Source organism: Mustela lutreola, chromosome 9 (genome assembly GCF_030435805.1).
Source record: "Mustela lutreola isolate mMusLut2 chromosome 9, mMusLut2.pri, whole genome shotgun sequence".
In the NCBI taxonomy this organism is placed as follows: Eukaryota; Metazoa; Chordata; class Mammalia; order Carnivora; family Mustelidae; genus Mustela; species Mustela lutreola.
This window is the reverse complement of record NC_081298.1, coordinates 77,900,002-78,170,000: the sequence shown is the minus strand read 5'-3', so window position 1 is coordinate 78,170,000 and position 269,999 is coordinate 77,900,002. Positions and strand designations below refer to the sequence as shown.

Genomic DNA, 269,999 nt, shown 5'->3' with positions numbered 1-269,999 from the left:
TTCTCCAAATTCTCCCAAATTACCCTTACTCTACCATAATAAACCCCAGTTAGATACTGTTAATGAGCCTCCCGGACTCCAATCACTCTCTCACCAGTTCCTACACTACAGTACCAACACGTTTACTATGCTGACCCCCAAATCCTATGGTCACTCCCCTGCCTGACACTCTCCAGCAACTCCCCAGTGCTAATACAGGGAGAGGACAAATTACCATGACATTCAAGGCTTCTCACAGTTTAACCCCAAACCACTTTGCTAGCTTCAATTTCCGCTAATCCCCAAAACACACAATGGAGGCTCTTTCAGCTCAATGCCTTTGTATTAAATATTCCTTTCTCCTGGAATGTCCTTATTCTCCATTCTTTTCCTGACATACATGTCACCATGCAGCATACCAGGTACCGTGCTAGGCACTGAGAAATCAAGGAAGAACAGGACATACAATTCCTTCCTGTAAGGAGTCTAGAGGGGTGTGATGAACATTGTTGAACAGTGAACCCAACACATGATAATTATCCCTTCTCACTGTATTGTATGAGTGTGTGTGTGTGTGTGTGTGTGTGTGCGCGTGTGTGTGTATACCCATACCTTTTTAACTTTCTGTATATTATGTTTTGACGTCTTAAAAAACCTTCTGGCTGGCGGAGGGGAAAGTGGAGACTGCCTCTCCTGGGGACTAACCAATTCTTCCAAGTAGCAGAGTTCAGCCTTGAGTATACCTTTAATACACAAACAAAACAATCCAGAGCCCTACCCCTTCCTCTCTCACACCCGTGAATCCCAGGGCCAGGTACCGGGCAACTAAAACCCAAAGCCCTCTGGAATCTTTCAAACTACCCAATCCTTAACTGTTCACCACGCCCTGTCTTGCCTTTCTCTTGGAAACCCTGATGCAGGCTCTGGCCTAACCTTCCCTTTGCTCCCTCCTGACCGTGCTGGTGTTTTCCCCTGTGATCCTGTGTGGCAGGCCAACTCCACCATCTCAAAGAGCTCAAGTATAATACTCTTTTCCGAAGCTGCTGTCTCCTCCTGTAGCCGCAGCAGACTGACCATCTCATAAAAAAACACAAAACACTTACCTTCCGCACCAGGTGCTGGAAAAGCTGGTCACAGGTACGGATGACCAGTGGCACAAACAAGAAAGTGTGCTGCAGGCTTCTGGGAAAGTTTGCTTCCAAGACGTAAACAATAGACCCAGAGCTGTCCCTTCCTTCAACCTTGAATGTGGGTGAGGCTAGGAGTGGGGGCAGTCATTTTATAACCAGAAGGAAAGACCAAGAGAATCCTTCACAACAAACAGCTGATGCGGATAGTAAGACAATTACCTCCAACGTGCTCTGGTCTCCAGCCTCCTTTACATCTGCGAAGAACCAACCCTTCTCTGTCTGAGCCACTTGTTTATCAGGTTTCCTATTCCTTACAGCAGCTGAAAGCATTCTCTTGGGGTACAGATGGTAGATAGTAAGCAAGTAATTCTCCCTAACAGCTATAGTATGCCTCTCGAAGAAGCAGAGCATGCGCTGAGAGGGTCTAACAGGGTGGGTGGGAATCATCAGAGAGGCTTGGAGGTAAAAATTCCAGGCTGGCAGAGCAGCCCCTGCAGAAGTCCCAAGTGTGCAAGAGCGTGGTATGGTGGAGGGACTAAAAGTCAGTGAAAAGAACAGTGGCCCAAGAGGCCAAAAGAGAGGCACGGCCTGGAATCCTCCCTAAGGCAGGAGGGGCACCCTTGCACCGTGCACACACACACCCTCACCCACCTCACTCCATTCCCAGGCCCCACCGTGGCCTGAATCAACCCGTTGCCTCTTTTTCCCTCATAGACTGGACTTGTCACAATACATTCGACCATCTTTGTACCCCAGCACCTAGCAGGGGAACATGGGAAGACACATACATACTAAATACCTGCTGGATAAAACATTATCATGATAGAGTATTTTAACTGTTAAAAATCATCTCCCAGGGGCACCTGTGTGGCTCAGTAGGTTAAGCCTCTGCCTTCTGCTCAGGTCATGATCCCAGGGTCTTGGGATTAAGCCCCACATGGGGCTCTCTGTTCCTGTTCAGCAAAGAACCTGCTTCCCACTCTCTCTCTGCCTACTTGTGATCTCTGTCTGTCAAATAAATGAATAAAACCTTAAAACAAAAATTATCTCCCAAAGTTATAATCCAATAAGGGACCTGACTGATTATAATTTTTGAGGCCCCATTCTGCAAGTAAGTCCCCTCACCCATGCAGGCATGCCTTCTCCACATGATTGACTGAAATGCCTGTTCCAACAGGACCTTAATAGGGTTAAAATATTATGTGAATTCTGATAAGCCTAATAGTCCTATAACTTCCTAAATATGAGTATTTTCTAAAATCACTAGGATCTTGACTCTAATATCCCAGCAAAAGAGAAACAAATAGTTCCATTATTAATCAAAATAATACCTGCGTTTGTTTGTATTTATTTTTAAACAGTGAGTTTATGGATGACTATTTCATTTCCATTTCTTAAATCTATACTATTGTTTACTCACAAAAGTACATAAAACAAAACTTCTTCATTCATGAGTCCTTAGTTTATTCAGTATTTATCTGAAAAATACTTAATTTTTATAATTGAAAGTGAACTACCAATTTACATTTAAAAAGCACATACCTGGGGCGCCTATGTGGCTCAGTGGGTTAAGCCTCTGCCTTCAGTTCAGGTCATAATTCCAGGGTCCTGGGATGGAGCACCACATCAGGCTCTCTGCTCAGCAGGAAGCCTGCTTCCTCCCCTCTCTCTCTGCCTGCCTCTCAGCCTACTTGGGATCTCTGACTGTTAAATAAATAAAATCTTTTAAAAAATATAAGTAAATGTCTGCGCTCCATGAAAGACTATGGATTCAGGGGTGGTAAGTTGGGCCAGCCTGGTGGTGGGTATTGTGGAGGGCACATATTACAAGGAGCACTGGGTGTGGTACATAAACAATGAATTCTAGTACACTGAAAAGTAATTTAAAAAATTAAAAATTTAAAAAAGAAAAAAAAAAGGGGTGCCTGGGCATCTGCCTTGGGCTCAGGTCATGATCTCAGGGTCCTGGGATCGAGCCCTGCATTGGGCTCTCTGCTCAGCAGGGAGCCTGCTTTCTCCTCTCTCTCTGCCTGCCTCTCTGCCTACTTGTGATCTCTGTCAAATAAATAAATAAATAAATTCTTTAAAAAAAAAAAAAAAAGCACATACCTTTGTTTGACTCATGTCTAGGAATCAGTACTTCAAAACTACAGGGATATAGAAATAAGAACACAATGTCCGTGTTGTCGTTGGGGGACCTAGTGTTATTGGTTAGAATTACTGGCACAGGGTGGTAATAAAAAGTGACCCAATTTTAGCTGGTTTTCTCATTTTCAGGTTCCCTACATACAGGCATCCTCATTGCCTGTACCAGGCAGATGCTCCCACTGCCCTGCCCTGCCAGGTGCACAGCTGCTTGTCCCCACCCCCACACACACCCCCAGGCTCAATCACAAACCAGCAGCCTCCTCTACACCATGCAGCTCTCAGCTGGGATGTCACCTCCATGGAAACCTCTTCCTTGGCCATCACATCTGAAGTCGGAAAACCACCACTACTCCCTTCTATGTGAAAGTATCTAGTTTAGTTATTGTTTATTTATTGTGGGTTTCCCCACACAAGAAATTGAACATCATCTCTGGCTCACTGATGAATGCCAGCACCTGGAACTCCCTGGGACACATAAGAAGCCAAATAAATAATTACAGAATAAATGAAAAAGAAATGCATACATAAATATGAATGCTCACTGTAACGAGATTCGTAGTAGCAAAAAGTTACAACAATATGAAGGTCCAACAGTAGATGGATGATTAAATTAAGATTGATCCATACAGTGGAATACTCTGCAGGGATTTAAAAGGAGACTTAACTGCCCTGAAAAGATACCCATGGTACTATAACAGTGTTGTAGTACAGACGGTAGCTACACTTATGGTGAGCAGGGCATAAGTATAGACTTGTCAAATCACTACGATGTACACCAGAAACTAATGGAACACTGTATGTCAACCAAACTTCAGATTTTAAGAAAAGCTATCCACAAAACACAAAGTACCACAAAGTACTGTGAAATGCTTAAAACTTGCAGAATAATATGTATAGCATGATTCCATCTTTGCAAATGATAAAGAGATGAATGTAACCATATGGGCATATATAGTTATGGGTTTTTTATAATAACAGGATTATACCATATGTATTTTTAACATATATACATGTTTTATGCGCATAAGTAAAAATGTGTAAGACTATGATCTTGGAAAAACAGGCAAGGCCTACATCTTTTAGGCCATATGATTCTATAGCACTTGAATTTTGGGAACAACCATGTAAACCTGCAAATTAAAAAAAAGAATTAACACATTTATTTTATAATGGGTACACTGGAACAGGTTTCAAAGCTGCTAAGAAAATTGAGGTATCTTTTTAAAAAATATTTTATGCCCATATTTTCATACGTAAGTTAACTTTAAAATATATGACAATAAATATTTTAAAAGTGTATTTATTTTATTTATATTTTAAAAAGTAATTAATCTCATAACCAAGATGTCTTTCAATAACTAGATGGATAAACTTACTGTGGTACATCCATACAGTGGAGTACTCAGCTCTAAAAGGAAATGAGCCAAAGCTACAAAATGTACAGCACCAAGAGTGAACCCCAAGGTAAACTGTGGACCTTGTGTGGTTACAATGTGTCAATGCAGGTTCATCCTTGGTTTAAAAAAAAAAAAGTGCCATTTTGGTGAGTGATACTGATAATTGGGTAAGTTCTGCATGTGTGGGGGAAGGCATATATGGGATATGATTAGGCCTTCTTCTCAATTTTATTATACACCTAAAATTTCTCTTAAAAAGCATTTAAAAAAAAAAAAGCTTAAAAAATGTCACTGTTTCTGTAACTTTTAAAATTCAATGTATACATTGACTATACATCTAACCAAAATCTGTTTTTTGAAATAAATTCCACAACCACACACACACACACACACATACACACACACCCCAAAAGAAGGAAGAAACTCTCAATCCAGGAAAAGACATGGAGGAATCTTAAAGGCATGTTTCTACGTGAAAGAAGCCCATCTGAAAAGGCTGAACACTATGGGATTCCAACTATATGACATTACGAAAAAAGTAAAACTGTGGAGACAGTAAAAACATGACTGGTTGGCAGCAGTTAGGGAGGGGGAGGAAAGAATAAATAGGTGGAGTAGACTGTTCTGTATCATACTACAATGGTGGATACATGTCATTATAATTTGTCAAAACCCCACAAAATATACAACACAAAGAAGGAACTCCAATGTAAACTATGGGCTTTAGTTAATAGCAGTGTATCAATATTGGCTCATCAATTGTAACAAATGTGCTACACTAACATATGATCTTTATAATATAAAGGAAAGAGGGGTGGGGTTGGGGGGCAGATGTGAGGGGACGGATGGGAACTCTACTTTCTGTACTTAATTTTTCTGTAATCCTAAAATTCTCTTAACAATAAAATCTATTAATCTTTAAAAAATTAACTAGTGCTGCATTATGCATCTCTTAAATATGATTATCTTACCAAATTCACATATCTAAAATATAAACTTTTAAAGCAAAAACCATGAATTTAAGCAGTTTTAATAAAGATGTTACATTCCAAAGGAAAATAAATGGCTCAGGTCTAAAACCTGATGTGAGAACACCAGTTCCACTATAGATATTTTTTATTTCTAATTTCTCATTGGAATGATTTATATCATCACGTCACACGAAAATTTTTTCCAAAATTACACCTTCTCAATTAATTTTTGCCCTAAAAAATGTCCAAGTCTTCTGTATTTCAGTAGAACATTGATTGGAAAACACACACACACACACACACACACACACACACACATTCATACAGAACATCCAAAGGAATTTCCTTAACAATCCCATGTGCTCATATAAGAAATACTGATGGATAGGGAGGGCATAAAAGTGTTAGCTCAATGCTTTGAGATCCCCTGATGAAAAGGTTAGGAAAAACTAGCAATTCTGATTCCATAGAAATTCACACCACTAAAGGTCTGCCAGAGAAAAGTTATTTTCAAAAATTTTAAGTAACTTTGAATTGGACACTACCTAATTGTTTACAAAACCTATTCCAATCTACTGCTGTAACAACTAGAAGTTCAAAACAATGGCATTTCTCAGAGCAGAAGGCTGTTAAAATTGGCCATCTCACACAAATGCTAAATATCTGTGGAAGAGATAAACAGAATGATTTCAGTGAATCCACCCCTATTCTACTTTTAACTCTTAAACTATGAACACATTTTAAATTCATGTACATTATCAACTTTGTAGACAGCCACAGAACCTTAGCTGGGCAGGATCTAGAAGGTCACCTCCACTAACTTACCACCCAATAAGATCTTCCACAACATCCCTGACCAGTCTGCTATCTCAACCACAGGCTGGCAGATTCTTTCCGTAAGGGGACAGATAGTAAATACTTGAGGCTTTGTGGTCATCTGGTCTCTTTCAATTGCTAACTCTGCCACATTAACACAAAAGCAACAGCAGAGCAAAGGCGAATGGATGGGCGTGGCTGTGCTCCCAAAAGCCTTTATTTACAAAACAGGCAGTGGGCCAAATCTGACCCCTGGATAGAGTATGCAGACCTCTCCTAGTCATGTCTAAAATTCCATTAGATATATTAGATGTCTTTATGGGAAAATTCTTTGTCAAGGTGAACTGAAATACACAAATTCATCCATTGCTATACCCAAAATTCTCACCCTCTGGAACAACAGAGAACATTCATCTTTACCCACATATCAGCCCTCCAAATACTTGAAGTAAACGATCACAATTCTTTCAAGTATTCTTTTCTCCAGTCTAAATACCCTCCCCACCTTCAAGCACTCCCTGTGCTGTGACACCGTTGTCCGGGCCACAGAGCGTTTGATCGCTATCTAGAGTACATACTCCAGCCCATCAGCGATGCTTACAAGTGCAGAGTACAGATACAGGACATATGGTTTTAAAAATATGTACCAATCAAGATGGAATTTTAATTTTAGAATTTGGCTCAATGTCTCCAAATGCAAATGTTTTTAGTTTTTTGTGTTGTTTGTGTGTGTGTGTGTGTGTGTGTGTGTTCAGAATTACCACTTAGTTTCAAAGAAAAATATTTTTTGGATAGATTTAGTCAAAAGATGATTACCAAGAAATAGTAAATATATTTTTGTTGAATTTGGGGGGGGGGGGAGGGAACAGGTTTTCTAAAACAAAAGACTCAAATGGCTTCTGCACATCAAAAAATGTTGGCAGATCTTACCGCCACAATTGGAATCACACAGTGCAATTTGCAGAAGAAAGTCATCAGTCATTGCTTCTGAGAAAATGAAACACAGAAGGGGAAGGAAGCACGGAGATCTGTAGCTGGTCCTGGGACGCTGCTGGTTCCTTTGCAAGAAGAGAGCACAGCTGCTCTAGTCCCAGCCAGACCACCTCCAAATGATGGTCCCCATTGAACTCCACATTTCAATAACTTAGGAAGAAAACACACCTGTGTTTATGAAGACAATTTAATTCTGATTTTTGATGTCATAGCATTCTTAAGTAAGTAAAGTTTTTTTTAATAACAGGATGAAAATAAGGCCATATTTATATAACTATAAATATAGCACATGGGGTCTGACCTTACCACTTATTTCTGTAACATCTCTCAATGGCGGTTTAATTTTTGGATAATTCAGTACTTTAAACAATATATGGCACAAAGTAGCTGCTAGAAGAATAAATTCACTCTCCACAATCTAAATATGTTTATTTGTAATGACATCCCAATTTATCATGTGGGTTAAGCTTGATTTACATTCTCTGATGTGTGCTTCCTGCTTGCTTGTCATCACAAAAGCTCTCCCTGGATAATCCCATCCATGCACAGAACTTCAAACACTACCCAAACAGTGATGACAACCAAATTTATTTCTCTAGCCCAGGTTCTCTGCAGGGATGACCCATATATCCAAGAGCCTAGTGGCATTTCCACCTGGCCAGTCCAACTGCCACTAAAACAAGTGCAAAGATGGAGAATCACGGTCCCATAACCATAGCAAATGTTTATTTATTACTTTCTGCGCCAGGCTCTGTGCTAAGTGCTTTACGTGGATTTTCTCACTTAATCTTCACAGTGCAATTAAACGTGGTATGCTTATCTCCTTTTACCTGAAACCCCATTAAAATGATAGCATCAAAATGCAAAAAAAGGTAGCAGACATCATTCATGGTTTATCTATTATTACCCATTACCCTCCCCTTCTTCCTGGCCCAGAGGACACTAATTTTGTTCAGGGAATCAATATGCCAAACCAATTTCCCCGTCTTCTTTGTAGCAAAGAGTATTTATATGACCATATGCAAGGCAGTGAAACACTCGCAGATGTCTGTTTGGGCAAGTTCGGGGAAAGCAACGCAACCATTATCCCTCCTTGCTTTCTTCAGGCCTTAATTATGGATATTCTGTGCAGCTGCACTTTCCCTTTTTTTGACCACGAAGGAAAGGCTAAGAGAATCACAGAGACATTGACCCGGACACCACAGAGCTACTGAACCAAGCCCAGTAAGCATCGACCCCCAGACTTCTTGTTACTGAGAAAAATGAACCCCTGTTTGGTCTCTCTATTCTAAGTCTGGCTTTCTATTAACTTGCAGCTGAAACAGTTCCAGCTGATACAGAACTATAACCTGAGCAAGAGATTTCAATACATTCAAAGGAAAGCAGATGTGGGATAAGTAACTACACAGAAAAACAAAAGATAGCTTCCGCGTAAGTGACTGCAAAACCCAAAACGGAGGAGCAGCAAGTCATCTCTCCTGACTCCACCGCAGAAGTGTCCAGAACTGGAGGCACCAGGAAAAACAGAAGGCAAGACCTACAGATTTAACATTTTGGAGGTTTGCCAACAAAAAGGCCACCTCTCCCTGTTTCTCCACCATTCCTCCAGCCAACAGTTATAATTACATGTTGGAGAATTTCCTTAAAAGTCTGTTTGTTCATGGCTGTTCATATTTATGAGGAAGTTACTGAAAATATGATTGTCAGTAAAGTATAACAACAAAGAACAAAAATAAGCAAACCAAAAACAAGGAAAGGCAAGGAAGGGGTGGGGGGAGGAACTTCGAGGAAACAGAAACAATGAAAAAAGCAGAAGATAACAACACGCGGGCCCGCGCGTGCACACACACACACACAGAAAATGCCCTCAGAGAGATCTAGAGAAAACATGAAGAGCTATGAAGCAGAAACAAAACACCGCAACAAAAACAAAATTAATCAGAAAGTTGGAAGACGAAAGTAAGATAGTTTTCAGATAACCAAGTTTGGAAACTAGGTGAGGAAAAAATGAAAATTAGAGGATGAGGTCCACAAGCAAGTTTCAAAGGAAGAGAACAGAGGGGAGAGCAGGCAAGAAATGGTAAGAGACAGAGGATTCTCCTCCTCTGAGAGACCAGCATTTAAATGCAATTAAAAAGAAGCACAAAGGGGGGCGCCTGGGTGGCTCAGTGGGTTAAAGCCTCTGCCTTGGGCTCAGGTCATGATCCCAGGGTTGTGGGGTCGAGCCCCGCGTCGAGCCCCGCGTCGAGCCCCGCGTCGAGCCCCGCGTCGAGCCCCGCGTCGAGCCCCGCGTCGAGCCTGCCTCTCTCTCTGCCTGCTTCTCTGCCTGCTTGTGATCTCTGTCTGTCAAATAAATAAATAAATAAAATCTTTAAAAAAACAAAAAAAGAAGGACAAAGGCAGATAACTGTGAAACACAGAAAAATAGGGATACAATGAATATCTAAAAAGCTTTCTGAGTGAAATAAACATAACTGCCACTCCTTTGTAGGAGAATGACAGCAGCACAAGAAGTCATGCAGTTTTGCCTTCAAAATTCTGAGTGGGTGATATTTTGGGGCATAGAATTTCTTTTTAAAGATTTATTTATTTGAGAAAGAATGTACACACACACTAGCAGGGGCAGGGGCTGAGGGAGAGGGAGAGTGAGTCTCTCACAGACTCCCCGCTGAGCACAGGCCTAGAACTCACGATCCTGAGATCATGACCTGAGCAGAAATCAAGAGTCAGCACTTAACCTAGCGAGCCCCCCAAGCACCCCGAGGGGAGAGAATTTTATAACCTGAACAAGCAATCAAGTATGAGGGCAAATGAAGGCGGACAAGGGTACAAACTTTTTGTCTCTCTGGTACCTTTCCTGGGAATCTTAGGGAGAATTATGCTTCAACAAAACAAAGGAATAAATCAAAGATGATGAAAATACGATTGAGAAAACAGGAACCCATTTCACAAGAAAGGGACAAAGGGCAGCATGAGAATGATGGCTGTCCAGCAGGCAGAGACCCACCCTGGGAAAAAAACAAGCCTCAGGGAAGATGCAGCAGACCTGTGACAGAATGCACTTTGGTATTTGGAGATAGATCTGCTCTGGGTTTGGAAAAATACATTGAGGGTGCCTGGGTGGCTCAGTAGGTTAAAGCCTCTGCCTCAGGTCATGATCTCAGGGTCCTGGGATCAAGCCCCACATCGGGCTCTCGGCTCAGCAGGGAGCCTACTTCCTCCTCTCTCTCTCTCTCTCTTTCTCTCTCTCTCTGTCTCTCTGCCTACTTGTGATCTCTGGCTGTCAAACAAATAAAGAAATAAAGAAAGAAAAGAAAAATACATTGACACGCACATAGAGTTTCTGTCAGAGAAAAACAGTAAAGGTTTTAGATTAAAAAATGTGAAATTGCCGGTTTGTACCTTAAAATTTTGTCAAATTGACAGTTTCACATTGTTCAACCTAACTTACAGGTGCATAATACGATTGGCTTTATATACTCTTATATACTTTATATACTCTTATATACTCTTAACAATGAGAAAAGCAAAAAACAAGTTGGAGAACTATGTGGAATTAGAATGGCAGAAATTATTACTGAAGCTGGGTAACAGATACATGGGATTTGTTGTCCCATTCTCTCTATTCATGGATAGGTTTGAAAATCCCATAATAAAAAGCAGTGAAAAAAGAAAATCATGACAACCCCAAAGTGTGTGAAATTTCACTAATTTTTCAGGCAGCTGGAAGAAGTTCCATTTACCAGTACTCAGATGAAGTCCAGTTAAGGAACCACTGGACACAGAAAAAAGCCAGTGATAGAGCCTATCCACACCAGCACTTCACTCACAGCAGGGCGGGAAACATCAGAGATGTCTCAGAACCCCACTCCATCCCTTTCCTTCTGCATTGACTCCGCTGATTCCCGGCTACATTGTGCAACACAACAGTGTTCCCAAAAGCTGTCCAAGTCCTTAGGCCCACAACTGAATAAGACAACCGGTTCTCAATACCCATCAATTTCTTCCCAGCCCATTTCTCATCTTGCCCAAACCTGACTCCAGGCTCCATCATTCTAGGCACACTCTTGTAAATGCCCTCCAGCCCAGCTCTCTCACTTCTTGGAGAAGGCAACAACCAGCCCCCAATGAACCTCACTTCATGCCTCTCCCGCATATGTACCCAAGGAACTAAGTATTACTGGGGAAAATCACCTAAACCGACTGACAAGCTTAATGTTCTATTTATTATCGCAAAGTGTAAACTGGCAATTTTACCACTGCTGCCATTTTAAATACGCCAAAATTACTTTAAAGAAGCAAAGCGTAAAACTGACAGCCGATTTCACAACAAAACAATGGGTGCTAGACACTGTAATGGTATCCACAGGGTACGGAAAAGAGTAACTGTCAAGTTAAGAGTTCTATATGCAACAAAGACATTTTTCAAGAATGAAGGTAAAATAAAAACATATAGAGAGACAAAAACTGAGGTAACACATCACCAACAGCCCAAATGAAGGAAAATAATAAAGAACAATCATTTGGCAGAATGAAAAATATTCCTGTACAGAAGAAGCCCAAAGACTCAGCAAGGGGAAAAAAAAACAACAAAAATGGCATATACACAGAAACCACTCCCCAAAATCTTGACTTTTAAAAATAATTTCTTTCTTTTTTTAAAGATTTTATTTATTTATTTGACAGAGAGAGATCACAAGCAGCCAGAGAGGCAGACAGAGACAGAGACAGAGAGAGCGAAGCAGTCCCCCTGCTGAGCAGAGAGCCTGATGCAGGACTCGATCCCAGGACCCCGGGATCATGACCTGAGCCAAAGCCAGAGGCTTAATCCACTGAGCCACCCAGGTACCCTAGAAATAATTTCTGATGAGCTTTAAAACAGATCGTTTAAATTACATCTAAATAAATAGATAAATGGACTTAAAGGGTACTGTAGATCTCACATTGTTAGGGAAGAGAGTAAGACATCAATTAACATCAAATTTTGACCAGTTATGATTGTATGTTGTACCTCTAGGAAAATACTAGTAAAAGAAACAAAAAAAATGGAATAATAAAAAACAGTCAATTTAAATGAAGTCTAGAGGGGCGCCTGGGTGGCTCAGTGGGTTAAGGCCTCTGCCTTCAGCTCGGGTCATGATCCCGGGGTTCTGGGATTGAGCCCCGCTTCGGGCTTTCTGTTCAGTGGGGAGCCTGCTGCCTCCTCTCTCTCTCTCTCTGCCTGCCTCTCTGCCTGCTTGTGATCTCTGTCTGTCAAATAAATAAATAAAATCTTCAAAAAATAAAAATAAAAATAAATGAAAGAAAGAAGAAAAGGAAAGCAGAATAAAACAAGGGGGAAAGAACATAGTAAGATACAAATTTAATTCTAAATATGAGTAATTTCATTAAGCTTAAATGGATAAATACATTAATTTAAAAACAAAGGTTGTGTGACTGCATAAAGAAACAAAACCCAGCTATATGCTGCTTGCAAAGGACATATATAAAACATAATGAGATACACTTCAAAGTAATATAACATTGTTCATCAACTATTTCAACAAATATAAACAAAACCACACAATGAGAAAGAAACACTGAAAATTATGCAAGGAAAAAATTATATTCTATAGTAACACAGAAAGTGTGTATAACTGTTAATATCAGATAAAGTAACTTTTAGGCAAAAAACATTATTAAAAACAGAAAGGGACACTGGATATTTCAAAAAAACACATACCCAGAAGACCACTGTCATTATTCAAAGAGGAACTAAAAATGAAATTATAAACTATCCCAAAAGCAATGAAAAGAACACTTTTTACCAAAATCTATGGAGCAAACCAAAAGCTTATTCAGAGTGAAACGCCTATTCATCTTCATTATTAACTTAAAAAGACTAAAACTAAAGGAAACCACAATTCGTGTTGAAGACTTAGAGAAGGATCAACAAAGAAATAAAGAGGGAATTAGTAAAGATGAAGGTTGAAATTAATGAACAGAAAACAAACAAACAAACAAAAAGACAGAAAGAAACGATCAATAAATCCAAAAGTTGTTTTTTAAAATATACCAACGGATGGGGCACCTAGGTGGCTCAGTGGGTTAAGACACTGCCTTTGGCTCAGATCATGATCTCAGGGTCCTCAGATCGAGTCCCACATCGGACTCTCAGCTCAGCAGGAGGCCTGCTTCCCTCTCTCTCTCTCTCTCTCTCTCTGCCTGCCTCTCTGCCTACTTGTGATCTCTGTCTGTCAAATAAATAAATAAAATCTTAAAAAAAAAAAAAAGAAAGAAAGAAAGAAAGAAAGAAAAGAAAAGAAAATATACCAACAGATAAATTCCTCCAGAATCTGATTAAGGAGAAAGGAGGCAAGAATAAAATTATATAAGATTAGGAATTTTCAAAAGATATATAACCACAGATACAAAAGAGACTTTTAAAATATAAAATCCAGAGGCACCTAGATGGCTCAGTTAAGTATCTGATTCTTGATTTCCACTCAAGTCATGATCTCAGGGTCATGAGAGATCAAACTGCACACATCAGGCTCCATGCTTCGGAGTCTACTTAGGATTCTTTCTCTCCTCCCTCTACCACTCATTCTGCTCTTGCACGAGTTCACTCTCTTTCTCTCTCTTTCAAATAAATAAATAAAATCCATAGCAAGAAATTTGAAAATCTAGAAAAACTAGATATTTCCTAAGAAAACATAAATGGGGGTCCCTGGGTGGCTCAGTCAGTTAAGTGTCTGTCTTCAGCTCAGGTCATGATCCCAAGGTCCCAGGATCCAGTCCTGCATTGGGTTCCCTGCTGGGTGGGGAGCTTGCTTTTCTCTCTACCTCTGCCTCTGTTTCTCTCTGTCTCTCATTAATAAAATAAAAATAAAATCTTAAAATCAAACCAAAACAAAACTTATAAATGAATCTGGGAACAAGTAGAAAACTCAAACCTACCTATTACAATAGACTAGATTGGAATGGTGGTTAATAGCCCAGCATTGAGAAGGTACCAGGACCAAGTAATTTCATAACTTGTTTGAGCTAACTTAATAACAGTAATTCCGATATTATTTAAGTTATTCCATAATGAAGGAATGGATGTAAAATTTCCTAATATATTTTGTGAAGCCAGAATAAATTTAACGCCAAATCTGATAAGTAAAAAAGAAAAAAAAAAGAAAAAGAAAAAGAAAAAAGAAATGATATTCCCACTTATAAATATAGATGCAAAAATTCTAAATAAAATATTAGCAAATAATATTCAGCAATGATTCAAAAGAATATCACTCTGTGACCAATAAGAGCTTAATTCAAGGAATGCAAGAGTGAAATTCAATGTGATAAAGCATATTTAACAATAATCAATAGCAAGCTCTTCTACTTGATGAAATAAAACCATTTCAAATACAGACAGGGTTGCCCACTATTGCTATTACTCAACATTGTCTTGATGGGTCAGTCTGGCAAATGAAATAAACACTGAAAAAAGGATACATTATTTTTGCTAATTACATATTTGTATACTTAAAAAATCCAATAACTATAGTTTACCAAAAAAAAAAAAAAAACTTAGTAAAATTAATGAGAACATTTGGTACGGTAACCCTGATATAAGATAAATATACAAAAGTCATTAGGCTTTCCATATTCTAGCATAAGCACACAGAAATAGAAATGGGAAAAATATTCCATACATAATGATTAAAAAGACAATAAAATCTTACTATGGAATGTATGTATCCCCCCCATTCATATGTTGATGCCTTAATCTCAGTGTGATGGTATTCGGAAGTGGTTAGATCATAAGGGTAGAGCCCCGGTGAATGGGATTGGTGCCCTTGTAATAAGAGAGCTAACTAGTGCTCTTTCTGCCATATAAGGATAGAATGTGAAGTTGGTAGTCTGCAACCTCGCAGAGGACTCCCACCAGAACCTGACCATGTTGGCATTCTAATCTCACATTTCCAGCTTCCAGAACTGTCAGAAATAAATTTCTATTGTTTATAAACCACCCGGATTATGGGACTTATGTTATAATAGCCCAAACTGACTAAGACAAAGACTTAGGAATAAAGTCAGCAAGCAAAGCACAAAATCTATGTGATGATAAACACAAAACCATATTGAAGGATAAATTTAAAAATCTGAGCAAATGAAAAGATATCCACAATTTTAGATGGGAAGATTTAATATCAATTCTCTTAATATCATAAAAGTGTGGAATTAATAGCAAGTAAAATATGGGTTCCTAAAAGAGAAAAGGACTATTAGGTAAAAGCTGAAGAAATCTGAAAAACCATGGACTTTCAATAATACTAATTCATCAATACTGACTCATTAATTGTAACATATGTATCAGACAATGTAAAATGTTACTTGGGCAAAGTGGGTGAGAAGTATATGGAAACTCTTGATAATATCTTTACTATTTTTCTGTAAATCTAAAACTGTTCTAAAAAATAAAGTTTTGGATGTTTTTAAGATCCGATTTTATTTTTTTTAATATTTATTTATTTTAAAGAGAGACAGAAAAGAGAGACAGCACAAGTGAAAGGGCAAAGGGAGAGGAAGAGAGAATCTCAAGCAGACTCTCCGCTGAGTGGGTAGCCCAGTGTAGGACTGGATCCCAGGACCCTGAGATCAGGACCCAAGCTGAAACCAAGAATTGGACACTTAACTGATGGTACTACCTAAATGCCCCTAAGATTTATTTTTAAAATAATCTCTACATTCAGTATAAGGGCTCAAACTCCTAACCCCTCAGACTAAGAGTCTCATGCTCTACCCACTGAGCTAGCCAGGTACTCTGAAAGTTTATTTTAGAAAGCACATCTGTAAGACCATCAGGGAAGTTTTAAAAAATATATACATATATATAATTCCTTGGGGCACCTAGGTGGCACGGTCGTTTAAGCATCCAACTCTTGCTTTTGGCTCAGGTCACGAGATGAAACCCTGCATCAGGCTCTGCACTCAGCCTAGAGTCTGCTTAAGATTCTCTCTCTCTCTCAGGGCGCCTGGGTGGCTCAGTGGGTTAAGCCTCTGCCTTCGGCTGGGGTCATGGTCCCAGGGTCCTGGGATCGAGCCCCACATCGGGCTCTCTGCTGAGCGGGGAGCCTGCTTCCCCCTCTCTCTCTGCCTGCCTCTCCGCCTACTTGTGATCTCTGTCTGTTAAATAAATTAAAAAAATAAATAAATAAAATATTCTCTCTCTCTCCCTCCCTCTCTCCCCTCTCCCCCTACCATGAGTGCATGTTCTCTCTCTCTCTCTCAAATAAATAAAAAATCTTTAAATAAATAAATAATAAAAATAAAAAACAGATATAATTCCAATTAAATGAAAAGGAGTATCTTAAAGTTTAGAGAGAAAATAAGTGCCCAAGGAAGCAAATAAATGAATGAAAAAAATTGTGAAAGGAAATATCCTACAAAGACACTGTAATTAAATCAATATGGAGTCTTAGTCTAGGAATAGATGAGTAGCTCTAGTAGGGGACCAGAACAGAGAACCCAGGAATAATATCCAATTAATACGCTATTTCAATATATGAAAAAATGTATTCCAATTTGACGGGGAAAGACTGATTGTTTAATAATACTGCTGGCACAACTGGCTATCTATCTGGTAGAAAACAGTCCCCAATCCCATATTATAAATAAAAAACAAATCCCAGATGGAATAAATGCTAAATATAATAAATAAAGCATAAAAAAGTTAGAACAACACTTATAATCTGTCTCTCTCTTTTTAAAGATTGTATTTATTTGACAGAGAGAGACACAGAGAGAGAGGGAACACAAGCAGGGAGGATGGGAGAGGGAGAGGCAGGCTTCCTGCTGAGCAGGGAGCCCAACATCAGTCTCAATTCCAGGACCCTGGGATCATAACCTGAGCTGAAGGCAGATGCTTAACAACTGAGCCACCCAGGCACCCCCTACAATCTGTTTCTTAACCAGAAAGAAAAGATAACCGTATTTGAGTTTATACAAATTAAAACAATTTATGTTGCAAAAGCTATCATAAATAAACAAAACCAATGAATAGGCAAAGGATAGATTTGGGAAAATACTTGCAAAAGAGATAAGAGATAATGAGTTAGTAATCATTACCAATATAAAAAGAGCTCTTAGGGGGCGCCTGGGTGGCTCAGTGGGTTAAGCCGCTGCCTTCGGCTCAGGTCATGATCTCAGGGTCCTGGGATCGAGCCCCGCATCAGGCTCTCTGCTTGGCGGGGAGCCTGCCTCTCTGCCTACTTGTGATCTCTCTCTCTCTGTGTCAAATAAAATCTTTTAAAAAATAAATAAATAAAAATAAAAATAAAAAGAGCTCTTAAAAATTGGCAAGAGACAAACAGTTCCATGGGAAAATGGGGAAAGGATGTGAAAGGAAGTTAGTTCATGAGAACAAATCCAGATAGCCATAAGCATGAACATGCTCAAAATAACCAGCAATTAGAGAAATGCAAATTACAGTGAAAAAAATAATACATCACTCTATATCCAATCAGATAAAAGAAAATTAGAGAGTAATAATACCAATTGCCCACAGGATGAATAGAAAAAAATGTAAATTGTTTACAGCTGTTTTGCAAAGTAGTCTGACAAATATTTTTTAAATTAACAGTACACAGACATGTCAACCAACAAACCACACTTCTGGGAATCTATCTCTCAAATATAAAATCACCAGTAAAATATTTATTATGGCATTGCTCTTACTTGGAAAAATAAAAAGAGAGAAAGAAAAAGAATTCTCAGCAATAAGATAATAAATAATGGCACATTAATACTGTGGAATATTAAGCAACTATTAAAAAGAATGGATTAAAGCTCTACCATTTGATTTGGGTGAGTTTTCCTGGATATATTTTTGTTTTATTTTGTTTTCTAATTCTAGTATAATTACTATACAGTGTTCTGTTAGTTTCAGGTCTACACTATAGTGATTCAGCAATTCTATACATTAGTTAGTGCCCATCATGGTAAGTGTACCCATAATCCTCTTCACTTATTCTACCCACCCATCCCTTTCATAACCATCTGTTTGTTCTCTATAGTTAAGAGTCCATTTTTCAGTTTGTCTCTTTTTTCTTTGTTCATCTGTTTTCTTAAATTCCATACACAAGTGGTATCATACGGTATTTGTCTTTCTCTGACTACTTTTGCTTAGCATTATACTCTCTTGGTCCATCCGTGTTGTTGCAAATGGCAAGATTGCATTCTTTTTTTTGGCTGAGTAATATTCCAGGGTGTGTGTGTGTGTGTGTGTGTGTGTAACATACTCTTTAACCATTCACCTATGGGTAGACCCTAGGGCTGTTTCTATAATGTGACTATTATAAATAATGCTGCAATAAACATACAGGTACATATATATTTTTTGAATAAGTGTTTTCATTTTCTTTGGGTAAATCCCCCATACTAGTTTACTGGATCATATGGTATTTCCATTTTTAATTTTTTGAGGAACCTCCATACAGTTCTCCACAGTCACTCCACCAGTTTGCATTCCCATCAACAGTGCATGAGCGTTCCTTTTTCTCCACAGACTCATCAAATTTGTTTCTTGTGTTTTGTATTTTAGCCACTCTGATAGTTGTGAGGAGATATCTCAGTGTGGTTTCGATTTGCATTCCCTGGTGATGAGGGATGTTGAGCATCTATCCATATATGTATTGGCCATCTGAATGTCTTCTTTGGAGAGATGTCTATTCATGCCTTCTGAACTTTTAAAAATTAAATTGTTTGTTTCCTGGAGATATTTTTGAATATTAAAGTGAGATGCAGAGAAGTGTATACACCATGATCCCATTTTTAAAAAGCAAATACTGAACACAACCCAAAACTGTGAATATGGAAACAAACAGGGGAGGAAGCCAGTTGCTAACACAAATCAGTGGTAGTACTAGGAAGGAAGAGGGGTAACGCAGGGATTGAAAAGAAAAAATGACAGAATGTATCATATGGGTATGTGAAGGATATTAATCAGAAATCTGCTATAGCATGGATTAGGCTATCACGTGATAGACATGAGCATCTATCCTCCCGTGCAGCCCCCATTCCCAATACTTCATAGTCATTTGGCACTTTATCATTTTTTGAACTACTTAGTTCTACACAACATAAGTCTCACAATCTTATCTGCATTTTGGGCAATCCTACTGAAAATTATTGTTTTTCCTTAACTGTTACCACATACTTTATGAAAATTAAATTTTTAGACCCCACTTTCCAAGTTGGGGTATAATTTTATACAAAAAGTATGTACTTATATGTAAAGAAATTAGAAAAAATAAGGACTTAGTGGTTATTTGTTTACTGATTGATGAATAGCTATAAAATGAAAAAGTAGTTATAGAAAAATATGTATAAAGTAGTCTATTTTGGTAAAAACAAGCAAAATCCTAACTATAAATGCTTAAATAATTCTAAATGAAAGAGAAAGCTTCAGAAAATCTTCACAAGGCCACAGGCCCGTGTTCTATCAAGGGGAGGAAAGAAGAGAAGGGGCAGATTACTAGCTTTGCTTTTTTAACTCTCTGCATCTTATTACTTCACTTATTACAATAAGCAAAAAAAGTATTACTTTTGAGATCTGAAAACATTAAGTAATGAAAACAAAAATAAATTGCAAACAATAAAATAAATTGGGTATGACTTAGCACTTACTTCATAAGATCCATTGTGAATATTAAATGAGATAAACCACTTGAAGTGTGTACCATATTGCCTAATACTGCTAATCTGCAGTAAACATTAGCTATTTTTTATTAAAAAAATACTACAGAGAACAATGGAATTTATGAAACTGAAATGATAAGGCCTTTGAATATGACAGGGCACTTTTTTCATTACTACTGAATCTGGTCTCCTTTGGAACACAAGGACTCATTATGGTTACCATACAACTCATAAAACACACTTTTACCAACAGTAAAAATAAAATTACAGTTAGATAATCAAGATACTTAATAAGAAAGAGAGAGCAGCCTTTTGGCCTTGAAGTTTACTTTAAGAACCTTAAGAACCAGAGCACCTAGGTGGCTCATTCATTAAGCATCTGCCTTCCGCCCAGGTCATGATCCCAGGGCCCTGGAATCAAGCTCTCTGGCAGGAAACCTGCTTCTCCCACTCCCCCTGCTTATTATGTTCCCTCTCTCGCTGTTTCTCTCTCTGTCAAATAAATAAATAAAATCTTTTTTTAAAAAAGAACTTTAAGATCAGGAATGCCTGGGATTTCGGCTCAGGTCATGGTCTCAGGGTTGTGATAATGAGCCCCATGTAAGGCTCTGTGCTGTGCATAGAGCCTGCTAGAAATCTCTAGCAGGCTTTCCCTCTTCCTCTGCCCCTCCCCTCTTCCCCCACTGTCACATGCTCACATACTCTCAAAAAAATCAATCAATCGTCAATTAATTAATTAAAAGAACTTCAGAAACCATCCAAAGGCTTTTGCTTATTCACAGCCACTTTGAATGAGAGGTACATGGGCCCAAGATGTTTGTTTCCCCCACATTAGAAGAGACGTGGGGGAAATAGATTGGAGAATGACGCCATTGCTCTTTTGGAGGGCCTGGCCAAGTGGGAAATCCATTCCTAAATGCACAAATTCCATCCCAACTCTGAGGAGGTATACCAACAAGGAGCTCGTATGCCTAAAAGCATGTTAGTTTAGTTAGAATCTACAAACTGAATTTGGTCCATTGATACTATTCTTTTTTTTTTTTTTTTTTTTTTTTTTTTTTTTTTTTTTTAAAGATTTATTTATTTATTTATTTGACACAGAGAGATTACAAGTAGGCAGAGAGGCAGGCAGAGAGAGAGAGGAGGAAGCAGGCTCCCTGCCGAGCAGAGAGCCCGATGCGGGACTCGATCCCAGGACCCTGAGATCATGACCTGAGCCGAAGGCAGCGGCTTAACCCACTGAGCCACCCAGGCGCCCCATTGATACTATTCTTATTGTTTAATGAAACATTAGAATAAGTTCATTAATCACATGAGTGCATTATTAGTCTTACTACTTACATGGAATCGACTTTCTCTTCGGGGCCTTGCACTTGGCCTGTCACAGTGCCTTTGCTGGTATTCTTCACCCAGCCAACCACTCCTATTTTCTTAGCTTCACCTTCTGTGTACTGGTTTTAGGAGAAAATTAGTGAAACAAAATCCAGCATCAAAAAATGTAACTAATAATAATTTTTTTTCCTACAGTCCTTGACAAAAATCACGTAGCTGACCTACAATCACTCCTCTGTTTACAAGAACCTTCATTTAAGGGTAAATTTTATTAAATTCCACTTTCAGTAAAGATGAGCACATTATGAGAAAATAAACTGATAGAAAACAGTTTCCATGATGTGTTTTGGGATCCATAAAATTCAGTTGCACTCCCCCAATAACTTTCTAACACTGAATTACATTGTCTGGGCTCCAAATGATGATTATCCTAAGATTTTCAATCACTGAGGGAAAATACTGAATTATGATCAGTACACAGTATTCAATTAAAAGTTTCTGATGTCTTCCATTGGCTGTGGACTTGCCACACAAATGTTATAACTGTCTATAGGAATTTGTGCATTTAGGTAAGTTTATTTCTCCTATTATTCTTTACAGTCTTTTAAAAATTTCTCAGTTTTAAATTCAGTTATGATGACAGATGAAAACCTAGCAACATTTTACTTTGAACTATTTTAACTACATCATACTAAATTCTTGTGGATGCTATCTCCTGGAACTTTTTAAAAACAGGGTCTTCTGCTTGGAGGTCAAAGTGACTAAGAATCTATACACTCTACTTCCCCCAACTAAACAGAGATGGTTACAGCTAGGATTTATGTGGGAGCTGGTTCTGAAAATAATAATGAAAGAGGAGACAATCTGAACTGTGGGGCAGGGGACTATCTCAAAAGGAGGAGACTTCACTGGTTAGGAACATACTAGAACTCTTGGGAAGTTAGGAAGAGAGAGCTAATCTAGTGACTGCTAGCTCTGACAGTAGGTGAAAACACATGCACCTTTTACTTTTAGGAAAGGAAAATATTAACAAAGGAAAAATTTTTAAAGCATTAAGGAGCCTTAACCTGTCTTAACCCCTGAGAACCACTTCCTTAATGCAACAAGGGCATTTTTCATCCTGGAATTCAAGATTTGCCTGGAGGATTTCTTTCATCCAGAACATGGAGCAGATCCCACACTTTATGTTCAGTATACCTAGCCAAAATTCAATCATCCCAGTAAATGAATTTTTGAAATGCATACAAAAGATTAACTACAAACTAAGCATGCTGTAATGTTTTTGATAGACTACTTTCAAAAGACAACTGTAATTAAAAAAATTTCAGGCAGTAGTTTGGAAAAAATACAAATATTTCATTTACTGTCAAGGACAGAAAATAAGCAGTAAGCTAGCACTAAGTAGAAAACTGCTCTATCTCTGTAAATAGAAATAACAAGTAGGGGGAGAAAAAAAACAAAAAATTGACTTACCATTCTGAAGCAAACACCTGTATTAAAAAAAAGAAGATAAAAAGAAATGTTAGTTTGTCTACCTTTAAAAAAATTATGTATTTCCTGACTTAACTTTCATCTAGTTTATTAAATAGTAAGTAAAAAAAATGAACAAAAACTTTCATATCTGAACATACTCAGAAAGTGGTTTTTTAAATTATTTTCTTTTAAAATAATAACAGAAAAGGAAGGCTTTTTGGAGAAAAATGGTAATATTCTGAAACCAAAGACTCATGAAAAGCCACACTGCATATTCATTCTATTTCAAAATGGTCAATGAAACAAAATACTTACTACCAAGGACCTTTTGGTATATGTGGTATACAGCTTACTCATACCCAGCTTTCAAAATTTCTTCTCTAAATACAAGGACTAAATTCAAATTTGAATGTAATAAAACACTTCTGTTTTTATTTCAGGGACAGGAAACTGCTCAGGTTTGCCAAGGGCTCGGGAAGGAGTGCTGCAAAGGGGCAAGAGAGAACTTTCTCCGGTGAAGGCACTGCCTTGTCTCTCAACTGGGGTGGTCGCTAAGGGACTGTTTGCATTTTTCATTAAATTATACACTAAAAAGGGTGAATGTTACTGAATTTAAATCATACCCCAACTGAAAAAAAAATTTTTTTTAATACATTGGGAAATCATAAGTGATCGATTAAACCAATAGTCAAAGAGGTCAAAAGATAGTGCCTATACATACAGCAATTAAGCCTACTAAAGAAGATACAGAAGAAATTGATGGCTTAGAAAATGTTATATAATTTGTAAGCAGATTTACAATAGCAGGGGGTATCATTTGTTTCCTGATGACTGCATATTGCAGTATTGAATGAACATGAAGAAAAAGAGCAGTAAAGCAATAAATACAGGATGTATCGCAAATGGAATTTTTATATGGCTGTAAAAATATTTAAAAGGTACATATAAAATGAGGAGAAATGATGAGTGGCAAGCATTGATCTGAAGGGGAATCAGAAAGGTAATTAGTGATATAGACAGAAGGAAAGACGGTAGCTTGTAGATATGCTAGGAACTGGCGGAAAACTCACAGGGAAACTTCTGCTAAAGCAGACCATGTAGAAGAGAGCAACGAAACAGAAGAGAAAACAGGCAGAACTGTGAAAAGCATTTAGTTGTTTTATCCTAGGTGTGAGGGGATCCCGAAAGACGCTGCCCAAGAAGCATGAAAGGTTTGAGGCAGGGCTATGTTGCGCCCATTCCCCAGAGGTCCTCCACAGCAAGCAGCCCCCTATGATGTCAGCATTAAGAAAAAAAAGTCAGGCAATGGGAGTAAACAGAAATTGGAAACATCTGGTCCAGCTCTTTCCTATTTAAAAAATAGCCCAATGCCCAACAGCACCAGCAGAACCAGAGTTTTTCAGATAATCGTATTCTCGGGCCCCTCCCCAGACCTACAGAAACAAACTCTGCAGGTGGAGCCCAGGAATCTGATTTTAGCATCCTCTCTGTGTGATTCACATGCCCACCAAAGTGTAGAACCAATGGGTGATGCTACCTTCATGGAAGGCCTGGGAAAGGTTTGAAAAGGTTTTTGGTTTTTGTTTTTTTAAGATTTTATTTATTTCTTTATTTAAGAGAGAAAGAGCACGAATGGGGGATAGGTGCAGAGGGAGAGGGAGAAGCAGACTCCCTGCTAAGTGTGGGGCCCAATGTGGGGCTTGATCCCAGGACCCTGAGATCCTGACCTGAGCCGAAGGCAGACGCTTAACCAACTGAGCCACCCAGGCGCCCCATGATTTTTATTTCCAATCAAGAACTGCATCAGAAAGGGAAAAGTCTGATAGGGTATGGCAAATCTGATGCATTTCTGGTTGACGCTGTTCGTGTTAGTAATAAATCATGTGCTTGCAGAGCAACATTCATTCACTGATTTGACACGCCCACAGCACCACAGGAGAGGAGCTACAGACAATGAAAAGCCAAAAAAAAAAAAACCAAAACACCCTCCCCTGAGCCCTCCTTGGACCTGGTTTGGGAGCAGCCCAGGCAGCCCTTCACTTAGATCATCACTTAAATATTCAAAATCATGTCACTGCACTCACTTTACAAATTATTTCTAGTCCCAAACTTCATTTAAGACTTACCATAAATAAATAAATAAATAAATAAATAAATAAATAAATAAGATTCTATTTCAATGTTTTTAGAAAAATGGGTAATACTGTTTTCATGCCCTGGTCCAAATGATCATCCTCTCTCCACAGCCTCCTTAATTAGTGTCCCAGCTTCTAGTTCTGCCCTCCTACAGTCCATTCTCTATAAGACACCCAAGGTGATTTTCTTTATTTAAGTAATGTCATATCGCTTTCTTCCCCAGCTTAAAAACACTCTATCGATTTACCATTACACTCAAAATAAGAGGTGAGCTACTTGCCACAGCCTCCAGACCCCTACCCCCAACCTATGATTCTACCTCATATTTTAGGACTCCCTCTGAGCTCTCTCTATTTTGGACAAATCTGCCTCCTTCGTGCTCCTCAGTATGCCAAGCATACTCCTGCCTCACAGCCTTTGCACGTACTATTCCCTCTGCCTGAAATGCTCTTCCCCCAATCTTTTCATGACTAACTTCAGCTCATTCATGTCTCTGCACAAATGTCACCTCCTCAGAAGTATTAATTAAGTTGGAAGAAAGGCAGGCAGGGTCAAGCACCCCATGCTCCCAGTCCTAAGAGGAAACCACCCTTAAAAGGATTTTACACCACCCTGGAAAGAGCCCTCCACCCTTTCCCACGTGATAGGTAGATGACAAAAACCTGACTGGGTGACAGGCTGGTAGAGGGTTAATCAGATTAAAACAGCCTGCCAACAAGCCCATAAAAACCCCTAGACTTAGGAACTCCAGTGGCAACCCTCTCCACTCCCCTCCCTCTCTGGAGCTTTGCACTATCACCCAAGAAACTTCATTTTGTAGCCCACCACTCTTCCTCTGGTCTGCCTTTTCAGTCTTTAAAGTGGCATGACCAAGAGCCACGGGCACCAAAGGAAAAGAAATCCTGTAACAATATGTCCCTTGCCCAACTCATCTAAAACAGCAATACACCCCACATGTTTCCTGTATATGCATAGTACTAATTACCATATCACTTTACAAGATATTTGTTTACTTTTATTTTTTTTAAGATTTTACTTGTTTATTTGACAGAGAGGGAGATCACAAGTAGGCAAAGAGGCAGGCAGAGAGAGAGAGGGGAAAGCAGGCTCCCTGCAGAGCAGACAGCCCAATGCGGGCCTGGATCCCCCAGGACCCTGAGATTATGACTTGAGCCGAAGGCAAAGGCTCAACCCACTGAGCCACCCAGGCGCCCTATTTACTTTTCTTAAATGTCCTGTCTTCACTCTAAATTCTATTAGGGCACGACTTTTTTCTGTTTTGTTCACCATTGTGTTCCCAGCACTTAGATCAGACCTTGGCACATAACTGCCGAATAAATGAATGAAAGATAAACCAGCTGATAAATATTTAAGTGAAATACTTAGCTCTCCTGTAATAATTCCTTATTAATATTGCAAATATACATACAAGCAAATTGATGAGACTTTAAGTCTAATTCAAAGTGATGATAATAAATTTACTGCAATTTAGAGCTGGAAAGAATCTCAAGACTTCTGTGTTGATTCTAGCAGAACTTTACCTAAATGATGATATATAGTGTTGTGAAAATTAGTAACGGAAAATTTCACTAAAATGAAGTTAGGTGGGTCTCAGCAGGAGGAGCTCTCATGCCCTACCACTTATAGTCCGCTTCAGACCCAGCACAAAGTGAGAGACCTGACCTTACACAGGCTTGACCTTGCTCGTGGATACTATTCTACTTCTCCAGCCTAAGGAAGAAACACTTTCCTCATCCCCTACCCCTATCTGGGCAACAGCTCAGCCAACGAGAAGCCACCACACTTGGTATTCCCAGTTTACTCCCCTGGACTTTTAGTTCATGACAGCCTTCCCAACGTACCCCTTTTCTCCTTAAAAAGGCATGCCTGTCCTTTGTTGCCCAGATTCACCTAAGGTTGTGTCCCATCTTGTTTGTCCTGACTCACAATTCTCTTTCATTCCCAAATGAACCCTTTTTTGCTGGTAAAACAACTGGCAGTTTTACTTTAAAAGTTAAAATTACATGTATACATACCTATTCAGTATTTAATATAAAGGATAGCAAGAAGCCACTAGAGAATATCTAAGTTGACAAAACAAGAAATAGTAATATCTGCATGTTGTTTATAAATAAAGACATAACAACCACGAGAATGGAAAAAGATTTGAGTTGGTCATCTTGGAGAAGTTAGAGGATCTGAGGTGAGAGGCGGAGCAGGATTTGGTGGCTGTGTTTTGAACGGTGAGTGATAAGGGCACACTCATATTTACCGAACAAATCCTAAAACAGTAGAACTCAGGGACTGCCATTTAAGTTTACGAGACATAATTTTAGCCTAAATTCATACTGCTTGACAAACAGGGTAGAAAATGGAAGTGTTGCTCCTGACTCTAGGCAGTGACTGATGGACAAAAAACATAAGACTGAAATAAATCATGTATGAAAGATTCAATATGGACTTAACAGAAACTTGGCTTGCCTTGGTTATCGATCTAATGTTTTGAGGTTGAGATTTCCTGTAACATGTCCTTCTGTGTCACTACCTGGGAAAGTATACAGAACGTAATCATTACTGTTAAATTTACTTAATATCTGTATATCTGTGGGGCAGACACTGCTAGCTGCTTACACAGAATTCATTCTCCCCTTCTACCTCTCTAACAGACTCTGATTTTACTTGGGGCAGTAACATGCCTTTCTATATTTCCCATCTTCCTTGTAAGAAGAGTGACCCATGAGATGCGATCCGTGTCTGGAGGTAGAGGGCTTCAGGAAAGCATCTTGACAGGACTGACTTGACCGTGGTTTGGTCCTATAGCCTCCCCCTTCCTGACTGTAGGGTGAATATCATGATGGAGCTATAGCAGCCTTCTTGAAACCATGAGGAAAAGACGAAAGCCATTGCAATGGGCTCAGCCTTGACCCTCCTGAAGGGAATGGGGAATGGCTGCTAAAGGGAAATGTGAGAGAGGAGTTCTTGGAAATGTTCTGGAATTAGATAGTGGTGATGGGTGCAAAAAATTGTGATTACTGGAAAAATCATTGTATATTGAGTATGCTTTGAACACTTTCAAAGGATGAGTTTAATATTATGTGAATTATATCACAATTTTTAAAAATGTCACCAAAAAAAAAAAAAAAAAGAAAGAAAGAAAGAAAAAGAAGAGCAGAAAACTGGACCATATTGTAGTTTTTCCTGCCTTTAACTGCTGAACAAGGGCAGTCATTCTTCCGTTGTGGTCACCAGACAACCTCCCTGACTCTTCCTATCACCCCACACACAGACACTCTGGGGAACAGAACATCTTTAAGTGCCGCAGCCAGAGCTACATGGTTGAGCTCTCTCTGGACTTTACAACCTATCTCTAGAGGAGAAAGCTTCTTTGCCTCCATGATAGTTCCTGCCTTGAGGAGAAATAATCCATTAGTGTGACCTTCCTAGTCACTCTACCCTGCCCCTACTCCATCACAGCGACATGCAGTGAACTGGTAAGTCCAGAAGGAGAAACAAGCATAGCCCAGTGCTTTGACTTCTTCCTTCTCCTGGAGAGAGCTTCCCTCAGGGATCCTATCTCTGCTTGTCAGGGGAGCCCTGTCTGTCCCCAGGAGAGTGTGTTTTCTTCTGCACTAAAAACTGTCATGAAGTGCACTTACCTGAAGATTCACACCACATTCCCAAACTCTGCTTCACATAATGAAGAGGGGGGTTATTTATTAGGCCTCTTAACCACAAAGGCTTATGAGGAATGTGCATAGAGAGGCATCAGGACCTCTAGCTCACTCACTTTGTGAAGCAGTGAACCATGCAAGAATTAACTATCCAAAGCTCCTCTGTTCTCAGAACCTTTCTGAGAGTCCTGATCCCTAGAAGCACTTGGTGCCACAGAGGGAGAGCCGCATAGAAAGAAAAAGCCAACGCAAATATAGATTCTCTGCAGTTTATCGGCCCTGGCTGGAATGGAGCCCTCCTGGGACGCGGCCTATGTGGCAAGAGATGCTTCTATGGGCTTCCATGACCTCTCTGCCCCGCTTCCACCTCTCTTGTTAAAGAGCTGAGATGACACATGCAGGTTTTTCACAGACACACCACTCTGGAAACTGGGACAGAGACATCAGCCCCTTCAGTTACGAAAGACTCCAAACACAATTCACTGCTGCATCAGGGCTCAATCGACTGCAACTGTGGAAAGATGTGTCAGTGAGAACCTCTGAGGTGAATATTTGCAAAGCAAATCCTACTTTAAATTCACAAAAAACACTGATATTTAAAGAAATCATGATGAATTTTAAACATCCGCATCCTTTCATGTAAAATCAAATTTTTATATTGTCTTTTGCCCCTTCATCCTGGGATGTCACGGCCTGTGTCAGGTTTGAGCGCGGGAAGTCATCCAGTCACTACTTTACACAGCTGCTCTTGACGAGGTTAAACATCTTTCTTTAGAAAGTCCTTCCTGTAACCTTCATCTTCCATCCAGGGTCTGTCCCCTGGAGCCACACACCATGGCATCTTTCAGATTGTTGAAACAGCCGTCTCACTACTGTTTCTTCTCCAAGCCAACTATCCCCAAGCACTTCAATTTAATTGAAGACACTTTTAAAGTCCCCACCAGAAGCGCAGCTGTAGGGGCTATAAAAACAAGCCATCAGGGCGCCTGGGTGGCTCAGTGGGTTAAGCCGCTGCCTTCGGCTCGGGTCATGATCTCAGGGTCCTGGGATCGAGTCCCGCATCGGGCTCTCTGCTCAGCGGGGAGCCTGCTTCCTCCTCTCTCTGCCTGCCTCTCTGCTTACTTGTAATTTCTCTCTGTCAAATAAATAAATAAAATCTTTAAAAAAAAAAAAAAAAAAAAAAAAAACAAGCCATCAGCTTGACCTTGAAAATACTATCCTTTTTGCCTAGTAAGGGGCACAGATATGTGTACACAAATAACTGTAGTTGAAAGCAGACTAGATTAACAAGATGTAAAAACAAGGAGTAGAACAGGACTATAAATGAAATGCTGTAGGGAACAAAGATAAGCAAGGGAATTAGACTTCACAATATTTATGTTTCTTGACTGTTGGTACTAAAATTTTCAACCTCTCAAACACAGCTTTTCCTGTCTATATAAGGAAAAATGTGTACATCCAAATCATGTGGTGTCTGACAAAGCTATTTAATAACACATCCCAATTTTTATTTTAATCAATCTTAACGAAAATTATGTATGTCTGTAGTCCAATAAACTACTCCTATTCTGAGTCTGAGTTAACATTGTCAAAAATCAACTGTTGAATTTCTAAAGCACAGGTAAACCAACAGAAGGCCACAATCCATTTCTATGACTGTCATTAGTATTTACCCAAGAGCCAGCAAAGCATCGAAGCATCTCTACACAGCTTAATCAATTTCCTTTTCAAATTTTCAGATTATATTCTAGATGTAACTGTAATTAAAGATTTGTAGAAACATTTTAAGCCATGTATGGTTACAAATGCTCTAAAAAGACAGAAGTTCAGTCCCCTGCTCCCCTTCCCTTATCCCAAAGGCCCCAGGGCAACAGAAATTGGTGGAGGAAAAACATGTTAAACCATGTTCTAGAGAACATGGAAATTATAAAGATTTTTTAAAATTAATTAATTTATTTATTTGACAGATAGGGATCACAAGTAGGTAGAGAGATAGGCAGAGAGAGGAGGAAGCAGGCTCCCCGCTAAGCAGAGAGCCCAATGCGGGGCTCGATCCTGGGATCATGACCAGAGCCGAAGGTAGAGGCTTTAACGCACTGAGCTACTACTACCCAGGCGCTCCTAGAGAACATGGAAATTAAAATGTAGAGGATGAAAAGCAGTGGTAGGAGTAACTTAACAGTGGTAAAACCTGATGAACACTATCCAAGCTAGGCGATCGAGGTTAACATCAACAGTGATAATCACAGTGATAGTATGTACACTCAGTACGGTGTCTGTACCCTTGATAAGTAAGGTGTAATGAGAATGGCACTTTGCCTCTATGGTCTTCCTCCCAATAAGCCATAACCCCAACCTTACTATGACAAAAATACCAGAGAAATCCCAAATGGGGAGATTTATACAAAGTACCTAAGCTCAAAGTAATCCTCAAGACTACTAAAATCAATGAAAACGAGGTAAGTCTACAAAACTGTCACAGCCTAAAGAAGACTAAGGAGACAAGATGACTACATGTAAAGTGATATCCTAGATGAATCCTGCAACAGACAGAGGACCTCAGGTAAAAACTAAACAAATCTGAATAAAATACAGACTTTAGTTAATAATAATGTATCAGTGTTGGCTCACCAGCTGGGACAAATGTACTATATTAGTGTAAGATGTTAATTAAAGAAACTGAATATGGGGTATCTTCCAACTTTTTTATAAATTTGAAACTATTCTAAAACACATTTAGTTTTTAAAAAGGTAGAGTTAGAGATGTGATGATGAAAGCAACAGCAATCAAAGGCTCTCTATGTAAACTTTGCAGGAGAAACTGAGACGTGAATCCACTATTGGTAATATTGTTTCTATAAGTGTATGTTCCTGAATTTCAAAGAACCAAGTTATCTAATTTTTGGAATACAATCTGTTTATAAATTAGGCTGTGTGTATTTGAGAACAAGGCAGGTAATACTCGACCCCTAGAATGTCTTGACTGCCTTTTGTCACCAAGGATGTCTCAAATTCAAACATTCTAAACAGAAATATAACGATCTTTTTGGCTGGAAAATATTTTCTATCATAAACTCCAGCAAGTCAGTTTAATTCATTGACCAATTTTTCATCAGGACAGGACAATTAAATCATTTTCCATATCTTCTATGTTCATTTTGCTATCACTGAAACCATTTTCATCAGGAATATTTTCCATTTAAATATTTTACTGACAATTTTATTTGTCAATCTGTTTTGTCCATTTTAAATATTCCCAATTATAGCTACTTCCATTGTAAATTTATTTTCATAGCCATTATTTCTAGCAAGCCAGCTTTCACTAAGATTTTAAATTAGTTAAAAAGTTAAATTAACAATGTTCCCTCTAATTATTATCCATTTTATATTAAAATTAAATTTTATTTTGATTATTGTCCATTATTTCAACATCATCATTAAGACTCAGACAAAAGGCTAATGGTTGTATTTATTTCTTAGGTAATCCATGAGAAAATAGTGGATTTTATAAGACAGAGATACAGACTGATGAAATAGTGGCAGTGTCAGCCAGCAACAGAGAAAGAGGCATAGGTCTGATTGCTTATAGACCAGGTCAAACTTCCTTGGAGCCAAACTGCCATAAATATACCCTCTGGGTCATCCAGAATCGTCCAAATGGCTGAGTCCAACGTCCTACATCAGTGTATATATGTATATGTGTTTGGTGCATTAGTTAGGAAGAAGGCAAAATAAAGATGGAAAAGTATTGAGAGGAGAATCAATAGATTATAATGATTAAGAAGAGCTTGGGCTCTAATATCAATTTGTCGAGGTTCAAATCCCAGCACCACCACTTAACTCACTGCATAACCTGGGAAAGTTAATTGTCAATGCCACAGTTTTTCAACCTGTTAAATGAGGGAAATGTTGAGATCACAACAGGATTGAGGATTCAATGAGACAACTCATGTAAAACATTGAGTACAGAGCTTGGCACATCCTAAATTCTCAGCAAATGTCAGTGTATATGTGTGCAAACATGTGATTATGAATTTGTCTTACAAACTATGTCTTGATAAATCAATAGTATACATGTACTTTTCCATTGAACATACTGCAAACTATGTGAGTTAGCCCTAAAGCGGATTTTTTAAAATCCCACTGCTTACGTGTAGTACATTTCTTTCTTATATTTGTAATGCTGCCCAAAATTGATCTTCACATAACACAACCACCATATGCACAAAAAGTATAATTATATTGTTAAAATCAAGAGAAACACATTATATATTAATAGAAAAACACTGCATAATGGAAAAGTGCAGGTTTCAGAATTTGAGAGATGCAGGATCAAATTCCATTTGTCAACTAAGGACTTGTCCAACTTAGTGAACCTCTCCATTTCTGCTTTCTCATTGTGAAGAGAGCAGTGAGACATAAATCTCACAAAATTGTGATGAGGATTAAGTAAAAAATAATAAGATGATCAGCACATGGAACATACCCCATAAATGTCACCTGCACACACACATACATGCACTCCTTAACTACTGCCATTTCTATCCAAATGACCAAATATTTTGTCAGGTGGTCTCTGCCACTATTTTCATATTCCACTGCTTCCAACGACTTACTGCAGTTTTCAATCCTCAATACCAGATCGTTGGGTGTACCCAAAGGCTTTCTATAGGGTACAAGGCCATGGATAATTTTAAGCAAATCGATTTCCAGATCTTCAACTTTCACATGTATTCTTTCCTGACAAGGGCCTGAGAAAGCACCTATGCTCTGATGTGGTTCTCCTTTCCTACCTTTCTTTTCACAGCTATCTTTGAAAGGAAGGCCCATTGAATTACAAAAAGCATACTCTTGCCCTTCTTTAATCTGACCTTGTACATCACCCTAAAGTGTAAAAACCTCTAGCGTACCAAAATAGAGTACACATCCTTTAATCAATGTTCCATAAATACCCCCAGATTTCTCCTTAAGGAATAAATTTCCAATACAAACTTGCCTTTTAAATTGAATAATGTTTATCATATCTTTAAATGTATTTTTAACTTCCTGATAGTATTCCAATAATAATCACAACAGCAACTCACGCCAGAAAGGAAAAAAAAAAAAATAATAGAGCTTTATGGCCAAAGGAAATCAAGAAAATATATCTAAATGTATATGTGTATATTTATACACACATACATACTATACATACAAATTACCAAAAAAGCTTGATAGGGTGATCGGTAAGAAAGTCTCAAACAGGGGGCGCCTGGGTGGCTCAGTGGGTTAAGCCGCTGCCTTCGGCTCAGGTCATGATCTCAGGGTCCTGGGATAGAGCCCCACATTGGGCTCTCTGCTCAGTGGGGAGCCTCTTTCCCTCCTCTCTCTGCCTGCCTCTCTGCCTATTTGTGATCTCTCTCTGTCAAATAGATAAATAAATTCCTTAAAAAAAAAAAAAAAAAAAGCTTTAATTTAAATGAAAAACGGTAAATAGTAAATCACTGCCATGCTTATGTTCCATTGGCTAAATGAGTGATTTAACATTTAGAAATAACAATAGTAAAAAGAAGCCAGACATTACATGCTTTGCAACTATTTAAATTTAGGATGAAACAAAAATTAGATGACTTAATTTTTTTAGGAGCTACATTGGCGGAGCGAGGTAAGGAGTGTCATCTCTGGCAGCGTGAACCATCAAACATCATTGAGGTGTCCTTTCTGAAACTCCGGTCAACCCAGTAGTTTTAGTGGCATCAAACGAGGACCACTAGCTCAAAGGCCCTCTCTTCCTTTCCCACCCAACCTTCTTCTTTCCCTCTCTGCCCGCCAGGCCCCGACCAAGCACCCTTTCACCCAGCGGGCTGGGAATGCCCGGCGGTGGCCTTTCTCCCTCCCGTCACACCCCGTCCCCACCCCCCCCAACCCCCCGCGTTCTCCTCTCTCCTACCCCGCCCACCCCGGCTCTTCGGCGCAGGCGCGCTCCGCTTTCTTGGCCTCCCGCGCCTGCTGTGTCATGGCAGAGCGGAAGTCCCGGCCACAGCAAGTTGGGGAGCGAGTTGGGGGCGGGGGGTTCGTTAAGATGGGTGGCGCTTCTGGTAGCTTTCTCCCCGTCCTCCCCTAACGCTTCCTTGATCCCCCACTGTAGGGGGGCGGTCCCCTACCCTGCACTCTCCCGAACACTTCGTAGTCCACGGTTTTGAGTCGCCCGGCGGCAGACATGGCGGCGGCGGTGGCAAGTCCTCTGCCGAGGAGCCGGAGCGGGATTCGGGACGCGGCGACTGCGGCAGCCAGGAGAGGGAGGGGGCACATGGGACCTCTCGGCGCACCCCGCGCCTGTCACCGGCTCAGGACGCGAGCGCGCCGGGGTCACGCGTTGGAAGGCGGCAAATGAACGGCGGATGCTGGGAACGGGGGCAGCTAAGGACACTAGAGGGAAAGAGCGCTCAGCCCCCGGCGGAGAAGCCTTCCTCCTCGTCCTGCCCTCCCTTGTGGAACCAGACTGGCTTCCCCGGGAGGGATGCGCCGGTTCCGCACTCCCGGCGATTCAGTTAACCTCGGGGCTCATTTCTCGGTCTTAAGTCAATAAAAGCCGGATTTCGTGCCCAGATGTCAATAGTTTGGTAACCAAACGTGATTGCTTTTGAAATGAGAGATCTGCTAGCTTGATGGTTGAGGGTACTTGGTTAGTGAGTTGATTTTTATGAAATGTTTAGGCGACTGCCAAATCTATTTGGCGATTTTGAGCCAATTCTTGTCTGCATCCTCTTCACCTCACTGTTGAGTCAGAAAGGTTTGGGGCCTGAATCCATATTCTTCGTAGACTGTGATATTTTCTAGGACGAAACCTAAAAAATCTAACCTGTTCTATCCTAGTGGGAACGGGGAGGAAAGTAATCGTCTTGTCTGCTCTTGACTCACATAGATTTTTTACGGTCTTGATTGTTCAGTAACATCCCAGTTGCCTACAAGGTTAAGGCACTTTGTACTTAGAGAATTTTGCTTCATGGTGAACTATTATGAAGTCTGAATTGAAAGCAACCCACCACTCCAAAGTATCTGGATACAGCTATTGATAAGCTGTTGTCTTCTAGAATTCCGAATCTTTCTACTTGTCAGGATTTGCATTTCTCAACATATTTGTTGGCTTCAATACCTTTCCATATTTCTCTGCATCTGGCCACAGAGTTAAAATAATCCTCTGCAATCTGATTCAATATTATGTGACAGTTCTTTAGGGAACACCAAAAATCTTCCAAAATTTGTTTGGGATTTGGTTGAAACGTTTTAAAGTAAAATATATTCTGGAAGTGCTAATTCAGGTAATTTTATGTAATGAAGATACTGCTTTATTGCAGAGACCTCACAACTTAATGTCTTCTCTCATCTGCCAGTTTATTCCATACAGATTCTAGAATCAACATAGATTTTTTTCAATGGCTTTCTTCAGAGTCTCTGCGTTGCATTCTGAATAAAACTGAAGGTCTCCAGCCTCCACTAACCTCTTATTACCTGCTTATCCTCATCCACAGATTATTCTATAGTTTATAAGTAAGGTATAGTCAAGGCACTTTGGATTTTTTACCTCTCTGAACATAACCTAACCTTTAAAAAAAAAAAAAAAGAAAAACTTCACTCTTAGATCTACTTTATCTAGAATACTTCCTCCTACTCTCAAATCTTCCTCTATCATGTTTAGTTGTCTGTGCAAGTACCTACCAGATTTCATCCTAATTATTTCATCCATATAATTATTTCATCCTAATTATTTAGTGTCTTCCCTGCTAGTACTGTGCCTTCCAAGAAGTAAAACTCAAATTGGGTTGAGATCCTGTCACTATCCTTAATCCTGTCACTGATAAGGTTGACATTTTCTTAGTCTTGAGTTTTCTCTACAGTTACCCAAGAGTAATTCTGCCAGCTACTATGTAGCTTTATTGTAATTTTAGAAATGCTGTGGCAACAATTAGATAACTGCAAATAGAAATGCATATAGCAACAATTGGCATTTGCTTAGCTAAAGTATTTTGGGTCTGCCAACTACAGAACATTAGTAAACAGGCATTTTTATGTACTGTTTCAGCATGGATTGCAATAATAAGTGATTCTAAGACTTTAAAAATTAAAAGCAAATATTCTTAATATTCAAGCTAATTCTAAGTAATAGAAACATCCATGCATAGAGAAATTTTTTTAAATGGAGAAAATCATAACACAACCTTTATCATATGTGTATTCTCTCTTACATATATTTTAAGTAGTTAAAAACATAGCATAAATTCAACTTTTATTCTTTCTTTTTCCATATTGTAGCCTTTCCAAAAAATATTTTATAAATTTCATGATTTTCTGTTAGGTGGGTATAAGCATAAATTTACCTACTAAGTCCCTCCTATTACACACCCAAGTTGCTTCTAATTTTTCATTACTGTAAAAAATATTATGATGGAAATACTCATGCACAGAGCTTCCTTTCCATATTTTTTGATTATTTAGAATAGAGGTAGAATACCCAAACTGTATAAATGTATGCTATTCTTGATATATATAGCCAAGTGGTTTTTCAAAGGGCTGCACCCATTTCCCTGTACCACTAACAACACCGAATGAGAGTATGACGATTTGGCTTCTGATGCAACAGATGTAAGCAGGTGGTTCACATACACTATGGGATTCAATTAGAAGAAAATTTTCGTTTTGTAACCTGAGCAATAGCCTTATAATAACTAGGCTTTGTGTTACTGCTGGTTGAAATTAAAACCTAACAAAATCAGTCCGTTTCTTGAACTCCTTAAGATTCTTTAAGGTTCAAGGGTTTCTTTAACTTTTTGTGTGTGGTGTAGGATCACGTTTAAGGTAATGTATAGAAAAGGGAAATCCTGCCTACATAATATAAGAATAAAAAATGACTAGGCCCCAGAACCTATGAAGTAGGGACAGACAATATAGTCTCTGTACCCAAAAGACATTTGAACTGAGGAGGTTTCACCTATAAATCTTTAATTCATCACCACAAAGGGTCAGTTGAGTGTGATTTCTCAAAAATTTGCTATTAAGTATAGTTAATTTCAGGGACAACCAGAATTACTTTATCCATCAACATATTTCTACCCCTGAAATAGTTTTATAATAATTATGTTAAAAGAGCAGGAGTCAACAGAATACATATGATAACTTCCACAATTGAAGAGGCCTAAACGAACCAACTCCATGATTCCCTCATGGATGGAATACTTTTTTTTTTTTTTTTAATGGATGGAATACTTTATAGACAGATGGTTAGATACTTAAAACTAAACTGAATTCAAGATCATTAGAGGTCAGACTATTAGGTGAGAAAGTAGCTAGGCTTTAAGCTCATTACAAATTATCAGAAAATTGCTTAAGCATTTTATCAGGAAAGCATATTTCTTTCCAGAAGGAAGTTCTGCCCCTGGTTTCAACCAATTTTTCTTTATCACAATCCAATTTGATATTCAAAACTCAGAAGTACATTTATCATTAAAGTCACTTCCCTCAGGGCACCTGGGTGGCTTAGTCGGTTAAGTGTATCCCTTTGGCTCAGGTCATGATCCCAGGATGCTGAGATCCAGCCGCATGTTGGGGCTTCCTGCTCAGCTGGGAGCCTGCTTCTCTTGTCTCCCTCTGCCTGCCTCTCCCCCTGTTTGTGCTCTCTCCCTCTGTCAAATAAATAACATCGTTAAAAAAAAAAAAAAAAAAAAAAAAGTCACTTCCCTCTCCTAGCCTGGTATTGCTTAGGCTAGAGAGGGGAGAGGACGTGGTTGCTTCTTCCCAATCTCAGTTTCTCCCTGCCTGCATGAGAATTGGAAAAAAGTCATACTTTTGGAATCTAGTTTGGGCTCTTCAGGTTTGGTGGATACTCAAAGCCGATTAGTTCTTGTAAAGGAACCTTTCTGGGGTGATTCAGAGCTTTTTCCCCACCAGAAATTCCCAACTTTTGTTCTCCTGATGGACAATGCCTATACTTTGGTGCGTACACACCCCTATCCCAACTTCTGTATTGAATGCTACACATTCAGCCCCTTTCTGCTGGGAGACTAGCCCTCAGCAAGAAGGGTGCATGGCTGGGATCCCTTCTAACATGAACATGGGGCCAGATCCCTCCTTCCTGTCACATCTAATTGTGGGGCTCCTATCTCTGCCCTGCCACTGAGAAGTTGCAGTTTGCTCTGAATTTGAATACCTCTTTCTGCTGTCTTGGCAGGCATCAGACAGATCATCTCCAGCCACAGCCTCTCTTCTTTACCTTCTTCAGGTATGAACCAAATACCAGTCCCTTCTAGCTCCAAGGAGTAAATGCCAAGCTCTCAAAAAAGGGAGGGTTCTTTTAAAGACCCTCTCAAGTGGGCACGTGGTAAAGGGAAAACACCTGATTTCTCTCTCCCATAGTGGGAAAGGGGAGAATAGGGAAAACCACAGCTCTCCAACCACTTTTCCTGAAAGAAATCCTCTCATGAGCCTGAGGTGGGTATTGGGACTAAGGATCTTAAAGCCAGCTTTAAAACGCCCCTTTTGCATGACGTGGTGGTGCAGTACCTCACCTTGAAATGAGGTGTAGCTATTGTTTTCGGTCTTAGGTCTTAGCTAAAACTGAGACCAAAAGTCCTACTTTTCAAATCAACAGAATTCAATATATAAATCCTGTTTGGATCCTGATTTGAAATTAGGAGTCAACCAAATATTTTTGATACCACTGGGGAAACTGAACACATGTTAACTATTAAATATTACAGCATTACCGGGGCGCCTGGGTGGCTCAATGGGTTCAAGCCTCTGCCTTCGGCTCAGGTCATGATCCCAGGGTCCTAGGATTGAGCCCCGCAGGCTCTCTGCTCAGCAGGGAGTCTGCTTCCCCCTCTCTGCCTGCCTCTCTGCTTACTTGTGATCTGTGTCTGTCAAATAAATAAATAAAATCTTTTAATAAATAAATAAATATTACAGCATTGCCTTTGTTAATATAATCATGACTTGTAATTTTGTGGTTGTAATTTTTTTAAAGGCCTTACCAAGTAGACGTGTATACTGAAATATGGAAGGGTGCTGTAAAATGATATTTGGGACTTGCTTTTAAACCCGCTGGCATTGTGGTAGGACAATGTAGATAGAAGAAACTTAGTAAGTTGGTGATAGTTATTGCAGGTAAGTCGTAAGTACATGGGGATTGGATTCACTATACTATTCTCTAATTTTGTTAATGTGTTTGAAATGTTTATGTAAAGTTTTAAAATAAAATTTAGGGGTACCTGGGTAGCTCAGTTGAGTATCTGGCTCTTGATTTCAGCTCAGGTCATGATCTCAAGGTCCTGACAGGGAACCTACTTTGGGCTTCATGCTCAGTGGGGAGTCTGCTGCTCTTCCTCTGCCCCCCACCCCTTGCCCTGCATGCTCGCTCGCTCGCTCGCTCTCAAATATTTTTCAAAAATTTTTACTTTAAAGATGAGAGAGAAGAGAGAGATATAGGGGAGGGCCAGCAGGAGAGGGAGTAGACTCCCCATTGAGCAGGGTGCCCACTTCGGGGTCCAATCCCAGGATCCTGGGACCATGACCTAGGCCAAAGTCAGACGCTTTACTGACTGAGCCATCCAGGCATCCCTTTAAAATGTAAAATGTAAAAGAGTTGATTTTTAGTCTACAAACTATGTGATCAATGATCCTCAAAACTGTCAAGGCCATGAAAAACAATGAAAGCCTGAGAAATGACCAAGAGGAGGCTAAGGAGACATCCTGATTAAAGGTAATGTGTATTCTGGATGGGATTCTGGAACAGAAAAGGGAATTTAGGTAAAAACAGGACATCTGAATAAACTGTAGACTTTAGTGAAAAAGTTATCGATAATTGGCTCCTTAACTATGACAAATGTACATACTAATGGAAGATATTAATAATAGGAGAAACTAGGTGTAGGGTATAGGAGAACTCTGCACTATCTTCATAATAATTTTATGATCTAAATCTCTTCTAGGGGCACCTGGGTGGCTCAGTGGGTTAAGCCTCTGCCTTCAGCTCAGGTCATGATCTCAGGGTTCTGGGATGGAGTCCTGCATCAGGCTCTCTGCTCAGCAGAGAGCCTGCTTCCTCTCTCTCTCTCTCTCTCTGCCTGCCTCTCTGCCTACTTGCGATCTCTCTCTGCCAAATAAATAAATAAAATCTATAAAAAAAAAAAAATAAAGCTCTTCTAAAATTAAAAATTTATTTTTCGGAAGTCCATTTTTAATATCCTATTATATATTTTCATAATAACATTTCAAAATAATTTCTCACATAGTATGTGAACAAAATTATTAGTCAAAAAAAATTTTAACTCTTTCATTAAATGGGCACATGATTTAAATTTGTAGTGATCTAAGTCAAGCTAAGATAGGACAAAACAATTGACTTTCAAAGCACCAGATCAGGCCTTAATTGGTATAAAGAAGCACAAATAGATAATTAAATATAGTAATACCTCAATTAATGAAAAGAAACATAGTTTACTTCCAGAAGAAAGAAAATACACAAAATGCATAACAATATGTCTAGGTATGAAGAAACAGTATGGAAAATGCCATTATACTTAGCACTGAATTTTTTAGAAAACAGGAAATATGTGTCTGTATGTCTTAACTAAGGAAAAGATACAGTTAAGATTACATAAAGAGAGAACTAATCCTAGATACTCTTGCTTGAACACTTAACAGAGACAACAGATGACAAAGCCAGGTTTTAAACAAAGTAGGCCCAGGCTCTGAGCTATAGCACCAAGATCAGGAAGGGGAAAAGGGTCAGACACTAACTGAGAAAAAAGTAGGCAATATAGACCCTTCTCTTCCTATTACTTCTCAAGCACAGAATTCAGCCAGTCTTACATTGGCCTTTCCTGTAGAATCGAGAAGACTATCTGGGAAAGACATTCTTTCGGATTCCTCCTTAGTTTACACACACACACACAGTGTCCACATTTACCCTCAGATCTGGGCTAGTGCCATCAAGGGTTCTCCTGTCTTTAAAACAAATTATTTGGGGGCTCCTGAGTGGCTCAGTGGGTTAAAGCCTCTGCCTTCGGCTCAGGTCATGATCTCGTGTTTCTGGGATCAAGTCCCGCATCGGGCTCTCTGCTAATCGGGAAGCCTGCTTCTCTCTCTCTCTGCCTGCCTCTCTGCCTTCTTGTGATCTCTCTCTCTGTCAAATAAATGAGTAAAATCTTAAAAAAAAAAAAAGATTTAAAAAACCAAATTATTTCATGATGCACTTGGTAGATAACTGGGTTGGTACAGAACAACCATTCCAATCTCCTTCCAGCTTGCTTTCCTGTTCTGTAGAACTGAGACGCTTAAAGCTCCATCCCATGGACATTCTTGCAATTGGGACTCCTTGTGATACAGGATCAACCATCAGAAGTTATCATGCTGGATGCGGAGGGAGGGTGTGAGTGAGGCGGAGGCCATCTGCTGCTGGCTCTGTGATAAGCACAATCAGAGAGGAGGAGCTTTCCAGTGGTGGTGGTTAACTGAGATCACAGTGACTGGAGCTTCTTGGGCACCAGGAGGCAGGGTGCAGGACATCCATGTCACTAGTTAATATCATAGCAAGTGCGGCAGATTCTGGAGTAGCAATTCCCTGGATGTGGCAGTTTCCAGTCCACGGCAGCTTCCTGACGGTGGCTGGGGAGACATAGTTTTAAAGCCATCTCAGTTCAGCACATTTCCTGACTACAAAAGAATCAGTAGCTCCCTTGGTGGCCCAGTGCTGCAGTGAAGGTCAGTCCTGAAACCTCAGCCTCAAAGTGATTCTCAACCCTATATGCACATTAGAATCAACAGGGGAGCTTACTAATTATACACATACACATGCCTCCCTCACCCTGCCCCCCAAGGTTTTGATTCAATATGTCTGCAGGAGATTCCAGAGTCTATATTCTTAAAATCAACCCAGATGCTTGGGGTATGAAGCTAAGGCTGAGAACCACTGACCCAGAGACTCTTTCATTAGCCAGTCAGCAACTCCATAAGCCATTTAATACTCAGTGTTAAATCCATTTCTGTTTAAACTGTCTAGAGTGAATTATTTTTTCTGTAACTGAACCATGACCAATGCAATGCCTGGGGACAAAATCTTCACAATAGAAGTAGATCAAAGTTTAAGCGGAGAAAGTTCAAATATGCCACCCACCCTCCTGTTAATAAAGAGGCATTAAATTTTCAGTGCTTACGAAGAGAAGAAATAAAAAGTGTAAGAATAAACAAGCTGAGAACAATCATAAAACTAAGCCTAGAGTTTTGAAATATAACTTGAGAGATTATAGTGTGAAGATTTAGGCAGCCTACATCCTATAAATTAGTTACATCATGCTCAGTTATTTTCTATGTCTACTTGCGTTGCAGCTGTACTTTTAATTTTGAAAGAAAATTAATGAAATGATAAATTAAAAAATAACCTTTCCAAAGCCTGGGTTGCTTGGATTTACTGTAATTTCTGGTCTGTTGCTGCCACCTATCATCTGTCCAAGGCAAGGCAGGCATGTGCAGGTGACTACTACTCCAACCCTTCTTCCAGAATGTTAGTACCCGCTAAGTTACCACTGTTTCAGAGTCACACTTCTAAAATACTTTCAGGTGCATGCTGAACCCTAATAATAAGCAGTTTCAGTGTTGTCAGGGCTCTTTACTCAACATATCACTTAAATATAAAAGGATCTTGACCATGAATTAATAGTAGATACAGATGTTATAGGTAAAGCAAAACTTATAAGAAAATCCATTCAGTAAATGCTGATTGAACTCCAACTATGTACAAGGTATCATGGTTCACAGTATACCCTTCTATTGCATCCTTTAAATTAACCTCCTTTAAAATCATGTGTCTCGGGGATATCTTGTTAAACTAATAAGATGGTGTTTACCTGGGCATAGAAAACTTCTGCAACATGGAAACTTGTCATCTAGAATGATTTACTTTTGGGGCACCTGGGTAGCTCAGTTGGCTAAATGGCTGCCTTCAGCTCAGGTCATGATCCCAGAGTCCTGGGATCGAACCCCATGTTGGGCTCCCTGCTCAGCAAGGAATCTGCTTCTCCCTCTGCCTCTCCCCGCTGGCTTGTGCTCTCTCTCTCTTGCTCTCTAATAAATAAAATCTTTTTAAAAAATAAAATGATTTACTTTTCACTATCATTTATAAAGTCTTGTCTTATAATGGTTGATAATAAAAAAGGTTGTTAATGAGATGAATATAATGTCAATAATCCAGCACTGAAAACATATTTTGCTGCTCTAAGAAGTTAAGTGCATAATTTTAAAAGAAAGAAAAAATTACACATATATTACCCAGCTGTTCTGCAATTATAAATTTTTCCCAAGGAAAATATTGGGAAAGGATGCAAAGATATGAATAAAACAATTGTCATTGTAAAGTTGTTTTTTACTATAAAAATTTGGAATTGGAATCTACTCGAATATCCATCAGTTTTTAAAGGTTACATACATTCCTAGGCAGCCTTAGAGAATGCTGATGTTGATCAGGGCTTCTTACCTAGAGTTCAGGATGGGCTGCAGAGGTTCAAATGCTGACTCTCTCGTGGAGCCACTGGTGGGTTCTTTGAATGCCATGTAAGGCCCTGTCTCCACAAAGCTCTCTGACATGGGGAGTGCTATTAAAGTACCCATGGAACTTGGAAATTCCCTTGCCCTGCTGGATCGCAGTGCCTTCTTTGGACAATTACTTCCAAGAGAGCTTAACCTCAAGCACCTTGCATTCCTTAAAAACCTGCAAGAGCCTCCTAGGACCTTCAAAGTCCAAACCTCTCGGCATGGTATTCTTGACCTTCCATTAGGTGGTTTGAGTCTACTGTTCCAGTCTAATTTCCCATTGACAAGGGGCTATTTTTTTTTAATAGTAGGTACTTTCTTCTATTGTGGTTCAAAAAAATCATCCCTTATGAATAGCCTGATGATTGGAATGGTCAATCCAAACCAGTTTCAAACATCATTCCTGGCATGTAACAAATACAAAACAAGTTAAAATGTGGCACGATTTTGTGCAATTGGTGGAGTGTAAAAAAATGAGAATCTATTTTAATGTGACACTAGAAGACATTCTTTGGTATAGGGGTTCTAACACGACCGCATAAAGAAGAAATCAAAGAGTATTTTTTGGCTCTGCAGTTGAACTACGCCTGAAAAGCCACAATATTTAATTTCTACCATTTTAGAATAAACTAATAGGCAAATCCCAGAAGACAAAATTGTGATTACAGGAAAAAAAAAAAAAAAGGTTATCCAGCCAGAAAATTGAAAACTAGATTTACTGCCAATAGAGTTTGGGAAGTAAAAGGGAAGAAGAACAGGTGAAGGGGACCTGTTCTCAATGACAGGTGCTCTCCTGGTTGATGGAGTGACAGTTAGAGGTTCAAGAATACTGTCTGAAATCACAGAGGTGAAAGAAACAAAGATTCGTGACAAAATCAAGTTGGGAGAAGTGAGGCAGCGGAGGAGAGAGGCAGGGCAAGCAAGCTAAATTTGCACGCATCATGATGTCTAAATCAAGAAACATTCATTTAAAGATATCAAGGTAATCACGAAGAGAACTAAAAACAGGAATTTCTAAAAGTAGTTACCTCCAGAGAGCAAGTTAAAGGACACCACAAGGAAGCAATCAGTCAAATCCAGAATATGGGACATTTCGCAAGATGACTGACCTAGTTTCTCTAACAAATCGATGGTATGGATGGTATGGGGGTGGAAGTGAGTTATAGAATAAGTGAAATTGGGCACCTGGGTGGCTCAGTGGGTTAAGCCGCTGCCTTCGGCTCAGGTCATGATCTCAGAGTCCTGGGATCGAGTCCCGCATCGGGCTCTCTGCTCGGCAGAGAGCCTGCTTCCCTCTCTCTCTCTCTGGCTGCCTCTCTGTCTACTTGTGATTTCTCTCTGTCAAATTAATAAATAAAATCTTTAAAAAAAAATAAGTGAAATTTAGGAGATGAAACAAATTCAATGTGGAGATATCATTTAGGATCCTTATTAGAATTATTTTGAAACCATTAGAAAAATTTGATTATGATTCGGATATAAGATGATGATAGAAGAAACCATTAATTTTGTTAGGTATAATAATGTCATGGAGGTTAGGTTTTTAAATATCCTTGTTAGAGGCATCATGAAGCATTTCTACATAAAATAACATGATGCCTGGGCTTTGCTTTAAAATACTCTAGTGCCAATCTCCTATAGCCTCCAAATATAGCAAGATGGAGAAACAAGACTAGGCAGTTGTTGATAATTATAGAAGCAGGGGTCACTGTATCGTTCTCTCTGCTTTTATGTATGTATGTTTGAAATTTTCCAAAAGAACAAGCTAATTTGTTTTTACATACATACATACATATATACAGACATTTATTTTTAAAGCAGGTATCTCTGAGAAATGTGATAGGGTTTGGAGAGCAGTGGAGCATGCGAGACTGTTTTATGTTAGGGATGCCTGGGTGGCTCAGTTAGTTAAGCTTCTGACCCTTGGTTTCAGCTCAGGTCATGATCTCAGGGTCATGAGATTGAGCCCCGCATCATCTTGGAGTCCGCTTGTCCCTGTCTCCCTCTTCTTCTGCTCCTCCCCCAGCTTGTTCTCTCTCTTTCTGTCTCATAAAGAAATAAATAGAATCTTTTTCAAAAATGTGTTTTATGTTTTTAGCTTATTCAATGAATATTCAATGAGTCCCTGCAATGTATGAGGCACTGTTTAGGCACACTGGGGAGAGGAAAAGAACAAGTCAAAATTCCTGTCCTACTAAAGCTCACATTCCAGTGAGAGGAAAACAACAATAGCAACAACAACAACTAAATTGCATACAAGAAGCACCTGACTGCTCAGTCAGAAGAGCATGCAACTCCTGATCTCAGGGTCATGAGTTTGAGCCCCACATACGGTGTAGAGATTACTTTAAAAGACCAAAAAAACCACAGACAGAATAAGTAAGCTTTAATATGTTAGAAGTGGATATGTGCTATGAGGAAAGAATAAAGTAGGGTAAGAGAAATCAGAGAAGTAAAGTAAAGTAGGGTAAGAGAAATCAGTGGGGCCAAGTTAAAGACAAAAATAACATGTTCAGGAAAGGGCTCGTTGGAAAACATGACATTTGAACAAAGACTTGAAGGCATGAAGATTATAAACCCTTCTGAATTGTTGCCTTTTAATTATTATGTCCATGGTTTAGCTTGATAAAAGGAATTAAAAATTACTTTAAAAATAAAATAAAATCCCCTTCCTCCTCAGTCCTCCTTCTCTGCCTATCAAAATTCTCTTTTATTCTTCAGGACAACTTTTAAGGTCAGTGTTCATGAGGTCTTTCATCTACTGACAGAATTAACTGCTCTTTTGTGTTCTCTAGTTCCTGGCTGGTAACATGTATTCCATTCTCCCATCTAATACTTATGGCTTTACTAAGCATTTTCACTTTCATTATTTTATTTATACCTCACCATACTCGTGCATAGTTTTTACTTCAATATCATTATTATTCCCACTTACCAGATGAGAAAACTAATGCTCTGAAAGAGTAAGTGACCTAAACCAGATTAGCCAGACCAAGCATCAAAATTCCAAACTCTGAATGCAAACATTACTTCTTGACCTCACTCCACTATTTCTCCACAAACAGTTGCCTCAAAGAGTCCTTATTTTATGTTAAAATATTATTTGAATCAAAGTACTATTTGCATGTGATTTGAAATGATAGAGGTCGGAAAAGCAAGGCTCCCACCTGATCAATCGCCACTGACTTTACAAGGACAAGTCGTTGTCTTCTCTATTTGTAGTTTTCTAACAGTGGTCATCTGTGTTAACTCCAGACAATATATTTACACCTTTATATATTGATCTTTTTGCCTTCAGGTATTATTTGCTGGCTTACTCCTATGAAACGGGAAGATTTTGTTTATTTGCATTGCCCTCACGTCTCAGGTTAGGTTTCCCGGGACACAGACTCTGAGACAGAGACTTGTGCGCGGGAGGCTTTGGTGACAATGCTACTGGAGTAAAGGTAGCAGGACTGAATGGCAGGAGGAGGTGACCTGCTGTGCAGAAGAAGCCTCCGCCTGTTTCAGAAGCTCTGGGGCAGGGAGACCCCTTCAGAGTTATCTTTTCTTTTGAGGTTTACTTCATTCCATCCATGACTCTTCCAAATAGGTAGGATCAGGTGCCTCTCTCCCCATGGTCACACTGCAATTCTTCCACACCTTTATCAGGACACTCATCACATTACATTCAGTTATTTGCCTCAGACACACAAATATATGTGGCTGAAATATATAAAAAATTGTAGTGGGAGCACCTGGGTGGCTCAGTGGCTTAAAGCCTCTGCCTTCGGCTCATGTCATGTTCTCAGTGTCCTGGGATCGAGCCCCACATCGGGCTCTCTGCTCAGCGGGGAGCCTGCTTCCCCTTCTCTCTCTGCCTGCTTGTGATCTCTCTCTCTCTCTCTCTCTCTGTCAAATAAATAAGGAAAATCTTTTTTAAAAATTGCAGTGGTCTTGTATTATATTCAGTTGTGATCCTAGTGTATTGCATTACTTTCACTGTTTTATTATCTACTGTTTCCTAGAAACAGTAGATAATAAAAAAATATTGAATGGATAAATGAAATATACAAATGTTCTTTACAACACGATACACCTGACCCACTATCAGCAATTGAACATACATTTCACAGTTTCCCAACAGTGTTGACTGATGTTTGCTGACTGTCCCGTATTCTCTGGCTTGACCTCAAGGTGACTGCCAAGATTTTATATTCATAGCCTAAGAATGAATAATTCTGTTTTCCCCGGGTGATGAACCAATGGCTATCATCTACTTTAGGGAAGAGACTGCAAAAACTAAAAACAAAGCAGGTAGACCAAAGGAACACTGGAAAAGAATCACCTTAATTATAAAGTGTGACTTATCAATTACTTACTTATCCAGAGTCCAGTACAATGGCTCAAATAGAGTAGGCATTCAATAAATACTTGTTGAATGACTAGAGAAAAAAGAGGAAGGAATAACAAATGATGCCCCTGCAAGTGATGCAAAGTTTCAGAAACCTCTCAGTACAGTAGGAAAGAGTGAGATGAGCTCAGATTTTAAGCAAGTAAGTTTTAAGCTGCTTGCCCAGCAGGACATAACCTAAAAATGTAAAAAGAAGGAGAAAATGCCTCGGTGGCTCAGTGGGTTAAACCTTTGCCTTCAGAACCTGCCATAGCTCAGGTCATGATCTCAGGGTCCTGGGATCAAGGCCCGCTTCGGGCTCTCTGCTCAGCGGAGAGCCTGCTTCCCCCTCTCTCCGCCTGCCTCTCTGCCTGCTTGTGATCTCTCTCTGTGTCAAATAAATAAATAAAATCTTTTTTAAAAATTTAAAAAAAGAAAGAGAAACTAAGAAATCTGGAATTGGAAATATATTTACTTAAAATCAAGATAGTGAGATGTGCTACCAAGAGATAAAAGGTCTACAAGGGTAACCATGTTTTTGTACTTTTTTAACTCTTTTGTTATTTACCTCCATGATCCTAAGTAATATATTTACACTGTTATTTTGTTGAATTTTTTTCCATTTTAGAAATTATGTATTGATTTCCTAATTACTATGGAAGATGAAGATTTAGCTTTCTTCCTGTGAGTCCCATGCCAATATGCACATTCTTCTCCCATCCTCCAATATAGTTATATTACATATGTACCAAATCAATATTCAGTGTATATTTTATTCATTTATTCACCCAATAAATACTCATTTGAATTGCTTTAAGAATTTTAATCAGAGTATATAATAACACTCACACTTTCAATCATTCCAGGCTGCCTTTTCTAGGTGTTACCTTTTGAGAAACATTAGCACAATTCCTCTGCCTATTTTTTTTTTAAGATTTTTATTTTTTAATTTATTTGACAGACAGAGATCACAAGCACACAGAGAGGCAGGCAGAAAGAGAAGGAGGGGAAGCAGGCTCTCCGCCGAGCAGAGAGCCCGATGTGGGGCTCGATCCCAGGACCCTGGGATCATGACCTGAGCTGAAGGCAGAGGCTTTAACCCACTGAGCCACCCAGGCGTCCCATCCTCTGCCTATTTTAAAGTAGGAAAATGAACATTAAATAAGTCAAATCATGTCAGTTCTTATTATGTCCAAGGCATGTGAGGGAAATCAAAATGTCTAAAACAGAATTGGGGCACTTGGCTGGCTCAGTTGATAAGAGCATGCGACTCTTGATCTCAGGGTTGTGAGTTCGAGCTCCTTGTTAGGGGAAGATTTTACTTAAGTAATAAAAAAAAAAAAAATCTTCAAACAAATAAAAATAAAACAGAATCCTTAGCCTCAAAATATCAAGATCCAGATATTCAAATCATGCAAACACACACAAAAAGTTAACAAGTTAATGCCTCCTGAGTGATGTAGCCTGGTAGATCCCGGGAGTCAGAGAAGAGGTCCCTGTGTATTGGGCTGACCCAGGACAATGCCATAGAGAAGGTGGGACAGAGTTATAAAGGATCCATTAAGATGCAAGAGTAAGTAGGGCAAAGGGCAAAGAGGAACAGGAAGAGCACTCCAGGCAGGAGGAAATCATTAGGCAGAAAGGGAGGAAACACTGTGCATTGGGGGATACCAAATAGCCCAGCCTGACGGCAAAACAGGTCCATGGACAAGAATGGCAGGACAGAAAGGGGCAAGGACAGATGAGAGCAGAGTGTAATCAGGCTTGAATGTCAACAAGAGAATTCCCAGCATTTTCCCATCTTGTGGCTCCATTAAAATTTACTAAGCAATGATGCAGGGATGTACAAAGTTTTCAGTTCAGTGGGGGAAAAAAAGTGCTCAATTATGATTGAACATATTAAAATGATATGCTGGAGGACTAAATTCTCACATTGGAAAACAGTAATAACTCAATAGCATTAATATTACCAAAATATGTAGTTTTAAAAAATCAACAATACTGATTGAACTAGTAATGTTACTTATGCTACATTAACACTTAAGAGTGGTTTATCAGCTTTTTCTGTGTTCTGGCAATTGAAGTAAACCCTGAGAAGTAAAGATGAGTAAGAACCAGTCCTTTGTTGGAAGAAGGCTCAAGAACCAGTCCTTTGTTGCAAGGAGTTCATGGTCTAGCAATAAGACAAACATTCTCAACCCCTTTTTGCATCATTCCAGGGTATCTCTAGGATTCTCTAGACTAAACATCTGGGAATTGTTAGAGTAGAAGTTCTGCTAACTATCTTTATCAATCAATCAATCTTACTATCTTATCTTTCTTACTTTCTCATCTACCCATCATCTAACACTCAGCAGCCACGTGAATGCACCACTGACTCAGAAAAAGGCCACTGCAGGCAAAACAGAAAGTTAGGTCATAACCACTGGGGCTGAGAAACAGGGATGTGTGTGATCAAGCACAACTTTACTTCTATCTTCCATGTGCTCTTTACGAAGAGTTAAGCAGGGACAACCTTTCCCCGAATCTGAAATGAAAACGATGCCAGTTTCCATAACTGATCTTAATCTTAGCTCAGTCTTAATTAACAGATTGTTCACTCTCATTTTAAGTGACACTTTAAGTCACAGTCTTAATTCATAATTACACTTTCCAGCCCAAGATGTCAAATAGAATCTGAACTTGATTTAAAGGTGGTTTTTCCTGTTTGCCTGGCTGGCTCATGTTGGTAGAGCTTGCCACTCTTCATGCTGGGGTTGAGCTCAACCCCCATGTTAGGGGTCGAGATTGCAATGAACAAATGCATGAATGAATGGGTAAAGAAATAAATTGATTCTTTTCTACCCAGTTCAGTCCTGTTGCAGACTACAAACCTGCAGGGAGAGAGGGGGTTTTTTGGTTGGTTTCTCCCCCTCCACCTCCAACTCCAATCTCAGTTTTCAGGCCAATCTCAGATCCCTGCAAGGGAGCAGGGAGTGTGGGGTAGGAGGAGAGACTGTGTGCTCCCTGGCCTGGCAAACATGTAATAAGTTAGCACTGGGGCACCTGGGAGGCTCAGTCAGTTAAGCGTTTGCCTTCGGCTCAGGTCATGATCCCAGGGTTCTGGGATCTAGCCCTGAATTAGGCTCCCTGATCAGCAGGGTGTCTGCTTCTCCCTCTCCCTCTACCTCCCCCACCGCCCTGCTCATGCTCTCTCTCTCTCTTTCTCAAATAAATACTAAATAACTTTTTTTTTTTTAAATAATAGGTTGGCTCTCTCATGAGCCATTTGCATGGGTTCCTCAAAGACCACCCCACTTTTTCTTCTACCACTTTATATCCTTGATCTAAGAGTCTTGAGAAAATCTCTCTTGTAAACTCTGCATATGGGAATCTGTCTCTAGCATTTCACATCTATTTTATTTTGGTGTTCTGGATAAAACTTCAGTTTTAGGGGGGGTGCCTGGGTGGCTCAGTGGGTTAAAGCCTCTGCCTTCAGCTCAGGTCATGATCCCAGGGTCCTGGGATCGAGCCTCACATTAGGCTCTCTGCTCAGCAGGGAGCCTGCTTCCTCCTCTCTCTCTGCCTGCCTCTCTGCCTACTTGTGATCTCTGTCTGTCAAATACATAAATAAAATCTTTAAAAAAAAAAAAAACTTCAGTTTTAATATCCTGCCACCTATCTATCCATCTGTGCATCCATTTATCCACTATCTACCCATCGATTTGTCCTAGGCAATACTTTTAAGGAAGAGTTCATGGCAATAATGAAGTACAAGAGAATAGCAAAAGATATGGAAGAATGAATTTAGCATGGCAGTGACAATGAGATTGGGAATATTTAGCATTAATGAATACCAGGGTACACTTTAGTTTCTAAAATGTATGTGTGTCTAGAAACAACTACAAGTGTGTTTTCTTAATTTGGACGTCTCCATAGATTAATATTCTACTTTTCGAATGCCTCATTTTCATTGAAGATTTATATCTAAGTCACATTGGCTCCCAGAACTTTCCAGCCATAACTTACCATTCAATAGTGTATACAAAACCAGTCTCTGGGAAAACCATCATTTCTAAATTGTCATTTAATAGCAACAAGATTTAGTAGAAAACATGAATGTGTGATAGTTTTAAATAGCTCTCATAGTTGCATTTAGACTTGAGCATTCTGTAGCACAGTATTCAGTAGGTATCCTGGTAAGTTCAGAAAACACTGTGCTAACCCGTTAATACATAACATTATCCTTTTTCTGGGATTTCCCAGAATTTTTTTTTAAGATTTTATTTATTTGATAGGGAGAGACATGGGGAGAGAGGGAACACAAGCAGGGGCAGTGGGAGAGGGAGAAGCAGGCTCCCCGCTGAGCAGGGAGCCTGCTGTAGGGCTTGATCCCAGGACCCTGGGGTCATGGCCCTAGCCCAAGGCAGACACCCCACTGCTGAGCCACCCAGGTGCCCTGGGACTTCTCAGAATTTTAAATAAACTAATGTGCTTTGAATCTGAAGAAGATAATGTGATATGCAGTGTTTCCAAACTTATTTGACCGCAAAGCACTTTTTTTTTTTTAAGATTTTATTTATTTATTTGACACAGAGAGAGAGATCACAAGTAGGCAGAGAGGCAGAGAGAGAGAGAGAGCAGAGACCCCGATGTGGGGCTCCATCCCAGGACCCTGAGATCATGACCTGAGCAGAAGGCAGAGGCTTAACCCACTTAGCCACCCAGGTGCCCCAACGCACTTTTTTTCAGATGGGAAAACAGTTTAGGAAACACTGATTTCATTCCTTCCACTGTAGAAGTCTGCATTTGTTTCAAATGCCTAGCCAATGTACCTGCATGCTCGCATGCAGCACACGCACACAGGTACAGACAAGTGCACGGCTTGTCTCTTGCATCAGAAACTCCCAGGGGGCACCTGGGTGGCTCAGTCCTTGGGCATCTGCCTTTGGCTCGGGTCGTGGTCTCAGGGTCCTGGGATGGAGCCCTGCATTGGACTCTCTGCTCAGCGGGAGCCTGCTTCTCCCTCTCCCACTCCCTCTGCTTGTATTCCCTCTCTCGCTGTGTTTCTTTCTGTCAAATAAATAAATAAAATCTAAAAGAAAAAAAGAAAAGAAACTCCTGGGATGGCACTTCCTGCTCTTTGGTAGAAAATGTTGTTCCTTGAGACCAGAAAAACAGATCTGGTTCTCAGATCAAAACAGTAATAAATGATGCAGCAAAATAGAGAACAGAGAAATATATTAATCACTTCAACCTTATGTTCTGTGGGGTTTTTAAAAAATTTTAATTTAATTCCAGTGTAGTTAGCATACGGTGTTACATTAGTTTCAGTGTGCAATACAGTGATTCAACAGCGCCACATATTACTCAGCGCTCATTAAGATCGTTCCTAATGTATTTCACCTATTTCACCAACCCTCTTACTCATCTCCCCTCTAGTAACCCTCTGTTCTCTGTAGTTAAGAGTCTGTTTTTTGGTTTGTCTTTTTTTTTTTTCTTTTGTGCATTTGTTTTGTTCCTTAAAGTCCACATATGAGTGAAACCATGAGGTATTTGTCTTTCTCTGAATGGCTTATTTCGCTCAGCATAATATCCTCTAGATCCATCCCCGTTGTTGCAAATGGCAAGACTTCGTTCTTTTTAGGACTGAATAATATGCCATTGTGTATATGTATTTCACTTCTTTTTTATCCATTCGTCTACCAATGGACACTTGGGTTGCTTCCATAGTTTGGCTATTGTAAATAATGCTGCAATAAATCATAGAATGCATATATCTCTTCAAAATACTGTTTCTGTATTCTTTGGGTAAATATCCAGTAGTGCGATTATTGGATCATATGGTAGTTCTGTTTTTGATTTTTTGAGAAACCTCCATATTGTCTTCCACAGTGGCTGCACCAGTTTGGATTCCCACCAAGAGTGCACAAGTGTTCCTTTTTCTCCACATCCTCACCAACACTTGCTGTTTCTTGAGTTTTTGGTTTTAGCCATTCTGACAAGTGTGAGTTGATACCTTACTATAGTTTTGATTTGCATTCCCTGGTGATGAGTGACTTTGGGCATCTTCTCATGTGTCTGTTGGCCATCTGAATGTTTTCTTTGGAGAAATATCTCTTCATGTCTCCTGCACATTTTTAAATTGGATTATTTGGGTTTTGTGTGGTTTTTTTTTTGTGTATTCAGTTATATAAATTCTTTGTATATTCTGGATACGAACCCTTTATCAGATATGTCAGTTGCCAAAATATTCTCCCTTTCGCTAGGTTGTCTTTGTTTTGTTGTTTCCTTTGCTGTGGAGAAGCTCTTATTCTGATATAGTCCCAATAGTTTATTTTTGCTTTTGTTTCCCTTGCTTCAAAGAAATACTATCTAGAAAGATGTTGTTAAGACTGATGTCAAAGAGATTACTGCTTTTGCTCTCTTCTAGGATTTTTATGGTTTCAGGTTTCACATTTTGGTCCTTCATCCATTGTCAGTTTATTCTTATATATGGTGTAAGAACATGGTCCAGTTTCATTCTTTTGCATGTAGATGTCCTATTTTCCCAACACCATTTGTTGAAGAGACTTTTTCCCATTGCATATTTGTGCCTCCTGGGTCAAAAATTAATTGGCCATATAATTGTGGTTTTATTTCTGGGCTTTCTATTCTGTTCCATTGATCTACATGTCTATTTTTGTGCCAGTTCCATACTGTTTTGATTACTACAGTTCTGTAACATAACTTGAAGTCTGAAATTATGATACCTCCAATTTTATTTATTTTTTTATTAAAATATTTTATTTATTTATTTGAGAGAGAGACAGTGACAGAGAGTATGAGTGAGGAGAAGGTCAGAGAGAGAAGCAGACTCCCTGTGGAGCCGGGAGCCCGATACGGGGACTCGATCCTCACCTCAGCTGAAAGCAGTCACTTAACCAACTGAGCCACCCAGGCGCCCTCCAATTTTATTTTTATTTTTTAAGATTGCTTTGGCCAGGGGCGCCTGGGTGGTTCAGTGGGTTAAAGCCTCTGCCGTTGGCTCAGGTCATGATCCCAGGGTCCTGGGATGGAGCTCGCATCTGGCTCTCTGCTCAGCAGGGAGCCTGCTTCCTCCTCTCTCTCTTCCTGCTTCTCTGCCTACTTGTGATCCCCATCTGTCAAATAAATAAATAAAATCTTAAAAAAAAAAAAAAAACAAGATTGCTTTGGCCATCTTGGGTAGGTTTGTTTTTTGTTTTTGTTTTGATTCCATTAAAATTTTAGGATTGTTCTAGTTTGTTCTTTGGATAATACTTTGTGCTTAACCCTCCACCTCCCACGTCCGCACTTATAAGATCAGCGAGCAAATCAAACAGCATCCTAGGCTCTCCCTCTGCTACATGAGTCCTGCCCACAGCAACCCTCTTGCCTACTTGCTTTCTAGTTTTTGGAGGAACAATGCCTGAACTAATTAATGCATGGACCACCAGATGCCTGGTATGGAGAGTCAGCCTCTCAATTCGGATTCAAATAAACTTGGACAGACAGTCCTTAAGTAGGTATATTCTCCAGGATCTTAAGGATATTGGCATAAAAATCATTTTTATATTTTTACAGTAGGGGAGCCTTATACATTAGGATCACCTTTCACTTAGAATGTAGAATTTGGTTTGGGGCTTTCTTTAGAAATGATTCAAAAAAACTTCCAGAATCTCTAGAGGTCAGGGAATATAATTTCTTTTTACATATGTCTTTTCCCCAACATTTTATTTTGAAAATTTTCAAAACTTCCAAAGAGTGAAAATAAAAGTGGTATGATTAACATCCATATCATTTTAACATTTGGTGCATTTGCTTGTATCTGCCCACCCCCTGCCTCCCTCCTTTTTTTTCTCCTTTTCCATATTTTTTTAAAAGATTATTTATTTATTTATTTGACAGAGTTCACAAGTAGGCAGAGAGGCAGGCAGAGAGAGAGGAGGAAGCAGGCTCCCTACTGAGCAGAGAGCCCGATGCAGGGCTCGATCCCAGGACTCTGAGATCATGATCTGAGCCAAAGGCAGAGGCTTAACCCACTGTGCCACCCAGGTGTCCCCATACATGTTTTTTTTTAAAGTAAAATGAAGACATCAGAAAATTCCACCCCTAAATATTTCACATGCCTCACCTAAAAATAAGAACATTCACCTACATAATCACAATACCCTTACCACATCTAAGAAAACTGACATCCATTTAATAGTGTCTTTTGATATACAGTCTATATTTAAGTTTTCCCAGTGAGGGATTCTCTCAGCACCAGCCTCCGAGGTCCTTACTCGCTCTGCTGGACATGGATGGCAGGAAGGGGGCAGCACAAGGCAAGCAACGGACCATGTGAGGAAGCCCCAGAAGTTGGAGCCCGTTTTTGTTCGTATTCCTTTGCTACTAAGTAATACTAGTAAACGGTTTGGAATAATCAAACTACTCACTTAAATGATTGTGATTTTCACTTTTACTTCTAGCAAATCCATTAGAGGAAAATAAATCTGCATTATTTATAAGTTAAGCAAACAAAATACTAAGATTTTAATTTAATCCTTGGACCTCAAATGGGTATGTTCTCTAGGCTCTTTAAGGATGTTGGCATAGGGTGCCTGGGTGGCTCAGTGGGTTAAAGCCTTTGCCTTCGGCTCAGGTCATGATCTCAGGATCCTGGGATCTAGCCCTGCATAGGGCTCTCTGCTCGGCAGGGAGCCTGCTCCCTGCCCCCCACTGCCTGCCTCTCTGACTACTTGTGATCTCTGTCAAATAAATAAATAAAATCTTTTTCTTTAAAAAAAAAGAAAAAGGATATTGACATAGAAATCATTCTTAGATTTTTGCAGTAGGGGAGGCTTATTCATCAGGATCATCTTTCATCTAGAGTGCAGAATTTGATTTGGGTGTGTGTGTGTGTGTGTGTGTGTGTGTGTTTTAAGGTGTTTTGCCCAGGATCTAGGAGAGGATGAGAGTATATTCTGTCCAGACTGTGTTCTTTTTTTGTCTGTGAAGGTGGAGTTCCCATGATTATCAGCAGGACCTCAGCTGCTTGACAGCAGGCCAGACTCTCCCAATCTGCTAGTGTAGAAAGTCATTCTCTGTAACATATGCTTGTTTCTTTTCATCCTTCTAGATTCACCATTCTTTCCCGTCACTCTGTTTACCACTGACTACTTCACCACTGGCTGTTCTCTATTAACTTAGGACTTCGATTTCTCTTGAAAGTAACAAGGGTCAGATTTGGGATTTTAAATCTTTAGAGCTCACCAAAAAAAAAAAAAAAAAAAAAGTAACTGAACAAAGAAAGATAGGTATGCTGTCATTAGAGCTTCATATATAATGGAAAAAGAAGATAATGTGTCAGCTTCACATGGCTTGCCATTGCTGTGGTCTCTGTCTGGGAAGGTAATGCTCTTAGTGATTAGTTCTCAAGAGAGACATCATTGGCAAACTGACCCCTGGCACGTGGCAGCAGAGCCACACTTGTGTTAGCATCAATAACCGTATGAGGAGATCCTGATGGTGTAAAGACATGGGCAGCCGTTGCCTTGACAACACAGCATGCCAGTCTCTGGTTCCCTGAGAAGACTGTGATTACTTACCAGTCCTACATAATGAACTTGGGTTTTACTTATAAGACAAAGAGTGTAAATCTACAACTCAATTACCGAAAGTTTGTCAGTACCAGAAAATTTCACCTAGATTCAGGCTGCAATACAGAAAACAAACTTGAAGACATGAAATGCCAATGATAATGTGGAATGGTAGGCTTAAAACTTGATTACTGGGGACAAATCATTCCATTTTAATACAAGATACTTCTACTAAGAAAGAATTGTACAAATTACGCATCCTAACACAAGACAGGAATAAGGAAAATGGATTCAGCTCCACCATTAGAGATCCTTTAAAGCCATATCCCTGTACCTAATTTCTGTTGGATCCGGGTTAGGACTCAGGTAGAAGAGCATCAGGCCAGACCAAGGCAAAGTTTGAGCATTGGGAAGGGTTTGTGAGACTCTCGTAATTTCGTCCATGAAGCAAACAGAGACTTGAAAAGGACTTGTGGTTCAGGACTTGCTCTCTTACAGATCTTGGAACAGTGAAGGAGCCCAAGAGAGCTTCCTGGAAGATGGGACACACAAAGCCTAATCTTCCCTGTTGCCTCAGCTGAGGGCCAGCCAGCCACTGGTCACCAAAGATTGTATCCCTGCTCATCCAGTGACCACCCACCAACTGACAGCCACATCACACCCATCAGTGAGTGAAATGTGCTGAGCTGAGTCACGAACCAATGAATCCAATCAGGTCATCAGATAGGGGCAAGTGTAAGCAGAAACAGAAATTCTCTCCTGCCAGGTATACACTGGATGATGCAGTATATAAAATTAAAAATGTACCAAGCTCCCTCTTTTTTTTTTTTTTTTTTATGATGGGAATCATTTGAGATAGAACTTACCAGAGCTCCTGTGCTTCTAGGGCACAAACTATAGCAGTGCAGTAAACAGAACTGAGAAGCCACATGTATGTAGCTGCTCCAAGATACCGATATCAATGAGGAGAGCAGGAAATTCAAATCTGCCATGACCAAGAAGACACTAAGAACGGCTGGTAACTATAGTAATCAACTCAAAGTGCACTAAGTTTTACATTTTGAGATGTAAGATTTAGGACTATCATTGTTCAAGAAAATTTGAAATATCCTGAAATCCTATAAGTCACATATGAAATGTGATGGAGGGTGTCCCAAATTTGTCAAACTTGTACACTTCAGATGCCATTACTAAAATGCCATAAAAATGAAATAAACTTTTTTTAAGGTTTAAACAAAACAAATTTGTTTAAACCTTAAGAGACTATGGACTCCAAAAAACAATCTGAGGGGTTTGAAGTGGAGGGGGGTGGGAGGTTGGGGTACCGGGTGATGGGTATTATGGAGGGCACGGATTGAATGGAGCACTGGGTGTGGTGAAAAAAGAATGAATACTGTTTTTCTGAAAATAAATTAATTAATTTATTTTAAAAAATTTGGATCATGGAAGAGGAAATACTGCATTCTCTTCAAGATTACAAAATCTCTCTAATGCTATTGTCTTAAGAAGAGGACATCAAAGAAAATGCATCCCAAAAATAGGAGCAAAAATTACCAGAAAGATATATAAGGCAGGAAAGAAAACAACCAAAAAATGGTTGATTTGGGAATATTTGTCAGCTTTTCAAAATTCATGGTTTGGTGTGACCTTTTTTTCTCATTCTAATTAAATATTCACATTTGAACTGCCTTTTGCATTCATAATCTTGCACTCCTTTTCTTAAAGAGAACTCTCCAATTGTATAAGCTTTGAAGTCACTCCAAACCTAAACCTGCATCTGCCCATAGTTAATGGGAATCATTTGACATAATCTCAACACTATCATCAAGGAGTTCCTGTCTTTCCATCTCTCTGCTCTGATATCTATGGTATCAGCATCATCTTAATTCTGGCTTCCTTCTTTGTGACAAAATGAGTGCAGCAGTTCCAACTTCCCATCTGCATTTCACTTGAGCCAGAAGGAGAGTGACTGATTTCATTAAAGAAAAAAAAGAGAGAGAGAGAGAAACCTTTCTCTCAAAAAAAAGGAGAAACCTTTTTAAAACAGAAGTCACTAGTTATAAGGCTGAATTGGTCATCTGCCCTTTTTCCTGAATCACTGATTGACTTAGGTCTGGATTACCTGAACAAACTCCCTGTATCAAGGTGATGGGACAGAAGGAAGACCTGAGAAGTGTGACGTGGTGACTCATGCACTTCACAGCCATCTCCCTAGAACACACCATGAACTCAATTCTATCTCAAGTGTCAGATGAGGGAAACAAAGGTGAGTAAGAAGTAGATAGTCCCCACCTTGTCCTCACTGGGCTGGTTCTTCATTTTAAAAATCCATTTGGGGCCCCAAAATAAGAAAAATAAATATATAAAAGACCATTTTGGAGTTTGGGATATTTGATTTTGATACTATAAAGTGAATTTATAAACTCCAGTGAGGGACTCCTGGGTGGCTCAGTTGGTTAAGCGTCTACCTTCACCTCAGGTTATGATCCCAGGGTCCTGAGTTTGAGTCCGGCATCCCCACATGGGGTTCCCCACTCAGCGGGGAGCCTGCTTCTCCCTCTGCCAGCTGCTCTCCCTGCTTCTGCTCTCTCTCTCTCTCTCTCTCTGACAAATAAATAAAATCTTAAAAAAAAAAAAAAAAAAACCAAAAAACCCACTACAATGAATTTCAGGGGTCCTAGCTGGCTCAGCCAGAAGAGAATACGACTCCTGATTTCAGGGCCATGAGTGCAAGCCCCATGTTGAGTGTAGAGATTATATATAAATAAGCTTTTTTTTAAAAAAAATGAAACTACAATAAATTTCACTTTTAAGTCTCTACTTATTCGATAAACAATGCATACACTGCATACTTCTCATGGAGTGGGATGCAAAATGCAGTTTCTGGCTTCAGAAATTAAAAAGCTTGTTGAGGTGTCTTAAGCAAGGAAAAATTAAAATGATAAAATGTTTAAATAGCTAAAATAAATAAATATCTGCTCGAGATGACAAAAGAACATGTGTCGGGGTGCCTGGGTGGCTCAGTTGGTTGAGAGCCCAATTGTTGATTTCCATTCAGGTTGTGATCTCAGGGTTGTGAGTGAGATCAGGTTGTGGGCCCCCATGTGTCAGGCTCTGCGGGTCCTCATGTGTCAGGCTCTGCAGTGGGCATGGAGCCCACTTAGGATTTTCTCTCTCTCTCCTTCTTCCCCTTCCTTCAACTCTCTCTCTAAATGAAATTGATTAATTAATTTATTTTAAAAAAGAATGTGGGTCAACTATATGAAAAAAATAGGAGCACCTGAGTGGTTCAGTCACTTAAGCCTCCAACTGGATCTCAGCTTAGGTCATAATCTCAGGATTGTGAGATGGACCCTGGTGTTGTCAGGCTCCATGCTGGAACTATTTAGTATTCTCTCTCTCTCTCCCTTCCTCTGCCCCTTCCCCGCTCATGCTGATATACTCTCTCTCTCTTTCTCTCTCCTCTCTCAAAATAAATAAATAAATAAATAAATAAATAAATGGCAATAGAAGACACGGTCCAAGATAGTGCAAGAATAGCTTCTGATGAGTTGTACAAAGCTACAGTTTTAAAACTTTGGCTTTGTCCTAAAGCGTATACTTGAATTTTCACTTTTCTTTTCTTTTTTTTTAAGATTTTATTTACTTATTTATTGGAGTGCCTGGGTGGCTCAGTGGGTTAAAGCCTCTGCCTTCACCAATATCCTTGATAAACACAGATGCGAAAATTCTCACCAAAATACTAGCTAATAAGATTCAACAGTACATTAAAAGGATTTTTCCAGGGCTGCAAGGTTGGTTCAACATCTGCAAATCAATCAATGTGATACAACATGTCAATAAAAGAAAGAACAAGAGCCATATGATACTCTCAACAGATGCTGAAAAAGCATTTGACAAAACACAACATCCTTTCTTGATCAAAACTCTTCAAAGTGTAGGGATAGAGGGCACATATCTCAATATTATCAAAGCCATCTATGAAAAACCCACCGCAAATATCATTCTCAATGGAGAAAAACTGAAAGCTTTTCCGCTAAGGTCAGGAACACAGCAGGAATGTCCATTATCACCATTGCTATTCAACATAGTACTAGAAGTCCTAGCCGCAGCAATCAGACAACAAAAGAAATTAAAGACATCCAAATCAGCAAAGAAGAAGTCAAACTATCACTCTTCGCAGATGATATGATACTATATGTGGAAAACCCAAAAGACTCCACTCCAAAACTGCTAGAACTTGTATAGGAATTCAGTAAAGTGCCAGGATATAAAATCAATGCACAGAAATCAGTTGCATTTATCTACACCAACAAGACAGAAGAAAGAGAAATTAAGGAGTCAATCCCTTTTACAATTGCACCCAAAACCATAAGATACCTAGGAATAAACCTAGCCAAAGATGGAAAGAATCTATACTCATAAAACTATAAAGTACTCATGAAAGAAACTGAGGAAGACACAAAGAAATGGAAAAATGTTCCATGCTCCTGGATTGGAAGAATAAATATTGTGAAAATGTCTATGCTACCTAAAGCAATCTACACATTTAATGCAATCTCTATCAAAGTACCATCCATCTTTTTCAAAGAAATGGAACAAATAATCCTAAAATTTATATGGAACCAGAAAAGACCTCGAATAGCCAAAGAAATATTGAAAAAGAAAGCCAAAGTTGGTGGCATCACAATTCCGGACTTCAAGCTCTATTACAAAGCTGTCATCATCAAGACGGTGTGGTACTGGCACAAAAACAGACACATAGATCAAAGGAACAGAATAGAGAGCCCAGAAATAGACCCTCAACTCTATGGTCAACTAATCTTCGACAAAGCAGGAAAGAATGTCCAATGGACAAAAGACAGCCTCTTCAATAAATGGTGCTGGGAAAATTGGACAGCCACATGCAGAAAATTGAAATTGGACCATTTCCTTACACCACACACGAAAATAGACTCAAAATGGATGAAGGACCTCAATGTGAGAAAGGAATCCATCAAAATCCTTGAGGAGAACACAGGCAGCAACCTCTTCCACCTCAGCTGCAGCAACATCTTCCTAGGAACATCACCAAAGGCAAGGGAAGCAAGGGCAAAAATGAACGATTGGGATTTCATCAAGATCAAAAGCTTTTGCACAGCAAAGGAAACAGTTAACAAAACCAAAAGACAACTGACAGAATGGGAGAAGATATTTGCAAACGACATATCAGATAAAGGGCTAGTGTCCAAAATCTATAAAGAACTTAGCAAACTCAACACCCAAAGAACAAAGAATCCAATCCAGAAATGGGCAGAGGACATGAACAGACATTTCTGCAAAGAAGACATCCACATGGCCAACAGACACATGAAAAAGTGCTCCATATCACTCGGCATCAGGGAAATACAAATCAAAACCACAATGAGATATCACCTCACACCAGTCAGAATGGCTAAAATTAAAAAGTCAGGAAATGACAGATGCTGGCAAGGATGCAGAGAAAGGGGAACCCTCCTACACTGTTGGTGGGAATGCAAGCTGGTGCAACTACTCTGGAAAACAGCATGGAGGTTCCTCAAAATGTTTAAAATAGAACTACCCTATGACCCAGCAATTGCACTACTGGGTATTTACCCTAAAGATACAAATGTAGTGATCTGAAGGGGCATGTGCACCCGAATGTTTATAGCAGCAATGTCCACAATAGCCAAACTATGGAAAGAACCTAGATGTCTATTCAAAAGATGAATGGATAAAGAAGAGGTGGTATATATACACAATGGAATACTATGCAGCCATCAAAAGAAATGAAATCTTGCCATTTGCGATGACGTGGATGGAACTAGAGGGTATCATGCTTAGCGAAATAAGTCAAGCGGAGAAAGACAGCTATCATATGATCTCCCTGATATGAGGAAGTGGAGATGCAACGTGGGGGGTTAAGGGGGTAGGAGAAGAATAAATGAAACAAGATGGGATTGGGAGGGAGACAAACCATAAGTGACTCTTAATCTCACAAAACAAACTGAGGGTTGCTGCGGGGAGGGGGTTGAAAAAAGGGGGTGGGGTTATGGACAGTCATGATCCCAGGGTCCTGAGATCGAGCCCTGCATCGGGCTTTCTGCTCAGCAGGGAGACTGCTTCCTCCTTTCTCTGCCTGCCTCTCTGCCTATTTGTGATCTCTGACTGTCAAATAAATAAATAAATAAAATTTAAAAAAAAAAAAAAGATTTTATTTACCTATTTATTTATTTGAGAGAGAGCGTGCTTACATAGGCACCCATGCTTGAGCAGGGGAAGGGGCAAAGTGACTAGTAGACTCTGTACTGAACACATAGACATTGTGGGGCTTGAACTCATGAACGTGAGATTATGACCTGAGCCAAAATCAAGAGTTAACCTACTGAGCTACCCAGGCACCCCTTGAATGTTCACTTTCAACCAGGGTTTGTTATCAGTGATTACTTCCAATCTGGAGGAGAGACAGTAGGTACTATTACGTATGCACTTTGACCTGTGGGACTTTTCTCAGACATCAGTTCTCTTGTAGAACAACATACTTCCCTGTGTCAGAGGCGAGAGAGAAAGCTCAATAGTTATTGCTTTGGTAGGCTGAGGGAGTTGACACAGAACACACTCCTAGTCCAGCATTGCATGACTTTGTCTCTTGGGTGAAATGGTACAAGGGAAAGCACTTTAGTCCAAGGAGCCAGAAGACTTGGTTTCTTTTCCCAAGCCTGCTACTGATTTACCAGACACCTTAGGAAAGTCACAGCCTCTCTGAGCCTTAGTTTACTGGGAACATAGATCATTTAGATCATTCCCCTGTCCTATACTTCTCCAGGCTCCTTGAAGCCATTGCTTACTTTGCAGGATGAGTTTGCTGGGCACTCTGATGGTCACTGTATCCTCATGAGTCATTTCTCTGTATCACCACCACTTCCTCTGCTCAGAAGCCTCTCTTCCTTGGCTCGCTTTGTGCTTGTCAATAATTATTTGCCCACCTCCAGCAGCCAAGCTGCAATATTCCATGCACTGAGAATTGATAAGCCTCTGTTACTGACTCTGCAATTAGCCTTGAAGTCATTCATTTCACAAATATTTATCGAGCACCTATTATGTGCCAGGCACAGGGTTAGGGATAAAAGGTTGAGCAAAAAACCACTTTGCCCTTATGGAGCAAACAGTGGATAGATTCACCAAGGAGCTTATGAGAGTAAAGGGAAATCATAAATTTAGGTCTTTTGTCCTTTAAATTCACAGCCGAGCTAAGTTAGCTTAGGTGAATCTACAACTTCCTCTAACTCTTAAAATCTCTAATTTTGCTTTGACTTTGTTGTATTTTGTGAAAATTCATCTTAACTTTTGACAAGAAAGAAAACCAAGACACAGAATAGAGTGAATTAAAAAGTAACTCACAGTGGGTTGGCTCAGTGGGTTAAGTCTCTGCCTTCAGCTCGGGTCATGATCTCAGGGTCCTGGGATTAAGCCCCACATCTGGCTCTCTGCTTGGCAGGGAGCCTGCTTCCTCTTCTTTCTCTCTCTGTCTGCCTTTCTACGTACTTGTGATCTCTCTGTCAGATAAATAAATAAAATCTTTAAAAAAAAAAAAAAGTAACTCACAATGAGGATAGAGTGTATTAGCTTTGTCTATAAAGGAAAGTACATTATTAAAGCCATATGTGTATTGAAATACACACATATATATGTATGTATATATGTGTGCTTAGTAAAATTAAATATTGTTGTTTTGCTCTCTCTTTTTTTTTTTTTTTAGTAAGCTTAGCAGTCAGTGTAGAGCCCAGTATGGGGCTTGAACTCATGACCTGAGATCAAGACCTGAGCTGATATCAAGAGTCAATGCTTAACCAACTGAGCCACCCAGGAACCCCAAAATTAAACACTGTTTTATTTCCAAATAACACGTCACTAGAAGACCCTAAAAACCCAGGTTCAGGTTTAAAGGTAAATAAAAAGAGTTTCTAGAAATAGTTAAATCTTCATACTCAGACATAAAATCACTAAGGCAATTTTCAGGACTGAATACAGGGCAACTACTAAGTGCTATCTTTTTCATACTCCATGGGAGCCATATTTGACTACTGGTAAAGGACACTGGTCTGTGTACCAGCCCCACTTTAGCGTAGCCCTATGCCTCTCTACCCTCTTTCTCTCCTTCCTTGACTCATCTCCAGGCCCACCAGTTCTTTCTCCAAGGCACTCTGGTTTTTTTCCTACTGGAAAACACAAACTTGAATCTTGCAACTTAATTTCTCTAAAAGAAACTACTAAGCTTCTAGACTAGTTAATAGTTTCTATATTCAGTATATGAAAAAAAGATGGTTTGGCCTCTGTAGTACATTACTGGCTGGGTAGATGATTTAGAGCATGGGACTAAGCGACATGGCTTAGTGGAACGGGCTTCTAGTCCTGTTGCTACCAGTAGAACGACCTCCTCCAAGCCACTATTCTGCAATCTGCAAAATAAGGGAATCAGATCAGATGTGTTATTTTTTCATTGCTAATTACAAAAGTCATCAGTGCACATATTCTTCATATCGATTTTTAATATAATACAGATAAGTTTGAAGACCACTTTGAATTTCCCCCATTTTCTCGGCTCCAGTTCCTTTTCATCACCCTATAATTATCTCTTTCTTATATCTCATTCCAGAACTCTTTCCTCAAATTTATATAAGCTTCTTACCAGGTTTAATATTTTATATAAAAAACTAAGCAGCCTTTGTGCAAAGCAATAAGAGCTTAACTTGTGTTTAAATGTAGGAGTTTCCAGATGGGAACATTTTCATGGTTAGGCCCTGGCGAATGCTGAAGAAAGATTGTTGCATCTAAAATCAAAACAGGGACCCCTGGGTGGCTGGGTCCATTAAGCATCTGACTTTGGCTCGGGTGGTGATCCCAGAGTTCTGGGATCCAGTCCTGCATTGGGCTGCTTGTTCAGGGGGGAGTCTGCTTCTTCTTCTGCTTGTGCCCTCTCTCTCCCTCTCTCTCTCTCTAACAAATAAATAAATAAAATATTTAAAAATAAAATAAAATGTTTGGCTCTTCTTTAAAAAAAGTAAATTTAAAAAATATAATAAAATCAAAACACTTATGGGACACCTGGGTCAGTTAAGCCACCAGTTCTTGATTTTGGCTCAGGTCATGATCTCATCAGGGTCCTGATCTCTGTTAAAATCTCTTTTTTAACATTTTATTTATTTGAGAGAGACAAAGATATGAGAGCATGAATGGGAAGGAGAGGGTGAAGCAGACTTCCCACTGAGCAGATTGCCCAATGCAAAACTCAATTCCAGGACCCTGGGTTCATGACCTGGCTGAAGGCAGACACTTAACTGAGCCAGCCATGTGCCCTGAAATAAATCTTTAAAATAAAATAAAGTAAAAACATTTTTAAAAGATTTTATTTATTTATTTGACAGACAGAGATCACAAGTAGGCAGAGAGGCAGGCAGAGAGAGAGGAGGAAGCAGGCTCCCTGCTAAGCAGAGAGCCCGATGTGGGGCTCGATTCCAGGACCCTGGGATCATGACCTGAGCTGAAGGCAGAGTCTTAATCCGCTGAGCCACCCAGGTGCCCCATGTAAAAACATTTTTAAAATGCAAAACTCATAATATATGCTACAAGGAACTCACAAAATATATATGCTAATAAAAAGGAGAAATGACATGAAAAGAAGAAGAAAACATGAATGACATTTTAAACCTTTAGTTGTATAAAAGTTTAGGAAAAAGGAAACTTCTAGAAGTAGATACTATGTCATTTTACTATTAATTATTTTTATCAGCCCCATTATTAACTCTATTAATAGCCTAATTAGTTTGCCAGGCACACACTGTCCACTGAAATTTTACTGTACAGAGCAAGCTATATCTAGAACTCCGTAATTTGTCTAAATTAACAATGACTTCCCTGAAGTTTTTCAGTCTCTAGGACCAATGAGAAAATGGGAAGAATAGGTCTTTGTGTTAATTTTTTTTGTCAACTTGACCAGACCAATGTCCAGATATGTGGTCAAACATTATTCTAGATGTTCCTGTGAGAGTATTTTTGGATGAAATAAAGATTTGAATTGGTGGACTTTGAACAAAGCAGATTATTCCCCATAATGTTGGGGGGGGTGTGTCCAAACAACTGAAGGCCTGGATAAAACAAAAGACTGACTTCCTCTGAGCAAGAGGGAATTGTGCAAAAGGCAGCCTTCAGATATGAATTGCAATTTATGCTTATCCCTGGATCTCCTGCCTACTGGCCCACCCTGTAGATTTTGGACTTGCCAGACTCCAAAATCATGTGAGTTAATTCTTTATATTCAATCAATCAGTCAACCAATCTACCAATCTACCAGTCTCGTTGGTTCTGTTTCTTTGGAGAACCCAATACAGCTCCCTCCCCTCATATAAAATGGATATATAATTCTTATATCATACAATTCACCATTTAAATGTACGATTCTATAATTCTCAGTATACTTACAGAATTGTGCAGCCATCACCATAATCAATTTTAGAACACATTCATCACAAATTTAGAACACATTCATCAACACATCATCACATTTTAGAAACTTCATACACGTTAGCACTGAACTTCTTTATTAGTTCTTTGAGTTTTTAATAGATGTTTTTAGATTTTCTATATGCAAGATTTTATCATCTGTAAATAGGATATTTTTACTTCTTCCTTTATAGTCAGGATGCTTCTCATTTCTTTTTCTTGCCTAATTACTCTGGCTTGAGCCTCCAGTACAATGTCAAATAAAAGTAGTGAGAGCAGACATCCTTGTTTTGTTTCTAACCTTAAGGTAATGTTTTCAGTTTTTCACCCATTTAGTATGATATTAGCTGTGGGTTTTCATAGATGACTTTTATTAGATTGAGAAAATTCCTTCCCTATCCTAGTTTATGAGTGTTTTTATCATGAAGTCATATGGGATTTGCCAAGCAAAGAATAGCTTATTTGGAGGTGGGGGTCAGAAGGAGAGAGAGAGAAAGAATTTTCAGCAGGCTCCATGCCCAGCCCAGAGCCTGATGTGGGACTCAATTCAATAACCCTGAGATTGTGAAAGCAAGGGTCAGACACTTAACTAACTGAGTCACCCCAAAGCCCCTGAATAGGTTTTGAAAATAACTTGAATTATATTTTATTTTCACTTAGCTATCACTTAAAATTAGTAACTAGAATTATAAGAAAGGTTTCTCTGAAATTCACAGGGATTAATTGGTGCAGTTTTCACCAATTCTGGAACAATATACTATTTCAGACAGATATTAACATATATAATCAAATCACATTGGAACTGAGTATACATAAAAGAACTAAGTAAGTGGAGAACCATTGTGGCTTCTAGAAGCACAATATATAATGAAGAGGAGCAGAAGGTAGTGTACTCTGATTCCATGTAAGTTTAATTCTCATGAAACCACTTAACTCATGTTTGACTTCAATTTATCTTATTTGATTTTTTAAAGATTTTATGTTTAAGTAATCTCTACACCCAACATAGGGCTCGAATTCACAACCCTGAGATCAAGAGTTAGCATGCTGCAATGACTGAGCCAGCCAGGTGCCCCTGACTTTATTTTAAATCACTGCAATGATTTAACTTGTATTAGGATTTCAGAATCCTCATTACAAAACATTTTGTTGATTATCACTGGACACTCGCAGATTCCAAATGCATTTTTTCCTTTTTTTTTTTTTTAAGATTTTATTTATTTATTTGACAGACAGAGATCACAAGTAGACAGAGGCAGGCAGAGAGAGAGAAAGGAGGCAGGCTCCCTGCTGAGCAGAGAGCCTGATGCGGGGCTCGATCCCAGGACCCCGGGTCATGACCTGAGCAGAAGGCAGAGGCTTTAACCCACTGAGCCACCCAGGTGCCCCCAAAATGCATTTTTTCTTAAGAAGTAAAACATCTTGAGCTTTAACTTATCCCCATGTAAGTACTCTAAATTAATTATTCCTAGCACAATCTGTCCTATGTTTTGTTAAAATCTGCATATTTTAGCAATCAGTTTATTTATTTATTTATTTATTTATTAAGATTTTATCCATCCATTTGAGAAAAAGAGAGAGAGAGAGAGAGAGAGCATGAGAGGGGAGAAGGTCAGAGGGAGAAGGAGACTCCTCATGGAGCTGGAAGCCGGATGCGGGTCTCAGTCCTAGGACTCTGGGATCACGACATGAGCTGAAGGCAGTCACTTAGCCAACTGAGCCACCCAGGTGCCCGCAATCACTGTTTTAAACACATATATCTTGCTAACTACAATTATGCCAGTCACATACCTCGATTCAAAACCTTAGTGGCCTGCATGCATATTCATCAACTGGTATCTCTAGTGTGTTTTTAAGTATGGTGGCCATACCTAAATCTTTCCATTTATCCCAAATTTGGTTTCATTTAGGCAGTGGGAGATGTTTATACAAGTTCTTGGGACACCTGGGGAGTAGGGAATGTCATACTAATTATCCTCATATATGACAAAACTGAAACACATCATGTCCTGCTTTGGTTCTAGATATTCCTCATCTCTCTGATTACCAGCAATGGGCATATTTTGAAGCTGACCAGTTACTATCAGGGAATCTATAGTTGGCAATGGCAAATAGCGCAAAATGGAATCCTAAGTCAGAAATTAGCTGATTTCTATCTTCTGAAACTCCAAGTGACTCTGGAGCAGGAACTACATCTTGGCAATCCCTACCTATACCCCCTACAAAATACAACCCATGTTAAATAACAGAGATAAAAAGTCACCTATTTGTTTAAAACATAAAATAACTTATGACTCAATAAGAATTGCCATTTTGCTTAACCCCTTGGCTAATAAGAAAAGTCACCATTAAATACCATGTTTATTTCAAATTGCTTATTTTAAGTATTTCATAGATATTCCCGTCAAGGTTGAACAGACTACTCCTGATTCCCAGTATGTGCCATTGATCAATATTTGGTTGATTGTTCTAATTCAGTTGTTTTCTTCCACAGAACAAAGCAATAGCAAAACACTCCTTCATTAGAAATCTATTCCTCCTTACTAAAACTGGCCAGACTTGCTTAAATATGCCCTATCTACATGGCTATATCTTATGCTCTTTATATATTATAAATAATGTTTTATCAGTTACACCAAACAAGGATATTTAAAATAAAATTTCATTTTACCACCTAAAATGGCTGTATCAATAAATACATGTACCAGTAGCCTCTTCAAATAGCCTGTGTAAGAGGCTTTATTACTTTATTAATGACCACTAAATAATGTGTCATTTGGGATACTGAGAGCACATGTAACAGAAAAGAACTAGCAATACCTTTAGCAAAAATAAGAACAGAAGATTTATTATAAGGACACAGATGTGTCATAGAATCTAATGTCAGGAATTCAACCAAGCCCCAGAAAAGAACTGGAAATAAGAACTGAATAGCCATCAGAATGCGGGTGGTTTTCTTCTTTGTACCTGGGCTAACCTCCTCTTCTGGCAGAATAGTCTCTTTTTGATCCACGTAAGAGGAACGCAATGGCCAGTTCATAGGTATCATAGCCAGACTGATGCTATTTCTTTATTCAAATTTCTAAAGAGAAAATCTCACTGGCCAAAGTGCTCTTCCCTCCATCTGTGGCCTTTCACCAGGTGGAAATCCTCTTACTTTTCACTGATGGCTTGCTAGTGCACCGTGTAAACATATCAATAAGTATGGGACACTTTGTATAAGAAAAAAATAAGTCACTTTTTAAAAAATCACTTTCTGATATAAATGCAAAGTTGAGATGCTTTAAAAAATTTTTAGCTACAGTTATCACAGACTTTCCCTCTTAGTAATGAATAATTTGCTAGACTGAGTTCTAGGAATACCTGAAACGCCCCCGCCTTTTTTTTTTTTTTGCTAGCAGATAACAATTCATATTAAGTAGGCTCTCTCTCTAAATATATTCTCCTAGTCTCATCTTTCAACATTATCTGCTAAATTTAACCACAGATGCTTTTTTTCCCATAAATGGTCTTAAGCAAAGCTATTCTAAAGAGGGGAAATGCACAACGCAAGATAGAATTTAATCCAAATTTTATTTCTGATTTTCTCTCTAACACTGGAGAACTTATTTCAGCTTCTTGTTCTGTAAATTTTCTACACTGGCAATGCCTCACGGTGCTGTAGGAAGAAAATAAAATGTGAAGATTGAGCAAAAGTTAAAATTGCCACGATTGTTGATATTGCTGTTAGTAGCATTGATCTGTTTACAGGAACACAGACATCATTTGCCCTAAACTTCGCTTCCAAAAATTCTAACTTTAGGGCTTCATGTAAGTTAATAATACCTATATTTGCATAATGCTTTATAGTTGATAAATAATGTATGTAAAAGTTGTTCATTTAATACTCACTGTTACATAACAAAGGTGCTACCATCTGAGGAGACAAACTCTGAGATGTCAAGTGATTTGCCCAACTTCACCACTGGTAATAAACTTGGGATTCAAAAGCTGGGATTCAAACCCTATATTTTGACCCCAGGGCCAGTATTTCCCCTTTATTGTCTTATTTTTTTAAAGATTTATTTATTTATTTATTTTAGAGAGTGGGTGTGTTGGGGAAGGGCAGAAAGAGAGGGAGAGAAAGTCTCAAGCAGACTCTACACTGAGCACAGAGCCCAATGTAGGACTCGAGCCCATGATCCATGAGATCACAACCTGAGCTGAAACCAAGAATCAGATGCTTAACAAACTGCACTACCCAAGCACCCCTTGTATAATGTTTTAAAAAGCTTCTAATCCTAGGCTCACCTGCGTGGCACAGTCAGTAGAGCATGTAACTCTTGATCTCAGGGTTGTGAGTTTGAGCCCCACATTAGGTGTAGAGTTAACATAAAACAACAACAACAACAACAAAACCTTCTGATCCTATTTCTCACCCTAAATTATAGGATTCATATGGAAGAATCCACTGAAAAATGTTAGACTAACTTTTCCAGATTGATCAGAGATCCTGATGACTTTTCTTAACCCGTTAAATTTTCAATTCCTTAACTACTTTAAATCCTCACTCTATTTATTCACTAACTCATTTGTCTACACTTTTATCACTATAAGACTATATAACATGATGTCTTCAATTTCAAAACAATGTATTATAACATTCTGGATTGATAGCAGTTAGGGAACATAGAATAAAGGAGAGGAACAAATGGTAAGTTACATGATTTTGTGGCACAGTGATTTGGCATGGGCCCAGTAACATATTAGTGAGTTCAGATTAGGATTTCTAAATGTGGACCTCAATTCTCTTATGTATAAACTCGGGTCAACAAAACCTATTTTACATGGTAGGAATGAGAATTAAATAAATATATGGTGTCGGAGGGGCATATAAAAATATATTTATTAGTGGTTGACAGAGTAATTGATACAAAATAAGTGTATAATAAATTGTAATTTTATTATTTTGGTTGAGGAAAGTTGTCAATCAGTCAAGTTTGGAAGAGGTATAAAACACAGCTTGACCCCCATTGAGGAGGTTATGAATACCAGTAAGAAACACCAGCCTCTCAATTTCCAGATGTCAGGTCATGGTGTAAGGGCTGATGCTAGTGGACTTTATAAATTCATTCAACTGAGGATGTACAAACAAGCCCAGAAGGGCATTTAAGCAACGTCCTTAAACAGAAAACAAAATTTAGAGTTTTCTCATGAATGGAGAAGCTGCATATCACTTTCCAGCTACCACCTGTTAAATGTTTTATTCACCAGTTATGTGTAAGAAGCAAAGCCCATGCACAACAGATGGCAGCCTAATTCTGGCTTCTCTAAAAAGGTTTTCCTCCTACTCATTAGAGCCCAAGGATATGCTGATGTGAGTGTTGCAGATGAATCCTCAGCACTACTACTTAACAGTGAGACTCAGAGACCAACTGTGTTTCTCCTTATGGGTGATAGCCAACCATTGAAACATGGTCTGAAATCAGAGTCTCGATCTGAAATAAATTTATGTGCAATTCGTTATCCAACTCCAACAAGTTTATGCATGCATATAAAGCATAGAGAGATGAAAAAATAATTTTGACCAACCTATTACATCCTTGGTAGGGATCAAGGCTTTAAACAAAGTAGTTGAATCTAGAGTCAACACTGGTTCAGGAAGCAGAAAACTGAGGATTACCTTTGATGCTTCTCTTTTCCTTAACCTCCCCCACATCTAATCATAGCAGGTCACTTGTTAAACAATCCTCAGGTCCATACACTTCTGCATATCTTCACTGCAAGGCCCCCTTTTTCTAAACCAACAACACCTATTTCGTGGTTTCCCTACATTTAATCTAGACTTTCTTCATTGCAGTCTGAAAGATTTTTCCAAAAGGCGAACTCGATCTGTCACTGCCACTGCTCTATTCCTGCTGCTTAAAAGCTTTAAATAGCCTCCCTTTGTTTCTGTGGTAAAGGTCAAAACATTGAGCCAGGTCATTAAGGCACAAGGTTCTTGGTTACTACCCTGTACTTAGTTACCAGATTTCTTAGCTACCAACAACAGAAATAGCTTCTGGCCAACTTAAAGAGCAAAGAAATTAATTAAAAGGAGATTGCCTCTTGGAAGAAATTGACTCTGGTCCATTTAGGCAACAAAGAAATTAATAAAAGGATGTGAGCCACCCGGAAGGCTGAGGGCCAAGCTGAAGGAATGGATGCCACAAGCTTGCACTGCCAACCCCCTGGAAAGCACTGCCCAAATCACAGCCATACCTGCCAAGAGAAGAAAATTCTTCACTGTTCTGCTTCTGGCGCCAGATCCAAAATGGGGTGGGTGTTCTTGATTGGCTGTGATTACACCTAGCCACCTGGAGGTGAGCTTCTATAATGGGAAGCCGGCCAGCCTCCCACCAATACTCCTAAAGTGGGAATTCCCCAAACACAAGAAGGAGTTTCAAATGTGGAGCAGCCAAAATAAAGAAGAAGAAGAAGAAGAAGGAGAAGGAGAAGGAGAAGGAGAAGGAGAAGGAGAAGGAGAAGGAGAAGGAGAAGGAGAAGGAGAAGGAGAAGGAGAAGGAGAAGGAGAAGGAGAAGGAGAAGGAGAAGGAGAAGGAGAAGGAGAAGGAGAAGGAGAAGGAGAAGGAGAAGGAGAAGGAGAAGAAGAAGAAGAAGAAGAAGAAGAAGAAAAAAGAAATCCTTTATGTCTTTTACATGACCTAGGATTCGGCCCTAGCCTCCTTCCTCCACCATCATCTCACCCCTCCCTCTCCATGCTTCAGCTACACGGTCCTGTCTTCAAACACTTCCACTCCAGGGCTCTTCCTTTTACCTTCAGTGCTCTCTTCTCCATCAACAGCCCCACCCTGCTTTGGTCTAAGCAAATGTATCAGTCTACGTGCTGGTAGGATGAGTTCGACAAAGGGAACATTTACAGAGATATGGGTCCCGTGAAAGGAAACCAGCCAGCTATGGTAAAGCATCCTAGGCTAACAGGAGCAGGAAGCCCTATCATCTTTCACCTAAAAGAGGAAATGATGGCGGGTTTTTGGAATAGCTGTGCCCTTCAGCAAAGAAAGAAGTCAGTCTATACTGGCAGGGAGAGAGAGATTAAATAGCCTGACCTTATTCAGTTCCCACCCTCTAAACTCCGGCTCATGCTTCTGATTGGACAAACCCAACCTGAGACCAGACGACAAGTTCCCTGTTGATGAAGGCTGTAGAAAAACAGGGTCAGAAAGATGGAAGATGCATCTGGAAAAATTCCAGGGTGGTCGGTGTCCTTTGCTTCAGGTTCCTTTCCTTAACAGTATCTATCTCTATTTGTAAATACATAACTATAAGTGGTTTTTAAATTTATTTTTAACATTTAAAAATGATGGTTAAACTCCTCAAGGTCAGGAATTGTGTTTGTCTTTGCTACCATAGTTTCCCCAGGAACTAGCAAGGTGTCTGAGGCATAAAGGGGCCTCAATGAATATTTCTTGGGTTAATGAAAGTATCTTCAATATGCAATATCATGCTTTCATCAGGCTAATTTTCAAGCCTTTAATAATTAGAATAGGGAAATCATGCCTTCCTACTTCCTCGTTAACCAGGCTCTTTCCCAGTTTCTTCTCTGACCACCTAGTAAAATGCCCTATAATCGCAAAATCTCTGAAGCCCTGCCAAGATTAAACTAAAATTCTAATAATTTATTTTTATTTTGCCCAAACTCTCTCCTGGTCAGTTCTTTTTTCTAGGTTATTTATTGAGAGCTCATTCTATGGCATATATGTAGAAAGGTAACCTTCTCAGGCTTTGTGATAACCAGAAAGTTTAAACCACAATGCACAGCATACATTTCAGCTTAAGCCTTTTGCCTTTGTGCTATATTCAAATATCCTTGAAACAGGCATAATGCCATATGATGAATAACATATGGTACACGACAGGCCCTATTCATATATGGAAAATATGCTAATGATATTCCGTACAGGAAGCAAAAATGGAACCATATTTATTTTTTCTACGTGGGTTTATCTGGATTCAGCATCTAAAAATACTGATTTCTAATGTCACGGAGGGAATGATATGGAAGCTGAAGAGAGATGACTGGTGTGCAAGGTCAGTTACAAAATAATCCACTGGAGGGAGATAGGAGCAATTCATGATTGTCTGGTCAGAGTTCAAGTAACGTTGAGGGCTACGAAGAGATGTTTACAGAAGCCCCTGAGTCTTATTAAGGGAGTGTCCTCAGATGCAAAGGACTCATACCTACCGGCTGTGGCAAACCGAGTCAGCTTCTCCCAGATGTTACTTGCACTAGCACATCATCTTGTCTTCACTGGCCAGAGCTCTCTCAGGCCCAGTGACCCCTTTTTTATAACAAGCATTTTGTAATGCCTCCTCTGCTTTCCTGAAATGGAATTCATAGGTAATATAATTTACATGAGACATTTTTTTAAACCAGTGTAATGACCTAACTACAAAACAAAGGATAAGTAAAATACACTTATAATAAAGTGATATAAATGTCAGAAAGTAAATTCTTAGGAGGCACTCAGAGCTTACATTTATGGGTAGAGTCACTGTGACCGTAACAACCACAAATGCATATCATGTTGCCCTGGAGACTTGAGCACCATGAGCAGTGTTGTTGTCAAGGATGGGCATTTTCAAAATAGTGAATGCCTCTTGCATTCCCCTGCAAACAGTGCGCAATCTTCTCTTGGCTGACATAGCAGATACATTCCTGGATAATTCAGTGATCTTAAAAAATATGTCAAAACTACATAAAGCTTCATATAAAATAGAGTTGGGTTCTAGGCACAGATAACTGTATACATACATGAAAGTCCTATGCAGCATTCAAAAGTCTCACTCAATTCAAGGAACAATTTTTTTGATGTGTGGGTTTGTCTTGTACATTGCAGAACATCTCCAGCCCCAGACCATGAAATGCCAGCACATTTTCCAACATTTTAACAAGCCAAAATGGGTCAGCAAATTTTCAAAATGTCCCCACAGTATATAGTGTCTCCTCTGTGGAGAACTGCTAGGCTGGAGGATTCCGTAATCAGTTTTCTGACTATGATAGAATCACTGTGATGCTATCAGTACGTGACATTCTAAACCTTCCTTTGGCTGGTACAATTCTTTCCAGCAGGCCCAGAAACAGTATCCTTCTAACTCAAGGAGGGAAGAAAAAAAAAGAAAGCTAAAGCTTATGAAGGATACTGGGGCAGTTCACACAACTGAAGAAAGAACTGAACAAGAAAGCTTCAGTGTATCACTTAGGATTAAGTTCCATTAAACATGATAGAAAGCAGTGGCTTCATCAAAATGGAATTTTAATTCTGTCTCACAGAAACTGAGCCTGATGGTGAGAAGTCCAGAGTTGGTATAGCAGCCCTACTTCATGAAGTTTCCCAGCAGCCAGGCTCATTCTACCCACTCTATACCGTCCTTAAGATGTGGCCCCGGGGGACGCTTGGGTGGCTCAGTTGGCTGGGCAGCTGCCTTCAGCTCAGGTCATGATCCCAGCATCTTGGGATCGAGTCCCGCATCAGGCTCCTTGCTCGGCGGGAAGCCTGCTTCTCCCTCTGCCTCTGCCTGCCTCTCTGTCTGCCTTTGCTCATTCTCTCTGACAAATAAATAAAATCTTTAAAAAAAAAAAAAAAAAAAGATGTGGCCCCGGTCTTCATTGGCCAAGATGTCAGCAGAACACATGAAGGGATAAAGAACCAGGCAAATCCCAACTACCTCCTTACAAAGTGTCTCAGAAGCTTCCACAAAACAATTCCACTTACACCTCATGGCCCAAAATGTAGTCCTTGGCTATGTCTCGCTGCGGGAAGGCTGGGATGGTGTTTATGACTATCTGAAAATTCTATTATTAAAGAAGAGAAGAGAACGGATATTGGATGACAAAGTAATAATCAGTACCCTGCCTGTGGGGAGGAGGAATCAAGGCAGCTCTGGGGTTTCAGCTGATGGCAGTGTTTGGGCATATTCAAAGTTGGCAGCAGTGGGGGTTTCTGACCCTGCTGCACTGTAACACAGCTGTGTTCATGGCTATTTAGCTCTCCTTGATGTGGTGGGCTGAATAATGGCTCCTGAAAGATCTATGCAGTAATCCTTGGCACCTGAGAATACATTGCTTTACATCGTAGATGGAACTTTGAAGATGTAATCAAATTAAGGTTCTTGAGATGGGGAGATTTTCCAGGACTATATGGATGGTCCCACTGTAATGACAAGGGTCTTTATAAAAAGGAGGCAGGAGATCAGAGAGAGAGAAGATGTGTCAACAAAAGCACGAGATGGGAGGGATACGAGGAGTGGGCAGTCCCTAGAAGCTGAAAAGAGGTAAGGAAACAGATTCTTACCTGAAGCCTTCAGAAGGAGCAGATCTTGGCTTTACACTTCTGATATCCAGGGCCATAATAAAATAAATGTGTGTTGTTTTAAACCACTATGTTTGTAGTAATTTGTTACAGTGACAGTGGAAAACTAATATACTTGATGACTGATTTTTCTTTGAACCTGATTCTACAATCTCAAAAAATTGCACGAACCACTAATATGCTCCCATTAAATCCCTTTCCTGCTGTAGGAAAGTTGTTATCATTGTGTCTACCAAAGGACCCAGGCTAGTACAATCATGAGCCATTCCTCTAGGGGTCACCAATAAGAAAACTCAGCACCATCTGTACTCTTGGTCTCTATTTGTCTCTGCTCGGGAGTCATATTCCCATGAGAGTAAAACCAATTTTCCAGATTAGATCATATGCCCATTCCTGTGGTCAGGGGTTGAGGTTCTGTGACTGGGCAGTCCCATAGAATCACATGGATCAGAGAGGGGACAGTTCACTCAAAGTAATGAAGCAAGTTCTTTTATCAGAGGAAGGAAGAAAATAATGCTGGTCAATCAAAGCCAACATGTTTTTTATTAATTTAATGTTTCAGAGACATGAAAGACATCTTCATTTCCATGAGCCAGACTGACAAAATAAAAAACCAGTAAGGGACTTCCAGTTAAATATGGCAGATAAACCAGATGTGTTTGTCTTGTTTTGCAGAGGAGTAGAATCCCACCAAAAAATGGTACAAACCTCAAGGGTAAATAGGAAATGAACACCAGCAGAGGAAAAACAACACATTTTTGAAAACTAGGAAACAGATGGAAGAATGGTAACACACATTGCTGAGCAAAAGAAGCTAAACCCTAAATATCCAAAGAGATAGATACCAAGAAGCAGGCAATTTACCCTGTAGACATTCCGAAAGTTAAGGACTTAGAAACATGAATATTTCCTGTGCATAAAAAGAAGCACTTCATGCCTCATTATTAAACGTGAGCAAATAGGGAATTTAATAAAATTCTGTCAGGTAGGTATAAAATATAATTAAACAAATAAATTAGTATATCTTACTTACCTCTGGAGAAAATTGTTAGATTATTAAAATATAAGTAGATAACCAATGACTACAAGATATTTGAGGAAAACCTCCAGTATCAACAACGAATCCCAGAGAAAACAAAGATAACACAAGGAACAAAACAAATCTTTATTAAAAATTGTAACCGATCTCATCAGAGAGATAAAAGAAGGTATTATATTCATGAAACAAGAGAAGAATGGTGTTTTTCTAAAAAAGGATAATCAGAACAAGAAAAATAAAGTAAAATTAAATGGAAATTAAAAACATGGTTTTGAAATAAACAAAAACATTCAATAAAACTGTTAGAAGATAAAAGCAAGGAAATCTCCTAGAAAATAAGATTAAAGAAAAAAAAAAAAGATGGAAAATGGAAGGGGAAAAATAAGATGCTTAAAGGATCATTCCAGAATGTCCAACATCTGACTGATAGGATTTCAGGAAAGAGAAAATGGGAATAAAGACTGATGGGATGAAATCATCAAATAAGAAAGAAAATATCCCAGGGCTGAAATACATGAAATTTAGCCATGCAATTTCAGATAAAAAGAGTCCACTAAATGCCCAGTCCAATGAATAAAAAAAGACTTATACCAAGTCACATAATAAAATTACAGAATGCTAACAAAAAACTTAAAATTTCTATGGGGTTGAGGGAGGGAGTAATCACATAAAAAGGATCAGGAATCAGAACAGGCATCAAGCTTCTTGATAACAATGGAGTTCAGAAAACGATGAGGTAATGCCTTTCCAGTTCTGAGGGGAAACTATTTCTATCCTAGAATTCTATTCCTATCCTTAAGTAACAATGACCCATGAGGATAAATATGCAAAGATGTCCATGCACTGTTTCTCAGGAAGCTCCTAAAGGATGGGCCCCAGGAAAATGAAGGACTTGACCAAAAGAAGAAAATATGGAAGCTGGGAAACAGGAACTGTCACATAAAACTAGCAAAGATTGTCTGTCCTGAGAGATGCCTGAATGGCTCAGTAGGTTAAGCCTCTGCCTTCAGTTCAGGTCATGATCCCAGGGTCCTGGGTTTGAGTCCTGCATCCCCACATGGAGTTCCCTGCTCAGTTGGGAGTCTGTTTCTCCCTCTGCCTGCTGTTCCCCCAGCTTGTGCTACCTCACTCTCTCTTTCTCTGACAAATAAATAAAATCTTTTTTAAAAAAAGAAAAGAAGAGAAAAATAGATTGTTAGTCCTCAGATGACAACCGAGGTATCAGCCAGTCCAGATAGGAACAGGGGGACAGAGACAATCAATAGATTATCTGAAATATTAAATGTAGTATGATAAGCATCTGAAAACCTAATGAAACATTTGGTCAGATTGGCAGAAAACTGATAGAATGAAAAATTAGGCGATTCTTAACTCTCAAGAAAACAAAAATTTGTACAATGAGAGAAAAAGTAGTAACATACACTTACTTGACTTACCAATGAACAACACTTACATAATAATGTAAATACTAAATATTGAATTAGCTAGAAATTAATTTAGATTATATTAAGAGAATGGGAGAGAGGATGGGGAGAGAAGTATATGTATGTATGGAATTAATAGATAAAGCCTAAAATATATATATATATGTATATATATATTTTAAAGATTTTATTTATTTATTTGACAGAGAGAGCACAATCAGGGGGAGCACAGAGGGGGAGAAGCAGACTCCCCACTTAACAGAGAACCGATATGGGGCTCAATCCTAGGATCCTGGGATCACGACCTGACCCAAAAGCAGATGCTTAACCAACTGAGCCACCCAGGGGCCCCTAAGGCCTAAAATTTATAAACCAAGAAATAGCCGTACAGTTATAGGCATGATATAATCAGGAAAACTGCCAAAGAGTTAAAAGCCTCAGATGTGGGGAGGGAGAAGGCACTGCTGCTTCTTCTTCTTTTTTTTTTTTAATATAAGCTTTCTAGTATTATTTAATATTTTGTCTAACCTTGATTTTAAAAAATTTATACTGGAGGCACCTGACTGGATCAGTCGGTGGAGTGTACAACTCTTCATCTCAGGGCTGTGAGATGAAAACCATGTTGGATATAGAGATGACTTAAAATGAAATCTAAAAAATTTTAAAAATAAAATAAAATCTTTACTTTTTTAGAGACAGGATGAGCGACAGCAGGATAGGGGAAAGGGGAATCCCAAGCAGGCTCTAAGCCCAGCACAGAGTCCAACACAGGGCTGATCTCAAGACCCCAACACCACAACCTGAGCCAAAATCAAGAGTTGGACAATTAACTGACTGAGCCACCCAGGCACTCCTAAAATAAAATCTTAAAAAAAAAAAAATTATACTGTACTCCCTCTAAAGAAAAAGAACCAATGAGAAAAAATCCACAGATTATTCATGTTTTAGCTTGTGCATCAATGCCAACACTCTTTAGTTCAAATTCTCTTCAGAAATTCAACATTTGCTGAGTTTAGAAAAAGCTCTGGGCTCCATATGCCCTGTCTCCCTCAAAGACCAGTATTTGAATTTCCAAAGAATTTTTCACAATGGGAAAAATATTCTCTCCTATTTCCCTTGTGTGATTAGAGATTATCCTAAAGCATGAAGTATTTTAAAATATTTGTTTACTGAATGTTTATTTATTCTCTATATTTATGACTACTCCTTTGTTTGCCATTTGGTAACTGAGTGATAAGCCTCCCTCACTCTGCTGTGCCTTGGCCTGGTTCTCTCTCAATTCCCTCTAAGACCTTGACTCCATTGCATCATTCAGGGCTTTCTCTGATTTAATTCCTAATTTATGTGAATAATTCCTACATTTCACTTTATAAATTACCAAAATATTTTATAAACAAGAGTATTGTAGATATTTTTGCCAACAACCATACATATAAAGAAGTTTATGAATTCAGAACCTATTAGCAATCTAGAATAAATACTTTTAGCACAATAAAATGTACCTTCCTGATAGAACAAAGTCTGTCAGTGACTATGTGACAGTAAACAACTAGCTCAGAATTGAATTAATCAAACACAGGCTCAAAGTTTACTTCTTTAAAAAAAAAAAATATTCATTTCTGAGGATGCCCAGTCAGTCATTTGGGCATCTGGCTTCAGCTCAGATCATGATCTCAGGGTCCTGGGATTGAGCCTGGAGTTGTGCTCTCCACTCAGCAGGAAGTCAACTTGTCTCTCTATCCCTCCCCTGGCTCATGTGCTCTCAAATAAATAAATAAAATCTTAAAAAAATATATTCATTTCTATACATGGGCATTTTCTCCTCAAACTGTTTGTGATAGGTTCTGCCATACTGAGGATAACTTGGCAAACCAAAGCCTTTGAAGAACTGTAAAGAGAATATATTCATTAAAATTCAGTATTTATGTTTAAGACTTACTTTAGTTAATTACTGATTTTAAGAAAGCATTCGAGGAGCAAACAAAATGTTCTCCACCCATGATTTTTTCTAATGACCTATTTATTTATTTTAGAGGGTGGGGAGGGGCAGAGGAGAAAGAAACTCAAGTGGACTCTGGGACTCTGAAGTGATCACAAATCCTATCACAGGGCTGGATCCCATGACCAGAGATCAGATTTGAGCTGAAGTCAAGAGTCAGACCAACCAACTGTGCCACCCAGGTGTCCCTCTCTGTCCACGATTCTTCACTCACAATTATGATAGTTAAGAATGAACTCTGGTACTTATACAGATTTCTAGCTAGGAAAAAAAAAAGAAAGAGAGATGCATATCTTCAAAACAAAATGTCAAAACAGTAAGAAAAATTTCATCATCAGAAAACTCCCAGGGGCAGGTTGCATAGTTATCTGATGAAATTAATAAAACTAGACGGTGTACTTTATGGTTCAAGTCAAAAGTCATACATTGTCCCCGGGCTACCCATATACTTAGGAGAGGGGGGAGGACTCACTAGAAAGCTATTTTGCTTGATTTATTTGGATAATAGCTGTATTTTCCATTTAATTTTAATTAATTTTAATTTAATTTTAAGGAAGGTTTTGGTAAATTACACTGCTCCCTTGTTTGTTTGTTTGTTTGTTTGTTTATTGAGAGAGAGAAAGCAGGGAGAATGGCAGAGGCAGAGGGAGAGAAAGAATCTTCAAAAAGACTCCCTGCTAAGCGTGGGGACTGACTTGGCAGGGGGGCAATCCCTGGACCCTGAGATTGTGACCTGAGCTGGAATCGAGTCAACCCTTAACCATCTGAGCCACTCAGGTGCCCCTGTTCCTTTGTATTCTTAATGCAGGAACCAACAGATGATATAGCAGAAAACTGAAAGTAAGGTGAGAGATGGCAACTAAAATGCCTTCAGAAACAACACGCAATATATTTACAACTTTCTGAATAAAATATCTAGACCCAGATAAGCAGAAATGCTTTGGGGGGGAAATAATAAATAACCTGAAATCAGAAACTGTCCCAGAAAATCCAGAATGTGCACCTGAAATATGCATCATTATAAACACAGGGAAAGATACCATTCAGTTAAAGAATACAAGGTCCCATTTTATGCTCACTTAACCACCTAGAATTCAACTTCGTACTTTCTTTTTTTTTTTTCAAAGATTTTATTTATTGAGAGTGAGCGAGCGAGAGAGAGAGCGCACAAGTGGTGTGAGGGGCAGAGGAAGAAGCAGACTCCTCCGTGAGCAGGGAGCCTGATGCAGGGTTCAATCCCAGAACTCTGGGATCATGACCTGACCCTTAAGCAGACCTGTAACCAACTGAGCCACCCAGGTGCCCCTAACTTCATACTTTTAGTAATTTCTTCTTCTTCTTCTTTTTTAGGTTTTATTTATTTATTTGACAGACAGAGATCACATCACAAGTAGGCAGAGAGGCAGGAAGCAGGCTCCCTGCTGAGCAGAGACACTGATGTGGGGCTCAATCCCAGGGTCCTGAGCTCATGACCTGAGTTGAAGGCAGAGGTTTTAACCCACTGAGCCACCCAGGTGCCCCTACTTTCAGTAATTTTTAAAAAAGAAATAGAAATATACGAAGTATAGCCAATTATGCTTCTGCTATACTCAATGACCATGTGCCCTTGCTAATGGATTCAATCTAACCTAAATTTATCTATTGGTGTTGACAAACTTTGGAAAGAATATATATATTTTTCCCCATTGGGTTGTATCCTTGACCATGGACAAAGAAGTCAGAAGCATTGCTCATGTCATAAGGCCAAGAATGGTGATGACCTCTCTGATCAGGTCAACACACACTAGTGGCTTCCCTGGTTCCACTCTCTAATAATATACTAATCCTTTTCAAAGAAGGGCTTCATTCTGCAGTCAAGCTGGTGGAAGACAGTCAGCTCTTTTTTCCTGTTCTCTGAAGAAACTTCCCAGATGGATATCTCTCTTGAAGTCAGTTACATTAATCCAAAAAGAGCACACATTTTGGAATCAGAGGGATCTGAATTTAGATTATTTACTTAACTTCTCTGAGCTTCTATTGCTATGTATATAAGATGAGAGAAGAAATAATATCTACATTATACACATGGGGGTACTATCTCTGAGGGCACTATACCTACATAATAAGTCTGGGTGTTCATCACAAGACATGTTGTAGAACTGTATTTAATGTTAGTTTGTGTCCACTCTTTTTCTACTTGACTTCAGAATTAGACTCATACCTGGAACAATTAGATGCCTTGTTTTCGCCACCAGACTAGACCACTGGGTGCATATGATTTGTTGAACAACAATGGGATTAACATGTCTTTGGCTATTATGTAATATACGCAGGAAAGAATGGCTAGGAGAATAGAAGTCAGATAGATCCGAGTTAAAATTCAGCTTCTACCAGAACACTAACTGTATCTCCTTGAGGAAGTATTAACGCCTCTGAGCCTCTACTTTTTTTCCTTTATAAAATAGAAAAATACATTTTCTACCCACCTAGTAAATATTTTTTGAGGTGTTTAAATTGCATAATATAGATCAAAATTCTTTATAAATAATAGAATGCTATGCAAGTGTTATTGCTTTATTATCATTATTATTATGATAAATAACAGTTAATTTTTTACTATTACTGACAGATGATTTAGGGAAAAAAAAGAGAAATTATCTCATTCAAGAAAAACTAGCTATTGCATAGTCAGCTCTTTTCTATACTGGGGCAAAGCTAAAGTTACTAAATATTTAAGTAAAGAATACTAGCCAGAGAATTAGAATACAGCTGTATTCTAGTCTAAGTGTGAACACTAACAATTTCTTAGACAAAACTTCCGAATTTATTTAGCTTGGTTTTCTTATCACCAAAGTAATTCCTACCTCACTTGAGTAGTATGAGGACAAATATAGAAAAATAAGGGGAGGGGTGCCTGAGTGGCTCAGTTGTTAAGCATCTGCCTTCGGCTCAAGTCATGATCTCAGGGTCCTGGGATTGAGCCCGCATTGGGCTCTCTGCTCTGCTAGGAGTCTTCTTCCCCCTCTCTCTCTGCCTGCCTCTCTGTCTACTTGTGATCTCTCTGCCGAATAAATAAATAAATAAAATCTTTTAAAAAAAGATACAAAGGGCAAGTAGGTTGAAGATCAGAACATTAGAAAATGGTCATATTCAGCATGATTTCCACTTTAAGCCTGGTGGTTAATGGAGAGGACTGTTAGATGATCTGTAACATGGTCTCTCCTTTAGAAAGGTAATGAAGTCTGATTCAAGATGGTAGACTGAACACAGACATCTAAATCCACCACCACCCATACTCTATTAAGTAATAGTAAAGCAATCAACCCACAAAGATGAGGAGAATGGAAAGAAGAACTTTCTGCAGTGTGGGAAGGAATGAAAACTTGTTGATGGATTACAGAAAGCAAAGAAGCAATAGCCTAGAGAAGACAGAGGGAAAGACAGCAAAGAGTCAATCTGTCTGACAAAACCCCAAGGTAGCTGGAGGCTCAGTCAGCAGGCAAAGCAGAAGGCAAGAATGAATCCAAGGAGAGAATTCAAGGGAGACCGGAAAGTCTGTCTTTTAAAGAACCACTCCAGTCGTGAACATTCTATTCGATGCCAACATTAAGACTAGTGGAGCCCAGTGCCTCAGCCAGGTAGTCAACTAACCACACCAGTTACATTTTCTGATAATTCCAGCTGATCTCTTATCCTATTCTTAGTTTACGAATGTACAGCCAAAGATTACAATTATGCCAAGTTATCATTTTTTTAATGTTTGGAGGGTAAAGTCAAGGTAATATCACAGAACATAAAACAACAGCAGCAGCAACAACAAAAAACTAGAAACTATGAGAGATAAAGGCAAAGTGGAGAATCAATCTGGGAGGTCCAACTTTTCTGGAACTCCAGAAAAGCAAGGAATAAAACTAAAAGCATAGATAATTATCAACACATAACATTCATTGAGCACATACTATTTGCCAGGCACTTTATGGAACTTCCTAAATATTATTCATTCAATTCTCAGTCCAACCATAAGGAATATATTAGTATGGTAATATTATTAATACTTTCATGTTTCAGATAAGAAAGCAAGCACAGAGTTTGAATAACTTCCCCAAAGCTACAGAGTAAACAACTGGTATTTGAACTCAGTCTACCTCCAATAAAAACCAGTACTCAATACAGCCTTTAGAATAATATGAAAGTTTCCCAATATAAGAGAGAGGCATTAAAGGAGTCTACTGAGTGCTTCCAAGTGTGAAGGGACAAAAGATACAGCCTATATATCATTATGAAATTGCAAAGCAACAATCATAAAAAGAAGATTCTGTAAGTTTCCATGAAGAGAAAGAAAAATTAGTCACTAAGAAATAAGAATCCAGGGGCGCCTGGGTGGCTCAGTGGGTTAAGCCGCTGCCTTCGGCTCAGGTCATGATCTCGGGGTCCTGGGATCGAGTCCCACATCAGGCTCTCTGCTCAGCAGGGAGCCTGCTTCTCTCTCTCTCTCTCTCTCTCTCTCTCTCTCTGCCTGCCTCTCCATCTACTTGTGATTTCTCTCTGTCAAATAAATAAATAAAATCTTTCAAAAAAAAAAAAAGAAAGAAAGAAGAATCCATATGGAATCAAGCAGCGCTCATATAAAAGGACAATGGAATTATGTCTTCAAAATTTCCAGGGAACAATTTTTTGACTTAGAAAAAAGGATTAATTTAACACAAATACTAGAATCATTGTTCTTCAGGTGGCACCAGGCTTTGGACCCACTGAGAAAGAAATGTAGTCCCAGCACAATATTTGGCCCTTAAGTGAACAAAATTCATATAATTATATTATAAATGCTTTTCTATAGTTTTCAGCTTTTAGCATTATACAGGTATAGTATGGAAATTTTAAATATGTTTACAGAATTATGTTATGAGCCTTAACAAGAAAAGTGTATCAAGAGTTGACAGAAGATGGGAAGTAGAAAGAAGGGTGCTAATATCTTTATTTAACATGAGTACTGAAGAAATACTACCCAAAGGAGATGAAACAAGGAATAGAAGTTTAAGGTTGAAATCAAAGGAACTAATATAATAACAAATTTCTCTCTCTAGGGCGCCTGGGTGGCTCAGTGGATTAAGCTGCTGCCTTCGGCTCAGGTCATGATTTCAGTGTCCTGAGATTAAGCCCCACATCGGGCTCTCTGCACAGCAGGGAGCCTGCTTCCCCTTCTCTCTCTGCCTGACTCTCTGCCTACTTGTGATCTCTCTCTCTGTCAAATAAAATAAATAAAATCTTAAAAAAAAAAAATTCTCTCTCTAGCCCTGGCCTCTTTGCTGAGCCTTGAACTCCCATCCAGCCACCTACCTAACATCTTTTCTGGACAAGCTAATCTCCTCTCAAACCTAACATTGCTAGGATACCCCCATTCAAACCTGTCCTCTGCCAGTTTTCCTCTTTTCAATAAATACCACTTCTATTCCCTCTCAAGTTTTGATAATCTAGAAGTCATTCCAGAACTCTCTACCTTCTATATCCAATCTGTCAACAAATCTTGACACCTATTTCTCCAAAATATCTTCTTACTAATATTGTACAGCTCCTGTTAGCCTGCTTTCTCTCTTTCTCCTCCAAAATGTGTTTTCCACACCATTTTTAGAAGGATCTAAATTTAGATGTGGTTGAGTCAACCAAGGCGATCTTTAAGGAACATTGGAGGTTTGACAAAACAGGAAAGAATATCCAGTTGGGGTGGGGAGACAGTCTCTTTAACAAATGGTCTTGGGAAAACTGGACAGCCACATGCAGAAGAATGAAACTGGACCACTTTCTTACACCATAAGTAAAACTAAATTCAAAATGGATAAAAGACCTAAATATGAGACAAGAAACTATCAAAATCCTAGAGGAGAACACAGGCAACATCTTTGACCTTGGCCATAGCAATGTCTTTCTAAACACGAGACTGGAGGCAAAGGAAACAAAAGCAAAAATGAACTATTGGGACTTCATCAAGACAAAATGTTTCTTAACAGCAGAGGAAATAATCAACAAAACTAAAAGGCAGCCCATAGAGTGGAGAAGATATTTCCAAATAGCATCTGTTAAAGGGTTAGTATCCAAAAATCTATAAAGAACTTATCAAACTCAACATCCAAAAACAACAAAAACAAACAAAAAATCCAGTCAAGAAATGGACAAAAAGCATGAACAGACATTTTTTTTCAAAAAAGACATCCAGATGACTGACAGACACATAAAAAGATGCTCAACATCACTCATCATCAGGGAAATACAAATGAAAAGTGCAATGAGATACCACCTCACACCTGTCAGAATGGCTAAAATCAACAACACAAGAAATGACAGGTATTGGCAAGGATGCAGAGAAAAGGGAATACTTTTGTGCTATTGGTGGGAGTGCAAACTGGTTTGTACCAGTTTGGAAAACAGTATGGAGGGACGCCTGGGTGGCTCAGTTGGTTAAGCGGCTGCCTTCAGCTTAGGTCATGATCCCAGTGTCCTGGGATCGAGTCCCACATCGGGCTCCTTGCTCAGCAGGGAGCCTGCTTCTCCCTCTGCCTCTGCTGCCACTCAGCCTGCCTGTGCTTGCTCTCTCTCTCTCTCTCTCTCTCTCTGGCAAATAAATAAATAAATAATAAAAAATTTAAAAAAAGAAAACAGTATGGAGGTTCATGAAACAGTTAGAAATAAAACTAATGTAAAATCCAGCAATTTTACTACTAGAAATTTACTCAAAGGATAGAAAAATACTGATTCAAAAAGGTGCATGCCCCATGATGTTTATAGCAGCATTATCAACAATAACCAAAATATGGAAGGAGCAAATGTCCATCGACTGATGAATGGATCAAGAAGATGTGCTACATATATATGAGGGAATATTACTCAGCCATCAAAAGGAATGAATTCTTGCCATTTGCAATAACATGGATGGAGCCAGAGTATGTTATGTCAAGGGAAATAAGTCAGAGAAAGACAAATACCATATGATTTACCCATATGTGGAATTTAAGAGGCAAAATAGATGAACATAAAGGAGGGGGGAAAAGGAGAAAGAAACAAACTCTAAGAGACTCTTAAGGGGAGAACAAACTGAGGGTTGATAGAGGGAAGCGGGTAGGGGGTGGTCTAGATGGGTGATGGGTATTAAGGAGGGCACTTGTGATGAGCACTGGGTGTTGAATGTAAGTGATGAACCACTGAATTCTACTCCTGAAACCGATATTGCACTGTACATTAACTAACTAATTTTTAAATAAAAATTTGGGAGAAAAAAAAAAAAGGAACATTGGAGGATCTCAGCTTCACTGTTTAATTAGAGCATGGCTAACAAAAAATACTACTATGTTAATAAGACTGTTCAAACCACAACCAGGTAAAAACCAGAAACTATGCAGAATAAGAGAAACAGACATTCAGGAAATCTGATGTAAGATCAGTCTGTCAGCAGAATCTTATAAGAGCATCAAACTTCCTTTTTAGACCCAGGAAATTTTCTTTAAAGGAAAACGTTAGATAGGGTTCCTGGCTGACTTGGTCAGGAGAGTATGTGACTCTTAATCTTAGGGTCATGAGTTTTAGCCTCACATGGAGCCTACTTAAAATTAAAAACAACAAAAAACCTTTTTAAATGCATTATTGGCAGGAATCAAAAAGAAGCAAAGGAAGAATTCCCCCTTTTTTCATATTAAAACATGTCTAACTTAGAAACTATATGATTACTATGCCATTTTTAAGTGTCAAGCTCAATGAAAAAAAGTCATATTTTACATCTCAGTATAAGTAATACTGTTTCCACAATAACTCCTCTTACTGCACCATAGGCAGAAGTCTGACAAACATTTTGAACATTTACCAGCTCAGGTCATGACATGTACTCAGCAGCTGTCCTGTCATCAAACAGGAAACTCCCTTTCTCAGAACTCTACCTTGAGCTACAAGCCAGGACCTAGGGCCTAGGGCCTGAGTACAGTGAGGACTTCTCTACCAACAGGATTCTCCACCCAGAGAACCTGGACCAGTATTATCATCGGGTTTCCAGACAGGAAATTGCTTTCTTCTCTTTCTTGAAATGAGATTCAACAAAAGACCCAGAATACCGTGCCCTCTCCTAGGGAGCACAGGTTTTAATTAGTCCCAGTCAAACCAAGAACCGGAACCACAGAATAATTTTAATAGGTGAAGTTTAATATAAAGAATTATTGAGCAATGAAAAGAGAGTAACTATAAAGAAGAAAGAAGAGCTCTAATAAGGGGTAATGAAGAACTAAGGGAAAGAGCCAAAAAAAAGAAAAACTGGGAGATTCAAACTTCAAAGTTCATTGAAGGTGTGATCACAGCCCACCTAGTGGCAGAGAATCTGCCTGGGCCAGAGATGACACAGAGTTGCCAGGAAAGCAGAAACAACCCTCTGGGCACAGGGCAGCTAGAGCTAGTGGGCAGGCTGGGTGTCCAGAGAGAAAAAGGGACAGAGAGATGCAGAAAGCAGAGGGCCACTACAGGTATGAGGCCTGGAACTCACAGTGTCCATGTCAGGACAGTCATGGGACACAGAGAAGGTAAAGCTAATGGTGGGTGAGGGAGGTGTGCACAGAGGAGTTGGACTGAGGCTGTGGACACTCTGGGGGCTGGCTGCAACCTGCAGAAGCTTCCCTCTGCAAGAAGCTAGCACACCTCTGCATAGGGCTTGGACCAGAGCATTCTGCGCTACCAAATAGGACAAAGGCTGAACATCCAGCTCGCTAGACAGCCAGCCTGATAGGGCCCCCCGCATGCCTATGCAGAGCAACAACTGGGCTGGGGTAAAGGCTGTGCTGTCTGGAGCTCCCAGCCACACCACTGCTCTTTAAGTCAGGAGCTGAGGGTAAACCCAGTTCTCCTTCAGTGTCTGTTGGTCTCTCTCTCTCTCTCTCTCTCTCTATCGCCCTCTACCGATAGAATATTGAGCCAGCTAACAAATTAAAAATATTTAAAGGGCCCAGACCCATTTTAACAGATGAGTCCATGAAGGGAACCGAAAAGAAATAAATTGGTAACCTGCACATTCTCTGGCTGAAAACCTGAAGACTTGCATACAGTCAGAACTCCACAGTTAATTGCTCTCTCTACTGCCCCCTAGACTTTATCTTGTCCCCATGTGGCACCTACTTCCATCAGCTTCCCAGTAACTCTCATCTAACCCATCCTTCCAGCCATTTTCAATAGGATATTCAGAAATAGCGCTACTGCCTCATAATTGTGAACCAGTGGAGCCGCCTTGTGGAAGACAGAGTATTGAACAACTCTTTAAAGAGATTTGAGGGCACAATCAAAAGTTGAATTAGAGAATAGGATATATACTCGAGGAACTACAGGACACTCATGAAAGAAATTGAAGAAGATACAAAAATATGGGAAAACATTCCACGCTCATGGATCAGAAGAATAAACATTGTTAAACGGTCTATGCGCCCAGAACAATCTATACTTTCAATGACATCGTGATCAAAATAGCAGCAGCATTTTTCAAAGTGCTAGAAGAAACAATCCTAAAATTCATATGGAACCAGAAAAGATCCTGAATCGCTAAGGAAATGTTGAAAAAGAAAAACAAAGCTGGGGCATCACGTTGTCTGATTTCAAGTTTTATTACAAAGCTGTGATCACCAAGACAGCATGGTACTGGCACAAAAACAGACAGATAGACCAATGAACAGAGTAGGTCCAGATATGGACCCTCAACTCTATGATCAAATAATCGTTGATAAAGCAGGGGAAAATATCCAGTGGAAAAAAGACACTCTCTTCGATAAATGGTGTTGGGAAAATTGGACAGCTATGCATAGAAGATTTAAGCTCCACCATTTTCTTACACCATACACAAAGATAAACTTAAAATGGATGAAAGACCTCAAAGTGAGATAGGAATCCATCAAAATCCTAGAGGAGAACATAGGCAGTAACCTCTTCAACATCAGCCACAGCAAGAGGCCACTTTCAAGGCATGTCTCCAAAGGCAAAGGAAACAAAAGCGAAAAGATAAAAAGCTTCTGCACAGCAAAGGAAACAGTCAACAAAACAAAGAGGCAAACCACAGAATGAGAGAACATATTCACAAATGACACCACAGACAAAGGGCTGATATCCAAAATCTATCTATGAAGAACTTCTTAAACTCAACACCCCCAAAACAGATAATCACGTCAAAAAATGGACAGAAAACGTGAGCAGACACTTCTCCAATGAAGGCATACAAATGGCTATCAGACACATGAAAAAATGTTCAACATCATTAGCCATCAGGGAGATTCAAATCAAAACCATATTGAAATACCACCTTACACCAGTTAGAATGGCAAAGATTAACAAGACAGTAAACAACAAATGTTGGAAAAGATGTGGAGAAAAGGGAACGCTCTTACACTGTTGGTAGGAATGCAAGTTTGTGCAGCCACTTTGGAAAACAAATATCTGAGGAGGTGAGGCAATCTTACAGTTTGCTGGGAAGATTTACAAAAAACCAGGGATACCACTAAGTTCACTATTTCTAACCTATCCCTGAACAGTAATAGAAAACTGTGGAGATTCCTCAAAAAATTAAAAATAGAGCTACCCTATGACCTGCACCACTGGGTATTTACCCCAAAGATACAGATGTAGTGAAAAGAAGAGCCATATGTACCCTAATGTTCACGCCAGCAATGTCCACAATAGCCAAACTGTGGAAAGAGCCGAGGTGCTTTCAATAGATGAATAGATAAAGAAGATATGATCCATATATACAATGTAATATTACTCAGCCATCAGAAAGAAAGGATGAATATCTAACTTTTGCATCAACATGGATGGGGCTGGAGGAGATTATGCTGAATGAAATAAGTCAAGCAGAGAAAGCCAATTATCATATGGTTTCACTTACTTGTGGAGAATAAGAAATAACATGGAGGACATTAGGAGAAGGAAAGGAAAAGTGAATTGAGGGAAATCGGAGGGGAGATGAACCATGAGAGACTATGGACTCTGAGAAACAAACTGAGGGTTTTAGAGGGGAGGGGGGTGGGGGTGGGCGAGCCTGGTGGTGGGTATTAAGAAGGGCACATATTGCATGGAGCACTAGGTGTGGTACATAAACAATGAATCTTAGAATACTGCATCAAAAATTAATGATGTAGGGGTGCCTGGGTGGCTCAGTGGGTTAAGCTACTGCCTTCCGCTCAGGTCATGATCTCAGGGTCTTGGGATCGAGTCCCGCATCGGGCTCTCTGCTCAGCAGGGAGCCTGTTCCCTCTCTCTCTCTCTCTCTGCCTGCCTCTCCATCTACTTGTGATTTCTCTCTGTCAAATAAATAAATAAAATCTTTAAAAAAAAAAAACTAATGATGTATTTTATGGTGACTAACATAACACAATTAAAAAAAGAGATTAGGCAATTTTTACAGTGATGGGATTGTTCTATATAGCACTGGGGTGGTATATATACATAATCTGCATTTTTCAAAACACGCAGAACTGTATATTACAAAGAATGAACTTTAATGTATGCGAAACTTTTAAAAATCAACCAGGATATTAGAGGATCCTAGAATGGAATGCAGACTGTGAGAAATGAATCTAACTGTATTATAAATGCATGACATAACCTTTCTGAAAGGGGAAGGAGCTGATCTAACATAACTTTGGAAAATGGTTTCTTGGTTGGAAACTATAAAGCTAAAGATTAAAAAGAATTGTAGATAAACACTGTACTTTAGTCTGGAAATTGGTTTCTTACAGAGATACAGGTTAAGAATTATGAAAGTACTGCATGTCTATTCTAGGGCTGGAAAAATAATTTTTGAAAATAGATAACAGGAGCCAGGTTCCTCATAGTTAAAGGAAAAAGTTACAAATAAACAAGGAGAGAGGCTAGAATAAATCCTGTGATACCAATTCAGAGTTGAGGAAACAGTATGAGCTCATGTTTAACTTAATATATAATAGATAGGTGGATATATATATATATATATATATATATATATATATATATTCCAGTAGAAAGAACCAGAGCTCCTTGGAGAGATGGTTGACTCTAGGGCTCAGGCAGGGAAAATACAAGATGAACTTGGAGAAAAGTAAGTATAGCGCCAGAAAGTAAGGAAGTGCTCAGACAACAAAAGGGACACATGAGCCAATTTGAAAGAGCTCCTAAATGCCAAAGCTGGAAAAATTTTAACAAGAGTGTGATTCTGAGATGTGGAGATGAATTTTTAAAATGCATGTATCATTATAAGAGTGGAGAGTGGCTGTTTCTAGGGAGTAAGAAGCAGCAGAAGGGCTGGGACTGTTGTTTGTTGTCAAATGCCTTGGAAGATAATTTGACACTTTAAACCATGTCCATATTGGCTTATATAGTTTGGAAGGAGGGGAAAAGCACATTAAAAAAAAATTAAAAGAATGTGGGGCTAACAAAAAAGGATTTTGACATGAGAGGGTTTGTTTGTTGGTTGGTTTGGTTTTTCTGTTTTATTAAAATGAAAGACACCTAGGGAGTTTATATGTGGATAGGAAGCCAACAGAGGGAAAGGATACAACTGCATGGAACACAGAAATAATTCATAAAGGCAAATATCTGAGGAGGTGAGGCAATCTTATAGTTTGCTAGGAAGATTTACAAAGGACCAGGGACAGCACGAAGTTTACTATTTCTAACCTATCCCTGAACAGAGATGGATACATCTACAATCTCAGGAAACCTCTGTCCTGGTCCACTCCTGCTTCTTGTTGAGCCCTGAGTTGCACCCACCCTTGCCTGGTATGGGGGTGCTCTCTCATGAGCTGCGAAGGTGCACTCCATGGCAATTTCAAAGTCTGTCACTTCCATTTGTAAATGTCTAAACCAATTATAAAGATATGGCAACGATTCTCCATATTTAGGCACTGAAGTCCTCTAAGAAAATGCAATATATGTGAATGTACTTAATGCCACTGAAATTGTACACTTAAAAATGGTTGTGATGGGTGGCTTAGTTGATTAAGTGTCTGACTCTTGGTTTCAGCTCCAGGTCCTGATCTCGGGGTCATGGGATGGAGCCCCACCTCAGGCTCTGCGCTCAGCGAGCCATCTACTTAAGAATCTCTCCTTCTGCCTGCCCCCAGCAACAAATAAATAAATCTTTTTTAAAAAAAAAATGTTTATAACTGGGGAGCGCTTGGTTGGCTTACTCAGTAGAGCATGTGACTATTGATCTCAGGGTTTGAGTTTGAGCTTCATGTTGGGTAATAAAGAAGCAAACAAATCTTTTTTTTAAAAAAAAATAGTTGTGATAGGGGCGTCTGGGTGGCTCAGTGGGTTGAGGCCTCTGCCTTCGGCTCGGGTCATGATTTCAGGGTCCTGGGATCGAGCCCCGCATCGGGCTTTCTGCTCAGCAGGGAGCCTTCTTCCTCCTCTCTCTGCCTCTCTGCCTGCTTGTGATCTCTGTCTGTCAAATAAATAAATTAAATCTTTTTTAAAAAATGGTGTGATGGTAAATTTTATGTTTTACAAGCTCTACTACAATTTTTTAAAAAAGGCTTTTTTTTTCATTAGGGAGAGCCATCCCTAAATCCATAATGCCGCATGTGTCAGATTATATTTAGTGATGGAATAAAGCCCGGGTTAAAATGTATTGAAGGAGGTGGGGACAATGTCCCTTCACATGCAACCATGGAACTAGCCTTGGTTGGGAGAAAGAATTCACCTCCCACATCACATGAGCAATTTTGTCTTCCTAGCAGCTGAAGAGTTTTCTTCCAGAACTATGACCTCTTTGGAGGTACGTTCCTTATCACAGTATGGTAGCCAATGTAATTCCACTAAGTGGAATAGTCATGACATATTCAATACATTAAAACCTTTTTTAGAAAATTCATTTCAGGGACGCCTGGGTGGCTCAGTTGGTTAAGCAGCTGCCTTCGGCTCAGGTCATGATCCCAGCGTCCTGGGATCGAGTCCCACATCGGGCTCCTTGCTCCGCAGGGAGCCTGCTTCTCCCTCTCCCTCTGACTCTGCCTTCCACTCTGTCTGCCTGTGCTCGCTCTCGCTCTCTCTCTGACAAGTAAATAAATAAAATCTTTAAAAAAAAAAAAAAAAAAAAAAAAGAAAATTCATTTCACACTTAAAAAATTTCTTCTCAACTTCAGAAATAATCTTAAAAGGACATGTACTCCCCAAAACCACTTTTAATTACAGTAATAACCAAGGAATTAATAGGGGGTATTTAGTCAAATGCAAGAAAATCCTTCCAGTCAGTCTTACTTCCACTTTTCACTCCTCACTTAGCCCAAAACCTATTCTAATTCAATACAATCAACTGAATCATGACAAGGTGATAATTAATATGTATTTCTAGCAAAAAAGGTCCGATGATTTTTTTTTTTTTATTTGTACCTTCTTTGGTTGAGAACATTGCATTAAATAGCTGTATGGCAAATAAAATGACTTGGCAGGCCCACGCAGCAAAGGCAGTATTTTCAATAGCAAGTTGCCTTTATATGGGCATATTTCTACATTCTAAAATAATGTCTCCATTATCTTGGTTAGAGTTCAAATCTTTAAATCTATACGAAATATGTGATGCCTGAGTGTGTGTGATGATTCACAGATCTGAAATAACACCTACTCTCCATCGGTTCCGGCACAAAATGTGTCAGTGAAGCCTGCAATTAAGAAAATTATCTTGGCCTGTCCTGCCACAGGGATGGTGACATCAATACACACACCCAGAGCAGAAATGTGTTAGTAAAAATGAATTTAGAAAACAATTCTACCAGCCCTGCTTGGTGCCTTGATGCCTTTGCAATGTCATCCAGATCTTTGTCACCGATAACACTATCTGCTGAAAACTGCTATCTTGGTTTTTTTTTTTGTCTTCACAACCTATTGCTTCTTTTAGCCTTTCTTTAGTCTTCTGTTAGTCCTGTACCTATCTAGGAAATAGGTACCATTATGGTTCCTATTTTACAAATTAAGAGAGGTTGAAAAAGTTGCCCAGGATCATAAAACTAGCGAGTAGCAGGGCTTGGATTTTAACCCAGGTCTCTCAGACTCAGATGTCCTCTCTCTTCACCAGGAGTAGCTACAGAATTTGAAGGGCCAAGGTAAAATGAAAATGTAGGCCCCTTGTTCAAAAATTATTAATAATCTCGGGGCATCTGGGTGGCTCAGTGGGTTAAGCCTCTGACTTCAGCTCAGGTCATGATCCCAGGGTCCTGGGATCGAGCCCTGCATCGGGCTCTCTGCTCAGCGGGGAGCCTGCTTCCCTTCCTCTCTCTGCCTGCCTCTCTGCCTACTTGTGATCTCTGCCTATCAAATAAATAAATAAAATCTTTATTAAAAAATTATTAATAATCTCAAGACGGTGACAACAGAGCATTAAACCTAAAGTGGGGTGCTTGTAAGAACAGATTACATACCCATGAGGCCGGCCCTCCTCTTAACCATATCACTTCCCTTCATTGTGTTCTTCATCTCTGTACCTCAGCCTCATTCAGCAAATATTTGGTCTCAGCCACAACTCCACTGTAGGGGGTCTTGCGTGGATTCATGAGAGATATACGTTGTGGAGTCTGGAGACAAACAGCATTTATTTCTCAGTCAGTCCTTTTACTTGCTGAGATTTCACATTATGCTCAATAGCAGAAAGTATCCCATAATTTTGTAAGTTTTGACTATCAAGCCTTCCCTTTGGTTTGTCCCTGAGACATTCCTTTTAGTCTGTTTCTCTCTTTAAAAAAAAAAAAAATCGCATTGCCATTTACCACCGCAGCTTTAAGCATATAACATTGTGGTGACATGCACTGCCCCTTCCTGCTGGGATTATTTGCAGCTGCTGCAACCTAATGATGGGAAAAGGCCTCAGATCCTTATAATTGTAGGGTCCTGATTAATGAACACTTTGCCTCTCTGGATCTTCTTTTGAAGATCTTTCCAAACCTTTCACTTGGCACCTTCATTCATGTGGAATGTCTGGAACTTGGTGGATGACATGTTTTAGTGTAAACCTTCTACTGTCCAGCTCACATCCTGAGAACAAAGGAAGTCTGTCTGCAGTGTGTACGGAGTAATTGGGATATGTACTTTATATTTCCAGGAACAGGAGTGGGTTGTGTGTGTTTGTCTGGGGTGGAGAGAGTTTGGGGGTGGAAGGTGAGAAGACAGAGAAGGCATGATCTGCCCCCCTGGTGAGGATATCCACATAATCTGATGCCTAACCTCAGAGTCTCTCATCCTCACATACCCACCTTTACTGTGATTTCCTTTTCCACCAGAAGCTTTGGCTGTTCCTATCTTTAATTTCTTCCTAATATGGGATGAGGCAGATGGAAGCACAGACAGCCCCCAGCTGAAACTCTTCATACTTTACGATTTAAATGTGAACTCTTGAGATGGATGCCTCTCTACCTCTTATGCCTAAGGGTAGATGAGATTATAGATAATTTCTCAATTTGCCTGGAAAGGATAAGGCACAACCAAATATCTAGAACAACAGTCTCAGTCATTAAAGACCCCTACCCCTTTTTATAATGAAACATTTTCTTCAGGGGCACCTGGGTAGTTCAGTCGGTCTGCCTTCTGCTCAGGTTATGATTCCAGAGTCCTGGGATCAAGCTCCAAGTAGGGTTCCCTGCTCAGCTCAGTGAGGAGCTCCCCCCTCTCCCTCTGCCTGCTCTTCCCCCACTTGTTCTCTATCAAATAAATAAATAAAATCTAAAAAAAGGAAGGAAGGAAAGAAGGTAGGTCTCCTTCAATGTCCTGAAATGAAATTCATATATAACTTACAACACACAGAAAAACGTTTTTTAAATTAACATATTGGTCTATGGGCAACATAAAGAAGAAATAAAATTAGAGTTTGGGTCTATGTTCAAATAACTATAAGTAGGTTTTTCATCCACATCAATGCCCATTGATGGACATGTGAAAGACAGGCAGGACAATGTCTTTGTTCTATGGAACTGTTCCACACATCTGTCAAGCCTGGCTCCTAGCCACCAAATACCAGTTAGCATGGCTTCAGTCACTGTGATAACCAAAAATGCACACACACGTTTCCTAGAACACCTCTTAAATGGTGGTCCTGTCCCTGAGGGAACCACTGGTCTGAGTAGGAGTGCTCTTGTATTGAATTCCTTTGGATTCTCCCTTGGTTGGGATTTCCAGGTAACAGGATGAGATATACTTGCCACAATCCTAGGCTAAGCGTTCCAGGGCTTGGCAAGCCTGAACTCAGCAAATACATATCTTCTACTTGTACACAACTATTTTTAGGCCACTAGTTTTAATATAGCGCACACACACTCTGTGTTCACCAAGGTCCCTGACCACAAAGAGTAACAACTCTTTGGCCAGGGAGAGGCCATGCTATATATGTAAAATGAAGGAGAAAGAACACTCATTTTGTGCCAAATTTAAAATTCAGAGAGATGAAAAATGATGGGTGTGTCAGTGGTGGATGGCTAAGAAAAGTTGCCTGGCCTTGTACCTTGTTTCTTGGTCCTCTCTGACCCTGCTTAGATTAAAGGAGACTGCTCTGTAAACATTTTTTCCTGAATGGCTAAAGACAGATACTAATATTTGCCTCTCTTTCTGCCTGCTGAAGACAAAACTGAAGACAAACAGGGACCCAAAGGGAATAAGAGTCCCGTTGATACACAGTCCTAATTAGGATCAACCCAAATATTTATCAGGCACTTATAAAGATGCTGAGTTCTGGCCAAAAAGAAAAAGAAAAAAGTTGTATGTTCATGCAAACTTCTCTGAATCACTCTCCAGCATTTACCAGAGGTCAGTGTTTTGCTGCCAGAATAAGCTAATATTTGAATAGAAGATGAGTTCTAAACAATCGAAGGGAAAAATTAAAGAGCAAAACCCCTCTTCACCATGACCCATGACATAACATTTGTCCCGCTCCATTATTCTTACCCAAGAATAATAGCTTAACCCCAAGCTTGGTTTCTAGATTGTACAGCTCTTAATGTGGGCTATTAGGAATCAAGTGTATTAAATCAATGGATGGAAGAGAAAAAACTTATTCCAAAGGGGAAAGAGTTCATTCATTCATGTATGTATTCATTGAATTTCTTACTCAGCTTAGGTTCACTTATATTACATTGCATGTGCCCTCAGCTCCCTTGACCCCTGCCACACTTTAAGATATTTACTTGATTACACAAGGACCCTCGTTAAAGGCACTGTTCCCCATAGTACCTGCTGTACATGCTAATGGCTGGCAAAGATCCAAACTATGCTGAGATCCCACTTTAAGTTAAGATCATAATCCACAAGTAGGCCCTAATGCTACCAGCAATCATACTGTTTTCCTGGTCCTTTTATTCTCCCACTCTCCCAGGGGATATTGTATACCTTCTCCATTTCTGTTCAGCAAACCTCAAATACCCACTCACCACCCATTTTCATTCTGTCGATAGCCTTGCTTCTGGTTTCACTAAGGAAGTAGAATAAATCAGAAGAGAGCCCCCACAAATGTCCACCACCTGCGTCAGAGCCATGTCCTGGGCCTCTTTACCCTGGCTGTAGACGAAGACTCTGTGCCCCTTGGAAAGCCCTCTTTCTCCCCTTGTAGACTACCTACCTCTTACTCTCACCTACTCAAGGACAATACTCCAGTAATTACTTTCTCAATTCTTCCTTTTTTACTGGACATTTTCCATCAATCTATGGACATTATTTTTCCCACCTTTGAAAAATCCCCTCTTAACCCCACTTCTGCCTCCAGCTACTACCCCCGTTTCTTTCTTTCTACAGGTTGTCTGTATTCACCATCTCCAATATCTTCCTTCCCATTCTCTCTTTTTTCTAAAGACTTATTTATTTATTTATTTATTTGAGAGGGAGAAAGAGAAAGAAAGAGAATGTGAGTGGGCATAGGGGCAGAGGGGGAGGAAGAAGAAGAGGGAGAGAATCCCACCCAGACTCCATGAGGAGTGGAGCCTGATGCAGGGCTCAGTCCCATGACCCTGAGATCCTGACCTGAGCCAAAACCAAGAGTCAGACCCTTAAGTGACTTGCATTATATGCAAGCTTTTTGAAGGCAGGGATATATGTATATATAATTTAGTTTACTTAATATAGCACTTACTATAGTACTATACCAGGCACTATTTCAAACATTACATAAATATTTAGTCATTTAATTCCCATAACAGTCCCATGAGATATTGGACTTCATGAGCTATTATCCCCATTTTATAAATGAGGAACCCAAAGTACAGTGTTAATTTAGTTTTACTCATCTCTCTTTCACTAGCTCCCAAAGTTGATGTTTTGCATAGGGTAGGCATTCATTCATTCAATATTTATCCAATACTCCATATATCTCAGGTATTCTTCTAGCTGCTAGGATACAGCAATCAATGAAGTTGACATAAACCCTTCCCTTGTGGAATTCATATTCTGGTGGGTAGATACAGGCAAAAAAGCAAAAAAAGGGAAAGTAAAATAAATCTATGTTCTGGTTGATGGCAATAAATTTTACATTGTAGGGCACCTAGGTGATTCAGTCTTTTAAACATCCAACTTTTGATTTCAGCTCAAGTTATGATCTCAGGGTCTTGAGATCGACCCCTGTGTAAGCCCCACTCTGGTTCCATCCTCAGCCAGGAGCCTCCTTGAGGATTCTCTCTCTCTCCCTCTACCCTTCCCCCTGTTCACCCTCTCTCTAAAATAAATAAATCAACCTTAAAAAAAAAAGTACAGAGTGTACAGTGGTAGCACAGAAGATGGAAAGGTTCAATTTCCCCTTTAGGGCCAAGGAAGCCTCCACAGAGAAAGTGATATTTAATGTGAATTTTAGAGAATGAAGAGGTGTTTACTAGGCCAATAAGAAGGGCATTCCAGGCTGAGAACACAGAGTAAATGTTTGAAAAGGGCTCAGAAGTTAAGAATAAATCTGACCTCCCACCTTCTAGGAAGTGATGGTCCAGAGTTGTCTCCATAAATTCAGCTTGTTTTTCCTACTTTATGCTTTAATTTCTTTATTATATTAGGGAAGGCATTGATAACACTGAATATTAAGTCGTAGAAAAAGTTTTGGAGATTGTTACAACCCTGGGGAAATGTTTACCCCAATCTGTTTAATGTAATTGATTAAAAGAATCTGCTAATTCTAAGTCACTTAATATTCTTAAAAGAATCTGCAGGTTTCTTATAATATAAAATTTCTAACATCTTTTTGCTGATAATGATCACTGATACCCATTTTGCTTAAAAGAGTTACATGAGAATTCATTTGTTTAAAAAGCACTCTGATTTAGGGGTATCTGATTTAGGGGCACCTGGGGGCTCGGTCAGTTCAGCATCTGTCTTCAGCTCAGGTCATGGTCATGGGGTCGTGGGATTGAGCATCAGGCATCCTGCTCAGCTGAGAATCTGCCTCTCCCTCTGCCTCTGCCACTCCCTGGTTTATGCCCCCCTATCTCTCCTCCTACCACCTCTGTCAAATAAATAAAATCTTCAAAAAAAAAAAAAAAAGCACTCTGACTTCAATTTTACCATACAAGTTATTCATTTATTTCATTAGTTAACTGAAAGTAGGGTTTATGCTTCTGCACAGCAAAAGAAACAGTCAACAAAACAAAGAGGCAACCCACAGAATGAGAGAACATATTCACAAATGACACCACAGACAAAGGGCTGATATCCAAGATCTGTAAAGAACTTCTCAAACTCAACACCCAAAAAACAGATAATCATGTCAAAAAATGGACAGAAGATATGAACAGACACTTCTCCAATGAAGACATACAAATGGCTATCAGACACATGAAAAATGTTCATCATCATTAGCCATCAGGGAGATTCAAATCAAAATCACATTGAGATACCACCTCATACCAGTTAGAATGGCCAAAATTAACAAGACAGGAAACAATGAGTGTTGGAGAGAATGTGAAGAAAGGGGAACCCTCTTACACTGTTGGTGAGAATATAATTTGGTGCAGCCACTTTGGAAAACGGTGCGGAGACTCCTCAAAAAATTAAAAATAGAGCTACCCTATGTCCCTGCAATTGCACTACTGGGTATTTACCCCAAAGATACAGATGTAGTGAAAAGAAGGACCATCTGTACCCCAATGTTCATAGCAGCAATGTCCACAACAGCCTAACTGTGGAAAGAGCCAAGATAGCCTTCAACAAATGAATGGATAAAGAAGATATGCTCCATGTATACAATGGAATATTATGCCTCCATCAGAAAGGATGAATACCCAACTTTTGTATCAACATGGATGGGACTGGAGGAGATTATGCTGAGTGAAATAAGTCAAGCAGAGAAGGGTCAAATATCATATGGTTTCACTTAATCGTAGAGCATAAGAATAACATGGATGACATTAGGAGAAGAAAAGGAAAAGTGAATTGGGGGAAATCGGAGTGGGGAGACAAAGCATGAGAGACTGTGGACTCTGAGAAATAAACTGAGGGTTTTGGAGGGAAGGGGGTGGGGGGTAAGGTGAGCCTGGTGGTGGGTATTAAGGAGGGAATGTATTACATGGAGCACTGGGCTTGGTGCGTAAACAATGAATCGTGGAACACTGAAAAAATAAAATAAAATTTAAAAAATTAAAAAAATAAATAATAGGGCGCCTGGGTGGCTCAGGGGTTGGGCCACTGCCTTCAGCTCAGGTCATGGTCTCAGGGTCCTGGGATCGAGTCCCGCATCGGGCTCTCTGCTCGGCGGGGAGCCTGCTTCCCTCTCTCTCTCTCTCTGCCTGCCTCTCTGCCTACTTGTGATCTCTCTCTGTCAGATAAATAAATAAAATCTTTAAAAATAAATAAATAAATAATAATCTATTTAGTTACAATGTCCGAATATTATCAGTACTTATTTTAAGAATAACTTATTTTAAAAACTAAATAATAATCTATTTAATTACAATGTCAGAATATTATCAGTACTTATTTTAAGAATAGAACACCCTTAATGTCTATTAAAATATGTTCCAAGAGACTTTTTTCTATATTAAAAAATATTACGTAGAAACATTACTTCACATACCTTTGACCAAGTCCTTTTTTCAAAATGGTTTTTTTTTTTTAAGATTTTATTTATTTATTTGATAGAGATCTAGTCAGAGAGGCAGGCAGAGAAAGAGGGGGAAGAACGCTCCCCACTGAGCAAGGAGCCTGATGTGGGGCTCAATCCCAGGACCCTGAGATCATGACCTGAGCCAAAGGCAGAAGCTTAACCCACTGAGCCACCCAGGTGCCCCTAAATGGTTTTATTTTTAACTAATCTCTACACCCAATGCAGAGCTCAACCTCACAACCCCAAGATCAAGAGTTGTATGCTCCGACTGAGCCAGTCAGCCACCCCCCACTTAAAAAGTGTCCTTTTATGTGAATGATCTAGAAATCAGTAAAGAAGGACCTCTAGAAGCTAAAAAAGGCAAGGAGATGCATTTCCCTCTGAAGTCTCTAGGAGAAATGCATCGCTGACACTTTGATTCAGCCTCAGTAAGACTCAGTGTGGACTCTTGATTTCCAGAACAGTGATAGAATAAATCTGCAATATTTTAAGCCAATAGGTTGTGATAATTAATTATAGCACCAAAAGGATATTAATATTGACTCTGAAGCAACTGTATTAGTTAGAATTAGATTCAGATATAAGTGGTAGAATTCCCCAAATCTCAGTAGTTTGAACCAAGGAATACTTGAATGAGTTATGGTCTCTCATTAAAGTGGGTCCAGATTCAACAATCCAAGACTTATATAGCAAATCTACCATTATTACCCAGGCTCCCTCTATCTGGTTGCTCTGCAATCCTCAAGATTGGTTTCAATGCCATGGTTCAAGATACCTGCTTAATCTCTAGCCATCACATACACATTCTAACGAAAAGGAAGAAAGAGAAAGTAGAGGAAGGCATGGTCCTTCCTTATTAAAAAAAAAAAAAATTACTGAATATTGTACACACCATGCAGCTTACATCTCCTAGATAAACACTTGGTCATAGGGCCACACCTCATTTCAAAAGATGCTGGGAAGTCTTTATTCTTTATTTCACTATGCCCAATGAAAAATAAAAGGTCTTATTCCTAGAAGAAAAGAAGAAATTGTAAGAACTAATTATAATAACTGTCACAGCATCAATCTCAGTTGAGATTATATTACAAGAAGAATCAAAATCCTCAGTACTTCATTAGCTGCCACCCCTGCATCCATCTTCATTAAAACCAGACGCACTCATCTAAGACTTGTTTTCTTTTACTCTGAGCTTCATGGAGGACAGCCAGTTTTGCCTATATGTTTCTTTACTAAGAGTTAAAGGCCAATCAATACTTTTTAGACTGATATCTTTAGCTGTATTAATATATCATTAGCCAGGTTATTGGCATTTTGCTGGCTCAAATCAGTCTATTTCTTTTAGGTAACTATATATTTTTCTCCTATGATCCTACAGTTTATTTTCAGAGGACATTCTTATTTCCCCATTTACAAGTTCTAGAAAGGCACTTCTCTATAGCCTCAAAGAACGATAACAAATTATAAAGACATTTGCCACTGGGTTAAAACCTGGTGCCCACAGTTAAGTTTCACTCTCTTCTACAGCCCTTGATCATGGCCAAGCATTCCAATCCTAGAATTGTCTGAAATTTGTCCCAAATGGAGCAAATTGTGACCATGTGGTTGAGTATAAATCCAATACACTACTTGAAAGATAACTGTGCAATTTGCTCTTGAAATTCTTTTTGGCTAAATCTGTTTTTGAAATTCTTTTTGGCTAGATCAGGGTTGGTCTAACAAGTAGGTGAAGAGAATATCTATGCTCATTGAACTACAACACCATAAGTGAAATTAATATCCACATTTTGCTGATGAAGAAATTGAGGCCTAGAGAAATTAAGCAATTTGTCCAAGGTCTGGGCTTTCAAACATTACACTATTGATATAACTTGAGAAATAAGGGGAATATCTCTGCTGTAAAGAATTTCCCCATGAGGGGCACCTGGGTGGCTCAGTCAGTTAAGTTGTCTGCCTTTAGCTCAGGTCATGATTCTAGGATCCTGGGATCAGACCTCACATGAGGCTTCCTGCTCAGCAGGGAGCCTCCTTCTCCATCTCCCTCTGCCTGTTGCTCCCCTTGCTTGTGCTCTTTTTCTGTCAAATAAATAAATAAAATCTTTTAAAAAATATTGCCCCATGAATTTTCAGGATTCCTGAAATTTCAAACATTCTTTTGGTCTGGAAAGCAAATATACTGGGAAAAGTAAAGCTAACTCTTTGAAGAATCCCTTGGGAAAAGTCATTATATTCTTTGTACCTCCATGACCAGTTCCTTACTTCATGAAGGCCACCATCATTTCTCATCTGGATTACTACAGTAGTCATCCAACTAGTCTCAGACTACCAGGATGGCTCCTTCTAATCTGTTACTCATATTACAGCCAGAAGGATCTTCCCAAAATGCAGATCCGCTCATGTCATTCCCTGCTTAAATGATTACAGGGACTCTTCATTGTCTTCGACATATCTACGCCAGTTATGCCAGTAGTTTTCAAATTTATTAGGCAAAATGTTATATAACAAATAATTTTGATCATTACCCCCCATTATTCTGAAAGGTAATTCCAGAGAAAGTAAATGATCTATGTATACAATTTAAAAATAATTTTGATATAGCACTCTAACTTTAATATAAAGGAGAAATAAAAATAATTAACATAAACAGCATTAGTTCAATTTATAACAATGCTTCACAGTGATTACATTAGAAGCAAAAAATTCTATCAATTTTGGGAGAGTGGAGACAGCACTGACCTTCTCCATCCCACGCCCTATAGATAACTACAGGTCTAACCTCTTTAATGTGACTTGTAAAGTTTTGTGCTCCGGACTCTCTTCACCTCTCCAGCCAATATTCTCACTGATGAGCTTGCCTTGGGCTTGAATCCTCATAAACTACATGAATGCCCAATTCATAAAGTGGTTTCTCACTTACTGGTCTTTGAGCAAGAAGCCACTTTCTTGGCCTGGAATTCTTCTTTATCCTCTCTCCAGCTTTATCTGGCTAATTCTTTTTCATTCAGGTCCCTGCCCAGATTTAATTTTCTCTAGGAAGCCTCCTCTACCACACCATAAGATGTGGCATCCCTCTAGAGCATCCTGAAATTTCCACTATTATAGCACACATTCCATTGCATTGCAATTTTCTCTTTACTTCTCTAGTCATTCCTGGACAATGAGTTTTTTGAGATCATAAGCTGTCTGTGGTCACTGTTATGGCACACAACAGTTGGCACAGAATGGGCATTCATCATGACTTGTTAAAGGAAAAGGAAGTTGGAGAGCATCAAAAACTACTTAGTTAAACTCTTTCATATTTCTACTGAAGGATACTTTGGGGAAGGAAATAATGAAGTTGGCAGCATTACAATCAGCTATTATTTTTTATAAACACATTATTTTGGAAATGTGCATAAACATCAAAAATACAAAATGTATTTTTTTTTATTTTTATTTTTTTTTTATAAACATATATTTTTTTGAAAAAAAATAAAATGTAAGAAACCTGACAAACATTACATCAACCACATTATTAAGGTCAACATCATCAGAGATAGGTCATGTACATACTCTTGATGTGATATGATGAAAATGGCACTTAACCTCTCTGCTTTTCCTTCCCGCAAACCCATAATCCTAGTCTAAACAAAAGAAAAACATCAGACAAATCCCAGTTGAGGGGCATTTTACAAAATACCTGACAATATTCCTCAAAATTGTCAAGGTCATCAAAAATAAGAAAAGTCTGAGAAACTATCATAACCAGGAGGAGCTTTTAAAGAGATACAATGACTAAATGTAATCTGATATCCTAGATGAGATTCTGAAACAGAAAAAGATAAAACCTAAGGCAATCTGAATAAAATAGGGAGTACTGTTAATAACAATGTATCAGTATTTCATTAATTGTAGTAAATGTACCATGCTAATATAAGATGTTAATAGGGGAAAATGGCTACAGGGCATATGGGAACTCTCTGTACAATCTTTGCAATTTTTCTGTAAATCAAAAACTAAAAGGTTATTTTTTCTAAAACAAAAAAGTTTTTTTTTTTTTTATGGGCAAAACATTTAAGTAGACGTAGCATCCAAAAATAAGTGTATAAATGCAACAAGCCCATGAAAATATTCTCAACATCTCCAGTCATAAGGCAAATGCAAATGAAGCCATAATGTAATGCCACTACAAACACAACAGAATGGTTTAAATGAGTAGCTCTTGCTGCCTGCAGTTTCTGTCCCCATTCTTTAATAAAACCATCTTTTGCACCAAAAAAAAAAAAAAAAAAAAAGTGGTTAACATTTAAATATAAAAGAGTGAGAAAGTCAAGTGTTTGGGTGGACATAAAGCAACTGAAATTCTCAAATGTTGATTATGAGAATACAAAATTATATGGTTGCTCTAAAAACAAAGTGGCAATTTCTTATAAGTTAAACATACACTTTCCACAGATCCAGCAATTCCACTCCTAGGTAATGACCCAAGAATAATAAAATATATGCTCACTCACACATACATACATACCTATGTGCAATGTAAAACGATACCATCAATCACAAAAATAATGAGAATAAAAAAGCATTATCTCTTGAAAATCATGAAAACCCTGAAATAACCACAGGTTTATGTCCTTAGGCTACAGATGCTAAAATATTTCAGGGTAAGTGTTATGATGTCTGCAGCTTATTCTCAAATGATTCAGCAAAAGAAAAAAGGAAGCAGTAATGAAAAAAAGAAAGAGAGGGAGGGAGGAAGAGAGGAGAGAGGACAGCAAATGTGGCAAAATTGTTAAAAACTGGTGAATCAAGAAGAAGAAAGGGAGGGAGGGAGGAGGGAAAGCAACAGATAAATATGAATAGTAAAATACTAAAAACTGGTGAATCAAGATGAAGAGATGAGTGAGTCATATTATTCTTATAACTTTCCTATGCATTTGAAATTTACGGAATAGAAAATTGGAGAAAAGCAAGATCAGAAATAGCACTGGTAAGGTGATACAAATTTCTCCAGGGGTCAATTTTTATTTATTTATTTACTTCACTCACTGGCTGAAAGTTAGCCAAAGTATTATGTTGCCTGAGCACTTACAATGTGACTATCTTCACAGAACAGTCTGTGAACTGTGACATGTTTACTAAACTGTGAAGCGTTTATTAAAAGTTGCTCAGAGAGATGCCTGGGTGGCTCAGTCAGTTGAGGTTAGACCCTGATTTCAGTTTAGGTCATGACCTTGGGTGTCATGAGATTGAGCCCTCTGGTGGGCTCCAAGCTCAGTAGGGAGTCTGCTTACCGCTTCTTCTCCCTCTCCCTCTGCTCCTTTCCCTACATGAGCACTCTCTCTCCCTAAAATAAATAAAATAAGATCTTTAAAAAAAAAAAAAAGCTGTTCAGATAGTTCAACCAAATTTAGGATTATATGTTTAATATCATTACAACCCAAATGTAAAACAAAAAAGTTCTATTAAACAACTTCTTTTTTACTCTATGGCTCTAGATAGCCTCAGTTTGTCCAGTTGTTTTGGAATCATATAGACATTTTCATTCAGGATCAATCTTAAAAGAAGTCAGAATAAGCAAAAACAAAACAAAACAAAAAAAAGTAACTAATTTTTCATTTAAAAGAATTGTCCCTCAGTCCCTCAGTCAGTTAAGCATCTGCGTTAGGCTCAGGTCATGATCCCAGGTTCCTGGGATGGGATCCTGCATCAGGCTTCCTGCTTGGCGGGGAGCCTGCTTCTCCCTCTTCCTCTGCTGCTCCCCCTACTTCTTGTTCTCTCTCTCTCTCTCTGTAAAGTAAATAAAATTTAAAAAAAAAATTGTCCTATTGGAAGCCTGTGTTTATTTTAAAAATGGTACTGTTGCTCCAACATTTCTCCAAATCCCACTTTGGAGTTTCAAAGCCTGTTTGTTAATCTAATATAATCACTGTGGTTATTTTATTTTTATTTGTTTTATTTATTTATATATTTATTTAATTTTTAAAATCTTACTTATTTAGGGGTGCCTGGGTGGCTCAGTGGGTTAAAGCCTCTGACTTCAGCTCAGGTCAAGTCATGATCTCAGGGTCCTGGAATCGAGCCCCACATGGGACTCTCTGCTTCGCAGGTAGCCTGCTTCCTCCTCTCTCTGCCTGCCTCTCTGCCTACTTGTGATCTCTGTCAAATAAATAAATAAATAAATAAAATCTTTAAAAAGAAAAAAAAAGATCTTACTTATTTACTTATTTGAGAGAGAGAGAGTATGTGGGGTGGGGGGTGCAGAGGGAAAGGGACAAGTAGACTCTGCCCTGAGCCCAGAGCCAATGCGGGGCTTGAGCTCAGGATCCTAAGCCAAAATCAAGAGATGGACGTTTAACAGACCCAGGTCCTTCTAAGTGTGGTTACTTTAAATACAACCACATTTCCTTTAGACAAAATGGCATTTGAACTTGTGATGACTCAACTTATTTACCATTTTTTAACACATATGACTATATCTTTGAAAAATCATGTCTACTTTAAAAATTAAAAATTGCCGTCATAAGCTCCCCCCTGCTTGTGCTCTATCCCAATCTCTCTCTTAAAAAAAAAAAAAAAAAGGAAAAAAAAGTTGCCATCATATAAATTCTATTTTTAAAAATAGTTCTGTGTCTATAAAATAAAAAACAAAATAAGAGCTCCTATTTTAGGCCAGGGGTTGGCAAATATTCTCTGTAAAGTTTCAGGCAGTAAACATTTTAGAATGTTAGAATTCTATGGATTCTGTCACAACTAATCAACTCCTCTATTGTAGTATGAAAGCTGCCACAGACAATACTTAAATGAATGAGCTTACCTTCATTCCAAAGAAATGTTATTTATAAAAACAGTTTGTGGAACACATCTGGCCCACAGGGCCCTTATTGGCAGACCCCTGTTTTAGGTAATAATGGATAACTGACATAAATACAGTTGATCCTTGAACATGGAGTGTATGGGTTCCTGCTCCCATGCAGTCGAAAATCTGTGTATAACTTTTGACTCCCCCAAACTTTAATTAATGGTAGTCTACTGTTGACCAGAAACCTTACTGATAGTTAACACATTTTGTATGTTACATGTATTATATACTGCATTCTGACAATAAAGTTAGTTACAGAAAAAGTTATTAAGAAAATTATAAGGGTAAGGTTGCTTGGGTGGGTCAGTTGTTTAAGTATCCAACTCTTGGTTTCAGCTCAGGTCATGATCTCCATGTCATAAGATGGAGCCCCATGTCTGGACCCTTGCTCAATTTGGAGTCTGCTTGTTATTTTTTCCTCTCCATCTCCTTCCCGCTTTGTCCCCTCCCCGTGCCCCACCTCCTGGTGTGTTCTCTTCCTCAACTAAATAAATATACAAACAAACAAACAAATAAGGGGCTCCTGGGTGGCTCAGTCAGCTGAAGGTTTGACTCCTGGTTTTGGCTCAGATCATAATTTTGAGGTCACGGGATCAGGTCCTACATTGAACTCCATGCTCAGTGGGGAATCTGCCTCAGGATTCTCTCTCCCTCTGTTCCTCCTCTTAGTCACTCGCTCGCTCTCTCAAATAAATAAATCTTTCAAAATAAATTAATTTGTTAAATCTTTTAAAAAATAAAATCATAAGGGAAATATATTTTCAGTACTGAACTGTAGTATATAAAATCTGCATGTAAGTAGATCCACACAGATCAAACCTATCTTGTTCAGTGGAAGACTATATACAGCCTTCCAAAGTAACAGCAATTCCTAGGATATATAATTTTGGGCTTAAAAAAATTTTTTATCCACTGTTTAATCGTCAATATTAAGGCGTTTTAAAATCTTCTTTAAAAAAAGCATTATTTTGGGGGACGCCTGGGTGGCTCAGTTGGTTAAGCAGCTGCCTTCGGCTCAGGTCATGATCCCAGCGTCCTCGGATCGAGTCCCACATCGGGCTCCTTGCCCCGCAGGGAGCCTGCCTCTCCCTCTGACTCTGCCTGTGCTTTCTCTCTCTCTCTCTCTGACAAATAAATAAATAAAATCTTTAAAAAAAAAAAAAAAAGCATTATTTTGGGACGTCTGGGTGGCTCAGTTGGTTAAGCAGCTGCCTTCGGCTCAGGTCATAATCCCAGCGTCCTGGGATCGAGTCCCGCATCGGGCTCCTTGCTCGGCAGGGAGCCTGCTTCTCCCTCTGCCTCTGCTTGCCATTCTGTCTGCCTGTGCTCGCTCTCTCCCCCTCTCTCTCTGATAAATAAATAAAATCTTAAAAAAAAAAAAAGCATTATTTTTTAACAGCATTGGAGTAAAGTATTGCATTGATGCTTCCTCTACCAGAGGGGAAACGATTACAAGTACAGTGTTTTGTTTTGTTTTTAATTTATTTATTTATTTATTTGGAAGAGAGAGAGAGAGATCACAAGTAGGCAGAGGCAGGCAGAGAGAGAGGGGGAAGCAGGCTCCCGGCGGAGCAGAGAGCCCGATGTGGGACTCTATCCCGAGACCCTGATATCATGACCTGGGGCAGAGGCAGAGGCTTAACCCACTGAGCCACCCAGGCGCCCCACAAGTACAGTTTTATCATTCAATCAGCAGAAGCTGTATTTTGATTTTTAAGCTGACCATTAAAAATAAAAGCACAATCCATCACCCACTGCTCCAAGAGTAGTATTGTAGATTCCATTCTTCAGGAAGTAATCTGAGGTCACCTCACTTAGTATCAATATAATCTTTAAAGGGGGGACAGGTACACAAATATAAAACCCAGCAAGCATACGCTCAAAAAACTCAATGTCAAAATGGCAATTTTGACCGATTACTGGTGAGTAAAAAATTAGTCTATCCAAAACATCAAAGAGAATACGAGGTGAAAGCAATCTACAGAGTACTTCTAGCATTGTTTATTCATTTCATTGCCATGTGGAAACAAACATATTTCCTTGGCATTCACAAATTTTAAAAAATAAAACTAAAAATGTTTTCTCAGACAGAGATTGATGTTTGCAAATGCTTGATATAAAGAGTAAGAATCATAAACAGTTCTAGTTAAACAAATGGTGCCTTTTTCTTTGTTCATTTAAAAACATTTGTTGGGGGTGCCTTGGTGGCTCAGTGGGTTAAGCCGCTGCCTTCGGCTCATGTCATGATCTCAGGGTCCTGGGATTGAGTCCCGCTCGGGCTCTCTGCTCAGCAGGGAACCTGCTTCCCTCTATCTCTCTTTCTGCCTGCCTCTCCATCTACTTGTGATCTCTCTCTCTGTCAAATAAATTAATAAAATCTTAAAAAAAAGAAAAACATTTGTTGGAATTAATTGTTACAATGTTTACACCTTCAAAGGAAAAGAGATAGGGAAATGCTATCTGCTCTAACATTTCATACTTACTGGACTATTTTTCCCTTTTGACATTTCCTTACTACAGTAATGATTCTCAAATGCAATCTTGAACACACCAACATCATCTGGGAATCTGTGAGAAACGCGGATCAGGACCCCTGCTCAGCTTCCTTGGCCCCTCCCCACACTTGTGTATGTATGTTCTCTCTCTCAAATAAATAAATAAAATCTTTAAAAAAAAATTTTTGGGGGGCGCCTGGGTGGCTCAGTGGTTAAGCCGCTGCCTTCGGCTCAGGTCATGATCTCAGGGTCCTGGGATCGAGTCCCACATCAGGCTCTCTGCTCAGCAGGGAGCCTGCTTCCTCCTCTCTCTCTCTGCCTGCCTCTCTGCCTACTTGTGATTTCTCTCTGTCAAATAAATAAATAAAATCTTTAAAAAAAAAAAAAAAATTTTTTTTTTAATTTACCTTCAAATACAGAAGCACAAGAACACAATGCTTTCAGTTCTCTCTGTTTGGCCTTAACAGCTGCTTGATCAAAGAAATTACAGCCCTAAAAATTAACAAGCCCCTTCTGAATTAAAACAATTTTTTAAAATAACTAAGGATGTAATTAATGAATGAAAACACTATCCTATGCACTGTATTGTAATAAGCATTAATGGGAGGTGACGTTATAAATTAAAAAAAAAAAAAAAAAGATACTGGGATAGTAGGCTAAGATGTTCAGAGGACGAGACAGCAGGGAGATCTGAGGTCAGCGGCAGGAATCTCCAGAAGTGGAAACTGAACTGGTTTTTGAAGAATGGATGTGTAGGGAGATGGAAATGAAAATTCCAGACAGGCAAATGCCATGAGCAAAGACTCTGAATATACTTGGTACAATTGAAGAATAGCCGAGTAGACCAATTTAGCTGAGAACATCCATATAGGAAAAAATTGGTAGACCGGGTCCATTTTACTGTGGTCTTAAATGTCAGGCTGGGGCATTTAATTTGTTCTAAGAGCAGTGAGGAACCATTTAAAATTCTAGGGACGTAATGAAAGTAGTATTTTAGGAAGACTGATTTGACGAGATGTGTAGAGTAGGTTACAGATGGGCTTCTCAAATGGTAAAATACTTATAAAATTACCTGGGATCCCATTAAAATGCAGATTCCAATGCAGTAGGTCTGGTATGCAGGCTAAGATTCTGTATTTCTAACACAATCCCAGTGATACCTAGCCTGTTCGTCCTCAGACAGCACTTTAAGTAGTGGAAGATTAGGGTAAAGTTGTAAATTCAAGATATCCCCTGAGGTCAAATACTGAACTAGGAAAAGAAAGCATGCCATAAAGAAAATATTTTTTTAATACAAAGAGACATAGCTAAAAGCTGATAAATTTTTTAAAAAGAGAAAAAATACTAAAATTATATTCTATTTGTCTTTTTTTATTTTTACTTATTTATTTAAGAGAGAGAGATAGATCACAAGTAGGCAGAGACACAGTCTCAGAAGCAATTCAATGGAAACTTCTCAATAAATAGTATTGAAATAATTGGATATTCATGTGCCCCATCTCCCCAAAACAAGTGAAAGCAGAGGCCATTAAAAAAAAGAAGAAGAAGAACATAAGAGAATCTTACAGAAACCAGTACCAGAGAGCATGGTGGGATGTGTCCCAGGAAATGGAAAAGCACTAGACACTGCTCTCTGTGCTTCTTTGTTATATGCTTTCCCATCTCCTCATGCTTCCTTCTGCTTACTATCAGTTTGCCCATTAGGACTCTCACTCCTGACTGTGAATTAACTTTTAGTTAAGTCTCAGTTCAGATTCTCAAAAGAGGTGTGCCTGGGTGGCTCAGTAGGTTGGGAGTTGGCCTTCAGCTCAGGTCATGATCCCTGTTAGGCTCCCTGCTCAGTGAGGAAAAAGTTCTCAGAAAGAACCAGCTTGGATCAGTCTTTGGAATTGTTGACAGGGTCAGAAGTCCATCTCTGGTTCAACCATCTGTTACCCAGACAGAGACTTTCTTATAATATTTTAGAATCAATTGGTAAAATGAAGAGAGATAGTTGAGCATGACAAACAAACTGATGAACAAATCTGCTAAAATGACTGGCAGGAGAGACTCTCAGGTTCAGCTGAGGCCTCCATTGTTTGCGTAACAGATCTCAAGTACTTCCCTTGCTCTAAAGGTGTGCGCTTTTCTGAGCTGTTAAAACAATGAGAAACCAGTTCTGTCAGTTCTAAGGTATCATCCTCCTCCAGACTATATGAGTTGATGAAAAATTCGCTGAGGTGGAAGAAGCAGGTGGTGAGGTCTGTTACCTTGTTGCTATGCATTTCCTTCCCCCAGCCCACAGGCATGAAGCAACATGGGAGTTCTCATCCCTTAGAGGAGGGGGTTTTTAAGAGAATCACTTGGAGAGCTTGAAATTTGGTGGCACATGGAAATTATCTCACTTTGAAAATACTCTAAGTGAAAGGCTGTGGCTACATTAGCCACAGATGAAAGAGCCAAGGAAGGAAGGCAGGAGAAAGAGATGCAGTCCCAGGAGGGAGCCTTACTCAGAACTGATGTGGACGTAGGGTAGGAGCTGGACAAAGAATGATCCTACAAGAAGAAACTGACTTGGATTTAAAGGGTGCTTGCCTATTTAAAGAGCAACACCATCTCAAATGTGGACCCTCTAATGTGGATGAGATTTTTTTTTATCTAAGAATTATCTGAAATTGAAAGCTGATCAAAATTGTATCCAAGGTGAAGGGAAGAGTGGATCTTCAGAGCTGTTTTAAATGGAGAATGGGGGTGCCTGGGTGGCTCAGTGGGTTAAACCTCTGCCTTCAGCTCAGGTCATGATCTCAGGGTCCTGGAATCGAGTCCTGCATTGGGCTCTCTGCTCAGCAGGGAGCCTGCTTCCTCCTCTCTTTCTGCCTGCCTCTCTGCCTAATGTGATCTCTCTCTGTCAAATAAATAAATCTTAAAAAAAAAGAAAGAAAGAAAAAGAAAAATGAAAGAAAACTCTATCTTTAAAAAATAAAATAAAATAAATGGAGAATGGGTTCGAGGAGGGTTTCTTGTACCCTTCTAGTCCAACAGTTTCTTTATTTTTTAATTTTCTTATTTTCCTGATAAGATAAAGCCCACTTCTTCATTCAGGTTATTTGAACATTCCAACAAACTTAGGGGGTAAAGGGAAGAAACCACAAAGAAAGACACAGATATACAGAGGAAATGTATTATAAACTGTTGTTTTCTCTTTTGGTGAAAGAAAAATAATAAACTTTAAAATCAATATCCCACTCATAAGTAAAAGTGAGATAGAAAAAAAAATTTTTTTGAAAAAATGATTTTTTTAATCTAGCATTGATGTGTATATTCTCATTTCATGGGTACACTTTATTTGGGTATTACTACCATCCATTGGCAGAAAATCTAAAAGGAAAAACAAATATCAGGAAGGGCAAAACTTTACCAACAGGAAGCTCAAGAAGCTGGGTTTAGGAGGGTGGATGGCCCACCAGGTCCAGGCCAGGTGGGTCAGTAGAAGGAAACTGTGTGCAGGAAAGCCCTGGAACTCTCCTCCAACTCCTGCAGCAGCTCATCCATTTAATTCTCCACATCCTCCCTACACTGAATGCACTGGCATAGCTCACAGATGAAGAATGCCCCCAGGGTGGCCTCTCTGTCACTGTTCTGGATGTCCTCATTGCTTACAGGCATGGGTTGGCAGGTCTCCTGCTCTCTGGAATTCCGATCTTCAACCATCTGGTCATTCGCTCTCTCTTCACAAATGAGTAGCAGCAAATCAAATACACCTTTGCTGTTCTGGAACATTTCTGGCCAGGGTTTGATTCTCTTATTTCTGCCTAATATATGTAAAATGCCATTCTTTCCTTCCTAAGGAGATCACTGTACATCTAACCTTAAGTAGTTTTGAAATCATAAATATTTGGCTCATAACGTGCTGGTCCAGTCAAAGTCATGTGAGTTCCTGTTCCAAAGAACTGGCCATTGAATTCTCATTTGCTGCAGATGTTGTGTACCTCCGTGCTCAGGTCTGGTTGCTCAAACGGACCACCACCACCTGCAGCAGCAGCAAAGATACCAACGTGCCCTCCAAAGGGCTCTTTAAACAACCTGCAAGTGCAAATCTATGTCACCCCAATGGTGGTTGCAGATTCCAGGCACTGATCAGTTGAAGAATAGTCTAGCAACCTGAAAACAGAACTTGGAGTTAAAGATTTGTTTGGTTTTTAACTTCTTTCTTTTTTTTTTTTTTTTAAAGATTTTATTTATTTATTTATTTGACAGACAAATCACAAGGAAGCAGAGAGGCAGGCAGAGAGGGGGTGGGGGGAAGCAGGCTCCCCGCTGAGCAGAGAGCCCGATGCGGGGCTCGATCTCAGGACCCTGAGATCATGATTTGAGCTGAAGGCAGAGGCATTAACCCACTGAGCCACCCAGGCGCCCCTTAACTTCTATTTCTTTCTTGAAATAAAACTGTGCTTCAGGGCACTTGGGTGGCTCAGTGGGTTAAGAGTGCCTTCAGCTCAGGTCATGATCTCAGGGTCCTGGGATTGAGCCCCGCATTGGGCTCTCTCTCTCTCTGCCTGCCTCTCTGCCTACTTGTGATCTCTGTCAAATAAATAAATAAAAATCTTTAAATTAAAAAAAAATAAAACTGTGCTTCATTTGGGACTTAGAACCCAATATAAAACTTGCCAGAAGCCCCAGTGAAGTAGAAGAGAAAGAGGGAGATACATATTCTTCCATAAAAGCCATGCAAGATTTCCTAATGAAAGTTTATGACAGATTGGAGAATGGAGAATCTACCTAAATAGTATTATGTACTTCCATATTGTCAAGTAAAACCAATCCTGCTAACTCAGTTTTGTTTAGCTAAGCTAACTGAAGATAAGGACTATCCCAGTCCCACTCTTAGCTTCATCACAGAAGCCCAGAAGCTGAAGCGGGAGGTCCGTCATGTAAACCAAAAGGGTTGCATTTCCTACTCTGTCTAGTCATCTGGGATTCCACTAAGCTTCTAAAAGATTCCATTGTAACCACAGATTCTTATCCAGTGTCCTAGTACATCATTTTGTTTATCAAACATTTCTCATTTTTCATGCTAACTGCTAAGTTAGTTCATACAATTTTTTGTTTCTTCTTGCAGAGCCTTCTCCACGTCCAGCACAGTTCTATAGGCTTCTCGTGGAAGTTATATTTGAGTGTACAGCAGTGCAGATGATAAATGATACGTCCGTTAAAATATATCAGATGATAATAAATGTTTTATTAACAAAAAAATAGCAGGGGAAAGGAATAGAAGTTGCTGGGAAAATGAATTTAAAACAGGGGCTCAGGGAAGGCTTCCTTGAAAGGTTGACAAACCTTGAAAGGTTTGAGCAAAGACTTCAAGGTAGGAGCATTTTGGAATATTCAAGAAAGAGCAAGAAGTTTATAGCTGGAACAGAAGGAGAGAGAGAGGGAAGGGTAAGGTGAGAGAGGGAAGAAGGGCCCGATCACTTAGGAACTCGTAGCTACTGTGAAGACTTTGGTTCTTACTCTGAATGAGATGGGAAGCCATTCAAGGACCAAGGAGTGACATGACCTGACTTATGTTTCAATAGGATCATTCTGGATAAAGATGATAGGGGATGGAGTGCCAGGGGCAACCAACCACCTGGGAGGCTCTTGAAACACCCCAGGCCACAGATGATAAAGGCCAGGACTATGGGTCAGGATGGGAGCCCCTGGAGGAAATGAGGATGGAAGGAGTAACCAGATTCTGATAAATAACCCCTGAACGCAGTACCAAGGTGTTGTTCTTGTATTTGGCATAGAGAAAACAGAAAGGCAAATGCAAAACAAATTTAAATTCAACAACTAACCTATCAAGGGGAATTTGACTATTTCAGGAGTATTTGATATTAGTGAAGTCTACAGGTACTTTTTAAATATAAAACTTTCAGGTATAGATATTCGGAAAACCAGAAAAGCCTTGAAACCATTTAAAATGCATATCAGATTCTTTGAAAGCATTTATGAATTTGACAAAGTATCTTCCACAAGGAAAGAATGCCCTAGAAGGAAAAGAAAGATATTAGACTTTTCTTAAAAAAAGAAATACACCCAAGAAGATATAAATAGAAAATAGCTGAAAATACACCTAGATGTCACAATGTGCCAGATTATCATCTGATATTTCTAATAAAGATCTAGTACCAAAAGTACCAAAGCTCAATGCTAAATGACACAAACCATTTTCCAATGACGAAAGGGCAATCAGTAGAAATAAGGATGCAAAAAGAAAAAAGCACAAAATATGGCATTAAATGTATGTGACTTTAAAAGAGATTAAGAACTGCATAGCATAGGTCTTCCCTCTAATATGATAACAGAGATAGAGACAGACAACTACAAAAAATGCTATGTATTCATGAAGGATAACATAATACAAATTTGAGAATGGAATAATACAAAGCAGGAGACATTTTCGAAATGTCAACAAACAGTGCCAGTGAATATTTTTTCTGCCAAGGAACAGCACGAGAGAATGTTTTATTCAAGAGTATCCAAGGAAGTAAGAAGTACATTTAAATGGGACATGTCTCAGCTACATCAAAAATTTTTAATGAAAAACAGAAAAGCAACTTCTGGGAATAAAAGCATTATATTTTTCTTCTGGGAATAAAAGTGATCTGCTATGTATACCCTCATAAAAAATGATTAGGGGTATCCCCTGCTTTTTGAAAGTTCATGTTATGCCACTTTGTTACTATGAAAGACCGAAAGAAATCCAAAGATGCTTTTCACTTTTAAGAAGGAAGGTGAAAAGCAAACGTAGTGTTCAGCATTTGTTTTGTAGCAAAACAAATTCATGCCACAGAGGCAGTGAACACCTGGAGCAGAGAGAGAGGCCCCATGAAGCTCCTTCCCAGCAACGACACTCAGCATCTAAGCATTAAGAAGTCATCACTTTGGGGGCGCATGGGTGGCTCAGTGGGTTAAAGCCACTGCCTTTGGCTCAGGTCATGATCTCAGGGTCCTGGGATCACGCCCCGCATTGGGCTCTCTGCTCAGCAGGGAGCCTGATTCCCTTCCTTTCTCTGCCTACTTGTGATCTCTTTCTGTCAAATAAATAAATAAAATCTTTAGACAAACCATAAGAGACTCTTAATCTCACAAAACAAACTGAGGGTTGCCGGAGGGGAGGGGATTAGGGAGAGGGTGGTTGGGTTTTGGACATTGGGGACGGTATGTGCTATGGTGAGTGCTGTGAAGTGTGTAAACCTGGCGATTCACAGACCTGTACCCATGGGTAACATTTAAATTAACATTATATGTTAATTTAAATTTATAAAAAAAAAAAAAGTCATCACTTTGAACTGTGTCTGTGAGCATCTGGGCTTTATCTTGATTTATTATGTGCATCCATTAGCAAGGTGTGTCCTAAGGTCTTAGAAAAGCCTAAAAGAGGTGACTTTTTGGGTCTGGGAATGCTAAAAAAATTTTCCGTATAAATCAATGGTAATTGCTTCTTTGCTTTGTGTCATTTCAGCTTATGAAAGTTATCACAGGAACATTTTGCTTTCAAACTGAGGGGGAAAACCTATACTTAGTATTTAATAGCTTAGTTCACAATGTTAAAATGAGACAGGACAAACAACAGAGATTTAACAATTATTTTACTTTGTCATCAAGTAGCCATGATTATTAGCAGCACAAACATGTCTTTTTAGTCTTTGCTTTTTCCTTACCTTTCTCTTAAGTAAAATAAAGGAGGGTTGTTCTCTCCAGAGGGAGAAAAGGAGAATTACATATGCTCCTTTGATATTTAGGACAAATGTTTATACCACCCTCTTTTCCCTATCAAATTTGTCTACCAGCCTTGGGGATATCCTTTATGTTCCCTGATAACTTCTGGAATTTTCCCTCCAATTACATCACCCTTGACAACTTCAACATTCTGGTCCATGACTTTTAACAACCTGACCTCATATTTTCTCAGCCTGATTGACTTCTTGTCACCCTCCTTCCTTGGATGTCGAATCTGTTCAACTTCTCAGATTTTAAATAAATGCCCATTCCCAGCCATCACCTCTTCTCTGTCATTTCTCCCATTCTACTGAATCTGGTATTTGTCCTCAGAGTAATATAAACTCCATCAACTCTCACCTAGTGGTGCTATGGTTAAGGCTACAGATTGTAGAGTTAGTCTGCCTAGCTTTAAATCATGACCCTCCCTTTATTTGCTGAGTAACCAGAGACAAATTACTTAATCCCTCTATGCCCTAAATTTCTCAAAGGTTTCCTCTGAAGGTTAAATGAGATAATCCACATAAACCTGGCACACATTAAATCCGTGATGAACATTAGCCAGCAGTATCAGTCTTCCAGTTGGCTTCACTTGTATTTGTGGAGACTGGTCACCATACTTATCTTGGTTTTTCTCCAACTCTGCTTGGTACTAGTCACTTCCATTGTTCATTTATTTTCATCTCAGCTCCTGGATTGATTTTTTAAAATAATTTTTTAAAAATTTATTTGACAGAGACTTTGTACTTTCATTACAAGCCCTCTTATATGTGAGATCAAACAATACTACTGATATAATTGGTAAGAAAAACAGAGAGGGGAATGAATTTTTCAGATTTGGAGTTTTTGTAACTAATATACTACTTGTGGTAGTTATAATGTGGCCTGTTTTCTGTCTTGTCCTGGCAGCTTCTCTCTCATGTAGGGCTTGGTCTTGGTGTGAAAGCACATACATCTTAGACCATCCTAGCACCATCCCATAGAGCCTAGACATTCCAGCACCATCTGATCTTCTCATAGCTCCCTTGTGTTTACCTGAAATATTGAGCCCACAAAGCTTCTCCTCTTTTTGACTGACACCTTTTGACCGCTACCCTTAGATGAACTCTCTAAGCTTTACACACCAAGTGGGACTCCTTTTTGGGTCATCCTTTTGTAATCTGGTGTTTAATTTTGTTTGGGCTTTCTTGACCTCCTATCACTTGTGAATCTTGTTGCTCTCAAGATGTGTACCCACCTGCACATATTTGGAAGTTTATACCTTGCTACCTAAACTTGTTATTTGTGGGTTTTAGATTTTTCTTTTTTTTTTTTTCTCTTTTTTGTTCTTTTTTTTTAAGAGAGAGAGATAGAGCAGTGCCAGGGGGAATGGGGGTGGGACAGAGGAAGAGGAAGAGAGTGAATCCCAAGCAAGCCCCATGAGGAGCAGCGAGCCCCACGCAGGGCTCAATCTCATGACACTGAGATCACAACCTGAGCCAAAATCAAGAGGTGAACACTTAACAGAGAAAGTCACCTAGGCACCCCTAGATTTTGCTTATCAACTTGCTGTGTTTCTGTAGGAACATATGGGGATATTTAAAAACCATGCCACTTTCAGGACACCTGAGTGGCTCAGTCAGTTAAGCCTCTGAATCAAATCATTATCCCAGATTCCTGAGATTGAGTCCCACTTCAGGTTCCCTGCTTGGTGGAGAGCCTGCTTCTCCCTCTGCTTGTTTGTGTTCACATATACATATATATAAACTTTTCATAAATTTCAGAGATTTTAATCAGCACACTCCCCCAAAGCCCATTCATAACTAACCTAAGCATCTCTGTATCTTGGATAAAGAATTCTGCTCTGGTCTATAACTAAGAAAGAGGAAAATGAAGAAAGTCATCCATTCCCACAAAATAGTCACATGGAGTATTTTTCACTTCCCAATGTATTTTCTTTCCTATATCAACCTACCCTAAAATTTTGTCTCTCTATTCTTTGCATTTCTGTAGTGGTTTCCTATGCTGCCTATTCTCTCATGCATCTCTCTCTCTTCATTCAGTTCTGGAGTACTTGTGGAATAAAAACCAACATTGTGTTCCTCTTATCCCAAAGGACATGATAGGATACTTGGGAAAGAGACATGTCCACATCAAAACTTGAGTAATAATGGGCTACTGGCTGGCTCAGTCTGTAGAGAATGCGACTCTAAATCTCAGAGTCATGGGTTCAAGTGCCATGTTGGGCATGGAGCCTACGTAAAACAAAGTAAAATAAACTAAAATAAAAATTGGGTAATAAGATAAGGAAGAATATGAATAGGTGGGAGACATATTCAACTATTTCTGAGGAAGGGTAAGATACTGATTTCTGTTGGAGAGGGAGTTCAAACTGAACCTTGAAAGATGGGTTGAACTTTTCTATAAGTAGATAAAAGGAAATAGTATGTTAAATGGAATAGAACAACAAGAAATATGTAAATATAAATAGAATGTTGGAGTGATCACAACAGGCCCCACATGGACTGACGAGAAAGGATATAAAGTTAGATAAAAACAGAATGTTAGGTTGGGGACAGTCCTATGTTAGGCTTGAGCACCAGATTAGAGTCTGGGCTTTATTTTGTAAATAACAGGGAGACACTGAATATTTTTCAGCAAAGGAGTAACAATAAAAATAATTTTTTTCAGAGATTGAACTGCTAAGAGTATTTCATGGAGAGGTGAGGGACTGGTCAAAAGGAGAAAAGTTAGGAGACTATGCAGTAATCCATGATTTGAACTTGTGAACAACTGAACTGTTTGCGACAACCAATTTAGCAAAAGGGGCACAACTGTTGTAGGAGGCATGAACATGGGTTGCTTGCATCTCCCTTCATCTGGTAGAATGCAGTCAGCTAAGAGCATCCAGCCACAGCACCTTCAGGATCCACCACTGTATTCTAGCTGAGGTCATCATCTTCCCACGCAGCCCCAACCAATGACCGATAGATAATCACAGCAGTGCTAGGGTCTAGTCATGTCTACCTAAGGCATGCCTTCTCTAACAGGTGATCTTTGCTCTGGAGCTCCCCAGTGGGTTGACTGAGACTTGGTTAGCTGTACATTAAATCCGAGGCTCTCACCATCCAATCTTGTTTCCTCTCCACTTTTTCAACGGGTGTGAGATCAGCATCCAAATCCGTGGGCTCTTCCTACTCAATCCATCTTCCTCCACCTTTATCTCTTGTAGGTGTCACATCCACTCCCCAACTAATACAAAAATACTTTGGGAATACATGGAAAGTTACACATTATAAAATTCATACAAGTAAAAATTAAACTGATAGCAGCACTGAATTAATTGTGTCTAGGAAAGGCATATTCTAAGCTTAATTATTTCATGCATTAGGAAATTAATAAATGTGGTAACAGTGGGGCACCTGGGTGACTCAGTGGGTTAAGCCTCTGCCTTTGGCTCAGGTCATGATCCCAGGGTCCTGGGATCCAGCCCCACATTAGGCTCTCTCCTCAACGGGGAGCTTGCTTCCTCCTCTTTCTCTGCCTGCCTCTCTGCCCACTTGTGATCTCTGTCAAATAAATAAATAAAATCTTTTAAAAAAAGGAAAGAGAAATGTGGTAACAGTGATTTATGTATTGATAAAAAACAACTAAGGCCACTGCAGGTTTGAATAAATTTTCTAGATGCTGAAATCTTTTCTGTGATTTAACTTGAGATTAGACACTAAAGTAGCTATTTGAACATGTCTTTATTTAGAGGAGCCAATTTATTTTAAAGAGAATATTCTCATCTCACAACTGAAAGTAATAATGGGATAAATGGGAGGAGCAGGGCAAGTGCTGCAGCTGGGGTCTAGCAAATAGGAGAGTCAGTACAGACACTAAAAATATGTCTATCAGAAAAGATTCTTGAAGTTTCTTTTGAATATATTTTATGTTTGTGTTCATGAGACATATCTGTGAAAATGGAAAGGAAAAAGGAAAAATTCCTGCCATGGCAGTACTGAAATACACACATACACACACACACACACACATCTCTGCCACATAATACATTAACTTGATAATCAGAATGTAACGGAAACTCTATATGCTCCAACCAACCCAGATCATCTCACACAATCAGCTGAACATAACCACTCTTCCTGTTTTGTTAGATGCGGGAAGTTATAATGTAATGTTAGAGGTATATTTTGTATGTGTGTTTAGGCTGAGGAGATTAGTTGGTCATTCAGTTTCAACCATTCAATGGTAATTTAGGATGAAATTATTACACTAGTTTTGAGCTGATAACTGTTTGGTAGAAGGCACCATCACTTCCTTCCTATTTTAAACTGCCATCCAATACAATAGTTTCCTTTTGAAGCAGATCTTAGTAGATTTGAAACATTTCAAGGATATAAATTCAAATTATTGGACATTTGGGTGGCTCAGTTGGTTAAGTGTCTGTCTTTGGCTCAGGTGGTAATCCCAGGGTCCTGAGATGAAGTACCACATTGCTTCTATCTCTCTTTCCCTCTGCCCCACCCCATGCTCCTTTTCTCTCTCAGATAAATAAATAAAATCTTTTTAAAAATTAATTCAAATTATTATCTCTTATTAATAAAACATTTTAAATAATTACACAGTCCTCCTGAACCTCCAGCATGACCTCTCTCCTGCAGGTTTCCATTTTATACATTCTCCTTCCCAGATTATTTTCTTCCTTACTCTACAAATTCCCAACTTTCTACTTTTTTCTCATATCTTTCACATCTTTTCCACAACTCTCTACTCTCAATTGAGGACATTGCCTCATACTTCCCTGAGGAAATAAAATCCACCAGAAGTTGCTCACTTTGTGGGGGACACAGACCACTGCAGCCTTGTGGCCCTCAAGGAGGGCCCTTCTCACTCCATTTTACCTTCACTGGACTGGCCATCAGCTCACCCTGGAGCATGGTACAGAACTCAGGGATGCACAGCCAAGCCAGGTCTCAGGATTCTAGCCTCCAGGAAAAATCTTGCCATGACTGATAGGGCCCCAGATAAAAATTCAAACCTTCAACCTGTTCTCTTTTACATCCCTGAAAATGAATCACCATTGGAACAAAAGTTAAGAGAATTAAGACAAGCACAAAAATGGAACCAACAGTCTAGGCAAACCAGAATTTGACATTTTGTAAGGAAAAGGAAGAATTTATTAACTTATAACTAAAAGTTAAAGGCCTGGGATGGAGAGCTAGATCAGGTAAAAAAGCAACATTACGTACAGAATAAATGGCTGACTTTGTAAGGAACTTTTAGGTAAAAATTTTCAGAAGCACATTATTATAAAAGACTGGTACAAGTGCAATTTTCCCATCACCTTCTTCATGGGAAAAATGGGCCTGGGGAGGGTTTGGAACAAGCTTAAACCAAAACAAAAGAAGACTAGCACTTAGAGCTCACCTTGTCCCATCCACCAGTGGCCAAGTTTCTAGGAGAAGCAGCTGCTTTGGGAGTCCATTTTATGAGGGCTCTAAAAACCTGTGAGTAAGGGGTGTCTGGGTGGCTCACTCAGTTATGTGTCTGCCTTCAGCTCAGGTCATGATCCTAGATCCCTGGAATGGAGCATGTCATGCTCCTGTAAGGAGCCTATTTCTCCCTCTCCCTCTGCCTCTTCCCTCTGCTGTGGTGCTTGCTATCTCTCTCTCTCTCTCAATAAATAAAATCTTAAAAAACAAACAAACCAACAAACCTGTGAGTGAACTGAGTTCCATGCTTCTTCATGGGGGCTTCCTGGCTTATGTCAGAACAGACTACGAGAATGGGGGTGCTGGTGAGCCAGACTCTGTTCCAACTGCGGATTCCAAGCTGGTCCTTGGTCATAGACATGCTATTAAATAAAGCCCAAGCATGTGTACCTGCAAAAAGAGGGAAAAAAAAAGTTTCTCATTTTTGGATTTCTAAATCTGTATGTCTTCTTCCCTCCTGTTTCAATGTAGGAAGTGTCTTTCCTCCTACTATTTCACTCCTGCTGTGGATCCAATCCCTTACTCGCCATCATCCCTCCCTTTCTAATGAATAATCCTGATCCCAAAACAAAGATGTCATCTGTAAAAGCCTCTTCTTGACTTCTATCCTCTTTAAACTACGTTTCCTTCTTCTGTCTCCATTAATAGAAAACTTCTTGAAATATCCTTTATCTCTCTCTCTCTGTCTCTACTCCTTCACCAGGTCATGCTTGAATCCTCTTCAATCTAGCCTCTTTGTCCCACCATCCCTCAGACATTGTGTATCAGAGTCAATGGTTACTTCTATACTGTCAAATCCACTGGCCACTTTGGCCCTTATCTTTCTTGATTCTTTAGCTGTATCTCTCTGGAATGCTGGAAACATTCTCCCCCTTCAGCTTCTGTGATGCCATTCTGCACAAAGAAGAGTTAGTATAGCAGGCCTGAGATTGCTATCCTTTGAAGGGGCTTGCAAGGTTGGCCCTTGGCTAGCATTTGAAAACTTGATTTTCAGTAGTTTCTCTTTTTTCCTAACTGATATTGATGGCTTACTGTGCCCAGACAGAGGGTAACTCTGTTCATGTAACATGATCGGATTCAGATAAAAATCTTGGGCACTTAGTCTCTAATGGGCTTCCTTGCACAGAAACATCACATACATATTACTGTGTTTTCAGTAATAGGGGAAGAGTGTGCTCTATATGACCCCTCACAGGAAAAAAAAGGCATTAAGGAAGCCTGCTCATGGATTCTTCCAGACTCCACCTGTGTCTTTTTCTCTCATGATCTGGCACAATGAATTCAGCGCAGCACTGGGACAAGTCTTAGCCATCAGTACAACCAACTGATGATTCCGGTGAACCTCCTGGTGAATATTCAAACACAGAGCTGATCTTTATCACTCAGTCCAGGTTTTCCTTTTCTGATACTCCTTTACTGATATCTCCTACTCTGTTCCACTTGGAATCTCAAGGTTTTACTCTCTTCTCTCACCTGTTTTTCAGGTGATCTTATTTGGTCCCTTAACATTAAATATCATTTATATGCTAACAACTTCCAAATTGATATCTCCAGCCCAATTTCTACCCCTAAGTCTAGACACTAATACCCAAAAGCCTTTTTGAATTTTCACGTAGGATCGTGTAGGTGACCTTAGTATGGCCAGTATGGAACTCATGATAGTTTTTTCACAAACCTGGTCCCACCTTCTGTTTTCTCCATCTCATGATGAGTCTGCCATACATGCTATTACAAAAGATAGAAATCTGGGAGTCATCTATGACTCTTCCTTTCTCTCATACCATATTCTATCATCAAATTTTATTAGTTTTACCTTCAAAACATCTCAAATCTGACACTTCTGACTATTCCACTTTGATACAAGTCATTACAAGTCATCACCATTTCTCACTGGACTAGAGGGAAAAGTAGGTGTTCTTGCATTGAGAAAAAAAAACTGGGCTTGATCAAGAAACAAAGAAGGTCATAGTACCTACAACAGAGAGAGTTATGGGGGGAGAGGAGGATCAAGATATGAGGAAATATTGAGAGGAGAGGGGTCTTTTCTTGCAAGCTTTGTTTTTTTAGTATTTATTACACAAATCTGTGCTCCCATATGGAAGCAAAACATCATATTAATTTTCTCTAATAAAATGGTCATTTATAAAATTAGTCCCAACTCAAATATTTTTCCATAGGAAACACCAGTAATTTTTTCCCTACCCTATCTCATTCAGTTGCCCCTCAGTTAACATCCTCATTGGTTTGAACTTTGAGACTGTGGTAATATCCCCAAATATAAATCAAGTGCAAATCAATGAATTGAAAGAATTTAACTGCACATTTTGCTACAAGTGCAAGATTTCGTGAAGTTAATGAAAGTGATGTTAAAGGAGTCTTCCAATCACACATAAGGCTATTGGCAAGTGAGCCCACAGTCATACCGGCTAACAAGAGGAGCAGAGAAAATAGAAAAGGAATGTGTTTCAAAAAAGAATAATTTGAATATCAAGCAATTAAGGGAAGTCATTAGGAAAACTCATGAGGCTCTTGATAATTTTGGTTACAATTACTTTCTGCCTATTAAGAGAATGAGAAAAAAAGAGGTCCCAGAATGGAGAAAACATTTGCAAGTTACATATATGGTAGAGCATTTATCCCCAGAATATATATAAAGAACTCCTGAAACTCAGTAAGAAAACAAATAAGGCTCCAACAAATTGGACAAAAGATGTTCATAGGCAATTCACCAATAAAGATACATGAAGGGTAAATTACTACTAAAAAAATTGCTCACCATTACTAGTCATTAGAAAAGTGCAGACTGGAAGCATAATGAGATACTATTACAGTCCTACTAGAAAGGCTAAAGTTAAAAATACTGACCATACCAAGGAGGCAAGGATGTGGAACAACTAGAAGCCTGGCACCTGGGTTGCTCAATTGGTTACGCATCTGCCTTCAGCTCACATTGTGATCCTGCGGTCCTGGGTTTGAGTCCTACAAGCCCTACGTTGGGCTCTCTGCTCAGTGGGGAGCCTGCTTCTTCTCCCTCTGCCCCTCTCCCCCACTTGTGCTTGCTCTCTCTCAAACACATAAATAAAATTTTACAAAAGATGTCTTGTACACTGTTGGTAAAAATATAAAATGGCAGAATCACATTGGAAAATACCTTGCAGTTTTTTAAAAGTTATACATATACTTACCATATGATCCAGGTTGTCTTCTCCCACTTATTTGCCCATGAGAATAGGAAATAATGCCACACAAAGACCTATACATTAGTATTCATAGCCGTTTCATTTATAATAGTTCAAAACTGTAAATAATCAAAATGTCCATCCACAGATGAATGGATATGCAAATTGTGGCATACTCAAACAATGGAACGTGAATCAGCAGCTTTTTGAGAGGAAACTAATAAAATCACACCAAACTGATGAAGATCAAGCATGGTCACTTGACCAGCAGCAGCAGCAGCCACAGCAGCCAGGAATTTGTTTGAAAAGCAAATTCACAGGCCCCACTCCAGTTGTACTAAATCGGAAACTCTGAGGGGGAACCTCTCTAAACCACAGCTTTAGATTAATTTGCTCACGGTATCAGTAAGGGTTCTTGATGTCAGTCATCTCTACTATCAGTAACCAACTCTGGTTAACTTAAATTGAAGAAACTGGCAAGTATCAGGCAACTCACAGAATTGGTAAGAAATGCTAAGAAAGATTCTTAGGTTAGGGGTTAGAACCACGGGAGTGAGGGTAACAAACAATCTGGTTCAGAAGCTGCTACCACCGCCGACACAGGCCATCTCTTCTCTGTGATATAGCGGGGACGGCACGCAGCTGCTGCTCCTGAGAAACAGCCACGATGCCAGGCTGCTTCTCTGTCAAAGATCTAGTAGCATCCATCATCCCTTAATTTTGGCATCACTTGGTCAAGACTTAAAGTACATGGTGGCAAAATCTGGATCACAGGCTGTCAGAGGAGTGGGTAGAGGGTGAATCTCAGTGCTTAGGCTTCTGAAATTGGAGGTAGGAGGCTACTTCTCACCAAGATCTAGACGGGAGGATTTCCCAAATCTAGCAAGTGTGTTCAGATGCTGAGGAGTCAAAAAACGATTACAGATGCCCAATACTGAAAATGATCTGAATAAAGTAAATTAGGTGTATTTTTAGCAGGACTGTGTTCTAGCAGAGTTAGTCAAATGTATTCTTTTTATCACTAGTTACGGGCTTAAGAACTGACCATAAAACTTACTCTTTGTTCATGAAAGTTATGTCTTTTTATCCAAGTATTGGCTCACGGTGGATCATAAGAGTGGATGGTGCCTTTCCACGGCATGTTTGAGTAAAGACTGAAATGAAATCACTGCATTTGAAATAATACTACCTCGATGAGACTCTTGGTAGTCTTCAAGTGTTGTTATTTAAAACTGAATTAACTGGACATTCATGGGCAAAAATAGGAATCCTGGTGGCACCTGGGTGGCTCAGGTGGTTAAGCATCTGTCTTCGGCTCAGGTCATGATATCAGGGTCCTGGTATCGAGCCCCATGTCAGCCTCTCTGCTCAGTGGGGAGCCTGCTTCTCCCTCCCCCTCTGCCTGCCACTCCCCCTGCTTGTGCTCTCTCTCTCTCTCTGTCAAACAAATAAATAAAATATTTTAAAAATATATGAATCTTGACCTAAATGTCACACTCATACAAAAATTAACTCAAAATGGATCATGGATTTAAATGTGAAACATGGGGTGCCTGGGTGGCTCAGTGGGTTAAGCCGCTGCCTTCGGCTCAGGTCATGATCTCAGGGTCCTGGGATCGAGTCCCGCATCGGGCTCTCTGCTCGGCAGGGAGCCTGCTTCCTCTTCTCTCTCTCTGCCTGCCTCTCTGCCTACTTGTGATCTCTCTCTGTCAAGTAAATAAATAAAATCTTTAAAAAAAAAACGTGAAACATGAAATTTAGAAAAAAAAATCCTTGAATCGAAGAGTAGGCAAAGTTCTTAGATCTGACACCAGAAGTTTGATCCACAGAAGGAAAAATTAACAAATTGGACCTCATCAAAATTAAAAACTTACTCTGCAAGAGACCCTGTTAAAAGGATGACAAGATAAGCTGCAAACAGGAGAAAACATTTGCAAATCATGTATCTGACAAAGGAATAGTACCTGGAATAAATAAAGAAAATGCCAAAGTCAACAGTAAAAAAGTTAGTAATCCAATTAAAAGAAAAGCCAAAAAACAAGAGCAGACATTTTTCACCCAAGAGGACATGCAGGTAACAAATAAGCACTTGAAAATAAGGTCAACATCTCTCTCCATTAGGGGAATGCTAATTAAATCACAATGAGGAATCACTAAATAAAGAGTTTGGCATTGTTTCATTTATAAAACTAAGCAATGCAACCCAGCATGACCCAGCAATTGCACTCTTAGATTTTTATCCCAGAGAAATTAGAACTTATGTCCACACAAAAATTTGTTGATGAATATCCACAACAACTTTACTTGGAATGGCCAAAAACAAACAAAAGTACATCAGTACTGTGGAATGCTCTTCAGTTATAAAAAGAAAAAAACTATGGTACACAAACTTGGATAATTCCTTAGGGAATTATCTGAGAGAAAAGAGGCAATCCCAACAGGTTATATCCTGCATGACTCCATTTATATATTAGCCTTTAAACCATACAATTGTAAAAATAGAGAACAGTTTAGTAATTTCCAGGGATTAGAGACAAGGAAAGGGTCCGGGAAGTGAATGTCAGTATAAGGGCAAGAGGAGGGACCCTTGTGGTGTGGAAGTGCTAATATCTTGCCTGACTGCCTCAGTGTAAATATCCTGATTATTATATTGTATTACAGATGGTCCCAAGATGACACCAATTTTGAGAAACTGGGTAAAAGGTACAAGGGATATCTCTGTATTATTTCCTGCAACTACATGTGAATCTACAATTACTCAAAATTAAAAATGAACTTAAAAACAAAAAACAAGGCAACAACTTGAAAACTAAATTACTTAGGTTATGAGTCCAGAAAAGCAGCCCATTCCCTATGGATGGGGATGAGCTAACACTACTACCATCATTATCATCAATATGCATAGATCCATGACTATTTGTAATCTGGTTTCAATTTACCTTCTAGTCTCCTCTCTTGCCTTATCCACATTTCCTGTGCTCCTACCATACTGTTACAACATTGAACAAAACTCTAATAAAATACCTGTAGAATGAGTTGTTTAATGTCTGGCCACTAGATAGTGAGATCCACAATATCAGCAATCACATAGAAAATGGATTTTTTAGGAAAAACATTTATATTAAATTTTAAGTGGTTATTTCTAGTATGTAAATCCCTTCATCTCTTTGAACTTGCTTACATCTCTCTCTCTCTCTCTCCTGTGTGTGACATATACACAGCCTTGTATGAATGATTTGTTGGATAGAAATTGTGGAAAATAAGGGAAAAAGCTACATTCCATGTTCAGATTAAAGCAGTACTGAAAGAGGAATAATAGAAGCCTCAGGGGAAGATGATCACTTGACAGACCTAGTTTATCAGAAACAAAAGTTTAGAGGTGGGAGTTACTATAAAAACCTAATCTTCCATCTTCCAAAACTGGCAGAACTACTGGGTGAAGCACTGAATTTTTCAGTCTATGGAAGGCAGTTTCAATTAGATTCATCTAGAGATTTTGAGAGGTAGGGAGATCCCAGCCAAGATTTGGTTATAATTTTAATTTATCTACTTACTAAATGTCAACCCACTAGATAAGTGAACTCCTTGAGGACAAGTACTGTCATTCATCTTATGATCTCAAACTTGGCACTCAGGAGGCATTCAACAATGTTTATTAAATTAATGAATATATAATTCACCCTGGCAAATTTGGGATTTGATATATTACCCCTCTTATGAGCCTGTAAATTTCAAAAGAGATTCTGCTTAGTACAAAGAAACATTGCAAAGGGTAGCATTTCGAGCATAAGCTATAGGGTGAGTGTCTTGCTGGCTATTCAAATTATTCATGCAGACAATTCCACTCTCTGCTTATGAGCAAGGCCTTTTCTATTTTTATATATAAAAACTGGGGGTAGGTGGAAAAGAGTGTGTATCCTCTTTGTGCATTGGTTATTATCTCTCTACTGCCTCTATTGTTAATTTCTTCAACCACTGTTAAAAAACACATCTCTACTGTATTTGATTAGAGAGAAGCTGTGGTCTCCTACATTATTCATAGTTTTTCAAAAAGAAGAAACACAAAGAGCTTCAGTTGTGCTGAAAAACTCTTTGCATTTAAATATCAAATAGGCATTTTCTAAATAATAATATAATAATTTTTAATCCTTAAATAAATATAGCTTGGATAGGCATCACCAATGGCAATGTATGTGATATGAGGATTCTAAAAAAGCTCTTTTTTTTTTTTTTAAAGTATTTTATTTATTTACTTGAGAGAGAGATAGTGAGAGAGAGCATGAGCGAGGAGAAGGTCAGAGGGAGAAGCAGACTCCCCGGAGTTGGGAGCCTGATGCGGGACTCGATCCCGGGACTCCGGGATCATGACCTGAGCCGAAGGCAGTCGTCCAACCAACTGAGCCACCCAGGCGTCCCACTAAAAAAAGCTCTTACTCATCCACAATTACTCCCTTTTGCTCCAAATGATGTCTAATAATTTAGGGTTAGAAGTTCATTCCTTAAGGGTCTCCAGTTCCAGTAGTATAGCAGCCTGAGCTAATGCAGAAACCCTAGACAGAGATGCTGCATTAAACAAAACAAGTGATAACAATAGATGAGCTCACACACAGAAAAGGAAAATCTCTAGATCCAGAAAAAAGAGGAAAGGAAAGCCAGAGCGATAAGTGTGTGAGTTAATTCTGCATCAATTTTGGGGCAGTGTTATTTGATCTTGAAACAGCAAGTGATTTGGGTTTTAGTAACTACTCGCAGAAAGAAGCTGATGCCTCAGACCAAAGGGAGTTGGAAATAAAATATTGAAAACAAACAAACAAACAAAAAAACCAGAATTCTCTAAGGGCTGAATTCCCAGGCCCGTAACTTATATAAGATAGAAATTCAAATTTACACTAGCTGAAAAATGAACATAAATATTGACTGATACTGGGCCTGTGCTATTTCTGTGGATCTGGCGCAAGCAAACAAACAAAATGCTCTGGGTCACACGGGATTTACACAGAAACAGAAAGCCATAGGGAGATAGTATCATAATATAAAAAATTGTAAAACACAACCAAATGAACTGCCATGAACAAAAGTCAACAGACACATAACACCCCTAAAAATCTAAAGTAACAGAAAGGATTATCTAAATATTATTGTCTAGGGGCACATGGGTGGCTCAGTCCGATAGGTGTCTGCCTTTGCTCAGGTCATGATCCTGGGGTCCTGGGATTGAGCCCCATGCTGGGCTCCCTGTTTGGTGTGGAGTCTGCTTTTCCCTTTCCCTTTGCCCCTCCCCTCACTTATGCTCTCTCTTTCTCTCTCAAGTATATAAGTAAAATAAAAATAAATATAATTGTCTAAAACAATTAAATAAACACATCTAAAATTATTAACAAAGTCATTGGAACCATAAAGAACAAAAGTCAATGAAAATAGAATAGCAGGTTTGAAAAGGAACAAAATAGAACTTCTAAAATTAAAAAAAAATAATCATTAGAATTAGAAGCTCAATGGACAGGTTAAACAGATCAGATGCAGAGTAGGAAAGAATTCTGTGAATTAGAAATAGGTCTCATAAAGTCATCCAGAATGAGGTAAAGAAATGAATACTTGCAAAATGGAGGTAACAAATACAGAGATAAGAGTGAGAAGCTATAACATTATGTATAATGGGAATTCTACAAAGAGAGAAGACAAACAGAAAAATTATGAACAGATAATAGCCAAAAATTTTGCATGATTGATGAATGATATGAATCTTTTCATTTAAAAATGAAAAGAATCCCCTGCAAGATAAAAAATGCCTACATCTAGTTATGTCATAGTAAAATGGTAAAATGCCTAACAGAAACTGTACAGCAGTAATAATAGAAAAATTTATTGCTTTAGCTGTGATTTCCTCTTTAGTAAAAAATGAATTCCAAATATACTCTAATGAAGTAAATTGGATGCCATGCTGCATAAGAAGGGCTTTGGGACGAAAACTCCAGAACTTAAAAATCATATAGGCAGGGCACCTGGGTGGCTCAGTTGGTTGAACATCTGACTGTTTCAGGTCAAGTCATGATCTCAGGACCGTGAGATTGAGAATCTGCTTGAGATTCTTTCCGTCTCCTTCTGCCCCTCCCCTGCTTGAAAGTGTTTCTCTCAATTAAATATAAATAAATAAATAAAAACAAATAAAGTCTCTCTCAAATAAATAAATAAATAATGTCTTTAAAAAAAAATCATATAGGACCTATGGGGTGCCTAGCTGGATTGTTAGGTAGATCATGTAACTCTTGATCTCGGGGTTTTGAGTTTGAGTTCCATGTTGGGCATAGAGCCTATTTTTAAAAAATCATATAGGAACTAGGGTAAAAGCCTCTTATTTCTCAGGTCCCATGACCCTGGGATCATGACCTGAGCTGAAGGTAGAGGCTTAACCCACTGAGCCACCCAGGCAGCCCTCTGTCATTTTTTCTTACTACTAAGTGGATTATCAAGCAGTGAACCAAAGATGTAAATATTTGATTGGTAATTATCCCCAGCAGTTCCTCTAGCCTGAGGAGAAACCTCTGTCTTCAGAGTATTTTCCATGAAGGGCTATTGCACTTGCCAGGAATAGCGATTTTAGTCAGCCTTCTGGAGGGGTCTGATAAGAAGCCAATGTCTCCCTCAGGGTCTGACTGAAAGCATAATGTGTTGTTATCTTTTGGTGGGGTATCCTGAACTCTAAAAGATTAAAAAAAAAAAAAAAAATGCTTGGGAGTTAAGTCTGAGAAGAGAAAATTAACCTCAGGCTTTGGGTTACTAGTTCCAATGATGAGTAGACTAGGCCCCCCAGAGAAACTTAAGGTCTCCCAGCTTTCTCACCTGAAGAGATTTCACTAGTGTTTTCCATTAAGCCTCACACAGAGACGTCATCTTTTTTGTTCCGATAATGCTTTTGACCTTTCCAATTCCCACGTCCATTTGCAGGGGAACTGACATCATTGGAAGGGCCTCTTTGAAATCTTAAATCCAAATATTCCCGTTCTTCCAGATCCCTTGCTCAAGCTAATCCTTTCACATTGCTCTTGTATGTTATCAGGATCTGAGTCCCTTGACCTCTCTATTAGCCCTCCTCTCTTCATTTAGACTTCAACCAGTTTTGACAGTAAACATTCTCTTTTAAATATTTTCAACCCAGGGGAGCCTGGGTAGCTCAGTGAGTTAAAGCCTCTGCCTTCGGCTCAGGCCATGATTCCAGGGTCCTGGGATTGAGACCTGCATCGGGCTCTCCGCTCAGCAGGGAGCCTGCTTCCTCGCATCTCTCTCTGCCTGCCTCTCTGCCCACTTGGGACCTCTGTCTGTCAAATAAATAAAACCTTTATAAAAAATATTTTCAACCCAATGATCTCTACTTAGAAAAGAGAATTCAGTGAGATACTGTAGGTAAAGCACTTGCTGAGAGAGGTGCTCAACAGTGGTAGCTAACACCATTACCTTCACGACCACCAACATATATTCTTATTCCTTTCTCAGTGTATTATACCAGACTGCATGGCATATAATCCTGGGCTGCTGAACATTACTGGGTTAAATGTTGCAAATTGCTCACACAGATGACAATAAAATTCATGCTTCCAGACTTAACTGATAAGTAATTGGTTCTCTAATGAGTTTTCTGAATTTTGAGACTACTCTACTCTAATTTGAGACTACTCTAAACCTTCTCCAGTCTCCTCAAATCTCCTTTGCCCCACCTCCTCCCATCATTCTTATGTTCATATTTGACAGAAAAAGAAATTAAGAAAGAGAGAAAGAAAGAATCAGAAAGAACTTCTCCAACCTCTAGTCACCAGATCTGCAAACCTTTCTGCCTTTGTGCTTTCCTCCCCTGCCTTTCTCCTCTGACAATGGAAGCACAGTCTGGTTTTTTGCTCGAGGCCAATTACTCCACATTCTCTCCCACTCTCTGTCATCCTCACCCACGTTATCTTCAACCTTACTCCATTGGCTCCTCCTCATTAATATTTAAAACATATCCCATCTTCCCAATTTCCTTTTTATTCCAGCCACCTCCTTACCTCTTTTTCTTCCCACCCAAACTTTAAAAAAAAAAAGAAAAAGATTGTCCGCTTTTACTGACTGTAGTTATTTACTCCTTTTTTCCCCAATGTCATTGTAATCTTCCACTGTAGATCTCCTGAAACTGTTGTTATCTGTTGTATCGTAACTCCCATAAATTCTCCTCAGGTCTCATTTTATTTGACTGGTCAACCACTTTTGGCACATTGATTATTTCCTCCATCTGAAACACTCCATCTTTAGGAATGCCCACCTTCCTAGAACTCCTACTTCTCTGACTGCTTCTTCTGAGTACTCTTTGTGGTTTCTCTCTGCTCTCTATCCATCCTTGAATATGGTACTCCTGAGAGTTTGGTCAAGGGCCCTATTCTTTTTGTACTTTTAAACTAATTACATAAAGGCCCTTAGACTTAAGTGGCTTTAACGTCTTTGTCCAAAATCTGTGTAAAAACTTCAAAGTTATGAAATCTAAACACTAAAGTCAACCAGTCACAAACAGCCAATTGGCCAATCCAGGGGGGCGCCTGGGTGGCTCAGAGGGTTAAAGCCACTGCCTTCAGCTCAGGTCATGATCCCAAGGTCCTGGGATCAAGCCCCGACTCAGGCTCTCTGGTTGGCAGGGAGCCTGCTTCCTCCTCTCTCTCTGCCTTCTTCTCTGCCTACTTGTGATCTCTCTCTCTGTCAAATAAATAAATAAAATCTTAAAAAAAAAAAAAAAAAGCTATGGCCAATCCAACAATCTCCTTTCTTTGTCTCCATACCTTCTCTACTTAAGTCTTTCCCTGGCTCCTGTCAGGGATCCTAACTACTTCTGGTTTGGCCCTGCCCAATTCCAATAGACTCTTAAAATTGTTATTAAGTCTCAGTTATCTTTTAACAATAGTCTGTATCAGGGGCACCTGGGTGGCTCAGTGGGTTAAGTCTCTGTCTTTGGTCTTTGGCTCAGGTCATGATCTCAGGGTACTGGGATCAAGCCCTGCATCAGGCTCCCTGCCTAGCAGAGAGCCTGCTTCCCCCACCTCTCTCTGCCTGCCTCTCTGCCTACTTGTGATCTTTCTCTCTCTGTCAAATAAATTTAAAAAAAAAAAAAAAAGACAATAGCCTGTATCGTCCTGATCCATATATCAAAGTACTTTTCCATCCTTTAGGGATTCAGCCTCCAAATCTGTTTCTGCTATCTCCAAGAAGGACTACATTATCTATCCAGCTTCTCAAACCAGAAATCTGAACTCATCCTATTTCTTCCCATTGTCTTACTCTTCATGTTCAATCAGCTACCAAGTCCAGGCCATTCTTCCTACTGCAATAGTTCTCAAATTATTTCAACTATCATCCATGCCACCAGTATGTCACAGCTTCTTAAAGGGTCCTCCAGTTTTCAACTCGAGTCTGTTTTAATTTACTCTCTTAAAGTCTGAGTGATTCTTTGAAAATGTAAATTGTATCATGCCGTTCCTATGCCTAAAATGTTTTTAGGTTTTTGTTGCTTTTAGGTTTGAAGTTCTGAAAACACCCTAGTATTCCTTTCTAGGTTTCAATCCTGTGCTCCTCTTCCAAGCAATATGCAGCCATTCAGAACTTTGAATTCCCAGAGTTCATGCTTGCAGCCTCTAGGATTTTCCTTCAGCTAAACTATACCTTTGCACTCAAAGCCTTTAACCTCAACTTTATGTATCCTGTCTAGGAAGCTACTTGACACCCCTCCAGTTTGAAATAACCCTTTAGGTGTTCCCAAGGCATCCTGTAGTTATCCAGCAATTAAGACTATTGTCTTTTAACTGCTCATTCCCTGGACTAAAGCTCCAGTTGACTGCAAAACCCTGGAGGGCAGAAACCACTTGCTCTTCTCATCTCAAGGGCCTAAAAGGAGCGTCTGACACACAGAATAGTAGTTCACTTAGTATTTGTTAAATGAGTAACTATTCACTTTTTTGGGATGAGGGTGGCCCGAAGAATACCAGAAAGTGGGAGGGCTTAAAGGTGACTGAGCAAACAAATCTCTAAGTATCAGGTGATACGGACACAGAGTACCTAAGTTTTTCCACACACTCGGGGTTGGGACTAGGCCCACTGCCTTGTCGGAAGGCACGGCGACTACCGGCAGCCGCACCGAGCGCGCGACCCCAAGCGGGAAAGGACAATAGCTTGGAATTCCGCCTCGTGTTTCCGGTGGGGCAGCCTCGCGCTCCGCGGGTGAGGCCCGGGGGTGGGGGCTCCGAGCCGGCCCCACCGCGAAGGAGGCGCGGCCCGCTGGGCTCCCACGGCCGCCACCACCGCCGCCACCACCTCCTCCGACGCCGTCGCTCCGCCCCGCCCCGCCCCGGAAGTGACTTGAGGCCCGTCCGGAACCTGCGGGCCCGGCTGCTGCAGCGTCACCAGCCGAGCCGGTGCGGGGCGGGCGGAGCGGCCGCTGCCGCCGCCAACGAACCGGGATCGCGCGGGGGCCAGCAGCGCGCCGGCCAGGGGAGGGGGCCCAGCGGTCGGGCCGAGGGCGACGGGCCGCCTGCGGGCGCGGGGCGACGACGACTCGGAGGAGGCGGAGCCCGGAGAGGGGTGGGGGCCGGGGAGGGTTAGGGTGGGCGGGGGTGGGGGGGGTGTCCCTAGGCTCATGGAGCCGGCCGAACGGGCGGAAGGCAGGGATCCCCCGGAGCCCGGTGGGCGTCCCGGCCCGGACCCGCGGGGCTTCGTCCCTCAGAAGGAGATCGTCTACAACAAGCTGCTGCCCTATGCCGAGCGGCTGGACGCCGAGTCAGACTTGCAGCTGGCCCAGATCAAAAGCAACCTGGGCCGGGCCGTGCAGCTCCAAGAGCTGTGGCCCGGGGGCCTTTTCTGGACCAGGAAACTCTCCACGTAAGTCTGTGCGGGCCTGTAGGGTGGGCGGGAGTGGGTGGGGAGCGTCCAGGGTGGGGGGGAGGTGGCTCTTTGTCCGTACCGGACCGCTGGACTCAACTCTGCCCCGACTCTAGCCAGTGGTCCGGGAGCATTAGTCTGAGAATCGCGACAAGAAGCTTGGGAAGCACTCAAGTGCCCTCCCTGCCACTTTCCTGCCGGACCTCCTCGGTCCTTACGAGCCCTCTGCGTCCTCCCCAGCTGCCTTTCCCCCAAGGATTCGGGTTGTTGTCTTCCGACCTGCGGGGCCCTGGGGAGCCGGAGGGCACCGGGCTCCCAGGGAAAGAGGTGAGCGGTCCCCCAAAGGTCCTCCTTGGACCTTTAAAGACTCATGGGGGAGGAGAGACAGGATTCATCTATGGGGGAGCAACTATTGACTTCTCCTGGTGCTTGCTCCGGCTTTTCCTCTACGGTCTCCGCCTCTTCGTATCCCTCAATTCATGTCTCATAACTTTCTGAATGGGTAGGAGGCCGTAGGAAACTTGTAGATTTTGCTTTTTTGGGCCTGCTCAGTCTGTGGCTTTTATTGAAATTGGTTTAAAATCAGCCCTTACCACATTCTCGGGCTGTATACGAGGCGTTAATGTTGAGAATGTTGAGTCTTGGAACGTCCGGGAAGTGTGTTTCTCTAGTTGTGACATTTCCTTTGGAAATGTGCAACCCTAAGGAAAATAGAGAGGAGAGCTGTCAGATTGTCTAGGGCATTATGAGTACCTGGCTTGTGTTATATTCTCAGATGAATATAGATGACCTAAATCAGTTTCAGTTGTTGTATTATTCTTTTATTACTGTTACTGTTTTTTTGGTTTTTTTGCACAAACATCTGGCAAACTTTAGTGCCACTGAAAGTAAGGGGGAAAGAAGTAAAAATACAGTCTGGGAGGAAAGGTTAGAGACTATATATATCCATTTATGTCCAAATAACCAGCAAGATGGGCATCTTCACTGTGTCAGAAGTACTTTTTAAGAAAGTTGTGCTTATCTTGTTTGGTTAACTGTACACAAAATCTGGTAACATTGTATGTTCATGCATGTGGGTATGGATGGATAATAAACACACAAGACATAAGTTACCTCTCCAGTGTTTACCCAAATCTGCTGAGTTAACTGGGTGATGACTCAGGGTTTTATAATGCAATAGTCTTCTCAACATTTCCTCACAGGATGATTCTTATCTGCCAGTTATTAGGGAGCCTCTGACAAATTTCTCATCTCCTCTTGACGGTGGTGGGGGGGGTAGTAATACCTTTTTAATGAAGACAAAACTAAAACACTTAATTTACCCTTTTCACAGAGTGACATAAAATGTGAAGGTTAACAGCTCTTCCCTGATTAGAGAATGGAGAAGTTTGTGTATTTAGGATTAATAGGAGACTTTGGGTAAAAAAAGAAATGCAACTGGGGGAAGAACCACTTTCAGTCAAAACAGAGAAATGTTTTTTAATTGATTAACATCAAATGATATTTCAAGTGAACCTCCTATGTGTTTGTGTTACTTAGGCACAATAAAAATAAAGTTATTTTGTTAGTTCCAGTAATTCCTGCATTTTGATCACTCTTGTTAGATTTACCAGAGAATAACCATTTTAGAGGACACAGCTTTTAAGATTTTATTTTTTATTTGACAGAGAGAGAGAGATCACAAGCAGGCAGAGAGGCAGGCAGAGAGAAGGGGGACAGGCCCCCTACTGAGCAGAGAGCCTGATGTGATGCGGGGCTTGAGCCCAGGACCCCGAGATCATGACCCTAGCCTGACCCTAGCCAAAGGCAGAGGCTTAACCCACTGAGCCATCCAGGCGCCCTAGGACACAGCTTTTAAATGCACAGTGTAGAAGTATACCAATGTGTGAATGCATCTGCTTTGGGTTTCTGAATCTGGAATCTACACAGATTTAAGCATTGTTTTCTGACATATTACTAAGCTTGGCAAATTAGCACCTAGAGTTGTATTATTTTTGGCTTGTTAAGTATAAGTAGCTTTTACCTAGAAATGGCTAAAAATACAGTGGAGACAGTCCTTGGTGTTTAGGCTAGATTGCAGTTAATAAGTCTTATTAGCCTGTGAACCCCGAACCATTCAGTGCTGTCAGAGGTTTATTTTGGAACAGTGGTTAAATGCTGCAAACTGATTCTCAGGATTGCACTATGAGACATTTTGAACTTGGTGGGACATGTTGTGATCTTGGTTGTATTTTTTTTTTTTCCTAAGTCATGTTAAGGTGACCTGTTTATAGTTGCACTTGTTTTTTAATGAGCCTTGTGTGTTGCACAAGTTTACATCTAAATGATGCCAGCTGTCAATTACCTGAGTAGTGATCATATTTAGCACTTTGTAGAGGAATGGAAAGTAGTAATGAAAATAAAATCTAACTTTTACCAGTAGCTCTGTGATTGTGGGAAGGTTCCTTTAATTGTGTGTTTCGGTATTCTTGTGAAAGAAATGAGGGGGTTGGACTAAGTAATTCCTGAGAAACATTCCTGGTCTGGTATTTTGTGACTTTATTTTTTATCCTGTAGAGCCTCAAATAGGCCAGTGTGTATCTTTCTGCAAGGACTATTTGAGCAGCTTGTAAAGTACTGGAAGTAGTTGTATATATAGATCAAGCCCATTCCTAAAGAAGACCAGAGTGTAAATGCTGTTCAGAGGCACTGGGACTGGATCCGGACCAGAAGTGTACACTCCTAATCTGGGCATCACAGGTCTGTGTCGGGTAGAGTTCTGGTTTGGGGATACTCAGGCTCCAGCTCCCTTTTTTTTTATTTTTTACCTCACTTAGGTACTAACCATCATTCTGTTTTGATCCATTTCCGAGACAATGGGTCTGTGTAACATCTCTGTGAAGAAAGGTTATTTCTGCATGCTTTAAAAATTGGCCCTGTGGTAAAATAAAAGCTCTCTTGTATGGACAAGCTAAAGTATTAGAGACATAATGTGAGGTAATATCAGAGGGAATGTTTTTAAGAAGCAGGGAAACAAATTGGGAGAAGAGAGGCACAAACCTAATGGTCTTTGGGAAACAGCAGTAAACACAGTTTTCTGGACTCGAAGTGAAAGATGTTGATGGATAACTGGTATAGTCCATGTAGAGAATGACGGAGTCGAAGAAGGATAATCCTGAAACTTGCTTTTTTTCCCCCTTGTCTCTCTGGACCTTTCATGTGAGGTAGTGAGGTCTAGTTTAAAGACATCAGTTATCTATACCTGGCTTTGCTGTGAACATTCTTACCATCTTGGTCTTGTTTAACCTCTCTCAGCTTTAGGGTCCTCTTTTGGAAAGTGGGAGGAGTGTAGACTTTTTGTGGTTTTTCAAACTTAAAACTTATCCATGAACTGTTCTATAAAAGCAAAATCTTAAACCTGGTATTGGGCTCCTTGGACAGGATAAAGTTGTACTGATTTTTTTTTTCTTTCTTTTTAACAGTTTAGTGATCACATAACCCCCTAAAGCCTGCTCAGGGCTCTGAAACATACTGCTTGAAAAATCATTGAGTTAGTCCCAAAGGGCCTTTCTAGCTTTCTGTTCCTTTAAAATGATCTGGAGGAGGGAAAACAAGTGAATAGCCTACTATTTCCTACAAGTTTACCCCATCCATAATGCTTTCTTTTTTTTAAGCAGAATTTTGATTTTAGTGAAGGATGTGCACTTGGTGTATTATGAAACAAATTTAAATGTCTTACTTGTCTTAATGATGAAATGTTATATTCTGTGCTGTTTTATTACAATGAAATGACTCTATTATACTGACAAATCATTTCATTTGCTAATTAAACTGTAACTTCCTTGTTTAATTATTATTAAGAACATGATTAGCCTTCCTGGATAGGAATTGGATTATCCCAGTTGAAACCACATAATGTTTTTAATTAGATTACATAACCACCGGAAACTTAAGTTTAGTCAAGATATGAATTATCAAATACACTGAACTTCTTTTGTGGAAAGTAATAATCTGACCACAAGAGCACCCAAATTTGTATCATCTCTGTGTTGGGGGAGAAAGTAGAAAATGCTAACCACCGAATCTCAGCTATTAACATGATGTACTTATTTGGATATCTAATGTTTAAGTATTGAAATTGTGAAGTACACGATAAATAGAAGTGCTTTTTACTTGTAAAAAGTCTTGAAATCTTGACAGATTACCACATTAATCAGTGAGAACCAGTTAGGGAAAATAGTGGAAAAGTTTGCCCTTTGTTATTATATGACCCCAATCAAAACAGGAACTAGAATTTCTTTGTTGAATTGATTTGAAAGCTGGTTTTCCATAGAAAAAGCAAAGTAAGTTAATTAAATTATTTGGGGGGACATGAATTTTTCTGACAGAGTTGTATAAGAGCACAATAAACTGTCCTTCACGTTTCTTTCTTTCTTTTTTTTTTTTTTAAAGATTTTACTTATTTATTTGACAGAGATCACAAGTAGGCAGAGAGGCAGGCAGAGAGAGAGGGCGGATGCAGGCTCCCTGCTGAGCAGAGAGCCTGATGCGGGGCTTGACTCCAGGACCCTGCGATCACGACCTGAGCAGAAGGCAGAGGCTCTAACCCACTGAGCCATCCAGGCACCCCTCTTTTTTTTTTTTTTCTCTTTAAATTAACTAACTTTAGTTTTTAGAGCAGCTTTAGGTTCAGAGCAAAATTGAGCAGATAATACAGATATCCCCTTTACCTACATATGTACACATTGAATTTTTCATAGCCATCTCAAACTTAGATATTTTATGTATGTATATTTGAGGCCCTTCCCATTTTTCAAACACCTTTTTAGTTTCTTTCTTGTCTTACTTTCATTCTTTCTTTTTTTCTTTTTCAAGTAGGTGCCATGCCTGATTTGGGGCTTGAACTCATGACTTAGATTAAGAGTCATATCCTCCCATTGACAGCAAGTCAGACTTCCCTCAAGAAGCTTTCTTAATCATTCTTTTAAAGCACCTTGTCAATTTCTTCTCACTATAACTAGTGAGGATGTTTTTGGAGAATTTCGTTTGTCAATATATATGATTTGAATAGTTTTTGAATACTTTTAAAATTTATTTTGCTTTAAACGTTTTTTTATCGTGGAACATAGCAAACATGTACAAGGGAAGACAATAGTCTAGTGAACTCCAGGTACCCATAATCTGTCTTCAATTATCAACTCATGGCCAGTCATGTTCCTTCCACTTTCATGCACCCCACCCTCCCTGCATTGTGTTTGAAGCATATTACTCCATTCATAAGTGCTTCCAGTATGTATCCGCAAAGGAAAAGGAATTAAACCAAAAAAGTCAATACTGATGCCATTCTCAAACTTAGGAAAATGAACAATAATCCAACATCACTTTGATCAATCTCATGAAATTCTACTTACAGAATTTGTGGTTTTAATTCTGAGTTTCCATTTCCATTGTTTTGTCTAAGGTTTACTGCAGACAGACTCCATGGACAATGATTTATAATACAGCTTATTAATGAACATTTGTGTATTTTGGCATCTTTCTTCTCCCCCTCTTAACTGCGGAGACATAGAATCCGTCCTGGGGCAACTAGGACTTCCTTGAATTCTCCATTTTAAAAACAAAGATACTGAGGTCCTTATAAGGTTAATACATAGTTGGATGCAAAGGAGTAGCGGCAGGAGTCTTGAACAAATATTTTCTGAGTGCTTTGTTGGGGGCAGGCACTGGTTTGGGCTCTTTGGATATGTTAGTGAAAGATGTCTGCCCTTTTGGGAAATTCCAGTGCTTTTCTCTAAGCACAAATTTTTGTTCTTTAAGGACAGCCTTGGCAAGTCATAGCTCCATCAAGAAACTTGAGGAAAGAAAATATGAATTCTAAGTGCATTACTTAAAAAAATTCTTTTTCTGACCAGTATGTTTTAATGCCCTAAATGGAGGCACTGAGAAGGGCAGTTAGGGGAAAAAATTAGTGAAACAGTACCATTTCTTGTTCAGAAATGTGAATGTATCATTTAAAAACAATTTTCCAAGTGGTCTTGCTCCAGTAAATTGTCTTTGAAGTACATGTTCTTGACTGAAGTAAAATGGAGGCAGTTTCTTGTGTTTTTAAGGGATGCTTATTTATTTAGTAGTAAATACGGGTACAACTTCTTCACCCATTTTCTCATTTTGAAACCTGCGTGTTTACTTTTCTGTTAAATGAAACATTTCTAGTGAATCTTCTCTCACTGCTCTCCTTTTCTCCTTTTTTTTTTTTTTTAATTTTCAATTTTTTATAAACATACATTTTTATCCCCAGGGGTACAGGTCTGTGAATCGCCAGGTTTACACACTTCACAGCACTCACCAAAGCACATACCCTACTTTTTCTCCTTCTTTTTTTTTAAAGATTTTATTTATTTATTTATTTATTTGACAGACAGAGATCACAAGTAGGCAGAGAGGCAGGCAGAGAGAGAGGAGGAAGCAGGCTCCCCGCCGAGCAGAGAGCCCGATGCGGGACTCCATCCCAGGACCCCGGGATCATGACCCGAGCAGAAGGCAGAGGCTTTAACCCACTGAGCCACTCAGGCACCCCACTTTTTCTCCTTTTTAATACAAAATCCAAATCTGTGTTTTTTTCCAACCTGTGTAGAAAATTAGATCAAAATCTCATACAGTGTGAATGGCAAGCTGAGAACAGGGTAATAAAAGCAACAACAAGCAAACACCATTAATAAGCAAACCGTTAATATTCATTGACACAGCCACTGGAATGTTAAAAGCAGCACATACTATAAATATTCCCATTTGGAATCTTGAGGTTGGCTACTTCCATATTCGGCCTACACTCAGCATTTCTTCCCTTTTAGTGCACTCTCTTGATCCCTTGTTAGTGCTTTTGTAGTCTTTGTGTATTATCTTCCCTCTACTGTGAGCCTTCTTGAGGTCAGTGTCCTCTATGTTTACTTCCTTTTCTCCTCTCCCAGCATTTACTGCAGTGGTACAGCAGTGTGTATACATTCCTTTGTACTCAATGATATTGTAATTAATTTTTTTGTTCTTTGTAAACTAAAGCGTTATGGAATTCTAAGAAATTACTACGTACACGGTCAAAATGGAGAAAAGAACTATGGGATGAGATCTAGTTTAATATGGGATTCAAAAGAAACTTAAACATTTAGTAAAAGAAATGGAGGGAAGGAGCACTTTGGTTAAAGAGGAGAATGGTGTGTTTCATAATCAAAAGTGGGAGTCTGGGGGAGTGGGTTTAGCAAAGTTAATTAGAGAAGAAAGCAGATTATATTGGTTGCATTGATGAGTTTGAGACTTTATTTAAAAATAAATCTGTAGTAATTGTTATGTTTAAATATTTAATGCTAAATAATTTAGAGTGTAGTTAATACAGTTTTTGAATAGGTGAACCATACAGTTTTGGTAGTGATCATCACCTTTTTATGCTAGTTTTTTTTTCACCCCCAAAATAATTAGATCCTAAATTTTAGAGTCTAAAAATAAAGAGGTGCCTGGCTGGTTCCATTAGAAGAACCTGCAATTAATTCTTGATCTCAGGGTTATGAGTTGGAGTCCCACATTAGGTGTAGAGATTACTTAAAAAGAAAAAAAAGCTTAAAAAAAATTCAAAATCTGGTAAATATTTTTCCCTTCCCATGAAAAAAAAGTAACACTATTGCATCTGTGAAATGGGTTTGAGAATAGTATTGTAGTTCAAATAAATTGGAAACTGCTTAAGAATTATTAAAAATGCTTTCTAATCTCCTAATGGTGAGTACTCTAAAAGAAATGTGTTAGTAATCTTTGGGCTCTCAAATATGAGTATTTCATCTTGTTTTCTGACATACTTCTTTTTTAAACCAAAGATGAAATAGAAGCTTTTAGAGTAAGAAACTTTATGAATGCAATCTTTTGCATTAGAGTGTTTATATTTTGGGCAGATTCCTAAAGAGTTTATGAAGGAAGGTGGGTTACTTCCAGACATCTCAGTAAGTAAAATATTGTCAAATTTCTGTCAACATATACCAAACAGAGGTTTCTATTTTGTGTATGGCAGGAAAACAGTTATCATTTAACAAATTCTGGAATGATTTAAAATGTGGTTTTTTAAAAAAAGATTTTATTTATTTATTTGACAGAGAGAGGGATCACAAGTAGGCAGAGAGGCAGGCAGAGAGAGGGGGAAGTAGGCTCCTCGCTGAGCAGAGAGCCCAATGCGGGGCTTGATCCCAGCACCCTGAGATCATGACCTGAGCTGAATGCAGAGGTTTAACCCACCTAGCCACCCAAGCTCCCCTAAAATGTGATTTTTTAAAAATCATAATTAAATGGGCAAGTATCTTAAAACTTTTCATTTTGTGGGGCTTTTTTTTTTTTGTAGTTTGTATGGTCTCACTATTTTTCATCTGTATGTTCATTCATTAGTGCTTAATAGAGAATTTTTCAATTGTGGGTTATGACCAAAGGATTGTGAAATCATTTTAGTTTTTTCTTTTGAGGGGTTTGTTTGTTAGTAAACTAAATTAGAGTTATTAGAGTAAACTTAGAAGTAATAAGGGTGAATGTTTATGACCTTAATTTCAGGTTTTTATATGAGCTTTTTTTTTCCCAGTTTTATACATGTTTATGTATGTACTGGGTTATATATTTATAACAGTGGATTGTGACTCCCAAAATATGAAAGCTACTGATTTTACAGGTTTCTGTAATTCAGATCATCGGGTCAACACCTACACCTTGAGGCACAAAGATAAAAGGGATAAAAATGAAAAGTTGCAGCAGTTTAAAAAATTAGTCAACTGGGTGATCTTATACGAGAGCATTAGTTAATAGATTATTGAATGAGTGGCATACATACGACCTACCATATGTTGAGGCCTCAGAGTGTGCCAGCACTATGCTAATGACTTTATATTCATTATTTCACTTAATTTTCACAAACAACCCTATGAATTGTAGGTATGTTTGTTATCCCAGTTTTACCCTTGAGGAAATGAAACTTAGTGAGGTAATGTATTAGCTGATTTGTCTGATGACCACAGGGCTTTCTCTTAACCATGTGTCCCCAGAGGAAGCAAACTCCCAGGCTGTATAGCCTAAGAAGGCTACCTGGGGAAGAACTGCACCTGAGTCTTGAGGTGGAATTTGGTTAGGTAAGCAGGAATTTTGAGAAAGCCATTTAAACATGGGGGAAGAGAGATATGAACAAGTTGACCCCGTAACTGTTAAAGTAGGTGCTTGGAGCATTATACTGAAAGACTTAAGTTATCTGTGTCCTTCTAGGCTTTATGCTCCAGGACCATTTGTTACTTTCCATTCCCTTTTGCTATGTCTGGCTCTTAACTGGCATTCAGTAAAGCATTTCAAGAGGTGAATGCTCCTTGTCCATGACTCCAGAGAGAAGCAACTGGGAAAAGTAGAGAGGAATCATTATTAGATATTAATAGGGAATGCCTGTTCTACTCCAGAAATTGTCATGTCAGTTTTAATAAGTCATAAAGAATATAACTCTGAAATATAATATGCTGAAGCTCTGATGAGAATGTTTAGCCTGTGGTATAGAAAGGATAAAGAGAAGAGTGTGTACCTCAGACCTCCTTGTCTATTTAGAGCCTTCCATCAGAAATACTATACTTGGTAAAAATAATAGACCTGTTTTATAGTGTGTTTCGGAAACCTGCTCAATATTTTAAGGCCAGTTTGCTTAATTTGGTAAAATATTTATTGTTAGTTTAAAGGATTTTTTTTTCTTTTAAAGATAGAACTAGTTCTCGTGAGCTCTTTTTAATTATAAAAGCCAGTATATTTCTCAAGATATACATTTGGTCAACCAAAAAAATGTTTCTCAGAACGCCCACCTTGTTTCAGTCTTTGGTTAGAGTTGAGGGTTTACATGTGTATATAGGCATGTCCCTGTCATCCTTACCTGTCAGTCATCTGAAGAAATACAATAATATATACATGTATAACTCCAGTAAGAAATAGAACAAAACACTCAGTTTGGTATAAGCTATTAAAGGACAGAGAGGACAGAGATAGCAATTTTGGTTGGGAATGAAGGAAGACTCTGCGAAAGAGGAGAACTTAAGGATAGCTAGGCTTCTAAGGATATGAACAACTAATTCACAAGAAAATATATAGTAAGCAAATATCTTAAGGTACATTTACACTCATAACTAAAGAAATACTATTTGAAGCAGATTATATTTTATTTTTAATAATTTAAATCGATTTTAAACCATATCTGTTCTCCAGTCAGTCTGTAAAGGTGCAGTGGTTCTCGAATGTAGTGAAATGTCCGGGAAGCATACAAACAACAGGTCCTTGGGGCTCCACTGTAGATCAGTTAAATCAGAATGTCTTTCTTGTAGATTAGTCAGTTACTCACCACCATAACCTTGTGAGGAAACCTAGGCTTTACAAATAGATTAAATGACTTGCCCAAGGGACTGGCCTAGAGCACTTTGAATTCTCTGCAAATTTGTAGAATCTTGCTGCTCCTGCTGGCTTGGCTGTTGTGTTGAAATCAATAAATATTCTGGCTATTCAGAGTTGATTATGATGTTGGGAGTTGCAAAGTATTCTAGAGCATAGCAACATAAGATATTCTCCACTTTAGATAAGTCCTAATTTGCCTTTCTTCCATATCAGCAGACACTTAGAATTGATATCCTTTTTTGTTTTTTGTTTTGTTTGTTTTGTGATGGTGTATTCCTTTTCTTGATCCTCAGCTTGACCTCTTTGGAAGTGAAATGAAAGAGTAAGGAACATTCTCTTGATTGTGTCTTTTTGTCACAGAATGCTGTTTTGCTCTTCCTCTGCCTAGACCTGTCTCCTGTGCCTGTTCCTGCCTCTTTCCTCAAATGGCTCAGATTTTCTTGACCCTCGGTTGCTTATTCAGAGTGATGATGGCTTTCTAATCTTTCAAGATTCAGTTCAGTGGACAACTCATCTATGATGAAACATTGGTTAAAAAAAAAAATCACAAAACTCTACTTCATTTGTCTCCCTTATTTCTGTATATTTCGTTTTCCAGTACATATTTCGTCACATCTAGAAAGGCATTTTGAATACGTGGGTTATTGAGTGAAAAGAGAAAGGGGGATTTATGAGAAAAGCCTACATTTTATCTGTTCATTCACTCTTCCTAGTAATGAGAAGCTGTATCTGCATTTTTAATATTATGTGTTACGATGCAGGAGTTAGTCCCGTAATCAAGTCAAGATAATTAATTCCTGATCTTCTGGCTTTCTCCGCACATTTTGGCTTTCTAAATTTTTTCATTGGTGATATCTTAGGAACAGAAGGAAAAGACATTAAAGTGTGGAGGAAGTTTTGTTTTGTTTTGTTTTGTTTTGTTCTGGTTAGAGGGAAGAGGTTTTTTAGGAATCTCATTGACAAGTATTTTAAAGCAAATAAAATGACCATGACCATTGTCAGGTATGAAGACATAGTTTTAAAAATTCTTATGTCTCACCATTTATTCAGATACTTTACATTTTAGTACAGTTTTATTGTTTTAAAATGTAATTCCTATACATTTCTCTTAGAGAAGTTTCCTTTTTTAAAAGATTTTATCTGAGAGAGAGAGAAAATGAGCGGGGAGAGGGGGGGCTAAAGAAGAGGGACAGGGAGAAGCAAAGTCCCTGCTGAGCAGGCGCCGTTTCAGAGAAATTTCTAATTAATCTTTTTGTTGATATTATGAATGGCAATTTACCTCCATTCACCACTATTTTTTACCTGGTTACTGTAAGGTAGGCTGCCGATTTCAAGAAACATAGTCTATGGCTTTTCTTATTCAGTCTAAAAGCGGGATTTTTTGTTGCTGATTTTAGATGTTTTAGGGAAAATCATAGCATTGATGACAACATCGTTTTACCCTTCCTGAAACAGTTACCCCTATTTGTGTTTCCTAGTTTGCTCTTTAATCCCTAGATTCAGAATAATGCTAAGTAATAACAGTAAGAATAGTCATTATTGTCTTGAATCTGGTTTTAAAGGTTGTGCCTTTAAAGGTGTTTGGTTTTAAAGGAAGTGCTTCTTAGAGGGGGAATGCCCTAAAACAGATCTTGGCTATTGAATTTTTAAGACTATGTGTTTTTAAATAATTTGGTTACTTTTTGTTATACTGTGTTAATATTTTTTAATTTATATTTTATTATAATTAGACCTTTTGGCCAGAATAATGTCCGTATTAGAATAAAGTGAGTTTGTGACCTGTTTTCTAGATATTCCATAGAAGATTAAAAAGAGGGCACAGCTTCTGTAATCTCAGTTTTTGTTTTAAAGTCAGCTTTATTAATTATATAATTTTAATTACTTTTAGTTGAAGTCTGATTGAAATGTTAGAGACATACAGTCATTGATTTTGTTGCTGCTATTCAGCATATAAAATTTCATTTTCTTTTTTTTTTTAAGATTTTATTTATTTATTTGACAGAGATCACAAGCAGGCAGAGAGGCAGGCACAGAGAGAGAGAGAGGAGGAAACAGGCCCCCCGCTGAGCAGAGAGCCCAATGTGGGGCTCGATCCCAGAACCCTGGAATCATGACCTGAGCCGAAGGCAGAGGCTTTAACCCACTGAGCCACCAGGCACCCCTAAAATTTCATTTTCTTTATCAAGACTAGTTATCATGTATATGGTATACATGATATACATGTATGGTGATGTTAATAGCCATTGTACATTCTTTAGAGATTGCAAAATGGTTCTTTGCTTATTAGCTGAAGTTCTCTAAAAAACTTTTATACCTGAACTACTGTTTACCCTGAGGTACAATTCCTGTAGAAACCAGGATAAATGTTTCATTGGTTCTCTTTATTTACCAGTTTTTTTTTTTAAAGATTTATTAATTTTAGAGTGAGAGGGGGAGGAGAGCACGTTCCCATGCAAGCAGGGGTAGGAGAGAAGGAGAGAATCTCAAGCAGACTCCCAGCAGATTCCCAGCTGAGCATGGGCTCCTTGGAGGTAGTGCTTAATCTAACCGCCGAAATCACAACCTGAGCTGAAATCCAGAGTCCAAGGCTTAACAGATTGAGCCACCCAGGCACCCTGTTTACCAGTTTTTAAGATAAATGATTTGGTTCGATACCATTCTTCAAGGGCATAACCTGTGGGGTTTTCTTTTGTTTGTATTTAATATTTTTTAGTTTCATTATGAACTCAATGGATTTAAACATACATTGCAGTCAGTTACCATGGTTCATGCTCTGATGTCATTTTTGGTTAGTGAGAACCATACAACTTGAATTCTGTGCTGTTTTAAGCAGGACTTTAGTAATTTTGATAAGGGCTGTTTTTATTAAGGGAAACGTAGAAATGCAGAAATATTCATTACCTGATCTTAAACATCGTATTTTATAACAAAAATTTGATATGAAATGTTTTTACATGTTAATTCTAATTACAAAAATAATGCCTTCTTACTTTAGAAAGTTAGAACAAACAAAGTTATAGAGGAGAACATGAAAATCACTCTGTTTTACCACATAGAGGTAATGTGTTATGGTGTTTATTTTATCTTTTAATCTTAATGTATGATTATGTATTTTTCTCTGATTATATTCATATATGTTTTGTATCCTGCTTTTTAAAAAAAATATTTTTGGGGGGGGCACCAGGATGGCTTAGTTGGTTAAGCGCCTGCCTTCAGCTCAGGTCATGATCCCAGAGTCCTAGGATTAAACCCCACATTGCTCTCCTTCCATGTTCTCTCTCTTAAGTAAATAAATAAATCTTTAAAAACAAGAAAGATTTTATTTATTTGAGAGAGAGAATGTGAGCAGGGCAGAGGGAAAGGGAAAAACAGGCTCCTTGCTCTCGGTGTTTGGTCCCAGGACCCCCAGATCATGACCTGACACAAAGGCAGATGCTGAACCTGCTGAGCCACCCAGGTGCCCCTTGTATCCTGCTTTTTTTCTTTATATGACATTTCATTTCATATCCACTAAAGTTCTTTAAAACCATAATTTTAAATGACTACATATTATCTAATGGCATAAACTAGAATTTAACAAACTATTCTCTTACGTCAGCTTCCTTTTCTTTTCCCCCAGGAGAATTTTACTGCGCATGTGGGTTGGCATTATGACTTTGATTTTCTAGGTTATTACTTAGGATGTACTGCTAGATGTGGGTTGTTTTGTTTTCCCTTAAGGTTTATTTATTTATTAGAGAGAGAGAGCACGAACAAGGGTGGGAGAGTGGCAGAGGAAGAGGGAGAGGATCTCAAGCAGACTCCCTACTGAGCGCGGAGCCCAAATCCAGAATCAGATGCTCCACCATCAACTGACTGAGCCACCCAGGCAACCCTAGATGTAGAATTTTTTAAAAGCGATTGAGTGCAGCCTGCGGTTTCCTGCTTCGCCCTCTGCCCCTCCCCCGCTTAGTGCAAGCACGTTATCTTTCTCTCTCTCTCTCAAATAAATAAAATCTTTCAAAAAAATTTATAAGTGTTTTAAATGAATATAGTTAAACTCTGGTTTTTAAATTTTATAGGTAAAATTCCTTTTTTTTTTTTTTTGGTCTTTTGACTAGGACTACCCAAAATAAAGCATTTACTTAAGATTAAATGTCATTACTAAATGTTGTACATGTTTTATAATTACAAATAGTCGTAAAGTTCTGAAATGATGTTAATTTTACTTGATTGATGGATACAGTTAGAACCTTAGAAACCCAGTGATTGCCTTGAAGAAAAATAACTGGTGAATGACAAAGCTTGTATGAAAACCAGTATTTTTAGCCTCTCGTCAAGCTCTAATTCTTAGTTCATTTCAGTAATGTATAATTTTATATTACTTTAAACTTCCTTGTAATGAATACTAAACTATGTTCAGGATGTATGGTAGAAAAAACCTTGACAGTATTCCATGCTTTATTAAATAGCTACTGTTCCTGGTATGCTACTGCCTTTCTTTCCTTGAGATTAAAAATTAAAGCATTTGATTAATACACTGTAAGGTTGGGAGGAGGAAGGAAGCAGGTAAAAAGTGCTTTTGTATTATCTTTCATAGTTTTTCGCTCCTCTGGGAGGATGGAACATAATGACATCATCTGTATATTTTGGATAATTTAAGAAATACTCTGTTTAAAAGATCAATCATGATTGTTACCAAGGTTTTCAAGTAATTTGAGACATCTAATAATAATTTTTAGTTCTAAAACTTGAAGTGAAAATTAATTGGAAAAAAAATGTCATCTCTTAATATGGTCAAAAATAGGATTTTTGAACATAAATATACAGAAGAACCAACTGGAGTAATTATTGAAAAATGAAGGTTCTTAGTCTCCACCCTGAGTTTTTCTTTTTTTATTTCTTTTTTTTTTTTTTTTTTTAAACAATTTTATTGCATTTCACACTCCTGGTATTTTAATGGTCTGGATTTAAGATGGAACTCAGGTATATGCATTTTAAACAGTCTAATAGACATTTACTAGGTAATATCAAGGCACTTTTTCCAAAGTGGATATACGAGTTTATACACCGACATTCACACATGAAAGGTCCAGTTGTTCTACATTCTCACCCAAACCAGATACTATTAGGCATTTTAGTTTTAGCCAATCTGGTGGGTGTGAAGTGGTACCTTACTGTTGTTTTTAATTTGCTTTTACTGGTGAGTAAGGGTGTTGAGTATCTTTACATATACTTATTAGTCATCTCTATGTTGTCTTCTCAGAAATGCCTACCTGAGTCTTTTGTGTCTTTGGGGCACCTGGGTGGCTCAGTGGGTTAAAGCCTCTGCCTTCGGCTCAGGTCGTGATCCCAGGGTCCTGAGATCGAGCCCCACATTGGGCTCTCTGCTCAGTGGGGAGCCTTCTTGCCGCCCCCCCTCCCCGCCTCTGCCTGCCTCTCTGCCTGCTTGTGATCTCTGTCAAATAAATAAATAAAATCTTTTTAAAAATAAATTTAAATGGGTTGTTTAAATGGGTTTACTGATTTGAAGGAGTCCTTATGTAATTGGGAGTTCTCAGGTGGTTGTATCTAAATATCAGATTGGGCTTTTCGCTTTTTTTTTTTTTTTTAAAGATTTTATTTAGTGCTCACTTCGGCAGCACATACACTATGATTTTATTTATTTGAGTGAGAGCTAGAGAGAGAGAACACACAGAGGAAGAGAGAGAAAGAGAAGCAGGCTCCCCACTGAGCAGGCAGTCAGTGTGGGACTTGATCCCAGTCCCCTGGGACCATGACCTGAGCCAAAAGCAGATGCTTAACTGACTGAGCCACCCGGTGCCCCTGAATTTCTCAGTTTTTATGAAAAACAATTATTAATTTTCTTCTTGTACTTTTTGTGCTCTTCAGAATGACTATTTCTTGGACTGCATTTTGAGAAATGCTGAGACAAGAACCACTTTCTGGTTGACAAGAACTGTTTCCTGGTTGACAGGGAAAATAGGTTTCTTTCTGAGTAATCCCCTAATATCTCTAGTTTTGTCAGCAGTTCTACCTCCTCTAGGAATCCCCCTGTTGGTCTCTTCGTTTCATAATACTAAATTTGAGGCTCTGAATTTTGTGTTCCTAATGTTAAGCATATAGTTCTTTCTATTGCAGTAAATGCAATGGACTATAGCTAAATTATTTTGGTGGCTTAGAGCCATGTTTCCCCATTTTTTTCCCCCAGAAGTATCCTAGCCACAGAGAGGAGTAAGTACAGAACCCCAGGGGCATCCCCAGTCCTGGCTAGACCTGAAGTAGAAGTAGCCACTGAAAGCAAAGGATGGCTCTTTGAACTCTGCTCCGTGTAGTTTTTAGGAGTATAGTTTGCTTTCATTTGAAAGTAGCATAGATTCTTTTACTTCAGAATTTAGAGTGAACTTGAGGGGAGGCTGCAAGAGGCTATACCACATTTATTCAGCATCTTCAAATACCTCTGGTAGCCCTGGGCTTTGGGTTTTTATATATTGCCTTCGCTATTCCATTTGCTTTACCAGCCCACTGTAGTTAAGAAACTTGCATGGTGATTACTAGCAGAAGCAAAAGAGTATCTCGCTTTCATTGCTCTGCTGCCTGTACTATGGGGTCACAGGGTTCTAAGGTGAAATCATGGGATTGTATCTTGAAACAACAGAAAAGAGCTGAATGAATAAATAAATACACAACAGTGTGAGAAAATGAAAAAGTTTTTATGTTTTTAGTGGACCAAGAATTTTGAGGAATTTATGGAAAGGAAAAGCAGTTAGATATCCTAATTTTAGAAGTTAAGAGTTCATTTTGATCCTAGCTATTGGGGAAGTGCTAAAGACCATATAAGGAATATTAATTTTCTGCTGGTTTATGTATTTGTCTGTAAAATGATTATTTCTCAAGGGATTTTATGATTTTTAAGTGTCCACTAATTTGTTCTAAGTAAGTTTTTGGTTAATTAAGTTTTTGTTACTTAATGCATCCTCAAAATAGTCCATAATTAGTCTTCTTTTTGGGACACCTTTTCCTTTACTTAAAGTTGATGCTTTTGATTACCTTGGTTATCTAAAGTTAAAAAACTGAAAGTGTACAACTTCGAGGTAAAATACTATATGATTTTTGATAGTAACTTAATTTTACTATAACTATGCGTTATGAGTTATGTAACTTGGTGTATTGTTTTAGGATTCTAAGCAAACCATTATTCTTTCTTCAAAGATTCTGTGGTTAAACAGTAAACTTATGTATCTGTACTCTCTTGTTCTGTTTTATTCTTTATATTGTGATATGCTGTTTTTAAGTAGTTTTAGGAGTTATATATAAACAGATCATTCTCTTAAATGAGCTCTTGCTTAATAAAAGGAAGGGGACAGGGGAACGCCTTTCAGGGTGACTAATGACCAAAAGACAGTGAAGACCAAACAACAATAAGACAACAGTATTGTAATTGGTCATTGACTCTTGATGAGAATTCAGTTATAAGTCTTTTGTTAATTAAATTAATATTGGTAGTCTTAAAACAGAATAATTTTTCCTACATAATGAGTAGATACATAAAATGCTTAACATCAAGGACATTTGAAATTAAGGTGTCACAATACACTTTTTTTTATTGTGGCAAAAACATAAATTTACTCTTAACAATTTTTAAGTGTACAGTACAGGATTATTAGCGATATGTACATTGTTGTACAACAGATCTTCAGAACTTTTTCATCTTAACATGACTGAAATCCCATACTCCTTGAATAACTGGTTTCCTTGTGTGCCCCACCTCCATTGTCCCTGGCAACTACTATTCCACTTTTCGTTTCAGTGAGTTTGATTATTTTAGATACTGCATATAAGTGGAATCATGCAGTATTTGTCTTTTGTGATTGGCTAATTTCACATGCATATATATGCATACACAAATACACATTGCATTTTGTTCATTTATCTATTGATGGACATCCATGTTGCTTTTACACTTTGGTTATTATGAATAATGCTGCAATGAATATGGGTATGTCACCATACTTACATTTAAAGGCTATATTGGCTTTTTTTGTTGCAGATATATTCGACTTTATGGGAGAAAATTTAGCAAAGAAGATCATGTTCTTTTTATCAAGTTATTGTATGAGCTGGTATCAATTCCAAAACTGGAAATCAGCATGATGCAGGGATTTGCCCGTCTCTTGATCAACTTGTTAAAGTAAGTAAATTTCCTGTGATTTCTCCTAACAGTTTTTGGTTTGTTTCTTCAAGGTTTTAGGCAACACAAGCTAAGTGTTCTTTGGTAAGAAGACCCAAGTCCCAAATTGCCAGTTTGCAAAAAGGTTACAGAAAATTTTATCATAAGTTTAAGCCATATGTGTTAATTAATTAAAATTCTGTCTCCTCTGTGAGGCCTTCTGTTTTGAAGCACACATGGAAACATACGTCACCTGTTGTTTGTTTAAACTAGTTCTCTTCCATTTTATATGTGGTAAGATCCTAGAGGAGTCATGAATCATTTATTCTTTACTCCTAGGTACCCAGCACAGTGCTGGAAACATTAAATGCTTCATAGATAAAATGGAAGAATAGGAAATTCATTGGCAGTAATGGTGGCACAAATTTAAATCCCCCTTTTAGGACGCCTGGTTGGCTCAGTGGGTTAAAGCCGCTGCCTTCGGCTCAGGTCATGTTCTCAGGGTCCTGGGATTGAGTCCCACATGGGGCTCTCTGCTCAGCAGGGAGCCTGCTTCCCCTCCCCCCCCCTCTCTGCCTGCCTCTCCATCTACTTGTGATCTCTCTCTGTCAAATAAATAAATAAAAAATCTTTAAAAAAAAAAATCCCCCTTTTACCTGGGGCTCTTTGAGGTTTGAGCAGCAATAAGAATCTGATGCATTATTTTTCCTACTGCTGCATTCTACCAGTGAGTTGCTGTGGATAGGGGAAAGCAAAGCCCACCAAGAGGACAGTAGCATTTAACAAATATCCTCCCTGTGTAGTAGGTGTAATATATAAACAGCTGTACATGAGTATACTCATATATGTTTACTCTTTTTTTTTTTTTTTTTTGGTTAGGAAAAAGGAACTTCTTTCAAGAGATGATTTGGAGTTACCTTGGAGACCACTTTATGACATGGTGGAAAGAATATTATATTCCAAGACAGAACATCTGGGATTAAATTGGTTTCCTAAGTAAGTTTCCTTTTAAAGTACTTCTTTGGGAACACTTGGGGGCTTTTAGAATTTGGTCATAATTGAGAAATAATTGGGTTATTTGAGATAAGCAGATATACATTTCAGTGTGCTCATTTCCTTATAACTTGACTCTTAAAATAATTTATTGCCCTCTTTAAATTATACCTGAAATTTCACTTAAGAATTTCCTACCAGGATATCTGACAGTTAACATTACCATAGTGGCCAAAGACAGCATATTTTTGTTTGAAATCTAGTATTTTATCATTGAAAATAATGCACATTGGCGTTCTTCATAATATATTCTCATGTGTTTTAATTCTTCAAGTAAAATGAATACCTCAAGGAGAGGAGCTTGGCATATTCCAGAGGGTGCCCACATCCCAGTTAAAGAAGCATTAGTTTTAGTGACTGTTCATGGAATGCAGGCTATTCACATGCATGGCTTCTTGGTTTAGACACACTAGAATGTAATGTTTAGACATTCTAGTATTGTGAATGTCTGGCTGATTATAACTTCTTTTACGTACATCCTAACTCTTCCAGATCTCTAATTCTGGTACGTTCTGTATTCTGAGTTTACAGAGTACAGTATGATGATCTGTCCTTTTTGGTAAATAGTGATTTTAGACTTGACTACAAAGTATCATTTCTCCCTGTTAACAAGGCTTTATCTAGTTGTGATCTAGCTCTTAATTTTTAGTCTTAGCATATTTGTCTTAAAATACTCTTAAACGTTGACTCATGTGGTTAAGTGTCTGACTTTTGAACTTAGGGCTGTGGGTTCAAGCCTTGCATTGGGCTACTTAAAAAAAAAAAAACATTTTTTTCTTTTTTTTAACTTCAGACATGTTTGTTATAATCTTACACAGTTTACATAAATTTGCACTTGTATTTATTTGGGTTCAGTTATAACATAGCATAATAAAAATATAAGCACTAGGGGCACCTGGGTGGCTCAGTGGGTTAAGCCTCTGCCTTCAGCTCAGGTCATGATCTCAGGGTCCTGGGATTAAGCCCCACATCAGACTCTTGGCTCAGCAGGGAGCTTGCTTCCCCCACCTCTCTCTACCTGCCTCTCTGCCTACTTGTGATCTCTCTCTCTGTCAAATAAATACAATCTTTAAAAAAAAAAAAATCCAAACACTGGTCTTTTGAAATAAAGCAGCCACTCACCATTCAGCAAACACATGATTTATTTTGTATAAAAGGTTTAAGTTTACTAGTGTTTAAGTACATGATTACACTTTCTTTGTATGCAGAAATAAACATCTCTGCCACTATACAAGAAAACTCTAATTAAAGAGTTCACAGGCTTTTACCACACACACACACACACACACACACACACACACAGAGCATTCATTAGGCTTGCATCAAAAGGGTTATTTCTGGCCAAAAGACTTCATTTAAGTAACTGAACACTGGATTCTTCCAGTATTCATGTTCCACCTTTGAAAAAAGGCAAAGTCTCTTTAAATTGGCAAATTCCTTAGGATTTTAGTGTTTTCACTCCCCATGGTGAAAATACTATATAAAGAAAATCTTAAAACTGCAGAAAGGGCATTTAAAAGTCTTTTTCATAAATAACTAATATCACAGTCCAAGTCAGAGAATACCCTGGGGAAGATGGTCTTAGTTTTCTTTCCATTTTTAAAAAATGTCCATTCAACTTGTTGTTCACACTGTGAAATGGTTGAAAAATAAGTTCAGGGGGTGCCTGGGTGGCTCATTCGGTTAGCATCTGTGCACATCTGGGGTCACAATCTCAGCATCGTAATCTCATGAGTCTGCTCCTTCTGCTGCTTCCTGCCTCGTGTGCACAGATGGTCTCACTCTCTCCCTCTCTCTCTAAATAAATACATAAAATCTTAGAAAAATAAGTAGTTCAGTGTCTTAAAAGAACGAATCCTGTGGATTTGTTGTTGTGCAAAGAAAAGGAAAGTCATGGACACATGAACTCTGTGTAATTCAGCCACAGAGCGCTTTGCTGTCATTTGACATTAATTCAGGAGGGAATTCAGAAGCCTGCAAGGACAGGATACTGATGCCCATGTTTAGGGTGGTCAGTGGTGCCCTGGATGCCTGGCTTTGCCCAGGTCACTAGTGGTATGGACTGACAGTAGTGGGGTACAAGTGCAGGTCCAAGGTATCTTGTTGCAGGGTTTTCATCTTGCTCATCTTCTTGTTCTGGGGATGCTTGCGCACCAGCTCCATGAGTTTGGAATAACAGTCATGTTGTACAGCAAGCCCAGCATGTCCTCCACCAAGGCTTTGCTCCAGAAGATGACCTGGCTATGATCTAAAAGACTGGTTTTTCTAATGGGCCTCACTGGACTAAAGGCTTTCATGCTGATGCGTGGGGAAGGAGAGAGTGGGAGGGAGCTAGCTGCCCAGGAGCTCATGCCTCATGAGCTGGTGGGGCTTCCTGAGCTTCCTGTGCTCCGCACCAGGCTGGGCTCAGGATCTTCTTCTTTTTAGTAAGTAGGCTCTGCAACTCGGTCCTTGAACCCACAACACTTAGGTAATACGTGAGTTGAAATCAAGAGTCCGAGGCTTAACCGACTGATCCACCCAGGTGCCCCTAAGAAAAATCTCCTAAACTATTTGTGATTGAGCTTTATGTTTAGGAAAGTTTCTACGGTTTTCTTCAGTATACCTCTCCTCTCATTACCTAGAGTTGTTTGTCATACACACACGAACTCATTCCCTGAAGAGCACCATTTTATATACTTCCGTTATTTTCCTTTCTTTTTTATAAATTAAGTCCTTTAAGATTTACTTCTGTGATTTTTCTGTCTCAATTCTAGGCAGGTTTTCATTATTTCGTGACTTCTTTTAGCCTCCTCATTTCAGTTCTTTTAATCCTGATCATTTCTCAGGCTTCACTGAAGTTAGCAGCCTTTGTTACACCCTTACCATTGAATTTTTTGAAAATGACTGCAGATGTAGGATGACAGACTTCAAAAGATTCTTAGGTCATAAGTAAATAGTGAAATGATATAAATGAAAAGAATTTTTTTTTTTTTTAAAGATTTTATCCATCCATTTGACAGAGATCACAAGTAGGCAGAGAGGCAGGCAGAGAGAGCAGGAAGCAGACTCTCTGTCTAGCAGAGAGCCTGACATGGGGCTCGATCTCAGGACCCTGAGACCACGACCCGAGCCAAAGGCAGAGATTTAACCCACTGAGCCACCCAGGTGCCCCTAAATGAAAAGAATTTTTTAAAAATGACTGTATAGATCATCCTGAATTTAGCTCCTAATTGGTTTTTGGACAGTGGTCACAAATAGAGTAGTAAGAGATCATTTCTTTCCTGAAGACTTTATGGGGTTAGAATAAGGAAACCCATTTCAACCATAAAAAGAGCAAAATTCACCATGAAGCTAAAGGGTACATCTTCAAATATATTTTTACAAATATTTATTATGAAAACCCAAAATTTAGCATAAAGGTATTGTGGTAAAGCTTCCTTTTGAGTATTAATTCTGCGGGAGGAAACATGGCATGGACTAGATTGATTGGGCCTTCTTAAAATATGAGGCCATTTAGGTTTTGACTGGAATAACTGTCATAGATTTCAGGGACCTTTTAATTGTGTTCAAAATAAGTTATCTTTTTTTTTAAAGATTTTATTTATATTTTTATTTATTTGACAGAGAGAGAAATCACAGGTAGGCAGAGAGGCAGGCAGGGGTGGGGGGAAGCAGGCTCCCTGCTGAGCAGAGAGCCCGATGCTGGGATCAATCCCAGGACCCTGAGATCATGACCTGAGTCGAAGGCAGTCACTTAACCTGCTAAGCCACCCAGGCTCCCCAATAAGTTATCTTTTTGAAATTTTCCTGGCTGATTTTGACTGCTTCAGAAAATCTTTGGTGAATGCTAGGAGAGAGAAGGCAGTTTTTCAATAATTTCTTCTTCAGTATGTTTTTTACTTGCTTTTTTATAATCAAGCGTCTTACTTCCTGCCCTGAGGTGTACCTTTACAAAGGCAGCTGGTTCCTTTTAAGTCCTGCATGGTCGCTAATATATATCTATGGCTTTCTTCTTTCCTGGAAATTTTTGTCAGAGCTTATCATTGTTAGTGTCAGTCAGTGCTTATAGTTCTCCCCTGCATCTTGATACTCTGCTTATTACCATGTCTTTTCCTGAAGTATGCCATCATTCTTTCTCTCATGGAAACCCTTCTTCCTTAGAAGTTTCACTATGGCTATTCCTGGTCTTTTGAAGAAACATCGTGTCTTTGCTGAAATCTTTGCTAGGTTTAAAGCAGGCAGCACCTCCTTTTGTATTGTGTGGTTATTCTCAAATGAAATTAGTAAGTAATATAATTTACCTATATACTTTATCCACACTCAGTGACAAAAATAAATATAAATAATGTCTTTTTAAAATTTAAATTAAATTAATTAACATATAATTTGTTGTGGGTTTCAGAGGTAGAGGTCAGTGATTCATCAGTGTTATATAACACCCAATGCTCATTACATCATGTGCCCTCCTTAATGTCCATCACCCAGTTACCCCATCTCCTCACCCAGCTCCCCTCCAACAACTGTCACTTTGTTTTCAATATTAAGAGTCTCTTATAGTTTGACTCCCTGTCTGATTTCATTTTTTTTCCTTTCTTCCCCTATGATCCCCTATTTTGTTTCTCAAATTCCACATATGAGTGAGATCATATGATAATTATCTTTCTCTGATTGACTTACTCTGCTTAGCATAATACCCTCTAGTTCGACCACATCATTGCAAATAGCAAGACTTCTCTTTTTTGAAGGTTGAGTAGTATTCCATTATATACATATATATCACATCATCTTTATCCATTCTGTCAGTGGACATCTGGTCTCCTTCCATAGTTTGGCTTTTGTGGACATTGGCTGCTCTAAACATTGGGGTGCATATGCCCCTTCGGATCACTACATTTGTAACTTTAGGGTAAATATCCAGTAGCACAATTGCTGGGTCATAGGATAGCTCTGTTTAGCTCTATTTTCAACTTTTTGAGGGACTTTCATACTGTTTTCCAGAGCGGCTACACCAGCTTTCATTCCCACCCACCAACAGTGTAAGAGGGTTACCGTTTTTCCATATCCTCGGCCACATCTGTTGTTTCCTGACTTGTTAATTTTAGCCATTTTGAATGTTGTAAGGTGGTATCTCATTGTGGTTTTGATTTGTATTTCCCTGATGACAGGTGATGTGGAGTATTTTTTCATGTGTCTGTGGCCATCTGGATGTCTTCTTTGGAGAAATCCCAGTTCATGTCTTCTGCCCATTTCTTGATTGGATTATTTATTCTTTGGGTGTTGCATTTGATGAGGTTTTTATAGATTTTGGATACTAGCCCTTTATCTGATATTATCATTTACAAGTATCTTCTTGCATTCTGTCGGTTGTCTTTTGGTTTTGCCTACTGTTTCCTTTACTGTGCAAAAGTTTTTTATCTTGATAAAGTCCCAAAAGTTCATTTTTGCCTTTGTAGATGAGACGTGTCTAGCAAGAAGTTGCTGGAGCTGACTTCACAAAGGTTGCTGCCTATGTTCTCCTCTAGGATTTTGATGGATTCCTATCTCACAGTTAGGTCTTTCATCCATTGGTATGGTATAAAGAAATGGTCCAGTTTCATTTTTCTGCATGTGGCTGTCGACTTTTCCCAACACCCTTTGTTGAAGACACTGTCTTTTTTTCCATTGGACATTCTTTCCTGCTTTGTCGAAGATTAGTTGACCATAGAGTTGAGGGTCTATTTCTGGTCCATTGATCTGTGTGTTTGTTTTCGTGTCAGTACTATACTGTCTTGATTGTTACAGCTTTGTAATAGAGCTTGAAGTCCAGAATTGTGATTCCAGTGGTTTTGGTTTTTCTTCTTCAACATTCCTGTGGCTACTTGGGGTCTTTTCTGGTTCTATGCAAATTTTAGCATAATTTGTTTCAGTTCTTTGAAAAAAGTTGATGGTATTTTGATAGGGATTGCATTGAATGTGTAGATTACTCTAGGTAGCATACATATTTTAAGAATATATGTTCTTCCAATCTATGAGTATGGAACATTTTTCCATTTCTTGGTGTCTTCATTAGTTAATTTCATGAGTTTCTATAGTTTTCTGAGTACAGATTCTTTGCCTCTTTGGATAGGTTTATTCATGGGTATCTTATGGTTTTGGGGACATTTGTAAATGGGATTGACTCTTTAATTACTTTCTTCTGCATCGTTGGTGTATAGAAATGCAAATAATTTCTGTGCCTTGATTGAGTTCTAGCAATGAGTTCTAGCAATTTTGGGATGGAGTCTTTTAGAGTTTCCACCTAAAGTATCATGTCATCTGGGAAGAGTGAGAGTTTGACTTCTTTGGTGATTCAGATGCCTTTTATTTCTTTTTGTTGTCTGATTGCTGAGGCTAGGACTTCTAGTACTATGTTAAACAATAGTGATAATAGTGGACATCCCTGCCATGTCCCTAACATTAGGGGAAAAGCTCTCAGTTCCACTGAGAATGATATTTCCTGCGGGCTTTTCATATATGGCTTTTATGGTGAGGTATGTTCCCTCTGTCCCTGCACTATAGAGTTTTCATCCTGAAAGGACACTGTACTTAGTAAAATGTTTTTTCTGCATCTGTTAAGAGGATTACATGGTTCTCATCCTTTCTTTTATTAATGTGTTGTATCACATTGATTGATTTGTGGATGTTGAACCAATCTTGCAGCCCAGGAATATATCCCACTGGGTTGTAGTGAATAATCCTTTTAATGTACTGTTGGATCCTATTGGCTAGTATTTTGGTGAGAATTTTTGCCTCTATGTTCATCAGGGATATATTGGTCTATAATTCTTCTTTTTGGTGGGGTCTTTACCTGGTTTTGGGATCAGGGTAATGCTGACCTCATAGAAAGAGTTTGGAAGTTTTCCTTCCATTTCTATTTTCTGAAACAGCTTCAGAAGAATAGGCATTAGTTCTTTAAATGTTTAGTAGAATTCCCCTTGGAAGCCATGTGGCCCTGGGCTCTTGTTTGTTGGGAGATTTTTGACTATTTCTTCAGTTTTCTTGCTGGTTTTGGATCTGTTCAGGTTTTCTATTTCTTCCTGTTTCAGTTTTGATAGTTTATACATCTCTAGGAATACATCCTAAATTAGGTGGCCTAATTTGTTGGCATATAGTTGCTCATAATATGTTCTTATAATTGTATTTCTTGGGTGTTGGTTGTGATCTCTCCTCTTTCATTCATGATTTTATTTATTTGGGTCTCTTCTCTTTTCTTTTTGTTAAGTCAGGTCAGAGGTTTATCAGTCTTAACTAATTCTTTCAAAGAACCAGCTCCTAGTTTCATAAATATGAGACCAGCTCCTAGTTTCATAAATATGTTCTACTGTACTTTTGGTTTCTATATCATTGATTTCTGCTCTTATCTTTATTAATTCTCTTCTCCTGCTGGATTTAGGCTTTATTTGCTGTTCTTTCTCCAGCTCTTATAGGTGTAGGTTAAGTTATGTATTTGAGACCTTTCTTATTTCATTTTTTTTTAAGATTTTTATTTATTTATTTGGCAGAGAGAGATCACAAGCAGATGGAGAGTCAGGCAGAGAGAGAGAGGAGGAAGCAGGCTCCCCACTGAGCAGAGAGCCCAATGAGAGGCTCGATCCCAGGACCCTGGGACCATGACCTACGCCATAGGCAAAGGCTTTAACCCACTGAGCCACCCAGGCACCCCATTGCAGACAGCATACTGATGGTCCTGCTTTTTTATGTAGTTTGATTCCCTGTGTCCTTTGATTGTGCCGTTATAGACCATTTTTTAAATGAAATATTTTATTTACTTATTTGAGAGAGAGACATGCACACACACATAGTGCCAGAGATAATGAGAGAGAACATGAGCATGGAGGAGAGGGAAAAGCAGGCTCCCCATTGGGCAGGGAGCCTGATGTGGAGCTTGATCTCAGGACTCTGGGATCATGACCTGAGCTGAAGGCAGAGGCTTAACCAACTGAGCCACCTAGGTGCCACCATTTAGTCCATTTATATTGAGAGTAATTATTGAAAGATAGGAATTTAGTGCCATTCTGTTATCTGTATCTCACTGTTTCTGTATGTTGTCTCTGTTCCTTTCTAGTCTATTTACTTTTGTGCTGTCTCTACTTAGAGGATCCCTTTTAATATTTCCTGTAGGGCTAGCTTAGTAATCATAAATTATTTCAGTTCTTATTTGTCTTGGAAGTTTTTTTGTTTTTGTTTTTGTTTTTGTTTTAAAGATGTTATTTATTTATCAGAGGGAGAGAGAGTGTGAGCATGAGCAGAGGGAGAAGTAGGCTCCTCGCCGAGCAGGGAGCCCGGTATGAGACTCAATCTCATGACCCCGGGATCATGACCTGAGCTGAAGGCAGATGCTCAACCCACTGAGCCACCCAGGGGTCCCTGACCTGGAAGTTTTTTCTCTCTCCTGTTTTGAAAGACATCCTAGCTGGATAAAGTATTCTTAGTTTGAATGTATGATACATGTCTTTTCTGGCTTGCCAGGTCTCTGTGGACAGTTATGCTGGCAGTGTAATGTTTCTACCCTTATAGGTTATAGCCATTTTGTCCCTGGGCTGCTTTCAGGATGTTCTCTTTGTCTCTGAGATTTGCGAGTTTCACTGTAATATCTTGATGTGTTGACCTATTTTATTGATTCTGAGGGGGTTTCTCTGTGCCTCCTGTATTTGTTTGCCTGTTTCCTTCCCCAGATTAGAGAAGGTCTTAGCTATAATTTTGCTCCAGTATGCCTTCTGTCTGCCCCCGCCCCCACCACCACCACCATCTTCTGGGATCCCAGTTATTCTAATATTGTTTGCTTAATGGCATCACTTATCTCTCATTCTCTCCTCATAATCCAGTAGTTGTTTGTCTCTCTTTTTCTCAGCTTCTTTATTCTCCATCATTTGGTCTTCTATATCATTAATTCTTTCTTCGGCCTCATTTATCCTAGCAGGTAGAGCATCCATTTTTTTATTGCATCTCATTAGTAGCCTTTTTTATTTTGACTTGATTAGATTTTAGTTCTTTTATTTCTCCAGAAAGGGATTCTCTGGTGTCCTCCAGGCTTTTTTCAAGCCCAGCTAGTATCTTTATAATTGTTACTCTGAACTCTTGTTCTAACATCTTTCTTATGTTAATACTGATTAGGTCCCTGGCAGTCAGTACTGACCCTTCTTTTTGAGTTGAGTTTTTCCATCTTCTCATTCTGTCCGCAGAGGAATAGATGAGTGAGAGAACAAAATACTAAAATAGCAAAATGACCCCAGAGAAATACAAGCTAAAGAAATCAGAAGAGATGCGAAACTGAAAAAAATAAAATAAACAACCAAAAAAGAGAATATTATCAGACAGGTGAACAGAACAGAGCAATACACTGGATCCCATCTGTATTTTACAGGTCCCTTTGTTTGAAAACTAGATCCCAAAATTGTAAAGAAAGAAAACCTTATATTTATACAAATATAAGATTAAATACTTTGAAGGGATTAGACTGTAACTGTAAAGATGAAAATTTAAAAACAACAAAACAGAAAAAAACGTAAAAACGAATACGATTAGACAGGTGAAGAGAACAGAGTTGTACACTAGATTTTGGGTATACTTTAATCTGTTAGAATAAACTGCATCCCAAAATTGTAAAGAAAAAAACTTACATATATGCAAAGATAAAATTAAATATAGTGAAAGGACTGAATGTAACTGTAAAAATGAAAATTAATAAAGATTTTAATAAGAGTTGATAAAATAAGAAATTGAAAAGGGAAAGAGAAAAGAAAGTTTTAAATTGTGAAGGACTGAAGAATTGTGGGGGAAAAAAACATGAATTCTATATGCTATGTTCCCTTAGTGCTGGAGTTTTGCAGTTCTCATTGATTGGTAAACTTGGTCTTGGCTGGATGTTCTTGCTGACCTTCTGGGGGAGGGGCCTCTTGCCTTAATTCTCAGATGTCTTTGCCTGTCCTGGAATTGCGCTGCGCTTGCCAGAGGGCCAGGCTAAATAATCTGCTCAGGTGTGCTCTATGTGTCTTTTGTTCCCTGAAGGCTTTCTACGCAGCTTCAGGGATGAGAATGAACATGACAACTTCCCTATCTCCAGCCCAGGGGCAGAGAGCTTGTGGCCCCACTTCTCATTGAGCCCTTAGAGAAAAGCAGTCAGTCACTCCTATCTCCTTGGTCTCAGTCCACATCCATCCTCCCCCAGACTGTGACCAAGCATTTCTATCTTAGGCACATGGCTCTGTTTTGAGTTGCCAAATCCTGTAGACTCCTGTGGTGTGCTTCCATGCTGCTACTCCCAGGGAAGGAAGGGAGATCTCCCCAGTTGTGCTGCTTGTTGGGCCCCTGCTCAGAGAGCTGTGGTCCCACTGTATGCAGTTCATGGTTTAAGGCAACCCGAGCTGAGAGCCTCCTCTTGGGCTTACTCTCTGCAGCTGCCTTCCCAGCTCTGATACTTGGGACCTCTAACTCAATAGTCACGCCCGATCTTTCTGTGACCCTGAGGGTCCTGAGACCACACTGTCCCACCTGGGATTCCGCCCCCACTTTACTACCTGAATGCTTTCAGACCGGGATGTCCCTCACCAGAGCAGACTTCTCAAAGTTCTGATTTTGTGCTCTGCTGCTCTGTCACTTTCCAGTAGCTGGCTGTTGGAGACTCCCTCCCCCTGCATTTTATCTTGCCATATATCACCTCAGATTCACTTTTCCACACCTCCCACCTTGCAGAAAGTGGTTGCTTTTCTATTTGTAGAGTTACAGCTATTCTTTTCTTAGATCTCCAGTTGAGTTCACAGGTTGTTTAGAATGATTTGATAGCTATCTAGCTGAATTTCTGGGACCAAAGGAAACGAAGGTCTCCTCTGCCACTGCCATCTTGGACTCCGTAAATATAAATAATGTCTAACCATAAAATATTGCCATAATGGGATGGTAGTTTATTATAAAACAAATGTATTTCAAACATGCAGGCAGCATTACACTAAAGATTCAAAATGGTTTTTAGATTTTGCTTCTACTTATGAGTAAGTTTAAATTTTAAAATGGTCAAAATACATTTTGTGTAAGACATACAAGAAAATAAAAGCATTATGGGTAGATATTAAAATAAAAACTTAGTAGGACTTCTGGGTGGCTCAGTCAGTCAAGCATCTGCCTTCAGCTCAGGTCATAATCCTAGGGTCCTAGGATCAAGTCCAACATCAGGCTCGTTCAGTGGGGAGCCTGCTTCTTGATCTGCCTGCTGGTCCCCCTGCTTGTGTGCTCTCTCTCTCTCTCTGACAAATAAATAAAATCTTTATTTTTTTTTTTTTAAGATTTTATTTGTTTATTTGACAGAAACACAGTGAGAGAGGGAACACAACAATGGGGAGAGGGAGAGGGAGAAGCAGGCTTCATGTCAAGCAGGGAGCCTGATGCGGGGCTTGATCCCAGGACCTTGGGATCATGACCTAAGCTGAGGACAGATGCTTAACCACTGAACCACCCAGCCACCCCTAAAATCTTTTTAAAAAACAACAACAACAAAAAACCCAATGCTAGGATAAAGAACAATAGGTATGACTGACTTAAATATGATTAAAAAAAGAGGGAAGTAAGTTTAATTTGAGAGTACTAAGCTGGAGGAAAGGAAGTATTATATCTTTGCAGATAAACTGACTTTATCTATAATACAGTGTCTCAGTAATCCTTTATGAAATGATATGGAGGGGCGCCTGGGTGGCTCAGTGGGTTAAAGCCTCTGCCTTCAGCTTGGGTCATGATCCCAGGGTCCTGGGATCGAGCCCCGAATCGGGCTCTCTGTTCTGCAGGGAGCCTTCTTCTCCCTCTATCTCTCTGCCCGCCTCTCTGCCTACTTGCAATCTCTCTCTGTCAAATAAATAAATAAAATCTTAAAAAAAAAAAATGGAATGCAGTAGTTACTTAGTATCACAGAACATTATTTTTGAACATTGTTACATGTGAAAGGAATAGAGGCAAAGGAAGAATTGGGGGGAAAAACATTGACATATCAAGTCAGAGAAAATTTGTGCAGTGGGCTTCTGGGGACAGAATCCATAAGATTGAAAGCTAACAAGCAATAAATTAGTAATGTCAGTGTCTAATTTTTGCAACATAAATTGTTTTATGTGTCATACCAGGAAGGATGACAGTAACATGAAGCATTCTAACAACAAAATTACTAATGAAATTCTGTGATAGTGCTTGTTTTATGTCTGCTTATTGCCAGTGTAATGACAGTTGGTTCTAGACTATTGAAATAGTCTTCAGTCTTGGGGCGCTTGGGTGGCTCAGTTGGTTAAGTGTCTGCCTTTAGCTCAGGTCATGATCTCGGGTCATGAGATTGAGCCTCACATGGGTCTCCTGGCTCCCTGGCTCCACATCTGCTTGAGGTTCTCTCTCTCTTCCTCTGCTCCTCCCACCCCCTCAAACTACCTTGTATGTTTGGTCTTTCTCAAATAAATGAATAAATCCTTTTTTTTTTTTAACTGCAAAAAATACTTAATGGTAAAGCACTTCACTTTTAGTGTCAAAATTCTTTCACCTGTATGTAGTTGTACAGTTACATTTGAACATCTTGTACAGTTTTTTGTTATGTGTGGCTATTCCATGGATTGTGGGATATCTAATATACTGCGATCACTAAAGTTTCATTGAATCCTCCCCAATAATTATGATCATTAAAAATGTCCTATACAGGGGAACCCGACTGGCTCAGTTGGTTGAGCGGCTACCTTCAGTTCAGGTCATGATCTCAGGGTCCTGGAATCAAGTCCTGCACTGGGCTCCCTGCTCAGTGGGGAGCCTGCTTCTCCCTCTCCCTCTGTCTCCTAGCTTGTGCTGTCACTCTCTCTCCATCTCAAATAAATAAATGAAATCTTAAAAAAAAAAAAAAGTACCCCATACATTTCCAAAATGTTCCTCCATATAGCTACAGCCACATAGATTTGCCACCACTTACCTTGTATCCCTGCAATCTAAAGTTGTCTGCCTCATTACTCAGTCCCTCATGTTTTCTTTCTATGCTCTTTTCGTTCCTTTTTCCCCTGTTATAAATTCTATAAGACCTGGGTGTTCTAGTTTCCAAATGAGTTTGTTTTTTTCCTGTACTAATACTATAAATCAAGGTGTCCACTTAATACCTCCTCTTTCCTCATGGCTCTCAAGTATTTCTTTCTTTCTTTCTTCTTTTTTTTTTTTTTTTAAAGATATTATTTATTTCTTTGACAGAGATCACAAGTAGTCAGAGAGGCAGTGCGGGCGGGGGGAGTACCAGGCTCCCTGCTAAGCGGGAGAGCCTGAGGTGGGGCTTGATTCCAGGACCCCTGAGATCACAACCTGTGTCGAAGGCAGAGGCTTAACCCTGAGCCACCCAGGTGCCCCTCTCAAGTGTTTCTTAAAGCAGTCTGGTGTGAGAAGTTTCTTAGAAATTTCACATTATTTTAAACATTCATATCTTTATTGGGCTTATTAAGTAATGTTTTCATAAGTAAAAATTTTTCTTCTCTATCTGTTGACTAAAATTGCTGCTCCAGGAAGATGAACCCTATTGGGTCAGTAGCTTGGAGTGCTTACACCCAGGGCTGTGTGCCTCTGCTGGAGTACTCATTGTGAAGTGCAGCTCTGTTGATGCAGACTTTTTTTAAAAAAACAATGTGTTGTTGTTCAGTTTAAACAGATCACAAAGAATCCTGAGGATCTAGAACCACTCTTGAAGGGGCTCTTGCTTGGTGAGAGACAGCCCTGTAGGACAAAGTTAGAAACTTAGTCTCTGTAAAAAAAAAAATTAAAAATTGTACTTAAAACATTTGTTAGGATTGTCATTCTTTGTTCTTCTGTAATCTTTTTACTGTTATTAGATATTTAGCACCTTTTGAAAGGAGTACCTGTTATCTTATTTCCATTCAGGCCAGGCTATGTATAGTTATAAAAATTCACCTTTGAAGGTTTATCTGATTCTTTGGTTCTTGGAATTTTTTCATCACACTTGCCTTATTTTTTTAAATCAGAGAAATATAGTAGTCTTATTAGTTTTTAATGCAGAAATGTTAGAGGGGGCTCCTGGGTGGCTCATTTGGTTAAGTGTTTGCTTTTGGCTCAGGTCATGATCTCAGGGTCCTGGGGTTGAGCCCCTTGTCAGGTGTCTGCGTAGTGGGTTTACCTCTCCCTCTCATTCTCCTCTGTGAGCGCGCACTCTCTCTCTCTTTCTCTCTCTCTCTCTTTCAAATAAATAAAATCTTTTTTTTTTTTTTAAAGATTTTATTTATTTATTTGACAGAGAGAAATTACAAGTAAGCAGAGAGGCAGGCAGAGAGAGGAGGAAGCAGGCTCCCTGCTGAGCAGAGAGCCCGATGCGGGACTCGATCCCAGGACCCTGAGATCATGACCTGAGCCGAAGGCAGCGGCTTAACCCACTGAGCCACCCAGGCGCCCATCAAATAAATAAAATCTTTAAGAAGAAAGAGAGAGAGGGAGAAAGAAAGAAAAACTTTAGGGGGCGCCTGGGTGGCTCAGTGGGTTAAGCCGCTGCCTTCGGCTCAGGTCATGATCTCAGGGTCCTGGGATCGAGTCCCGCATCGGGCTCTCTGCTCAGCAGGGAGCCTGCTTCCCCTTTCTCTCTCTGCCTGCCTCTCCATCTGCTTGTGATCTCTCTCTGCCAAATAAATAAATAAAATCTTTAAGAAAAAAAAAAAAGAAAGAAAGAAAGAAAAAACTTTAGAGAAATCAGTTGGAGAGTCAGCCATACAGCAGTACTTTTCAGTTTTTGTTCCTCTGAGCTGTTCTGTGTCCACTGAATTTCTAATAGGGAATCATTTTGAATATTTAAAAATTTACTCTTCTACTTAAGTTTCTTTTTAGTTAAAAAAAAAGGGGGGGGGGTGGATGCCTAGGTGGCTCAGTGGGTTAAGTCTGCCTTTGGCTCAGGTCATGATCCCAGGGTCCTGGGATCAAGTCCCACAGCAGGGGAACCTGCTTCTCCTTCTGCCTGCTGCTCCCCCTGTTTGTGCTCTCTGTTTCTCTCTGACAAATAAAATAATAAATAAAAATAAAAATTTTAAGCGTTTCTATTTAGTGTACAAGTATAGCAAGTGTTTATAATCAAGGGATAAAGTTACAACTTCACAAACATTTTATTTCAGAAAACCCCTGAAAATCCTTCAATATGGCATGCTTTTGGCATTGGTATTTTGCTTTGAGTATTTTCATCTTAGATGTATTCTGACTCATTTTGAAACAGTTTTGTCAGCTGACTGCATGTGTTCATACTATTTTTAGATTACTATTTTTATAATCAAAAGTGAAAGGTTGCTTCATTTGTTAACTGTCTTTCAAGTCTTAAACTCATGTGCCTTATGTGTTTGTGTTTATTTGAAACTACAGCTTAGGGTGCCTTGCATTTCAATATGATTTTAAAAGCTGTTTCTGTATCTTTGAGCAAGGATTATTTAACTTTCTTCTTTCCTTTCTCCTTTTTCCTTATCTTCCTCCCTCCTTTACTTCTTCTGTCTTTCTGCTTTTATGTCTCAGGGGCAAGAGACATTTTTCACTCTTCTCTTTTCCTGGGTTCTACTAGAGAAACAAATTTAGGGTTTTGTTTTGTTTTGTTTTAATAATAAAAAGGACAATTGGAAAGCAGTTAGGTAGTTTGAACTTCATAACAACATAAGAATCACTTCTTGTTTATGTTATTTAAGAAGCATTTAAATGTTAGGGGTCTAGTTTTATTTCCTAAAATGATGTCCTAACTCACTTAAATTGGGGTGGCGTATTCCAAGTTATCAATGAAGACTGTTGCTAATAACAAGATGTGAAGGAATTATGCATAGATCAGCTTTTACAGATGGGCATGGACAATTAATATTTGGATTGGTATGTGTATATATTTGTTGAATTTTGTCACTGTCAGTTTGCTTTTTGTGAGTTGTTTGATGTTAACGGTTTACTTTTTTTTTAATTTTTTTTTTTAATAAACATGTATTTTTATTCCCAGGGGTACAGGTCTGTGAATCACCAGGTTTACACACTTCACAGCACTCACCAAAGCACATACCCTCCCCAATGTCCATAACCCACCCCCCCTTCTCCCAACCCCCCCTCCCCCCAGCAACCCTCAGTTTGTTTTGTAAGATTAAGAGTCACTTATGGTTTAACGGTTTACATATTTGCATCATGAGCAGTTTGGGCCTAGATAACTCAGTTTACTTTTTTAAAAAATAATTTTTTGAGATCTATTTTTCTCAATATATCGTTCTCTAAGGGGATCATAGAGTATTAAACATTTTCATTTATCATATTAATCTGCCTTTGGAGAAGCTTGATTATTTCCCTTTTCTGGTACTTGTTCTTAATGGTATTTGTTTCTCATTTGATCTGACAAAGGACTTTGATTTGGTGTTCTTATCCCTAAGATATAGCTAATCCTTTGTTCCCCCTTTAACACATGGAAGTGACATGTTCTTACTCTGCTGGGGGTTTCTTGACGCATGTGGCTACATTTCTAAGCTTAAGTTACTATCATCAGCTCAAGAATGATCTCTAGCCACACAATTTAACATAATGAAATGATGAAAGTGATTTCTCTGAGGATCTGTTGAAATTTAAAATAGTTTATGGTTATTTTGTTAATAACCCATGATTATTAATAAGGTAAATGGTGTGATTTTTTTTTTTAACATATAATGATTTGTTTGCCCCAGGGGTACAGGTTTGTGAATCATCAGTCTTACACAGTTCACAGCACTCACCATAACATGTACCCTCCCCAGTATCCATACCCCAGCCACCCTATCCCTCCCACCGCCCCAGCAACCTTCATTTTGTTTCCTGAGATTAAGAATTTTTTATGGTTTCTCTCCCTCCCTGGTCCTATCTTGTTTCATTTTTTCCCTCCCTTCCCCCACTACCCCCTGACCTGCCTCTCAAATTCCTCATATCAGAGAGATCATATGATAATTGTGTTTTCCTGACTTACTTCTCTTACCATAATACCCTCTGGTTCCATCCACATCATTGTGAATAGCAAGATTGCGGTTTTTTGGATGGCTGCATAGTATGCCATTGTGTATATATACCACGTCTTCTTTATCCATTCACTTGTTGATGGACATCTAGGTTCTTTCCATAGTTTGGCTGTTATGGACATTGTTGCTATAAACACTCAGGTGCACATGCCCCTTCGGATCACTACATTTGTATCTTCAGGGTTAATACCCAGTAGTGCAATTGCTGGGTCATAGGGTAGCTCTATTTTCAACTTTTTTGAGGAAACTTCATGCTTCACACTGTTTTCCAGACTGGCTGCACCAGCTTTGATGGAGTGATTTTTAACATGTTATCTGAGGGACATTCTATTTGCTCTTTTGGAAATACCACTTTCACTTTTATTTGGAAATGTGAAAATAGGTAGTCAGTTTTTATTAATGACTTTGGTAGTGTTTCTCCCAAAAGTTGTATCTGTGTTATAATGATCTTTCTTTGGAAACTGCTCTGTTGTTGTTTTTTTTTTTTAAGACTTTATTTATTTATTTGACAGACAGAGATCACAAGTAGGCAGAGAGAGAGGAGGAAGCGGGCTCTCTGCTCAGCAGGGGGCTCGATTCCAGGACCCTGGGATCACGACCCGAGCCGAAGGCAGAAGCTTTAACCCACTGAGCCACCCCAGTGCCCCTAGAAACTGCTCTTTTTAAAATTATTATTATTAAAGATTTTATTTATTTAACACAGAGAGAGAGCGAGATCACCAGCAGACAGGGCAGTGTGGGGCGGGGAAGCAGCCTCCTCGCTAAGCAGAGAGCCTGATGCGGGGCTCGATCCCAGCACCCTGAGATCATGACCTGAGGCTTAACCCACTGAGCCACCCAAGAGCCCCTTTTTATAGCATTTTCCAAAAATACTTAGTGCACACTTACCAGGCTTATTATCACTTTCAGCAATTATGTATGTTCTTTTTACGTGAGTGATCAGGATTATTACAACTTCTTAACACTAGCCATGGAGGCATACTTTTTCTGAAAGTAGTTATAATGAAAAATCAATGTTAATGCTACTTCAGTGATGAACGTATTATATTTTACTTAAACCTTTCTTCTGGAAGAATTATCTTGACCCTAGTTTCTTATAAAGTGGCTGTGAAAAATAAGTACTGGCTGATTTAACTATGCAGTATTAGGTTGTGAAAAATTAGATATAAGGTGCATCATGTTGATGAACTGATGGTTGTGCTTGTTTAGATATAGAGAAAGCAGGTAAAACTGAGATTTGGGGATGAAATGAAGTACATTCTTTTTTTTTTTTAAGATTTTATTTATTTATTTGACAGAGAACACAAGCAGGCAGAGAGGGAGGCAGAAAGAGAGAGAGAGAGAAGCAGGCTCTGCACTGAGCAGAGAGCCCGATGCGGGGCTCGATCCCAGGACCCCAGGACAATGACCTGGGCCAAAGGCAGAGGCTTTAACCCGCTGAGCCACCCAGGCGCCCCTGAAGTACATTCTTAAGAAAGAAAATATCATGTAGGTAATTACCATGAAGTTACAAGGAAGTTAAGGCAGAGGTTATATAGAGTATTTCAGTGTTGCACTTTCCCTTTTCATTTATAAAAAAAGCAAATATAATTCTGAAGCTAAAACTTAGTTCAAGAATTGTCAGGTGAAGCTGAAAGTACTTCTGGCAATGAGTGAGCAGTCCATACTTTCATCTCGAATATATCATTTGCTGTATATTTCTCTGGTTGCGAAGTGAATACTGCCCTGATAAATAGGTAAGACCAAGGTGGTAGCAAGCATAAACCTCCAGGTAACTGGTGTAACTGGAGGCTAAGGTTTTTGGCTCTCCTCAAACTTCTCTGCTACATATTTGTATTTGGTATTTACTTATGTCATCATACAGCGTAAGGAAATTATGGCCCAGAGAGGAAAAGTCCCACAAAGTCATTTGTTGAAACTGGGACAAGAGTTCAAGAACTGGTACAAGAACTTATTTTCTGCCCTAATAAATGGGGTGGAAATTGGGAGAAGAATTTCCTATGTTGATGTGATTTCCTAAATCATTAATAAGTGTTGAAAGACAGTAAAATAAATGTGAAAGCAAAATGAGCACAAAATATTAGTTCTTAAGGAGATTGAATTTGTTTTGGATAGTATGAAATAATAATTATAGTTAATAATTTTTATGCTTAATTCTGGGCCAGGTAACTGTTTTCCTTACATTATCTCATTTAATCTTTGTAACAGCCTTCTGAGAGGTAGGTATTATTACTATTACATAGATGGAAAAACTGAGGTTATAACGTTGAACTGAAAGTAAGTAGCAGAATTGGAAATCAAATTTATATCTATCTGACTCTAAGCCCAAGTTGCGAACTATTGCATGATATACTTATGGCTTTCTTTTCAACTTAACAAGCCTTTTTTAAGAGGAAGTAGGGTACGAGAAAACCCATCCAAAGCTTATTCCTTCTGTAGATCCCTTTTGATTTTTTTAAGTGTTTTGAATTGTAATCACTTTAGTATTGTAAATTTCCAACAATTGGGAAAGTACATAGTGATTATTCACTCCCTCTAAAAATTATTGAAATATAGTCCAGTAGCATCTAGCCTTAACCTTTTATTTTATTTTTAAACAGAAACATTGTTCCCTTCATCTTGAGAGATTACAAGAATCACAAAAGGTCACTATACAGATATCACAGGTTAGAGAGATTGTACCCTTTTCTGGATAAAGAGCATAAATCCATTGGCACAGGCCTTATATATAAGGAGGGGTTGAAATTGACTTTAGATGAACTAAAGCACATTCCTACATGCCCTATTCCTCTAATGAGTGAAGTGACAGCTATGAAGTATTGTAATTAACTTCCTATTCTTTTGAAGAGTGAAGGGAACTGGAGAAGACAGGTAGCTCTGCAGCCTTTTGACTGCTTCCTAGAATCATTTTTTACTTTATATGAAAGTTTGTTGGTAGAATAGAAAAGTTACCAGTGAAAACAGCAGATTTTCTGTGTTGTACTCTCAAACGAGTTGCCACAGAAACAGTAAAATAAATGTAAAGTTCACATGGACACAAACTTTAGAAACTGGTAGAATTACAGATCTTCTGCTTATTTCCTTGGACACAAAGTTTGCAATTTTAGATTTATCTTTTAAATCTGCATTTAAGTTGATCTATTATTTAGTTTGGAACTAGATGGTTCTTTAAACCTTGGCTATAAGTTGTTTCTAAATGGGGTTCTTCAGACCCAACGAAAAGAAGATCCAAAGATCTGTGCTCTTTGTTGCTCTGATAGAAAATGTTTATTGTGTATTGTAAATTAATAAATATAAATATGCATAAATATATATATGAACATAGAGCTTTTTTTTTTTTTAAGATTTTATTTATTTATTTGACAGACAGAGATCACAAGTAGGCAGAGAGGCAGGCAGAGAGAAAGAGGGAAGCAGGCTCCCTGATGAGGAGAGAGCCTGATGCAGGGCTCATGACCTGAGATCATGACCTGAGCCGAAGGCAGCAGCTTTAACCCACCGAGCCACCCAGGTGCCCCAACATAGAGCCTTTTAAAAGTACTTTGGAAATACCTGGAAGTAAAAATCATAGCTGTGGTCTTCAGGGAGTTTAAACGTAGCTGGAGAGAAGTTTACTCCTTTTTTAACCAGGTACTTAGATTTTCTCTAAACTAATTGTTTTTCAGTTTCTTAACTTTTTTATGAGAGAAGGTAGAATCACTCCCTTATAATCAGAGAAAATGTTCCATGTCTGTCTGGCCATATGGTCATCTTTTTTATTTTAGAATTATCTCATGTGTTGTAGTCTGGTTTCCTCCTCAGTTAATTTTTTTTTTTTAAAGATTTTATTTATTTTATTTGACAGAGAGAGAGATCACAAGTAGGCAGAGAGGCAGGCAGAGACAGAGGGGGAAGCAGGCTCCCTGCTGAGCAGAGGGCCCGATGTGGGGCTCGATCCCAGGACACCGAGATCATGGCCTGAGCCAAAGGCAGCAGCTTAATCCACTGAGCCACCCAGGCGCCCCCCCTCAGTTAATTTTTTTTTCAGACTAGTTTTGAAATTAAAAAGGATTTCTCATAATGAAATCATAGTTTTCTCTCTTGGTTGTATAATCGATTACTTGTGCTGTGTTTGGTTTGTGTTATTCCTTGAAATTTCTTTACAGATTAGTTCTTAAGTTTTCAGAGAAGTTGGATAGACTCTGGACTTAACAATTTCAAGAAGCTTAATGAGAAAGTATCAGGTGGAAGCACTGCCTGAAAGATACCCCTTTCCCTCATTTTTTTTCTTGAGATTTGGGGACTTATTTTATTTACTTGTATACATCATACTGTAAGTAGTCACACATTTATCTTAAAATCCCAGTCCAAAATTATCTTATGCCCATTGTTTTACTTGCATTTTATCTCTTGACTGTGATCTAATTAATTTAAATATTCCATTCTGGCCATGTATGTTTAAACCAGTACACAATGGCCTTTTCATTTAGACAAACATTTATTTAAATCCATACACAAATACTTACATTGTTTTCTTTTTTTTAAAATCCTTCTTCTTTTTTAAGATTTTATTTATTTATTTGACAGAGAGAAAGCGCACAAATAGGCAGAGGGGCAGGCAGAAGGAGAGGGAGAAGCAGGCTCTCCACTGAGCAGGGAGCCCCATGTGGAGCTGGATCCCAGGACCCTGGGATCATGACCTGAGCCGAAGGCAGTCGCTTAACTGACTGAGCCACCCAGGCGCCCCCTTATGTTGTTTTCTTAAATTCACTTGAACTACCTACAAAGTTGGAAAATAAATTATAGCTTTTTAATGTTACTCAACTAACTTTCTAAGTAGCTAGTGAAAAAGATGGCTCTTGGTATTTTTGATAATTGTTGCTGGCAGGAAAGTAACCTTGTAGGGTTATAGAACTCTCACCATTGGTTACAGAAAAATAGTTTCTGGCAGTTGCTGATATAAGCACACCAGATTTTGTCTGCGGTTTGTGTTTTGATGTAAATACACTTTAATAAAAATAAAAATTAGTTATTTGAAGTTTTAAGTCACTGAGCATACTTCTTGATGTGCTGTTAAGTGTGATCTTTGCTGCCTACTTTGTAAAGATTGAAAATGATTTGTTGTTTTCCCAGTTTTCTTAACTTTGGTTTAGAACAGAGAATGAGCAAACCAAGGGCAAAGGAAAGGGTAGATTACAGAGTTTAGGTAGTTAATCTTTAAAAGTTCTGTCTGGAAAAAAAAAAAAAAAAAAAAAAAAAAAGTTCTGTCTGTATGAAAGAGAAGGATTAGTTATTGCATGTACACAGATAATTTTTAAATGTGTGAGTATTTCTTAGGGATATTTATTAATTGGATTAGGTGCATTTTCAAAATAAACCAACCTAATTTATCAAATGGCTTTTTCCCCCTAGTTCTGTAGAAAATGTTCTCAAAACACTCGTGAAAAGCTGCCGACCGTAAGTAGCTTCTCAATTTATAAAACCTCTTTATTTTCTCTGGGCTTTTCCCCATCCCTAGTATGCTTTGAAGAGGAAATTAAAGGTATAAATCGTTTCTAACATTGTGATGTTAGTCACTGGGCACAATATATCATACTCTTGAACTGAATTATTCAGATTTCATTTATAAATTAAAAAATTTTTAAGTGGTATGGGTGTCAATTACCTATTATGAAGTTAGAATGCCATAATTTATATATAATTGTCTTTATTTGAAAGATTTTCCTGGAATATCATTAGATCAAAAATATTTTCCAAAATGAGCGTTACAGATATTGTAGTAAAATGTGAATAAAACAAGAAGGTGTGTAGACTTTTTAAAAAATATCTTCTCTTTCAGTAGAATATACAGAAATAGCCCATATTCTGATGTTTAAAGATAATATGGGTTGAATTTAGTTTTAATCACTTGAAGTCCAATTCTATGGACTTGAGGCACCTGGCTAGCTAAGTTAGTAGTGCATGGATTCTTGATCTTGAAATAAGGAGTTTGAGCCCCATGTTGAGCATAGAGCTTAATGAAATAAATAAAAAACCAGTTCTATGGGCTTGAACTATTATTAGGCTGTTCTAAAACTGCTTATTCAGCTGTGTATGGATGCAGTGAATTCCTTTCTATTTTATCATATTCTTATAATATGAGTTAAAGTTATAGATGGTTTTATAAATCAAGTATTTGTTGCTGACCTACTATATTCTCATTCTTGGGCAAATGTATTTTTAGGATATAGTTTCCCTTTTAAGATTGAGGCTTAAGACTTAACCTGAGTCATAAGCCACCAATGAGCTATCATTTCATGCTAGGCATTGACCTCTTGGCATGTGTTTCCTTACTGGAAATTGAAACTTCGTCGTCACTGGGGTACTTAGTGGTTTTTAGGTTCTTGGGTAATTCATAGAACACCCAAGGCTAACAGTTGACTCTGAAAAATTAGGAAGGAGAATTGATGTATGAGATATTTGAAGTCTGTGTTTTGGTTTTTGTGGTTTTTTTTTTTTTTTATTCCAACTGGTGACATAATGACCTGGTACATTGATGCTTGATGAATCCAAAGTAGTATTACTAGAAATGTAGTTTTATTTTTCACATTAATAAATGAAGTGCGATTCTAATTAATACAGATGGACAGAGATATAATTGTGTTAATAATGTGACATGTAGCCCAAACCTACAAGTGTATTTGAAAGGGTTCCCTCACTTTTTGCGCCATGCCCAAATCCAAATTTGTCATATGCTTTTTTTGTTATTTTAAACCTCCTTAATGGGTATTTGGTAATTATACATGGGTCCTCGTTTTCCATTTACTTCTGTTTTGTGTGTGGATGTACACTTAGATTTCCATTCTGTGAATATTCTCTACCCTAGGGGCTTTCCTGCCCATTTCATAGACTTGCAGAATGTTTGCACCTATAGGACCAGACAATCTAGTGTAGTCAGCTCTTATATACAGGAGAACTCTATGGTACAGTGAGAGTAAATGGTTGATCCAAATAAGCCTGGGCTAAGGTTCTCTTTCTCATTTCACCGATTATCCCTTTCTTATATAGACTGGATTCTCTGTGACTAGATTTTTTTTCATATTGCTATTATATAGCACACAGGAGAGAAAAATACAACCACATGTATAAATTTGTAGGTGATTTAAGTGACTTTGTATTTTATGAGTTATATCAGCTTTATAGCATTTTTCAAAGTCCTGTAGACAAGAAGAAAATTTATATTTTAGTGTGACAGGTATTTATTTTTGAGTTGCACAAGTTTGTTTAAATTTACTTGACATTTGTAGTGTATATTATACCTTATGAAATCCATTCCCTGTCTCCCCCTTTTTTGGTCATATGTTGGTCATATGTTGATGTTGTAGACCTTTTAGCCAATGATCAGATAAATACTTTCTTTTTTATTAGATACTTTCCAGCAGATGCCACAGCTGAGATGCTAGAAGAATGGCGGCCTTTGATGTGCCCTTTTGATGTAACAATGCAAAAGGCCATAACTTATTTTGAAATATTTCTTCCTACCTCCCTTCCTCCAGAACTTCATCATAAAGGTTTTAAGTAAGTATATCTATCTATCTCTCTATCTGTCTTGACAAATTATAGAATAGAACAAGAAGTGGAGATATGTAAGCTAACTTATAAAGCAATAATAAGTAAACAAAAATTGACCAACTTAACCATTGTGTTGATTACACTTGAAGTGTTTGGAGTCTGAAAGTTAAACATAAGATTGTAAATGAGGAGCAAATAATGCTTGTATGTCAAGCCAAATATGAGGGCTTAGTGGGGCACCTGGCTGGCTCAGTTGGTGGAACATGTGATTCTTCATCTTGGGTTTGTGAGTTTGAGTCCCTTGTTGGGTATAGAGGTGACTTAAAAGAAAAAGTAAAGCTAAAGGCTTTAACTTAAGAAATCAAGAGCGAAAGAATAAAAAATACAAAAAGATGTAGAATATATCAGTAAATAGGCAATGGTAAGAAATGTTAAATTATGTGGCGTTTAGGGAAAGGAAAAGTGTTTTCCGAAAACTTGGTTTTATTCATCACTCGTTTTTCTTAAGTCTTTTTTATAATTCTTTTTCTCCACTCATTCTAGTCTTTGCACTGTTTTTAAGAACTGTTTTCTCTAGATGACTCTTAAGTATATAGCAAATCCTAGAATGAAAATATTTAGGGGATCCTGGGTAGCTCAGTCAGTTAAATGTCTTGACTCTTGAATTGTGCTCAGGGTTGTGATCTCAGGGTGTGAGATTGAGCCCTGTGCTGGGCTCCACCCTAGGTGTGGAGCCTGCTTAAGATTCTTTCTCCCTCTGACCCTCCTCCCCTGTGCTCTCTCTCAAAGAAAGAAAGGAAAATATAAAGTAGGACTTCTTAAAAACACAAAAAGTGCCAGGACCATGAATGACCCAAGGAGAAACTAAGAGTTGGGCAGTAACTTGCTGAGCCAAGTGCCCCTAACAATGAAGTGTAGAGGTTTGATGACATGACTCTAGCATAAATACATTGCAAGGGGAATATTCAGACAGAAGTAGTCATTTGTTCCATTAAATTTGTAACATTCAGTATTATTTTTTCTAGGTTGTGTAGTTATCAGTAAGAATAATAGATTAAAAAATGCAAAGGATACCTGGCTTTGAACCACTTTCTATAAATCACTTGTTATTCATAACAACCTTTTTCTTCTTCAGACTTTGGTTTGATGAATTAATTGGCCTTTGGGTTTCAGTGCAAAATCTCCCACAGTGGGAGGGGGTGAGTATCCTATTTTTTCCTTCTTTGCTATCAGATCATTTGATAAGTAACCTCAGTTCCTTAGAATTGGCTTTTAGCAATGTTGTAATTGTCGATTTGCTGTTTCTAACAGAAATAGACACTTCTTTTGGTTTTATTGATACCTAGAAGCATGTGCATGTATTATGAAATGTAAGACTATTGTTTCCTGTTATCACTAGCATGTTGTTAGACACATAGTGGATGTTTCCTAAATGCTTATTAGATTAATATTTCTTCTGTTTGCATTGTGGATGATGCTTTGTCATTTCCCTTTCAATAAGCATTTCGGCTGCATTTGATTTTAAATGGGTAACAAGAAATGAGAATTCAGAGATTTTTAAAAAATGAGTCATAAACCGTATATTAAGTTGTGCTAATGATGGCAGCTGAGAACCAGAAATGGATAAGGGTATGTGACTGTGACACATAATAACAAGTGTATTTACTTAACTCTTTCTTTATTTGTTTACTTTCAGCAACTAGTAAATCTCTTTGCTCGATTGGCTACAGATAATATAGGGTACATAGATTGGGATCCGTATGTACCAAAGGTAATTAAGAACTTTTGAGTATACAGCATACAGTAACACTGATAGCACTTATTGTGTCTTTAAGTAGTGTGTTTTGTATGCTAATCCCTAAAGTATTTCTTGACCACTAGTAAAAACATAACAGTTTACCAGGGTAGATCATTTATTTTCAAAAACTAATTGCATCATACAAAAGTAATCACAGGTGTGATATTTTTCTTGCCTATATAGGACATGAAATAGAAGTTTCAGAGTGAGTAATTTAGAAAGTACTAAGTATATTATTCAGGGTATCTTATATTCATACCTTTCAACAGAGTTTGGGTATTGTATTTGATTGCTATTCTAGAGTGTTCTCTACTTTTTAGATCACATTTTACTAGAGTAAACAAAGCTAGAGTGTCTCTAGGTGCAGTGTTCTTAACATTGCAGCTTCCGGATTGTTTCTCCTGCAGTAGGTCTAGGAGGGCTGGCATGGGGCATCCAGGTGATTCTGATGCACATGCTGACAGTAGAGCAGGGCTGGAGAGCAACAGCAGACAAATACTCTGCTTACCTTTGCTGCGCTGTCCAGTAGAAACTAAGGAGGAAAAGTTATTTTCTTCCACTGTTGGGCTCCCTGTTACTAACGACAGATTTTAAATATAAATTCAGTTATATTAAAATGCAATTGTTAGGGGTCCCTGGGTGGCTCAGTCAGTTAAGTATCTGCCTTTGGCTCAGATCTTGGTCCCCAGGATCCTGGGATGGAGCCCTGTGGTGGGCTGTCTGCTCATGGGGGAGCCTACTTCCTCTTCCTCTGCCCACTGCTCCATCTGCTTGTGCGCGCTCTCTCTCTCTCTCTCTCTCTCTCTCCCTCCCTCCCTAAGAAATAAGTAAAATATTTTTAAAAAACAAATAAATAAAAATAAAATACAGTTATTAAATTAGAGATGAAAATGCAAATTCCTGGGGAAATAACAGTGATAGAATTTTGAAAAGGAAAGTAATCCATTAGAAGATAGGTATTTGCATTTTGTATTTTCTTGGCATGGAATGAGAGTGTAGGAAAAATAGTTTTATATGCATTTAGAGAAACAAGAGTCAAAATATTTCATGTTGAACTGTACTTACCTACTTTTTACCTTTTTATGTGTAAACTATATCTCTTTTGCTTGCTTATGGGTACATGGATACAGCTGCTTCTTACCCACCCCTTTTTGACCTCAGTGTCATTTGAAAGAAAGTAAATAGGGACGCCTGGCTGGCTCATTCATTAGAACATGCAGCTCTTGATACCTGGGTTTTGAGTTCAAGCCCCATTTTGGGTGTAGATATTACTTAAATAAATAAACTTTTAAATAATGAATAAAATTTAAAAAATTTTTTTTAAAAAGTAGATATTTCTATGTAAATTTTATGGAATAAAGCTATCAAATGCTTAATTTTATTGGTAATTTTGCTTAAAACCTGATCCAGTGAGAATATATCCAATAGCAAAAATATATATAACACTTCAGTTATTTAAAGAGTTACTTGATACTTATATATATTTATCCTTAGTTCTTTTTTTCTTTTTAAAGATATTTACGAGAATTCTGAGAAGCTTGAACCTCCCAGTGGGAAGCAGTCAAGTGTTAGTCCCAAGATTTTTAACAAATGCTTATGATATAGGACACGCTGTGATATGGATCACCGCTATGATGGTTTGTAACACATTAGTTCATCTAAATTCTTTGTTAACGATATGGAAATTCTGTTTAATCACATAAGGCTATATTAGTATCTTAGTTGGTCATTTGAGTCTTGGGTATTTTCTGATGTAGTAAGCTAATGTTTATCAGACCCAGCATATAGAAAAACACACTATTTCTCTAGCCAGTGATTCTTAACAATGGAGTCAAAGTTTAGAGTTTTGAGAGATTCAGAGTGGATAGCAGTCTTAAAGGTCAAGAACCAGACTCACAAAAGGTCAAATTGATAATGAAAATCGTGGAATTAGAATTTTGCATATGCTCAGTACGAATGCATTCAGTGTCGAAGATGACACTGAACACAAAGCTTATTAAACAAACGAAGTAATCTTGGTGATGGGAGAAGTATGGATGATTATTGACATCCTTGAAGGGAAGTAAAAATACATCTGCATGCTTGGGTTTCAGTGTCAATTTGCAGATAGGAATATTAGAACAATTTTATACTATGATTTTCTGGATTGCCATTTATTTTGCTTCTACTGCTGTCCCTTTTTAAAATTATTATTCTGTGTTTGATATTTTCTCCCAGGTTATATTGTTTGGTTGGTTTTTTTCTGTGGAAAAGGCAGGATGGTTGTGAGAAGTTTAGTTCTTAAATATTATTTTTAGATTAAAAAAAAAAGAAATTCATTCTCCATTCTCCCTCTGTTTTTGCCCTTTCATTATTAAACAGGGAAAATCACATTTTCTTTCTTATACCCCATAAGAGCAAAAACATTTGGATATTTACTGTCTTACATAAGCAATGAATTGGAATTCATTTTTTAGAAGCCACAGAATTATATCATGATTAATATCAGCTTATTTTAGTTAATATTGCTGCTCTTTCTCACAGTTTTTCCCACTGACAGTTTAATTTTGTGTTAAATATGAATATTGAATATAATAAATTTTAATTATTTATAAATTTATAAATATACATTAAAATGCTAATTACTATGTTAAAATATTGGCATTTTTGTTGGGGTTTTTTTTGCTATGGAATTAGGATCTCTTTATTAGTCGACCTATTCTCAATTGGGAATAGGTACATGGATTTCATTTGAGCAGGAAGATGTGTTCTTAATGTAACTCAACAGTCTGCCTTAGGTCTCTGCTCTTTCTTGAAAGAACATCCTGAAGAGCACCTGGGTGGCTCAGTTGTTAAAGCATTTGCCTGTGGCTCAGGTCATGATCCCAGACACCTGGGATCAAGCCATGCATTGGGCTCCCTTGTCAGTGGAGAGCCTGCTTCTCCCATCCCTCTGCTGCTCCCCCTGCTTGTTCTCTCTCTCTCTCTGTCAAATAAATAAAATCCTTAAGAAAAAAAGAAAGATCATGAGAAATGGAAGATTTTAATACTAAATTGTAGTTCTTTAGGGCTATCAAACTTGATGAATGATAATTTTTTTTCTTCATTTTTTTTTTCCACCAGGTTGTATTCTTTGGTGTATTTGTTTTGGTAATAGATTAAGAAAATTTTTTCTTTTGAGTCAAAATGTGGTCAAATATAACAGGTTTAATAATTTGAAACATTTAGGAGTAAAAATAAAATATTTGAATGTATTTATGTAAATCTCACTTCTTCATTTCCTGCATTAAGAAAGTCACTTCTTAAATCCTTTAAGGAATGCTTTTTATGCCTGATTTACCACTCTTGGTTATTTTAAAACAGTCTTAGTGACAAAAGTTATTTCATGGCAGAAGACTAAAATATGCTGATACTCTAAATTGAAAGATCTCTTCACTTATCTAATTTGGTGTCAGTTGTCTTTATTTTTAGTAGAGTGTTTTAAATGGAAGATTGTAAGAAGTTCACTGGGGAATTGTTTTTGACTCTTACATTGGAGTAGAATTGGTTTTTGTCAGCAGAATGGATGTGTACCACGTTAGAGAGGTATATGTAGGCTTGGGCCTATTGATTCCTTCAGTTTTCCAGTGTACCATGGATACTAATATTTTGTACTTTTATTTGAATAGGGTGGACCAAGTAAACTAGTGCAAAAACACTTGTCTGGTTTGTTTAATAGCATCACATCTTTTTACCATCCCTCAAATAATGGGCGCTGGCTGGTGAGTACGTTCATTTTTCATTGTAGAGTTTGGAAATTTTTAAAGATATGGTCACACATTTCTTTGAAAAAAAAAATGGTTACACATTACCTATTGTATAAAACCTTTAATACATTTTCTGTTCTTCATATAAATTTGGCTATATATAGGTCATTACGTTCAAATTAAGTTACCATGTTCATTGAACATAAAAATAAATGGAGATAATACTAGTCCAATAACTGGTGACAAAATGTCACATTCTGGCAAGAGAAAGGAATATCAGTTGTGGTTCTGTTTTTTTGGTTTTTTTCCACATTGCCTGGTTAAAATGGTTTTTCATGTAATGGAAAATTCATCTGGTGTTGGAAATTAAAATTGATGTTTGAAATGCATTTTTATTATCAATAATTTAATTGATAATAGCATTTTATTCTAGCTAATTATGCCATTTACGTCTTTGTAATAGATTGTAAGAGTGTTATTTTAAGAATCTTTATTTGGAGACTAGAAAGGAGCCATAAATATCTGTGTGGGAAAGAGAACCTACCTTGGACTTTCTGCTTCTGTGTCCCCAGAACAAGTTAATGAAACTACTTCAGCGGTTGCCAAACAGTGTTGTTAGAAGATTGCATCGTGAAAGATACAAGAAGCCTTCTTGGTTAACTCCTGTGCCTGATAGCCATAAGCTTACTGATCAAGATGTTACAGACTTTGTACGATGCATTATTCAACCTGTCCTCTTGGCTATGTTTAGCAAAACTGGTAGTTTAGAAGCAGCCCAGGCTCTGCAGAATCTTGCACTCATGAGACCGGAGTTAGTAATACCCCCTGTACTTGAAAGGTAAGTGGAGTTTTACATGTTTGGTTGAAGCCTTAGCTGTGGCTGCAGCTGTTCTGGTTATCCCTTCCTTCTACTCTTCTGTTCTGCATGGTTTTCTTTTGTGGCTTCTGTTTTGCTTTCTCAGTGCTTATTCTGGTTCCTTATAGGAGAAGCAAAGCATTTTAACATACTGATTGGTAACTTGATAAAGGTTTCCTGGAGATAAAAGAAAATTGACACAAAATGGATGGATAAAATATTTTTGGATTATTGGCACATTTTTACTCAAATATTATAGGGCGCCTGGCAGGCTTACTCGGTGGAGCATGTAACTTTTAATCTTGGGGTTGTGAGTGTGAGCCCCATGTGGGGTGTAGAGATTGCTAAAAAATAAGATCTTAAAAAATTAATTAATAAGCTAATTAATTAAGCTCTGGCTGCTTTTACATCAAAGTGTATCACTAAATATTGAGAAGTGATTTGGGATGTCTTTTATTTCTTAGAAGCAGTGATAGAGAAGAAAATTTGACTATCTTTATTATTTTAATATATGCATAATCTCATGTGTGTTATTTCCAGTGTGAATTTTATTGCATTCATTTTGTTTCATATGTTGAACTGGTAACAAAAATAATTTTCCCTTTGCTGAGTTACTGTCACAATATAAGCCTTCTGTGCTTATATAATATTACTTAAGCTTTCTGTTAATTCCTTTGCTGCCTGAATTTGAGCTTTATGATTTCTCTCTTAATGTCTTACTCAAAAATAGAAGAAGAATGTTAGTTTTTAGGGCCCGGAAGGGTCTAACAGTTTGAGTTCCATAAAACAGATTTGTCGAAGATCCTTAGTGACAGAATGCAAGTGACAGCCTATTTTCTGGCTTAAAATTAAAATGGGATAATTGGGCACATTTGCTAGGAGTTAGATATCCTGCCAAAGGTCTTGACCAAAATAGGGCTCCATTATTTATAAATTTGAGTTGCTCATCTTATCTTGCCCTGTCCTCTTTGCCATAAATACTCAAGTTAAAGCTGTACCTCATTTTCCAAACCTCTCCCTTTTTGTGTGCACTTTGTGGGCACAGAAACTCTTCCAGCACAGATAATTAGGAAATGAAATGGGGAAGTGAGGCCATTTCTATGGTCTGAACCCCCAGTATTCTTTGCTCTTTGGTCATCATGTGGTAGCAGAAGCTAACAGTTCAGTGGCAGGTCCCTTGATGTTGCTCGTTGAGGAGAGACTTGCCTCTAAAGAGGGACTTCATTTTCTTGCGTAGTTAAAATTTTGAAGATTGGAGTTTTCGTAATTCTTGGCTTTCCCTTTGTTTTGCCTTATTTTAATGTTTTCCAGCTGATAAATTATCAATAGAGAGATATTTTTTTAGTAGAAGAAACAAAGCTTACAAATACAAGTAAATGATGAATCATGAACTCTACCTCTGACACTAATAATACACTGTATGTTAATTAATTGAATTTAAATGAAGTTAAATTTAAAAGAATAAATACAAGTAAAATTATCCATTATGTTTTTCTTTAGTTTTCAATTTTGGGACAAATTTAATAGCATATTAAATGATACATGCTTGGCCAAGAGAAGTATTTTGAAGGGTTTTTTTCTTTTTATGAAAGCAAAAGTCCTTTAGGGGCAACAAGGTGGCTCCATCGGTTAAGAGTCTGACTCAGGTCACGATCTCAGGGTCATAAGATGGAGCCCTGCCTTAGGCTTCCTGCTTGGTGGGGAGCCTGCTTAAGATTTTCTCTGTCTCTCCTCTCTCTCTCTCTTTCTCTTTCTGTCCCTCCCTCTCCCCCCTTCCCTCCCCATCTGCCTTTCCCCTGTGTGCCTGTGCTCTCTCTCTCTCTCTTCTTTAAAAAAAAAAAAAAGCAAAATCCTTTAAAAAGTAAAAATGGAGAAAATAAATTTTAGGTCCTGAATATATATCCTCTAAGGAAGGACAGCCTCTGTTAAAGAGCTGGTTTGCTTTCTTTACCTTCTAAAGCCTAAGCTTGCTGGTTTTTTAAATTGTGATTATAAATACTCTTTTTTTCCTACTTAAAATGAAATTTCCCTTATTTTTTCTGCATAAGAGAAAATTAAAATGACTATATTTTAGATTTTTTTTCTTCCTATGGAATAGATTCTTAAAAATGAAATTGCTGTGTGAATGTTCTTGTCTTACTTGGTGATCAAAGATTGTATTTGTATTATTCTCTTTTATTAAATCAGGAATCTTCGCATATGTTTCTAGAGCTGATGTCTAATTTTAAAATGCCAGTCCTTTTTAAAGTGTAAAATAGGAGAAATTTCAGCATTTTAGTAAAGATTATTTTTCCTGTAAAAGGGAAGAATAGGATAGTTGTCACTTGTTATTCCTGAATTCTAATAATTGCTGACCATTAGATTAGAATCCGTCATTGGAATGTGGAGGTGGATTCAGATGGCTGAAATAATGCAAAATCTGCCAGTTCATGTTCTTTTACACTGTGGAATTTGCATGGAGAAAGGTGGTAAGGGGATGGGGGTTAGGGAAACTCCTCCCTTTCCTTTATGTGTGTGATTCTGTTAACCTTGAAAACAGGTATTCATTCAAAATATTCTGCTAGCTACCAGCCTTAAGCTAAAGGCAGTTTATGAATTTGGTAGATATAATGTATTGTGCATGTTTATCTGTAATGGAACTGTTTTTTGTTTTTTAATTGTGTTTTAAACTATAGAACGTATCCTGCACTAGAGACTTTAACAGAACCTCACCAACTCACAGCTACTTTAAGCTGTGTAATTGGAGTAGCCCGAAGTTTGGTATCAGGGGGCAAGTGGTTTCCTGAAGGTCCAACGCACATGCTACCTCTGTTGATGAGAGCATTGCCTGGGGTGGATCCAAATGACTTTAGTAAATGCATGGTAAGCATATTTATTATTCTGTTTTGTGTCTGAGTTCTAATTGTGTGAATAGGCATCCTTTCAAGTTCTGTTCAGACTTTTTAGAATATCATTGAATGTAAATTTGCTAAGTTTAGATCTGTGGATGGTTAGTTGATCTATATGTCATCCTTTGTAAGTAATTTGCTATAACCTGGATACGTTTAATGATTGTAAGATATTTTTGAAGCTTGTTATGTATTTACTATTTTCCTTGAGCAAAAACCTTAAAAATCTTAGCATATGATTATTTGTACTTCCCTCTGTCTACACTGGTGACAGGAGGCATGATAAAAGCTGCTGGGTGCAAAATGCCAGGTCCCATTTTATATACACATCTCTTGACTTAAGAGTTGCTTACCTTCCCTTTTACCCAGTCTCTTGCTTTTGCTTCAGTATATTCTGTTAATGTTATATCTTAAGGTGAGGGGAGGGGGGTACTTCCTTGACAAAAGGTTGGAGAACGTTGTGCTTAAACCTAATAAATAACTATGAAAATAAACTTAGTATAACTTTATTACTAAAGTAACAGCTGCTTAATTATGAAGAACTTTAAAATATTCAATTCTAGGTGAAAAATTTCCAGAAAGACTATTGTGGGATTTCCCTCAAAATAATTTATTTGGGGGGTGCCTGGGTGGCTCAGTGGGTTAAGCCTCTGCCTTTGGCTCAGGTTATGATCTCAGGGTCCTGGGATCGAGTCCCACATATGGCTCTCTGCTCAGCAGGGAGCCTGCTTCCTCCTCTCTCTCTGCCTGCCTCTCTGTCTCCTCGTGATCTCGCTGTCTCTGCCAAATAAGTAAATAAAATTAAGGGAAAAAAAGCTTTACAAAAAAAAATATTAATTCATTTGGGCACTTTATTGTAGCTTATGGTATACTTGTATTTTTGAACTATATGTACATAATTAATGTTAAATTTTTTGCATCTTCCCACAGATCACATTCCAATTTATAGCAACATTTTCCACTCTGGTGCCTTTAGTAGATTGTTCATCTGTACTACAAGAAAGAAATGACCTCACAGAAGTAAGGATGCTTTCTACTTGTAAAAGGATTGGTTAACTGAGTTGTAACTCTTATTGTAAATGCATAGTAATATTTGATAGTTTAAATACTAGTAGTTTAAAATGACCCTTTCGTGACTAAAATGATATAAGTAGAGGACCACATCATTGGTAAGAAAGTCTGGCAGAGCGCCCACCAAAGGATATAGGTTATTTTTGTAAATAAGTGATATCTAGAGGTGTATTTACATTTTTGTCACTTTTAATTTTTTGTTAAGTGGAGATAGTGGTGGGTTTTTGTTTGTTGGTTGGTTGATTTGGTTTGGTTTTGGTTTTTCTGATTTTTTGAATTTAGGAATAAATTTATTGAGGGGATTGATACCTAATGAACAGACATTTTCTTCATTACAGACTGGTTATTTTAGAACTATTTTCTTTATTGTAAGCATGTTTCTGTTTTTGTTATTTGGATGTTCAGGTAGTAGGAGAAAATCCTGTATACATACACCAGAAACTTGGAAACTGTAGTTGATAAAGGTGGCTGTTTGACTTCTGGTTTTGGCTCTTATAAAATATGTTAATTACTTCTTACTTAGGTTCCTGGAAAGTGGTAGATTGAGTCATTCTAAATTGATACACAGTTATGGTGCTATTTCTCACCATACTTAGTACAATAATAGAGTGTTAAATCTTTTTTATAGACCATAATTGAGTTTTAATAGTCCTGAGAAAAATTCAAGGACTATTTTTCATTTTTCTCCACATTGAAATATCCTAGGTGGAACGAGAACTTTGTTCAGCCACAGCTGAATTTGAGGATTTTGTCTTACAGTTTATGGACCGGTGAGTATGTACCCCAGACCTGCCCTTTGTTAGACATTCAGAGAGATGACTGTCCTGTCCAGCAACTTACAGCCTGTACATAGCCCCTGTCCCAGGACTGAACCCCTCAAGTTATAAGAAGACCATTGATAGTGAGCCATGCCCAAGTGGTAGAATAGCTATCATTTGAATAGTCATGACAGTGAAGACTTGTGTAATCATCAAAAACATGAAACTAGTTTTTAGTTGCTAAACTTATACTTTCTTTGGATTGTTTAGATGTTTTGGACTTATAGAAAGTAGCACATTGGAGCAAACAAGAGAAGAGACGGAAACTGAGAAAATGACTCACTTGGAGAGTTTGGTCGAATTAGGTCTGTCTTCTACATTTAGTACAATCCTCACACAATGTTCCAAAGAAATATTTATGGTAAGAGTCGCATTGCTACAAAAAATTAAATCCCAGTCTTGTAGGTTTATTTGTGTGTTTTAAAAACTGAAGTTACTTTGGGTATTATACCATTTATCCTTTTTCTCATACTAAATTTTGAGAACGATAAACAGTGGATTCTCATTATATTCACAAATTTCATATTTGCAAATTCATCTGCTTGCTAAAATTTATTTGTAATCTCCAAGTCAGTACTCATGGTGCTCTTGTGTAGATGTGTAAATGTGGTAAAAAAATGTGAGTTACACATATTCAGCTGAGGTGGAGTAAGGTAATGCTCTGCCTTCTTGTTTCAGCTCTGATGTAATCATGCTTTTGTGTCTTTTTAGTGCCAGGCACTAAAGTAACCCAGGCGCCTGAAAGTAACATGTTTTAGATAAGCTTTATTCAGGCATGAGTTATAGTGCTGTTGGCTGAGTTCCATGTTGTGAGTTAACAATATATATTAAATGCACATAAAACGAAATTATAAAATTTTATCAGTGGATGAAAATGTAAGCAGAGAGGTGCCTGGCTGGCTCAGTAGGTTGAGCCTCTGCCTTCGGCTCAGGTCATGATCCCAGGATCCTGGGATCGAGCCCCACATCGGGCTTTCTGCTTGGCAGGGAGCCTGCCTCCTCCTCTCTCTCTGCCTGCCTCTCTGCCTGCTTCAGATCTCTCTCTGTATGTCAAATAAATAAATAAAATCTTTTTAAAAGTTGCTTATAAAACCTTTTCATTTCTTAAACATTTTAACAGGTGGCCCTTCAGAAGGTTTTTAATTTTTCTATTTCGCATATATTTGAAACAAGAGTAGCAGGCCGCATGGTGGCAGACATGTGCCGTGCTGCTGTAAAGGTGAGTTTGGGGTTTTTGGACTGATGAATTAATGAGTCAGTAACCAACAGGTTTATATGGTTAATTATTTTATACATGCTTGTTATACTTAAAATACATTGTTTCAGTAGCAAGTTACAACCCTTATTTGCCTCTGAAAATAGTGTCGGGGTATACTTTGTGACTGCTGAATGAATATTCATGGCCTTCCAAAAACTTACTTACACAAATATGTTTTCAGTGTTGCCCCGAGGAGTCTTTGAAGTTATTTGTTCCTCACTGCTGCAGTGTTATAACTCAGCTTACAATGAGTAAGTTATAAGGTTATTATTCTAAATTTATAATTTTAGGTAAAAAAAATTTTTTTGTTTCTAGAACTCAGTGGGTGAAAATAAATTCTATAAGCTATACAATATTTTAATTTTGTAGTTTGTGATGAGGATTATTTGAATTAAGGTTTCATCCAAGTGACAGTTTAGAAATCCTACTTTATTAAGTTAGTATTTTCATGCATGCAGGAACCATGTAGATGTGGCCATTAAAAAAAAAAATCAATTTGTGAGATGTGGAGGAGCCGGTGCCCTGATTTGATGTGTTTATTTTCTTGAAAATGGAATTTTCACCTCCTCTGGAACAAGTTTAGCTTCATGAAAAAGGAATGAGACTTTTCTTAGCAATTAGAGATACTGAAGACAAATATTTGAAAATGATGCATTTAGTTGGATGTGTAGTTCTTTTTCCCTGATACTCTTTTGCCTTTTTTAGATGATGATGTATTAAATGAAGAAGAGCTAGATAAGGAGTTGCTGTGGAATCTTCAACTTTTGTCTGAGGTATTGTAAATCTTTGTAGTACTAAGGAAATATTGCTGTGAAGATGATTTGGGTTCAGAATTTTTTTAAATTGACTTTAAAAAAAATATGAAAAGTCTGGTTTTTGTTTTTAAGATTTTTGTTTACCACTTATTTGGAGAGAGAGAAAGAGCATAAGAGAACACAAGTGAGGTAGGGGTAAAGGGAGAGGGAGTAGCAGGGAGCCTGACACAGTCACTCCCAAGATCCTGGGGTCATGACCTGAGATGAAAGCAGACACTTAATCGACTGAGCCACCCAGGTGCCCCATATTTGTTTGTTTGTTTGTTTTTAAGTAGGCTCCATGCTCAGCATGGAGCCCAGTGCAGGGCCTGAACTCCAACCCAGAGATCAAGAGTTTGGATGTTTAACCAGTTGAGCCACCCAGGCACCCCAAAGATTGATTGATTGATTGATTGATTTGAGTAATCTCTCCACCCGATGTGGGGCTTGAACTCATGACCCCAGGATTAAGAGTTGCATGCTCTACTGACAGCCAACCAGGCACCCTGATTTTCTTGGTACAGCTACAAAAAAACAATTATCAAGCGAGTCTGATAATTGTTGATGGCTTCATGAGCAGTGAAGTACTTTTTACTAATTAATTCTGATATTAGTAACTCATTATTTGAAAATCTCATTAGATTTGGCAGTACCTTTTTTTTCTCTCCTGATTTTTTCTCTCTCTCTCTCCATAAGTTGAGCTCTCAGTCATACTTCATTTTCCTTTATGGGTTGGCTTACCAACCAATTAATTTTGTCTCTTTGAGGAAATAGATTCTTTGAAAAGGATGGTACTGTGGCATATGAGGGCCTGAATTCAGAGAATTTGTTTTGATCTCAAGAAAGAATTGTACGAATATAGTTAAAATGACAATTCTAAAATTAATTGAACATTTTTAAGAGACACTGTTACTATTTTAGACTAGTAGCTAAACATTGTCTGTTGCATTGATTATTGATTCTTAATCTTTTCATCAAAATATCTTCAACCATTTTCTTCCTCTTTTAGATTACTCGAGTGGACGGGAAGAAGTTGCTTCTTTATAAGGAGCAACTTGTAAAGATTCTCCAAAGAACCCTCCATCTAACCTGTAAGCAGGGTTACACTCTGTCCTGTAATCTCCTGCATCACCTCCTTCGCTCTACTACCCTTATCTACCCAACAGAGTACTGCAGTGTGCCGGGAGGCTTTGACAAGCCTCCTTCCGAATACTTTCCCATCAAGGCAAGCATTTTCAATAATTAAGAATCCAAGTACATACTGGGTTATTTTTCTAAGGATCCAGAGTGGGTTTTTTTTTTTCTTCTGTGTTGTGTGTGTAGGTGTCACTTTTTTATTTTTGAAGTAGATCATTAAAATTACTGGAATGTTTTAAACTTGGCAAGTGTAACAGAGCACAGAAGCAGCCTAGTTTTTTTCTTTTTTGTTGAGCTATGAGTCAGGTTGGTATGCTGTATGTAACTTGTATATTCCATATGATTTTATTGGGAAACTCAGTAACTTTATAAGCTTACTCTTACTCTTAAGTAAACTCATATTTGAGTGGCTCTTCCAGGAGACTTTTCTTGAGTGATAATGAAGGGGTAATGAGTTTTGTGCCTTTTTTTAAGAGAGAGAGGGAGAAAAGGTGGGGAGGATCCAGCTCTGGGACTTGATCTCACAACCCTGAGAGAGCACAACCAACTGAGCCACCCAGGCGCCCCTCCCTGGAAGACCTTTTAAGTTACATGTACACATTTATTTGGGGTTTTTTCTCCAGTTTCACAGCTTGCTGAACAAATGCTGTCTTTTGTAGGACTGGGGTAAACCAGGGGACTTGTGGAATCTGGGCATCCAGTGGCATGTTCCTTCTTCAGAAGAAGTGGCTTTTGCCTTCTATCTGTTGGACTCTTTTCTTCAGCCTGAGCTCATCAAACTCCAGCACTGTGGTGACGGAGAACTTGAAATGTCTAGGTTAGTTTTCTTTTATAAACACTTAGTGTTTTGTGGTTGCAGACTGAAAAAAAATCTTTTTGTGTTTTTCCCTTTCTCTTTGCTGTATCTGATGTATTCATTTTCAGTGTGTGTTAATATCTGCCATACATATAATTTAAAAACCATTTAATATGGTGTGTAACAAATTTTGTCATAACATTTAAACCTTTCAGGAGCACCTGGGTGGCTCAGTGCGTTAAGCCTCTGCCTTCGGCTCAGGTCATGATCTCAGGGTCCTGGGATCAAGCCTCACATCTTGGGCTCTCTGCTCAGCAGAGAGCCTTCTAACCCCCGCTCTCTGCCTGCCTCTCTGCCTACTTGTGATCTCTCTCTGTCAAATAAATAAATAAAATCTTAAAAAAATTTAAACCTTTTAAATAGAAAAATTCATTTTTTTTAATAGTTTGCTTTTTGTGACTTTTGCTTAGCAGTTTGACTTGTGCATCTTTTGGGAGGTATATGGAAATGCTTGTTTTTTAGATTCAGATTAGATTTTGGGGAGTTTTTTGTTTGTTTTTGTAATTCATATTATTGACATTAATGTTACTTAGTGAAATATTTCTGTGAGCTTTTTTTTTCTTTCCTAAGAAGCTTTAACAAAAAATAGTTATAAGATCATTAGACTTTTATAGTTTGAATCTTTGGACATTCCTAAAATAATAGTAAGAAAATTAAAATGTGTGAAATACCAGGAAATTTTAATAAGCAAAATCAGTAGGAATGGTTTGGAGGAGGAAAGAAGTATGACTGATGATGTCTGAACTTCTTTTTGGAGTAAATATTTAACTAGTCCTTTATTTATTTATTTATTTATTTATTATTTTGACAGAGATAAATCACAAGTTTATCTCTGTCAAAATAATAAATAAATAAATATTTAACCAGTCCTTTATTTATTTGTTTGTTTGTTTGTTTATTTATTATTTTGACAGAGATAAATCACAAGTAGTCAGAGAGGCAGGCAGAGACAGAAGGGGAAGCAGGCTCCCTGCTGAGCAGAGAGCCCATTGTGGGGCCCGATCCCAGGATCCTCAGACCATGACTCCAGCTGAAGGCAGAGGCTTTAACCCACTGAGCCACCCAGGCACCCCTCCTAACTAGTCCATTTTTAAAAGTTGGGAGTATGCTGGAAGAGCTTCTGTAATACTGTTTTCCCTTTTTGTTAGTGGTAGCAATCTTTGGGTACATAGGTGATGATATTCAGAATTGATCACAGAGGGCAGTCAGTTGCTGTTTCTGATTATTTAGGACCTATTTAATCCTAAGTAGGTCTGTACTATATTACCAATATAAACACTGTTAATTACCTTGTATTATGAAGTGGGTAAACTGAAAACATTTGACATTTCTTGGCCTTAATTTTATATATCCCCACTTTAGGTTCTTGTACTTCACCCTAGACTCTCCAAAGCCTTTTGTTAGACAGCGATTTGGAGTCTCCTAAAAATATGAAAATACCTTTATCTTTTCCAGAGATGATGTTCTACAGAGTCTAACTATAGTGCACAACTGTTTAATTGGCTCAGGAAACCTCCTACCTCCATTGAAAGGAGAGCCAGTTACTAACTTGTAAGTAAAAATAACTACTTTACATATTTTGCTGTTTTGCCATTTGGCGTGTATTTTAAGTCTTAGTCACATAATGAGTCACTGGATTTATTATTGGTGTTGTTTCTGTATCACTTTAACCTTTTTGTCATAATTAGACCAAAAATACCTGAGACAGAATATAGGTCTATAAACTGTAAAGCTTTAATCAGATTTTCATATGGTACCAGGATAGGATAATTTTGAACGTTAATCAGTTTAAAAATATCAATACTATGTTTATCCTCTATTTCTGAGTTAAGATAAATGCTCTTTTTTTAAAAAAGAAAAAGAAAAATCTTTTTTTTTGGTCTGCAATCAGTGTTCATTAGGGATTTTATAGGAAAAATCTGCGTGTGTGTTTTTTTAAAATCTGCGTGTTTTTACATAAAAATTTGTGTTATTTTGAGCTTTAAAATTGTACTAAGCTGTTTTTATGAATTTAAGTGCTTTTCAGACTATTACAGTTTTGAATGAATGCCTTGATTTAGTCTATTGTCAGTGCAGTCATTCAAGTTGGAAAAAATTGAGCTTAAATGAAATCAGCAATATGTAATGTGAGCTCAACTTACTTAGTAGTGAGATGCTAGTTGCAGGCCTAGTTTCAGTATACTGCCTTAGATCGTTTTCTCTCAACATCAACATCTCATTGCTGAGCAAGTTTATGAAAATCACATAAAAATGAGTAAGTAACCCCTTCCCCCTCAAAAAACACAAAGGGAAGAATTTTTTGTTGATTTGCAACAAAAATCTTAAAAACTTCAAGGAGTGGTTTTAAAATGTGGCTTGCTTGTCTTTTCCATATTTTGTATAATCATTGTTTGGGGTCATACTTTCTCCTGGTTCCTACTTACTTCACTCTAAAACCTGTTTCTAGGCATTGAACTTTAGATTGTTTGTTAGATTTGAGAGGGGGAAGTAGGGTCATCCCAGGTAAGGAAATCTGTTTTAAGTTTGTCTAGGGATTTGCTGAGTTGTTTGAAAGCACTTTTGGTTTTCATCAGTATTATAGTTTGATTTAGGGGCAATTTTACCAAAGTTCATCTTTTTTAAGACAGATTGATTTTAAACATTATTTAAAAATGAGAGACTCACAAAAATGGTTTTGATTTTCCTAATGATCTTAGCAGTTTATATGGTGGGAATTGAATGCTTATGGCATGCTGAAAACCTCTTTCGTACATAACAGATATATTACATCAGTAAATTTAGTTCTGCTTGAACATGTTGATAGTGGAGTTTTGGGAATTTAATCCTTTAAGAGCCAAAGGATGTGTCTTCTGTATATATGATTAGAAGATTTTTAGTTTTAAGTGATCCTTAGGACGCACTGCTGCAGGGTCCCCTCAGGAGGCAGAGAGGTTTCTGGTGCAGTTCTTTACTATGAACATATTTAATGTTTATGCCGTGTGCCCTATGCTAGCAAGTTGAAACAAGGTCTTTATCACTTTGAAATAAAAGTGAGTGCATCGGGACAAAGGTTCCTTATAATTGGTTATGATGAAACCAGTTAGGTTTGTAAATAAGGAAAAGAATATGGTGTTAACAAACATTTTATGAATGGACATTATTAGCTTTAAAATTTATCCTGAGTATCCTTTGTAGGTTTTTCCCAGAGAAGTTGAGAAGGAAAGGTAATTTAGACTGAAAAGTTTTGTGTTTCAGAATTTTCACTATTAGGGTGAAAATTTTATGTAATAAGACATAATGAGGTAATACAAAATTACATTTACTATAAATATATATTGTTAATATATTTTAATAACTTACAAGTATAAATATGAAATGTTTTCTGGTATATTTAATAATACATAATAAATACAGAACGAAAACTTCAGTTGTTTTAATCACTGAACAATACACATTTTTAGGACTCTTTTTATATGGTTACATCTAGGCAAGGATAATGATTATATGAAGTAGAATCAAAGATTAATGAGCCGTCCTTTGCCTTTGAATCATCAGAGAGAGGGTTTAAAAAGTCTTTCCTGGACTTTTGAATAATTCTTACCAGAATCCTTTCCTTTAAAACCAGTTTCTAACTGATACCTCCTTGATCTGAAATCTTAACTTATTTTTATATTTTCTTTATGTAAATCTCAACTTTTTTTACAGGTAGCAAATTAGTTCTTACTAAAGTATCGTAAAATAAAGTTAGCTTTTTAAATTAAATTCAGAAATGCTTATTTTAATTTAGGTCTATAATTGCTAAGATTTCTAAATGTAAATTGATTTGAAAATGCTAATCAGGGGTTCTTGGCTGGTTTAGTCAGAGGAGCATGCGACTCTTGATCCTTGGTGTCGTGAATTTAAGCCCCACATGGGTATAGAGTTTACTTAAATAAATAGAACTTTAAAAAAAAAGGCAAAACTAATCAAATGATTTCAATCAGTGATGCCACTGTTCTGTGATAATATATCATACATCTTAGTGTGAAGAAAGAATATCTGTAGCATAATTCTTGGAGATTATTAGCAGCAGGTCCCAATAAGAAATAGAGTAAAATATACCAGGTGGGGGAGAAAAGGAAACATACTTGTGACAAGTTCACTAATTAGTGTAATGCCTGAGGTGCCTGAGGAAGTCACTCTTGTTAATAACAATTTGGCTGTGGTATTGTGGGATAGTACGTATTTTCTGAAATACCAGACCGGTTTTTGGAAGCACGTAGCAACTCAGTTTTCTTTACAATTAGTCTTATATTTTTTTTATATATAAATCTCAGTTAGGTAAAAACATTCTAGCTGCTTAATTTTTGGGGTCAGATCTTTCATTATTAACTTTGCCTTGCACATGTATTAGTAGCATTTGTCCTCTAGAAAATTGCAATAATGAGAAACTGGAAACTTGGTTCAGTTCTGAGTTTTCCTGTAAGAAAATCTAATTTAGTTCCTAGTAGAGTATATGGCATAGTCTTAGAATCCCATTGTTCAGGTAAATGGCTACTAAATGTGCAAACCAATTTTCTGTGCATTGTATTAGAGACTAACAAAATATAAAAACTTAGATGAGTTGATTGTCGTAAGTAGAAAATAATGATGAACCTCATGGTATTTTCATTGTATTTTTTTGGCCTTTGGCAATATAGGATTACTAAATATCTTGTTGTATATATTATAAATTTTACTGTTTCAGAGGATGGGTAAACTAGGGTCCCTTGAGGGTAATTAAGTGTAAATTTCTTCAGTACAATTTGACTTTTTGGCAGTTTTGTCAGATACCAAGGTTGCTGAATTAATCTTAAAATGGAACCTCTCTGTTTTGCTGTTGGAACCTTTAGTTAATGACTTAATAGAAATATGTGTGATATAGTTTACACTCCTAGTTCTACCTTTATAGATGTGGAAGTTGGATTATGTCTTTTCAGGGTTGTACAGGAATTTTGGACACTTGCCTTTAATCCTGAAATCGTCATTAATTTCTCCTTTTGCAGTCCACTCTTTATAATCTTTTAGGTCTAACCAGCTATCACAAGATGCAAAAAACTAACATCTATAAAAACAGGGTTACTCAAGGTAGAGGAGTCATCATTTTTCATCTCCGATATTTCTTCTTTACTTTGTGCCCCTTTCCTCTGATAGATCTGTCAGGCCATTCTTAGTTAAAATCATTCTTAGGATCTCAGCTTATACTAACTTCTGAGGCAAAGAAAACTTCATAGTTAAGGTCTAAGAGTTGAGACCATTTCATTAATATGTGAAAGGATGTGTTGTTCTGCGATGAGGGGCAGGGCTAGCTAACCTCTCTTGGCACCTCCAGGAAACTACCCAGCTCTGCTGGGGGAGCTGCACACAGAAAAGGAAACAGTTACTACTCCACGGTGAGTAACCCTGTTTTCTCCTTATTTCACCTTCTGACTGTTTTCATTGATTTTTTAAAGCTTGTGTGTCAGACATGGAAATAGTTCTTATGCTCAGAGTTAATTTTAAACCTAGCAACCTTTTGTTCACACGGCAGAGCAAGAGCCAGTTTTTCATTTGTGTTTATAGCTATTATTGATGCCTAGGATTGAATTGGATAACAGAACACAGAAATAGGTCAATTGTTTCTTGTGAAAACACTTGTAACCTTGATTGGAAAACAAAATCTGTTAGTATTAGTGGCTTGATTTTATACCTTTTATGTTTGCTTTCTTCTGGGGGCGGGTGGTTGGTTATTGGGAAGTATAGGCTGTTCTTCCAGCTGTAGACAAGAAGTATTGATTACACTAGTTTCATGACAGTTCACTAGCCTTCGTTTGCATATTGGATTTGCATTGTATATTTTGCTTTTGTGTTATTAGTCATTTCTTCCTTTTTCACTGTCCTTTCTCTCCCAGTGATTATTTTCATAGTTCCGCTCTAATCAAATCTGGAGAAGATTGCCATCTAGTGGTATAAATAACATAGCTGTCAAACGTCTAGGGCTTTTTTTCTTTTCTTTCCTTTTTTTTTTTTTTTTTTTTTTTTTTTTTTTTTTTTGGTGGCACAAATATTGAACACATATTGTTATAAATTAGGTGGCCTGGTGCTGTCTAGTGCTTTGAAGCTGATTTAACTTTGCTTTTGTATAAATAATTAAATATGTTGTGTAGGAATTGTTAGAATTTTATTTAGTTCCTGATGTCAAATTATTACTGTTTGTAAAATGCACCAGGGAATGAGAAAAATGAATTTCAGTTATAGTGGGGGCAGTGATGGTATTTGATTTAAATTCTACATATGGCTACTCTAGCTTTAAATCAGAACTCACATCTGTAAATGTTGAGGGCACTTTAAATATGTTCAGTTAAGATTCTGTGCATAACTAAAAGTGACAATAAGCAGTTTTAAGTATAAAAGTGTAGGGCAGCACACATGTACTTAGTGTGGCCACAAAGAGATACGATCATAAAGTCTTACTTGGGTAATGGATACAGATTTCTTTTAGAAAATTATTCTAAAGCCTAGAGAAAATTATTTAGTATATGTATTTAAGTTTGTTGAGAAACGTTTAGTGTAAAACTTGTCAGTCCAATGAGAGTTTAATTAAATTGTTAGAGAAGAAGTGATCTATTAAAACTGAGTCTTAGACAAATAAATATAAAAGGACTTTGTGATGGATAAGAACAAATAAAGCTGGAATATATGTCTAACCAGATGCCTTTTGTACACTTGAGGTATGAAAGGTGTGTTTTAGTTCACATTTCAAAAGGAAAGCCAAAGCTGAGTTTATTTAAATGTACTTCTTAATACTTCAGAATCCCATATTGGTTGAGATATTTTGAAACACTTGTAAATCAGTGATAATTTTCAGATTTTCTAAGTAGGGAAACAATCCAGAATGACATGAATTTTAAAAATAAGTATCAAGGCTCTTAGATGAGATTCACTTTTTTAAATGTGATTACAGTATTAATAATACTGGTATTACTAGAGTCAGAAAGGCATAGAAGCAAAACATTTCAAATTCCCAGCTGATAGTCTTTTTTTGTTGGATAGTTAGGGTTTTATATGGGTACACACACACACATACCCAGTAAAAATTCAAAATAGCTTAATGTAGTGGTTGTTTTTTTATGTTGTTTGTAAGAATAGTTTTGTGACTAATTAAAATGCATGCTTGGTTCAATATTTTTTGGTACTAGGTACAAACTGGGTAAGGTACAATAGCATTCTTCACACAACTACTGATGTTTACAGCCGCAGTGAGGAGACATCAACTCTCATGTGATAGCTCATGGCAAGCCTTTTCCTGTGCTATATAGGGAAGGAAGGATGAGTGGGTGGGGGTTAAAATCTTATGCTTTATGCTTGTTACTGTTTGAGCACAGTCTTTTCCTCTTTGGTGGCGAAATCTAATTTCAGTAGAGATGTTAGACTCCTTGAAGTTCATTGTAAAGGAATCTGATTTTATTTTTAACTGACTAGATTCTGGATACTTATATATTAATTAATCATACACAGTTCTACGGAATGCTCAAGTTTGCAAGATGTTGCCAAAGGCTGAAGTTTTATAGAAAGAAAACCAAATTTTATGAATTTGAATTTGAACTTCAAAGTATCTGAAAAGCAAATCAGTATTTTATATTATAAAATATAACCATTCTTTGTTTATACTCTGTAGGCTTGGTTTGAAACACGAGACAGTATCGTTGCCATCCTAGGTCCTAGATTATGGTGAGGAACATAGTTAAATAATTGGCAGTTTAGTAATCTTAATATTATTACCCATTTAGAGAAATCCAAGAATTCATATCTACCAAATATTAAGATAGAGATAACTTGCTTAATTCAACTTAAGAAAATATAATATAAATGGGGGTATGTTGATTTAAAAAATAGTTTTCTCTTCATTACAAGTGCTATGTAGTTCATGAGTGATGAGTAGTAACCAGTCACTATAAAAAAATTTTTTATAACTAATTAGCTTTGTGTTAGATAAGCTTACCCCATGTTTCCTTGGCATTTATGCCTATGTTCTTCCTCTTAGAAAAGTTGTTGAATTGATATTGTATCTTGAAATGTTGAAAATTATATTTTTCATTGAAGAAAATTTAGATTTCAGATATAAAGGTTCGTATTCCCTAGTAAAATCTGTTCTTACATACCTTAAAAGTGACTTTTAGTTGTTTAATGAGTTTAACTAGCTGGGTCTGTTTCTGTTAATATAATTATTTGTGGCAGATCTTTAATTAGAAAATGCAGTGTTTTTATATCTGATCATATTCAAAAGAAAGTAATGGCATTTTAACTGTAGGTGTTAGGAGAGATCAGTTTGGGTGGCTTTTAGAGGAGAGGTAATGATTATTTAAAGAAGTTTGTCTGCTATGTATTTTATAATAAAATTTGACTTGAGTTTTTGGTGTCCAGTTTTAACCTTTATTATACCATTATAAAACTGACTTTTCTTTGTATAAATGTGTATAAGAATTTATCATCAGATTTAAGCTTTTACACTTGAATATTGAACATCATTATTATGTTTATTTGGCTGGTGAATTTTCCCCCATAAAGTCATTAAATTTAATTAACATTTTCTTTAAGATGAACAATACTGTCCTTACTGAAAAATAACATTAATCTTCAGAAGGACAGAGTAGGGAGTTGAAGTACTGAAGATGAGAAATCTGTTTGTTAAAAGAACATCATCTTTGTTTTGATTTAAACATTCTAGCAATGACATTTCCCTTTAATCTTTCTTTTTGATATTATTAATAAATGCAAGCACTCTTGTTTTTATACAGGGTACCAAGTATGGTGTCCTTGGAAGAGACAAAGTTGTATACTGGACTTGAATATGGTATGTAAATTATAATCTGAGTAAATCTTATATGGACAGTTTTTGTCAGTTACTCTATAAGGGTTAAAATGGTCAGAAAAAGATAAATACCATATGATTTCACTCATACATGGAATTTAAGAAACAAAATAGATTAACATAGGGGAAGGGAAAGTAAAATAAAATAAGATGAAAATAGAGAGGGAGGCAAATCATAAGAGACCCTGAACTCCAGGAAACAAACTGAGGGTTGCTGGAGGGGTGGGAGGTGGGGAGAAGGGGTAATTGGGTGATGGGCATTAAGGAGGGCATTTCATTATATGAGTGCTGGATGTGATATACAACTGATGAGTCACTAAAATTTTTTTTTTAAGATGTTTTTTATTTATTAGAGAGATCACAAGTAGGTAGAGAGGTGGGCAGAGGCAGAGAGAGAGGGAGAAGCAGGCTCCCCACTGAGCAGAGAGCCCGATGGGTGTTCTATCCCAGGTCCGGAGATCACCACCTGAGCCAAAGGCAAAGGCCTAACCCACAGCCCCACAGGCTCCTGAGTCATTAAATTCTACTCCGGTAACTAATGATATAGTATATATCAACTAAATTGAATTTAAAATAAGGAATTTTTAAAAGTTAATACAGCCACTCTGGAAAACAGTATGATTCTTCAAAAAGTTAAAATTAGGGGCTCCTGGGGCACCTGGGTGGCTAAGTGGGTTAAAGCCTCTGCCTTCAGCTCAGGTCATGATCCCAGGGTCCTGGGATTGAGCTCTGCATTGGGCTCTCTGCTCAGCAGGGAGCCTGCTTCCTCCTCTCTCTCTGCCTGCCTCTCTGACTACTTGTGATCTCTGTTTGTCAAATAAATAAATAAAATCTTTAAAAATGGGGGGTGCACCTGGGTGGCTCAGTCATTAAGCATCCCAGAGTCCTGGGATCGTGCCCCACATCAGGCTCCCTGCTCGGTGGGAAGCCTGCTTCCCCCTCTCGAACTCGCCCTGCTTGTGTTCCTTCTCTCGCTTTGTCTCTCTCTGTCAAGTAAATAGATAAAATCTTTAAAAAAAAAAAAAAAGTTGAATATACGACCCAGCAATTGTACTAGTAGGTATTTACCCCGAAGATGCAAATGTAGTGATCTGAAGGGGCACCTGCACCCCAGTGTGTAGAGCAGCAATGTCCATGATAACCAAAATGGGGAAGGAGTCAAGATGTCCATCAGATGAATGAATAAGGAAGACACACACTGGAATATTACTCAGCCACAAAATAATGGAGTCCTGCCATTTGCAATGATGTGGATGGAACGAGAGGGTATTACGCTAAGCAAAACGACTCAAGAGAGGAATTATATGATTTCACTCATAAGTGGAATTTAAGAAACAAAGCAGAGGATTATGGGGAAGGGAGGGAAAAACAAAATAAAACAACATCAGAAAGGGAGACAAACTATAAGAGACTCTTAATTATAGGGAACAAAGAGGGCTATTAGAGGAGGGTGGGTGATGGGGGGATGGAGTAATTGAGTGATGGACGTTAAGAAGGGCACCGGGTCTAATGAGCACTGGGTGTTATATACAGCTGGTGAATTACTGAACTTCACCTCTGAAACTAATAATATACTATATATTATGAATTTAAATAATGAATTTAAATAAGTTTACTAATGAATTTGAATAATTTTTTGAATTTAAGTAATTTTTTTAAAAAGAATTAAAATGGAGTAAGTAATATGTAGTTAGAATTTCCCTAGTCTCTTTTTCATATATAAAATGAATATTAATTAATACACCATAGCTATCTTTGCTTTCCTTGGAGAAATCGGAAAGTTATTTATATAAAGAATATAAAAGGTGCCTGGGTGGCTCAGTGGGTTAAGCCTCTGCCTTCAGCTCAGGTCCTGATCTCAGGGTCCTGGGATCGAGTCCCATGTCGGGCTCTCTGCTCCGCAGAGAGCCTGCTTCCCCCTCTCTTTCTGCCTGCCTCTCTGCCTACTTGTGATTTCTCTTTGTGTGTGTCAAATAAATTAAAAAAAAAAAAAAAAAAAGAATAGCCAAGAAAAGATAGAAATTGGATCAGGTAAATTAATATTTGGATGCTTTCTGTGTACAGAGACAGATTTTCATATATCATCATGTTCATTTATGTTTAGAATTGTTTTAGAACTGACACATTATACTTGATGTGAATGTGAAAATATTATAACCTTTATCTTTGTGTCTTCCTGTCATAGTGAATTAAATTTCATATAAATATGTAAAACATTGTGTTAACTTAATGTTCTGAATCTAACATTAATAGAAACTTAGTATATTTCCTTATTGTTGGATTAACAGTAGAATTAACTGCATAGATAAATTGCTAAGGTATAACTTTTGTTGGCTTGTTTGGGTCACCCATAACCAATTAAAGAATTCTGTGCACTTAAGATCTCTAATTAGTGAATAGAACCTTTGAAATTTTGGCAAAGTTTTTTTTTTTCTCCCTCTTCCTTGCCTGCCAAGAAAGTTTTATAAGCAGGTCTTTGTAAATGTGAAGGTTTTAAAAATTACTCTATCATACCTGGAAACTAATCCAGCTATGATTAAGGCAGACCTACTTGGTTTTTTCCTGGATACATGATACATTCTTTTTCTTTTTTTTTTAAGATTTTATTTATTTATTTCGGAAAGAGAGACACAGTGAGAGAGGGAACACAAGCAGGGGGAGTGGGAGAGGGAGAAGCAGGCTTCCCACCGAGCAGGGAGCCTAATATGGGGCTGGATCCCAGGACCCTGGGATCATGACCTGAGCTGAAGGCAGACGTTTAATGACTGAGCCACCCAGGTGCCCCTACATGGTTTATTTATATATAAACTGTTGATGTAAGTAAGCTTCAACAGCTGGGAGCATTCAGTGTGTCTAAAATGCCTTTTCTCTTTTTAAAAAAAATAGATCTATCCAGAGAGAACCACCGAGAAGCAATTGCTAGGGTCATAAGGAAACTTCTTAGTGAGTACATATATGATTTAACTTATTTTTACTAATAAATATTTGGGAATTTTATAGCATATGTGCTTTTACTCAACTTTGTTTAAATTCTAAATAGAGCAGCTTTTTTTTCCCTTAACTAAGAGATTCTTAACTATCTAGAGTCCTGTAGTAACTCAAAGTATTTAGTATTTTAACCAAAATCCATTTTTTTCTATTGTAGACCACATACTTAACAATTCAGAAGATGATACTAAGTCTTTGTTTCTTATCATAAAGGTACAATTGTCCTTTAATAGTTACATGATTATTAATGTGACTAGTTTTGACATGATGGCTTGTAAATATATAATTTGATATTCTTTGAAACAGATTATTGGAGACCTCTTGCAGTTCCAAGGATCTCACAAACATGAATTTGACTCCCGTTGGAAAAGCTTTAACCTAGTAAAAAAATCAATGGAAAACCGGGTCAGTATTTTCACCTAAAAAACTCTGAATTAATTTTTTTAAATGTGTTTAATACTGAAATAGTCATTTGATTTAAGGATTATTCAGCATACAGAGGAAGTTTCCCTGTAAGTAAAATAGATTTTCAAATATTATATCACGGTATAATCAAAAGAATGCTGGGAAAATGTTTACTCCTACAAACTCTTCTGTGAGTTTCCATTCCAGGACAGTGTCTGAACTCTCATTGGGAATTTGGAGTGTGGTAAAGTGGCAGGCTGCCGCCTAAGAACTTGGGGGAATAAAAGATAGGAAGAGTTGTCCACGCGTGTGGATTTAAAGCATCTCACTCTATGGAGATCTTGAAAAATTATCTCTTAACGTTATCTTTGTGTCCAAGAGACGTTGGTACCTCTATGGAGTATAGTATTCTCAGGAGCATAGAAGAAGAATACTTATGCCAGCCATTTGATGTTGATAGCAAGTGTTCTTTAGGAAGCTTTTGGAAGCTGAGTCAGTTTAGGAAGGGTCACTGCATATTTTAAAGGGAATGGCAGGTAAAAGGGCAGGGAGACATACAAACATGGCAGGGAACAGTGGCTATTGGGCAGAAACAGCAGGTGACAACTGGGTCATTTATAGTTTTTTTTTTTTTTTTTTAAAGTTCATTTGTTTATTTAAGGAATCTCTAACCTCATGTGGGGCTGGAACTCAATGACCCTAAGATCAAGAGCCAGCCAGACGCCCACAGGTTGTTTATAGTTGTATCCCCAGAAAGTTCTTCAGTTTTATATTCAGCATAGAGGAGTCATTACAGGTTCTGAAGTATATCTGATATGAATATTGGCTTATTGAATATTCAGTGACTTTTGAAAAGCTCTGTCACCGCTGAGGAAGAAAACAGCAGTAGGAGTTTGAGACTGGAAGCAGGGGAGGGTAGTTAAACTATCACAATAGTCTAGATGGAAAAACACAACCTGAATCAAGTCACCGGTGTTGGGATGGAAATAAGATGTTTTGAAAAAGAAGATTTTGTAGAGACTTGATGGCTAGTGAGATAAAGGTGTGAAAGAGGAGCAGTCTCAGTTCCAGGTATCTGCCTTCAGTAACCGGGTAGAAGATTAGGTGGAAGGCGAGACCATTAAAGATAATTTTTAGAAAAGTAAAAGGTATATATTCTACAGTAAACATACACAGTTACCTGGAAAGGCTATTTATAAATATAACAGAGTCAAGCAATTTTCTTAGTTGTCTCTTTTTGTACTTTTGGTATTTGACTGAAAAAGGACCAGCTCAGTTCCTCTCCCGTGCATAGATCCATTGGTAAATTACCAGAGGAAAACACAGTGTTGGTTGAGCTCTTTAAAGGGCTACTTCTACTATTTGCCATAAAATTAAATGAAATAGTATCTTTTAACGTAAGCCTCTTCACTTTAGAATAAATGAAATACCACCAGTACTCACCAGTCCAGTGTGAACCTCTACAGTTCAGTAAAAAATTGTCAGTAAGGATTCAGGGGAACCCATGGGTGCGGTCAATTAGGAACAATGTTGAGTGTCTTTGTTTTCTACTTTGTTTTTTAGCTCCATGGGAAAAAACAACATATCAGAGCCCTACTGATTGACAGAGTCATGTTACAGCATGAGGTAAATCTCTTTAAAATCATGATGACTTTTTTAAATGACAGTTTTCCAGATGAATATGTAATTATTTGTGTTACATCATAGTTAAATGAACTTTTCAGTAAAAACTTAGAGATTTGATTTTTACCTTGTTTTCTTTTTGTAGCTACGAACACTGACTGTTGAGGGTTGTGAATACAAACGGGTACATCAAGATATGATCCGAGATCTTCTTCGTTTATCTACAAGTTCATACAGTCAGGTAAGTCACATCCCCTCTGCACCCCTCCCCAGCTCCACTTCCCCGTTTTACTACAGTGCAATCTAAATAGCCCCATTTCAAATACAAGGAAGTTTAAATAATTTATTGGAGGGGTGCCTGGGTGGCTCATTTGGTTGAGCGTCCAACTCTTGATTTCACCTCAGGTCTTGATCTTGGAGTCATGAGTTCAAGCTTTGCATGGAATCTACTTAAAATAATAATAATAATAGTGTGATTATTATTATTATTATTTATTGGCATAGAATGCACTTTTCAAATTACACATATTTTCAAGCTAATTTTAGTAGTCATTTAAAAACAATGTTTATTTTTACTGGTTTTTGTTACTTCTCAAGTTTGGTTTTTTTTTTTTTTTTTTAAGATTTTATTTATTTATCAGAGAGAGAGGGAGAGAGAGCGAGCACAGGCAGACAGAATGGCAGGCAGAGGCTGAGGGAGAAGCAGGCTCCCTGCTGAGCAAGGAGCCTGATGTGGGACTCGATCCCAGGACGCTGGGATCATGACCTGAGCCGAAGGCAGCTGCTTAACCAACTGAACCACCCAGGTGTCCCTCAAGTTTGTTTTTTTTAATGTAAAGATGATAGGGGCACCTTGGTCGCTCAGTCATTAAAGGGCTGCCTTTGGCTCAGGTCATGATCCCAGGGTCCTGGAATGGAGCCCGCATCAGGCTCCCTGCTCGGCAGGAAGCCTGCTTCTCCCTCTGTTCACCCCCCTGCTTGTGTTCCCTCTCTCTTTGTCTCTCTCTCTGTCAAATAAATAAATAAAATCTTTTTTTAAAAATGCAGAGTTGATAGATAGCACAAGTGCAGTGTTGCTACAACTTAATCAGATCATATTGTGAAAGCCAATCTGTAAAGGCTGTATGATTCTTTCTAGATGTTATGGTTGGGTTTCAGCAACCTGCTACCATATGAATTATGGGGTCCATCCTTTAAGGAAGCAAAGGACCAAGAGACGATCTCTTTAAGCACAGAGAACTGGGAAAGCAAAATTCATGAATAGCCAATTATTCTGTCTTTAATAAATAATGTTAAGTTAGGACACAGTCTCTAACTCAAAGATTTCACCTAAAAGGTTTGAAATACGTACAGGGGGTTACTTTTACTATTTTTGGTTATTATTCATTACAATTTAGTTCATGGGTTATAATCTTATACTGAATCTTTTGTTTGGGTTCAAAACATACGGGCTCTACTTACGGTTTGCATTGAAAAGGTAAAAGTTCTGTGTTTTAGAAAGTCTTTGATTTTCTTTGCATAAATACAAGAGAAAATCTAACTCTTCTCGTCAAACGTTATTTAGAATAGAAAGCTAAATAGTCTGCTGATTATGTTACAGGACAAATGCATATCAGTTCTGTTCAGTCTCTCCTTTATCAAAAATATTTGAACTTCTGTAACCTAAACCATGGATGTAGTTGGTGGTAATATGCTTTTCCTTTTGGTAAAAAGATAATCATTTATTTATTTTTGGTAATTTCTTTAGAAACTTTTTGTTGTCTACTATATAATAAAAGTTCTTTGTTAATAATACTTTCTTCAGGTCAGAAATAAGGCTCAGCAAACATTTTTTGCTGCCTTGGGTGCGTATAACTTCTGTTGCAGAGATATCATTCCCTTGGTTTTGGAGTTCTTACGGCCTGACAGACAAGATGTCACACAACAGCAATTCAAGGTATAGGGTTCTTTGTTGGGTCTTTTGTTTTGTTTTGTTTTTCTAATTATGAAAATTTTCAGATACACAGTTGAAAGACTTATACAGTAAATATCAATATGTCTACCACTCAGATTCTGTATTTAATATTTTAATATATTTGTACATACAAATAAATACATTTGGATGTATTTATCTACATCCATATCATTTTTTTATGTATTTCAAAACAAATTGAAGACATCACTGTCCTACACCTTTAAACATAGTCTTTTTTCCTCCCTATTATTTACTCTTCCTATGTTTATGATTGACGTTATGATGGGGAGAAAATGTAGGCTGCAGTTTGAGTTGAGCACCAGTGGATAAAGAGCCTAGCTGGCCTGTAGGAGAGGGGGCTGCAGGACCAAAAGGTTTAGAGTAATGTGAACAGCATGTTGGAGGGCCTGAGACAGGGAGAAATGTAGAAGTTTGAGCAACTGAATGAGAGCTTGTGGGGGCGCCTGGGTGGCTCAGTGGGTTAAGCCTCTGCCTTTGGCTCAGGTCATGATCTCAGGGTCCTGGGATCGAGCCCCCACATCGGGCTCTCTACCCAGCAGGGAGCCTGCTTCCCTTCTCTCTCTGCCTGCCTCTCTGCCTACTTATGATCTCTCTCTGTTTAAAAAAAAAAACTGAATGAGAGCTTGTATGAGTAGAGCAGAGAAGGAAGGAGATGAATAAGATAAGGAAAACAGTATATCTCACAGGGGTGTAGGAGAGTATAGGTGAAACATAATGCTTTTACTATCAGATAGAAGTGGATTGATTGAAAGTGATTTAGGAGGGAGAATTGATGAGATTTGGTGGTTGAATATGAAGGAACTGAAAAAAGGAGGTATCAAAATTATTAAGGTTCTGGATTGTACAGCTGGTTATTGGGTACATCAGAGGGAGAGAAAAGGGAGAATAGATGATGAATTTGTTTGGGTAAGTAATATATGAAGTATTTCCTATAAACTAAGAGAGGATGTCAAGTAGGTAGTTAGATACCATTTCACTCAGCACACCATTTCAGTGTGTATTGATGATAACTGAAATCTTTGGGCACTGGTAAGAGAGCCTAGGAGGAGAGTAAGAGGAGAAAGAGGACCGGGAGGCAAGTGTTGAGAAAACTCCATTAGGACCCCATGAAGAAGTAACCAAGTAGGGAAAGATCAGAAAGATATCAAGATATGAGGAGTTAACAGAAGCCAAGGAGAGATCATTCCCTGAAAGAAAGGAGACTTAGCAGTATCACTTGATTTTTGGAGAGAGTTAAGATGACAACTAAACACGTTCTTGGAAGCTGTCTCATAAGACCGGTAAAACTATAGCTTGGACTCGGTTGCTTGCTTTAGTAAATGAAGTTGTGTCAGAACACAGCCATGTCCATTCCTTTCTGTACTTGGTCTATGGCTGCTTTCATGCTACAAGATCGTTGATAAGGAGTTGGAACAGAGACCATATGGCCAACTATTTACTATTTGACCCTTTATAGAAAAAATTTGCTGGCCTCCGATGTAGATGTATAATTCAAGAGTGTTGTGGAATGTCTGACTCTTAGGGTAGTATGTTGTTGACCATGTTGGGAATGGTTTAAATGGACAAGTAAGATCAAAATTAAAAAACGTCTGTTAGGTTAGTAAAATCGAAGTTACCAGTGATCTTATGAGAACCTGTAAATAGGAGTAGAGCACACAGTGGGTAATAAGCCAGATCAGAATTGAGTTATGGTGAATGTTTAAAAAATAACATAATAGCTCTTTTCATTAAAATGGGGTGTCGTTCTGATTAATTGAGCCTTTATGAGTAAAAAGCATACAGTGTAGTTAAGTTAGCTAGTTTAAGAAAAACTTAAGAACACAATCAGATTTTAGAAATTATCGCAGATGCCCCTAAGATGCTAAAAGTGGCAAATGTTTGTGGCCTTTGTATTAACAATTGTAGTAGAAGAGAATTGGAATGGAAGCTGTATCCTTAAAAACAACAGCCTTAAATTTCTATATTATTGTATTCATAGCTGCTCTTTGAGCTAACTCTTCATTAGATCACTAAGGGCAAATATTACTGGATGACAGTAAATATCAAGTTCAAGTTTCTGAAAGTAACCTGTTAAATGTGTGAGCCTATTTTACTAACCAGTATCAAGCACTTAAAGAATCTGTGTTTAGTACATTTAAAAAGATGTAAGTGAATTGGCTATAATAATACAGTGGCTCTTATCTCCTACATTAATTATTTTTACCTGCAGGGTGCCTTGTATTGTCTCCTTGGAAATCACAGTGGTGTATGTTTGGCAAACCTTCATGACTGGGACTGTATTGTACAGACGTGGCCAGCAATTGTTTCTTCTGGACTTAGCAAAGCGATGTCCCTGGAAAAGCCATCAATCGTGAGACTGTTTGATGATCTTGCAGAAAAGATTCATCGGCAGTATGAAACAATTGGCTTGGATTTCTCAGTGAGCAAAACCATTTTTTTTTTTAAATTCAAATTTTAGTGGAAATTAGTATTAGCTTTCTGTTTAATATTTGTACTTTAGTAATCACTGAATTTGGAGCATGGCCAGAGAGAGCTGGGTTGTTTTCTACTAAGAAGCAACAAAGGGCTATTACAGTGTTGCATTTACCATGATTATCTATATATCCATGGCCTCATTTTTCAAAGAGTTGATTATATTTTAGGAGGTCAGTCTTACTAGCCAAAGTCATAAAAGTTTGACCATAAGGCTCATAATTTATAGTGACAAAAATTAAAATTGGATGATTCGACAAATGAGAAAGTGAAGAATACCTGTGTCAGCGATCCTTGTTTGGGGAAATGTGGCAGATGTGTATGTCCACATCGGTCACAACAGGATGGATGAAAGTGGTGGTGGTGTGAGTGAATTGCCCTCCTCTCTATGGTAATTGTGTTTGACACCCATCCTTTGGTTTTAAAATCACTGCTTTAAATATATTCCTTTTCTATAAAACACAGTCCTGCTATTTACAAATGTCATTAGATAATGCTTTTGTTTGTTTGTTTTTAGATTTTTATTAAGTAATCTCTACATCCAAAGTGGGGCTCAAACTCCCAACCCCAACCAAGATCAAGAGTCACATGCTTTTTGGCTAGCCTGACAGGTGCCCCAGATTATGCTTTCTTCCTTTCTTTCTTTCTTTTTTTTAAAGATTTTATTTATTTATTTGACAGAGACCACAAGTAGGCAGAGAGGCAGGAAGAGAGAGAGGGGGAAGCAGGCTCCCTGCTGAGCAGAGAGTCCGATATGGGACTTGATCCCAGGACTCTGGGATCATGACCTGAGCCGAAAGCAGAGGCTTAACCCACTGAGCCACCCAGGCACCCCCAGATTATGCTTTCTTTAAAAAAGATTTTTGGGGGGTGCCTGGGTGGCACATTCTGTTAAGTGTCTTCCTTTGCCCAGGTTTTGGTCCTGGGATTGAGCCTCACGCTGGGCTCCCTGCTTAGTGGGGAGTCTGCTTTTCTCTCTCCCTCTGTACTCTCCCCTACCCCCACTCAGATTCTGTCTCTATCATGCTTGCTCGCTCACTCTCTTACATAAGTGAATAAAAAATTTTTTTTTTAAGGTTTTTGGTGGGGAGCCTGGCTGAGAGCATGTGACTCTTGAACTTAAGGTTGTGAGTTTGAGCCCCATATTGGCTGTAAAGATTACTTTAAAAAAAAAATTTTTTTTTAATGTTTTTAACTAAAGGTTTTTTTTTTTAATGAGCTCATAATTCACATGACAAAAATTTCACCCTTACATAACACAATAGTATATTGTATATTCACAATAGTATATGCCCTGGACTCTGCAACCGTAGCTTGGAAAGAAAGCCTGTACTGGGGACAGTGACTCCCATTCCCCCAGCATTCCGAGACCCTGGAGACCACGAATCTATTTCCCTTATCTGTGAATTTGCCTATTATGGACATTTCATATACATGGAATCACGTAATAAGTGGTCTTTATATCTGGCTCCTTTCATGCAACATAACGTTGTAAAGATTTCTCCATGTTCTGGCATGTGTCAGTACTTCATTTTGTGTCCTCTCTTTTCTTTTTTTGTAAGATTCCAAAGTCCTGTGTTGAAATAGCAGAATTACTTCAACAATCAAAAAACCCCTCCTCCAACCAGACAATGCTTAGTGCAGAAGAAATTAAAGAAGGACTTAAACGCCAACAAGAAAAGAATGCTGATGCACTAAGGTAATTATGGATGCCTGCTTCTCAAGATAGATAGCATTATGGGTAACAGGTTTTGAATATCTCTGAGATATAGATGTGCCATATTTACCTCGTGAAATTTACACGTTGATTCTGAAAAAATACAAAACGTTAGGAGATCATTATTGTGAAGGTCCTGGATTGTCACTTTCAGCTACAGAAGTGGAATACTCCCATCTTAAAACTTGTCTTAACAAAACTGGTTTTAGGGGCACCTGGCTCAGTTAGTTAAAAATCTGCTGTCAGCTCAAGCCATGATCCCAGGGTGCAGGGATCGAGCTCCTAGTGAGACTCACTGCTCAGCGGGGAGTCTGCTTCTTCCTCTCCCTCTGCCCTTAGCACCCTAAGCGTGTGCTCTCTCTGTTCCCTGTGTATGTGTCTCTCTTCTCAAATAAATAAATAAAATCTTGAAAAAAAAAGAAGACTGACAACAACAACTGGTTTTAGGTTTTTGGAACCCAAGCAATTCCATGCTTCAGTGATAGCGCTCAAGCAGGAGCCTTCCTAGCTTGCTTTTCTCTTTGCCTTGTGAATATACTTACTGGTTTTTTCCTAACATGTCTAGGTTAATTAATCTAGTTAATCTAGATTAAATCACAGATTTAATCTGTGAGTAGTACTCAATTAGTTAGAAGTGGTCTTACAGTTGATTACTTCTATAGACATGTTAGGAAAAAAATAATAAGCATATTCATAAGGCATAAACAAAATCAAGCTAGGAAGCCTCTGCTTGGGGCCAGTTGAGGTGCTCAGTGTACCTAGCAGTTTTTTTGTTTTCTCTCTGCCCTTCATGTTCTTTTTCTCACATCTCTCTTCCCCAGTCTGCTCTCACTCTGGCTTGGTTCTCACCAGGCCTTTTATAGTCTGGTGATGATGCATTAAGAGGGGAGTGAATTTGACTAGAATTTGAATTTCTATTACATTATTTGGTGATCATCTTAACTACTGTATTAAAACAATACCTCACCTAAAGTGTTTGTTTTTATTGTCTGTTGTTTTTTTTTTTAAGGAACTATGAAAATTTGGTAAACACTTTATTAGATGGTGTGGAGCAGAGAAATCTGTAAGTGCAAGTTTTTAAAAGTTCTCAAAGCTTTTACCTTAAATACTTACTTAAATACCTGAAAGCCATGAATGGCTGTATCTCAAAAAATTATTGTCTGATTCACGAGTTGAGAAGAATGAGAGGTAAACTTTTGGGCCAATGGTAAGAGTGGTGCTCATCAGTAAACCTATATTAATTCTTAGAAAACTTATAATATTTCAAATACAGTTTTCTTCTAAAAGTTGTTTTATGAGTGATATGTTTTGTGATTTTTTTTTTTTCTCCCTCCTCTTTTCAGGCCTTGGAAATTCGAACATATAGGCATTGGGCTTTTGTCTCTACTTTTGAGAGATGACCGAGTGCTACCTCTTCGTGCCATACGTTTTTTTGTTGAGAATCTCAACCATGATGCAATTGTAGTTCGAAAGGTAGATACTTTATTGTAGCTACAGTCTTGAGTTCAAGAATTTTTACCCACCTGAAGCCTTTAAAATTTTCAGAGGATACATTTAATAAGTGCCTTGAAGTGTGTTGATTCAGAATCTATCACTTGTTGGTTCAGAGATAATAATAATTCAGCAACCGGTATATGAGGACATGTTCAGGCACTGTGCATTTCAACACTGGGGATACAGCAGGGAGCAAGTTTATAGATTCATGGGAAATCCTGACTTTGAAAAATTAATGACAGCTATGAAGTATTACAGGAAGGGAAAGATACGTGAGGATACAACTTTTGGGTTTTATTCACAAAGTATTAGAGGTGGGGTGCAAGATGGGGCTGACCTAGCCTGGTGCATTAGAGAAAGACCTTTAAGATTCTAGGCTGAGATTTGAAGAATGAGCAGAATAAAGGATCAAAGTTTCTAGGCAGACTAGCTTGGATGAAAGTAAGAACTTGAAATGACTTGTTCCAAATTAGATTTAGCACTCACATGGCTATGCCGACAAATGTCAACAGGTGAGGTAGTTCATCTGCTTTTAAAAGAAGTAGAATCCAGCTTCTGCTTTGTTCAAGGCAGGCAACAGCCATTCAAGAATTTTACGTTGTTGACATATGTACTTTATGTGATTCTTTTCTAGATGGCAATCTCGGCAGTGGCTGGTATTCTTAAACAACTCAAAAGAACCCACAAAAAGTTGACCATCAGCCCCTATGAAATGAGTAAGTACTACCAAATGTGATTACTATGCTTCTCAGTCAAACTTGGAAAGCTTCTTTGAAATGTATAAATTTATAGTTCTGGAGCTCCAATATTTTTCTATACAAGTTTAGAAGTATAGAAAGATCTCAGCACACAAAGCATGAATATTATGAGGAAAAATAATTGACTCAGTGAAAACTAGTGATAACAAGTATTTATACAACTAGATGAACTCTGAGACACCTGACTGGCTTAGTAGGAAGAGCACGCAACTCTTGGTCTTGCAGGTGTGTGTTCAAACTCCACATTAGGTGTAGAGATTACTAAAAATATAAATTAAAAAGAGGGACTGTGTCTTTATAATATATGTACCTTTTGCACACTCTCCACAAACATGTCTTCTACTTATCTTACCAACCAAGCAATTACAGTAGTTATTAATCAGACTGACTTGCAGAGACTTAAAATTCACAATAATTACCAGAGACCTTTATCATTAATACATCAGTATGTTAAGTGTTTCTCTCTGGGTGTAGGTTTAGAGGCAAGGTTAATTTTCTTCTTATTGTGTTATCAGATTTTCTGAATAGTAATCTAATCAGAATAGTGGTCAGAAAAAATAATGAACTAACTTGATTGGGGGGGTGTCATTTTTATTCCTCCGGCTTCCACATTTTTTATCTCTGATAACTTCTGTGATACTCAAACAGCTATTTTCAGTCCACCCCCACCTCATACTCCCTTTGGGAGGGGAGTATAGCTATGAAACACAATTTTTATTTGGGAACACTATAAAATGGTGTTAACAAAATGTGGGAAAGCCTTTCATTATATGCCCTACCACTAATCTTATTTGCCTTTTTAGAGAGGGGAATCTCAAGCAGGCTCCACACCTGGTGCAGAACTGCATCCCAGGCTCTGTTGGTCTCACAACCCTGAGATCGTGACTTGAGCCAAAATCAAGAGTCAGATGCTTAACCAACTGAGCCACTCACGTGCCCCTAATCCTGCTTTATCCTCACTGGGACACATTTGTAGTTCCCATATTAAATGAATGTTTAATGGTTCCCAAAAAATGTACATTATGTAGAAAGAATGTCAAAGTACATATTAAAATGTTAAAGTTTGGGGCTTCTGGGTAAAGAATATATGGGAGTTCTTTGAGCTCTTTAAAAGCCTGAAATTAATTCAAATCTTAAGAGTTTTAACAAAATTAATCTTTTTAATTTTGGTGAAAGGAATAATGTGTGGATCATACTTGATTTTGTTTTTTGCCCCAAATAATTATCCCATTCAAGAATTTTACATTGTTGACACATGTACTTTTCGTGTTTCTTTTCTAGATGGCAATCTCAGCAGTGGCTGGTATTCTTAAATAGCTCAAAAGAAATCATACATATGCGGTCTTGCCTTGAACAGATTTTGATTAACTTGTTATAAAGACAAAGTCAAACCAGTACTATTGATTGAAAGTTGAGAGCAATTATTGCATGCATATTTTTAAGTTTATCAAATGTAATTGTCTTTTCCTTAAGGTGGATATTCTAAACCTACCCAAATTCTTGCTGGGGATAGGCCTGATAATCATTGGTTGCATTATGATAGCAAAAGTATACCAAGAACCAAAAAAGAATGGGAGTCAAGCTGCTTTGTGGAAAAAACTCACTGGGGATATTACACCTGGCCTCAGTAAGTTGCAAATTGCCCAAACCTTCCTATTAAATAGCTTATCTTTGATGTAATTTGTTTTATCATTTTGGATTTGTGGAGAGGTTCAGGGACACTCAAAGCAGATGTGGAGGACCCTGCCACCAAAAACACACAAACTCTAGCTTTTTTCTTCTTCTTCTTCCTCTTTTTCTTCTGTTCCTACCAGGGCTACACCTCAGTCTTACCTCATTCTTTGTATTTCCACTGAAACCCTTAGACTTCTTATTTCCACCATTACACATTTAAGGAGTTTGTGAATAGCTGCTCTAAATTATACGCTTACCTATCAGTATTACCTGTGCCTACATCAGCCCAGAGAAATGCTTGCTTGTCTCACTGTTGACTCCAATCACTTACGTCACTAGGACACAGCATCTAATTAGAATTCATTAAAAGTGCCTTCTAATGCTTTCTCCATGAAGCTCTCCTGTGTTTTGTTTTTTTTTTCTATATATATTACAAATATAAACTCTTTGTAGGAATATGGTTGTTTACGCTGGTGTGGAAGAGCAGCCTAAGCTTGGCAGAAGCAGGGAGGATTTGACAGAGGTAAGCATTCCATTTTCGCTATCTGTAAACACTTAATCATGGTTCACATGCATCTTACTTTTGGCCTCTGATTTATTTCAAACGGAGTTCATGGTTTTTTCCCCCAGTCAGTGTATTTCAGGATAGCACTGGGGTAAATACTGGTAAATGTGTACTCCCTTTCTCCACCCCATTTATCTGCCCATCCCCTGAATTCTGTTTGGTCCAGTTGGCACAAGTCTTTGTTTTTAAGATTGCTCATGTACTGGCCCACTTTTCCTGGGTCCTGCTTTATATAGTGATTAACATGTTTCTCATATGCATTCTGTATGGTAACAAGCTTCTTGAGGGCAGAGATTGGGTTTTGTTGCTTGTTGCTGCTGTTGGCTTTTAGTTTTTTATTGCATATAAATGATGAGCACTCAGTAAACAGATGTTTGAAGATTTAAGTCAAAACTCCTTAGTTGTCAATAAAGTTTATTTCTTTACCATTTTAAAAATTAAGGACTTTTAGTGTCTTCTCAGTAAACTTAGTAACATAGCTTTTTATTTTATTTATGTGTGTATTAACTTTAAAGTAAGCTCTATGCTGTATGTGGGCCTTGAACTCATGACCCTGAGATCAAAAATCAAATGCTGTACTGACTGAACCAGCCAGGTATCCCTAGCACTTATTTTCTAATTCAATAAAGTTTACCTTTTAACTTTTGATGTTTTATAAATATAGAAATAATTTGTTGAGGTTTACAGTTTAAAATATTTTCCTCAGTTATACACCAGATGGCACAATGGTACTGTCATTATGTACCATCTTCAAGCAGACTGTTTGTGGGTTTTAATTCAGTTTGAGAAAGGGAATTCAAACTTGAAGATCTGAAGGAAAACTTTTAACTGTTATGGATTTAGCATTTTTAGGAGAAATTTTGGTTGTCAAAAGCCTCTATGAGAAGTAAAAATTCTTGTAACAGCCTAATGTTGATAATCAAAACTTCACAGTTGAATTTTGATGTTTCAGAATCATGTTTTTAAATAGATCTTAAACCCTGAATGTTTTTTTTTTAACTTTATAGGCTGAACAGATTATATTTGATCATTTTTCTGATCCTAAATTTGTTGAACAGTTAATTACTTTTCTATCTTTAGAAGACAGAAAAGGAAAAGATAAGTTTAATCCTCGCCGTTTTTGCCTCTTTAAGGTAAATATGTTATTTAATATTCCTCTTCATAAAGCTTACTATCAGTTTGTTGGTGCATAAGTTTTAAAGTCAAAGTTTATGTTTGGTTATCTGTTGTCTCCATCTAAAATGGCTGTGAAAGTTATGCCAATCAGATTGATCTTAGCTTAAGATCTAGGAGTTTTTAAGAAAAAGAAGCTTTTTTTTTATTTACTTTTTTGACACAGGTAGAGAGATCACAAGTAGGCAGAGAGGCAGTCAGAGAGAGAGGGGAAGCAGGCTCCCTGCTGAGCAGAGAGCCCAGTGCTTGATCCCAGGACCCTGAGATCATGACCTGAGCCAAAGGCAGAGGCTTAACCCACTACACCACCCAGGCACTCCAAGTAAAAGAAGCTTTTTCATATTTACCTCTTAATATTTATAATTAGCAATAGAAGAAAATCCAACAAGACTATGCATTTGAGTTTTTTGAGGTGTGTGAAATTTTAAGGTCAGAAAGATTATTAATTGTGATTTCATTGATTATATTTTACTGTGATAAAACAGTATTTTTATTTTAACTTACAGACGATGTTAAAGCATTTCTAAAGTGTAGAACTCTTGGGGTTTTGTGAGCACAGTAGTAATGTAAATGAACACAAGCATTTTAGAATTATAATGGAGATGATAGTAATTTGAGTACTGAAGAACTTTCTTTTTTATATGTGTGTATATAGGGCATATTCAGAAATTTCGATGATGCGTTTCTGCCAATTCTGAAGCCCCATTTAGAACGTTTGGTTGCAGATTCACATGAAAGCACCCAGCGATGTGTTGCAGAAATTATAGCTGGTTTAATCAGAGGTTCTAAGCATTGGACGTTTGAAAAGGTGATGTATTTGTACAGCTCATTCCCTGTTAAAGCTGTAATACCCATTTATGTAGCAATTCCCAACACAGTAAATATTAATACTTGAAATAGGAAATGTTTAAATTACATACTGCTTTTGAGTGTCGGTCACAGACTAATGCATAGTCAACATTCAGTATCTTTCAAAATTTGAATTATTTGCCAACATTAGGGGAAGAACCCTAAGATTTCATTTTCTCTTGATCGGTGGGAAGATCCTGGAACTGGTCCTCATTATTGCCCTGTGTCTGTCAGTTGACTAGCATGCTGTGCATTGGCTTCTCCCTTCCTGAGTCACTCTCTGGCTTCTCATTAAATCTTTCTCTTTGCCTCCTTGTTCATCTACATGACTCATTTTGTCTCACAGATAGTTTGAGTTTGACATCCTTTTTTTTTTTTTAAGTATCCCTCTTAATTGTAAAACTTAGTTTTAACACACCTACCCTAAGGTTAGTTTCTTAGAAAAATGCACTAGATTGAAAATAACTGGACTAAAAATACCCAGAATGCCAAAGTACAAGGTAGGCCACCATTTCCTCAAAGAAAAGACACAGACACTAGTTTTGGCAGACTTAGTTACACATTCTTTTTGGACTATGAACACTTTCAATACATTAATTTAGTTATATGTATTTTTTTTTTTAAGATTTTACTTATTTATGTGACAGACACACAGCGAGAGAGGGAATACAAGCAGGGGGAGTGGGAGGAGAAGCAGGCTTTCCATTGAACAGGGAACCCGAAATGGGGCTCAATCCCAGCATGCTGGGCTCATGACCTGAGTGGAAGGCAGTCTTAACCCACTGAGCCACCCAGGCGTCCCTAGTTATACATATTCAAATCACCTATTAGATTAAAGTATTTGTTGATGTGTAATATTACCTTTTTCTTCCCTCACATAACATGAACAGTTTGGTTTAAACAAGTTACACATATCCTTGTCATCTAGTCTCTGTCATTTTTTAGTTAGCTCTTTTCCAGAATACCTCTCCTTTCTTTATTGTTTAAGATACAGCTTTTCTGCTCTCCTCCCTTTCTCTCTCCTCTCCCTTTTTCCCTTCTCCTCCTCAACGCCTGGTGCTACCACTGGAAATTTTATCCCAAGCCCTCCCTCCTCATTTGTCCTCTATAAGTCCTTTTTTTTTTTTTTTTTTTTTTTAATTTTTTTTTAAGAGATTTTATTTATTTATTTGACAGAGAGAAATCACAAGTAGGCAGAGAGGCAGGCAGGGAGAGAGGAGGAAGCAGGCTCCCCGCCGAGCAGAGAGCCCGATGAGGGGCTCGATCCCAGGACCCTGAGACTGTGACCTGAGCCGAAGGCAGAGGCTTTAACCCACTGAGCCACCCAGGCAACCCTATAAGTCCTTTTGACTAAAGTGCAGTCCATGGACCTCCAGCATGGGCATTGCTTGGGAGCTTGTTAGAAAAATAGGATCTCAGGTCCCACCTTGATCAAATGAATCAGAATCTGCATTTTATTAATCTTAATAAAATCTCAAGATGATTTGTATTCTAAATAAACTGGGAGAAGCATCTATACACATAGATTCACATCTCTGTATAAGTGATCACTTTTTTTAAAGGCTATTTATAGTAATCCAAAACTTGGAATTTGGTGGGTATAGCTCAGTGGTAGAGCATTTGACTGCAGAACTTGGAATTTGAAAATTATGCTTCAGGCTAATACTAAATTGTATTAAAAAGTCATTGCTTCCTATATTAGGACTCAAGTGACCTCGATAAGCATGTGAAACTTACAAAATGAGGGTTTTTTTTTTTACTCCAGTGTACTTTATTACTCAGCATTTTTAAATTTTTTTTCAGTAGTGTGAGATTTTGTAAGTCACCATTTATGGTGTCTCCTCTCTTCTGAATAATTTTTTGGGAAAAAAATTCACTTTTATATGTGGGTATGATGATAATATGGTGAAGTTATTTTCCTGGATTATTTGGGTGTTCTAAGAAGTAATTTGAGTAAGTATCGGGTTGTGTGTTTATATGTGTGTATTCCCAGGGAAAGGCAGTTGAAGAAAAATGTGAGCATCATTAACTTTTCCCCATATATTTTGTTTTGAGTAGGTGGAGAAGCTTTGGGAGCTTCTTTGCCCACTGCTTAGAACAGCACTGTCCAACATTACGGTAGAAACTTACAACGACTGGGGAACTTGTATAGCAACATCCTGTGTAAGTTCTGTTTCTTTTTGTGTTTACTCATCTACTTAAACTGTTTCATACCCTTTCTCAAAATCTGTGAAATCTCATTATACTCTTGAGTCTTCTCTTCTTCATAGCAATTTTCTTCATAGTTTTGTCATCTTATAGAATTGAAGTTGGTTCTGTTCAGCCTTTCAAATAAGCCTTGAGTGGTACCTCTTAAGTGATTATTACATCTTCTCTGTCATGATAATGCATTCTTAGATTAAATGGCAAATCATGTATGTATCTGGAAATGTAACCTACATATAGTAAAAGCCAGATGATATAAGGTAGGTGTTACTTTCTACACTAAATGTGTCGATAGCTTGTATACTTTGATTTAAAGATAATCCATTTAGCTAACAAAGTTTCTTACTATCTACCTTTCTCATATGAACTGTAAAACTTGGATTTGACTAAAGTACGAGGGTTTTTTTGCTTATATTTATTTATAATACTAAAATAACAGGATCTGATTTATATACAGAATTATAGGACCCCTGTTTTAATTGTTATTTTGTATTTTCAACACAGGAAAGCAGAGATCCCCGGAAACTTCACTGGCTTTTTGAGTTGCTGTTAGAATCACCACTGAGTGGTGAAGGAGGATCCTTTGTAGATGCATGGTAAATAAAAAGAAAACTTAGAAGGTTAAGGAAAGGGCGCCTGGGTGGCTCAGTGGGTTAAGCCGCTGCCTTCGGCTCGGGTCATGATCTCGGGGTCCTGGGATCGAGTCCCGCATCGGGCTCTCTGCTCAGCAGGGAGCCTGCTTCCCTCTCTCTCTCTCTGCCTGCCTCTCCATCTACTTGTGATTTCTCTCTCTCAAATAAATAAATAAAATCTTTTAAAAAAAAAAAAAAGGTTAAGGAAAGATTTTGCAACAAAAGATAACAGCTTTGCTCTTGATGTGTAAATAGAAGTGAATTGTCTACACTCCTAAAGGCCTGATAATGTAACTATTTTCTTCTGAGAGAAGAGTGATCCAATTCAGTATATTTTATGATACTAAGTAGAGTTATTTCTCAGTGGGGAAGCAGTAGAAATAGAGACAACCTGAGCAAGTCAAACTTAATTTAGATTTAACCTTCTTCCTCTTGGAGCAGCTTTATTTATACCATGACAGTACTTTTCACTCTTCCTTATTAGGAAAAAACCAGTAAGCCATTCAAGGAAAGACTTTCTTGCTGGGATAAAAAGAGCCGGAAAGAATTAGTAGGCTAGAGAAAGGAATCTAGGTAATCCTGTTAACAACAATAATAAGTTAGTGTTGCTATGAAATAGTGGAGAAGTTTCTGATGCTTTGAAATCAATGAGTATTCTCAAGTCAGTATTTCTCTTGATTGATTGTATGGGAATGGAGAGAATGAGAATACAGCGAAAATGATGCAGTAAAAATAAGATCTTCATAAAGGTGCTGTTTTGAATTGTCAGTTTTAATATTTATTGGGTGAGAAAATGTAGCAGTTGTTTTTTATTAAAGATTTTATTTATTTATTTGACAGAAAGAGAGAGAGATCACAACTGGGCAGAGAGAAAGGGGGAAGCAGTCTCCTTTCCGAGCAAAGAGCCCGATGCGGGGCTCAAAATGTAGCAGCTTTAAGTGGAATACAGACTCCATTAGTCTACACTGCCATATGTAAAGGCAGGGAAGGGCTCTAACTTTGCTGTGCTTTCATTCTAGTCGACTCTATGTACTGCAAGGTGGCCTTGCCCAGCAAGAGTGGAGAGTACCTGAGCTGTTGCACAGACTACTGAAGTACTTGGAACCCAAACTCACCCAGGTTTACAAAAATGTCAGGGAAAGAATAGGGAGGTAGGTATTCTTTTCCCTGTGGTATGGTACAGTTCTTGAGTTCTTTTATATTAAATTTTAATATTTAGTAGTACATACTGGTTATGTTACTATTGGGTTTCGTGAATCCTCATCTTCAAATTTTGTTTTATATTGTGTTTGGGACACTAGTCCATGAGGCTTTAATGTAAAACAGGACAGCAGTGAGCTCACGAGCCAGAGGTGCACATTTGGCCGGTTCTCAATGTCTCCGAATTACGGGCACAGCCCAAGAGACTCTCTCTAGGAGTCATTGTTCAAATATTTACTTTGGTTGGGTCATTGCTTTTGAACCTTAGTTTTATTGATAACATGGCATCTCTTCTCACTCCTGTGTGTATTTCATTTTACAGCGTGCTGACCTACATATTTATGATTGATGTTTCTTTGCCAAACACTGCGCCAACAGCATCCCCACGAGTCCCTGAGTTTACTGCTCGAATTCTAGAGAGATTGAAACCCCTTATGGAGGTAGATGAAGAAATTCAGAACCATGTTATGGAAGAAAATGGAATTGGTGAAGAAGATGAACGAACTCAGGGCATTAAACTCTTAAAAACTAGTGAGTGGCTAAAATTAATAGAAGCTTGCTTAAAAACAGACATTTATTACCAGGGGAAAACAAAAAAAATAGACATTTATTTAGATTATCCTTTGGTATGTTTTGTTCCTGTTTTTTTATTGTGGTAACATGCACATAACACGGAGTTTATAGTTGGGTGACATTAAATACATTCACGTTGTACAACCGTCACCATCGTACATCTCCAGCACTCTTCAAATTGCAACACTGAAGATCTGTAATGACCTTGTTCTACACTTCCCTCGCCCCTGCAGCCACCATTCTACCTAGCTTCAGAATTTGCCAATTTTAAGTATTTCGTATAAGTGGGATCATACATTTGTCCTTTTAAGTTGGGACGTTTTAACTTTGCATTGTGTTTTCAGTATTTATCCATTTATCTGTTGATGGACATTTAGGTCGTTTCTGCCTCTCAGCTGCTGTGAGCAGTGATGTAGACGTTACGTTTTGAGTCCCCTGTTTTCACTTCTGTGGGCTATTGGAAATAGAATTGCTGCACCATGCGGTAATTCTACATTTAACTTTTTTAAAAGCCACCAAACTATTTTCCTCAGTAGCTGCCCCATTTTACCTTCCCATCAGTAGTACAAGAAGGTTGCCATTTTTTCATACTCCTGCCAATACCTTTTTTCTGTTTTTATGACTTAAAACTATCCAAATGAGTGTGAAGAGGGTATCTGTGGTTTTGATTTGCATTTCCCTAATGATTAGTGTGATTAGTGGTTAAACATTTTTTCATTTATTTGCCTTTTTTTTTCTTTTCCTAATCTTCTTTCGAGAATTGTCTCTTCACATCCCTGCCAATTTTTGAGTTAGGTTTTAGTGTTGTTTTTGAGTTACAGTTCTTTTTGTATTCTGGATATCAGCCCCTTGTCTAATAAATGGTGTGCAAATATTTCCTTATTTGGTGAGTTGTCTTTTTCACTGTCTTGATAGTATCTTTGATGCACAAAAGTTTTTAATTTTGATGAAATCGAGTTTATTTTTTCTTTTGTTGCCTTTGCTTTTCATGTAATATCCAAGAAATTATTGCCAAATCCAGCGTCATAAAATTTTTCCCTTAAGTTTTTTTCTAAGAGTTTTAAACTTTTATTTATTTCTTTTTCTAAAGATTTTTATTTATTTATTTATTTGACAGAGAGATCACAAGTAGGCAGAGAGGCAATCAGAGAGAGAGGGGAAGCAGGCTCCCTGCTGAGTAGAGAGCCTGATACAGGGCCTGATCCCACGACCCTAAGATCATGACCCAAACGGAAGGCAGAGGCTTAAACCACTGAGCCACCCAGGCATCCTAGAGTTTCGCATTTTGAGTTCACAAGTTTAGATCTTTAATTCCCTAAGTTAATTTTTATATATAATGTAAGTTAAGGGTCATCTTCATTTTTTTGCTCGAGCATGTCCAGTTTCCCAGCGCCATTTGTTGAAAAGGCTTATTTCTTTATTGAGTAGTCTTGGCAGTCTTCTGAAAATTACTTGGCCATATGTGTGAGGGCTTATTTCTGGACTCCAGTGTACGCCATTGGTCTGTATGTCTGTTCTTATGTCAGTGCCACACTGTTAGGATTACTGTAGTTCATAGTAAGTTTTGAAATCAGGAACTGTGAGTCCCCCAACTTTGTTCTTTTTCAAAATTGTTTTGATTATTGGGGGTGTCCTGTTAGAAATTTAAAATTTTTTCAAGCATTCTAAGTATAAACAGCTTAATTTAGTTATCATTTTTGCTACATTAGGATTACTAAGGTTAATTCATAGTTGGTGTTGATATTTAGTAGGCTGTTAATTTGTTGATTCATTTTTTTGAGTGACTTCAGTACCCTAGTTGGTTGATGCCCTTTATTGTGGTTCCTGTCATAATGCTTTTTAGTGTCAAATCTATGAAGTAACATCATGATCTCTTTCTTAACATTGAAGAGTTAGTTAGCAGAGCTATCATAATGGCTCTCTGACACTAGCACTATAATATTACTCTATTTTGTGCTCTAACTGTATAGCAAGACTGATTCCACCTGTTTATTTTCAATTAGTATTGAAATGGCTGATGGCTAGTGCAGGAAGATCCTTCTCTACAGCGGTCACAGAGCAACTTCAGCTTCTACCATTGTTTTTTAAGGTAAGTTTATGGCTGAAACTAAGAATGCGCCTCCCTGTGTTAACTAACTGGAATTTACTTACTTGTTTTAAGATTTTATTCAGTTATTTGACAGAAAGACTGCAAGAGAGGGAACACAAGCAGGTGAAGTTGGAGAAGGAGAAGCAGGTTTCCTGTGGAGCAGGGAGTCAGACACTTACTGACTGAGCCACCCAGGCACCCCAGCTAACTGGAATTTAAATGCAAACCTGGAAAGAAAAAAAGAATGCATACCCATCTGACCTTCACAGGGAATTTATATTTATCACCTGATAGTGGATAGTTTTTCAGACTCTGTGTGACTTGGTTGGTTCGCTAAGGAGAATAGTCATTAGAGAATCATGAGGTGATAGCAGTTTAATATTTGTTGAAATAGTCTTTTCAGTATTAGGTAAGGCTAGTATCTTAACAGATATATGAAAAGTTTAGAGACAAAGCATTGTTATACTGATAACCAGTTTCCAAGCATAGTTAAGGAAAATATTGACAGCTAAAAAAATAAAGCCATAGTGACATTTTTTTAATACAGCTATTTCTGATTTGTTTTATTAAGTATATGTGAAATCTAAAGCTGAATTATATTTATACATACAATATTTGTATTTATGGTGTCAAATGGGACTGTAACTGCTTTTAACAAACACCTGCAGAAGTAGCCTGTTTCTGGCAGTCAGTCCTGCAAAGACACTGACATATGATTTGATTTGATGGAAGGTGTAGCCTGAGTGAGTCTAATTACTCATCTAGGCAGGTGATGAAGCTGATAAAACTAAGGTCACAGATCAGTATATTGGTTGCCGCAGTTCTAGTTTGCAGTCATGCTATGGTTAGCAAAATGGTCTGGTCTTACGGCACATTTGGAACAAATGGCACAAACATCACTGCTGCTTGAGAGTTACTGTTGGGTGCAGATATCATTTTGGGAGAAACATCCTTGGTCCTGTGTCCCAGCAAATCGTCTGCTAAACTTTGGATTTGCCACAGTATACTATGTCTTAAAGAAATCTCAAAAAGAGGGGCGCCTGGGTGGCTCAGTGGGTTAAAGCCTCTGCCTTCAGCCCAGGTCATGATCTCAAGGTCCTGGGATCTAGCCCCGCATCAGGCTCTCTGCTGAGCAGGGAGCCTGCTTCCTCCTCTCTCTCTGCCTGCTTCTCTGCCTACTTGTGATCTCGTTTACCTTTGGCTCAGGTCGTGATCCCATAGTGGGAAGGGGTGTCCGCTTTTCACACACACATGCTCTCTCTCAAAAAAAAAAAGATTACTGGTAATATTCAAAGGATCCACCACTAAAATACTTTTAGAAATGCTAGGTAGGGCCTGATACCCATCAGTACCTCTGGGATCTTTCAGGATATAAGAGTAGGCAGTAGTTATTAGTGTACATAGATCCTTGTTACTTGTAGATCCTTGGGGCAGATAGGGTTTGTCTTTAGGGCAGTGGTACTTAAACTTTTCCACTGTCACATATGCAGTCGATACGGAACATGATCTCATATGTCCATAAATGGGTGGTGTGAAATGAGTGTTGGTATAGTTGTAGTTTTACCCCCTTCTTCCATTCATGCTCATGCCCCCAAGATCAAGAGTCACACACCCTTTTGACTAAGCCAGCCAGGCACCCCTAATTTTTTCTTTCCTTTTGAGTGAGTTAGAGATTACCTAAAAATAAAATCTTTTTTTTTTTTTTTAAGATTTTATTTATTTGTGAGAGAGAGAGAGAGAAAGAGAGAGAGAGCACAGGCAGACAGAGTGGCAGGCAGAGGGAGAAGCAGGCTCCCCGCCGAGCAAGTAGCCCAACATGAGGGATTCGATCCCAGAACACTGGGCTCATGACCTGAGCCAAAGCCACCCAGGCATCCCAAAAATAAAATCTTTTAAAAAAAATCAGGGAGGGACGCCTGGGTGGCTCAGTTGGTTAGGCGGCTGCCTTCGGCTCAGGTCATGATCCCAGCGTCCTGGGATCGAGTCCCACATCGGGCTCCTTTCTCGGCGGAGAGCCTGCTTCTCTCTCTGCCTCTGTCTACTACTCTGTCTGCCCGTGCTCGCGCTCTCTCTTTCTCTAACAAATAAATAAATAAAATCTTAAGGAAAAAAAAAAAAAAACAGGGACACCTGGGTGGCTCAGTGGGTTAAGCCTCTGCCTTCGACTCAGGTCATGATCTCAGGGTCCTGGGATCAAACCCCCTATCGGGCTCTCTGCTCAGCAGGGAGTCTGCTTCCTCCTTTCTCTCTGCCTGCCTCTCTGCCTACCTGCGATCTCTGTCAAATAAGTAAATAAAATCTTTAAAAAAAAAAAAAAACAGAAAGCAGGTATATGAGAGTGAGGTTGATAGAAAGAGGTGTTGAATCCACTTGAAATTTATAAAAACTTTAATCATTAGAAAGCTGTATTGTGTGAATTGCTTCTGACATTTCACACTGCCTAACATTTCACCTGGATCTACAGATAGTGAGTTTGAGAATCTGCTTTAGATCATCATGGTGAATGGGGTGTGGGGTACAAAGACACCATAGCACAGACGAAAGTTACTTTCCAGGCAGTCAGCTGTGTAGAGTAAGAATAAAGAAAGGAGTCTAAAAGCAAGTTATTGCTTTTTTTTTTTTTTTAAGATTTTATTTATATATTTGACAGACAGAGATCACAAGTAGGCAGAGAGGCAGTCAGAGAGAGGAGGAAGCAGGCTCCACGATGAGCAGAGAGCCCGATAGGGGGCTTGATCCCAGGACCCTGAGATCATGACCTGAGTCGAAGGCAGAGGCTTAACCCACTGAGCCACCCAGGCGCCCCTAGTTGTTGCTTATTAAACTGTGGAACGCACTCAGAAATAGTTGGAGATGAGATCAGAAATATGTTTCTGACACTTGAGGTGCTTCATAAATTCTAAATGAAGTTATTACATCCGATCACATAAAAAGCAGTTTTATATCAATTCAAAAAAAAAAAAAAACCCACCTTGACATCTATATCAAAGTGAAAGTTGCAGTTTATTTGCCTTTTCTAGTCGAAGAGTCCCTCACCAAGTTTTTGCAAGGATGAAGTGAGATAATGTCTGTAAAGCAGATAGCACAGTATAAAATATTTATATATATTATAATTATTGCATATTGCTTTTGTTACTAGTCTTTAACTGCATTTTAATTTGGAATAGTAAAGAGTTCAGATGCCAGTGATCAGGGAGGAGGAAAAAAGGACGTGTTGTATCATAAGTTTCAAACTTCCCTGAGTGCTCATCAGAAGTTACTACTGTGGAATAGTAGTTTGTATATGTCAGACTCAGAGAAAAACTTACAGATGTTGTTACAGCTGGTACAGAATTACATACCATTGATAGGATTTCTGCAGAAAAACTACTTTTCTTAATAATTATAGAGGAAGCAGGGACACCTGGGTGGCTTGGTCATTAAGCATCTGCCTTTGGCTCAGGTCATGTGGGATCGAGCCCTGCATGAGGCTCCCTGCTCAGCGGGAAGCCTGCTTCTCCCTCTCCCATTCCCCCTGCTTCTGTTCCCTCTTTCACAGTCAAATAAATAAAGAAATGACATCTTAAAAAAATATATATTAGAACAGAGGACAACCCTGTAGAGTGTTCTTTTGCTAACTAAATTTTTGTTCAGATTAACACAGCAGCATTTTGTACAGATTAACACAGTTTAATGTCAGTTAAATCTTAACTGTGATGTACCAATATTAATAAATTTATGTGAAAACAAAGCAAAAGAAAGACTAAGATCTCCTTTTTTTATATCACAGTATTAGTTAAGGATATTTAATTGCAAGCACTGAAAACTAAATGTCTGCGACAGTGGAAAGAGGAAATTAATTAGATTACATAGAAGTATCTAGGCAGTTTGCTGCCTAGGGACACAGATAACAGAATCTAAATAGCCTCAGCAGGTGCCGTCTCCTTGCATTTCTCTCTTCAAGATTTCAGATGTCCAGAAATACACTTTGGCTCAACAATATGATCCCTCCGTTGATGGACCCACCAGAATGACAGAAAAGAATGATTTTCTAAAAGTTAATCACAATGTCTGTTTTCAGCAAGAGGGATGGATATTGGCAAGGAAATGCTACAAACAGACATTAAAACACCCTTATTACTTCAGTTCTTAAGGAAAACCCAAATCACTATGTCAGTCTCCTCTGTGGTATGGCCAGAAAGCAAAAGATAAGAATAGGCAGTACCTGAAGAAAGCCTCTAGATTTTGTTGGCATAGACTTTTTTCCCCAAACTTTTTTTTTTTTTTAAGATTTTTTATTTATTTATTTGACAGAGATCACAAGCAGGCAGAGAGGCAGGCAGAGAGAGAGGAGGAAGCAGGCTCCCCGCTGAGCAGAGAGCCTAATGTGGGACTCAATTCCATCTGGGATCATGGAATCATGACCCGAGCCAGAGGCAGAGGCTTTAACCCACTGAGCCACTCAGACGCCTTCCCAAACTTTTTATTTTGAATTAGAAAGGCTTCACAGGAGTTGTAAGGTACTACAGAGCAGTCTCATTCACCCTTCATTTATTTTTCTCTAGTAGTTATATTTTCAAAACCAGAAAATTAAAATCGGTACAACATGTATATAATTCTATGTCATTCTATCACACAAATAGATTCCTACAACCACCAACACAATTATGATATAGAAGTACTCCCATGATCACCAAAATTACTTTGTGTTATCCCATGATAGTCAACCTTCCTCCTCTCCCTCAGCACCACTATCCTCTGGCAACCACTGATTATTCTCCATCTCTATAATTGTCATTTCAAGAATATCATATAGATGGATTACAGCTTGTCTTTTTATGAAGAGACTATAATGTACCCTCCTTAATGCCAGTTGAACATTCTCATACTTTAAGGTTGTCTGAATCTTAATTTTTCTGTAACTACTGTGGTAGTTGGAACATTATGACAGTGTACACATGTATTCTTTTAAAAGTTGTATCTGTGGGGCTCAGTGGGTTAAAGCCTCTGCTTTCAGCTCAGGTCATGATCCCAGGGTCTTGGGATCGAGCCCTGCATCGGGCTTTTTGCTCAGCAGGGAGCCTGCTTCCCCACCCCCACCACCTGCCTCTCTGCCTACTTGTGATCTCTGTCAAATAAATAAATAAAATCTTTAAAAAAAAAAAAAAAAAAAAAAGTTGTACCTGGGAAGAAAAGTAATGCTTTTGAGAAAATATTAAAAGTTGAAAATTAAAAAGGTTAAGTGAGTTGGTAAGATTCAGATAAACTAGACTACAGAGTAATTGCTGATCAAGAAATACCGATGTTATTCCTTGAGATGAACTAAAGAAAGTACTTTTCCAGACTTAGAAGCTTTGCTTTGTAACAGAAAAGGTTTTCGTTCCACAAACAGTAATGTTGTTAATAGATAAAATCACTGCAAAGTAAAATATCTCCGAGATTTTGGGGCACTGGGCTGGCTCAGTTAGAAGTGCAACTCTTGATCTCAGGGTTATGGGGTGTAGAGATCACTTAACCAAATCAATAAAAACTTAAAAATACCTAAGAGATTTTGATTTTACTTAAAAATACCTAAGAGATTTTGATTTTACTGACATATAAAAGTAGTCTAGCGCAAATAAATTGTTGTCCTGTGCTAGTAATTAATAATGGTTAATTTGCTGCTTTGGAACACGCTGTTCCTTACAGTGAAGTTTACCTATTGGATTTCAGGATTTTGCTGGTTTTAGTAGAACATTTTAACCTCTTCTTAACATGAGAACATTATGCCCTAATTTCATTCATAAAGCACATTTTTTTCATGAATGGTAGGAAGAAAGATTGCTGATTCAACAGGTGAGTGACTCACCTTAAATTTTCCTGGTGGTAATGGTAGGCCTGCCTGCAAATGAATATCTTCTTTTCTTTTTTTGTTATTTTTTTTTTTTTTTTAAGATTTTATTTACTATATGACAGAGATCACAAGTAGGCAGAGAGGCAGGCAGAGAGAGACAGATGGGGAAGCAGGCTCAATCCCAGCACCCTGGGATCATGACCTGAGCTGGAGGCAGAGGCTTTAACCCACTGAGCCACCCAGGTGCCCTGAATATCTTCTTTTTTTATACTAGAGTTCAACTAGCCAACTCGAAATCACCTCATTTTTATTATGGGTGAATTAAATGACAAAACAATTCCATGTACATTGCCTAGAGATTTGGGCTATTCAGTATTTGTAATAATTTTTATCTTCAATTTCTTTGGTGTGTGTCTTTTTTTTATATCTTTCTGAGTGCATCCTGTGCCATATGCTGCATTAGTGTAGATGTCGGGTTGTATAAAAAATAAAGAAATGTTTCATTCTACAAGTTGATTTTTTTTTTTATTTTTGTAAAGATTATTCATTCATTTATTTGACAGAGATCACAAGTATGCAGAGAGGCAGACAGAGAAGGGGAAGAAAGCTTCCCGCTGAACAGAGGGCCCAATGCGGGGCTCAATCCCAGGACCCTGGAATCATGACCTGAGCTGAAGGCAAGGCTTAACCCACTGAGCCATCCAGGCAGCCCTGATTTTTTTTTTAGAATCTGATAATGACCATCTTCTCACATAACTTCCGCTTCCTCTTTAGTGACTACATTGTATTATCATTTATTCAGTCCATTTTCTATGGGTAATCACTGATTATTCCCAGATTTAGGCTGTTAAAAACTAATAGTCTTGGGGCACCTGGGTGGCTCAGTGGTTTAAATCCTCTGCCTTCGGCTCAGGTCATGATCCCAGGGTCCTGGGATCGAGTCCCGCATCGGGCTCTCTGCTCAGCAAGGAGCCTGCTTCCTCCTCTCTCTCTGCCTGCCTCTCTGCCTACTTGTGATCTCTGTCTGCCAAATAAATAAATAAAATCTTTTAAAAAAAGAAAAAACTAATAGTCTTTTGCAACTATGCATATATTTGTAGGGCAAATACTGTATATAAAATTACCATGTAAAAGACCTGCTTGCATTTGTAATTCTAGTGGATACTGCTCTCCAAAGAGCCTTAGGTTATCTCTTTCCCATTAACCCTGACATTTCTTAAATCTTTGATTGTTAAATAAAATTTTTTTTAAAGATTACTATACTTCTTCTGATGCTTAGCTGGCTCACTCAGTAGAGCATGCAACCCTTAATCTCAGAGTTGTAAATTCAAGCCCCACACTGGGCTTGCCATTTCCTTATGATAGATAAATAAGTAAATAAAAATATAAAACAAAAATTATTGTATTTCGGGCGCCTGGGTGGCTCAGTGGGTTGAGCCTCTGCCTTTGGCTCAGGTCATGATCTCAGGGTCCTGGGATCCAGTCCCGTATCGGGCTCTCTGGCAGGGAGCCTGCTTCCTCCTCTCTCTCTCTGCCTGCTTCTCTGCCTACTTATGATCTCGCTCTGTCAAATAAATAAATAAAATCTTAAAAAAAAATAAAGGTTCCTGTTCTTTAATAAAAAAAAATTATTGTATTTCTTTAGTGAGGATATCTCCTTATACATTGGCTATTTGTAATTTTTTGCCAGCTATCTGTATTTTGCAAGTTTTCTATTGTGTTATAAAGGAGTTCTATTTTTATAATTTTTTTTATTTTTAAGTGATGTTGTGAAGTATTTTTTCTCCATTGATTTGAGATGAAATCTCATATACTTGTTTCAATAAGTCTACTAAGAGATAGTATTTCCATCAAACTTGTACAGATAATCACAGTGAATTAGTATATTGAGCTTAGAGGTTTAGTTGCTAAAGAAAAAATTATTCTCACACATGTCAGTTGTGAGGAAGACTTCGTTTGGAACTATTGGATAGGTGTCAAGACTGAATACAGCAAGGACAGCTGGGGATATTTAGCCAATGAGCGGAATGGTGTGGAGGTGTTAGTACAAAGTAAAATGACTAATAGGAGAGACATCAAGTATAGGGGATTCTTGGTAAACTGACTTGACAGGACTCTTCCAAAAGCATTCCATGTTGATCACGTACGAAAAGTGGAGGTGAGGAATTGGATCGGATACAGAGGTGAGAGAGATTCTCTCAGATGTCAGGATTCTTGATAAAACTGGACTTAGTAGGCCCGGATGAAAAGAGGGTTCAGAGGAGCCTGGCTAATGTTTGGTAAACAAGGATAGTTAAAGTTAAAGGCATGGTTTAAAAAAAAAAAAAAAAAAAAGTAAATGGAAAGTTAAGTTCCAATTGGTTATGGGTATGCAAAGAAATTTGGTAATACTAAGCTTTGAATATTTCGCCTTCGTTGATACAATCCTTAGTGTTTTAAGAGAAAAATAATTTCTTTCCATATTAAAACTATAACTTTGGTTGGGGGCAAGGGCACTGTTGCTTGTTTTTCAATAGGCTCTGTTCTCAGCATGGAGTCCAACACAGGGCTTGAATTCACAACCCTGAGATCAACCTGAGCTGGAATCAAAAGTTGGATGCTTAACCTACTGAGCCACCCAGGGACCCCCCATATTAAAACTATACTTTAAAAAAGAAACAAGAAAATATATTTAGACTGTTTTAGAGGAGGGGCGCCTGGATAGCTCCGTGGGTTGAGCCTCTGCCTTTGGCTCAGGTTGTAGTCTTGGGGTCCTGGGATTGAGCCCTGCATCAGGCTCTCTGCTCAGCGGGGAGCCTGCTTCCCTTGCCTTCTCTGCCTGCTTCTCTGCCAACTTGTGATCTCTCTCTGTCAAATAAATAAATAAAATCTTAAAAAAAAAAAAAAAGTCAGTGCTTCATATATTCATCCTTACAACCAGAAAGTAGGCAGAGAGGAAGGGAAGCAGGCTCCCTGCTGAGCAGAGAGCCTGATTCGGGACTCGATCCCAGGAGCCTGAGATCATGACCCGAGCCGAAGGCAGTGGCTTAACCCACTGAGCCACCCAGGCGCCCCTGAAGCACTGACTTTTTAAAACAGAAAATCACACATGCCTATGGGGACTGTATCCCATAATATTGGAATAAAGCTATTATGTCTATTATATAATAATAAAGAGCAAATAAATGATAATTGTCAGTAGTGTTAAAAAACCAAAATTCATCAGAGTAAATTCGAAGATCTTACTAGCTTTGTTCAGTGATTCATGAATCAGGCAGTACCATGTAAAAAATGGAAAGGACTCCAGGGATCCGTACCAAATGGAAGGTGTATATAAATATAGTGGGGGTGGGGGAAGAGCATTAGCAGGGCGAGGAGGGGCAGAGGGAGAAGGAGAAGCAGACTTCCCCACTGAGCAGGGAGCCCAATACAGGGCTCAATTCCAGAACCCTGGGATCACAACCTGAGCCAGAGGCAGACATTTAACTGAGCCACCCAGGTGCCTCCCAAAATGGAAGGTCTTTAAAGGCAGAAATGGGGTGGGACAAGAAAGGTCAAACAAAAGATTATTTCAGACAAGGCAGGGGTCTACCATGTGGTATACTTTACTATTACTAATCAGTTAATTTCTAATTAACTGGTTGGAGTTGCATTCTTTCAGAACCATAATGACTGAAACTACAGTTAAGTCTTAGTTTGCAGTGTTGGGGGCAAGTAACTTCATTTTGGCCCTATTCCTTTTTTAACATTAGGAACCAAAATTTGTAGCATGAGTGATAGGATATAAAAATCCAGCTTTTGGGGTGCCTGGGTGGCTCAGTCGGTTGATCCGCTTGATTTCAGCTCGGGTAATGGCTGGTGGGGTTGTAGGATCGCCAGTGCTGGGCTCCGAATTCATCTTGGGAGGCTGCTTGAAGAGTCTGCCCTCTGCCCTTATCCCTACTTGTGCATACATGTGTGTTCTCTCTAAATCTTTTTTAAAAATCCAGCTGTTTAGTAAAATCTCAGTAATCCTAAATTTGAAAATACTAGTATGATCTCATGATCTGCTTTTCTTTAGAAAATGGGCTTAGGGGCGCCTGGGTGGCTCAGTGGGTTAAAGCCTCTGCCTTCAGCTCAGGTCATGATCCCGGGGTCCTGGGATCAAGCCCCACATCGGGCTCTCTGCTCAGCAGGGAGCCTGCCTCCCCCCCTCTCTCTGCCTGCCTCTCTGCCTACTTGTGATCTCTGTTTATCAAATAAATAAATAAAATCTTTTTTTAAAATAGGCTTATTTCCTAGCTCTGGCCACAAAAAAACCCATAACCAGTAATCAGCTTAATAGTGATCAGTGCTCGTAGTGCCCAGATGACGGTTTCTAGAAAGGTATCATTTCCTGCTAGAAGAACCAGGGCTCCATGGAGAAAAAGTTGATTTCAGGTTAGGACCAAGAAATGTACAGGGTAAACCTAATTCATATTGTCCTACCAGAAACCAAGAATGCAACAGTTGTGTTAAAGAAATCAGGAGCCATTTCGAGCACCAGTAAGACTAAGACCATTGATTTTGTTCAAATTCATTAGCTCATAATGACCATTGTTTTAATAATTCATTGTTTACTTTTGGAGGATAGGAAGGAAATCACTATCAGAGGAAGGAAACCCTCTGAGGGATAGAAGGCTTTTCTGTATGAACTGTTCCATGTAATAAGAAGAAATCAGTGTCACCGTTTTGCAAACCTTTTTTTGTAGTGGTTCATCACAGAAAGAAAAAATTGACCGTACGTGAAGGAAGTACACACCACTTAACGTTGTGCTCAAAGAATTAGACTTCAATAAAATCAAGGCTCTAGATCTATTGCTAAGTTACAGGACATACTGGAGCCAATGAATGCTGCCACAGGGATGCAGTCAGAGAAGGAAGGCCACCGTAGAGGACACTACAAAACCAAGTAGCCAGGCCCTCCCCCTCTCCTTTTTTTTTTTTTTTTTTTTAAAGGGTAGGGAGAGTTTAGAGATTTCTTTTAAATACATCTTTCACAGAACCTTTTACACTTAAAAGCCACATGAACCAAATGCAGTGTGAGATCACCACGTTCAACCAGATTTCAAACAACCAGTTTACAAAGTAATGAGGGATGTTTGAACACTACTGTATATTCTTTATCTTAACCGCAATGAATTTTTATGGCTGATGTCATTCCAGGTTTTTAAAGTAAGAGACTTTATCTTTTAGAGATACGTAATAAGATAATCATGGGTGAGATGCATCTGGGATTTGCTTCAAATAATTTAATTAGGGGATGGGGAAACATGGGGGGCAAGAAATGGGAGGATTTTGCTGGGAGAAGTGGTAATGGATTCATGGGGACTCCTTGTCCTTTCCCTAGTTTTGTACATATCTGAAAATTCCCATAGAAGTTGTTAAAAGTAAAAATGTGATTTATTTTATGTAAGGATGCCTTTGTACTTACTGGCTGTTGTTTCAATTGTGTGTTTGCTTTCTTTTATTGTTCTCTAGATTGCCCCAGTGGAAAATGACAATAGCTATGACGAACTGAAAAGAGATGCAAAGTTATGTTTATCGCTAATGTCTCAGGGCTTGCTTTACCCTCATCAAGTGCCTTTGGTACTTCAGGTGCTAAAACAAGTAAGAGTGTCTAATGGGTATTTTTGTGTTTTGGCTAGAATTTCATTGCCCTGAGAATTTCACAAAGTCAGCTGTAGTGCACACAGTACTGGAAATTTATTTTTCATTTTGACTTTTATTTTAGTCTGAGAAAAGATATCTGTTGACCAAAGAAACAGATCTAGATTCTGTATCTGCCTCTGCCACCAACTTCTGTGAGCTTGGGGAGATCATTCAACCCCCCAAATTCCCTACATACACAAAGAGCTAATTATTGAAGCATCTTAGGTGCAAAGTGCTTATGAGGGAAGAGGGGTAGTCATTCTCTTTAACCATTTCCCCTTTATTTTATTCACCTGTTTCCCAATCTCTGGTTTAAAAAAGAAAGAAGGAAAAAAGACCTAAGTGATTATATATTTTCTGGCTGCATTTTTAGTATACCATATGCTTAGCCTTTACCCAGGACATACATGTGTTACATAAAAAGTGAACCTGTTTCCATGGTCTTCAGATTTTTAAGTTGAATTGTCACTGAAAAATGTGTTTTAACAACCCAGTTTGTTTGTTTTTTCTGTGATGGGGGAATTTAGCAGTTCTCAGTCATTGCTTTCAGTCCACTACTCTACCTGCTATGAAGTGAAAGGAAATAGTGTGCAACTCTTAAAGGAGTCAGAGTATGAATTATAATTTTCTCTGAGGTTGACTTTTGTCTGTCTGTTCCTTACCCTTTATTTCCAACCATTCTGAAGAACTAACTGTACCTGAACTTGTTCGTGCAACCTTCTATTTAGAAGGAACTGTAACACGAGCTTGCTCTAACCATGCCTGTGAAGTAGAGGTGTCCGAGAAGATGATAGGATTTGTGTGTCATTTCTGTCTGTCACCTCCTGCTCTTGGCAGCACTCTTCCCAGTGTTTCTACTTCTTCTCATTCACAGACCGCAAGAAGCAGTTCTTGGCATGCTAGATATACAGTGCTGACCTACCTCCAGACCATGGTATTCTATAACCTCTTTATTTTCCTAAACAATGAAGATGCAGTTAAAGACATCAGGTGGCTGGTTATAAGTCTTTTGGAGGATGAACAACTAGAGGTAAAATTTATGATCTAGCAAATCAAAATTTAATTTAGAGAAATCATCATGTTCCCCCCCCTTTAAAAAGTATGTATGCGTTGATGAGTTTTTTAAAGCATAAAATATTAAAAGTAACTTTTTAATTTTAACATTAACCTGTGTTACTCATTTTGATACCCTAATGGTGATTTCCTATCCTACAAATGAAACAAACACTGCGTATGTTCTTGTTCTGGTGTCTCTTTGCAGTTGGGAAAGTAGTGTTTGTAAACCAAAATTTTCTTATATATGAAATTGCAGGTGATAATATTTTACTTATCTTACCAATTTCTAAAGGACTAATAGGAATGGGCGTATTGGCAGTTTCAGTTTTAAGAGAATAAAAATCTAGGGACACCTCTGTCACTCATTTGGTCAAGCATCTGACTCTTGATTTCATCTCGGGGTTGTGAGATTGAGCCTCACATCAGGCTCTGAGCTGGGTGTGAAGCCTGCTTGAGATTCTCTCTCTCCCTCGTCCTCTGCCCCGCCCCCTCCACTCTTAAACACCGTTGTGTTCTCTGAATAAAAGTCTACCCACAGATGCTATTATCTAGTTAAGTTAGAATTTTTGCCCCTTTTTATTTTCCTTGGTAGGGAAATTATAAGGCAACTTTGTGGTGAGGTTACATTGATATTTTGTACAAAAACATAAATCTCTTAGTCAATATAGTATAATACAAGAAAAGTGTGTTATAATAAATAAGGAATAAGTTATAGCTTTTGAAATTGGCCTTAGGTAAAGAAAATGTAATTGAAATTTTTGTGAAATTTGTACTTTTTTAATTGTTTGGGTTTTCTATGTAGTGGAGCACTCCCAGTAATTATATATTCTATTTGAGAGCACTAAAAATAGATTGCATCCATAGGAAACTGAGAATGGAAATTTTTCCAGCTCCCTAATGAGCTATTCATTTTGGAATCCAGCTTTCTTGTGTTCTGGGAGTAGATATTGCTAGGCGGAGATTTTTCCCCCCAAATTATTATTGCCTATCTTTATGAAAGGTTAGCAGCAATTTTGTGATGTCTATAAGATGACAACATTTTATTGGGGTCTTTTTGTTTTCCCAAAACTTGAGTTCCCATTCCATTTTGAAATGGACTGTGTTCCACTTTGCATTTGGTACTTCAGTAAACTTGTTTGTAGTCTGACAGCAGCCTGGGAAATTCCTAAGAAGTAAACTGGATATAAATCTCTACAACATATGCCAGTATGTCAGTTATAGAGATTGCTCTGTATTTGTGTTCCCAACGTAAACGACAGCAGCAGTTAAAAGAGGTGTGGAGTCCAGGAAAAATTCATTTTAATGCTAGGCTTTGGCACTGCACTTACAGTTCCAGCCCTGAGAAGGACAGCTGCCGGTCAGTGGGAAAATAATTTATGGAGAAATTAAATTTTGTATGAAATAGTTAAACATTTACTTGGTGCAGCCCTAATATAGTGGCTTTCATCCATTTTGAGGTCACAGACCTGTTGAAAATCTGATGAATCCTCCAGAAGAACCAGCATGAGAGTATTCACAGTTTGCACACAGAAGTCTGGGGAAGTCCCCTAGCCCGTTCCCACCACTCTCCCAGCCTCCAGTATTCCCCTGACGGTTGGCATCTCTGCTCTAAATTAAGAATTGATTATCTCTACAGGTTCGAGAAATGGCTGCTACCACCTTAAGCGGTCTATTACAGTGTAACTTCCTTACCATGGACAGCCCTATGCAGATTCATTTTGAGCAACTTTGCAAAACAAAACTACCGAAGAAAAGAAAGCGAGACCCTGGTTCCGTAGGAGATACAATTCCTTCTGCAGGTAACAGTGCTGGTATAAAGCATGCACATCCTTTTGGGAATTAACCAGGCTTACTCAACAAATATTTATTGAATACTTGTATGTACCTGGGTCTTTACTAGGTCCTAGGAATAGTTACCACTGCTTTCAATAAGCTTTGCCTACAGCAGGCCAGACCTGGAAAACTCAGAAGGCACAGAGAAACCTGTGTGCTGCGGCATACACCTGTGAAATGAATCAGGTTTGCCTGCCCACATGAAATCACTTTATATAAAGAGGGGTGTAGAATGAGTTATTTTGGAGAGTATAAAATACTTGTTTTTAGATTTTATAGCTTAGGTGTAAATACACAACGAAAATACCAAGAAAACAAAACAAGCTTTTCTTTTGTTTGGAGGGGGTACTGTTCACTAATACTTCCTTGGGCATTTGGAGAGAGGGTGAGAGAAGTCCTCACAGGAGCTTCTGCTCTAATTAAGCAAGAAGATAAACAGGAGAATGAGATCTGATTACTATATCACTTTTTTTTTTTTAAGATTCTATTTATTTATTTGAAAGAGAGCGAGAGTGAGAAAGAGCATGAGAGAGGAGGTCAGAGGGAGAAGCAGGCTCCCTGCAGTGCTGGGAGCCTGATGTGGGACTCGACCCCGGGACTCTGGGATCATGACCTGAGCCAAAGGCAGTGACTTAACCAACTGAGCCACCCAGGCACCCTACTATGTCATATTTAAAGAGACATTTAAATGTGGGGCGCCTTGCTAACTCGGTTAGTGGAGAATACAACTCTTGATCTCAAGGTTGTAAGTTCAAGCCCCATGTTGGGTACATAGATTAAAAAAAAATAAAATCTTTTTTAAAAAATAGGGGCACCTGGGTGGCTCAGTGGGTTAAAGTCTCTGCCTTTGGCTTGGGTCATGATCCTGGGGTCCTGGGATCGAGCCCCGCGTTGGGCTCTCTGCTCATCAGGGAGCCTGCTTCCTCCTCTCTCTCTGCCTGCTGCTCTGCCTACTTGTGATCTTTGTCTGTCAAATAAATAAATAAAATATTTAAAATAAATAAATAAATAAGAGCCATCTGGGTGGCTCAGTTGGTTAAGTGTCTGCAGTCCGCTCAGGTCATGATCCCAGGGCCCCAGGATTGAGCCTGGCGTCAGGCTCCCTGCTCGGTGGGGAGTCTGCTTCTCCCTCTCCCTCTACCTCTAATCCTCCCACCTGCTCCTGCTCTCTCTCATTAATAAATAAAATCTTTAAAAAATAATAATAAACAAACAGTTGCAAAGAGCCATTTGACCTTGCCACTGCTACCTATAGTCACAGGAAGAATGGAAAATATATAGAACAACTCTTAATAGGAAGCTTACTGGATTTGCAGGAAGTGCTTGGAATGTGAAGCTCTTCAGTGCTGATTACAAAAGGGTTTTAATTAAGTCATATAATGACCTAATACAATGAATGTTCTAGTTGCTTTGCTTGAGAACTGTTTTTTAATAATTTAATACTTAACTATCAAAATAGTTTTATTTTTTTTTTAATTTTTTTTTTAATTTTTATTTATTTATTTGACAGATAGAGATCACAAGTAGGCAGACAGGCAGGCAGAGAGGAGGAAGCAGGCTCCCCGCTGCGCAGAGAGCCCGATGCAGGGCTCGATCCCAGGACCCTGAGATCATGATCTGAGCCGAAGGCAGAGGCTTTAACCCACTGAACCACCCAGGCGCCCCGAAAATAGTTTTATTTTTAGACCTTTGTTATCCCAAATGGCATTATTTACAATTCTGTTTTGTATTCCTTTTTTATTAACTTCAATTCCCTAGGCACCATATTTCATGTATACACATATAATACACACATACAACTTTAATGAAAAACAGGAGAATTTGAAAGCAGTAGTTTCTATCACTAGAGAAAGGCTAAATCTTAAAAAAAAAGAAAAGAAAGAAAGAATGGAGACTCTGTAGAATACAGACACACTGCAGCTCTGAGAAACAGACATTCCTCATATACAGTATGTTTACCTCATGAATCTATCCATTCTGTGGATCTATCCAGAAAAGTGGGATCTGATTTTAATTGGTTATTTTAAGATCAGGGATTGCACTTTTGCATATGATATGAATTGGTTGAAACTGTTATTGTGTAAATCCTAACAAATGTGTTATGCATTTCTGACTTAGATGTAATTCCACTGTCACTGAAGGACAGCTGTGTCTTTAGTTCAGCCTGAAAATCATGTCCTTTGGTGTGTGTACACACAGATGCATTTTAAATGCAGAAATTCACATATCAACAACAGCTTTATCGAAAACTAATTTTATTTCACTGTGACATGTGCAATAGAATCCTGTAAATGTTTGCACATATATTGGTGGGGTTTTGTTGTTTTTGCTTTTCAGAGTTGGTCAAACGTCATGCTGGGGTGCTAGGACTTGGTGCATGTGTTCTTTCTAGTCCCTACGATGTTCCCACCTGGATGCCCCAGCTCCTTATGAATCTCAGTGCACACCTGAATGATCCACAGCCAATTGAGGTAAAACTCTTCTTTGTTGATTTCTTTGCACACATATTGTATCAGTGATGTTTTTGAGAAAGCTGCTGCTACTAGTATGTCAGCCAGGGCTAAGCCTACTCAACAGTGATTAGTAGGATCTTGTGGAGGCCTTGCTTTCATGTATATTTGAGATCTTTTGGTAGCAAGGAAATTAATAAAGCTTCTGTCTCTCCCAGCCCAGTGGGAGTAAAATATTGTCAATGTTGTCAGGATAATTAACCTTTATACTTTTATTTTACTAATATTTTATATCTAGGAAGTATCTCACTGTGAGCTAATACTAAATAGGAAATTGTGATGGTATTAGAGAACAGCTGTGTCTAAACGACTGCAAAGACCAATGGCTTTGTCCTTCTCACTTGGGAAATAGACATGGCTGTGTATTGAAACTGGTTTAATAACACGGGGCAAATGCCAGGAGCTTGTCCTAAAGTGCAGCCAGTCATTTTAAAGGGAGCTCGGTGGCTTTGCGAAGTTGCAGTTGGCTTGTTGGTTTTGCAGCACCCAGTGAAGTGTGAGATCTGAGTCTAGAGAGATTTTTACATAGCTCAGATTATCCTAAATATAATCTTAATCTTGCAGAGGTTAAAATAAAATGTATATGGGTTGCCTATCCTACAGATGACTGTGAAAAAGACCTTATCCAATTTCCGAAGGACGCACCATGACAACTGGCAGGAACACAAACAGCAATTCACAGATGACCAGCTGCTTGTTCTCACCGATCTCCTTGTGTCCCCGTGCTATTATGCATAGAAGGGTAAGTTGGCAAAATGCGGAGTTTAAAGAAGTCTGACATCATCAGGCAGATAGGTATCTTTGGTTTGATGACTGAGAAGTGGGTGTTCATAAATTTTTCTTTTTGCTGACATTATTAGATGTCCTCATTTAGATGATTTTTTAAAAATGTCAGTATGATTTTTGCTATGGCCAGTGCATATAAGTTTCCAGAGAATTTTTCCCTGCTTCTCTGCTTCAGGTAATAATGCAGAGAATTGATGTGACTGCTTTTGGATCTTTATAAATGACAGTGCTTATTAGCCTGGGAGTGGTTAGTTAAAAGAAATCTTACTCTCCTTTGCCTCCGGTGTGGGGCCTGGGCATTTTAATTGCCCTAAGGACCTTAGGTTGTATACAGTAATGAGAATATTTCATCTGTATTCTTGAGTATTTCTTTTCCATCCTGAGCTAAAGAGAACCCCCCAGAAACCTTTCCACTAGGTGAAGAGGAAAGGAAATTTCACTTATTGTGCTTTAGAGTTGCATGTCCTTTTGTCTAACGGAGACTTTTTTCCCTCCCTGATACAGATGAGTAGTCCTCACTTCAAGCTCTTTTCATCAAAAATTCCAGATCCTCAGGTGCCATCTGTGGCGGCTCTCTGCAGGTTTTAAAACTCTGCCTCCGCTGAGCTCTCATCATTTTGGTGGCTTCTGTGTTTGGTCTCATTAGTCTCTGTTCCACAGGTTCTCAGCTGCCATTTGATTACCTAACTTGTCTGGAAGTGTCCAGAGTATTGATCACTTTTTCTTTGAGGCATCTGATAAAGCCACAATGTCTCAGACTAGAAATAATTACCCAATATGATCATGGCATCCAAGACCAAACAGAGTCTAGGAACTCATTAACAGTTCACTTGTAATGGAGAATACCTATCTGTAACACAGGTCCCGTCATTTCATTCATCTCAAATTATTTTGAATTTTTTCCAAATGGCTGTTGGGTGTAGATGGTAGTAGGGCTGTGAGCCGTAAATCGAAGCCTTTGAGAGCCTTGGGTCTGGAGAGCCATGAAGAGGGAAGGAAAAGAGGGCGAATCTCGAATGTAACCAAGGACCTGATGGAGTGCTCCACCAAGACACAGAAGTGAAGGCTGTGTCCACGTGCTTCCCACAGACTGGAGTTTTTGGTGCTGATTAGAAAGAGCAGTTGCTGAAAAACTGGGGGTTTGGTGAATAAATTTTTGATTGATTGTTGTGTGTGAATACGATGTGTGATTTTGAAAATAAACAACAACAACAATAAAAACCCTGACTGGTTGATTTTTACCTGTATTCGTTACATATACTGTTTGATCAACCCTCTTTGAAAACTTATATTTCACCTAATGGAAGACTGCTGTGTTTGTGGAAATTCTGTAAGTTTTTTTCTTTTTTTGTTTTTCCTTTCCTTTTTTTTTTTTTGCCTGCAGAATCGTTGAGAGACTAATAAGTCTTTATATTTAATTGACTTGTTTATTAATAAATGTTATATAGATGTAAAAGACTGTATAAACTGTAGAGATAGCACTGGCAAGACTTTGTACAGATGCAACCTTTTACACAGCAGCATTGTGTAATTAATTTGTAAAGATTCACATGTAGCTCTTTATTATAGTGACTTTTTGGCTTTTGTACCAATTGAATGCCATTTTTTGTGTTTTTAAATTATTTTCCCTATCTTTTCATGTTACAAAAGCTGAGGTGTGGGGGTTTTGTTTGAGTTCATTTATCTTTAGAATGTCTGGATTTTTATGTAACATTTTGTGTGCATCCCTAAATGCAAACAGCACATGTTTGCCTATGACAAGTTTATAGAATGGGAGGTATCTTCTAAGTTAAAGTAATTCACAAGCTGGTGAATGTCATCTTGCAACACACCCTGTACAGTCTTCCTTAAAGGAACACTACAGTATATTTTTTAGTATCTACTTGCTAATGACTCCAGACAGACCTAAGCACAGCAGAGGTCCTGGTACAGTATTGAATTGTCAGCGTAATCCCTGTATAGAGTAGTGCCAAACTGATGATTTCAATTGTGTAACTAGTTTAAAACCCAATAAATGGATTGTTTTTAACACCTGGCTTTTGTCTTCATTAAGAAGAGAAGACAGTTCTGTAGGCAGTGACTCTCATGCATTCCTTTTGCATCCGTAGACCTGGATCTACATGCTCTCCAACCAAACCAAATTACCTAGATCAGATCTGTCCAGTACAGTAGCCAATAGCTACTATTTACTATTTACATATAAATTAAAATCTCATTTCCTCAGCCTCAGTAGCCACATTTCAAGTGCTCATTAGCTACTTATGGCTAGTGGTACGGCTACTTACTGAGTAGCACAGACAAATGCTTTTATTACGGAAAGTTCTGTAGAATAGCACTGGTCTTGACCATTGATTCTCAAATTGATGTGCCTAAGAATCACGTGGGGACTCTGTTAAAATGTAAATTTAAATTCATGCTGCTTGTTCATGATATTGATGCCTGGCCCTGAAATGACAGTTTAAGTTGTGAGGCTTTACATTATATATTAACCACAGATTTTTCTAAAATAAACTGTATTGAACCATGCCTTAGCAAGTTCCTCAAGTAGAAACTTTATTTATTTATTTTTAAATATTTTATTAGCAGAGGGAGAAACAGGCTCCCTGCTCAGCAGGGAGCCCCAAGTGGGAACTTTAAAAAATAAAAGATACTAGGCACCTGCTGTGACATCTTGCACTCAGAATTTCTCTGGGTGGGGCTCAGGTGTCCTTTTTGTTGTTGTTGTTTAAAGATTGTATTTATGAGAGGGGGCACCTGGGTGGCTCAGTGGGTTAAGCCTCTGCCTTCGGCTCGGGTCATGATGATCTCAGGATCCTGGAATCGAGCCCCCATGTCGGGCTCTCTTCTCGGCAGGGAGCCTGCTTTCCCCTCTCTCTGGCTGCCTCTGTCTGCTTGTGCTCTGTCAAATAAATAAATAAAATCTTTGAAAAAAAAAAAGTGTATTTATGAGAGAAAGCGAGCAGGCCCCCCACTGAGCAGGAAGCCTGATGCAGGACTCGATCCCAGGACTCCAGGGTCATGACCCAAGCCAAAGGCAGATACCCAACCAACTGAACCACCTAGGTGCCCCCAGATGTCAGTATCTTTTTTAAAAGATTTATTTTATTTTTAGTGCATGCTGTGTGAGGTGGGGGAGGGGCAGAGTGAGAAGAGAATCCCAAGAAGACTCCCTGCTGAGTGCGGAGCCCCCTTGCTGGGTTCCAGGATTACACACCAGTCTCAATCCCAGAACCCTGAGATCATGACCTGAACTGAAATCTAGAGTCCCAATGCCCAACCCACTGAGCTATCCACATGCCCCAAACGTCAGTGTCTTTTAAAAGCTACATATAAGGGCACTTGGGAGGCTCAGCCATTAAGTGTCTGCCTTCAGCTCAGGTCAGGATCCTGGAGTTCTGGGATGGAGCTTCGCATCCAGCTTCCTGCTCCACAGGAAGCCTGCTTCTCCCTCTCCCACTCTCCCTGATAGTGTTCCCTCTCTCACTGTGTCTCTCCCTGTCAAAATCTTTTAAATAAGTAAATAATAAATAAAAACTCCATATGTTTCAGCTGTACATCAGAACTGAAAACCTCTGGTGAAGGTTCTTAAGGCCCACTGTAGATCTAGAAACAGGATTCTTTAATCTGAGGTTCTGTGATTCTGACATCGGGTGTAGATGTTGCTTATTACCTTGATCCCCCAATCTGGTCATCCTGTGAATGACTTAATTCCCTAAATTTTCTACCAGTGGCCTCAAGACTTAAAGGGATGTGGGGAAAAAAAGGGGTGGGTGGCTACTATTGTCTAAAGTAGTTCTTAAATGTATGTTGCATTAAAAGAATGGAGAACAGCAGCAGGAACAGTGTTAGGGATGGGGAAAGCAGCCAAAGTTGAGAAGTCAGTGCTGTTCGGGTGTGAAAGAAGAGTCGAGTAGGTTTCTAGGTCAGGGAAGGGGAAAGTATATCTTTGAGGTTGTCATGGCTAATCTAGTTTCTGAGTGGATCCTTTAAAAAACAAAAACTTTGCAAATTATATTTCAATATTTAGGAAGAAAATTTAGCCACCTAGTTTCTTAATGTGAATGAAAGTTTTGTGAAAAAAACAAGTAGTTTTTGAAAAAGTATGAAAAAGCTGTTTTCAAATACTCCCGATATGTGACATTGCCAAGCCCTTTGGATTGTAGGCCAGTTGTGGTTAGTGTAGCCAGATGAATTTTGCTTTACTAAAAAATCAACTTTTTCTACATAGTCTTCATAGTTATTTTTGTGCACAAAGACCATTTGCCTTGTTAATACAAATGTGTTCAGTGTTTCTTCATTGAAAAACATTAGGGTTTTTCAGTTTTCTCTACTACAGATTACATTGCAATGAATATTTTCATAACTTCGGGGCCCTGGGGTGGCTCAGTCAGCTAAGCATCTGCCTTCAGCTCAGGTCAGGATCTCAGGGTCCTGGGATCAACCCCCAAGTGGGGTGCTCTGCTCATAGAGGGGTGTGCTTCTCCCTCTCCCTCTGCTTGCTCTCCCTCTCTCTCCCTCTCTCAAGTAAATCTTTTTAAAAAATATTTTCATAACTTCATGCTTAAAACATTTTTCTTCAATTATTTCCTCAGGATAAATTATTTCCTCAGGAAAATTTTAGGTCAAGAATCTAGATATTGTAATTGCTCTAATATGTTTTCCTCCACGTGCACACGTATGAATTTGCGTTGCCAATGACAGAATGCTTGTTTCCCTGAAAATTGATAGCACCCCCCCCTTTTTTTTAGATTTGTTTGAGAGAGTGCAGGTGTGGGGAGGGGAAGAGAGAGAGAGAATCCCAAGCAGACACCCCACTGACTGCAGGGCCCTACTGGATCTCACCACCCCAGGGATCATGACCTGAGTCCAACATCAAAAAGCCAATTCTTTTTTTTTTTTCTTTTCTTTTTTTTTATTTTATTTTTTTAAAGATTTTATTTATTTATTTGTCATAGAGAGAGAAGCGAGAGAAAGCACAGGCAGACAGAGTGGCAGGCAGAGGCAGAGGGAGAAGCAGGCTCCCCACCAAGCAAGGAGCCCGATGTGGGACTTGATCCCAGGACGCTGGGATCATGACCTGAGCCGAAGGCAGCCGCTTAACCAACTGAGCCACCCAGGCGTCCCAGATTTTATTTTATTTTGACAGAGAGAGATCACAGGTAGGTAGAGAGGCTGGCAGAGAGAGAGAGGGAAGCAGGCTCCCTGCTGAGCAGAGAGCCCGATGTGGGACTCGATCCCAGGACCCTGAGATCATGACCTGAGCCGAAGGCAGGGGCTTAACCCACTGAGCCACCCAGGCCCCCCAAGAAGCCAATTCTTAACCAACTGAGCCACCCAGGTACCGTACACTTTGTAGACATAATTCTAGTAGCTTTAGACTTGCTGATGGTACTAACTTGTTCCCGATTTCCTCTTCTCTAGACTCTTTTACAGCTTGGGTTTTGTACCCCCCCACACCCACCCCCCGTATAAATTCTCTAGGTGTAACTCTGATGGCCACCTTCCAGCCCAAGCTGGAAGGTGGTCATCTACTGTAATCTCCTGTAAGGTGGCCAGATGCTTGGAAATCAGCCGGCAGTTATTCAGTAGCTAATCCATATGGAGAGGGATAGAACTTAGGTTAGAATTCTCTAAATACTAGTGGGTCTTCCCTTTCAATTGCTTATTTCTAGGGCCAAAGTTCATCATAACTGACAACATTGATTAGAGCCGCTTCACTGCAAGTGGTTGGGGAGTGGAATATTACGTGGGAATTAACTGAAAATTTCTGCAGTTTTTTCTACACAGAATTCTAATAGCATAGTCAAACGTGGGTTGAATGTCTACTTCATAAATTACCCAGTTCTCTTGTTTTTTTCTTGATGAAAGCACAGGTTACTGGGGGGATGTTCTACACCTAAGTCAAATTCTTTGGTACTTGTTGGTACCAAACAGTTCTCTTATTTAAAAAGATGAAATAAATGCTGTGGGCGTCTGGGTGGCTCAGTTAAGCTCTGACTTCAGCTCAGGTCATGATCTCAGGGTCCTAGGCGGGAGCCCCGCATCCCCGCATAGGCCTCCGGGCTCAGCTGGAAGCCTGTTTCTCCCTCTGCCCCGACCCGCCTCCCCAACCCACCCCCGTTCTTGCGCACGCTCTCTCTCTCTCTCTCTCTCTCTCTCAAATAATAGTCTTTTAAAAATTAAATTGTTATGATGACTTCATTTACAAACTGTCTCTAAGTACCGAAGTGGACGATGACGCCAGCTGAATCTAGGAGGCAGAGTGTTAGCTGCCGCGCCGGGAGGAAGCCCCGGGCACCTAGGGGAGCCCCGCCCCCCGCGCGTCCCATGCTCTCCACCCGCGGGTCCCACGCTCTCCACCCGCTGTGGCCATGGGGTTAGGGAGGGGGCGGGCAGCGTTGCCGGCCTGCGGCAGCCCAGCCCGCAGGCCCCTTCTTGCTCTGCGCGCCAGCTCTCGCCCGCCTCCGAACCCAGGTCCCCGCGCGGCGGAACCGCGATCCCAGGCCGGGCAGCGGCGCGGCGTGGGGGGCGGAGGGCGGGGCGGCGGCCGCGGCCAGCCCCGGGGGCCCGCGAGGCGCTGAGGGCGCGGGGGGCAGGCAGGCGCCGGGGCCCGAGTGTCCGGGAGGGGGCGGCGCCCTCGGCGTCTCGGTGACTGCGCCTCGGCGCCCCCGGCTCGGCGGCTCCCGGGATGCGCGGAGGCGGCGGCGGCGATGGCGATGATGCCTCAAGCCGGGCCTCGTTCCGGGCGGCGGGCGGAGCTGGGGTCCGGGCTGCGAGATGGAGGAGGGGGGCGGCGCTGCGGCCACCGGGCAGGTGAGAGGCCGCGCGGGCCCCAGAGGACGCCCCGCGGGGGCCGGGAGGGCCGGGCCCCGGGAAGCCGACGGGTTAGGAGGAGCTGGGCCGCGCGCACCTGCCCTCCTGGCGCGGCCTGCGTGGAAGCCATCTCGCCCCTGCGGGGCCGGCTCCCGGGCTATGCCGGGACGCAGAACGGGTTCCCCACACTGCCCATGCCCTGTGTGAGCTCTCAGCCCCCCACCAGCCCTCCGCCGATTATCTTGCAAGCTTCCAGGTCCGAAGTAGGCCTTCCTAACCTTTCGCACCCCGGGGAGCGCCTGCCACCGCTAGTCCCTGGCTGGGGTCGACCTCCCCTTCCCAAATCCTCGCTCTCCGCCCCCAGATTTGGTGGGGGGGACCTCCTTAGCCTCCCCATCTCCCTCATCCACTGACCCTGCCCCAACCCGTCAGCTGCTCCAGGCTTCAAGAGGTAGTTGAACTGGGGAGAAAGAGCATGGGCTCTGAAATCAGATAAATCTAACCTGAATCTTAGTGACCTTGGGCAAGTCATCTCACTTCCGTGAGGTTGTCCTGATTAATACAAATACAATGGGGATAATAATAGCACAGAACCTTGCTCTCTGTGAGGGTTAGCCTGTGAAAATGCCTGTCCTCAAGGAATTTAAGGCATTAAGGGGTGCGGGGGAAGAGTTGGAAGAACTCCAGCCAGGAGCTAACTTGTAAAAGCTCAAACAAAACGTTTTCATGTGGACTAAAATATTAAGATAGCACATCAGATTTTCACAGGCTTTTAACACATCTTAGTGAGAAATCATTGCCACTTTACACAAATTTTCATTTACTATTCCTTGCTTACTAGTTACTTTAGGATCCCCCCTCCTTAGTTGTAACAAGATGCACATAGATATTAATTAATTCTAACTGTGGCTAACAGGCCTGCCAAAGACTAGTGTTCCAACTTAAAACTTTTCTGATTTTATGACTTTAATCACCTACTTATGGTGCCAGAAATAAAGAGCCTATAGTATGCTTGTATTGAAAGGAACGTTGTTGGTAAACTGTATTTACTATATAGCAGTACCAAATAAGCATTCATTCACCACCCCCGTGCCGAGAATCACTGAATTTTATAGAGCTACCATCATAACTTCGTTTGAAACGGCGATCTCAGCCTCCTCTTTCTTAAAAGTCCCAGAAGTGGGCTTACTTTTCCTTCATTTTCTCCTTTACTCTGTAAGTTTGTCTGCCAAAACTTAAATGTATATATTTTAATTTTTACTTATTTATTTGACAGACAGAGATCACAAGTAGGCAGAGAGGCAGGCAGAGAGAGAGAGAAAGGGAAGCAGGCTCCCCACTGAGCAGAGAGCCCGATCAGGGACTCAATCCTAGGACTCTGAGATCATGACCTGAGCTGAAGGCAGCAGCTTAACCCACTGAGCCACCCAGGCGCCCCAAAACTTATATTTCTGTTCTATGTTCTGCTTTTCCTTTTCTTCCCGGCCTCTCATTGCTTTCTTTTTTTTCCTAATGCTCCAATAGGAATGACTTCTAATTACTTTATGCCACAACCATAATTATCAACTTTGCCAAAAAGGTACATGGAAGTGTGTCCTGTGTTCCTCTTTTGAGTTCCAGGAACTTAAGAGTTGGGGAGGGATTATAATACCTACTTCATAGGATTGTACTGAGAGTGAAGTAAAGTTTGATAGCTTGTGTAAGGCTTCTGGTTTGTATGCTAATCATCCAGTAAATGAAGGCTGCTGTAACTGTCTTCTGACCTGAGGACTGCCCCTATCTGTTGTTATGCTGAGTTGAGCCGGTGGGGATGAGTGTCAGCTGTAGAGAGTACCTGCTTAGCTTCAAATTTATGCCCTGCTGCTTTAAATTAGGAGCTCTCTCTCCAGCTCACTTTCCTTATCTGTAAAATGGGGATGAGTTGTACTATTTCTTGGTCGTGAGGATTCAACAAGTTAATAGCATGGAACACTGAGAACAGGGCCCAGCACATCATAAGCACTCAACAAAGTTAACATACTGTTAATGATACTGATAATTATATTACTGACCTCGAATTCTTTTTTTTTAATTTGAAAATTTTTAAATACATTGAAAAAATTATAACTGTGAAGAAAGTGGAAGCTGGCCCTCAGCAATTCCAAATCTTTTTTTTCTCCTGCCTCTTATTCTTTTTTTTTTTTTTTTTTAAGATTTTATTTATTTATTTGACAGAGAGAGATCACAAGTAGGCAAAGAGGCAGAGAGAGAAAGGGAAGCAGGCTCCCTGCTGAGCAGAGATGCGGGGCTCAATCCCAGGACACTGAGATGACCTGAGCCGAAGGCAGCAGCTTAATCCACTGAGCCACCCAGGCGCCCCTCCTGCCTCTTATTCTTTTTTTTTTTTTTTTTAAGATTTTATTTATTTATTTGACAGAGAGAAATCACAAGTAGATGAAGAGGCAGGCAGAGAGAGAGAGAGAGAGAGAGAAGCAGGCTCCCCGCCGAGCAGAGAGCCCGATGCGGGACTCGATCCCAGGACCCTGAGATCATGACCAGAGCCGAAGGCAGCGGCTTAACCCACTGAGCCACCCAGGCGCCCCATGCCTCTTATTCTTGAATAATGTTGGTGTCTTATCATTCCATCTTCCCCTCGACTGTTCTGTTTCCAAATAATCTCCTAGCCTGAGGTCTCCATAGTCTCCATCTACCCCACTTCTTCATTACTACCGACTTACTCGATATTTCTCTTAGCATCGATTCCAGATGCTTCATACTTTGAATTTCCCAAACCCAATTCCTACTTTGATCTTCACCCCTGTTCATTTCCCTGCCTCCAAAGGGTTTCCCCTTTGCTAGAAACAATAGTATCACCTCTCTGCTTTTCTGCCTCCTCAAACTGAGTTTTGTTTGCTGTTTTTCTTTTCATTAGCTAATACCAATCCTCCAATTAACAATGAAAAAACAAACAGTAAAAGTTGTTGTTTCTACTATGGAGCTATCAAAAAGGGTTCAGAAGCAGGCACAGGGTCTTTAAATGAAAACAGTAAGCTATCCATTATTTTTTAATTTTAATCAAGAAACAAAAGGTAGAAATTTATATTTTTCCCTTAGAGAAATTTTATAAAGAAAGTACAGAGAAGCTGGTCTCCTTGCCAGTGGAGAAATTCATCATAATGTCATGATCTTTACTGTTTGACCATTGAGAATAAAGAGGCCATCTCTTCCTTCATAAAGAATATATATACCCGGCGCCTGGGTGGCTCAGTGGGTTAAGCTGCTGCCTTCAGCTCAGGTCACGATCTCAGGGTCCTGGGATCGAGTCCCATATCGGGCTCTCTGCTCAGCAGGGAGCCTGCTTCCCTCTCTCTCTCTGCCTGCCTCTCTCTCCATCTACTTGTGATCTCTCTCTATCAAATAAATAAAATCTTTAAAAAAAAAAAAAAAGAATATATATACCAATATACCATTAGGTATATGGACTTCCCCAGGACTGAAATTTGTCCCGTTCTCACTGGCATAGCCATACCTACTTCTGAATGCAGAGAGACTTCTCTTCGGGTTACTGCTCAGAGCCCTTAGGAATCCATCATCACCTGGCCCCTCTTTCTCTCGGCCCCAGGATCCAGCAACTGAAGGGTTAACCCTTGACACAGCTGGAGGCCTCTGGACCCCTTAGGAGCTGGTGATTAAATATTTGGGACATCACCCTTGACCTCCCCAGTGCCATTGCTCCTAAAATGCTAAATTCAAGCAATACATTTGAGTTGTCAAGAGCAATGCACCAGTCTCTAAGGTACAACTTCCCACTGGAAGCATCTTTCAGAGCAGAGAGAGCACCAGAACCCACAGGGCTCTGGGATCTGGAACAGCCCAAGATGTGTGAGAGTACTTTAAATCTCACTGGAGGAGGTGCGCCTGGGTGGCTCAGTGGGTTAAAGCCTCTGCTTTCGGGGACGCCTGGGTGGCTCAGTTGGTTAAGCAGCTGCCTTCGGCTCAGGTCATGATCCCAGCGTCCTGGGATCGAGTCCCACATCGGGCTCTCCGCTCAGCAGGGAGCCTGCTTTCCTTCCTCTCTCTCTGCCTGCCTCTCTGTCTACTTGTGATCTCTGTCTGTCAAATAAATTTAAAAAAAAAAAAAGGCTTTAAAAAAAATCTCACTGGAGGAAAAAAAAAAGTTGAAGAGAATAAAGAGCAGGAAGAAAAAGAAATTAATTCTTTCAAAACAGAGGCTAGGTCTTACTCCTCTGTCCACCCACAGACCCTAGGATAAAGCTGGCATAGAGTGTGCACAGGAGAAATGTAAACTGAGCCAATGAATGCATGAGTGGATGTGTGCCTCCTGCTTCCACGGGAGGATATTGCTGTTGGAATAAGAACTCACCTCTGTACAGTGGTTGAGAGTTGACAAATGGGTGCTCACCTTGTTAATCTTGAATATAATTGACACCCATGTATGCTTTCATTTTTGCCTCTCAAACATAGTCCACAAAATTTTTTCTGAAGGAAGATGGGGAGTTGGCCAAGAAATTACCAGCAGGGAGAAGAAATGATACATGATAGAAAATAAAGGCTTGTTCCTAGGAAAAGAAATGGGATTTGTTGGAGCGCCTGGCTGCCTCAGTAGGTTAAGCCTCTGCCTTAAGCTCAGGTCATGATCTCAGGGTCCTGGGATCACCTAGGGATTCTCCTCTCAGCAGGGAGCCTGCTTCCCCCATCCCTCTGCCTGCCTCTCTGCCTACTTGTGATTTCTCTTTCTCTGTCAAATAAATAAATAAAATCTTTAAAAAAAGAGTCCAGGTCGTGACTCCCTTGCCCCCCCCCCCAAAAAAAAAGAAAGAAAGAAAGAAAGGAAGAAATAGGATTTGTTTGTGATTTGTGGGAGCCACAGTGTACTTCAGCAATACCCTCCGGCTTGTATCTTAAGCACATGCTGTAAGACCTACTCCTGCCCTCCCAGCCTGCCTTCCCCCCAGTCCCTGCCCGGCCCCTCCCCCCACAGCGAGCTCCTCCTCAGCATCACTCCCTTCAGCCTCTCTCAGCCTCTACCCCAGGGTGGATTAGATTCCCCTACTCTTACTCTGTCACATGATTTACCACATTAGGCTATAAGTAGGGTGTGATCCCTTTGGTGAAATAACATTCTTGGATCTCCAGTGTGAGGCACCAGAAGATTTTCAAGAGTAACACGTGTGTACCCTTCAACCAGAAACTCAAAGGGTGGGGCCCAGGAATCTGCTTTTTTTTTTACCCACTCTCTACATGATGCTTAAATGGTTTTGCAAACCTCTATGCCAGGAAACCTGAAATTAGCTGGAAGAATGTATTTTGAGGTGTTTGTGTCTTTTCTGTGTTGGGCCTTGTGAGAAGAAATGCTTTCTCTGCCTCAGGTCAGAGCTAAAAAAAAAAAAAAAACAAAAACCCTAGTCCTTTTGTACAAAATCCTGAAATCACACTGCTCTCTCCATTAATTCTGTCTCTGGGTGTGCATTTCTATGCGCAGGCTTTTCTGCCTTGGGCCTCTTTTGTCGCATGTGTGGCAGCTGTGAGTCCAGGCCGTGACTCCCTTGCCCCAGAAGGAAGAGTCCATCCGGTCTGAAGATGAACTCCATGGAGCCCCTGGAGGTTGGTCCCAACGGGACTTGGCTGCAAGGGCCTCGCTCCCAGGGAGGAAACAGCACTGCCGTCCCGGGGGACCTCCAGCACCTCATCCACACGGCCACTTTGGTCACCTGTACTTTTCTACTGGCGGTCATCTTCTTCCTGGGCTCTTATGGCAACTTCATTGTCTTCTTGTCCTTCTTTGATCCAGCCTTTAGGAAGTTCAGAACCAACTTTGATTTCATGATCCTGAACCTGTCCTTCTGTGACCTCTTCATTTGTGGAGTGACCGCCCCCATGTTCACCTTCGTGCTCTTCTTCAGCCCTGCCAGCAGCATCCCGGATGCTTTCTGCTTCACCTTCCACATCACCAGCGCCGGCTTCGTCATCATGTCCCTCAAGACCGTGGCGGTGATCGCCCTGCACCGGCTCCGCATGGTGCTGGGGAAGCAGCCCGACCGCACGGCCTCCTTTCCCTGCACCGTGCTTCTCACTCTGCTTCTCTGGGCCACCAGTTTCACTCTGGCCACCCTGGGCACCCTGAAAACCAGCAAGTCCCATCTCTGCCTTCCCATGTCCAGTCTGACGGCGGGAGAAGGGAAAGCCATCGTGTCTCTGTACGTGGTGGACTTCACCTTCTGTGTGGCGGTGGTGTCGGTCTCCTACATCATGATTGCGCAGACGCTGCGGAAGAACGCCCAAGTCAGGAAGTGCCCCCCGGTCATCTCAGTGGATGCTTCCAGACCGCAGCCCTTCATGGGGGCCCCTGGGAAGGGAGGGGGCCATCCTGTGCAGTGTACCGGGCCCGCTCTCTACCGGAACCAGAATTACAACAAGCTGCAGCACATCCAGACCCACGGGTACACCAAGAGCCTGAACCACATGCCCACCCCGGCAGCCAGCCGGCTCCAGCTCGTGTCGGCTGTCAATCTGTCCACGGCCAAGGACTCCAAGGCGGTGGTCACCTGCGTGATTATTGTCCTGTCCGTCCTGGTGTGCTGTCTTCCCCTGGGGATCTCCTTGGTGCAGGTGGTCCTGTCCAGCAACGGGAGCTTCGTCCTCTACCAGTTTGAACTGTTTGGATTTACCCTCATATTTTTCAAGTCAGGGTTAAACCCTTTTATATATTCTCGGAACAGCGCGGGGCTGAGAAGGAAAGTGCTCTGGTGCCTCCAGTACATCGGCCTGGGTTTCTTCTGCTGCAAACAGAAGACTCGACTTCGAGCCATGGGAAAAGGGAACCTGGAGGTCAACAGAAACAAGTCCTCCCATCATGAAACCAACTCCGCCTACATGTTGTCTCCAAAGCCCCAGAAGAAATTTGTGGACCAGGCTTGTGGCCCAAGTCACTCGAAGGAAAGTGTGGTCAGTCCCAAGATTTCCGCTGGGCATCAGCACTACGGTCAGAGCAGCTCAACCCCCATCAACACCCGGATCGAACCCTACTACAGCATTTATAACAGCAGCCCCTCCCAGGAAGAGAGCGTCCCGCAGAATTTACAGCCAGTAAACTCTTTCGGATTTGCCAATTCCTATATTGCCATGCATTATCACACCACTAATGATTTAATGCAAGAATACGAGAGCACGTCGGCCAAGCAGATCCCAGTGCCCTCTGTTTAGTGTCCTGGAAGCTGGAGACTCATGCACAAACTGTTTTTGATTCAGATACTAATGGATTTCTTTTTCACTTTTGTGAGACCAATGGCAGATGAAAACTTAACCGGTTCAGCAGAACGGTTGGCAGTTAGGATTTTCTTCTGTCTCAAGTATTAGCATCTATCAATTCACTTTGCGGTTTCCTGACGTTTTAAGATTTGATGTAAACATTTATAATTTAGATTTTTACCTTGACCTGTGCTCTGATCTTTGGTACTAAACTTTTAAATCGATGCCAGGAATGATCATGCTAATCTATTAAAGGAGAATGAATAGTTTGTGACCGTTTGAGTCCGTGTTTCGGGTCTTCAAAGTGCACACAAGCTGGATTTTTTAAATGTGAAGGTGTGATCTTCACTGCAGTGAATTTTTTCTTAATTGAACAGTAAATTTTGATTATTGAAGTGTTGAAATGGGGAACAATGCACTTTTTTGGTAGCAGGCTTATTTGAATAAATAATACATTGTCAAAGCAGAGAGTCAGAAACATATTCTCAGTAATTACCTTACCCAAGACACACAGGCATTAGGTATTTTGCTTTCCTAAGACAGTCAACCAAGTATTATGATTGCTACCATTTCTTATGATAGACGCTATTATTTTGTGTTAATTGACTAACTGTATAGTTTTTTGTTTTTTTTTTTTTTTAAGAAATATGTTTTTTGCTTGCTAAAAATGTATCATTCTATTTTGGAATGAGCTTACCCAAGAAACCTGGTGAAGAGGACTGTACTTATAATAGAGGACCCTGATTTCTGGGAGCAGAGGTACTAACTGGTCCTCTGAGCCAGGGTGTCGGTGATGTGGGAAGCAACCCGGACTCCTGCCCTGCCGTGTGTTAGATGATCTCCATTATTGCTTAAGAAGGTGTGAGAACGAGATTGGGAGGATTCTGATTTACCCTGTTCCGTCTGTGTGAGGGTGGTTTGTTAACAGGCTGACAAAGAGTAGCCAAGTAACTATTTCAAAATAATTTTTTGTCTTTGTTTAAATATCACTGCAGTAGAAAAATTCTTAAGATTATGTGTTTTCAAACTAATTGTGCTGTTTCTCTCCCATTAATCTTGGCAATGGGTGATAAAGAAAACTAGATTAAGTATTTCTACGCCTAAAACTAATTTTATGACCTACTCTGTAATTGCTAGTGTAACAACGGTAAATTCATATTTTTACGTAAAAATATTTTCATTATACAGTTAGCTTTTGAACTTGATACAATTTTTGAACTATAGCTGTTAGACTCAAGACAAGCGTCAAGATCCAAAACCTATCTTTAGAAATTGTTATATTCCAGAACTGTTACTGCAGGTTGGAAGGAACTATTGTTTTGGAGGAAGGTATTCAATGTACGGCTCCCTCTCAGGCTGTTCCCAAATACAAGTGCACCGCAAAGCGTAGAGAAACCCCTAGTAGATGCTCAGCCTGAGATCTGCACAGGCTCATCCAGCTGCTGTTTTCCAGCACCGACCAATCATTCTGTTTCTGGGGTTTAAGGAGGAGATATGGGTTTTATTTTCTTTTTAAATTCACCTTTTAAGACTTTCTCCTTCCCTTCCTTCCTTTTCTTCCTTTATTTTTGCTATTTAAATTTTCTAACAGAAGAGAAAATAACCACTCTATCACATTTTTTTCTTGCTTGTAATTGAATGCTATTTTTGGAAGTCACTATAACCTATTTCAATTATGCTTTTATATTTTTAATACAACACTGTTTTCATTCGTTAATACTCCCACGAGATAGGTTAGTCTGTTACCCCTTTTTAACAAAGAACTAAGAAATCAAGTATCCTTTCCCAAGATCATTTGAAGATAATTCTAATTAGGAATTAGACTTTTGTCTAAATTTAGAAATGGGTATTTATTCCAATAAGCCAAACAGCTTTATAATTACTAAGATTAATCAAGAAGATACTTCATACTTTTTAAGGTATGTATCTCTTTTTTGGCTAGGCATTTCCAGTGTGATTCAATAAGAAGTTTTTAAAAAGTAATTCCTACTCGTAAAATTTGAACCAACAGGTTTCTTGTACAACCTTTGCGTTTGAGATGACCTGATCCATCTTTAGGAAGTAGACGTTAATAGTATAAAGAAAAGTAAGCATGCACATATGAGGTATTCAGTCTCTGTATGCTCATCAAGAAATTACTGATGTAACTTGCATGAAATACATGTTGGGCTAGATTCTTAGCTCTCCTTCCCATCTATCTCTACATCTATGCAGAGATACAGACATAGATAAAACTTATCTCTTCGTAAGTTATATATGTCTATCTATAGAGGGAGATAGAGGTAGACATATATAACTTCTCTATAAGGGCTAAACTGAGAACTAAAAATAATGAGAATTCAGTTGACTATGACTAATTATTAGCAGGGTATATTAATTAGTTCTCTTGACGCTTTACTGTGATGCAAAGTATGTGATGTATTTCAAACATTTTATAATTGTTCTGATGTTAACCTTTAGGCCAGATTTGTATTTCTGATGCTTTTAATGTTCTTTTAAAATAATGTTTGGAAAATAAAAATATTGAAAACCCTAACATTTCTGAACATCGGATTGCAGTCCTATGACTTTCCCATCCAATCATCTGAAAACCATGAGAGGAAAGTAATGATGATTATTGCACGATGGATAACAATGTGTTGACACCCAGCGTTCTCTCTCTCTCTTTTTTTTTTTTTTTTAAGATTTTATTTATTTATTTGACAGATCACAAGTAGGCAGAGAGGCTGGCAGAGAGGGGGGTGGGGAAGCAGACTCCCTGCTGAGCAGAGAGCTCGATGTGGGGCTCGATCCCAGGACCCTGGGATCATGTCCTGAGCCAAAGGCAGAGGCTTAACCCACTGAGCCACCCAGGCGCCCCATTTTTTTTTTTTTTTTTTTACGATTTTATTTATTTGTCAGAGAGAGAGAGAGCACAAGCAGACAGAGTGACAGGCAGAGGCAGGGATAGAAGCAGGCTCCCCAGTGAGCAAGGAGCCTGATGCTGGGCTCGATCCCAGGATCTCAGGATTATGACCTGAGCCGGAGGCAGCAACGTAACCCACTGAGCCACCCAGGCGTCCCTATACCCAGTGTTCTCTCTTAAGATATGAAATGATTGTGGGTTATTTGTTTTAATTTTTTCTCTAGTAAGTTCTATGCCCAATGTGGGGTTCAGACCCACAATCCTGAGATCCAAAGTCTCATGCTGCACCCACTGAGCCAATCACTGCCCTGCGTTCTCAGGATCTCTTCAAAGTTTCCAGAGTGCTGCATCAGTGCTCTATCTATCGGGCAATGTTGAGGATGTCTCTCTCTCTCCCTCTTTTTTTTTTTTAAAGATTTATTTAATTTAATTTATTTGAGAGAGACAGAGCATGAGAGGGGAGAAGTCAAAGGGAGAAGCAGACTCCCCGCTGAGCAGGAAGCCCCATGTGGGACTCGATCCTGGAACTCCAGGATCATGACCAGACCTGAAGGCAGTTCCTAAACCAACTGAGCCACCCAGGCGTCCCTAATGTTGACAATCTCATCAAAACACTCCCAAGTGGCATTTCCACTGTGCTTAATGTTTTTCTGCTTCTTTCTGTCT

The 269,999-nt window shown here is 38.8% G+C and overlaps 3 protein-coding genes and 2 pseudogenes across 9 annotated transcripts in view; 2 read left to right on the top strand and 3 right to left on the bottom strand.

The window, feature by feature from the left end:
• Positions 1 to 39,007, bottom strand: part of ACYP2 (acylphosphatase 2) — a 180,996-nt gene extending 141,989 nt beyond the window's left edge. The window contains exons 1-3 of one of the 5 annotated variants that reach the window (XR_009357209.1): positions 34,856 to 35,300; positions 22,906 to 22,922; positions 21,442 to 21,551 (exon numbers count right to left, since the gene is read on the bottom strand). Coding sequence is in view for 4 of the 5 variants with exons in the window: in XM_059187664.1 (XP_059043647.1) it covers positions 21,442 to 21,551; positions 22,906 to 22,922; positions 34,856 to 35,003 (275 nt within the window). In the remaining variant the exon portion in view is untranslated. Of the gene's footprint in view, positions 1 to 21,441; positions 21,552 to 22,905; positions 22,923 to 34,855; positions 35,302 to 38,895 lie in introns of those variants that run through there. The other 4 variants (XM_059187667.1, XM_059187664.1, XM_059187665.1 and 1 more) reach the window with 4 other exon arrangements.
• Positions 39,008 to 118,332: 79,325 nt separating this feature from the next.
• Positions 118,333 to 131,974, bottom strand: LOC131808376 (RNA polymerase II subunit A C-terminal domain phosphatase SSU72-like; annotated as a pseudogene).
• A 9,694-nt stretch (positions 131,975 to 141,668) lies between these two features.
• Positions 141,669 to 254,396, top strand: PSME4 (proteasome activator subunit 4). 2 transcript variants are annotated; one of them, XM_059187661.1, is made up of 48 exons: positions 141,669 to 142,153; positions 160,593 to 160,733; positions 161,592 to 161,708; positions 181,351 to 181,416; positions 184,142 to 184,186; positions 186,137 to 186,286; positions 187,416 to 187,479; positions 187,977 to 188,051; positions 189,593 to 189,715; positions 191,726 to 191,818; positions 192,376 to 192,641; positions 195,335 to 195,521; positions 196,478 to 196,567; positions 197,324 to 197,388; positions 197,647 to 197,797; positions 198,557 to 198,655; positions 198,876 to 198,945; positions 199,400 to 199,467; positions 200,498 to 200,713; positions 201,285 to 201,442; positions 202,937 to 203,032; positions 210,256 to 210,311; positions 213,216 to 213,272; positions 213,475 to 213,530; positions 213,624 to 213,722; positions 215,286 to 215,348; positions 215,491 to 215,586; positions 217,150 to 217,281; positions 219,530 to 219,739; positions 221,355 to 221,491; positions 222,519 to 222,572; positions 222,853 to 222,982; positions 223,638 to 223,719; positions 225,235 to 225,388; positions 225,889 to 225,958; positions 227,008 to 227,133; positions 227,829 to 227,981; positions 230,081 to 230,185; positions 230,732 to 230,823; positions 231,879 to 232,010; positions 232,382 to 232,590; positions 234,636 to 234,721; positions 246,012 to 246,140; positions 247,057 to 247,212; positions 248,875 to 249,037; positions 251,409 to 251,542; positions 252,185 to 252,323; positions 252,872 to 254,396. In XM_059187661.1, exons 1-47 carry the CDS (start codon positions 141,912 to 141,914, stop codon positions 252,317 to 252,319), a joined length of 5,598 nt encoding a protein of 1,865 aa, XP_059043644.1. In that variant the 5' UTR covers positions 141,669 to 141,911; the 3' UTR covers positions 252,320 to 252,323; positions 252,872 to 254,396. The 2 variants fall into 2 exon arrangements, with proteins under 2 accessions (XP_059043644.1, XP_059043645.1); XM_059187662.1 differs by lacking the exon at positions 181,351 to 181,416 and having other exon boundaries at positions 141,671 to 142,153.
• On the bottom strand, positions 163,683 to 164,062 carry LOC131840125 (DNA-binding protein inhibitor ID-2-like; annotated as a pseudogene).
• Positions 254,397 to 258,669: 4,273 nt separating the features above from the next.
• Positions 258,670 to 268,974, top strand: GPR75 (G protein-coupled receptor 75). Of its 2 annotated transcripts, none has more exons than XM_059187660.1 (2): positions 258,670 to 259,180; positions 264,972 to 268,974. In XM_059187660.1, exons 1-2 carry the CDS (start codon positions 259,078 to 259,080, stop codon positions 266,381 to 266,383), a joined length of 1,515 nt encoding a protein of 504 aa, XP_059043643.1. In that variant the 5' UTR covers positions 258,670 to 259,077; the 3' UTR covers positions 266,384 to 268,974. The 2 variants fall into 2 exon arrangements, with proteins under 2 accessions (XP_059043643.1, XP_059043642.1); XM_059187659.1 differs by having other exon boundaries at positions 259,060 to 259,180; positions 264,663 to 268,974.
• The last annotated feature ends 1,025 nt before the right edge of the window (positions 268,975 to 269,999 follow it).

Excerpts from the sequence above, each read along its gene's own strand:
- PSME4 (XM_059187661.1), top strand. The coding sequence starts at position 141,912 with ATGGAGCCGGCCGAACGGGCGGAAGGCAGGGATCCCCCGGAGCCCGGT. Across the intron at positions 203,033-210,255 it reads GGAGAGCCAGTTACTAACTT|GGTACCAAGTATGGTGTCCT; the intron begins GTAAGTAAAAAT and ends GTTTTTATACAG. Across the intron at positions 213,723-215,285 it reads AAAAATCAATGGAAAACCGG|CTCCATGGGAAAAAACAACA; the intron begins GTCAGTATTTTC and ends TTTGTTTTTTAG.
- GPR75 (XM_059187659.1), top strand. The coding sequence starts at position 264,761 with ATGAACTCCATGGAGCCCCTGGAGGTTGGTCCCAACGGGACTTGGCTG.